General features: G+C 48.4%; 3 protein-coding genes across 5 annotated transcripts; all 3 read right to left on the bottom strand.

Moving 5' to 3' along the window:
• Positions 1 to 27,458: 27,458 nt before the first annotated feature.
• Positions 27,459 to 230,597, bottom strand: LOC126547695 (uncharacterized). 3 transcript variants are annotated; one of them, XM_072287156.1, is made up of 5 exons: positions 230,118 to 230,597; positions 76,590 to 76,713; positions 71,350 to 71,492; positions 33,544 to 33,685; positions 27,459 to 32,618 (listed from the first exon to the last, which is right to left on the bottom strand). In XM_072287156.1, exons 1-5 carry the CDS (start codon positions 230,338 to 230,340, stop codon positions 32,333 to 32,335), a joined length of 918 nt encoding a protein of 305 aa, XP_072143257.1. In that variant the 5' UTR covers positions 230,341 to 230,597; the 3' UTR covers positions 27,459 to 32,332. The 3 variants fall into 3 exon arrangements, with proteins under 3 accessions (XP_072143257.1, XP_072143258.1, XP_072143259.1); XM_072287157.1 differs by having other exon boundaries at positions 230,127 to 230,594; XM_072287158.1 differs by lacking the exon at positions 230,118 to 230,597 and adding an exon at positions 141,540 to 142,383.
• On the bottom strand, positions 192,255 to 195,225 carry LOC126547674 (uncharacterized). Its single transcript, XM_050195638.3, has one exon. The coding sequence runs from the start codon at positions 195,092 to 195,094 to the stop codon at positions 192,713 to 192,715; it is 2,382 nt and encodes a 793-aa protein (XP_050051595.2). The 5' UTR covers positions 195,095 to 195,225; the 3' UTR covers positions 192,255 to 192,712.
• Positions 202,589 to 205,241, bottom strand: LOC126547668 (uncharacterized). The gene has a single exon (XM_050195614.2). The coding sequence runs from the start codon at positions 205,175 to 205,177 to the stop codon at positions 202,589 to 202,591; it is 2,589 nt and encodes an 862-aa protein (XP_050051571.2). The 5' UTR covers positions 205,178 to 205,241.
• Positions 230,598 to 240,305: the final 9,708 nt, after the last annotated feature.

Genomic DNA, 240,305 nt, shown 5'->3' with positions numbered 1-240,305 from the left:
CCGTAGTGGAGGACTCCGGAAATTTCGACCACTTGGGGTTCTTTAACGTGCACCTAAATCTAAGTACACGGGCGTTTTCGCATTTCGCCCCCATCGAAATGCGGCCGCCGTGGCCGGGATTCGATCCCGCGACCTCGTGCTCAGCAGCCCAACACCATAGCCACTGAGCAACCGCGGCGGGTAGCTTTAGCGTAAGAACGTTCTTTGGGAATACCGACCTAGGCTCGGCGCCTTTCATGGCCGTTCGTTCCGCCTGTTCCCACAGTTCCAGGCAAAAAAGTGCGCTGCCACCTAAAAACGTGAAAGAAAGCTAGCCCTAAATGAATGATGGAACCAAAAAATCTGTGTCCTTCCACTCTGTGAAGAAGGATGACCAGCGAAGCTGTGTATGTGGGCCCCTTAATGGTGAACTGCACCTCCATCGCGGGTCGGCCCGGCTTTGCACTAACTTCGGGGTCGGCCCACGTATGGGGAGTTTTTCGCTTACAACTACACGAAAATTTCCTTGGACGGTAAAGGTATACAGCTTCGCTGTAAAATAAGTGGGACTTGATTTACTACCAACGGCAAATGAAACGCGAACAGCGGAGCCTGTGCCTGGAACATACCTCTAACTGTGGATACAGTACGCGTCGTCGGCAAGTTTGACGGAGCAAGTTTGACGGACTGACGGAGGCTCACACCCGGTCTCGCCGCACTATGCGGTGACGCTCGCGTTATACTGGGATTTTTCGCGTTTGTTTGACTTTTGTTTTGTGGCTTTCAAATAAAAGGGAACCAAAACAAATGTGTTTCAGTGTAGCATGACTATCGTCGCATATTGCGGTCAAACCGGATGTGCGCGCCTGTTAGTATAATGATGACGTACTGGCAGACGGCACGCAATATACTGTCACGTGGTAGTGACTGTGAAGAAAGCAGCCAAACTGAGGAAGACGAAACTAGCGTTTTATTGGGCGAACTTGTGCCCTCAAAAACCGGCTACACTCAAAGAACGGCGACAGCGGCGAACACAGTCCGCGATCGTCGAAAATCTGATCAGCGGGTCAAGCGCGTCGGCTTTTATACAGCAGTCGTCGAATGTTCCAGACTAATCTTTGGGACCCGCGTGCCTTCCACAAAGTTCTACACCATTCGCGTCACGCGATGAAATCTGATAACACAAGGTTAGGCGACAACAGACAGCCGGGTAGAAGCATCGATAACTTTCCAGAAACTTCGGATGCATGCAGGCGCGTCCCGCGCTGTGCGATAACATTTGTTAGGCGGCCAAACGTGTCGCCCGATAAAGACAAGTATACGTGTCAATACCTTCAGTTAAGATACGGGCACGCGCTCCTCTACTCGCGTTTCCTTTGACCCCGATAGTATATTCACACTGACGCCTCCTATCGCTTATGATGAGGAAAGATCTGCCCGAGTTCCGGAAACGTCGAAATGCTCGTGCCCGGCATATATATATGTTACTGGACTCACTTTGCATACACTCTGTATACGATAATGCTTGTTATTAGAAGCGCGAACAGAAGCGTGACCACTGTATTCGGAAACGCAGCTCATGCTGAAGCTCTTCGCCGGCTCCAGCCAAGTACTAAAGTCACTGCAACTTGCAGTGGCTTTACCAAGAAGTACGGTGCCTCGTTGCCACGCTTCTGGAGGTGGCGCTGACGTCGTGGCGCCGCCTCAATGTCACTCACGTTCGTGCGACGAGGAGATAAGTGGCATTTCCGTGACTGATGGAGTGCTGTGTCACGGCCACTGGATAAAAAGGAACGTGGCTGTGTCTGTGGGCTGCTGACCAACACCCAATATACTGTAATGAGAGATACGGGCGCCAGCAGAAGACGAAGAGGAAGAAGACGGTTGTTGTTGTTGGTGGTGCTCGCGCTCGACCCGCCTCAGCGTTGTCTCTGTCTGAGTATTCAATTAAAACGCCGACAGCACCTACCCTTAAACGTGTGCTATCAATACTTTCTTTCTGGCCTTTTATTTGTATTGTATTCTCCTTTTTTTTAAAAAAAGTTTCAATGGCTAGAGCATTTACGGACGCCCGCCTGATGCAACGGCCGTAGGTGCAGTTCGTCATCATCGTCGTTGAGCCGAGATAACGCACTGAGTCGAGGAACATTCTAGAATACGGGTGCGAGTCCGGCGAAGCCCGGCTGTTGCGGCGCGTAGCACCCGGCCGAGCGATGAAAGATGGGCGCCTCTCTTGTTTGGCGTGTCGTCTCGTTTTTCTCACACAGCAAACGGCTGATGGCCGGGACGCTGGAGTGATAAGTTAAAGCGTCGCGGCGCTATCATTCTGTTGCAAGGTGCGTGTATATAGGGCTGCGACAAAGAAAAAAAAAAGTAATACAAACGTCGCATCCGTCTATCTCGGCATTCGTCGCTGTGATACATCAAAGCATTCATGCAGAACTCGACGAAGCTAACCGCGGCTTCAGTGCGATCGAAGCATTCGCCTGGAAGTCGAGATGCTATCCGTGCTACCGCCTCCGACGGGAACCGTTCACCGATGCTACAAACGCTGAAAGATGGGCGAGCTGGTTGCTGGCATGCTGAAACATTGTTACAGCTGTAAGGAAGAAGAAAATACGAACACAAAATGCAGAGGACGGCAGCTGGACATCTCGGCACAGGCCAACGTGTGTAGTTAAGCCACTTAACTGTCACCGCATTCGAGAAAGAAGTGTCTGAGAGCTATTGATTGCAGGCAAACGTTGAATTCGTGGTTTCGTGTGCATCCGAGAGATAAAAGCACAAGAATGATAAGAAAAGACTCCCGAGAGACGCCACCGCAGGATGACTGTCGACGGTAAAGCAATTCGCATTGAAGCAATGTAGCAACACACCGTATAGCCACCGCCGGAAACGCGTCATGTACGAGGCTTGTGCTGCAGCCGGGCTCCGCTCTTGCGCTTGATCCGGACGCGCTGCGCAACCTGAAGGAGCTGTGGCAATCTCTGAACAGGCGTCGAGTTATGCGGGTGCTATTTTTTCCCAGAAGGTCCAAAATTGTACTTCTTTTAAGAAAACTATGTTTCATGCATCGAAGCACAGAACTAACTGGAACGCCAACGTACTTCGTCGGACACTTTGAAAATTGGTATATCGAGAATGGTGCAGTCCGGAGAATTCGGTCCAAGCCGATAAGCCTTGCGAACTCACCGGATATAATTAGTAGATTCAAATATGTGCCGTAAAATAATTAAATAAAACGTTTGTTAGGGTAATTATGTTCATTATTCAATTAGGCTATCGACTTCTCGTGAAAGTAATGGCCACCTCAGCGAGTAATTTAGATCAAGGGTTAGAATTGTGCTACACTCTTAAGCAAAAGGACACACAGCCACACAGCAATAACCGTCATCTGTCTTGACCGCATTTACTTTCTTTCACGCGGCGAGCCCAGTACATCCCTGTAGCGAACGGCATGAGCGTGATCAGAATGACATATCATTCCCGACAGGAAAGTAGCGGGCGCAGCGTTTTCAAGAAAGGAGACGCAAGCGAGGCAGATGACGATTATTGTTGTGCAGCAGAGATACACTCCAAAGGGTGTAACTTTGCCTAAGAGTGTATCTGCCACAGGCAACTTAAAAAAAAAAAAAATTGAACCTTCTAAAAAAGAACACCCTGGATATTTAGACAAGACTGCCTAAATACATGTCGCGGGTTCGAATCCACGCAGCACCGGATAAATTTTAATATATATATTTTTTACCATTGAAGAGCGGCACGTATGCCGTGGAAAATGCCCATTGATAGAAGTTGTCGTGAAAGAGATTCATAAAAATAACATAGCCTGAAAATTGATATTACTGATTAGCGTTAATATATCATTGTCAATTTACGAAATTCCGTTAAAATTTGTTCCCTTTTTACCTACTGCCGCCCGATTCATGATCGATCCACCGTAGTTAGTTGAGCCACACCCATAGGCCCCGAACCAAACCAAACCAAGATCATTGAAAAGCGGCACATTCCCAGGGACCGAAGTTGGCGGGAAAGAGGATAGATACGACCAATGTACCGCAAACGGGGTGAAGTATCCAAATATTGATAATCGCAATAAAATTAAGCAGACTTCAGCGGGGCCCCGGGCTCTGAATTCAGTAACTGTGACAGCAGTATAGACTCTCGCAGTGGACGCTGAAATCTTCTCGAGGACTGTGCTATCATTGCAACGTGAAACACACCGCCGTCTTCGAAGGCTACAGTGTATTGGCATCTGTGGCATCTGAGATACATGCCCAGATGTTACCACTCTCAGAGTCTAGATGACGCACGAGACTCCATAGAAATAGCAAATGGCGTAGCCACAGTTGATTGCTCTTTTCTTTTCTTTTTTTTTGGGGGGGGGGGAAGTCACACCGGCTTCTCTGGGGGCGGAGATGGTGAAGGGAGAAGAAGGAGGGGTTGGGCGGGCCTATATAGAAACAAACATTTTCGAGTGAGGGGGAGGCACGTGACCCGATGCGCCACCCCCTGGCTACGCCACTGGAAATAGCCCAGCATCGAATCTACGCGATTGCGCAGCGGTTAGCGCTGCCCGGCTGGCCCTGACTACGCATTGAGGTAGGCGCATGAGTTAGATCCCGAGAGGTGGTGGGCGATGTTTTAATTCAATTCTTTATGCAGGGTAGGTGGCGTGGGGGTGCAATTGAGGTTGACAGAGGGAACGATGGAAGCCAGCCTTTAAGGCCCGAACACCAGGAGAGAAGTAGACAGACACACGCTGAGACTAGCAACACGTTTAATGAAAACAAGCGCACAGAAGTTCGCAGGGCAGCCAGAGTGCGCACGCGTCGTACATACCACGTGACTTGTTGTTTTCATTAAACTTGCTGCTAGTCTTAGCGCGTGTCTGTCTACTTCTCGCCTGGTGTTTGCATCTTAAAGGCTGGGTTACGTCGTTTCTAAAAGTATGTACCAACAGGCCCAGCAACAGACTCTTCTTGACAGCGGGGTCTGACGACAACGACGCCGTGACGGAAAGGATAGACGGACGGGGCAGATGTGAGCCACATATTGAGGCTTGACCAAACACAATAAAAAACAAAGACAACCGAGGATGCTATTCCGGGCCCTGTAAAATTCTCAATGTTGTCGAATTCCTCCTCGCTCGCGTTTTTAGCCGACCAGAGGGGCGGCCGTATAGCAACCCTGTGAGCGAATCAACGATGAGACGATGTCGACTTCAACAATATAGCGGAATTTGACAGTGGCCAGAATTGATTAAAAAAATTAAATTATGGGATTTTACGTGCCAAAACCACTTTCTGGTTATGAGGCACGCCGTAGTGGAGGACTCCGGAAATTTCGACCACCTGGGGTTCTTTAACGTGCACCTAAATCTAAGTACAGGGGTGTTTTCGTATTTCGCCCCCATCGAAATGTGGCCGCCGTGGCCGGGATTCGATCCCGCGACCTCGTGCTCAGCAGCCCAACACCACAGCCACTGAGCAACCACGGCGGGTCCCTGAATTGATAGTGTTCAGTTTTGAACACCGCCGCAGTGAAGGAAAGCGGGAAGAATGTAGGCGCGCCAATTCTGTGATCCGAGCATGCCGATGCGTATTCCTTCCCATCTATTTGCCTCTGAGCACGGGTGTATATCTTTCAAATTGATCCCTGCTGATTGAAAAGAAAAGTTCTTCGGAGTGTCCCGAACACACGAGAGACGCTTGCTCCGCTACCATTTCCGTGTTTCCCAGCCCGCATTCGCAACACCGAATCGTACGTACTGTCGCTATGTATGCAACGAGTTTCTGGAAATGTATAAAAATCGAACAGGAGAGTCTGAAATGGAACTCGACAAGACGCGAAGTGTCCCCGCGCAGCTGCTGCCTCTTCCATCTTTTTTTTTTTGCTTTCTTTCTTTTTCCAATCCTCGCTACGATCGGCTGTTCGTATCTTTTATTATTATTTCCTTTTCGCGAAGCGAGCCTTTTCCTCACCTTGAGAACGAATCCCGGCTAAAAGCGATCCACCATCTCGAGCTAGCGGAACGCACGCACGAACTCACACACATTTTTAGCTGTCAGCATCCCGAGTGTAAGAGGCAATCATGCTCTTCCCAGTGCGCATTCGTATAGGGGCTGAAATCAATGAATAATGGGGTTTAAAGTGCCAAAACTACTTTCTGATTATGAGGCACGCCGTAGTGGAGGACTCCGGAAATTTCGACCACCTCGGGTTCTTTAACGTGCACCTAAATCTAGGTACACGGGTGTTTTCGCATTTCGCCCCCATCGAAATGCGGCCGCCGCGGCCGGGATTCGATCCCGCAACCTCGTGCTCAGCAGCCCAACACCATAGCCACTGCGCAACCACGGCGGGTGGGCTGGAATCAGGCAGCCTTCCGACGAAATATACTGTTGCGATGAATGCTTATTGTCTTTCTCCACTACTTCGGGGGCGCCACTACAGGTCTGTGTTTCATACTAAGTTAGCTATGGAGACACATGGCGTTGAAATCGTTTCGCCATATTGCGAACCCCAGGCAGTACACCGTTTTTAATGTTTTTTTTTTAATGCAAAACATTCTTCTCCCCTGTCTAAGCTTTCGCGCTAAACCTCTTCAATGAGTACATTCCGCACTTGACGGTGGGATTTGAACCAGGGTCCCACAGGCGCTGCAGCCTGATGCTCTACCATTTAGGCCGCGGAGGCATGCATCGTGCGAGAGAGCAATCTTACCAATCCTACTCTCGTGCAAGACAGCGTTTTGAGACGGTAAACGCGCACGTCAGGTGGTACAGCAGCAATTTGTTTACAAAACCGACAGCCCCTCGGTTTCCCCCATTCTTCGCTCGTGGCAGCTAGTGCTTTGCGACGCCACGTGACAATGCACCGCCTTTGAGATTTGCCCAGGTCGTAGCGAAACGGCTTGCAACGGTTTCTTTTTTTTTTCACCAGAGTACAATAGGACCGTCGCCATGGCATCGTTGCCGTGCTATTCTTGTCACGTGACCGTCGTCCTCAAACCATCGTCGTCACTGAGTCACTGCGTCATTGCAATTTCGTTTTTGTTGAGCCCACGCTCGCATCACACAAACAATTGCTTGCAGTACCAAGACAATGTTGTCAAACAACCTGTTAAACTTCGCAGAACCGCTAACTATGCTAATAGCCTGCTATACCCACGAAATGCTGATCCACACAGTGGGTAGGATCTGCATGTATATTTTGTTTTTGGCCCACGGCATCCTGGACTAGTGAACCGCCCACCTCGGACTACACCGTCAGCTCATTTTTACAAATAAAGTTTCCTCCTCCTCCTCCTCCTCCTCCTCCTCCTCCTCCTCCTCCTCCTCCTCCTCCTCCTCCTTTTCTGCTCCGTCAGCCATGTTGCGTGCTACAGACGAGCTGCTGTTTTTAAAGGAATTAAGTGCTTTACGTTCGCCAGTAAATCGTTCACAGTTGTTACTTCTACTAATGTTCGCTACTAATTATTCACAGCCGCTTACGAGGATGTTCTCTGCGAAATTTGCATGCTAGTTGGGCAGTAACGATCGATATGGGCAATATACAACTTTCGATATTATCAACATTTAAAAGAAGGCCTTTTCGTTCATAGAGTGGCGTGATTCAGCGACCAGCCACGTTTAATCAGACACGTTAGGTTAACATCGGGTGGCATTATCCCTCAGCCACAAAGAGCATCCGCTCGATGATCGGCAAAAAAAACAACACATATAAATAGTAACCCAAACACACGCAAACGCTGAAGACGGACGAGGGCCTGTATTTTCACACATAAAGAAAAGAAAAAGATGCTACCCCAAGAACTGTTCTTGGGTGCAATTACCAGCCGATTATGATGTTGGACACGTTATCAGCGAAGGCTGCCGTCCATTGGCGAACATCACTTACGCACGAAAAGATTTGTGAATTCCGCGCGAAGTCCTTAGAATAAAGGGAAATGAATTACGCCCACAGGACTGTATCAACAAGAAAGTTCTTCCACAAACAGTGCTCACAAGAACAAAACCGTCGAATAGCGGCAGTGAATACGTTATTAGCGAAGGCCGCCGACCAATCGGATAAAGTTCTCGCGAACCTTAGCGGATTCGAACGACATTTCCTTGCCGAGACGTGAAAAACAAACGTCAAGTATTGCAGAAAAAAAAAAATGCCGTCATCGCGTGCAGTACGCTTTTAGGCGAACAATTTGGACCACCTCCCTCCGACTGGGGCTCTCGACGTCGAAACTGAACGAGGTCGACAAGGGCTTCATAATTCACATTTACTATAGCGCGTTGCGAAACCTGGTAAGTTCGTAAGTACCGACTAAGAAAAATGATTCGGAAGAGCCCTTTCTGTCGGCGAACGGCGGTCAAGACGCAGACCTTGTCACCAAGGCTTGTACGCGACTTGTCGATGATGTCGGTTGTGGCATCATTCATCAGCGCCATGTTGTTTCCCGATGTTCATGCGGGCAGGTTGACGTGCTTCACTCAGCGGGCTGTGCGAAATTTTTTCGACGACTGGGGGGAGCCGATCGTTGCCGCTGCACAATGGCACTCCTTGTGGCATCATCTAGTACCTCTCAGCCGTAAACAAGGTAAAATGTGGCGAAACGTGCGGTCTCCTGCGTGGCGCTGTTATGCGCAAATGTCACGTACGGCAACACATTATCCCCGGTCTTGTGTTGGACGTCCACGCACATGGAGGCCACGTCGGTCATTGTTTTGTTCAGTCCCTGTCAGCCCACTCATCTGCGGGTGGTCGGTGGCCGTTTTGCGATGGGTCGTGCAAAGTTAACTTGAAGACGTCGTCAGTAATCTGCACGCCATCCCACGGTCTGTGATGACGTGTGAAGGGGCGCCTCGCTGTGCACGGAGAGTTGGGCGGCCTCGGAAGCTGGGCCTCGCTGCAATACTAGCAGGGCTAGGCAAATTCAACAGAACTCACTCAAAAGTCACTCCCAATATACATACTTAGGGCCCGCTCAGGCTCAGACTCACATAAAAAAAAAAAAAATCGGACTCAACCGGGCTCACTCGGGCTCAGACTCAGCAGAAGGTCGACTCATCAGGCTCACCCGGACTCGTACTCACCGAAATCAAAAGTATATAGCCAGACTTTACTCTGACTGAAATTCACCAAAAGCAGATTCAGCCAGATTCAGTGTTTGATACAAAACATTGTCGAAAGCGACATTGCGCCCTCTTTACTGACGCAGATGCCACGAGCGAAGTTTAGGTGCATGCACCACCTATCGTTTGTCCCGTGTATCTGGCTTAGCCGACGTACAGCGGCAGCGCCGCAGGCCAGACGCAAGCTCTACATATTCCCTGCAGCACTGTCAGCGTATACGATCGAAGCTCTATAATTATGCGGAGCTCGATCAATCCACGGGAGATAACCCATGCGCATTTCGATACCACGCCAGTTGTGTAGATCGAACGCTGCGAAGCGGCGGTGCACGTTGCATAGCATTAAGCAAATGGAAATCGCCGTGTTTTGGCGACGTACAGTCGGTGGGCGCTTGCGAGGCTATTGTGCCGCGCACCGCAGTGTGCGCAAGACGCCTTCTTGCACGCGAAGAACCAATGCGGTGTTGTTGCCTGCGGCTGGATTTTACTTCCCGAACAACAGCCCGCCTTCACACAGCGCTTGCAGGGTATATATATATATATATATATATATATATATATATATATATATATATATATATATATATATATATATATATATATATATATATATATGAAGGACTGTATTTACAATACATATACAAGATGAGTCAGAGTAGTTAAGATGGTAAGATGGCTGACCACCAGCAACACGCAGCAGCCAGCGTCTCGCGATCTTCTCCTTCCTCTCTCTTCTTTCATCCTTCCGTAACAATACATGTAGAATCGTCCGGCATAAAAAATTTCACCAGTGATTGCGACACTCCCTAATGTGAAATTTGAGGCCACCTCTAACGTGTCTTCATTACGCGATATATTGGCTGACGCGGACGATCTGTCTCGAGCGGCACGTTGCAAACGCATCAAAGCGTGGCGCGACTGCCTCGCCAATCGGGAGAAGGCAACGCGTGGGTCACGTGTGGGTGCGATTCACAGCAGCCGCCGCAGACAGACCTCCGCTCATGCCGTGCGTTGTTTCCGTATATGGCGTCGGTGGCTTCATCGGTGAACAGACGCCGCGCGCTACTCTGGCGCCATATCGTAGCTGTCGTCGCTGCGGAGCCCGTCTTGCGCAGCACTACGTTTACTTCCCACGCTTTCCCGCCTCGCGGTTTCCGTTGCTCCCTCCTCCTCCGCTTTCCTCCTCGCGCTCTCCTCGCTATCGCCGTCATTTATTCCCCGCTGCCTTCCGCGTTCGCTGCTTCATCCGTCGCTGTGCTTGTTCGCTCGGTTACGGGGGAAGCCGAAGCTCGCCGTAGGAACGGACGCCTTAAGAGCTGCGCTATAAAAAAAATAATCCAGCCAATTTTAATGCTGTACATACAATTAGCGAGAGTGGGCGGACTCGCCATGTTTGCTCAGTGGCTATGGTGTTGGGCTGCTGAGCACGAGGTCGCGGGATCGAATCCCGGCCACGGCGGCCGCATTTCGATGGGGGCGAAATGCGAAAACACCCGTGTACTTAGATTTAGGTGCACGTTAAAGAACCCCAGGTGGTCGAAATTTCCGGAGTCCTCCACTACGGCGTGCCTCATAATCAGAAAGTGGTTTTGGCACGCAAAACCCCATAACTTAACTTAACTGAGAGTGGGCGGTCAAGGGCATAGAACACTTACGAACGACGGAACTGGCCCGGCATTAAGAAAACAGAAACACATTAGGTAGAATCTTTCATAAGAGAAAATTTGAGCCAATCCTGATGTTGGACATATCATTAGAGGAAGCGGGAGGCCACTGGCAATAAGCACTTAGGAATGTAAAGTTTCTCTTATTACATTCGGCCCCTAATTCACAAAAAAAAATCGTTCGTAAGCGCTAATTGTCATTAGCCAGGTTTTTTCGCTAGTAATTGGCCAAACATCACAATTGTTTGGCCCCTGCATTTCCGAACATTTCTAACGTGCGTCCAACAAGAACAGTCCTAACAAGCTGCTGCGCGCCTCATCTACGTTAACTTCATCTACCCTTTGGAATGCGTCACTCCAGCGACTCCTAAATACCATTACTTGGCTCGGCTTGGCCATGTCTGGCGCTATAAAGACCGATGTATGTTATATGCTATATGCTTGTATACGTTATGCCATGTATATCATAAGTTATGCATTGTATTTCTTTTGAAAGTTATGCCATGCATTTTTGTTATGCTTGCCCTATTTTGCCATGTATTTAGCTAGTTGTCTAACCTTTCTGGGATAATTACTCTTTCTTTTTTATGAATCATTAACGTCCACGTGTTTGCCTTCGAGCTTTTCTTCGAAGTTTTTTGCTTATTTGTATTTTTTTTTTTGTATCTCAAGTCAGGCTTGTGTGTTATTTACCTCTGTATTAACTCCTAATGACAAGGTCCTTTCTCAGGACCTTGTCATTAAAGTTCTTTGTCTGTCTGTCTGTCCCCTATGCAATGTATAAGTGTACCTTGACGGTATAATAAATAAATAAATAAATAAATAAATAAATAAATAAATAAATAGCACTTATCATCACTATTGGGAGAAGCTATTCGATATAACCTTGAACAACATGTAGAACAACGGGACTGATTCTTTGCAGTGAACAGCCTGAGTTTATTTCACAGCGTGAAGCTGCAGTCAAGGCAGAACAGTGGGGTCACTTATTGGTTCGTAAAAAAAAAAAAAGAACTACAACATTATGGTCAGGACGCGGACAACCCTCTCGAAGTGACAAAACACCCAACCCTGCGCATAGCGAAATGTAACTCGGAAAACGGTGAATCTGGCACACGCACACCTAAAAGCAAACAAACGAACAAAGAAGCAAGCAAGCAAGCAAGCAAGCAAGCAAGCAAGCAAGCAAGCAAGCGCGAAATAGTTCAGCTTTAAAATCCCCGCGGCTGCAAACCACGGAGTGAAGTTATCACATTCCCCCCCCCCCTTTTTTTTCCCCCTATTTCGCCACTTCCTTTCTTTTCTTCCTGCTATCTGCTCCTACAAGAGAGCTCCAGAATGTTTCACTCAGATCGGGCAAGAGAATCGATAGTAAGAAAGCAGTATAGACCCCAAAGCTGAAAAAGAATGTGGCACCCAAGTCATAGTTCATCTGGATACTTTGACCACGCGAAAAGTTTTCCTCCGGAGTGAGCAAGTCTTCGCAACATGCGACGAGAACAATCCTTACATTATACACACAAACGCGCGCAGAAGAAAAGAAAAAAAATTACAAAACAAAGTAAGTAAAGAAAGGTAGATCGTAATACATCTTTTCCGCCGTCGCCTCTTGCAACAACGACGTCGCGACAGCCACTTTTCCGCCGACTTTCGTCGCTGTATACTGCAGCACACATAAACCTCAGTTGGCGTGCGTTGTTTACGGCATTCGAAAGCGATCGACCGGACCGAGAGCACTTGGCGATATAATGGAGTCTAACTGCTTTGTTACACAATCGGCAAACGATAAACGGGAGAAGAAATAGAGTGCGAGCGGGACAACGCTGTCGTACAGTACGTGCGAGAAAACGGGCAAAGGGTAGAGAGATTAAAAAAAGAGGTTTATATAACTCCGAAACAACAAAGCAAAATAAAAAATAAAACATAACTGAGGGAAGACGAGAGACGGAAGGTTAGAAGAAAGAAAGCGAATCTCACCAGTCAGATCCGGCCGGAGCCGACACATAAAATAGGAAAGCCGGTCGCTCAGGGTCTCGCTACGTATCGCAATCTGGAAATGGTGCGACATTGGAGGGGGTCAGAGAGGGGCTAGAAAGCAGGGAGGGAGGGGGGGGGAACAATGCCATACGAAAAGAAGAACGGGTGTCGGAGCTGTGGGTTGACTGTGGAAGGGGGCGTGTTGTACGAGGGGGGGGGGGGGGGGAGGGAGGAGGCTAGCTTTTCTAATCGCCACCAGGGCCCGTCTCGATGCTTTGGTCGCAGAGAGCCGCGTAGCGAGGAATGCGCCACGGGCACCGATAAAACGGCCGAACTTTTTTCTTTCTTCGCTTTCTCTCGCTCGGTTATATCTCACTCAACGCGGTGAGTGACGTAGTAGATGTTACGCTGTATAAGAGAGAGAGAGAGAGAGAGAGGAAGATGTAGAGAAAAAGGTTATGAGAAAGCAGAGAGCATAAAAAAGCGAGGAGGTCACAGATGACTGCTTGAGAGAGGGGAAAGGTCAGCATACGGCAAGGGGGGGGGGGGCGTACTCTTGAGCTACATACTTCCTTGTTTTCTCGCTCTGACTGATTCAACGTCGTTCCGCGTTGAGTCACCACACGGCACGCGATTACACGGTAGGGTAGTTGAAAGCGAAGGCGGCAAGAAGTTCGTTCTCGTGCCTGCCTCGCGGGTTTGTTTGTTATTTATTTTCGCGAGTGATAACCGAGGGCAGGAATGTTGTTTTCGGCGACTCTTGGGGACGGCTGCCACATGGTGCAGAGCTCGGGGCATCGTCGCCGCCGCCGCTTCGTCTGTCTGCGTCCAGCGAGGGGCGCGCAGTTCACAGTGGGTCATCGTCTGGTGCGACAGACTCTTGGCGTGCGTACATCACGAGCTGTCGCACAAAAGATTGCGGGGGCGACGGGAGTATATCAAGCGGCCTCTGAGGTATGCGACCTCGGGCACGTGTTGCTTTGTGGAGCTGGATGACGACACCATGGTCCGATATGATTTAACACCGCTCCTTACTGGAACTACAATGACTCACAGAATGCAGCGTGTGATGCCTGAAACTGCGAAGAGAACGTCGACCACGTAATGTGCCACTGCGCTCGATTTGATCTTGCAGAGGCAGTTTTTAAATGCGCGGGGCGACTGGACGATCTTTCACTACCCGTGATGACGCTACGGAAACACCGTTCCCGTCGCTCGTCGGCCTGCAAGGCGGTGAAGGCACTTTGAGTTTTCGGGGACGACTCGTCCGGGCGAACTTCTTTGACCCAGTGGAGCTGTCCGCGCGCATGCGCGCGTCGAACGCTTCTTTCATTTGTGTCTTACTCATCTTTCTACTCACGTCCACTAGCGTACAGCGTAGAAAACCAGGGGCTTGTCTGCTTAGCTTGCCCACCTTCTTTATATCGTTTTTTTTTTTCGCTATTTCACAGCGCAGGGCGGATTTAGTCGAAATATGGAGGTGAATTCGATGTCAGGATTTGGTTTTACCATCTCTATCATTCATCCATAAGGTACAAAAGGCATCTAGAGATAATTTTATAGCCTAATGTAAAGCATGGACAATCTATGGACACACTCTATGGATTGGGAAAGCATGCTCTTCACAACAGTAGTCACAGGTCGTATTCTTCGTAAGGGCCCACAATGCTGTGTGCACAGAGAGAGAGAGAGAGAGAGAGAGAGAAAGAGAGAGAGGTAAGCTTTATTTAGTCGGATAGTTTGTGTGGGGCCGGTTTACATTGTCCTACTACATGGCCAGCAAATCAAGCCTACTGGCGACATCATAGGCACGCTTGAGGATTTGGTGTTGGATGCCCCGGGTCCGAGCTGCGCAGCAGGGTCTCCCAGTCGTCCGGAAGCGGGATTTCCCCTAATTCTTGAGGATCCCCAGAGTATATGGTTGAGGGTAGCTCTCTCGTCGCACAATGTGCAGTCGGGAGAAAATTGTGATGGAAACATATTGATACAAGGCAGAAGCCATCTTTGAACAATGCGCGCGGGTTCGTGCGCCTTCCAAGAGGACAACATTGTAGTGGTGAAACAGCAAGGACGAAGAAATAAGGGCATGTTCATTCGCCGCACGCACTCGCATCGCACGTGGCCGTTGTCGGTGATATACAAGAAGAGAAAGAGGTGAGGCGCCGAAAGAGGTGAGAAAGGGAGACGAAGGCATTCCCGATCTGCTGTTTGGAACGCGGCAGTCGTCTATTTATTTACTCCCCGGGCACAAGCTAGCCCACAATAAATAGTTGTGCCTGAACCCCTTGAACTGGTCCGTTACAATATGGAAATCCTCACTCTCACGCTGTGCATATCTAATTGAACGACGGGCCGGTGTCGGAAGAGAGAATCCTGCGACATCTAAACAAACTTATCACATGAGAAGGTCACGCAATCATTAGTGCGCTCTTGTGACGCACCGTCATAAGTAGGCGCCTTCTTGCCTTTTTTTTCTTTTTTTTTAATTCACTTTCTGTCATGTACCCTTTTCTACAATCCCCGTGCAGGGTAACAAACTTGAAGCGAGCCTATGGTTAACATTCATGGTTTATCTCTTTCTATCTGTGCGTGCGTGCGCGCGTGTGTGTCCAAAGCTTCATAAGCTGTCTATCGTATGTGCATATATACGGTGCTTCCTAAGTTGTACCCGCCGTCGTTGCTTAGTGGCTATGGTGTTGAGCTGCTGAGCCCGAGGTCGGCGACATTGAATCCCGGCAACGGTGGCCGCATTTCGATGGGGGCGAAATGCGAAAACGCCCGTGCACTTAGATTTAGCTGCACGTTAAATAACTCCAGGTGGTCCACGTTTCCGGAGTCCCCTGCTACGGCGTGACTCATAATCATATTGTGGTTTTGACACGTAAAAACCCATAAATAAGTTAATTAATTCCGAGGTTATCTTTAGAAACGGACGACGTCTAACGAAGCTAGTCGCTCGCGCCGTGAAAGAAGACGTAATTGAAGAATGAGCTTTTCGTGCCGATGCAAATGTCTAAGGAGAGTACGATGCTTTAATAAGGTTGTTTTCAGTGGCCCCGTTTCCGCAGTTGCTTTGGCGTGGGCTTTACATTTAAGCTTTGTCAAGAGGGGAGGGGAGCTAGTTGTAAATGTACACGAAGGGGAACCTTTACGTTTCTATGCATCTGGAACTACCACATCTATGGAAAAGCTCGATGGACTACGTACGATATTGTAAAAAAATGCTTAGATATGCTGAATAAAAAAAAAAGAAGAATGATACTAATGGATGAGGCCACCATATCTCCCCACGATAGTGCCCCTTGTACACCAACACCGATGTCGGAAAATTAGTGCAGCTACAAGGGTTTCGCTGGCGCGGGAGCTTCCACAGCCACAGTGGAGCTTGGGCGAATTTAACAGCCTCCGCAGCTTGGTTCCACGTCTCCAACTCCGACCGTGACCAGGCGTGGCATTCATGAATGTCTGTTTATCCCAACGTCCCTGCTCGAGACACACGGGGCTGCCAGAAGACGATCGGGAAACTCATCTGCGACTGCCTTCATTAAGTTGTGGCTAGGAAAAAAAAGGGGTCTCGACTGCGCACGACAAAGTGGAAGATCGCGCCCCTTTCAGAGCAGAGAATCCTCGGCCACTCATTCAGACTGTGCATACTCAGAGCGGAAAAGGCCTTAGACGCGTTGCTCCGCTACTTGAGGACAGGCGCACTGTGCGATGGAGTTGTAGCGCCTCCTGCCACCGCGTTAACGGGCGCGCTTTTCCGAACCCCGTTTTGTCGTCATCTCTTTACTCCTTGTTTTACCTTTCATTCAATGTTATCCCTTTCGTCAGTGCGGAGTAGCTAGCCGATATTTACACTAGATAACCTCCCTGTCTTTCCACCTCTCTCTTTTTTATTACTCTTCACCGTGTGAATGAAGCAAACAGTGAAGCTAAGGAACGAATAAGGGAAATTAACCATTTTCTTATATAGTTTGGAAAAGAAGGCAACGCCATTTGCCCCTGTCGGGTTCGTCCAGGTGACGTTAGATGTGTTGTTGCATTCTTCTAGCGTCGCGAATGCGGTCTAGAGACAGCGTCCTGCGAGCACGTCTCCCAGACCTGCGGCGCATTGCCCGGAGCCTCTCATACTCAAAGTCGGCCGTTTGAATGAGTTCGAGGTGGTTTCATATGTTGAGTGCTGCTTTGTTTTGCTTGATTTAACACGCCGACAAACTCTTCGTACGTCAATTCAGATAGGTATGAATCCTCGAATGTATTGCGTTGTACACATCCGACTTAGTGCAACGAACTGCCCTTCGTTGTATGTACCATGTTGGACGACCCAAAAAGATGTAGGTTGGTACGTGCGGTCATTGCCACGACTTTCTATGTCTGCGATCCAGGTCGCCGTAGACATGAGGTGCGCGGAGATCATGGCGACGTCTAGTGCCCTGGATAGGTCATCATTAAAGAAGGTTGGCTCCCCGTCGTTAAGAATTGCCACGTTATTCCGATGTGCTGTATAAAAAAGACGTTGACCGCGGACTGAAGGCCTCCTATAGACCGCTCCGAGTGGGGTGATGCGCGTTGAGACCGCCGTTTAGTATGTGCGGTCCAGGTGTTCCGTTTATTATGACCTGCAGCCTATCCACATCAAATGTAGCTCGAGGTGGTATACATGTGTGCCGAAATCACCGTAAAGGTCAAATTGTCCCATTTCGCTGTCGTTGCAGCATGCTCATTGGATACATCGGCTGGTATGGCATGAGCAATGAAAGTTAAATCATTGCGAACAGCCAAGAGAACCGTGCTGGCATCCGTTGTTGTCGGCGAAAGTGTTCTGGCATATCCAGAAAGGCGATATGACGGTGCGCACACGTGACTCTGAGATGGCGATTACCGGAAAGCGTTGCTTGTGTACAAAGCGTTTGAAGTCGGAGAGACCACAGTGGAGGCTGCAGGTGTTCCACTGAAAAACGGTGGCCTTGTTTCGAATGTTCTTCAGGCAGGGTGCTTGGGCCGTTAGCGCCATTGTGCCAGAACAGGAGAAAGAAAGTCAAGCAGCGTCAGGATGGTCTGAGCCACCGGAGAATACCTCGGGGCGAGGAAGCTGCGAGCAGCGCCGACAAGCGCAAATAGCAATGAGTTTGTGTTTTTGCGGTCTTGTTGGGAGCCGCACTCGCGTGGTCCGGACCAGGACGTTGAGACCCGTGACCTATCCGACGCGCCAGCTGTGCTCTCCCAAGCAGCTCGCACAGGAGGAGTTGGTGCTGGTAGGCGAGTCGATAGAGATTCACTTGTGTCGTCAATATGTGGCGGATTGGCAGTTTTAAGCACTGGCTTTTTAGGTCTACCTCTGCCGGCTACAGGCGTCCTTGCTTGGCCACCGCCTCGAGTTTCGTGTTGCTGGCGTACCGCAGCCTTTGCCGATTGGTGCTAAACGTTGTTCTTCATTTTGTAATTGTGTAAGTGTTTCTAGTTGGGGGCAAAATGGCACAGCGAACAGACGTGGGGCACTGTGGCACTTCATTTCCACACGCAGACCAGTCGTGTCTGGGCCCGCAGGGCGGGCACCGTGCTTGTAACCTGCAGCCGCCAGCAACGCGCGCCCAGAACGCCGGCACGTGAAGCACTGTTTCGGAGCTTCAACGCCCTCCTACACTCGGCAACATGTGTAGCCCAACACGACGTACTCAGTAGCACTTTCTACGGCAAACACTACGGGGACGTTTTTTGACGCTCCCGATCGCCGTACAGACGTGACAGGAGCTCTTTGATTGAGAGCCGTAAAGATATCAGATTTATCGAGGTATGCAGGAACTACTTTGACGACGCTTACTGCGCAATCGCTCGGCCGTGGCTCGTAGGTCTGAGTATGCATTTAGGCAGTACTTGAGATTTGCAGGTGTTAAGAAGCGTCTGCATTCTGCACTGCCAGGAGGTTCAAACACTCATTTGGTCGTACTTGCAGTACGATACCTGGAGCTACTGCTTCAAAGGTTGTCTTCAGTGTGAGTGAATTGAAGCGTGTGGTAACTTGCTCAGCACGTTTTTGGCTTATATATGATGATATCACGGTAAAGTTTAGCTTACGTGTGTTTTCGAGTGGCAGAGAGTTTACTTCCATGAGCGACCTTTAAGATCCACATAGTTGCCTTGCTTGTAGAGTTATTTTAAAGAATATAAAGGAACAGCAAAACCAATTTTCTGTAAATTTAGACATTAATGTTGCCCCTAATTCAAATCAGATGTCAAGGCAATATTTCTAGACTAGCCAGAGCACCTTTGGGGGCTTTTCAAATTAACAAATTTTAGCAGTGCGCATACAGCTGGCTCCATTGACGGTGTGTCCCCATCGACATACCTCCTACGAATTCTGCGTATACACAAAGCCGTATCGTCATAGAGAAAGGATTCAACAAAAGCGGACATACCCATAGAGCCCAGCGGCCGATTTGACTGCAGCGCACCAAGCCGCCGACATTAATACGTAAATAACACTTCCGGTTTCGGTATTGGGCGCGCGCGTTTTTAACGCTAACTTGAACGCATTACGCCGGCTGCGCTGATAGTCGTTATTATTATTATGTTTTATGGGGGGCGGGGGGGGGGTTCTACTACTCAACCAGGCGCGGTCCTTGTGCTGAATCGTTTTATTCTTAAGTAAAAATGATTGCGTGCGAACGATCTTCGCAAGCCTCCACCGAATATGTGCGACGTGCAATTTCGTTAAGACGCAATACACCTTGTGAAATGTGGAAATGTTTATTTCGCTATACATGGATGCTCCTTCCGGGGCTTTTTGTGCAGTCATCCAACGCTGTGGCACCAGGTAAGCAGCAGTAGTTCCCGTACGAAGCTCCATCGGACGGCGTCACCTGAGAAAAGTAAATTACAAGCATGTGTTATTTTGGCATTAACACCTTTCTTTTTTCAAGTTTCAGTCTCGGTTTCAGTTTATTGTTCTTTCAAGATACATAGTTGGTTATAGGAATAATGCGTGTAGAGGCGTAACGTGCTAAAGTGGTGAATGGACGGCATTACGACCAAAAGCAACTCGCATTACATGCATGGCATAGAAATTACCCGGCTCATCCGAAACAACACAGTCCAATAAAATATGACGAAAACATCCGACTTCCAATTATTCGCCCCATTCACATGCCTTATTTTTTGCAGTTTAAGAGCACCAATACACGGGCGACTGCGCGTTTCCACAAGAACTCGGCCTCAACCGACGCGATCGTACGATACGTATAAACAGACGTTGCCACAACGCAGGCTCTCAACCAGACCATGCCAGACGCTCGCCGAATTCCTTGTGCTCGTACTGAAAACAGATGCGTGGGTGCAAAGCCTGTTTTCAGTGGTTCAAAGACAGAATTTCGAGTTACAAGTTCCCGGTGTTTGAGCGCCTTGGCGTTACCTTTTGCGCGTTGTGCCGGAGCGAGCAACATCACACCCGGTCCCCGTACGGCCCCAATGCGCTCAAACGAGACGAAGGGGAGAAGCGGGCGAGTGGCGCGCCACCTGTCGGGGCAGCGCCGTACATTGCGAGGAGGGGGTCTTCTGTGTTTGCCGTAAGATGGCTCTGCGTGTGCGCCAAGCGCAGAAGAAATGTAGCGGAAACGTACTTCGCTACTCGTTTAGCTGCGACTTCTGTAATTTACATGCTGATAATTACCGATATGCACCGCAGTATAACTTTCTACGGCGCTTTTCTAAGGCAACACCGCATTCACTAGAGGCGCTTTTGTCGCGCTTTGAACCATCGAACTCATGGCTGAGTGGTAGCGTCTCCGTTTCACACTCCGGAGACCCTGGTTCGATTCCCACCCAGCCCACCTTGCAAGTTTTTTTTTATTTATGAATTGCCTTCCGGGATTTTTCGCTCACGGCCAACGCCACCGACCCCGGCTTTTCTGCGACACGAGCTCTTTAACGCTGTCGCGTTAAAAATAACGAAATAATTGCAATAATGCTCGGGGTCGGAGAAAGCGTTTTTAACGTCTCCCAGTAAGATTCTGTACACGCGAAGTTGACTGCGTCACTCGGCCGAATAGTTTATCATCATGTTCACTAACGCTTCCTTGCGTTTGCGAACCGTACGTTAAACTAATGGTCTTTAAGGGACGCACACCAGAACGTCTCCAAATGTGCTTGCGTGTATGTACGTATCTTCTCCAGAAAAACATCGGGGCTCCATCTTCCGAGTGGACGCGCGCTGGCGCGCGTCTTGGAAGTTCGAACCTCCATTGCTCGCGCGGCAAGCGCATGGCGCGAGCTTTCGCGCGCCGGCAAGCGTACGTGTAGTTTGACCTTAAACCTAAATTTGCTTGAAATTCATCGCTGACTGTCAAACGAAATTTCTCACCTTGCCGCCTTACCAATAGTGCAGTGGTGCCGTGTCGAAGTGCAGAAGAAACGCAAGAATGCGCCGGGACCCCTACAAACCATTCCATATAAAAAAAAATTTAAAAAATAATTATATAGAGACGGGTCTCCGAACAGGCGAACGTCACATGTGCAGCCGACTTCGGTGGCGTGTCTGGCGCATGACGAATGCATCTGGCGCGTCTGGCGTGCCGTTAGCTTGTTGCTAGATGACTAAAAAAAAAGTGAGCCGCGAAGTACAAGTTCATTTATGCGCAAAACGTTTTGGTTTTAGCGGGACATAAATAAACACAAAAAAAAGCAATGTCTGTTAACTTCATTTCATATTCTCTCTCTCATTTTTTCGATGCGCGCGGCGTCTAACGGACGCCATTAATACTAGTGTGACGTATTTCCTGTTGCCATCTCTTGCAGGGTGACCCGACTTGCTGAATTTCTTCCTCTATAACCATATGCGGTATGTAATTCTTTAACCTCCCTGTATTATGCGCAAGGCACGAGTTTCACATGTGCTCGCATTCGACCGTGCTTTCGCTACGGTTGAACCGTAGCGCTAACCGTAGCCCCCGAACGCGGGAATGCCTAGACAAAAATCTTTCGCAGATGCATGCCAATGAGAACAACTGATACATTAAAGCGAAGCTGCGTATGCAAATTCTAGCGCTCTTCACAAGTACTAAGGTTCTGTTTTTTAGCAGTTCTTATGACGATTCAACACCCGACGCCGCCTGCAAGTTGTGACGGTCATACGGTCGCTTCGGGGCTCGCACGCACACGCGGCTGCTAAACAACGCCACCAACTTTCATTGCCGCAGCCGTAGAATCTCCAAGATGACCTCCAATGTGGAGGTCGTGATATGCGACGGGAGAAGCAACAATTACAGATTGCTTCAAGAAAAAAACATAAAGAAAATAAGAGAACCTCGCGATGAAATTATTGTATATTACAGTGAGGTATACGTAAGATAAGTTTTACGTTTTAAGCATTGTCATTGCTGCTTACAACACACACACACACACATATATATATATATATATATATATATATTGTAACGATGTTAGTAAAACAAGGATATTTATTAAAGGCGAACTTGTGCCTACAAGTAAAAGTCACTGCGGTCGTGCAGGAATCCGCGGCAGTCGCGTTCTCAAAACTGCGCTCGAACCGTCTTCCTCTTCTTCTCGCGTGACACCTCGTGCGCGTGCCGCATGCGAGCCGGGTCCAACTGGCTGCCCGTGCCACGAAGATCGCTTCCTGTTGTTGCTGAACAACACCACTGTACGGCGTGCACAGTGCCCAATGCAAAGGGCGCGCAACTTGAATGTCACCAAGTTTGTCGTGGCATTATCCCCCGCCTTGCCGCATCGGCCCGATGCGTGAGAGGAAGTAGGGGTTCCTGTGGGCTCTCACTTTTTTTTTTTTTTGTTGTTGTTGTTCATGACCTCTCCTGGTAGGGTTTCATGCGGACAACATGCACAACTTCCGTGGAGTTGCGCCGTCTTGGGCTCTCGTGTCCAGCGGATTTCACTTCGTAAGTGACGTCGCTTATACGACGAAGTATTTCGTAAGGGCCGAAGTATCGGCACAGAAGCTTTTCAGATAGTCCACGGCGTCGCACTGGAGTCCATACCCACACCTTGTCACCGGGCTGGTAATGAGCTTCACTACGGCGCTGGTTGTACCGGCTGGAGTCGATGCGTTGTTGGCGGCGTATTCGGTACCTTGCCATTTGTCGTGCCTCCTCGGCTCGTTGCAAGAAATCATCTAGGTCAGATGAGTTATGGTTTTCTTCATCTAACGGCAACATAGCATCCAAAGTTGTGGTTACTGCTCGGCCGAATACAAGTTCAAACGGGGTGACTCGTGTTGTTTCCTGAACGGCCGTATTATATGCGAAGGTGATGTATGGAAAAATTTCGTCCCACAGCCTATGTTCAACGTCGACATACATCGAAAGCATGTCGGTCAGTGTTCTGTTAAGGCGTTCAGTTAAACCGTTTGTCTGAGGGTGGTACGCCGTAGTTTTCCTATGATCAGTATGTGTCATTTGCAACAAGCATTTCATTAGGTCCGCAGTAAAGGCCGTTCCACGATCGGTAATAACAACTGCGGGAGCGCCATGCCTGAGCACGATATTGTGGACAAAGAATTTTGCAACTTCGACAGCCGTTGCATTGTACAGGGAATCAGTTTCTGCGTAACGGGTCAGATAGTCCGTGGCCACAACTATCCACTTTTTGCCTAAAGATGATGTTGGGAAGGGTCCAAGGAGGTCCATACCGACTTGTTGGAATGGGGCTTTTGGTGGCTCTATTGGCTGGAGGAGGCCGGCCGGTTTTACGGATGGAGTCTTGCGCCTTTGACACTCGCGACAAGTCTTGACGTAGTGCTGCACTGAGGCTAATAACTTGGGCCAGTAGTATTTCAGACGAATCCTAGCGACTGTACGGCTCACGCCCATGTGTCCAGACGTCGGCTCATCGTGACATGCATGCAAAACTTCTTCTCGCACAGATGTGGGTACGACAAGTAAAAACTTTGTCTCGCTGTTCTCGAAGTTTCTCTTGTAGAGGACACTTCCTCGCAGACAGAACGAGGATAGCCCCCTAGAGAAAATACGCGGCAGTTGAACGTCCAGACCCTCCAGGCGCTGTATAAGTGGAAGCAATTCCGGGTCATCTCGCTGTTGTTGAGCAATTTGTGACGCGTCAACAATGCCAAGGAACGGGAAATCCTCTTCTTCTGACACAGTTGTCTCGACGGGTGCGCGTGACAAGCAGTCGGCATCGCTGTGTTTCCTCCCGGATCGGTATACGACAGTAATGTCATACTCTTGAAGCCTAAGGCTCCATCTTGCTAGTCGTCCGGATGGATCCTTGAGATTCGCCAGCCAGCAAAGCGAATGGTGATCGCTGACTGCTCTGAATGGTCTACCATAGAGGTAGGGCCGAAATTTACATATTGCCCAAATGACTGCAAGGCACTCTTTCTCGGTCGCGGAGTAGTTTGCCTCTGCTTTCGAGAGCTTACGGCTGGCATAAGCAATTACTTTCTCCTGGCCGTTATTCCACTGCACTAGTATGGCACCGAGGCCGACGTTACTCGCATCAGTATGAACTTCAGTGTCGGCTGTCTCATCAAAATGGGCAAGGATTGGAGAAGCTTGCAGGCGTTTCCTTAACTCGTCAAAGGCGTCTTGTTGTTCGCTTTTCCACATGAAAGGTTGATCATCTCTTGTCAGTATTGTAAGGGGCTCAGCAATGTTTGAAAAGTTTTCCACAAATCTTCTGTAGTATGCGCATAAACCCAAGAAACGTTGCACTGACTTTTTGTCTGTGGGTGTCGGGAACCTCGCAACAGCTGCTGTCTTTTCGGGATCTGGTCGGACGCCTTCAGCACTGATGACGTGTCCGAGAAACCGAAGTTCATCGAAGCCGAATTGACAATATATATATATATATATATATATATATATATATATATATATATCTTATTACAAGCAGCGTATACTGTGCTTGTAATAAAAGCGGGGTTAAAATGTACTCCAAGCTAACCTTACTTTCCGCTTATGAAGTAATAAGTAAGTACTTTATTTGCAAGCACTTTGAAGCAACAGCTTGTCATGTTTCTGATTCAGTAAAGTTCCTCGGTGCGGTCACTATCTGATTGTTTATTTTCCGCCTAAACGCTCTCAGGTGTGCTTAGTTGCGAAACACTTGTTGCGGCGCACAAAACTGTAAACGTAGATCTTCTGTACTCTGTAATACCTTGTAGCAAAGACGTATCATCACTAGTCACTCGCTTGCTTTGTACACGGTTACGAAACGTTCATCTTCGAACCTAAGTGTGCTGTCGGTGTAGTCGACGTCACCCATATACGTCAGCGCATTGACCCCTCGTTCAGTCGACCTTCAATGTCCTTGAACGAAAACACATCGACGACACTAAAGGTACCAAAACTATCATCATCAATGGCTCATGCCCCAAGATGCAAGAAAAATGGATGATAAAGCGAATTAAGAAGATGATAAAGTGAATTAAGTGGATGACTAAGCAAAATTAAGATGGATGACTAAGCGAATTAAGTGGATGACTCAGGTGAGATAAAGGCAATAGAATTAAGACTGATGACCAGGCGATTTAAGAGGATTACTAAGCGAATTAAGAGAATGACCAAGCGAATTAAAAGGATGACAAAGTGAATTAGACTATTACAATTAAGAGAATGAGTAAGCGAATTAAAAGGGATGATTGTGCGAAGTAGGCAAAACAAATTAAAGGGACGACTACGCGATTTAAGAGGAAGCTTTAGCTCGGGCCCAACTCTGACGCGGCCTATTCAAATACATGTAAAACGGAAAAAACGCTTTTCTGAGATAACCCCTGGACCGATTTTAATGAAATTTGTTGTATTTGAGAGAGAAGGTTAAATTCTAATGACTGTTGGAGGCGGGATTTAGATTTAGGGCCTGAATCCTGTGAAAAGAATCTTCAAAAATTCAAAAGCTCGAGAAAGTAGAAGCACAAAGTTTACAAATTACTAGCTCTGCGTCGAATACAAATATCGTGGTTCTGTAAACGGCATCTGTTAGATCATTGAAAGCGGACAAATTCGATATGTCATTTTATATCTTATGTGAATATCTTACGCTGTTTCAAGGGTTCCGCAAAAGCTATATTTCCGTATTAACGAATTTTTTCAGATTCATGTGTAGCACTTCAATTTTGTCTGCTTTATATGTACTATAATATGTAATTCACAGAATTGTGATATCATTTTTCTTTGCTGAGTTACAGAGTTGTAAGCTTGATAGTTTCATATTCTGAAAATGTTTTAGTTTTCCAAATTTTTGATAAGATATTGACGACCTAAATAAAGAATTCGAAACCAACGGTCACTAGATGCAACAAATGTCGTCAAATTTGGTGCAGTGGTTGCCGAGAAAAACGGATTCTCCTTTTACACGTATTCAGATAGGAGCACCGCAGCTAATGCTTCCTCTTAAGATGATGAGCAAGCGAATTAAGAGGATGTATAAGCGTATTAAGAGTAGTAAGCGAATTAAGAGGAATGACTAAGAGAAGTGGACTATGCGAATTAAGGGGGATGTGTACGTCATGCATCGGTCTTTAACGTATCGATACTTAGGCTTTCGCTTTCAAGTCGTCTGTAGGGGTAACATCAGAGACCCTGTGAATTTGTCTTGATACGTTGGCGATAGAGTAGGTTTAAGTTTGCGTGTGAGTTGGGGTGGATGTTTATAGCTAACGTTCGAGAAACTTGCTATGTGCCAAGAAGCGGTGCTAATCCCTTTGTCACCGCATAATCAGCGGTATTCACTCCTGCAGGCGTTCCTGGATTGAAGTCCTTTCGCAGGAGGTAAGGACGTGAACCTTTCCATTGCCTCGCATTGTTATCAGGAGCGTCTTATCATCAGCTATGTCATTCGGGTGCTTGTTTTGTGCTTGTTCTTTACTGAAATGAATGCTGTTCTGCATGTTGTATGCATGATTCCAAGAAATATATGCACGTTTCGCTTTACTTTGCTGATTGCTTGAAGCCTGCTTCACCTTCGCCGCGGATCGGCCTTTCCTTGCATAATTAATAACAATTACCCTAAGAGTGAAGCAGCTGAATGCACGATATAGTAAGTAGTCTCCCACCCCCACCCCCCTGCCTTCCAAGAAGAAAAAAATTAAGGGGCACTTAGTTGCCTCTACGAGGACGAATGCGAAAGCATTGCGGCCACGTCAGCAGATACGCAGTGACGTGGCTCGAGTCACGTGACTCGAGCGGCACCCGTAAGCAGAAGCGCCGCGACGTGACCAACGGTGTTCGTCACAAGATGCGCACAACGCAAGGTTGTGGGTTCGAGTGCCCCAAATAACTCAACCTTAACTAACTGCCTTAACTCATCCATAATTAACACCAATGGTTGTGGATTTGACTGCCTATATTGGCTGTGCCTTAGTTGCCTTCGTCTTAATTAAAACCGAAGTTTGTGGGTTCGAATGTGTTAATTAAGTATGTTCTAATTAAATATGTCTTAATTAATTTCGCGTTAATTAACACGAAGGTCATGGGTTTGACTCCCACCAAAGGTCGAGGGTTCGTAGCCTCGGCCTAAATGCAAGACCGGCACTTAAACATTGTGCCGTGGCACAGTACTAAGGCCTTGACACCAGTACTACAATAAAACTACTTACCTATAACCACGGCATACAGGTCTTCACAGCGTGTGCGGATTGAATGGCCAAGTTACACTGGGCGGTATGATCCCTGGACGACGCAGCGAACACACCTTAGCACCGAACGAAAACAGGCTTACCAGAAAAGGAGACAACATTTTTATTTCTGTTCGATACAACCACAACATGACCGCCCAAATGGACAGTTTTCGTCATTCAGTCCTTGATGCACGATATGCGCCACTACGTCGCCTATAGCGCAATAAGACTATACATACGTTTATGTACAAGAAACATTGACGACATGCAAACGGTGCGTTACTGCACACGTTAGATGAGATAGACAACAGGAAAGAAAGCGAACACGCCTACGCATTGAACAAGCTTTCACTATATTAATGTATGAGTGACACGAAAACAGAACCGAAATTCAAACGCAATATTTATGAAAATGAGCAAGGTACCTGTCTCATGCCAAGTGCTATCTCAATACAGTATAACTTCAATACCATTTAAGAGGCTGCATTCGTCTCTCGCCCATGATCAAAAGCGGTAATCACCGCCACGTTTTGTCTCGGCAGAAGTGTCATTGGCATACATCTAATATTGTTGAATGCTTATCTAGACGCCAATGTACAGTGCGGTTAAATGTGAGAGGAACATCTAACCAGTAATTAAAGCAATACGACTGTGCCATTCCTTCGACTTAATCACGAAAACGTGACGGGTTTTATGCCCCAAATAGGCTTCCATGCACGGAGGTCGCGTCCGTGATAATCGTGTTCCCCACCCGGCTCTCGCGTCTTTAAGCGTTCGTCTTTTCTGCATGACTCGCGCGCAACGGTGAAAGTTGATGGTGTAGTTACGTAGCTGTGACGAGAGGTGGCGCGAGTGTTCCGATACCAGAGGCAATGCGACGGCGTGGATAATCCGGTCGCGAAAGGAACTTGCTTCAATCTGGGGCTTAGGCTACGTCGGTGCTCGCCGACTGACTAGTGTTCTAATCATGAGCAAGACATTGATATAACGCAGCAGGGAAGTAAGCCTAAGCACAGTAAATGCGTGCGTTATTAGAAGAACGTACCCTCTCAACGTTGCTTAATAAAGGTTGCTGAAGTGATACCCATCTCATAGAAAATACAAAATCCCCGCTTTGAATATCAGTAAAAAGAAAGAAAGAAAAGAAATGAAGTTGCCTATAGAGTGGCGTTCGTGCTTTGCGGTGAAGCTTGACAGATGGAACGGACAGCCGAAGGGGCAATGCCCAAAATTTACGAGCACGCGCGCTTCCGTTTGGGGGACAGCACCCCTGAACGACATAGTTGTCGGGAATGGGCGAACATTATCTCACGGCATCTTTGCGTGATAAATCAAACTTCCTCGATTCTTCAGCGCGTTCATTCGAAGAATTATTGCTCGTACGTATTTCGCCTAGGCGGTGTCCTCGTATAGAATGAGCGAGAAACAATGCTCTTTCTTGTATTTGCTTTACGCTTTGATCTGGGTTCTTTGCTACCGAAGGCGCTTTAGACCCCCACAGCCTTACAGCAGCTGCATTCGACAGCAGAATATTAATTAGGCGCTCCCTTTAGCAGTGATCGCGTGCCGTACAAACACTGAACGAGCTGTCCATCTTAGCCTTTCATACCAGTCGAGTTTTGACAAGAGATTTCTGGCGTTGCTTTTTGGAGTCGAAGTCGAGTGACGACAAAGTCGCTTATCTAGCCAGCTCTACCACGAGGTAGTGCAAAAGAAGCACGTGCAAGAACGTCAGCGTCCTACACTCTGTCGCATTGTTTCGACGCGTTGCCACGAGCGGTCGTGGGACAACAGGAGTGCCTTCGCTCGATTCTATTCTGCTTATACCATACCGAGCATTCGGGCTTACTTTTACGATTTATAGTAGTGATAACGACGCCGTGGCGTGTTCGGATTCAATGACAACGAGGAAAATCAATCCGTATAGAATAAGTGGAACGTAATGTCACATTATTCCTGGGCAGGCCGGCGTGCCCATTTGTAATGTTCGTCATTTTCATAAAGAAACAATATACATAATCAGTAGGCAATACGACGCCTCGAACTCATGTTGGCTTTTCCAGATCGTTCGTTTGGGTGTTGTCGTGCGCCCATTATGTGAATACTTCTGAAGTTCAACAGCGACACGCGCCAGAGTTTTGGACACGACGAAGTCCCATCTCTGTGGAAGTTTTGAGCGGCGCTACATTCTTAGATAGCGCTTGCGTTTGGATAACAGGAGGAAGGATTTCCTGCAGACACCGTACCCGACTCCGTACCACCATAAGCTACATCAGCACTCATTGATCGTAGGTGGTCTGCCGTTTAAGGACTGACTAAACCGAGTACTGATTTGGATGATGCGACGATGCACGACGTATTCGGTTACGTTATCTCACAGAACAGCTGAGAGATAACGTTGAATTTACAGACACCGCTAGCCGTAACGGACACTGATGGGAGGACGCTCGAGCTTTAACATTTTTGATTTGATTTGATTTTGAACTTCGACGCTCTTCCCATTGCGCTACTGAAGGCCTGCCATTTTCTGACCCCCAACGATGGGTCAAGAATGCAATGCTCCTCAACGGTAACACGAACACGTGCGTCAGTTGGCGAGTCACCTCGTCCTAGTCTCCCCTCCCTTTCTTCATCCTTCGTATCCAAGTGCCTGCTTTATCCTTGCAGAAAATACGGAAATACGAAATACCGGATGATGCGCAAATGACGCAAATGATAGTAAGCTGGAACTTATGGTACCAGCTCTCGCACATTCATGTGATTGGCATCTTCCCGAGCTCGACCAACACTGCGGTTAAAGAAACCGTACACATAAACACAGGTACGCGCGATGCTCGGGCAATGACAGAACTATAAACAGGGATGTATACAGAAAACGTTGTCTTTTTTTTCAACCTATTCTGTTGTGTCAAGCACGATGGAGCATGGAAGCATATTAGGGCGATTATGGTTTGTTCGTATACATGATGGTGCCACTTGCATGGTTATATCATAGTATGCTCTTAACTTTTTGTATTTTGAATTATACATTTGTAGCTAGGTCAAGTTGAACAGGACAGTTGAAATGTAATGATGCTTCGTAATTACACAATGTCTTACACGTAGTCGCGTAGCCGTTAGGCCACCTCTCCACGTTTAGAACAGGTCCAAAAATCTTTGCACATCTCTTGCCCTTTTCAATGAATCTTCTTGTTCTGATTCGACTAGCGATATGATAGCAGCAACAAAAACAAATAACAAAGAGACTGTTGCCCGAATGGACAAACTTCACAACAAAGCCTATCAACTGAGCTGAAAAAAAAAATTAACACCGACAAACAAAACTGGCTTTAGTGTTGTTGCGGATGACGCGTCTCGGTGTGGCGTTAAACTTCAATGCCGCAACACCGCAGCCATATGAGTACTCCGTACAGAAGATAAATTTTGGTGATGTGTACCTGGCGTTATAGACTGGAGCAAATGAGAGAACAAGGAGAGAGAAACAACAGTACAGACGTTGACCGGTGTTGTTCTGCGCTTTCCTGCGACTCTGTCCTTCATTTCGTCTGCGAGTTGTTCTGCGCTTTCCTGCGACTCTGTCCTTCATTTCGTCTGCGAGTTGTTCTGCGCTTTCCTGCGACTCTGTCCTTCATTTCGTCTGCGAGTTGTTCTGCGCTTTCCTGCGACTCTGTCCTTCATTTCGTCTGCGAGTTGTTCTGCGCTTTTCTGCGACTCTGTCCTTCATTTCGTCTGCGATTGTGGCTTCTGTCGTGCCTCTTTAAGACGCATCCCAAGCGCCAGAAGAAGAACAAAGAGAGTCTCATGACGCGATGAGGACGTTTTCGGTTTCCTCTCATACGCAGCAACAGACACTTAATTCAATCATACATTAGCATACCAAGCGTGTACATATACATCTTAAGAACAAACAGTAGCCTGGAGACACATCTTTGAAGGAGTAACTACTTCTCACGTATTTGAGTCCGTCTTCGAGAAGTGCTGCTTTGTTAAAACCAAACTTCAGCGCAAATGCACGCGAGTAATAAACAACACTTCGTGTGTGTTTTTTGTGTTTCATAAAAAAATTATGGGGTTTTACGTGCCAAAACCACTTTCTGATTATGAGGCACGCCGTAGTGGAGGACTCCAGAAATTTTGACCACCTGGGATTCTTTAACTTGCACCTAAATCTAAGCACACGGGTGTTTTCGCACTTCGCCCTCATCGAAATGCGGCCGCCATGGCCGGGATTCGATCCCGCGACCTCGTGCGCAGCAGCCCAACACCATAGCCACTGAGCAACCACGGCGGGTTGTGTGTTTCATGTTGTTTTGCTTAACTCCTCTGAATAATGCAACACTGACTGACCCAGAATCATAGTTTTCTCCAGTTACTCTCGTACACCCCAGAAGAGTACGTTGCCTCTGGGTAGAACGAATGTATCGTTTATGAAGCCTGTAAATATGGGCTAGTTTTTTTTTTTTGTGTGTGTGTCTTACGAGGGAACAAACGAAGAACAGGATGGTGGTAAGAAAAAGACAACGCATGGCGCGGACTAACAACTGGGCCGGTATAACATAACGATTCCTTTTACTCTATGCGCTTCTTTTCTTATAATCCACCGTTCACTACCAGCCTAGTCCGATGATAACGAGAGCGTAGCGCCGCTCGGACAACGGACGAAGCGCAAAAGGGAATAGCGGTGGGATAAAATGACTATGTTAATCCTGCTTCGGGTTTTTGACGGGATGCGTGCTCTCTTTCCTCGCCATCCTATTCCCGCGCAGTTACCGCGTAGAAATGCACCGCACAGAAAAGGTTATGGATAACTAAAAAAAAAACAAAAAAAAAACGGAGTTAAATGAGGAACAAGCACACGCAGTAAGCCCCCGCGAGGAAACAGTCGCTAGGTGGACACCTTTTTTTTTTGTTGTTAAGAGTGCAGATCAACCTTTCTCCAGCTTTCATTTAAACGCACTGCCTCTTCCTCGGTCAGTGGTTCAACGGTTCAGCGGCGCCCTGCAACTAACGGACCAGACGGCCGTGGCCGCAAGGGGCGCTGCGGTCAGAAGCAGCAGCGGCCACCGGCGACCTGCGGTAGTCACGCGGTCTGCCGAGGAGGCGCCGCTGTCGTCGCAGCTGCCACCGTGCGCGTAGTGTCCGCAGTGGTCCTCGATGAGCGGTCCCGAGATGCGCTGCATGTGGCGAGCGAAGAAGGCGCTCGCCCGGTCGCCACAGTCGCGCTCCACGTGGAAGTTCTTGCACTCCACGAACTCGCTGAAAGCGCTGCGTCCCGCCCGATGAAGGTCGGGGAGGCAGCCGGTCGTGTGAGGTTAGGAAAAAAGAGTAAACAAACGAAGTATGTACATCAAGTTTCAGGAAGGCAAGCAAGACTAGACAAAAGTTCGGAGCAACATGCGGACGAAGTGATCAGCAGTCGTCGAAAAAAGGCATATCTCGGGGAGCGTCACATGTTCGAGCACTGCTGATCACTCCGAAGTTCGGAGAGGTTCGCATTGCAGGCCGTCGGACAAGAAGACAATGGGAGGGTAGTGTTTAATTGCTTTCGTGGTGTTCATGTTTTCGGTCTTTTGGAGATCTGATGTTATGGCTGGAGGAAATATGCAGCGCGACATACAGGAGCAGAAACGAAGCGACAGACGCGTACTGACGCAATCATTGGATCGCTTTATTTGGGTCAGACGCCGCAGGTTTAAGCAAATCGACAAATGAGCAGTGCGGCTGAAAAACTATCCCTATGGTGCGCGCAGAAGTATAAAAAAATGTGAATTATGAAAGAAATGGACAACTCAACTGCATCTTTTGTTTTGTTTTACTTCAGAATACTGAACCAACTAGCTAGAAAAAAGTTTCATATCCCTTAAGCTGCCGCTTTACGACCGAGGCTGCTGCTCTTGCCTGTTTCGAAAAACATCCGTTGTCAGAGCAAGCTGCGTCTATTCTGGGTCCCCGACGGCGTTGTGAACCTAGTTTTCTTCGCGAAATCACATAAACTGACCACGAGCAACCGCAAAACGTCTCTTACGTAAGACCGTTTCCTCGATGTGGTCGCCGTTCGGGATCCCCGACACTGATGATAAGCGATCGGCGTGATAAGAATGTCACTTACGCTAGTGAAGTTTTATGACTGCGAGCCGAGAGCGTGCACGCGACTGTGCTATGTAGCGGTATATTGTAGCGGTATACTGACCAACAAGATCTCTTAAGCCCGTGGTCGACGTCCTGCGCCTGGCTCACGGTTTTGGCCAGCTCCAGCGTGCGGCGGTAGGCGGGGGCGCACTTCTCTTCGTCCAGCGTCACGTTACGGTTGCAGCGGGCGTGCCGAAGGAAGTCTGCACAAGGTAGAGAACAACCGTCCAGCGCGCTCACATCACCAGCGTTCGCACTCGCGAAGCTCAACACAAACAAACGACAATCATTAGCGGAGCAGTGGGAGGTACAGCTCGCCGGCTCGGACCTAGAGGGTGCAGAGGACACTCCTCCAGCGAGTCCAGCGGGCTGCCAAGGCCAGCGGAGCCCTGGACCAAGGGAGCCATCCATCGCTCTTTGACCCCTTTTCCCCCAACTCCTTTTCTTAATAAAGTTTTACTACTACTACTCTCTTACGCACGCACGGATGCACGATACCCAAGATATGTCACGGTAAATTAAGCACACCTTACGATGGCATAAATGCTACAAATACTGAGAACATTGGAAATGTTCCCAAGAGGGACAGAAAATGGCATATGTCACTACTTCTGAAAAAAATTCACATGAACCTATATATTGTACACTGCAGTGGATCATCTTTTATACATCAGGGGACGAAAGAAACACCTACCACAGATTTTAGGCGTCTGTCATATCTACTATCATCATTTTTATCCCTGTCATGTTCCACTGCGAAGGCAAATGTCTAAAAAAGTTGCTTCCGCACGGGATTCAAACTGTGGACCCGCGACGCGTGAGCAATCGGACGTTGTCGTGTGCAAGCGCTGTTGTCGTGCTGTCATCGCCGTCGACGAAGAGTCAGCTATCGCTGTGCGGGGTGGCACCCAGTTGTGGCTATATGCTTTCCCATCGGTGCCCGTCCACTATTTTTGATTGACGGGCACGAACAAGGGAGGCCTCAACGTAAAGTAACCGTTTCGACAAACGGACCTGTCTTGGGAAACAGCGGCTTTCCCTAGCAGGATCTGTATAACTTGCTCTGCCCCTCTGACGATAAGCTTAAGCGAGCAGGAAAGTGCAGAGCGGAAATGTTAAAAAAAAAAAAAGGAGAGGCATAAGTTGCGATAGCGAAATGCCGGTGGGAGGGGAAGGCGCTGCAAGTAATTCCTTAGTGGTGCTGGCGGGGGAGAACCTCTTGTCCTAGGACAAAGAGAGCCGTCCTAGGACAAGAGGCCCTGCCTTGGGAAGGAGCTTTGACGAAGACAAGTTCACGTTCATCCACTGGGGCGTCAAATGCTCTTCATCTTCCTGCGACCCCTTTGTCTCGCTTGACTTCTGGCAGTATTTCATCCTCCGAAATGAAAACATCTCGGAAGAGAAACCTGTCAAGTGTGTTGAGGACGTCGAGGAGAAGTGTTGCTTGCTGCAGGCAGACCTATATTTTCAAAGTCTGCCGGTATGGCTAGCCCTAGCCGTCTCAAAACCGACTCAAAAAGTTATCTTGGCAGCGGCCTTCGCCAACAGTTCAGCGGAACGATGAGTGCTGTACGCAGAGAAAAATAGAAGAGAGAGAGAGAGAGAGAGAGAGAGAGAGAGAGAGAGAGAGAAGGGAAGAAGGAAAGGCAGGGAGGTTAACCAGACTGAGTCCAGTTTGCTACCCTACACGGGGGGAGGGGAATGGGGAGTGAAAGAGAGAGAGAGAACTTAGGTGTAGGATGTCTAAAGTCGAGCACTCAAGTCTGTTGCCTTCAGGTAGTGAAAAAGCGCTCGAACTGCTTTCTGCGCTAATGAACTGTGAGGCCAGGCTCCCAAGATCTTCGCTTCCGTAAATGGCCTGTCATCCAGTCTATTCAAGGCACACTGGAGAAAATCATGAATAATTTATGACCACGGCACATCTTTCTTTTCACACACCGACCAGTTAAATTCCTGGGATATCACTGCCAGACATCAGAGCCTTCGAACTTCTTTCCGCTAATCGAAACCCAGACGAAAATCTAGGTAATCAATGTTTCCTCCCATTGAAGCCACAACGCTTACGTTTTTCCTGGGCGACGTTCCCTAGCTCCGAGCTTCGAACCATTCCGCCACATATCGTGACGTTATCGTGAACGAAAATAAATTGATGTGAACTAGGCGTACAGGCTAACCAATACTGCAAACAGAACATGTGCACCCGATCCACATATATTCGCTGTCCAGTCGCTTTCTCACCGAACTTCGGCCATTCTAGCCCCCACGCAGGCAACGATCCGCTCTGGCTGTCGTAATTGAGTGCAAATATCACGTTGTGGTGTCTGCGATGTGGCCTCTGTGGATTGCTTTAAGAACCTTCTGGTTCGCGACATCACTTATCGTTTCTTGCTGGGGTATGATTGCGGATTGTGCGGGACCATGTATACTTTCTCGTCTAAGAACGCACTATTTGCTACATGTATCGTGTGTGTTTTAGTGCGTGCGTGCGCGTGTCGCCTGTATGTCTGTAGCGTTACGCATTTCTGAATACCTTCACAATATGTCCGGCTAAAGAAAGCGGAACGTAAGCGGAACTACACAAACACACACGAGGCTTACACGACACCGCATGATGTCTTCTTTGAGGATATTACGTCCATAGGCTGAGCCAGGGATGCTTTAATCAAACTATTGAACATCAGCACTGGACTGTGTGTCTTCTTTGCTTACCTTTTCCTCCCATTTAGCCTTCTCAGCGTGCAGAGTAATGGCCAGGTTCAGCCTTGCCTGCCTGTCATATATCTTTTTGTCTCTCTCTTCATCTGACCTTTACTGCGAAAGCAGTTAAGTATTCTAAGTTGGGACTGCCTTGCCGGGCCCATCCGCCAGTATATCCTATTACGTTGACGACGACCGCTGTCGTCATTGATGACACACGACGATTTCTGTCGTTGTTAGGCCCCCCCTCGTCCCCTTCAGCTTGAAAAAAAATTGCGGGAGAACCCGTCTCGGGAGGAGTGTCGACGGTAATGCGTGAGCAATGTATGGTATAGCGACACAGCGTATTGCCGCTGTGTCGCTATACCATTTCCATTGCGTTTCCATTACGAAACAAGGACATCCCATACATGCATCAGGTCTGGACCCCAGGACACGCATTCCTGGAGGGCAACATACATACACACGCCTGGACCCTTGAGCACGCCCACCGGGCTTGCCTTAGACCCAGGTGGCCGCGTCCCAGTGGATTCACTTGACCCAATGACAGAGCGCTACACGGAGGTTTTAATCCCTACCGTCTAAACCACAGACGAGGTTTTGATGGAGTTATGGAGCAAGGTGTTGATGTCATACCGGGGAGAAATTAACTTTTATGTTTCCGTCAGTGTGCGGCTTTTTTACTTCCGCGTCAGCCTGTTCATTTTCAGCTATTCCACAATGGCTAGGAATCCACTGCAGCACAATGGTATGCTCGGATTGAGACGCCTCAGCTAGCAGAGACATGATATCATAAATCAGAGGACTATATCTGGTTCTGTGATTCATATAATTGCTGATGAGTTGCAATGGTGGTTTTGAGTCACAGAGCACTGTCCACTTCCTGAGGCTTTGTTGCAGTATGCAGCTAATTGCTTCTCGAACTCCGGTCAACTCAGCTGCTGTAGGCGACGTTATGTGTCCTATCTTGAACCGCTGTGCCATCCCCATTCCCGGTACCATGTAAGCCACCACTGAAGAGGTCTGTGTCACAGAACCATCTGCAAAAACATGTTCGGTATATCCATATATGTAAGCAATGTAGGGTAACGCGAAATGCTTGAGCTCAGCAAGCGGCATTTTCGACTTCTTCGTTATTCCGGGGATCCAGAGTCTCACCGTTGGCTTTGCCATCGTCCAGAGTGGAACTCCTGGTATGTCATGCGATTCGAAGTCCGAGGGCAATAAGTCTTGCTGCGACAACACGGCTTCTGAGTAGGCGGCGACAGGCCGTATGCTTGTGACGTTCGTCAGTGGATGAATCCTTTGTCTAGTCAGTAGTAGCCTTAGATGCACTCGCAATGGCTCACGTTGCAGATAAACTCGTGCTGGGCACGCGCGTGCCTCTGCTATAGCGCCCCAAGTAGACGCACATCGTGGTAGTCCTAGGCAAATTCTCAGTGCGCGATCCTTTCAAGTGTGCGCACAGCAGTTGTACTAACCCGAGAAAGTACAGGTGCACTGTGGCGGAGGTAGCCAACAAAAAGTGCCTGGTAGAGTTGCAGAAGAGATGATTTGGATGGCCCCCACGATTTTCCAGACAAATTTGGAATTATTTGACTAAAGCTGTCCAGCTTTTTTCTTAATGCAGAGATGTGCTTCGACCAAGTTAAGTCACGGTCGATGATGACTCCGAGAAACTTGTAGCGGGTTACCGAAGGTATAATCTTCCCATCAACCATAACGGGGTAGCAGGCCATTGAACTCCATGTAAATGCAATGGTTACACTTTTTGTCGGTGAGAGCTGCAGCCCTTGACTGTTTAGGTATGTGGACGTTATTGACAACGCACGCTGCAGCTTCGTTTTCACTTGCAAGCGCTCTAAGCTCATGGTCCATATACAGATGTCATCTGCGTATACAGAGACCGAGACTGCGCCTGCGAGTTCTTTGACGAGTCCAACGTCAAAGAATTCGAGGAGATGCGTAATAGTATCCATTATTCATGTGCCCGTTTTGCAACGTGTAGGTCATTTTTTCTTCATATTTTCTTTTTTCGGTGTATTGAGCCCTGCAAAACGCTTTCTGCAAGACACTAAGGCCATATAGTGAAGCTTCCTTCAACCTGTCTTTTTACGCAATTTGTGAAGTAAAGGAACCCCATTGAATTGAAATAATGGTGCCGTTTTATTCAGAAAAAAAGAGCTCTACAACCGAGCGAGAAAGGACATTCCGGCAAACTTGGTACAATTTTCTTCTGTTTTTGCGTTAGGGAAAGGGTTAACTCACTTTTTATAGCAAGCGTTACTTGCCGCATCCCAGGCATTTTGTGGGAGGTCGGTAGGTCCTTCATATATCGCCACACTCTGCACTTTTGTAAGAGAAAGAAATGCATGGCCGACAGTGTAAGCGATCCTTCGAGCCCAATAGGTGAATGCTCTAACCACTAGAAAGCCCCGGTCGCACGCATGTTCCTCTCGGGTCCAAGCCAACTAGCTCTTCGAGGCGTTTAGCACGCGCATCACGTGCCAGTTTCTCGAGTTGTGTCCTCGTGACCGCTCGCGCATTGAGACGTTTTGTTAGACTTCACCATATCGGGGATCGGCCTACATTCCCTAGTACTTTCCTCGCAGCAACTAACGCTATGCGTAGAAACGGCGACCGCGAGGCTGTACCACCTTCATGATCGGCCAATGTCGAACAGGCTTGAACGTTTCATCGCCTGAGTGCAAATGTTAATATCGTCGTTTTAACATATGCGCCATCAGATAGTCATAATAAGTACTTAAGATTTGATGACACGCAGTGGCTGATTTCGTCCCAATCCGGGTTTCTCTCTCTTACACCTCCCGTAGTACCTACAGTATGTAGAACCTAGCAGTTGACATATCGTAAACCTGCGTTGAACGGCCAGAGTGCAAATCGTAACCGTCGTAACGATCATCGTAACCATCGTCTAGCTGCTGACGTAGCACACGTTCGCGCAAGACACATGGGTTTTCGTCTGACACAAACACATTGGTGCACCTGGTAACACTCTGCGTAATTGCGAACGATGCTGGGTAGCCAGCTACCAGCAGAACGCTTCGCCTAACATCCATTCCCGCCGTGCGCGGGATCTGCTTCATTTTTTTCTTCTTCTTTCTCTATTCGTTTTATGCCCTTGAACTGTAAGGGTGGCTTAGTATAGCTATGACGTACATTGTGTAGCGGAGCATAAGGCCTCGGGTTCGGTTCCCAGCTGTGTCGCTTATGATTTGATGATGGCGAAATGCGATTTATGATTTACTTCGATATTTGCTTGAAAAAAAAACACGAGGAGGTCAAATTAAATATTTCGCCTATCCCTGTGGAATCTCTTATAGGACGATAAGCCGCACAACTCAACTCCGACTCCACTCTACTCTATTTTACTCAACTCCCACTCTATTCTACTCTATTCTACTCAACTCAACTCCCACTCACTCACTCACTCACTCACTCACTCACTCACTCACTCACTCACTCACTCACTCACTCACTCACTCACTCACTCACTCACTCACTCACTCACTCACTCACTCACTCACTCACTCACTCACTCACTCACTCACTCACTCACTCACTCACTCACTCACTCACTCACTCACTCACTCACTCACTCACTCACTCACTCACTCACTCACTCACTCACTCACTCATAGGGTCGGTTGGTCAGTTAGTCTTTCCTATATAGTACTGATGAGAGATGTTTCCGCGACGAACACTATTCCTGCCATTGTAGTTATCCCCGAGCTGGCTTACGTCGTCATCGTTAGCTTTTTCAAGATGGTAATGAGCGCTACCATCGCGCTCATTACCATAACCATAATGACAAGTTCTTGCGTGCGTCACACGCCCACTTTTTTTGCAATGCAAGGCTTCACTAATGGACGTTTCCCGTCATTAACCCACCTTCATATCTCGACGCAGTACACACAACAATCCCCGAAATGAGTGGGCGGGAGGGTATTAGAACTGGCGGGCACGGCAGACCTTGCCGAAATCACGGCAGCCTTTTCTCCAAGCGGTCGCGTTTGGATTGGTGAGCTTGCGTGTCGAGACCGAAAGTACGGCGGGGGCATAGTGCCCGGATCCGAGAGCAGGCGTGCTCCGGGATCATTTGCAGTGATTTGTAGTGCGTCGCTACTTCGACGTATTTTTTTACCACTACGTCGGACCATTTGGTCAATTAAGTATGCCGTTCTCCATCCGCTTCGACTGGAATATCAGACGAGGGCCCGACTGACAAGATACACGTAGAGCATAGAACTTCATCGTTTGAGCAAGTATTTGCCCCACGGAAGGAAATATACGTGGCTACCGTATACAAAAACAAAAAGAGCTCTAAGTCCTCCAAGGATTAATTTTTCAATACTGCATTAGTATCTCTTCTAACTACTAACCCTGGGCAATTTTGGAGCGTAGTCAACAAAAGAAACGATTCAGCTATCGCCCTTAAAGACTCAAGCGATCAACTAATCCGACTTGATGAATGCGCAAATGTTCTAACTCTGTATTTGTTTCTGCTTTTTCCAAAAGCTTGTGTTCTGCAACCCCTACCTATCCCGGTACTGACTTTTTATCGATGGACCCTATTGTCTTTGATATTGCTTGCGTAGAAAGAATATATGAGTTAAAAGTTTCTTTATCAAGTGGCATTGATAATATAAATTCCAAGTTTTTGATCAGGACTAAAGTTTGCAGTGCTATAGTACTTTCTAAAAATCTATTCCAGCAATCTCTTCAGACAGCCTGCCTTCCGGAATAGTGAAGGTTTCGGGAGGGCGATTCCCTTGCATGAGTCTGGGGATAGCCATTCGCCATATAATTATCGGCCCATTTCACTTACGTGCATTCGCTGTTAAATTATGGAACATCTCATTTACTCTCACCTTGCATCATTCCTACAGTCAAATGCCTTCTTTACAGATCATCAGCATGGATTTCGCAAGTCATTGTCCTGTTAAACTCAACTTTTATCATTTATACATGAGCGAAATTCCATACTTGACAGGGGTTCCATTGTTGACTGTATATTCCCAGATTTTGCGAAAGCGTTTGACAAGGCTTCTCATCAACGGCTTTTTTAAAAATCTAAGTAAACTTAACATTGATCCTAATGTTCTTCAATGGCTGCACTCTTTCCTCACCGATTGCTCACAATATGTCACAGCTAATAATACTTCCTCTGTCAATTCTACAGTTGAAACAGGTGTGCCACAAGGCTCTGTGCTGGGGCCCTTGCTTTTTTTTTATTAATGTTTTCCCTGTAGTATATGCTCATCAATTAGTCTTTTCGCAGGCGATTTTGTTATATAGAGCGAACTTAACAGTGACTCCGATATAGGGTTTCCTCAGTCCTATATCAGCCATGCGCTTGATTGGGCTAACACGTGGAACATGGAAATAAACATCAACAAATGTAAGTACATGCGTGTTTCTCGTCATAATACTACACTGCCCTCATATCATCTTAATACGAGTAACCTCGAATATGTGTCCTGTTACAAATATCTAGGCGTATTTATTTCTTCTAATCTTTCTTGGAAGATGCATGTAGGCCATATAACCAATAACGCTAATCGCATGCTGGGCTACTTACGCCGCAAGTTTTATATTTATTCTACTTCTGTGAAGTTATACTGCTTTATAAATCATTAGTTCGCACTACACTTGAATATGCTGAATCTCTCTGGGACCCCAGTGAAGAGACGCTAATCTATCAACTTGACTCTGTCCAGAACCGAGCGGCTCACTTCATTCTTCGTAATTATCACCGTAACTCCAGCGTTACTACTATGAAAGCAAGCTTATCATTACCACTGCTGTCAGAACGTAGGAAAATATTCCGCTTTTGCCTGTTCCATAAGATATAATATGACAACCTCATTCTTAGGAATAAATTGATAACCCTCCCTTTTTACGTTTCAGCTCACATCGACCATCGTCATAAGGTTGGCGTTCCTTTATGCCACACCAACAATTTTTTTCATTCATTCATCCCCAGTACATCAGCTAGTTGGAATCACGTTCCCAGATCTGTCGTCGAAGTATTTCATAATTCCGAGTTCAAAGCTGCTTTAACTAACCCGATTTTGTCATAAACACAAGAAATTGTACCATTTTCATCCTTTTTATTCTTGCTTAGCCTATTTTCTTTTTGATCCCACCAAACTTTGTTTTATAGGCATATATTACTGTTTAGAGCACAATTTCCTTTGTTTTCTTTCTTTGTTGATAAGGTCTCTTTATGCTTTGTATGCTCCACGTTTCTATCGCTTTTTTTTCCCTTTCTTTCCTCCTTGTACTGTTTGCTATTTATTGTTAATTTCCTTTATTGTATTGATGTAACCCTTTCTTTTTCTTTTTAGTTTTATACGAATTTACTACTGTTTTCTTTTTTCACTTTATTTAGTGTACGCACTCCCCTCTGCAATGCCCTCGGGCCCTGAGGGTAGTGAAATAAATAAATAAAAGAAAGCAGGTGCTGCATACGCGCTGTACAAAGGCCGACATTACAATTTATTTAGCCTTAGCATAGCCGAGGCGCCTTGTCGTGAAGTTTTGACGGAGGTCTGCGGTAGCTCCTCTGTTAAAGCTTGTTCAAGGTTTTCTTTGGCTTGCAAAGTCAAAGGTCGTCCTATAGTCAAGTCCCAGAGGTTTAAACTACCAGCCACATAAAGCGCGTTTCCGATGTATCTGCAGCAAAGCGTTGCTCGGCGGTGGTGCGTGCGGTTTACGTCGCTCTGTAAATGTACGGCGTTATCGTGGACGAAGTACGTAGGATACATAATCGGCATGTCGGTAATCAGTAGTCGGAAACATAATCGGATACATAACCAGAGGATACGTCGATCGGTAAGCCTACAATGAATGCAATATTTGACGGAAACGCATCGCGCTTATCGCACAGCGTTAAGCGGACGTGGAAACGTCAAGCGTTGCTATGGCGAAAGCGCGTTAAAAAATGTTTCCCGAAGTATAGTCGCCTAACGCTTAGCACCTTAGCACGCTTAGCACCTTAGCACATAGAAGTATGGGAGAGGCCTTTGCCCTGCAGTGGGCATAACCAGGCTGATGATGATGATGCTTAGCACCGAGGGCTCGTAAAGATCGCGTACTCTAACGAAATTGCAGAAGACCACGGCAAGTAAATGTGCAAGCGCCACGTTAAGCAGCGGAAACTGCTCATATAGTGGCAGGGACGACGACGGCACGATGACGACGAGTACGGCATGATGACTTCGACGAGATGACGACATCAACATCGAGGGCACGACGATAAGTACGGCGTGATCTCGGCGCAAACCCGACGAGTAGGACATTGGTTCGGCCCCGAAGAGGTTAACTACGGCTAAATTAAGAGTCCGGCGCAACGACGACGGTGGGAGATACGAGTTCGCCACGACGACGAGAACAACGACGACGCAACGGCGATGAGTACGGTACGATCACGATGGTGTCGGCACGACGACGAGTCCGGCATGACGATTTCAGGTACGACGAGAAGTGTGACACGAGGACCTCGGGCCGACGTCGACAACGATGAAGGCATGACGACGATGAGTGTACCTTAAGCTTATTTCGGCACGACGGCGACAAGCAAGGTATAATGACTTTGGCACGACGGCGACAAAGCACGACCTGACAATCCTCACCACGACGACACGTACGGCGCGATGATTATGGCATCGCGACTATGACACCAAAGACGACGACCGAGCGCTGCAAGATCTTGACGCGACGGCACGGCGTCGAGCGTGCCACCGTATAGGTCCACAGGGATGCCTGTGGCACCAGTCGGGTCGTCGCTCCTTCTGGCACACGCAGTTCGCGGCGACCAACGCCACATCTGATTTTGGCGTTAGCGGCTACGCTCTCCACACTGGGGTGCCAAAGAGGAATAGCGGACGAGTCACGTCGCATGCGGCCGAAAAAGGCCGCCACGTCGTAAGAGTGACCGCCGCGCACAGGGAAGTTATTCTTCCGCATTGTTATAGTTCGCTAAGTCCTCCCTCTCGGCTCCCTCCTCATCTCTTTGCTTTTCCCGGTCCCCATAGGCAGCTCGTTCAATAAATAAATAAAAAAAAAAAAAAACCGAACGTTCAAATATTGGTTCCCCTTATTTGCGGGCCGTGACGAATAAACCACAGTAAGAACGACGTCCGATTTCGACATTTGAATGTTTTCGACGCTCCCGAGCGGAACCGTTTTCCGCGTGTCAGACAGACAGAGAGAGAGAGAGGGAAAGAGAGACTTCAATTAGGCCTCTTACTTCAGCTCTCACCGCTGTCTCCTCTTCGCATTTTCCAGCCTTGTCGTTGTCCTTGACAGCCGTCTAGTAGCCTGAGGGGGTAGGGAGTAGGCGAAGCGGTAGCGGGTAGGGAAGGCGGAACGGGCGTTGTTGAAAGCGAGCACCGCCGAGGTGCAGGGGCGGGGGGGGGGGGGGGGGGGGGGCGAGCAAACGAAGGAACCGAGAGTCACCGTCATCGAATCGGCCGCATGCCCTGTACGGGCGCCCGCGCCATCGGAGTTTGCGAAGCTCATCAGCGCGGGCGAGGGACGATTAGCATAGCCGTCTAATTTCAGCTCGAGTCCCAGCGCGGTTCCGTCCTTAACGAAGCACTCTCGGTGGCCGCCGAAACCGAGGTAGACAGATGGACAGGAAGGGACGGAGCCCGTCTGGTTTGTGTGTATGTGTGTGCGTCGCGCACGTGCGAATGTGTGTGTTTTTCGTGGGAGTTAGAGTGTGTGTGCATATTTAATGTCGAGGGCGGGGGAGCGGTGAGGGGACAGGAGGAAGCAAGGTGCTGCACAGCGTAGCCTCAGCATGCGCGCGCGTTAAGCCACGCGTTTTCTCGAATCTTCCGAGACTGATATTGAGAGAAAGAAAGAGAGAGAGAGAAAAAGAGAGTTATGACCGTTCGGTGCTCCTCCGAGACTGCGTGCCTCATTTTCGCTCCACCACTTATTTCGCAGAACACTTTCAGACTTAAGGAATGTCTTCGCCAACTCTCGTCGTGAAGCGAAGTGCCGGAGCGAACGCGTCTGCGGCTGGCGTTTTAACGACCACCACGAGGTGTCCGGCGCGCGACATGGGTTGGCGAGAAGGATGAGAGGAACCACGACGTACACCCGACGCGTAGGAGAAGCGTGCGAGCGTATACGTGGAAGTGCGTGCGTGCGTGTGTGTGTGTGTGTGTGTGTGTGTGTGCGTGTGTGTGTGTGTGTGTGTGTGTGTTGTGAGCGTGCGCGTGAGTGTGCTCACGAACAAAGAGGTCGCGAAAGTTTCGAAGCGATGTGACGAACTCCGAGAAAGTGGATCCTCACTGAGCAACGGTCGATGCACACGAGGCGACTATAGTGAGCCGCCGGCTGAAGTGGGAAGCGTTTTTCAAGTAGGCCGTCGGCGCGGTCGCGTGGCTCTGACAGCTTATTTGCTAATTTCTGCGAACGCCGGCCGCCAAGCACCCACAAGTGAGCTGCGGTGCCGTATGGCGGAGAGATGTTCAAGAACCGCGCAAATGGGGAAGCGAATTACTTCGCTGCTTTTAGGCGGACTGGAATGCCATTCGTCTGGTCCATCGAATGGTCCATTCGTCTTACGAAAAAAAAGTAACAATAAAGAAACGTAACGGATTTCAGCCAGGAAACAGAGTGTTGTGCGCTGTTTTTGAACGCGCCAGGAAAACGAAGATATATCCGAAAGTGTGTTGATTCTTTGTAAACTTCCGGTAGACGTGGTTATCTGTTTGCCTTAATAGGATAACAAAGACAACAAATCGACAGAAAACGACAGAACTAGCACCCAATTTTCAGTTCGCGTAAGATGTGGTTGTCGTTCTGTGTTCATGGTTCGATTGCAGCCTTATCTTAAGTTAGTCCGTAGAACTGCATGTCATGCAGGTGCGAAGGGGAACCTCAAACGCAAATGACGTCTGAAGAGAAAACTCAAGTCTCGTTAGGGGAACATTCGCACTCTTTTTCAGCAGCTGATGAACAGTTGCTGATAGGAATTTCTATTATTGTAGCTTTGATCACGACGCTGTACTTGCTGAAGTGATTCTTTTTTAACATCTTCATATATACGTGCTTCGCGTATTCACTCATATTAGCGTGTTCTTGTAGTTCTTCTATCTGTGTTTGTGTGCGCAGTGCTTCCCACCACCGAGAAACGCCGTGCTACATCGAAATGAGCACACGAACAACTTGTGGACTGAACAAAAACAATTGTTTTTAAGCACGGAACGCTTTTAGCTCCCGTTGTCGGCGACCTTCAAGTGACCTTTAGCCAAAAGCCAGAGCCATTATCCGGGCAAGCTTGCGTGAAGAAAACGAGATAATCCGGGCAACCAGCCAAAACGTAAAATGATGCGGTCTCTGGTCGCCAACCTTTTGTACAGGACCGCATTACATAGGCTAGTCACTGCCCAAACAAGCAACAAAAATATTGCTTTCGAGTTCTTCATAATGCTTGTTCACAATATCACTCGAGCTGTTACTTCTAGTACGCTGAAGCTTTATTTATCATTTCCAATAGCGACGTTCAAGAGGCAGACACAGAGCACCATACACTTAGCTGACATCTCTTGGCTCTGAACGCCAGCGGCCCGTGAGTTCCGCGGCGCGGGTTTTGCGTTATCTCGACAGATGGCGACATGCTCCTTGAGGCGCTGCTACCCGCAGCGGTGGCTTAGCGGTTATTATGTTGCGCTACTAAAGACAATATCACGGGCCGCGCCGGCTGCATTTATATGGATGCGAATCCCAAAAACGCCCGTGTACCGTGCATTAGGGAGAGGTTAAAGATTAAAGAGAGGTTAAAGAGAGGTTAAAGAGCGTGCCTCGAAATCAAATCATAGTTTTGGCACGTAAAACCACACAATTCAATTCATTCTTCTTCTAGCTGGGCAGGGCGCTCTGTCTCCTTGGCGTCTTTCGCTGCTTGTCGTGCGAACTTCGGTTTTCTCCTACAGATGAGCAGCGTCCATATGGAGAAGTGCCCAGTATGGCGTGGGGCGGTGTGGTGTGGTGGGGTGTGCCGTTGACAACATGCACTACACCCATTTTAAGATTGTGGCTAGCATTATCTCCAGCCAATCACATTTGCCGGTTTCCATTTCCTGCTTAAATCAGCTCTCGATTACGGGAGAGCCAGCAATATTTGGTGAGGGTATGTGAAATTTGGAACTGTTGCTACTGTAGCCTTTTCTCTATTATATGACTGACTTTTTTGTTTACAGCTCATCTGTGAATTAAGGAAAGAGGAGCTGCTGGTGCCGTGATCTCTTTGCATGCAGTTTATAAATAAAAAATAAATGATGCAACTCAGTATGTTGCTTATGTTCAAGGAATAGTATCTCATTCATCTCCGCCGTATTGTTTATGCATTACTTTCCTCAGAACGAAAAGAACAACTATACACGCGTTTCATGAGAGGACCGCAAATGCTATGCGCTAGATGATGATTATCAGAGCACGTCATTGCCCAAAGATAGCGGAACAACTTAAACGAGCACATTGGTGGTTACACAGTCAGCCGGACGAATTCTACCACAGGGGCATCTTAAATTTAGTGCTACGATGGGACAAATGTCTGAACCGGTGTGGGGACTATGTGGAAAAATATTGTAAGGTACGTAGAATAGTACGTATATTTGTAATTACCTGTGTGTACCTTATTTTGGCTAATAAAGAGTAGTGGAAAAGACTTTATAATTCGCCATAGTGCAGTAGGCTGCCTTTAAGACGAACTCAAAGGGACCATGAAAATTTGTTCGTCTCATCGGAAGTTCGTCTTATCAGAAGAATAATTGGCAACATGACTAGGTGCACCCAAATATCTTACTTCAAGACCTCAAATGAAGTAGTCTTAAAACGGGGAAAAATGACATAAAACGCATTTATTTAGCTGAACTTAATAGCAAGCTGTTTTCAAGAGGTGCTTTTGTTTGGTTTCATCCAGTCCGTGATAGATGTTTGGCGCGTCTGGGCAAATCAGCGTGCAGTCACAAACGAAGTCGTCTTACCTAATGACCTCAAAAATCCTTCTGTGGTTTTGTGCTGCTGGAAAAAAGTCCACTAGGGAGTTAAAGAAGGCATCTGCCGCCTCACAGGTCATCGGTGCAGGCTCCGAGCTTGCGAAAGTACGAAGGAGTGCGCTGAGCGCGTGGCAAAGCAACGCAGCCCAGATGAAAGTCTAGGTGACGTTGAGCAAAGTGGGGAAGGAGAAACGAGGCGAATGATCGCGGAGGAGGAAGGTAAGCGGAGGCACGCTGGGTTGACCTCCTCTGGCATTTGCTACATGTTTCATTTGCGATACTGACGTACCGGGTTCATCTCGTGATAACATCATCATCGCGTGCCATAAGGTGCGCGTGCTACGGTGATCCGATGATGGTGGCTCAGTGTAGCGTGCGCAAAAGGCGGAAAAGTAGGGGGGGGGGGTGGCACGCCATCTTCGGTCGAGCGCATGGCACCGGTCAGGGGAGGGAGGGGGGGTTGCTGTACTTCGGCAGCGCGCGGTCGCGCGGGCTTCATCTTGAACGCGATCTGTTTTGGGGGTACAGTCCAGGCGGGCCGATGACTTGTAGCTTTGCGTGCGACGCATTCTCGCCGCTCAGCTCGCGTTGAAGCGATAGACAGCGCAAAGGTCACTTCGCCTGCTGCTGCTGCCACGATTCGTCACTCCAGCGTTTCGACAGCGAGCGTCCGCGGTCATCGAGTGCGATGTGTCCATGTCTGCCTGTGCGCGTTGACACCATACTGGTTAATTTAGTTAGTAAGCGAATGTTGACGAGGGGGCGTTCTACCCCGGCTGCTGCTGCCTATGGCGTGGCCGCGCGAGCCTTGTATTGAATAGGATCTGCGATGCGGAAAGTCTAGGTGCTCTGAAGGCCGATAGCTTCGTATGCGCTATAGCACCAATGCGCTTGCGCTTCACCCGTGTTTACGAAGTGAAACTTCCCTGTCCCTTTTTGCTTCCTCCTCTTATTTTAGCCTCTGTACACTGGACGATGTGCGCCGCACGCCTCCAGCATGGTGTCTTCATGCGCTCGCCATCGGGCGCGGCGCATCTTGCCAGCCTAACCTCCAGGATGGGTAGCGGTGACGGTCGCTCCGAATGTTCGGCTTAACCGAAGAGCACGTCTGAGGTGGTTCGTCTTAAGTGAGGCATTGAGTCTAAGGAAAGTCAAGAAAACATTCCCATATTGTTCGTTATATGCGTGAATTCGGTTTAACCGCGTTCGTCTTAACGAGAGTTCACTGTATATTGTTTTTTTTTTCTCATTGGCTCAAGACGCCAACATCACAGAATCCGACTGTGACTATGGAACAGTAGCCCAGTTTGAGGGCCTTTTGCTCGACCTTCTAATCAGTGCAGCAGCGCAGCGACAGCTACAGCGACCATGGTGCCACTCACGCTACCCACACGGGCCGCGGCCGACTCAGGTTCTGAGCACTGGCTACGGTAAAATCTTAAAGCGAAAAATTATTTGCCTTCGTCAGGACTATTGCCTTGGCATCTTTTGACAGGCCCAAATATGGTGTTCTTCAGAGTCAAGAGAGATAGAAGGCCGAGGAGATAAATTTATGGAAGCTAGCCGTGTATATAGGTAACTGGCGGTGTCACGAGTTACGTCACGACCCGTGTAACGTGACGCCTGGCTCTGAAGTTTGACATTCGTCCCATCGCTGCACTAAATTTAGGTGCCGCTGTCGTCGGTCAGCGACGCACGCGGCCTCCCCGAACGCTCATTGTCATGCAAGTCTTCATGGCCCTTTTCCGAACTCACACCACCACCACCTCACACCACTCAAGCGAGACAGCTTTCCCCATACGTGGGCTGCATTTCCTTGTAGATTTCGATGGGCGTTCGTCCCTTGCTCCGTATAAAACGAATCACAACTACATTGTTCGTACGCCCCGGACGTGTGAAGCACAACCGCCATCTTCAACAACTGACAGGAGCGCCGTGCCACGGAAATACCGGCAGATTAGGCTGGGTCGGTCCAAGAAAGGTCCGCCGCTGGGGACGGATGTGTTGACTTCGCATTTACAGCCGTAATTTGGCTAAAAACAAATGGGGGCAAAGATTTTCGCATTCACCCTCGCATAATGCAAGGTTCGCCGGTTACCTGCTGCAAATGCACACTTACGTGAAGCTCGTTGTATCTGTATAACGCGTGCGCGTTCTTTTCTTTCTTTTTGTGGACTGCTCTGCACTTCAACTTTCGCCATAGATGGTGCACGGCATTTACTGGCAAAAAGGTGTGAGTGCAGACCACCCGTTATCCTGCATCTTGAACTCTGTTGCATCCGACGCGATGTGTACCGGCGTAAAGATGAATGCTGAGCGTTGCGCGAAGAAAGGTGGCGCTGTGTTTATTCACTCTCCGTAACACATGCTCTGAGCGCACTACAGAGGCAGCAAAGTTGCCAGGTTCAAATGTTATTTATTTTAATGATCATATGGTGCAACGCGCACTCCTCCCTGATAACTAACTGTTGCATATGAATACACGGTGCTGCAGGGAATCATGAGTGCTTCTAGGATTCGGAGCATAGGTATAAAAAAACTAAATAAATTATGGGCATTTACGTGCCGAAACCACGATCTGAGTATGAGGCACGCTGTAGTGGGGGACTCCGAAAACCTGGACCACCTGTGGTTCTTTTACGTGCGCCTAAATATAAGTGCACGGGTGTTTTCGCATTTTGCCGTCATGGAAATGCGGCCGCCGTGGCCGGAATAGGTTTTGCATATATTGCTATACTGCGCCTGAGTGCTGGCCATACTACCTCTCATACGTTAAAACATATTAATAAAGGGAAAATCAGACATCCACTCGTTTGTAGCAATTTCCAGAAAGGTTACAACTGCTACAATTAATTACTGCTCTCCCCCTTGCGTGTTTCCGCAGAACTATTACGTCAAGCTCTAGCCTTCCTTATTACGCGTCAGCGTGCCTTGAAATTACAGAATCGGCCTGTGTCTTAAGGGGAATATAGTATATATAGGGGCACGTGCGCACACATGCGCGCACGTGCCCATCGAGGCTCTTTTGACGCCACCTGCCGGTGCTGGCCGGAATTATCAGAGTATCTGCTAGCCGCCTGCTTAGCTCAGATGGTAGAGCGGCTACCCCGGAAAGGCGCTGGTCCCGGGTTCGAGTCCCGGACCAGGACGAATTTTTCTTCAACTGCGAGGCTCTTCTTTCGAGGAACCCGTATGAGTTTCCTTTGCAGCAATTGCTACGAACGGGTGGATGTCTGATTTTCCCTTTATATAATTACTTCTCTCCATCTTGCGGGTTTCCGCAGAACTATTACGTCAAGTCACGTTGAAACATATTTTTTTTAATTTGGCCTCCGATATTCGGTGCAAAGTTATTGGCGAATAAGAACGAAGTGGCTTTAGAAACTTCTAAGGCGCTGTCATTCATTCCCATCCTCACGTTGTTATGGTGAGGTGTTTAGGTGCAAATTGCCGTCATTAACAGCCTTAGAACTATATTCCCCTGAAGATACAGGCCGATTCTGTGATTTCAAGGCACGCTGACGCGTAATCTGAAGGGAGCTGCAAGCTCAGTGAACAAGAATAACTGTTCGCGTAGCGGTCGAAATGCGGCACCTTAAATGAATTTGAACTCTCGTGCCAAACAGCACAGAATCACGACGTCGCCCCCACTTGCGGGTGTGACGTCGTAGTGTTAATTTTTTTTTTTCGACAGAAGTTGTCCCCGCGACAAACAGATGGCGACGGTTGCGACACGCCGCCATCTTGTAGACACGACGGCTTCTATAAAATCAACGAGGGTCGCAACGTGGGCGCGTTAGTATGAAATCTCGGAGTACACTATTGTAGCGGGTACAGACAAGGACGTAAGAAGGCACGCGAAAGAAATCCGGAGCGTCAGGAGCAGACCGTCGTCAGCTCCATGTCTGTCTATATCATGTGGCTTCTTGCGTCCTCGTCTGTACGTGCTAAATAAAACGGTACTGCAAGGTTTCTGCGGTCGGAGAGCAGCGTGTCACTATAAAAAAGATAAAAAAAAAGGGAATGCAAGCAACGACTGCATAACGCATGCGCGCACGTGGCCATCGAGGCTCTTTTGCCGCCACCTGCCGGTGCTGGCCGGAATTATCAGAGTGAGTACTCGCGTCGCTTTGGTTCGCGGCGCGCTACGCTTATAATAACCTATAATGACCGTGCGTTTCTCGGAGAGCGCCAGGCGACCGCAGACAGGCGCGAGCAGATTCCGTCGTGCGAGACGAAACGCGCGCCACACTCATCGGCTCACACACACGCTCACCCAGGGAGCTGAAACGATGACGGCTCGTTTTTAATTGCGTCTGCGCGAGCTTCGGCTGGCGCAATTACGGCGAGCGCAGCGCGGCGTCGGAACCGCAGTCACGACAATCGGGTATTTCGCGCACCCCCTCGCGAACGCGTTCGCGCGAGCGCGGCTGCCGCATGCTGCCGCAACCGACGTTGCCTCTAGTTACATGCAGAACCCACGAAGTTGTAACGTGTGTGCCAGCTAAGGCTGGCCAAGCTGTTCAGTGATAAAGAAGAAGATAGAAAAAAATTGTGTGCAAGATGCAATCATAAGACCTACTCAGAAGTCTGACGACGAAACACCGTAGAGTTCTTAAAATCGTATCTCGCACCATGCGTACGTTTTAAAACCTACCTTGAACAGCTTTGCTTACGTTAGCTGGGAGGGCCTATATAGTCAGTGTAATCTATTATAGACTTCATAGCGGCTCAGGGGCTACGACGTCCAGCTGCATCAAGCACGGGGCCGCAGGTTCAATAAACTGGTCCTGACGGTCGGATCACCGGATGCATCCGCAATGTGAAAACAATTGTTCACACATATTTGCGTGAACGTTGAAGGACATCAGATGGTTGAAACATATCCGAAGCTTTCCACTATAGTATGGCGTCCTCAGTAGCCTCAGTAGCCCATGTTATAGCCTTGTATACGGCGTCCTGGGAACGAATCCATAAAGGTTTTCGTTCGTAAGTATAATCCTTCCCATAGGCTGGCAGCCTTCGCTCGCAATGTGTCTAGCCTATGGATTAGATGGAATTTGCTCCCTATTAAATATTCTAGCGTAATAGTCTCTTGCGAATAAGCAAGGGCGCCGAATACGCAAGGTGTCTTGCTCGTGAATTCATGTTTTCAATTGGCAAGCCGCCTTAGCTAAATATTTATTCGGCATCCCGACTGGCTGACATGCTCTCTTATACGAACACACGTAAGCGAAAAAAAAAGACACCTCACTGAAATAACGTGCTCCGTTCTGTCAGGTTTTATCTCTATTTTACTTGCAAATCTATCTATGCCCGCATTCGGCTTCCTCGTGGTCGGTCGTTCACGGTTGCGCCCTGCCTGCGCCCATGTTTACAGAGCCGTTCGCAAATTATGACAGGTCGTAAGACCTAGTGGCCGGCAGCCAGTCGCGATAGTGAGCGTATGAATAGCGATAGTGGACAAACAAGGATAGAGAACACTTAAGTACAAAAAGCGACGCAAACTCGGCCTCTGGCGCCGAATTCCCGACGCGTTCCCCTCGTAAAGTGCTGCTTGCCATTGGCCGCGGCCGCCATCGGTAATAATATTCTCACCGGGCTGCGAGCAGAGCGACAACGACGAAGAAGACGTGCCGGGGTCACTATAGGCTAGACTATCGGCCATACCCGTAGCTTCGCGATATTTTGTAAATAACCTGTAAACACATTTATATTGATCTCTCAATACCTGTGACATTCTGGTGGAGCTGCGGTCGTTCAACGTGGCGATCCGCCCCCCCCCCCGCCCCCCTCCAGGGCTCACGCTCTTACGAGCAATCACTTCTAGCCTAAGAAAGAATTCGCGAATACGGGGCAACGAATACGGGGCAACGAATACGGGGCACCGTTTACCTTCGTTCCGTTCCGTTCTGCACGCAATTCCGGTGAAAGAGCCCAGAACGCGCGAGCCTACATTGCGTCGTGCGCAGACCACGACGGCGCGCCAGTGGAAAGCTCTCGGCGAGCAATCTGGCGGCGCGGGACGAACGAAGCGAGCGCGCGGTGCTCATCACCTTCGTAAGCCGACGCCCCTCTCCCGAACTCCCCAACCCCAGCCTCCCGCCATCCTTTCTCGATTTGGGGAAAAGCGGTCTCGTCATTGTCGAAATGGCTCGCGTGTGGTTCTCTCTCCGCGTGCCGGTCTTCCACGTGTAAGTGCGCGCGAGCTGTGCTCGCGTGCGGTGAACGATTGCTAATAGCTGCGAGCGCGCGCGTCGTCCCCCGTTCGCTTCGCCTCGAACGCCGCCAGTCCGCGGCAGATAGAGCAGGAAATTGCGCCAGAGTATTTGTCCGAGAGCATAGGGCCACACACACACAAAAAAATCATTCAACTATACCAGGGCTACAATGGGCTGTCGTTGCTCAAACGTATTTCTTTCCATGATTCACCTCTCACAAAGCGCGGCAGCTTCGTGGCTATGGTCCTGCACTGCTTAGAATGAGGTCCTGGGTTCGATCCGGGTCTCGGACGCCTCATTATGATGTTAGAAGTTGGGGAACCGGCTCGATAGGATGAGATTGATAGGACCGTATTCGTTACAGGCATAGTTAACTGCGCCAGGTAGATATAGAAGTTTTAAGGATTAAGCATAGGAGTTTTAAGGTTAGAAGATAAAAGGGACACTAAAGAGAAAAATGATTTCTACTGGATCAGTAAGTTGCCTTTCTACTATACCAAAAACACCAGTCTTACCAAGATAAGATGCTTGGTAAGCCAGAAAAAGCGCAAAAACGAAAGACGGGTGGCGACGCCCCTTGAAGTTTCCGCACCTGGTCGCTGTGACGTCATGAATTTTGAAGGCATCTTCTAGGGCCTACTTAATTATATAGCCGTACAGATTGACTACATTGTGTTCTAAAGGAACCAAATATTCAACATGGCAAGTTTCGGGAAGCTTTACTCAGCCTTGCTTACTCAGACTTTGCTGCACAGCTTGGACACAGAAAGACAAGCTCTGGGCCTTCCGGATGCCCGAAGACGCCGCCAGAAAGCAAGGACTGGCCGCCGTTTGAGGAAGGGGGGACTGGGGGTTAGTCTCCCGACCACCGCCACCCCTGAACCCCATCAAGAACATAATAAAGTTATATCTCTCTCTTTACTCAGCCAACGTGGCCCAAATGCGAAAACATACTTGGGAATCCCTGACGTAACGGCGTCGGGGTTCTGGCGCGAGATTCAAATACTGATACTTCGACCTTCCTTTTCTCGTCTAATAATGAAAGTATTATTTTGAAATGACTGCCTGCAGTGTTCTCAAACAATGCTTTATTAGCCTAACTGATTTGTTGTTTCGCTTTAGTGTCCCTTTAAGGAGATGTAGGCCAAATGCTGGATCGATAAACACTTGTACAACGAGGGGCAACTGGCGCCACCTACATGCACCATCTGCGTAAATAGAGCTAATAATATTTAAAGAATGTTTCGTGCTTGAGGTCCATCACGCGCGCACTATGGCGGCATACAAACACACAAAAAAAATATCTGGTCCCCCCATACTCATAAAAACATTACGTTCGCAAATGCTCTTTGCCGTTGGCTGGCTGCCTTCGCAAATGATATGTCCAGCATCAGAATTGGCTTGACTTCCCTCTTACGAATAACTACAGCATGAGAGAACTTTGCGAATACTGGCCCTGCCTTTTCTTCCCTAACTGCACCCTTTATTCCAGTGCTTGCTACGACACGCTGAGCACGCTTGCGCTACAGACAGCTACGTGATGAATATTTCCATAGCCGCTGCGAATCGTGTTCACACTCTAACTAAATAGTTTTTTGTATGTAAAATAACGCCTAGAACTTTTGAGGGATCGAACAAATAAAAAAACTGGTAGGTGGCCCTAATATTTGATTTAGGTGTCTCTTAGTGGCACTCGCACCTCGGCGTTGGTGTACATTAGGTTAAGTGAGCGAACGACTTTCCCCTGGCAGGATATGCGGGAGAAGAGCGAAGGAGGGCGAGGAGGAAGCGCACGCCACCTGTCGGGGACTAGCCCCCTAGCGAGCGGCGCCGCTCGCTAGGGGGCTAACGTTACATGCTCTGGCGTCCAGTGCTGACGTCAGAGCATGTAACGAGTGCGTGCGCGCAGCTGTTGTGAGCAAGCGAGCGAGCGAGCAGGTGAGCGCCGGGAAAGGAGAAGCGAGAGAGGAGGGAGTGACGTCACATCCACTCTGCTAGGCAGATGTTTCAGTCTATGCCAGGTAACTGTTTCCCATTAATTAGCCTGTTAAATATCACGCCACCTCTTTGTGTGTGAAGTCATCACTGACGTCACTACACCCGCTTTCTACTTTCGGGTTTCCAGGAATTTCGCCAAAGTGGTGCTCACAAGGTCGGTCTCTAAAGACTACGATTCTGTGCTTTGGTGTGCGGTAATCAGTGATTTCTAATTAATTCTTATTATTCCAGACACTTCGGTAATTCAACTTGTAACTAAACTTATGCTCTGATACTATCTATGATGAAACCCATGAATTTTGTACTGTACTATTTTGTTCTATTTTTTCTGATTTATTTTGAATTTCGTTCGTGGTCGTCTGAGGAGGTGAACCGGAGGTGCTGTGCAATAAACAAGAGTGTCACTCGATGCTCATACCATTAAAAATGTTAGGCGTAACCTTAGACGATAGGAAGAGAGCAAACGGGGCTAGCTGACATTGCAGTTGACGTTAAATAATAATAATAAAAAAGCTGGGTAGGTCATGTAACGAGTATAGCGGTATGTTAAAGTGGCAAAGTTGTTTATTGAGAGTCAATTTTCCAAAAGTGACAGACTCGAAGCCGACTGTGGTGCCTTAAATATTTAAAATTATTTTTATAAGCGTACTGAAGATTTAATTTCCTGCTCAAGACGACAAGGTGATGACATTGCCAATATGAAACAGCTGCAACAACTACCAGCAGTGATACAGAGCACTCACTCACTCACTCACTCACTCACTCACTCACTCACTCACTCACTCACTCACTCACTCACTCACTGGCTCACTCACTCACTCACTCACTCACTCGCTCACTCGCTCACTCACTCACTCACTCACTCACTCACTCACTCACTCACTCACTCACTGGCTCACTCACCCACTCACTCACTGGCTCACTCACTCACTGGCTCACTCACTCACTCACTCACTCACTCACTCACTCACTCACTGGCTCACTCACTCACTCACTCACTCACTGGCTCACTCACTCACTCACTCACTCACTCACTCACTCACTCACTCACTCCCCCTCCCCCCCTCTCTCTCTCTCGCACACGCACACACACACACACACACACACACACACACACACACACACACACACACACGCACACACACACACACACACACACACACACACACACACACACACACACACACACACATACGCGCACGCACACACTGTGTATCTAAACTTCGAAAATGCTTGAACGGCCTCTATGATGCAAGACAGTACTTAAAGTCTGACGCGCCTGAACCTTTAACGGCAACGATAGCAAGAATGTTCGGGGGGTATCTCATAGTACGGATGCGAACTTATGAACATCGAATCGTTGAGAAGTAGAAATGTACTTACGCGCAGTTTTATCGCGTAGAGCACCCTGACACAAAGAACTGACGCTCATGCAACAGGAAACCTTTTATCCTGGCACTGTGCGTAAGAGGGCGAGCTGGCTGGTTCAGGGAATACGGGAATTCCAGAAATTCTGCAAGTCGCTCACGCGGCCTAGCAGTTGTTTCTGTCCTTCTCTTTCAAGCGCCTCACGAATGCTTTTGTCGCTTCAAAGAGTTGTCAAAGCGCGTCCTCATATCGGGCACGACAGCAGTGAATAACGCGCCACCGCTTTAAGCTGGAAAAATATCAAGTGCAACAAGCAGGCAGAGTTCATCTTTGCGAGCACGCAGGCAAAGAGCGGCTGCGCCCTGTACGCCCACGTTCGTTCCTTCCATTTCAGCCGAGAAGAGACACACTCATTGAAGCGTCTTCGAAAGTACGTTCGCAAGAGCTCGCAAAAGAACTAGCGCCTTAGAGCTCAGCGTTACAAGCAAAAGGGACGAAAACGAAAGTTAGACTGAAACGAAAAATAAGTTCTTCTGGTTATATGACTTCGTCAGGTTGACTAGAACCCAGCGCTTGATGGCACACGGGAAGACGCTTCCGGGGAAAAAAATGAAAGGAAATTCGAAGCGCTGCTAAATATGCAGAGCACTTGAACTTTCGGCCTATACAGGACACCGTATGCGGGAATGTGGATAGGGAATTTAAAAGGTTCTTGTGTCGATGTGAGACGAAACTAAATGATAGAGTTGTTCAGGTTGACAGGAAAAAGAGCACGCAATGGCGGGACGCGAACACAGCTGCGTGAAAATTGGTTTCGAAGGCGAACAGCGCTGACATTGCGGGATTCGTCAACGAGGGGTGCGGAATGGGAAGAGATACATAGTTGTTTTGTTGTTAGGAGCTGCGTGTCTGTTCTTAAGAAAGAAAGAAAGAAAGAAAGGAAGAAAAAGGAAAGAAAGAAAGAAAGGAAGAAGGAAAGAAAGATAACATCATGAATTTATACCTCCTAGTACACTTTGTTTGAAGTGCGGGAGATAAGGAATGAGCAAGCAAGCAAGCAAGCAAGCAAGCAAGCAAGCAAGCAAGCAAGCCAGCCTGTGCTCTGCAGCTGCCTCAAAAATTGTTCATTCCATCTCAGTTCAGTTCAGTTTATTTGCCTTAAAGACCCCCGATTTCAGGGGATATTACATAAGGGGTGGTTAGAAAATTCGAATTTACACTCGTTCAAGTAACATGAGTGCGCGCGCGCGCACACAGACACACATGCATATATATATGTTCAAGTATATGCGCACATGTATACACACATATTAACGCCTACATATGTACACGTACATACATGCATGTAAATAAAAACAACATATATAAGGAAAAACCAAGTACAACGTAGTTAGAGGTGGTCAGTGACTTGTAAAAATACGGATGGGCAGATTATGTTGACAATGGCAGGGGGGAGACCGTTCCAGTCTACCGCCATGCGAAGGAAAAGCGAGGCTAAAATTGTTAACGTTCGTGAACGCGGTCGTGAAACCTACTGCGAGTGGTTGCTCCGGCATGATATGTGCGCTGCGGGCGTGATATAGGGTGCGTGATGAAGGGTGGGACTGTAAAAGAATTTGTGGTAAAGACAGATATCTCCTCACGAAACAAAATTGTTTCGTGACGTAATGCGTTCAGCATTGAATCAATACAGCGGGACTTTTCTGCCTTGTATTGCTGGGATGTGGGGCCAGTCAAGCTGCGTTTATATCGCAGCTTTTTTTCCGCATTCCACACCACACATTGCATCTTTGCCTCATGTATGAATATGTAAACATTGAAACACTGTGGGGAAATAAATTCCAACTCCAACTCCAATACAGCGTGTCCCGTAGGGGGGGGGGGGGGGCAGATGCCGTGGTTCACTATCATCATCACACGATAGGAGACGAAGACGACGATAACATTTAAGAATGGTGGGGCTCGCACCCTGTGTAAGCGCCACGAGCAAGCATGCTCGCGTTCTGCAGCTTATTCAAAATGTGTCCATTCCATCTACATGCGCAAAAAAAAAAAAAAGTGGCGGAACCTGTCTCATCACGACTGTCGACGGTAATGCATTTAGCAGTGCATCAGTATTACGACACACCGTATTGCCAGCGTCAAAACGAGTCATGTATGAGGCCTGCTTACTGCAGCAGGATTTTTTCGCGCTTCCCTAAGAACAGTCGGCGCCATCTAGCGCCGCCGCCGCGAAGCCTGCGCGTCGCCTCCGATATGCATGGCGCGCCCATGCGTGCGAACGCTGGGAAACGCGTCGCGCGCGGAAACAGGGCTCCTCTCTCGCGCTTTTTTTTTTGGACGTGCTGCGCCATCTAGCAGCACCGCCGAGAAGTCCGCGCGTGGCCTCCAAGACGAGAAGCGTGGCGCATGCGAACGCCGAGAATTGTTCCCTCGCTTGCCGCACACTCGATGACACACACTCAGTGACTCAAGTTGATGAGAGGTTCATTAACGAGCGGCACACACCCAGCGCATTGATGACGCAGCTCGCTAAAGCGTTGCCGTGAAATGCGTTCACTGAAAGCAGCACCAACCCAGCGCATGCGTGGTGCAGCTTGCTGATTCGCCGGGTTGCTGTCCTTGACGACCCCGTGTGACGTGGGTTCGACTAAGCTCAGCATCGGAGAAAGTTAACGGATCCTTTTCGTCATTTCAGAGCCGCATATTCCCAGTGGCACATACCTACCTAGTTACCCAAGTTGGCATCGAATAGGTTCAGTGGATACCAGTACAGACCGAGTGGATCGTACACCCAGTGCTCCAAGTCGGCGTCGAAGCCTTTGTTCGAACAGCGGCGCCTACCCAGTGCCGCGGCTTCAGTGACTCACGTAGGCGCGAAAGAGGTTCGTTGAAGGGTGGCACGTGCGTACGCATTGCCACATACTCAGTGATGTTGGTCCGGCGGTTGATTTCGAACCCTGTTATCTCGGCACAGCAGTCCGATGCGCTCGCTGCCCATTTGACCACGAATTGACCAGTGACCCAGGAAGGCGGGAAAACGATTGCATACATACATACATACATACATACATACATACATACATACATACATACATACATACATACATACATACATACATACATACATACATACATACATACATACATACATACATACATACATATTAGTCCTCTGAAAAGTGCGTGAAGTACCCTAAGAATGCTAGTCACATTAAAATGAAAATTCCCAACGTCCTCAGCAGCTGGGACCCGCTCGGCTGCTTTCGCGAGCACTGGTCACCACAGCGAATCCTCAGGTCCAAGAGGGACCTAACTGAGTTCAACGCACAGCCATCCATGGGCTTCTTCGTCTCGGCTGAGGAGAAAGCGATAAGCGTTGTTTTAATTTAATTATCTTCATTGAATCTTGATCCTTTACTAAAGAACATTGTGCTTGGATTAATACCTGTGCACCAACGGACTTACGAGTTTAACTACGCCACCACCGCGACAAGACGTGCCGACATTATAGTATACCATAGTGGGACGAAGGGCCCACTATAACAAGGCGCGCGTTGTGTTTATTCCATGACAAACCCGCTTACCACTCAAGATGAAAGGACAAGAAGGTGAGATCGAAATCAGGCAGAACGCACCCTTTGGGGACGATTATCTGAGTTAACGCGATCGACATTGAAGTAGTGGTGGGTACGCAATTTGGTGACGGGAAATTCTTGATTGGTAAATATTTCAAGGAATATGTTTATGTTATGCAATTATACAGTATAAGCTGTCTGTTGGGACACATACGCAGTGACCCAGTTTTGTACCACACTGCGTGCCTACATCGAGGCCACAAGAGTGTGCATGAGTGATTTTGTCAAGACGCAGTGAAGAAGTCGCGGTTGCGTTCAGTATTAAAAAGGCAACCTGCTGCTGTGCCTCCTGAATAGGGCTCTACGACCCCTGATTTGACGTTGCGACAATATCCTATGTGTAAGCGTACCGCTAATCAAACTATAAAATTGAATATGAATTGCCACGATAAGGCAACAGAACGGGCGAGAAAAGGAAAAACGCAGCAAAAGGACTAGGCGGTGCGATGAGATTAGGAAGTTTGCTGGAATAAAACCGGAGTCTGCCGACGCAAGTAAAGCGTAATTGCAGGTAGCGGAGAGGGGGCTTCGTCCTGCGATGGACACGATACAGGAAGGAGACGACGGCAAAATAAAATTGCTTCATATTTCCTGAGGCCCTGCTCTGGTCATTGCGGCATTTCCGTCGCCTAAGAGCAGATATTTATGTAGCACGAGCCGATGTCCTCTCGTCCCAACTATAAGTTGATTTTGTCGCAGCAAAAGCAACTGCTGTAGAAAGTCCGAAGCCGAGTTCTGCCGCGACATCAGAAGACTTGGTCGTCGTCGCCCCAGCAGGTCGGACTTGCAAGAGAATGTGCTCGTTCTTCATATTTTGCCACATTTACCTGTCGGCCGACTTCGAGCAAATGGGGGCACTTGATTTTTTCTATTTCTTCCACCGTTCTTAGCCGTCACTTAATTACCACATTTCTTTTCCGTAATCACGGGACATTAGTGGAGTAAAAAGGTGCCGTCGTCATGTGAGTGAGTGGGACGTCGGCGTGCGGCTAGGAGCGCAAAGGTGCTTTGGGTTCAGGGTGAACGCAAGGAGGCCGACATCTGAAAGCATGTTGATCGAGTATGCAAAAGTTTGCGAAGGAAGTGCCACCGATCCAGCGCGCGCCTTTCATAGAAAGGTGACATCGTTGGACCCCTGCCTTCCGTTGCTATTTGGGTTCGTTGATGAACCGCAAAAGCACCAGAAGCCTATAGCTCGCTCTAGAAGGAAGTGAACAAAGAGTCGTACGCAGTTAGCCGGACGATACTATTTTAGGTTTAGGGCGTCGCCATTTTGTGTTGTTATACGCAAACGGTTTCCAAATTTTGTGCGTAGTTACGTCAGGTCATTGAAATACCGAGTGTGTACGTACAACCATTTTCGCGAATGCAAATTAAGAGAGAAAAAAGGAAAGAGAGAGAGAGAGATCTCTACTGAAAAGCAGAGTGTGTAGCCGGTGTATATTGGCCTACGTGCTGCTCCGCCGAAAATTGGACAGAGCGGAAGAAATTCCCTTGAAGAAGGTGGGCACAAGAACAGAAAGAAAATATATATCTAATAAGGAGAAAGGTGCAGGTCCTGTGATCTTATAAGCACCAGGGTAAGTGTCCTAGGCTAAAAAGGCAGGTAATCTCGTAAACCTTGGCGGGTAATGCGAAAAAATAACATTTTTTTAATGCGATGAACTGGGTGTGTCCCAGTTTAAAAAGCAAGCCGATTGAGTCAATATGGGAATACAACAATTTCAGGGCTTCGTGCTGTTTTGATGGGCAGGACCAAGGGGTCCCAGCTTCCGCTTCTCACTCAAGGGGCGTTTGTCAAACTTTTTCAATATCATTGTCATTCGTCTCTGTAAGTTGGACACTCGAGTAAATGTGCTCTATACATACTCCATGGCACAGCAGAGGTCGCAATACGAACACGTAGTTTGGCCATTGCAAAAATTAATTCTGTTCGTTCACCCAGCGTTTAATCTAAAGGCTGTTTCGCAAGGCGCGATTTTCAGTCAGCGACACAGCGAATTCCGTCGCTCAGCGACCGCCGCGACGTCGTGGGCTCTCCGCGACTGAATTCCAACAAGTTGGTCGCGCCGTCGCTGAGTCGCAGCGATTTTTGATTAGTTTCCATGCTGTTTTTATTTAACGATGCAGGCAGCAACTTTGCGCATCGCTGCGACGGAAATGGCGCTACCGCAAACGCACGTGAAAGCTGACAGCGAAAATCGCTCTGCGACGTGCGCGGCAGAACGATTTTTTTTTTGCCCCAATAGCGCCATGTGAAACAGCCTTAAGCCGATAATACTGCGTTCCAGATACCGCGGTAAAGGTTGCGGTAGTCTCAATTGGAGTTCCGGGTGAATGTTGTACAAAAAAGAAAAGAAATGATGATTAAATGTGAATCCCAACTTCTGTTCCATTTTGTGATCACATAGCGCCCCGCCAAAGCGAAAGCCACACGTTTAGTGAAAAACACTTTGATAAGCCTTGTGTGATCGCGGCGTTTACGAACGACAACAACAAAAGCAACAACAACAGAAACTGCACAATACACCAGGAAAAGTTCCACCCACGCCGCTTTCTCAGTGGAAGTCAATATTGACCTTCGCAGATTTGCAAAGCGTCGCGTCACTCCTGCAGCCGCCGCCCGTTGTTATGCTTCTGGGAAATTCGCAATCTCTTAAAAAAGTGCGCCTGAAAACCGGCCGGGGGGAGGGGGGGCGGATGTGTTTACGAAACATGAGCCACCTGTCGACTGCAGAGCGGTTGCGAGGCTAGAATTTCAATAATCTAGGAGCTCTTGTATGAGGCCCTTACGTTTCTTTCTTTCTTTCTTTCTTTCTTTCTTTCTTTCTTTCTTTCTTTCTTTCTTTCTTAACACTTTTCTTAACTTCTTTTTGTTTGGGTGGGTGGAAAAGGGAGGCTATTATTCGCACTGTGACATTGCGGTGATCCCCTTGTTTGTACAAATTATAACGCAAAGCAGTCTTTTTTTTGCGTTTACTTCGCACTTTCTCACAGTGCTGCTAGCGTGTACAGATACCTCAGATGCGTGCCGAAGATAAAACATGCGTGCGTGCATGTCCCGCGGCGCTGGTGGAACGGTGACTTCCTGATACGTGGTCCCTCACAAAGGAGGTTGGTGGAAATAAAATAGAAAGGAATAAACTTACGGGCCGAGTCACGTGACGTAAAGGAAAGGAACAGATTGGCGGCTGCGTCGGCGGAACATTTTGCGTAATAAAGCCTTAATAAAGAAAGAAAGAAAGAAAGAAAGAAAGAAAGAAAGAAAGAAAGGCGCAAGCAGGGAGGGTTACCTGTGAGTTCTCAAATTAAACGAAGCGCAGAATGGCCCCGAGCTATACCGATGGCCCGTCAGCACTTTTTGTGCAGCTAAAGCTCATTATAACAACGCGCGACATTTGAGAGGACGATGAACGCAGCGAAAGCGTGCGAGGCACTTTGCGTGACGCGCGCAAACATGCGCCGTTGCATACAAAGCTGAGCTCAGTTAAGGGAGAACAAAAATAACAGCGTTTGTGCTTCGGATCTCGGTATTGCTAGACTTTTCAAGGCTGCTTTATAATCAGGCACGGATTTTTTTTTACTGAGACTTAAGTTTAAATCTAGAAAGAATGATGATGGCCTCCTTCTGCAACGCCGTTGTCGCCATTTTACCGCGACGTCGTCAGACTGCCTCTTAATTCTCAGCATCACCCTCACCGTTGCTGGTGGTTAAAACGCGACAACCATTACGTGTTCCCAGTTGGGCAATCAGCATAGCCTAGCATAGCCTCCGAGATCTGTTTTTATCCATCAGAGGCAACCGCCGCTGGAGGACACCCCTCGCACTGCGAAAAAGAAAGGGAAAGCTTTGCAGACCTTCACCCGTGAGGAACGAACTCAGGTAGTTGCGCCAAGGTGCAGTTGGGAACCAGACGCACCAATCAGAGTCGCAGGAATTGTTGAAGCCTGCTGTTCTCTTTTTAATCTTTAGGTCTTTTATTGAGTCCCTGTTTGGAGTCCGCTAACATATAGTTGAGAGCTTCCCTACTCTCAGCAGTGACATTCTTTTGCAGCGATAGCAATTACGTGGGCACACCGGGCAGCGGTCGGCTTCGCCGTCGCCGTGAGGTTCCGCGTAAAGCCCAAGGGCGATACGCGGAACCTCTACTGCATATGCGCGCCGTATGCAGTATGTGCGAGTGAAAGCGTGCGAGGTCAGCGGGCGGAAGTGCGCCCTCTCCGGTCACGCGCAACGCATGGAGGCGGGGCCAAAGAGGCGGGGGGGGGGGGGCTGCCTTGAAGCCCATGCCACAGCTCTAATAGACGGTCGGTGATCCGCTCTACGAATTACATGGCCTGTGCGAATTCATTCCTTCCTGTTAATGTCAACTAGAATGTATCGCCTACCACCGTTCGCTCTTTACAGCCCCTTGCCAATCCTTCAACAATTTCCTTCGTGTAGCAGGTGGACAGAGACTCGTGTCGTTCAAACGTATATGGTTACTTAATTGCGACGCGCCTGTGCAACATGGAAAAAGCTTAACCGTTTCTACACTGTTGGCGCGCAGCCTGTGGAATTATGAACGAGTCACAAAGCAAGCAAGACTTCATATGATTGTCTAGTTTCATCCCCTCGCTTTCCTTTCTTTAAGCTTTGTGCATAATCCTAGGCTGTACGCAGCGAGATGACGTACAAACCGAGAAGTATTTCAATGATAATTTAGCAGTGCGGAACGAACTGCGATACAGGACCGAGAGAGAACAAATAATTCCACTTTTTTTTTTTTAAATCGTGGTAGCGTCGCGTGGTGATCTCTACGCGACACGAGCCTTCACCCAACGGTCCCAACTACTGTGTTGCTCAACTGCGTCCTTATGGCTCACTCATACATAGCGTCGCGCAATCGTCTAGCTGGCCTCGGGACTGTATAAACAAAACTTAATATATTTATCCACGTCACGGGTAGACATGCAAACCCCAAATCTTCCGTCGTGATGGAAAGGCACTATTTTTACTTTCTCTTTAATCCTGCGTATAACGTTGCGTGGAATATAGTTTTACTTAACCGTTATGCGAGCGCTCTTCCAAGAAAGCATCGCACCGCATAATTTTGCCGTAATAGTATTGACTATAAGGCACCAGCATCACATTTGGTACTCGCGCTTCGTATTCAAAGCTCCCACTGGACATCGGAGCTCCAGACACACACACACACACACACACACACACACACACACACACACACACACACACACACACACACACACACACACACATATATATATATATATATATATATATATATATATATATATATATAGAGAGAGAGAGAGAGAGAGAGAGAGAGAGAAGAGAGAGAGGAGAACTTTGCGAGCCCAAGCGTTCATGGTATGACAGCTATTGCGAAGGTTCCTTATTTTGATTGATAGCCCACTCCACGAAAAAGAGTGGTTTCGGATTTTGACCGTGGGGCTTCAAACTTATCTGTGCTTTTAAGCCATGGTGATATTCGACTCGTTTCGTCCTAGTTCCTCGAATTGGAAAGGCCTTTGAAGGTCGGAAACAATCGCATCAAGCGCTCTGATAAACATCTCTGCCCCCCCCCCTCTTTTTCCGCCATTTCTTCCCCTTTCTTTTCTCGAACATAGGCGTGTGTGTAAGCGGAGTCAGCGGGAAAAAAAAAATCAGTTAAACTTACAGTAGCGCCTACGGCAAACGTGTTCAAGTGTCATCCCGTTGAGCTATGGATGCCTGTGGTGGAACCGTCATAATTTCTCGCAGTAATTGTGAAACTGAACTGCTGCTATTGAATGGCGAATGCATGCAAGCATAAAACAAGAGCTCTAAAGAAATTGTGCGATTTACTAAATTAGATTCCACGCACAACGTGGCTCGAACCTTGTTGTCCATTACAATTAAAGTATGTTATTTCCCCGACGCTTTCCTTGCTTTCACTGTCTGTCGGCTACGCATAAGACAGTCTCGTGTATACTGCTGAAAAATAAAATGGAGGAAAAAATATTTTTACTGCTTGCTGCAGTGTAAACCTGATCGGCGCTCATTCTTCGAAAAATACTCAGATTGACCGGTGGGCTTGACGCGAAGCGGCACTTCGAATGTCGTGATTTACTTTATTTTTCTTTTTGAAATATGTGCCCCAAGCAAGGAGTGCCACCGGTTCAAGTTTACGCGACTCGAGTTCGCCTATCAGAACGGAGCGATCCTAGATCGACCGCGCATTGAATTACGTCAATCAGAGGGGAGGCTCCTGCATTTTTCTTCGTTTCCTTTTTTCGTTAGTGTTCTAAAATTCGCAGGAGACTGCTGCCGAGCTTGTTCCAGGCGAAACCTGACGCAATCTAAGGCACGTCACTTTGCGGAACTTGGTGGAAGGGGAGGAGGAAATTCGGGGGACGAGAGCGTCTTTTTTGCGTTTCTTACACCCTTTGGGTGGGCGCTAACTACAGCGTTCTAAAGAACAACCCTCCGCTCCACACTGCAGCTTGAATCAACGGTGACGATTTCTAACGATGTTTCCCTTTGAAACACAGTGGCGACCAGCAGTCAACGGTTCGTCTGCTTGAGGTAGTCAGGTTTTACAACATCTATTACAGCTGGCCCTATATTTACGTTATTCTACCTTAAAGCCTCTATATCCATATCGCAAAGTTATCCATTCCCGTAACGAGCCCTTGTCCACCTCTTCACACTCAAATTGACTCGGATTTCTTAATTTTCGTCTTAGCAAAACTTCATGAACCTTTCTTTTTGTTTCCATCCTAACTATCCAATTTGTCGTCTCTGACTCTCTCCCTTTCTTTTTTGATGACCCGAGACTGTCCACCTCTACTTCCAATTACTCAACAAAGTCGATGACAGCACCCCCTCCCCCCCCCCCCCACCTCAGCCCGACTGAACCGGTCACTTCGTCTGTCACACTGCACAGTGACTGCCTGGCAACTATATTGTGACTATTTACTCAATGCATACAATCTAATGCACTGCAGTGAAGGTAAGTTCCAGAAGTTCCTAGTGGCAGCAGCCTCCGAGGAGCGTTATGGAGGAACAGTGTCTTATCCAGTTGAGAAGCGACGTTGTGCGCCACTCAGTGGAGTCGATGGCTGTTTATTTATTTATTTGCTTATTTATTTAATATACCTTCCAGGCCCAAATGGCGTTGAGTAAGGGGGGTTTAGGTAAAGCAAGGTTCCAACGCAAGTGAAAAAATACGCAGCACAACAAAATACGTTTGCGAAATAAGCACTAAAAGAGCGTTTGAGTGCAAGTGAAGAATAAGATACAACACATCACAAAATAAACAAATTACGAACTTAAACGACTAATCCATGATACGACGCTATTACAAAAAATTCAGCTCAACCTTGTGACGAAACGTATTCAGGTTATTCGCGCAGGCAGCAGTGATGTGATCACACCAGGAGAGGCCTGGTGCAAGGTAAACGCCAAGATATTTAAAAGATGACGTCCGGGACAGCTTGTCTCCTTATTTGTGGGAGGAAAAATGAGAAACGCCACGCTTACGTCCAAAAGAAGTGACTTTGCATTTGTTTGTATTTAGGGCCATGAGCCAGGTGTTACACCAGTTAGAGATAACGTTAAGATCGTCTTGAATGATCAGACGGTCGTCGGGGCTGTTTATTGGTCTGTATAACGTTCGGTCATCGGGCAAAGATTTCAATAGTTGATAATATATGTTATTTGGCAGGCCATTTATGTAGATAAAGAAAACAAGCGGGCCTATAGAACACTGCTCTGTGACATGTACGTGTCTTGCTCGGGTAAGACACGTATAGTGACCTTCTCATTGCCGGTCGTCTGCATCCTCTAAAAACGCGAGACGCGCAAACTTTATTTGATCACGCATGGCCACGCGGCGCTACCGAGACCTCGCCCTCCCGTGACGAAGCGTGAAAGGTTGCCTGCGGTCTCCGAAAGGATTCGGGATGTTGGTAGTGGATCGTCGGCACGAGATTGACAGGTCGAACGCACGGCTGTTGTTCGCACTATAGTACGGTATGGTTAAAATTTATTCAAGTCCTGCAGATCGTGAGTCTTCACGAAGTGGGCCGCTCCCACGTGGGAAACCGGAAGGTCGAGCCTCTCGACCGCATCGTGGGCCTGCTGGACAGCCCAGAGTAGGTCAGCCAGAAGAGGGCTGCGGAGAACCGCCTCGCATCTGTCCCAGCTGTTATCGATGATAGAGCGTGACCGGGCACACCGCCAGAGCATATGGTCTAACGTGGCTATTTCTCCACAATCGCGGCAAGTACCATCGGTCTAAGTATCCGGATATATTTTATGTAAGAGCGACGGATTGGGATACCTATTTGCTCGTAGTAGATAGAGCAGTATACCTTAAGTTCTTTCTGTTTCCTTTGCGAGGCTCCTGCACACTCATCTGAAGACACGTAGACCGCGATCCAGGAAATGCATAAAATGAAGCTCTTTCTTGCCTTTTGTGAAATTGTGTCGTAAGGGAAGGATAACATCGCGTTCAGTTAGACAGTCAAGACAATAAGAAAAGATTACGTGCCACTGGTGGGAACCGAAGTCACAGTCTCTACACGAGAGGTGCCGTAGAGCGCCGCACGCACAACGTGGAGTCTGTCGGCTCGATATTCGCTGGCGGGAAGTTATACTTTTTATTTCACTTCCTCTCGCTTCGATAAGATTATGAACCCTAGATAAGATTTCGGGACCCTAGACGCCACGCTGGCGCCTAGGAAGAAGGTCTAGCACTGAGGCACAAAACAATACACGGAACAGCAGCAACAACAGAACTGGCTTTCTTGCAAGCTTATACGTCAAAGGTGCTGCACGCTTTACAGGAAAAGAGCACAACAAACGGATGTAGAGATGGAAGGTTGCGCTGAAGCGATTACACGCACGCACGCACGCACGCACGCACGCATGCCTATTATCTATAATAAGCTAACGCATGCATTATTATCTCCTCAGCTAGTTCTGGCTTCAATGAAATATTTGGAGTCGCTGTTTGCGTAAGTCGTACTGATTTTGTAGCCACTAGCAAGCGTAGCCGGACCAGCCCATGTCGACGCAGCGGCCAGCATTTACATTACAGTGGCGTGTGTACACCACATGGATGTATAACTTTTTAAATAGTTTTTGGGACGACAGATAAGGCAATCAAAGATTCAAATTGCTTGACCGCACAATGCAGGCGTAAAGAAATGTTTAGCCATAACGAAACAGTGGTAAGAGGAAGAGCCCTTGAAGCTGTTGCAATTACAAGACCCACGTCTATAGCTGTTCGATGTAACAAGCACGTCGCTGTCACGCGTCTTCTCACGTTTCAGTAATTTGGATGTGTATATTAGGATATGTATTTTGGTTTATTTTACTTAACTTGTCTGACTTATTGTTTCTTTTCCCTTAAGTGCGCGTTGCCTGTTTATGTCTTAGCAACATTTAATTGTTTGCGCGTATTAGTGCCGATTGAAGCATCGGTGGGGAAGGATAGGGGGAAGTAGAGCGAGCCTGGCGCTACAACTGGCATCTTTACTGCTACAACAGTTATACGGACGGACGAGGCGCACTCACGCCGCCGCCGCGCAGTGCTGTCCCGCTATCGATGGCGTATGCGCAATTCGCGCGCGGAGGGTTATAGAGTGTGTCTAGTTACGCAGTCGCAAGAAGCAAACACTTCTAACCTGATCCCCCCGGCTAAACGGAATCTACGATTAGTTAAGGAGCGCTACTTGAGAAAACATGGTCATACAAACTATCTGATGATGAGGATATACGCATCAGCCAACCATTCATGCTTGCGCGACCGGTGTTTTCCCAGGCGCGCTGCTCAAGTGCGCAGCATCAGCATATCTGTAAAACAGTACGCTGGCAAGCAGGCTGCAGTAAAACGGTTTCAAAAAAATGGCCCACCGTCCTGCGTGTCTCCCGGCAGGCATACTTCGGCGATGGTCTCCTTGGCGCCGGCCACCACCTGGTTGAAGAGGCGCTGCAACGTCGCGTCGAAGCACTGCGCCGTGTGCTCGTCCACGCAGTCCACCACACGCTTCAGCTTCCTGCGTCGGCAACGGCAGGGCGAGCAATGCATTCGGGATTATGCCGAGTCATTGCGAAGATCGTGTTTCGAAAAAAAAAATGACACCGGATGCAGTCGGTGCTCGTCAGAACGTTTGGGTCGTTAAATTTAATACTGCGGCTTGTTCACCGTGGCGTCTCACACTGACCTCAATATAGCCTCGAGAACGCAATCAATCAATCAATCAATCAATCAATCAATCAATCAATCAATCAATCAATCAATCAATCAATCAATCAATCAATCAATCAATCAATCAATCAATCAATCAATCAATCAATCAATCAATCAATCAATCAATCAATCAATTTGCTGCACGGAATTACACGCAACCGCAGACGTTGCATAGTCAGCGCTTTGGGTCACTAAAAAATTAAATTATGGGGTCTTACGTGCCAAAAACACGATATCATTATGACGCACGCTGTAGTGGGAAACTATTATGACGCACGTCGTACTCGGACAACTTCGGTTTCTTTAACGTGCACCTAAATCTAAGTACACGGGCGTTTTCGCATACCGCCCCAATCGAAACGTGGCTGCCATGGCCTGGATTTGATACTGCGACTTCACGCTTAGCAGCCCAACACCACAGCCACTAAGCAACCACGGCAGGTGCTTTGGGCTACTCCAATCAAGGATAAGAAAGCGTTGGCGAACGTAAAGCGCGCGCGCGAGCGACTGAGCCTATATATAAGGCTGCTCGACAATGTCCACGTCCAGGTAACCGCAGTTAATTTGCACGCAAGGGTTCGACTGAGCGTAAGCAATGACAGGTGAAAACATGCAAAGCTTTGGGTGTCTCTACGAGCGTTTTTTTCTTCCTGCCTTTTATTTTTCATCCAGTCGTTATCGCGGCCTCGCAATCAACTGCGCTCTGGCCGAGCGGGAACAGTTCGATTTCGGAAGTGAAGTTTGCTCTGGAAACAGCGTCCTCGCTCAGCATCAGTGTATGTTTTAAACAGTGCCTGTTTTATAGGAGCGTGAATCGACCAACCGCCGGTGTGCTCGCGATTTTCGAACTCGCGAAGCCCCTGGGTCGCGGCAGTGTTCGGATGGTCTGCATTCCTCACGGAGGCAATCGAAACGCGTCTGTGGTGTGACCGCAGCTGGCATGCGCTTCCCGTCGACGCTGTTGAGAAAGGACAGTCGAATTTCGGGTGTGCACGAAAATCAGCCCTTTATTTAAGGCAGTGTTACGAATGTCGTCGCTCAGAAAAAGAAATAAAAAGAAATAATCTGATAGGCTCGTATCAGGGATGCAGCCGCAGTGTCGGGGTACGTGAATGTTTTGTGTGTGCTATAGAGATGTGTTGGGCGCTAGGTGTCGCGAGCCTGGCCCTGCGAGATTGATGAGCCGACTGTCCGGGGGGGGGGGGGGGGGGGGGAGGTGAGGGACAGATGGAGACGCCGCACGCTGACCTAGTGGCATTCCTGGATTTCCACGCGCCGAACGTGGGCACGTGCAGATGTTCCAGCGGCTTTCTGCAGCACACGGTTTTCTGCAGCACGAAGGAGAACACCGTCTTCCAGCAACGAAGCATACGCCGCCCCATCGTCGAACCACGCTCCGGAGGGAGAGGCAACCTCCCTCTCCTTCAGGGAACCGACAGGCCAGTGGAGCAAGAGGTCTTTTCTTCGCGCGCCGCTGACGCGCCTGCCCGAAAAGAGGAATCGTCCAAGAGTCGCCGGCGAGCAGCGGACGAGAGCTGCTGCCTCGAGACCGGCGATTGGGAACGAGGGGCCTGGGGCCTTCAGCAGTGAGCTTGTATATCAAAGTTTTAATAAATAATCGATTTCAAACTTCGCCGATGCCCGCGGCCCGGTCATTTCCCCAACACACGGGATACATAAATGGCGTTATCCAAATGCACGCATTAGAAAGCGCACATGCGTAGCTTATGTTGCCGGTAGCGGGGGATCTTACAGTCTAATTTTTCAATAGAGCCCGCTTCCTGCTCGAAGGGAGCCCGTTTGTTTTGGAGAGGGTGATTGGGCACTAGCTCAAAGAAATGCCCCCCCCTCCCCCCCTTGCGCTCGGGACTGCGCTGCGCCTCTCGAGCCTGCTGCACTGATATATGGTTGGGGCTCCTGCGCTTGTCCCAACCAATCTTCTGCCCTTGGACTCTGTATGGAGAGGAAAATGTTTCGCCGTGGTCAAACGGGTCGGATAACCCTCTGTCTCGCTGCCCGAGTCTCTCCACGCCATTTCTGGACCGTGCGTGTCGAATGCGGGAGGACCGTAGCCGAGCAGGCGAGAAATTTCTGCAGCAAACTGCAGCAGTACGAGTTTGATAAATCATAGCTACTGTGTCATAGCGAGATCTTTTAACCACGACCATTCACGCTCGAATAAACAGAGGTACTGCCGAGCTGCGGGTCTCTGAATGTCGCGCGCGAGGCTATTTCGCTCCGATTGCCTCATGCTTTGCGTGAAAACGGCGCCATCCGCGAACGCGACACATGCAAAATCGAGAAAGCTACTTCTACAGCGTTTTTATTTACACAAAGATGAGGTGAGCGGGTAATACGGTTGCAAAAAAAGAAAGAAAAGAAAGAAAACCCGAGGGCACCTAGACACTTCTATGGAGTTGTAAATCCGAAAGCATTAATGTACACTTGGACTCTGCTGAGCGGTACTTCGAGTTGTGAACTCCTCGCGGGCAAGCGAGCGCGTTGAGACGCATGGCGCGTTTTGACCTCGCCTTACCAAGGCGCAGTTAGAACGCGGGCGAGAGCTTGCACGGACGAGAAAGGCGCGGGTAACACAGGCTCTCGAGAGCGAGGGTGACGTGAAGTCGCCGCGATGTCCTCTCCTCTCACGCAACACCTGGCGCGCTATGGCGGCAGCAGGTGTTCTCGCCCGGCGAGCCGCGATCGCCAGTGGAGCCCTGTCAGAGGGAACCACCCAGGAATAAACCGCGCAACAGTTTCTGCAATAATAAAGTTCCTCCTCCTCCTCCTCCTCCTCCTCCTCCTCCTACTCCTCCTCCTCCTCCTTTCGCCGGCTCTGCTGCGTCGAGGCGCGCTCGTGACGTGGCGCCGCAGCCAACGGCAGTGGGAGCTTAGGTGCCGTTTCATTGCTACAAACTCGAGGCTCTTTCTCTCAATGGGTCATTTGAAAACACTTTCGCATGAATATACAATAAACGATAATAGTACGAAATATCCTCGTTAGATGCGGTTTTAGAAAGCGACCCACTACGACCGAATTGAAAGACGCTTCACGTGCAAAGAAAGCTTTTGTCCTACAGTGAACTAAAACTAGCGTGATGATGGCGCTGATGATGATGGCGCTTCTGCTGCTGCGGATGATGATAATGATGATGATGCCATGGAGTCCACGAAGGCTGGTTCACTCTTTTTCTTTTTTTTCAGGGTGTCACTGGCTGCTCATTCGCGATATGTGCAGTCCTCGACCCCATCGTGTCGGAAACGAAAACAAAAAGTGAGGTAAAAGGAAAAGAAGAAAGCGGGCGACCGCCCCGGAGGAAACGCGCAGAAGAAGAAAGCGAAGCCCCGAGCAGTGCTCGGGCATCGGCGATCGGATCGGCCATAGTATACCGGTGGCCCCGAAGGGCCGGAAAGCGATTTATGCAGCGTGGACGGCGGCGAACAACCGGTCACGCGATCGGAGCGCGCGCGGTCGCATTCGGTGGCGCACGCAAATGCAGATCACACGCGGCGGCGGCGGCGGCGGCCATTTGCGGCGGTCAGGATACGGGGACTTGCACCTGCCACACGGAACGGCCGTCGACCTCCCCTCCCCTCCTAGGAACGCGGCAGCGCGAGATCGTCGTGGTCGTCGTTTCCGAAACAGCTCACCCACCTTGAGCGCGCTTTTGCGTCGCGAGGCCTGCGGGGATCGATGCCTGCGGGCCACCACCGCCTATACCGTTATCGGTGTAGTACTATATGCGCACCCCGCGCTGATCGCCGCGTGGTTGCTTTCGCAGTTCGGCTAGGCGCGGTGACCTCGCTTTGCACTCCTCGCCGACTTCCGCTGTGCGCGGGGTAAAAGCGTTCGGACGAAGGCGCGTCTTTTTTGCATCACTTCTCACGGCATGCAACATCGGCTGGTCATGGAGCTTTCTACAAAACTTACTGGAGAGAAGTATGGCTCTGAGATCGGTCTGCTACCATGGGAACCGTGTTCACTACGTGGATTTGTCTAATGTGTTAGACGTTCTTGCAACTTTGTTTAGTGCGTATGTTTTTTCTTAAGTGTCAATTATGTTGTTTTTTTTCTAGGAGCGCGGCAACGGTAGGCTTCTGTGGGCGGGCGTAATCATTGCAAATTGTCTCACTTTTTTTTTACGCAGTGTCGTGCTGAAAGGGAGGAACATTTAAAATAACAAAGCACTTTGAAGCCAGAAAGACAAACTTTGAGCAAGTACATGCGTTACCTGTCATTTGGACGCTGGGCGAATCGTCATACTTTCGGCTCCGTATAGACGCTCGCGCCAGAGTTTCCTCTAGTGTCTTTTGTAGGAAGCTCTATCCGGCTGGCAACTGAAGACGTGTGGTGACGCATTGTGATGGGGCGTAACCGAAGTTGTGGCAACTTCTTTCAAGGATGGGAACTGTTTGTGCAAGCTAGTAGACGGTTCCCTCCGATCTCGATCTCAGCCAACGAGGAAAGTGCTTTTTTTTTCGTATACTGTTTTTGGTTCCTTTATTACCTACGGCGATCGACTGCTTCGCGTGTGGTAGCGAACTGCTTGGCAGCTGTAAGAATTCACTTTGTACAAAATTATTTTGTTTTTCGTGACAACAGTACTCTGCTTTGTCTTCACTTCTGCCATTTACACTCACTGGTTGTTCCCATCGTTGCTCCATGCACACCAATGCATTTAGACATCCTGACCAATGGCAGTTTTGAGCCCTGCATCATAATCGTGTTTGTTTCATCCTTAAACACTATGACGTATAATTTCTTTTTGCTCTAGATCGCCAGCCTAGAGGAAATACACGCTTCTTGACACATATACACCAACTTTTATAAAGATCGTTTCTAGTGTGTTATAAGGGCACTATTATGGATCATATGTTAGCCGCCGTAGGCGATGGTAGGCACCTGCAGACATGGTGCAGCTCCCTCTTGCTGGTTACCAGGGTGATGTCCTCGCCTTTGGCCACGCTCTCCAGGGACCCCAGGCAGCGCTGGTACTGGTCGTTTGTGCACCGCTCGACAGTGGACGCTGTGACACAGAGGCATAGAGACTGATTAGATATGTTAGGGAGATAAGGAAGTGTACATTCGGGATCAAAAGTATGCATAGCAGGAGTTCTGTGAAACAACCAGATTTCCTCGCAGCTATGGCATGTAACTTAAATCGGACATCAGTTCAGACTCGACATTGAGAGCACCCATCTGCAAAAAACTCGTTCGACGTCCACATCTTAATCGACTGAGCTGTGCTGGAGAGACTATAGGACTTGTGCGATTACAGCGCTGAATAACGGGGCGCGATTTGAGCGTTGCCGATTGTTTAGCTAAAGTATCCTGTTGGCCTTTCTCAAATAAACACGGGAAAATGTCGGAATGGTGCCACGGGAAGGGTATCATTTCGAGGAGGCTCTGCGTTGGCTTAGCATAATGGCAGAAGTGTATCTACTATGTTACATCTAACAAAAACAGGATGTTCCGCCGTCTGTGCAGCTCTCTTCAAGGCCACACATCCCTTGTGCAATGATAGGTGCAGTGCATGCGGGCACCGCTAAAGTTGGCTGTTAGTTGAAGAAAGGAATGAAGGGAAACAAGAGGTGAAAGGCAGAGAGATCAACCAGATTAAGCGTCCGGTTAGCTACTCTGCTAGTCTGCACAGGGGAATGGGGTAAGGGCAGAAATGATAAGAAGACAAGAGAAGATTGTAAAAAAGAGAAGAAGAAAGGAAAAGGAACGCATCAGTTCGCACATTCTATAGTTTTTCAATGAGTGCCGTTTCTTTCAAAGAGCACACTAGCGCTTTTAGAGCAGTTCGTGCCGACGTCGGTAGGGACCAGGGTCCAATAATTCTGCCTTCCGTAGGGGGGCGGTTGCCAATCCTGTCGAGCGCGGTGCTGAGGACTTTTCTTTGTGTATCGAAACGACGACAATCACACTGAAGGTACGCTATAGTCTCTTTGCACCCGCAGACTTCACAATCTGGACTTGTGGCCATTCCGATGAGGTAAAGGTACGCGTCGGTGAAAGCTACACCAAGCCATAGCCGGCAGATGAGAGTTACCTCCCATCGTGGTAAGGCATGTGTAATGCGGAGCTTTACATCAGGATGCAGGTAACAGAGGCGCTGCTGTTTAAAATGTGCCGAATTCCATCGCGCACAACGTAGGTTCGCAAGCGAGCGCACGGAGCTTTCCCGCTGCGCCTGCTTGCTCGTTTCCAAGGATGCCGCAATGACCTGGCAACCACTGGAACATGACGTCATGTGCTCTCTCGGGTGCTGTTGCTTGAATAGCTCGCACTGAGCTCACACGTGTCACACGCGACACAAGCGGGGCACCACGATACCCCACGCAGACACATTTAATTATCACAAGGAAAGCGTTGCCGCAGCGTTTACAGGCGAAACGATCCGCTCGAACAATGAGTCGGCACGTGGAGAGTTGAGCAGGCAAATATATATAGACCGTCCGCACGGGTGTAAAATTTGGGACCAGTCAACTTCCGATGGCACTTTCACATTCGGGTCGGTGTTGAAAGGTATAGAAATCACAACCACACGACAGTTTAATATCGCGTAGGGTGCAGTCTCCGACCGCAAAAAGCTTCGCAACTATACGAGAGTCACGAGCAAGTGCATTCTTTTCGTCGGATAAGCTATATACGCAGTTCCGGTGTGCGGTAGGTAGCTTGACGGCTCAAACTCTCTAGCGGGGCAAACACAAAGGGAGCGCGATCGAAACAACCGAACCGCGCCCACGGTCGTCGACGCGGCGCAGCTGACTATACGCTCTCGCGTCGTTGGCGTTGACGCGATTGCGGTAGACAGGGCCCGACCACGCGTGGAGCGTTTTGGCGCAGTCAGGTAAACAAAAGGGAGGATGCAGCGCTAATGGCGGAGGGCCGAGTACGCGAGTCGTTCATCATCGGGTCCCCGGATGGCGGCCGCGGGCCGGACCGTGAACAATGAGCGCTTCGGCGGCAAGCCTATATGCGTTGCGGGGTTAATTCCGGCCGGACAGTGGCGGCGTTTACGGCAGTCGCGAGGCCATCCATTTGTCAGGGGGAAAAGTTTTTCCAGAATCCATTCTTTAGTCGAAAGCGCATAAGAAAGTTGCCTTGCTTCGTCCCTCCCCCCCCTTTTTTTTTTCTAAACAAAGGAGTGAAGACGGTAGAAGCAAATATCGATCGACAGGAGTGAAACTCATCACAATTCATCCTCTACTTTATCCCGTGCGCCATTTTACTTCGGTGTTGAGTAGTAGGAAAGATGCGAGCTCCTATAGGCAGTGTTTACGGCTTTCTTTTTTTTTTTTGAAGTGTTACTCGCTCTCTCTCTTTATGAGAACGCCGTAGAGGTCAACTCCTTAGTAACTTGACCTAGTCGAGCTTCATTACCATACGCCTAATTCTTTAGACACGTGCGTTTTTGCTTTCCGACCACACCGGAATAGAAATGTTGGGATCGGAAATTGAACATTAGGTCTCGTGTTCATCAGTGCAGCGCCATTGTTAGAATCACTACTGTGGGAAGCAGGTAACAGTGTAAGAAGTTTGCTTGAGTTGGCAGTTTATGATATCCATTGGAATGGGATGGCATTGAATTCAATCGAATTGTATGGGTGGATGGATGGATGGATGGATGGATGGATGGATGGATGGATGGATGGATGGATGAAGGGACGGATGCTATTAATGGCCCCCTTTGAACGTAACGCGCTGGTCTCGGCCACCGAAATGGTCTTTGAACCTAGCAGTCACAGTGGTATAACTGTTGGTTTACTCTTTCACGGATCTTCAATAAACAGAAAAATCAAGCGTCCTTCTGACAGGGGGATTGAACCTGTCTCCCACCACAGTAGTCCGCAGCTCTAACTGTTAGGTTACAATCGCTTAAAAAATTATATATATATATATATATATATATATATATATATATATATATATATATATATATATATATATATATATATATATATATATATATATATATATATATATATATATATATATATATATATATATATATGGAATCGCTTGGCGTGTTATAGCAACAAACAAAGAAATTATTTTTAAGCAAGCATGACAACCGTTCTAAGCCTGTTACGACTTATTCAATTTTTTTTTAACTCGGTCACCATATCAAACACATTAATCTACTCGGGAGGTTCAGATTGTGTGCGCTATGCCTATTTCTCTTACCTACGCGACACTCTCGATAAAATTTATTTTCACGCACGGAACGTATACGTTGGCGTACGAATTCTCACTCTCATACGTGTCTTCCATATACTCTGGAGGTCTACGCAGGTATACGATAAGTCCATATCGTACGCCTCCCGCGCATCCAATAGGTGGGAACTCTGATTCCACATGGGTCTGTTTATGCACGCAGGCCACTGTTCATGAATGGCACGCCTGACACAGGCTTATGTCGTTGCCAACGCCAACTACAGCTCTTAGAAGACGACTGGCAGGGGCGTCACGTCACATAGCACGAGCGAGAGTACGTCCAGTCAAGTGTAATATGACCTCCAACACCAGCACCCACGGTCGAAGGTGCTTCAAGACTGTACGGCTGCACAGACACAGGGTAAGTTCCAGACTTGAACCCAGCTTCAATTAGGGGTATTTATCGAACCGCTGTTTCGCATGGCAGAGCCCCCGCGCAGCCCTGGAGCCCCTTCGACCAGGAACAAGGGTGTTGCAAGCCATAGTGCACGAGACTGGAAATGTCCGCAGCCTATCCAGAGATTTATCCAAATTGTTCTTGCGTGGCCTGTGGTGAGGTAGCTACGTTGCCTCATATGCTCTGGGAGTGCGGGTCGCTGGGCCCGACGTTCACCAAGGAAGAGTGGGACGCGCTCCTGCGAAGTCCTGTCTTTGAGGATCAAATCCTGGCCGTCCAGCGCGCCCGCGATCGGGCCGGCAGACTAGATCTGTCAGTCCCGTCGTGGGATTAGCCGGGTGCGCGTTTTATCGCGCTTTGCTGGACCAAATAAAAGTTTATTCACTCACTCACTCACTCATAAACCGTTCTTGTGCCCGTGCGTCAAAAGCAGGAGCGTGCCATGTTTCTCCTGTTCAAGCTTCGTGTTAGATAACGCTACGAAGACGCTGTGCGACATGGCACCGCCTTCGGCATCGGCCCGCATTCCCCAGTGTTTTGCTCGTAACAGACAACGCTCAGTACGCTGTGCGCCGTTACACCGGCCTTCGGGATCACTCCAGGTCGTAACGGAAGGGGGTTGCACCGTTTCTTCGCAAGCGTAAAACAAAGCTGTCGTCATGCCGTCACCACCGCGCTCTCGTCGTCGTCGTCTTGCTTCTGTCGGCACACAGACGCCCGCGTCGCTCTCGCAACAGTTTGTTTTACACGAATGCGTTGGTCCATCCGGTAACTATTTGAAAAAACTCCGAACGATGCTGGATAGAGAGTCATCTGGGAAATGCGTCACGTAATATCAATTCCCACAGTGCGCGGTATCTGCATATCTTTTTCAGTTTTTTCTTCTTTTTTTTTCTTTCTTTATTGTTGCCAGACTGCCGCACGTTACGCCTGCGCCACCGTCGTCTGCTGCGCGCCTCTTGGCAAATCGAAAAATATCGACCCCGAAATGGGATATCCAATACTTCCACATTTGCACTCGCGATGAAAAAATCTTGACTGTAGTAAAAAAAAAAAAAAAGAAGAAGAGAGAAAGAAGAGTACGCGATTTGAGGGAAATAAGAGGGAACACAAGAGCAATGACTATAAACCGTCATGTTTACTCGTAGTTAAAGATCGACGAACATAGACATTTCGGAAACCAAAAAGAAGTATGCAGATTGGTCTCAATATACGAGATCTGTTTCTTTGGCAACAACAAAGTTTGAGTTGTGTTGATTCGGGAGAGAGTCTCGTCTATATTTAGCGAAGCACGCGTATATGCGGCAAAATAAAAAAAAAAAAAAAAGGTCGGGCTATACTACTCAGTGCCTTGGTAAACGTCTTCTGTAGTAAACGTAAATCGTACAAATTGTACATTACAGCCTGTCGGGACAAATATATATATATATATTCCCACACGAAACTCAAATACCATTCCACGTCACAGAAAATTTAAAGAACTTGCTCACACGTATTTCTGGTGGCGGAGAGTATATTGGTATGAAGAAAACAGCGAAATTATAATACAGTAAAAATAATTAGTATGGCATTTACTTAATTAGTAATTCATTTCCTGAACTATTCACGACTGAACACTCCCACCAGAATATCAAGCAGGCTAGTATGGGCTGTGCATCATTGGGTTTGCAGCACTAAATTAGATTTTTCAGGCTTCAAATTCAGCGTATCAAAAAGGAAAGGTAGGGCTTTATGAGGATATATATATATATATATATATATATTGGAGTGACAAATACGGGCGGCAGCAGAAGACGAAGAGGAAGAAGGTTGTTGGTGCTCGCGCTCGCCCCGCTCGGCCGTTGTGTCTTTCTGTGCATTCATATAAAATGCCCAGCGCATCTAACCTTAAACGCGTACTGTCAATATACAGGGTGTTTCAGCGAACACTTTCAAAATTTTTTAAAGGTTGCCTGTGGCACATAGCTCAATTCTAGTTTACGAGCCGGTCTACTCGAAGCAGCGGACAGTACTCGCACAAGAGATTGTAACGCAAAATTGACTAATTGCAAGTATTAACTAATCAACTTTACAGCTAATTATTGTATGATCCATATCGCAATTTACAAATTCCGTTAGTGGACTTCTCAAGGCAGATCCCCTTGGAACGAATTCGCAGGACGACACCAGTTTCGAGATATAAATTCCCGAACTTTGCGGAGAAATGCATTGGCGTTCCAGTTACTTGTGTGCTTCAGCGCATGAAACGACGTTTTGTTAACAAATTAACTGGAACGCTGATGCATTTCTCCGAAAGCACTGCGAGTCTCGGCTCTCCCACACCTCCCCTCTTCCTTTCTCTTCGACCGCTAACGAGGCAACGGGGCCCTTTGTCCGCAGGAAGGTGCCGCGTACGAGTCCGCGTATAGGTGAGTCGCTTTCCTGATGAGAGTTTCTCGACAATGGCCGAGCATAACGGGCCGCGCGTTCGCAAACCGGCGTCCCGTGGACTCTCGCGCCTAGTCCAGCCAACCGCGAGAGGGTAATTAGTGGGTCCAGTTCGCCGCACGTTTTCGAAATCGTTCTTCATGGGCTCCAGGTGACCGCACGAAGCCTGCCGTACCTGTTGTTTCCCGGAATGAAATGCGGAGCCTGAAAGAACGCGCCGTCACCAACCACGACGCTTTGACTGCGTTGTAAGGCAGCAGTGTCAAATGATAAGTGCTAAACGCCTGTGGCCTTGAAAGGCGCGGACGACAGAGCCCACGGTGAGGCTTTGTGCACCGAGCTCCACAGCTGTGGTTCATGCGCTCTGTGGATTTCGTCGGAGGTGTACAGGGGCGCTTGTTGAGGTCTGTTCAAGAAAAGACCAACCCGCGGTGTCGCTGACCACGTCCGGGCAATCATTCACGCATGCACCTACAAACCTCAGTATTTCTGAGGCACGGGTAAAGTTCATAGATTTTCCGTTTTCTTTTCTAAAGTGAAAACATGAAAGCAGTCCTAATTACTGCAGTGCGCTGATGGCTAATCTTCTTGACTTACTGATACAGGAAAACGCTAAAAGCGATAAATTAAAGGCAAAGAAAGCTCGAAGATGAAAGCAAAGCTACGCGCACGTACAGACACACACGCGCGCGTTCAAGCCCGCACATATGCACATATTAGGAAGCAAAAAAAAAAGCATGGAAAGATTTCTTCTGTGGTCGCCGAACTGCTTAAATGAGAGCAAAGCTACACGCAGTGGAAGGACCGTGCGAATTTCTCAAGTATACAAAGAACCCGCGGATACCCAAAGTTTGCGAAGAGGAACTATTTCGAAGAAAAGAAAATATAGTCCGTAGAAGGATATACTGACAAAGCTCTGCACGTTGTGAGGCTAAAGAACTGCAGTGCACTGCATACAAGCCTGAATAAACCTGCCCAAGCCGCTTGGGGAGTCGCGGGTCGAACCTGCATTAGATTATTTTTACGTTTGCCACTAGGATGGCTTTTATACCGCGTGCTAGGTGCAGATCTGCGTTTCATTAAGACAGAAACTCGCAAGAGCCGCACAAACGTAAGTTGTTAAAACAAGGCGTTGGGATTTGGAGTCGTTGGAGCCAGGTAACAAGCAATCCCTTCTTGTCAGAAAAGAATAAAGAACGAATTAAAAGAGCCCGGTTTCAACCTAAAAGAAAGCTTTAGGGTTTAGAGTTGTTGGAGGAAGGTTACCATAGCAATTGCTTACCGTCAGAAAAAATCGAGTCTTCCCGTTTTTTGATTATGCACTCCTAAATGCGATAGCTGCTTCAGCGGTGGCGCGCACTTTCCTCCGCCCGTCACTCTCGCCCGACTTCCCTGTTTCCTCAACCACGACAAACAGGGCGTACGGACGCAAACATACGAACAAGCGCCGCATGCGCTTATACGAACACTCACTTCGCCGCACACAAGACTGTTCGCATGCAAATGAGCCGAAGCGGAATGTGTTCGCAAAGTAGTCGAAAGCCGTCCCGCGATAGCAACAGCAACGCTTTCCGCAAAAGTCGAGTCTCGTACTCGCAGGTGCCAGAGGAGAAAAAAACAAAAATCCTTACAAATGTTCGTTGTTGATGTTCAGCACCTTTCACGAGGGCGCTCACCAGCATACGTACGTATGACAAAAAGAAAGAGAGACAGAGAAAGAGAGAGAAAAGAAGATTTAGCACGCTGATCGTGGGTGCCCGCCAGTCTTCGCGAATTGAGCGCAAATTTTATGCGCCGATTCTATGCCTGTTCCCGCCTTTCGTTGTTTTCGCCTGCTCAAAAACCGAGAAAAACAGATCGTGACGGCGCGGTACACGCGAAAGCCCTAAGTTTGCTCGTTTTGCCGTTTTTCCTTTCTTTTTTTCTTTTTTGAGCGCGAAACCCTTCGGTACAGGAACTCGCTCGTATGCCATACGTGCCTCGTCTCACCACGGACTTTACGTAGCGGTAAAACAGAGAGACGTTTGGCGCATGTTCGCGGTGATCTTGTTTTTGTCTGTTTGTTTCTTTTTTTTTCTTTTTGCTTTATGACGAGCACGCACTCCAGGTGAAGAAAGGCGCGCAAATAGCGGCATTAAAGGTATTTTCAGACGCCTTCATTTCGGGCTGTAGAAAATAAAGAATAAAAGAAACGAAAGCGTCGGGGCAGGCGACGCATGCTGACTGGTTTGATGAAGGCTGAGTCAACATTTCTGCTTCGTTGCTGCCAAGCCGGCGCCGTACGCGACGGGGGATAAGTGATGACAATGCGATCGTGTGACGGTAAAGCGTGGAAAGGAAGAAAAAGAATTGCTTATAGAGAAAGAAGCAGTTAAGGAAAGTCGGTTACGGGCGGCATGCAGAACATAATGAGACAGCGAGAAGGCGCAAAAGGTCGAGACAGCGAATATCGATCGAGATGGTCGATTTCACGAGCGAATGTAATGAAAGAGTAATGTATCGGGAATGAATGTAAACAGGGCTTGCAGGGGAAAAAAGGATAAAGGCACGCGCAGCGTTGACGCTCAACCTTTTCCGTATGACAGAATCGTTCATGCTGGAGCGCTACAGGATCACCGAAGGAAGCCTGTGCGCTATTTACACAGCCTTCGAAGTATTTCAACGCCGTAGAACGCAGTTGAAAAGTTATTCCAGTGGAGAGAATTCCAATAGGGGCGGTGCTATTGAATGCGAACTCTTTTCATGGGTTTAAAATTTGAACAGTCTCTATCTTGTGCTGCGCCTTTCACACGTTTGCGAATGAGTGTCAGTCACTATGGTTCCACTGGGCCACGTCGAAAAAAATGTCGATATCCGACATGTTTTTCTGGACCTTTCCTTGAGTCAGAGGTCGCTTGACAAGATGCGCAACACAACGCACTGACGGATGTTCGGTAACATTTCCGCAACATCGATGCGGATCCGTGCCATAAGCAACTTTGCACGGATGGGCTTCCAGTATCCCCTTAGTTTATCCTAATGGTCACCCATACCCTCTTCTCTTCTCTTCTAGCGAAAAGCAGCGGGCTAGAGCACACTAGCTCAGGCCGACACCCGTCTGTCTGTCTGCCTGCCTGTCTGTCTGTCCGTCTGTCTGTCTGTCTGTCTGTCTGTCTGTCTGTCTGTCTGTCTGTCTGTCTGTCTGTCTGTCTGTCTGTCTGTCTGTCTGTCTGTCTGTCTGTCTGTCTGTCTGTCTGTCTGTCTGTCTGTCTGTCTGTCTGTCTGTCTGTCTGTCTGTGTCTGTCTGTCTTTCTGTCTTTCTGTCTGTCTGTCTGAGGAAGGGGGGGGGGGGGGGGCGTATGTTTCAGCACCTTGGATACCACGCATGTCCTCGGGACCCACCCTTTCACTTTCGTTCGCAGAAATCGCGAATGTATTCATAATGGTAACAGCGCGAACAAAAACGACGACGGAGTGAAAGGACACAGGGCGAGCGCTGACTCACAACTAGGTTTACTGAAACACACGCCAGGGGTAAAAGCGACACAGGCGATCACATGGTCAATCGAAGAACGCGCGACCAGGCCACGTGGATACACGTGGCCTGGTTCTCCTTGGACAAGAATGATTATGCGCATGCGTCTGCCCATTGCAGGCAGTGTAAGTGTAAGCCTCTGCTCAAAGAGGCAACAACCTTGTTTGAGCATACTGATGTATCCACCAGGTTGGTCGTGGAAGCAGCCCACATTGAGCGAAAGGGCACGTGGTGCATTAGCCAGCCTTCGATCGCGCTTTCTCAGCAGGAATTAATGTACCTAGACAGCTCGATACGGTAACAGATGCCCTGTAGCTACGTGGCTTGGTTGTGCGTTCCTCAATTGACCATGTGATCGCCTGGTCGCTTATATTCCTGATGTGTGTTTCAGTAAACATCGTTGCGAGTCAGCGCTCGTCCTGTGTCCTTTCACTCCGTCGTCGTTTTTGTTCGCGCTGTTACCATTATGAATGTACACCAACTCGCCCAACTTTCCACTTTAATATCGCGAACGTAGCAGGCATACACCCCGTCTTATTTTCTGCACCAAATAGCACAAAGTGCTGCAGTGATAACTCGTGATAAGCGCATTTGCAGTTCTACTGCCAGACTATAAAGCTCGGCAGCTAATACAGATGCAGCACCGTGGAAGAAATGGCTCACAAGTAACAGAAATATCTTAATAAAGCTTTAATTGGCGATTTTAGGGCAATATCGCATTTGAAAATTTGAAGCCCAACAGTTATATGTTGACCTACAACAATTTGATAAAGAAAGAGAGAGAAAGCCGCGATGAAGCCCGTGCCAGCGAAAGCTCTCGCTGCTGTTGGGCTGCACATGCAACGGAGGGGAAGGAGAGATCAACGACACTGGTGCGCTATCTCATATTTCTTTTGGTACTGCCATAGTGGGCCGCCCGCATGCAGTGCCAAAGTACTGCCGGCTTTAGCATCCAAGACGACTTTGTTTAGAGAAGCTTTTGTTGAGTTAATAATATGACTGTGGGTCCTCAATTCCCGAATCGCAACGTTCCCTCTATACTTGCTGATTAGGCAGTTGTTTAGGACATCCTTACTAATTATCTGCCATATTTTGCACGATACCGAGTTCCTAGCGGTCACAAAGACACTTAGCCTGATAGAATATTGGAAATGAACCTTCCTATAAAATTCCGTGCCCAACACACTTTATTTGTGACATGAAGTCAAGCCAGCGGAAAGAGGGGGGTCTCTCCCCCCCACCTAACTGGCATCCGGCACCTCGCCCCCCCCCCCCCCCCCCCTTCTGTTGCTAAGCCACTGGCTCAAGCACCGAGCTTTGTGTGAGGGCACATTCTAAAGAGCACCTAAGATGGCCGAAACGAACCCGCAGTCTTTGGCTAGATCGCCTCTCATCACTCCGTACATTTATTCTGGTACCCCTTAGTCAATAAATTAAGATTTTCCTATGTTAAAGTGAATGCGACAAAATCGCATGACATAATTTTTTCAGGTTCTCTAACGATTCCCCGAACACGTGAAAGTGATTGATGGCCGATCTCGCGAGGACAGCACCGGCCGCATCATGCCTTCGCTAACATTTCGCATACTGTTATTTGAACATTATCACGAAAAACAATGCGTTAAGACATTTCTTTTCGTGAATTAAAGGAATTCTTCATATAATATTGATGATAGCGTACGCCATTTGTTTATACCCGGTTGGTCAATCGAAGTACCTAATGAAGTTAAGCCTATTTTTTTTCGTAAGCGCTGTGTCATACTAGGATTTCCTATTACTTTTGTTGTACTACCTATTTGTGAATTCGTTCATTGTTTTCCTTATTATACTGAACAATATCTTAATGTAACGTTACAATATTTTGTATATATGTCCATGGCAAAAAAAGAAAAAAGGTAGGCGACCCTAATCTTTCACTTAGGTGTCTCTTAGTGGCACTCGCACCTCGGCGTTGATGTTCTCTAGGTTAAATTTAGGCCAACGCAACGCACGAACCAAACTCAGAGGTAACTGTCTTCCATTAATTAGCTGGCTAAATATCATGCCACCTCCTTGTGTGTGAGGTCATTAGTGACGTCATTACGTCCGCTTTCTACTTAGGGGTTTCCGGGAATTTCGGCAAAGTCATGCTCACGTGGGGGGTCTTTAAAGATTGCGATTCTGTGCTTTGGTGTGCGGTAATAAGGGATTTATAATTAATTCTATTTATTCTAGACACTTCAGTAACTCAAGTTGTTACTAAACTTACGTTTGATATCACATATATAATGAAATCCATGCATATTGTACTGCACGAATTTTTAAAATTTTTTCTTATTCATTTTGGATTTCGTCCCCGGTCGTCTAAGTGATTTCGAATTAATTCTAATTCTTCCACAGACTTCAGTAACTCTACTTGTAACTATACTTACGCTCTGATATCATATCTATAATGAAACCCATAAATTTTCTAACGTACTCTCTTTTGTTTCTTTTTTTTCATTATTTTGAATTTCGTCATCCGTCGTGTGGGGAGGTGAACCGTAAGTGCTGCGCAAGAAACAAGAGTGCCACTCGATGCTCGTGCCACTAAATACAGTGTGCTATCACTGTTAAGCTGGTACGAAAGCTGTTGTGAGAACAAGCCGCCAGGCATCCCTCACGCTGTTTGGGGCAGCATTCCCTGTCTACAGAACCCCTAACAGCTTATTCGAAAATAAATAAAGTTGACGTTGAAGAAATATAAGGGTCACTATTTTGTACTTTTTCACGTTAAGATAAACTCGAGCAGAATGTAGAAGGACTGCTATGTCGCAGTCTGAACTTCGTTCGATAATGAGCAGACGACGTTCTGATGCAAGGCGGGGCCGCACGTTTGGCGTAACGTAGGGGGAAGGGGGAAGTGGGGAAGGGTGGGAGGGTAATAGCCCTCAATTTGCTTCGCAGAACGCGAAAGTGCACGCGTCCTGAGGTTAGGGCTGGTTAGGGTGCGCGCTCAAAATCGCCAGCAAGCGATCAATCACCCGCAGCAAATCAATACGACCTTCCTTATAACCAAGCCTCCCGCTCCGACCGACGAAACGTACAACCACATAATCAACCATCTATATTCAGAGATGTGTAGGTGCCATAATAACTACTGCGTTTCGCGACCCAAAGACAGAGGGGCTGTAAGACGTGTTTCGTTTGCGACTTCAGCCTTTAAAAACTTAGATGTGTGGGAGACGCTGTAGCGGAGGATGCGGAATCAACTTGAACCATTTTTTTTTAACGTGCGCCTACAGCTAACTACACGAGCGAGCACAAGACTGAGGTAAACTGCGACGCACAGTTTGAGCAGTGGGGGAGGCGAAACCTACATTAGCTCAGGGATTCACGAATGCTGCCCCACTCAAGCCAAAGCCCCGCGGGCAAACGTTGAGGCCGCCGTCGTGAGAGGCCGCCCATTAGGTGTACGCTGTTATTTATAGAAGGGGTTTCTGTGAAGGGGTTTCTGTGGAGGCTATATTCGCTTGCTACATTCGTCGATATCGCGCTAGTAATCGTGCTCTCGTGTGACTCGGCAAAGCTCCGTTTTACTCGGACACAAACACGGCGACGACGCATTGACGAATGTTCGCGGAGATTGTGCACGAGCCACCAATTCTCGTGTAGGAAGAACAGGAAGAAACTACTGCGCGGAACCCATATATTGGACACGTGTGTTTGTAGGCGTTCATGTTAGCAATGTGTGTGATGATAGTGCGATGCGAAGCGCATCGCCAGTGATGTTTCAAACAGTTTCTGCGTTCTTATTTTACACCGTGGCTAAAGAGAACATGCGCTCTTTCGGCGGCAGCTGTGTGACGACTTGTTTTCTGAACGCTTGAGCATTTTTATAAGGTGAGCGCACGGCCTTTTAACGAATTGTTTTGTTGTTTCATGTCCCTGTCGCTGTATTCTTTGTGGAGTGTTTATTTTAGTTTTCTCAGATTTCGGAGCCAGCATCTCGCTACACGAATCTAATAATAAGGAAGAAGAAAATAGGTTGCAGAGGAAGGAGACGAAGAAGAAGAATATAGAGGAGAAGAAGAACAAGTAGAAGAAGTCAAAGCCGAATAAGTATAGAAGAAGAACAGCAACAACAACGAAGGAAAGAAGAACAAGAACAACACAAAGAAGATGAAGCGGAAGAAGAGGAAGTACAATACCAACACCGACAAGAAGTAGAAGGACAAGAAGGAGAAGAAGGAAAAGGCGAAGGAGAAGAAGCGCGGCAACAATAGCGAAAAAAAGAACAACAAACAGAAGAAGAAGAGGAAGACAAGAACAACATCGCCAACAAGTAGAAGGACAAGAAGGAGAAGAAGTAATACTATATAGAAGAAGAAGCCGAATAAGTACAGAAGAAGAGCAGCAGCAACAATGGCGAAAAGAACAACAAAAAGAAGAACAAGGAGAAGAGCGAGCGCGAGAACAACACCGGCAGGAAGTAGAAGAATAAGGAGAAGCAGTTAAGAAAAAAAAAAGAGCGAAGAACCATCAAGCAATGGCTCAATAAAGCAAGTAATCCTGGAGGCTGCACGTCGTTTAGCGGAGCCGTCGTTTAGACCTTTTGACAGACGGAGAGACGACGCAAAGGGAACACATCGCCCGGGAGGAGATGCACTGGTGTAGAAGCTTCGTCGTGGAGGCGACGTCGGGACCAAGTCCTCGATAGCGGAAACGTATCGCTCGCTGAATTTAATGAACTGTCCCCCGAGCAATGTTGGTAGGGCAGAAATAGGCGCGAGTTAATGCCCGCGCTCATTTATTAAGCGCGTTACTTGTCTCTGCTTTCTTTATGTACTTCTAGAAGTGCGCCAATAAAGCCCTCAGCGGAGGGCGATAATTTCGCCGTCAACTTCCTTCTGCGAGCACTAAATTAAAATGGGCCCTATCTGCACGTGCGAAAAGACGGGAATATTTGCCCGGCGTATGCATCCGCAGTGAAACGATCATTGAATCGCTCCAGCCAATGTCGCCCCCCCCCCCCAAAAAAAAAAAAGAAAGAAAGAAGGAAGAAAGACACAAAATGAAGGAAGGAAGGCAGAGAGAGAGAGAGGGAGGGAGGGAGGGAGAGAGATGCGACTAATTTTCTAACCACAATTTCGAGCAGCGTGGAACTGATGTGACCAAAATACACCTGACTTAATATGACTATAGCAACGTCATTTTTACTCCTGTCTAGCACCTCGCCTCATAGCCGACGCACCGCACTTCTCAAAACGGATCGAAAAGCATCAATCTATTACTTCCTTTATTTTCTTGGCCGAACGGATTTCCGCACGGCATGCTATTAAAGAGCAGCTGCTTAAACGGCTTGCGCGCCTTACCGTCCATAATTAACTGCTCGTGGCTGGTACTTCGTACCCCGATATCTCGAAACATTTTCTCTCTGGGACCAGCTTCACTGAAGGCAGTGCGAAAGGCGTTTGCCTGAGAATGTTTTGTGTGCCCACGATTACTCCTGCGTATAGTGCGTCAGAGGGCACATCCGCGCATTGGAGAACGTATATAGTATAGTAGCTCACTGTGCTATATCATGGTCACCTGCCATCAGTCTCTCTGTCTTTCCCTCTGTCTCCCACTTCGCCTGGCGACAGTGAGGTGTGGCAGGCTAGAGCCACGCTCTCCAAGCCGACCTCTCCGCCTTTCTCTTCAGTAAAATCTCTCTCTCTCTCTCTCTCTCTCCCCTTTAGCTGCACTTCCAGTTAAAGCTTTCATGGAACGGGGCGACCAGGGAAAAGAAAAGTTCGAAGGCCTTAGGCAATCGCCTTTACTTTATCGAGCTCTTTGCCAGTGTCTCTCCACTGTGTGGAAAGGTGGGGTGGCCGACCTCTCCACCTTTCTCTCTCTCTTTCTCATTGCCAGTGTCTAGTCCACAGCATGGTCCAGGTTCAGAATGTGACGTATCAGGTGCATTACGCTGGACGTCACCGGACAGAACCTCAAGGTTATATACGGCAGGTTACAACGTGCAATTTGTTTCCTCACCAATGCGGTGCTTCGGCCACGCTTTTGCCGTAGGCGTGCAAGCTCTGCTGCACAGTTTTCCTTCCTACCTTTTTTTTTTTAATTCGGGTGATTTACCTCAAAGCATATGTAGTAAAGGAACGAAAGAAAAAAAAATCGACATCAAATAAACGCATTCAGTACGGTTCGACGCAGGTTCTGCAGCAATGACATTGCGAATTTGTTGTCCGTGTAGACCAGCGGGTGTAGCCTAAAGAACAGGCTTGAGTTTGGTCTGCCTGAGCAACTTGTGCCTGATATACAGGGTGATCCCTTTTAAGCTTTAATATTTAAAAATAACATATCAATAGCTAAGATAACATCATTATAGTCGTCAAGCTAGTATATTCAGAGAGGCGGTCATTACTCGTTACAGTTTAATATACTTGCCGTTACAGTTTAATATACCTTGCCGTTACAGTTCATTGTTATTGCATGTACAAGAAACGGGCTTACATATTATATACAGCATCAGGAGGTCCCAGAGCGAGAAACTGCCAGGGGGACCTCCTATCATTAGTGGCTACATAAGAGTATTAGAGCAGCAAGTTGAGGACGAACAAACAAACAAAACAAAAAAAGGAAAAAAAAAAACGCGTCAAGAAATACAATTCGTAGGGAACAATTTATCATAAATAGAAAACAATTGGATATGTAATAAAAACAACTTTATACAGTAATATCACAATAAATAATGACAAGCAGGAATATCTAGTAATATGTAGCAAGATTTGGCTCTTCTACATATTACTAACAAAGAAAAAATACACAGTGTTTTACAGAAAAATGAAGCGTAACGATACCATAATAAATATAATGTAAACAAAATGTAATAATTATGAAAATGTATTTATGACCAATGAAAAGATGGTTCTGCCCTGGTTCTGATGGTACTCGCCCGAGAAATCGAAACACATATGCCAATAATTAACAAAAATCCACTAATTATATTTTGAATGATTTACTTTACATCAGATATTCACTTAGAATGAATTTCCAGGATGACGCCAATTTGGAGACATGCGCCGTCAAACTTGCCGTAAAAACGCAGTGTTGTCCCACCTACTTTTTTAACAAAGCGCACTTTTATCCATTGAATCAGAAAAGTAGCTGGAACGGCCATGTATCTCGTTCTACACTATGGGAAACATAATGACTCGAAATTGGCCTCATACTGGAAATTAATTTCAAGTGGATGCGCCTTGCAAGCCCACCGGCTACAATTCGTAAACTGCAACATGTGCCGTAATTAATTGAAGCGTCGATTATTAAATTTTTTGTGAATTCGTCGAATATGAATTTAGATTTCTCGTGCAAGTAATGTCCACCCCTTCGAATAATCCAGCTCAAGGACAAGAATTATGGTGTCTTCCAAAGGTGATTAAAAAAAAATAATTCCATGAAACTCAAAAATGATCACCCTGTATTTATCGCTTCACAGCACAGCCGTAAGGCTGTACTGTGAAGCGATAAGCACTGTCACAGCACTGTCACTCTTATAGTTGCGCAAGCCAGGTATTTAATCAATGTTATGTAACACTTGACAGCAAGAGGATATCTTTGCATAAAGTCGAACTCAGCCCTCCCCTCCTTTGCCACCCGCTCCAGCCCCTGACGCAATTGACTCATTCGCGCAAATGCTTGTGTAACTGGGAAATGCTGTCTTCAAGAAACCGCTTAATCGATTCGAAATTAGACGTGCTCAAGAGAAGAAAGGACAACAGAACAACAACAAAATTTGAACTTCAGCTTACTCTCAGCACGTCAAACTTACGTAAGGCGGAAGTGAAAAAAAGGAAACCAAAACAAAAGTCACAGCACACATAAAATTTTGCACTCGGCGAGGCTGAAATAGAAGGAAAAGAAGAAAATCGGACGTTAGAACTGCATCGATCTGCAGCACGTCTGAAGCGGACAAAATTGACGCGTTATACGTTGCGACAGTTTCCACACTTTCGCAAAGATTTGGAGAAACCTAGCGAGCAGTTTAACGGATCACTTAAAGGTCGCCTGCTGATTGCATTTTTAACATTCAGTTAGATACCGTGCGCAGAATTGCCTCATCTCTTTTTGTATGCAGAGTTAAAGTTTTTTGAGCTTGCGAGCTAATAATCCTGTTCATCTCTTTTCGTTTTCTCGTCTTCTTGCATACCCAAACCTCTTTTCTCTTTCTCTACCTGTTTACCTTTTCGATAGAACGCCTAAATAATGTACCAGTTTGTGATGTGTACGTCTTTTGCGGTCTCTGAACTGTCCGCTGAACTCATTAATCTTTACCCTCATTAGTCATCGCCTTTTGACAGTCAAGCGCGACGCAGGTATGCTCGACAAGGGCTGTCAGGTACTTCGTCAAACACTGGGACATAAAACGAAAACACTGATGTGCGATCAGAGTCAGAAGCTGTTCGTAGAGGAGGAATGGGAAATTTTAAGGCATTCCTGAGCTCTGACTCGTCAACGTCCGCATTTTGTTGGATCGCACCGAAGCGTCTGACGGAAGTGCTGCCACCGATGGCGAGGCAGTTTAGGCGGTCTGTGAGTGAAACATCTGTTTTAGTTGGTCTAGAAAGAGAGATAGAGACATTATGGAGAGGAAGCAAGGCTACGCGTTTTGCGAAAGCGAAAGCGAGTGAAAAAGAAAATAGAGAGAGCGCGGGAAAAGATATTCCAGAGCTCACCTTTCAACTCTCATTTACCTAGACACAAACGCCTCTCGAAAAGAGCTAGCACGGCTAATGTTAATAATTTGGCTGCCAGTGCCATGAAATTAAAATCTATATGTATATATACCGCGGACTAGTGCATTATAAAGAAATTTAAAGAATCAGTAGACTATCACTGATAGGAAAGGTTCAGGTTCCTTTGAAAACCGCGACATAGCTGCCTCAATGATAACGATGACAACGGCGCGGGGACGACTACGGAACGACGGCGGTGATAACCGCATCACGGTTCAGACGTCGTGTACGATCGATATCGAAACCTAAGTGGCGACAAACAGTGTCTGCTGCATTTCCAGTTGCTACTAAACTTCAGTAAAAAAGAAAAGAGAAGAAAAGAAAAGCGCGACGGTGATGACAGACGTGGTTACGATCATGATTCTCGCCACAGGCGATTCGAAAATCTGGACGAAGTTTACTTTTGTTTAGCGTCTATCGCCGGAAATTGTCGAGAGGAAACGTCGCTCTCCTATATACCTGCGCGTGCGGAACTATGAGTTAGACGCAGCGTCGGTATATTTACACCGGCAATTCGTCGGGCGGCACAGTTTGTTGCCGCGTTTCCTCTAACGGCAGCATCGAGGCGGAGAGAAGAGCAAACATGCTTCTGCTATCGTAGAGCGCGCGCAAGCCTTTGATTTCCCAACAGTGCGTGAATGCGCCGCCGGCGCTCTGATTTCGAGGCGCTCGTCTTCTCCGAGAAGCGTTGACGCGACGCACTATTGGATTAGGGAACCGGATCGGGGGAGGGGGGGGGGGGTGGCTACAAGGCAGCGACGGCCACTTTTTGTCTTTCTTTTACATGCTCTCTCTGGCGCTCTTACGGAACGGTTGAGACGTGTAGAGCAAGAACGAAAACAAAAATACGAAAGACGGGAACGCAAGGAGACGCATTGGCGGCGCGGAAAGGCTTGAAAGCAGAGAAGAGTACGCGGAACAACTGTTAATGAGGGGAAACCGCGAACGACACGACTGGGCCTGAAGAGCGTCGGCGCATTTCCGAGGCGAGCTTTTAAGAGGAGCGAGCTGACTTTATAGTGAAGCGAGACGCGCGCCACGACAGCTGCTTCAAGGCTTGGCGGGAGTATAAGCACATATTGTGTTGAGAATTAGCGCCGCACTTCATGTTGCTTTTCTTTTTAATTCCCGCTGGCGCTACCCACGGCTTTGATGTGCCTTCGGCTTGCAGTGTTTTGATTTCCGTGGGCGTAGTAAAGTAGGTGTGCGGTGAGGTTGCAGCTGAAAAGTGAAATCGATCACGGTATGCGTTCCGCGATGGAGGCTGCCGCTGAGCGTAGGCAGGTTTATTGCGCGGGCGTGACTGACATTCGTAGCGGAGCGTGGTGTTTGTAGGATTGGCGAACTCGTCAGTTCGTTTTAGAAAGGCATAAGTTTAGCGAAAATAAAAGAAAAGGCGGGCTGTAATTTGAGTCTCCGTGATTTAGCTGCGAAGAGAGTATGTAAAGATGGTTCAAGTCGATGATCTGTCGGGTAAGTACGTACAAGCCACTCACTCACTCACTCACTCACTCACTCACTCACTCACTCACTCACTCACTCACTCACTCACTCACTCACTCACTCACTCACTCACTCACTCACTCACTCACTCACTCACTCACTCACTCACTCACTCACTCACTCACTCACTCACTCACTCACTCACTCACTCACTCACTCACTCACTCACTCACTCACTCACTCACTCACTCACTCACTCACTCCGCAAGGACAGCAGGAAAATCTAATTTTCTTCTCTATAAATAAGTTATTACGGAAGAACACACAAGAAGAATTTTTTCTTTTCATGTCCTATACTGGGGATGGCCGCGGGTCACAGTAAACAATGAGTACGCAGTAATACCGGAGGGCCTCCAGTCGTCAAAGACGAGGCAGTGGGCCGTAGTTGGCCTTGGCAGCGTGCGATGCCGCGCCGCGAACATAAAAGAGGACCAAAATAAATAAATAAAAACGAACACAAAAGAAGAAAGATGCCTGGAGATGCGGCGCTGACTAACGTGACCATAACCTGGTCGCAACCGTGGTTAGGACGCTAATGGGCGGTATGGGCCAACGGCTGATAAGTAATGATTTAGAAATCCCGCCGATTGCCTCGCTGACATGGCTTTCGTCACCGAAAGGGGCAATTGCCAGGCATTGCCGGCGACAGAGCTCGCCTCGGGCGGGCCTCTACGACCTTTCTAAGCTAGGAGAAGTGGAGCGCTCAAGGTCAATTTATAAGCTGTACGCGATACAATGTCATCCGAACCGAAAGGTTGATCGTAAAAATGGTTATCTGCTTTATATGTCGCAGCAACTTTGCAGTAGTTGAGCGTTCTTTGGGCTGCGGGGCAGCGCTGAGAGAATTACGTAGTGGTCGGTATTCTGTTCTTCTGTTCCTGTGTGCTATGCGCAGAGGTACAAAGGACGGACATAGAAAGAAGCCAAGAGAGAGAGAGAGAGAGAGAGAAGGAAGGGCAGGAAGTTTAACCAAAGTCCGCCCGGCAGCCTACACTACTCCCCGGGTAGGGGGACAGAAACATAAGAACGAAGAAAAAGATCCGAGGATACCGAAGTTAGTTCACATGAGTTATGAATGCGAAAACATTAATGTCCAATTTAACACCGCTGCGCGGTTCTTTGCGTTACGAACTCCTCGCGGGCAAGCGTTGAGACGCTTGGCCAACGCCTCGTAGAAAGCACAAGGCCGATGCACTTCGATCCGTGATGTCATTTGCTTGGCGCCCTTTGATTTGGCCTTACCGAGGCGCATTTAGCTCGCAGGCGGTAGATGGCGCTAACAAGGAACGCGCGGGTAACACAGGCTTCCGGGAGCGAGAGCGAGCGTGACGTGGAGTCGCGGCGGTGCCCTCTCCCCTCACGCAACACTTGGCGTGCTAGTCACGTGACGTCGCAGCCAATGGAAATTTAGGTGCCTTTTCTCGCTTGTCCAGACGACAGATGCCGGCTTCTTCGCTCAATGACACATTTAACACTTACGCATCAAAAGAAGCCAGCGGTTATCACTGAAAAATGCAAGCCAGAGCACGTGTCATCAAATTTGTGCCTCAATGAAGTAGCGGTATGAGCAAAATACTTTTGCGTGTGAAGTTGATGTAATGGAATCGCAGGTCACGGCATTTAAACTGAGTCGGCAGTGACTAATGACACAGAATTATTCGTAGAAAAATAAGTATGCGGGGTCCCACGCGGACTCGTTACAACTCTGTCTCATTACAATACTATAGAATATGGGAACTGATGCATTTCTTGTTTTCTCATCTTTTCTGCCCTTACATGCCCATCCCCTTGTGCAGGGTAGCCAACCTGACACTTCATCTCGTTAACCTCTCTGCCTTTCACCTCTTGTTTTCCTTCCTTCCTTTATCCTGCCAGAAAGCTGGCGTGTGACCTTCCGCCGACCGCGACGGGACTTTGTTTTCTCATTTTCTAATTCCTTCCGTTTTCTTCTCGAATTGCAAAGAGGAATGGGCAGTTGCTATAATCATTCTGCGCTTTTTTGGGGGGAAGAAGGAAGACAAAAAGAAAAGAAAGAAAGAAGGAAAACGTCTTCATAACGCGCGACGTTAGAAACGATCTATTTTATTTCTCATATACATATTAACAAATTTTCATTACGTTGTCATACAATTCCTTTTTCTTATCGTTATATTGAACTAACTGTTTCTTGGTCAATCTCCCAGAGTGGGCTTGTGCCACTAACATCTGAGCTCTGCATCTACATCTACACGCGACGCTGCAGGTAAATTACGTTCGAAGATGCAAGATCGGGGTGTATGCGTGTGCCATCCAATTTTACAGCGAAGCTGTTATAGCCCCTCATTGGCCGGCATTGCATTTGCCGTGTCTTTGTCCGTGAGCAGAAAAAAAAAACAAAAGCCTCAGCAAAGTAAAGCGAAAAGTGCATACATTCTCTGGAATCACGCATACAGCGTACAGAACAGCATTCATTCAAGCTCAAAACAAGCATCGAACCACCACATAATAGATGATAAGGCGCTCATGATAACGCTCATGATTACAGCGTGATGCGAAGCACGTAGAGCTCCCCGCATACGTTTCCCGGCAAAGATTGCTGTTGCGCACCCTGCCGCAGCGACGGCAGCTTGCGACGTGGGGTGTGACGTCACTAGCCTTTCGTATATAAACGAACAAACCTAGCAACTGCTTTCATGGTTTTTGCATCACCGCTGTGGGTAGGCAACGCATAGTTAGGACACCCGAGGAGCAGCGTCAATACGACCAGCGGCGGCGAGCTGTCACTTTGACCATTACTCGCATTACTATCATTACTCCAAATTATCATTACTGCTATTACTCTAAAGCAATAAAGCATTACGTATTACCATCAGCAGTTGTAGAGGTATATTTTAAAACGGCTTTGCTGGACATCTACATTCGCAGGGCCGGGCTGGTGAGCCAATTATGTTTGAAACGAAGCACTGTTCACGATGTTATGCTACAATTTTACGTATATTGTTTTCAATAATAACGGAGTCATGATGGAGTAAAAAGAAACATGCTAAATGCGGAATTTGTTAGGAATATTAGCAAGAGCTTAGGACTTTAGCAAGAGCTAAAGAAGACGTTGATCGATATGGAAAATATTACTTAAAGCAAGTCACGGGGTTCCTCCTCACTGTGGCTTCCAAGCAGTGTTACACTGAAAACGTCGGCTTCCAAACAACGATGTGCCTGCTGTTCCCGCATTTCGTCAAATTTTGTTGAACTTATTAGGACTGCCTGTTCAAATATCCGAAGTACATTGTTTCTTGATGGTCGGGAAAGTGCACCATTTCCCTTTACTCGTGGCGTTCGTCAAGGGTGCCCTCTATCCCCAGTACTCTTTGTGCTCAGCCTTGAGCTATTTCTGCGCTCAGTACCGAGAGACCCTTACGTGTGCGGTCTCCCGCTGCTTGGTAGCGGTGTTGTGAAGTTGACAGCCTTCGCCGATAACACCACGTTGTATCTTAGGAATGAAGACAGCTTATCCCGTAGCCTTCGAATTTTCACTGAGCACGGAAATATTTCAGGTGCTACGGTAAATTTTTCAAAATGTCGTTATTTGTTCATTGGTTCACCACAGACCGGCTTAAGTCCCCTTTTCCGTATTCAAAAGAGCGACTCTATTCGTATTTTAGGCCTTGATTACACCTATGATGGCATATCAGACTCTGTGTGGTTCTCAATACTTGAAGATGTCAGACGAAACATTCAAGATGTTCAGGGGTATGATTTACCCCTATCAGAAAGAAGGTACTTAGCGCACTCTATATTTTGCGGCCGAGTGTGGTACGTTTGTCACGTTGTACAGCCACCATTACGGGTTGCTAGGTCCTTGCAGTCCCTTCGTGGTGCCTTCTTCTGGTCGGGCCGTACAGAACTTGTCTGTCGCGCGGCGTTTGGGCAACCACACTCTCGCGGTGGGTTCGCCTTCCCATCCGTGTCTGTCCGCTGCCGGCTGCTTGCGCTGCGATTTCTGCTCCGTCTGTTACAGCGTGATCAGTGTCCGCGCGTGAACTCGCCTGCTCTTTCCTTGGCACGAAAATGCGTTACATGTTACCGGGCGTGCACTTAAATCGCGGACCACAAGTGGTAAACGCACCTCCATTTTACTCTACTGCCGTGGCATATTATCGCCACATACAACAGGTATGTCCTGATGTAGACGTTCTCGAAATCCATGTTGTAGATACAATGTGAGCCTTACTACTTCCTTTAGTTCCCCCAGCGCCCCGCGCACGTTCCAATAATGTGTCGTGGGATGCAGCAATGACTCCTGGCCACCTACGCGACTTCATGTGGCGTATAAGGTGGCAAGTGCTTCCAACTCGTGACAGGCTAGAGCGGTGGGGCGTAGTCCGATCTTTGCGGTGTCCCAATTGGCCCCTTCAGGAATCCAATAAACATTTGTTGCTGCAATGCGTCGTTGCCAGGGTGTTTCGGAAGGCCGTGCATACTGGTTTCCGTGGCCTTGGAGTTAACCGCTTTATTACATCTGTTCGCTGCTCACGTGGCCGCTTTGCGCGACTTTCAATTGATGCAGGGTCCTTTTGTCTATGGCGTTACCGGCGCGAGGCAGTGGCCGCGGGGCACCGTCGCCGTGCTCTATTGCCACTTCGGGGGAGGCTCCACTCTGAGCTACTGTCGTTTCTGTCGGAGGAGTTGTGCTTCCTTGGGGAAGAAGAGTTCCTTCGACAGTGGTCATGCCGTTTCCTGTCGGTTGCTGATGGGCGCGTACGGCTTAATTTTCGACCGGAATGGTTCTTGTAGCCAGGCCATCAGAAGTGTTCATTGAATGGGCACAGAATTTAAGTGCCTGTAAGTTCTCTGTGTTCGTGCTCTTTTATACATGATCATATTTTGATATACACCAGGCACGTACGCGCGGGGGAGGGGGGGGGGCAACCCAAGGTGACCTTTCTATGCAAATGAGTGAGGGGAGGGTCCTTTACTAGCATAAATGTGAATAATGCCCACCATTTGCCATAAAGAGGCTTAAAGCCGCAAAATAGAATAGAAATAACATGTATCTCACAGGTACGCCTGTCAGATACACCTCTTCTTTACTTGGCAAACAAAGAACCACATCAAATGAACTCACGCATGAAACATGCGCAGGAAGAACCTTGCCAAGAGCAAGTTAACAAGCGAAAGAGCAAAATAAAGATTTATAGCAGCGTTTTTTGAATTAGCTCTGGAAGAATTACAGAGAAATGTATATTTGCAGAACAATCACAGTTTTTTTTTTGATCCCTCGTTTACTGCTCTACCAAGTAGCAAAACCGACTCGACTTGTTATTTGGGAAGTTGCGTAACGATGCAGGGTCACCAGTTTCGTACAACCGCATAGAGCGCAGGACGCTGCGGTTCTAGACGTACTGCGGCTACCGCGGAAGGTTAGACCCCCCCCCCCCCTTAGCACAGCAGGGAAGTGGCTACGCCAGGCGGCTCGATTGATAACTGTAGAAGCGTCATTCAAATCACACGGAAATATTCTCCACTTCCAGCGGCGTTTTCTCTACTTCCTTTTCAATAAAAGGATGTTGATCCATAAATATTTTCACTAACAATTTTCGCTTTTCCTCCCTGTTTGGCTGTTGCCTTGGCTTTCTCCCTTAGTAGATCGCTTAATTTCTCACCTCCTTGCGACGGTCACTGTTTATGGGTTGAACGGTTATTGCAAGGTCTGATGATGAACGCTGTTTCGCAATATTTTATTTTCCACCTTATCTAACCCACATCACGGATATATGGTTCCGACGATCTGCCAGCGTCGCGGCGAGCCGTCACTCGAGGAAATAATGAAGCGAAAGGAAAAGCTAAACGCAACTGGCGTTTTCTCCGGCCGCAACTCGTTCCACGAGCATACAGACCAGCCGACTTTGAACCGAATCCCTTTCCTGGCCCCTGGATCAGTCTAAACAAAGGTTGAACTAACGAAGCAAAAGAGATGCGCGGGATTATTGAATACATGGTGACATAAGAATTGTGTTGGGCGTTATAAATAAAATAAAATATGATAATTGAAACTATAACCTACGCCCTGCCTGCTGCAATAGATAGTGATATAAAGGTTGTGTTGGGCAATAAAAATTAATAAAAGTAAAATAATTAAAATAGGAAACTAAGCCCTGCCTGCTGCACCAAATAGATAGTGACAAATGAATCCATCTTGAGTTAATCGTGAGGGCGCGGAATTGATGAGAAAACTAGCCTCCACAACCCAGGAGATAACGATAACTACCGCCATCCAAAAGGAGTAAAAAAATTGACAACCATTCCACTCTGTGAAGTGGAATTGTAGCGAAAGCTGACGACAGTCAAAGCTCTCAAACGAAAAGCAAAGTGTTTGACCTCCGATGCGGGTCGGCCTGAAGATAGTGCAACGCCGGGCCGACGCGCAGCAAAGATGAAGCAGGCGTTAAGCACTCGCCATACGTGGACTGATCCCGAAGATAGTGCAACACTGGGCCGACCCCCGGCGGAGGTGAAGCAGGCGGTAAGAACTCCCCATACGTGGGCCGATCCCGAAAATTCCGAAGCACGCGTTATAGGTTCCCGAGTCGACAGGGGTATGTGCCATTGATCTTGGACCCTTTTTGCACTATCACCAGGATCGGCCCACATGATGAGTGTTTCTGTCAGCGGACGCCGCAAAATACTACGGAATTTAGTCATACACTTCTTTCGCTGTAAAAGGCAGCAAAATGTTGACCGCCGAGTAGCTTGATTTGTCGACGCTTTAGGAATGTGTGGGAGGAGTGGTGCTTTAGGCGGATAGGAGAGGGGGGGAGGAATGCCGCTTAATTTCGGGGAGGCCCGGGCTCCCTCGGCCTCCCCGAATTGTGAGAGCCGATAGCGACGCAGAACAACTGTGCGGCTATATTGGAGGCTTTGCGACCTAGCCGGCGCCGCTGTTGTGCTACTTGGGCCACAAACACTCGGCTGTTTCCCCATTATGCACAGAAAGAGTTCTTTTGCAAGAAGGCCAGCGCGTTGTCTGAGATAACCCGTTGTGGGAACCTTATGCGCAGGAGAAAATTATTGCAGCAGTAGATTTTAGAGCTTTCGGTACCCATTCCCCGACTCTACTAGACCACCGGTGATCTGCTCTCGCATGGCCCGCCCAACTAGAGTTGGTATATTTAATCGCTCTAGAATATCGGCTACTCCCGCTTGGATCTCTAATTCAAGGCATAGTCGTTTCATCGAACGTTGCGCTGTCCTTAGTTTTTGGGGTAGCTTCGTTTTTTCCGTCGTTTTCATTAACGTGTGCTCTCCAAACCACTTCTATTCTTCTAAGGCCTACCTATACCTATGCTGAACTTCTGTATGATTTCCTTGTCATTTAAGCATGCTCGAATCTCATATATTTGTGCTACCTTGTTCTAGATAAATCACGCAGAATACGTATGTACCACTACCATTGTAGGGCTCGAACTGCTGTATACGCTGCTCTACTCTTTGAAGAATACGGTACTCTCACGGACTGAACGTCAAGTTCACGTCCGCAAATTTCTAACGGAAATAAACGGGCGAGAAAAGAAAGTGACACCGCTAAAGCGCCAATTTGCTACTATAGAGTGAAAAAAAAAAAAGACATGTAGGGAAACACACGGGGAACAACAAATTGTCAGCAAAGAAATACAGGACGATCACAAGTCACAGTATTGACACCAAAGCAATAAAGGTAGAAAAGACACATAAATCAGTGTAAGCAATCAAAAAGGCACATCCATCCAGGAATCGGAGCTTCGACCGCCATTTTTTTTTCGTACTGAACAATATGCCAGCATGAACTTATGCGAACTGGGCCAACTTTTCGTCAAAGCTTACAGAGCGGTGACATTAAACCTTTAAATAGCTCAGGTACTATGACGTTCTGCTGAAGAGCAGGCGATCGTGGGTTCGGTTACCGGCTGCGGCGGCCATGACATAGACGGACCCTCAGAATGTTTTTCTTATGACATATTCACAGCCCAAAATGATGTCATTACATGATGATGATGACGATTACAAACGCTGGCATTACATTACGCGGTGGAAATAGGAGAGGAAGTGGGACGGCATTTGACATTTATGTGCAAGTTTAGGTTATCAACCTGAATCAATAAGAAGAACGTCGCTCACAACGATGCAAATGTGCAGTTTTGCATATTCCACTGTGCAGGGCTGGGACGTCAAGCTTCGATTGTAATAAATATAATATTGTTCTATAGACCGTGAGAACTGCCTTCTGGTGACCGTTGAAGCTGTTTTCGATGCTGTACGCCCCGTACGTATACAGTCGCGCTCAACATGAGCTGCGACACAGTGCCCGTAGTCTAAGGGGCTCCAAGACTGCACGCGTTGGTGCCGATATTCGAAAAAAAAGTTGGTTTTGTAATTACCATTTGTTGGAACGGTGTTGAGCTCTAAAATGTTTTGTATGTCGGCGCCAGGGTGCAGTCTCGGGGCACCTTCTGCCACGGGCACCGCGTCGCAGTCAATACTGAACGCTACTGTACGTGGTCCACAAGGCAAAGAGCAAGAAACGCATAAAAGAGACCTCGAAGGTGTCTGCGGTTTCACAAGCCCCTCTGCAATGACGAATAAACTGGCCATTCAGCGGCATCCCCCAGCAGTACAACTTTTGCCAGACGTCGAGCCAACGTAGAGAATAAAACGGGAAATAAAAGAAAAAAGGAACATAGTTGCTAAAAAATGAAATAAACAGAAAAGCAGTCGAGGATCTGGTGGCAGTTCGGGTTCCCTGACAACGCTGCGGCGCGGACGAGGTTGCCAAACTATTTCCACGTCGTAAACCTCGGAATCCTCACGATTAGAGCACACATGGCTCTATGTATCACCATTTTTTTTCTTTTTTTTTTGCTTCCACACCAGGGCGCTGCTTCCAAGAAAGTTTCCAGACAGCGTGAAGGCACGTGTTATTGTCGCAGTATTAAAACTTCTCAGCTCCTTTATATATATAAAAAATATGTTAGCTCTCTGAATGGAGGTAAGAAAATACAAGTACGGACCTTATACAGAGGGCTTCGCGAACGTGTAAAGCCGCAGACGGCTCGAGGTAATGCGGCGAAAGCAGTAGAAGTAAACGAGCTACGTGCTCCTACGTGGAATGGCTGCTGTGCGCTTTGTGCAATTATCTTGTGGTCCTTACTGTATACCCCACACGACGTTGCGCGTGATTCCCGTATTGTTACCTTTCGTTCCACACTTCTCAAGAAACTTTCGCCAACAGTAAAATTTCTTCGCCTTTTCGCTCATCAACCTCCAGTAGTCCCTACCCTTTCCCCACCCCTCCTTCCCTCTGCCACTTCCCTTGAGCAATGTAACCGGTCTTTAGAGCATGCCGGGCGCAGTTTGACCTGAGCCAAAACAGAAATTGACAATGAGAAATTCTCATTATCTCGGTCTTCTATTCTCCAGCCTGGTTATCCTCCTCAGTTGCGTCGGGGGTCAGCGCTAATGTAGGAAGTTATTCAAGCTGTTAGTTAAGAGTACACGTTAAGAGAGCCACTGCATGTCTCAGCTTATTTAGAAAGAGCGCGAGTGAATCTCTATAACAGCCTTCTTTTTTATTTTTGCCTTAGTATTGAGCTTTGCGGGTAAAGTAAAGCGTACGCACAAAGAACCAGACCTTTTTGTGGCCCCGACACAATGGTGATGCAGGATAGCCCTTGGTAACAGGCACACACATCCAAGCACTGATACCTTATTACGGTCGGGCTCAGGCAATATTTATTATTTTCTCTTAGTCAGCAATCTGTTCCAGGTTTCCTAAATACATTAGCGTGAAACGTGTCGTTCGAACGGGCTCTGTTCAATGGCGAAATCGAGTTAGGTACGACAGCAAGGACAGTGACGAAAAGATATCGTTCACGAAAAGCTCTGTGCCAGTGGTGTCCCGTTTACGTCTCTTTAAGCCACTGAACGAGAATGTTGGCCCCAAGAGCGCAGCGTACAGTCAGGTAAATGAAATACCGTGACCTAGGTTGAAGACAGAACCTGGCAAAATAGACGCTCTCTCTTTAATGGCGATGACGATGGAGCCAACGCGCTTTATCACCTTTCGGGGTGTGGACATCTGGGGCCCTATAACGTAAAACTATTCCAATATGTTTCTATTCCAATCTCCTGACGTCAAATTTGCGTAACCACCAACGCAAGCACCGGGCGGTCACCCGCAGGGTTGTTTGAACAGACCAATCAAACGCTCTCCTCGTTCATAGGAGGTCACATTTGTTTGCTTGAAAAACGAATAACATTGCCTACACTGAGCGGCTTGTCGTATCTAATTGGCTGACAAGAAGCGAAGAGAACGCTCAAGTGGAGAGGGATTCGATGGGGCCGAGCCACTGCACTGAAAGTCGATAACCGGATGAAGAGGGTGGTGCCGGCATCTACGATTGGTCGGCTTTCCCTTACTTAGCTTGCGGTGGCTGGTCGAAAATCGCGGCGGCATGCAACGGAAGCTCAAGAATGATGCTAAACCGGACCGTCAGCAAAGAAGAGTTGGCAGAATGAGGGGGTAAACGTGCCGAAAGTGCTTGAAAACGTTACACGGCCACGCAAGAAGTGTTATTATACGCAAATACACCCATGCTCTCCGGCAGGTGCGAATAGCCAGCGTCTAAGCGATCGGCGTCAGCCATCTTTTATTCCTTTCGGAACGGGGCAGCCTGCGGCTATCCCGAAGAAAATTCAGTTTTGTTCGACATATTAATGCATCTTTATCGCGTGCACGTCACTTTGACGCGGTGAGTTCTTGCAGTTTTGTGACGTCGCGTGACAGGCAGGTGAAGTGGGTGCAGCCCGAAAACCTTTTACCAATAGCCGAGGGCTAATGGCGAAAAAAGGTCGAATCAGAAATAACTCTTTTTCTTTTTTCTGTCAAATCATGCATAATCGGTGTGTACACATCATATCAGATGGGGAGGTATCGCGGTTCTCGTGACGTCGCGTGACAGACAGGTAAGGTGGGTGTGGTCGAAAAAAGTTTTTGACCAATCGTGGAGGGCTGATAGCAGAATTGGAATAGAAAAGTTTGGAATAGTTTTACGTTATAGCGCCCCTGCGCGCTTCTTTCTGCAGTGTGGAATCCCCGCATCGTCGCGTCAACTGCAAAAAGCGACCGTCTCGGTCTGCTTCAAAACATTCTTTCAGCGGAGTTGACGGCGAGAAATGCAGCTCCTGTGATGCAGTGCGGACGTTCACGCACGCGCATACAGTATGGCGCCATGCGCGCTACACGAAGAAGCTTCAGCGCGGGACGCCGACGGAGTGAACCGGAGTCAAAAACTGCAGGTGACGACTTCGTAGGTCACGTCCCCCAAGCGGCGCGTAACGCTGTAGGGACCGAAATACCGGCGCACCAAATTTTGCGAGGGTCTACGGTGACGGATGGGCGTCCAGACCCACACGCAGCATCCAGGATGGTAATGGACGGCACGTCGACCCTGCGTGGTTGTATCGAAGGGTGTCGGTACGCTGTTGGCTGACAGGAGCCTCCGCTAATAAGAGGTGTACATGCCTGAATTGAATGACTGAATGCCCGAAACGCGGAGCCCTCACTGGTGGCGCCATCTTACGACGCTGATTTCAACTTCGTAATCCGAAACTAAGTTTGATATGACCTCCCTTTCTACTACAGATGCAAAGCCGTCACACATCCACGCAGCACACGAAGGTTTACAATGCGTTCTTGTTGAACAAAGCGTCCCTAGATGTCGCTACGGGAGCTGGCGTCATCCGGTGTTCCGCTATGCCGTAAACTGGAAAAGCTCACGGAAAAGCTAAGTCTTTGTCGTGGTAGTCTTTTCAATGCCACTGGTCACGGACCCGTTCTCATACGTACGGTTTCTTGCGCGAGGGAAAACGTTGAGAATCGGTGCTTTAAAAGGACACCGCAACGAGAACAGACCTCGAAGAAGTCCTCGAAACTTCACAACTATACGCAGTATAATACGCGGCAATGAAGCTATGCGTCTTCTCTCTCTAGAAACACGCACGCGCGGCACAGGACACGCATCGCAGGAGAAGCGACCACAACCGCCGTATAGTGCGAGATAAAGAACACGCGGCTGTATAACAGCCGCGTTGAGCGCTTTTCTTCTTCCTTCGCACGCCATTAAAGAACAACGTTCTCTTCGCGTCGGTGGCAGCACGAAGCCTGACACAGCCCGCGGCACGCCCGGAGAGGCCTTCGGTGTAGCCGCAGAGCGTCGTAAAGCAGAAAGCCAGGAGTTTGGCGCAGGCACTAAAAGCAGCTGCCGCGCGGGAAAGAGAGACTGCAGGAGAATCACGCTCGCCGAGCCAGCCGGGCAGTTGTTACACGGGCGCTTCGGCCGCGTATACGTTCCTTTCGAAAATGAGCAGCGGCAAAAGAGGAAAATAGGGAGGAGCAAGAAAAGGAGGAGGAGCAGCTGCGCGTGGGGTTAGAGCCGCGAGGAGGCGGTCAGGGAAGAGGAGCAGGACTAGCTGATATCTCACGCGGTATAGCACTGCCCGGCGGGCCCAGCTGGACGGGCGAAACTTTCGCAGGAGAATGTTTTTACGAGCGACTTTTTGCGGTTAGACACCGCCGCCCCTCGTTGTTGCCGGTGACAGCTGGCCGTAGTACAATGCGCCGAAGCAACGGCCTGGAACGTCTTATAATATTTATGGACTATACGCACATGATATGGGCGATTCTGGTACGCACGCACGCTTACGCAGGCGGGCCGGCGCATAGAGACACGTACGTACAGACACGTGAGCGCGCGCACACATGCACACGCACAACCGCGAGCAATAAGCGAGAAAAACGACGGTGTCCGTCTCATTAGGTATATTGTGCAGAGCTTTGGGGCAACCACGAAGGGAAAAAACAACTAGGCTGGCAGCGCCTCCGTGTGGAGTATACTTGGTCTGATTAATTCGAAACCTCCTTCGATGAAATTCAATCATTTAGGTACCTCGATATTTCAGACAAACGCGCTATGTATTAACGTAGCAATGCATTACTGTGAGCTTACAGGCGCTGCCACATATCGGGATATCGCGCTTACGAAGATCTTCTTAATTATAGTGAGCACTTTTATTGGCTATATACGCGCGAATCGCAATTTGTTTAAAGTGATGCGAAACCTTTCAGACAACAACTTTCACATACAACGATGAAACCATGGAGTTCAGGAAGAGGCTTTCGAGAGACTCGGAAATAACGGGCCTGACACGACCAGTAACTTCCTCATAGATGTTTTCTCTGACTTCATCGTCTATTTCTTGGTAAAGTTGGAACTAAGAAAAAAAAATCGAGTGCTTCGCATTTTCTCATTCTCCTCGCTCGCGAAGTATGGGGCAGTACTTTATGTATAGTATTTATTTTTCAGAGCTAGCAGCACTGAATTTGGCTGGTATCTTTTACTTAGACGGGTACCAACGTGTGCTTCACAAGTTTCACAAGAGGCGGTTTCCTTCACTCCTAAAGGCTTCATTGCCGTCGGAGGAGCGCACGTGTGCTACAGGTGAACGGTATACACACGCTCCGCGATCGTCAAGGTCCACTTTACAGCGGTAGGCAGGCACAGGCATCTAGGTCTCGCAGTGTGCATAACTTCTTGGCACACTGTGTCACTTTGCAGTTGATAACTGGTCGAAGTGTCGCGGCTTCGTTATTATTTTCACCGCCTTCGCAATTTCAACGAAATGTTTTTTTTTCGTAAAAGTTTAAGCTGCGACGCGCTCGCGAAGACGTATTGCCCATCCGCGCGGGGGATCTAAGTGGACGCGGCGTCCTGCAGCTGCGAACGAGGTATAACGGGCTCGCTTGCAAATCCGAGGTGGCCTCATCCGGATGGGGGGCTCGCATTGCGAATACGCTCGCGTCCCAAGCTTTTGGTGCACGTTTAAGAACCACGAGTGCTCGAAATGAGCTATGGGCGACTCTTGCGCGTAAGATGTGTTTGGCATTGCGATGAATAGTTGTTATGTTGAGAGTTGAAGTTGAAGTTGAAGTTTATTCATATGCCAAACATAGGTACGTAAATGTAATATACAGACGAGGGTCCCAAAGTAATGATACTGAAAACAGGACTCTCGGTTAGTAACTAAAACAGAATTGTAAAATAGTTGGCAGCATAACAGTGGATAGCATAATAATATACTGGTTGCAAGAAAAGCAAATGAGAACGAAAGAAAAAAGAAGAAGACCTCGAAGAAGAGAAGCGCAATGTGCATTTAGCTCCCATGTTCGTGACAGCTGCCCGTTAGAATTCCGTAAATACGAGTAGCATGAAGTTTACGTAAGGAGAAAATAATAGGAGCAGACTTCAGTTGTTCTTCAGGCTCTGAATTTTTTTCCCCGCATTAATATCATACACTTACCGAAGATACTACCAACTTCTCACTAACTTCTTTGCAACGCACACGACGTTGCCCTTGTCCACTAGAGCACTGCTTGTCCTGGCCTCCGAGATAAGTGAGCAACCGCCGTAGCTCTCAGAGTCTGTAGTATAAAGCCCAAGACCCCGCCTAAATTACCAAGCGCCAAAGACGTGAGATAGCAGCAGGGTTAGCGATCTCGTGCAATTACCAAGTGCGCGTTGAGGTGGGGCATGTATTAGTTCCTCGTGGAGGTTGTGAGCAAGGTTCAGTTTTTTATTGTTGCTATAGCGAGGATGAATTTGAGGATGAGGAAATGGTCTGACGACAATTTTCAATCACTACTACCGTTGGCGTAATGGAAATTACGGACGGACACTGCAAATCCAGTTTCCAACTTTTAAATGCCGGTCGTAGTAAAATTAGTCTTACAGCACACCTTCATTATTATTGGTATTGCTCAATAGCGCAAAATGTAAAAAACAACACACCGCTAATAGATGTGAGACTTCTAACTTAACCCAAATGTTTTATGCAAAAAGACCATGTAAATAATGTAAGGGGGATTTCTTTTTTAATCCTCAGCAGGATCCATGAATATCGCCCGTGACATACAGCACAAATCAAGTTTTTGAGCTGGTTTCTGTAAAAAGAGGAGATTATTTGCACAAGAAATCAAAATGCATAATCGGCTAAGTATACCAAATAGTCGATATGTAAATTTTAAACCAATTAGATTGGGGCACATGCAATAGAAATTTACAAATAACAGCCGGTGAGCTTGCAGCTCCTATCCCCATGAAACGAATTGTGAGGATGACACCAGTTTCGAGATATTCATTGAGAAAGTGCACCACGAAATTTATTCATGTTCTAGGTAACTTTGACCTTCAAATCGATAAGGTCAAAGTTAAATTAAATTAAGTTAAATTAAATTAAAGAGACAAGCAAGTGAAGCAACAGTGAAATTTTACCACAAGTTTTACACCACTTATTACAAGAGTGGTGCTAGATTTAGAATTCGTCCCATGTGGTTGCGCCTTGTCAAATCACTGGCTTCAATGCTTAAATTGTAATAAATGTGCTTAAACAATTATCTAATGTTAATTACATTTTAATTAGTGAATTACGTCCCTCGATTTCTTGTGCAAGTGGCGTTTGCCTCTTCGAGCAATCCAGCTCAATGAGCCGATTTGCGTCATTCTCCAGAGGCGGTTTTCAAAAATTCTGTTGACGGTAACGCCCGAAGCTGACGCTAATTTCCTTCACGTGATCAACATATTAACCACGATGGTTACGTGAAGGAAATTTATACGAGAATAAAAATGGGTTGGACCATCCACGGTAGGCTTTACTAAGCCATGACCGGCAGCTTACCGCTATCCTCGAAAATAAAAACGTGCACACATAGCACTCTACCGGCGCTAGCATACGAGGCAGAAGGCCAACAAAGACGTCGCAGTTGTAGCGATAGCGCCGAAATGCGAAGCATCGATAGCGGTAGCAAGGTATTAGACAACAGTACGAGGTAACGTTCGCAATTTAATCGGCCGTGCAGATTGCAGTAAATATTTGCGTGCTAATTAAATTAGCAGGCGTGGTGTCGCGCGCATAAGTAAACACGAGCACACCTTGCTCAATGAACGCGAACACTCACTGTCACAGAGCCGGCCTGATGAAGAGGGCCGGCTTCGGGGAGCGAACGCGCCGGGCTTTCTCTCGCTTCGACATGTGTCCGCTATTTGAAATTACGTGAGTGATAAAACCGTGTATGCGCTCGGCAGCACGGACTGCCACGCGCAGCCACGGATGGGCTACAGAATGGGGCGCCCGCTCACTTGCACCCCCCCCCCCCCCTCAACCCTAACGCATGCTTGACAATGTTACCACGTGCGCGACTCCCTCTGACTTGACGGTGGCTTGAAGCACGCGGGTGGACGGCGTGCATCAAGCCATCATACTTCTCGGCTCGTCCTCTAATGCTTTCCCAGGCACCCAGTGCATACGGCGTGTGCGGCACGATAGGGGCTCTAGCGATAGCATTTCGTCGCACTTGGACTTTATAAGGAACCTCAACAAGACGCCAACGAGGATGACGAAGGTTCTCTTGGAGTCATGACATAATTGCTATTGCAATAAAAATGGATTTGGACAGGACATTTAATGTGCACGGAAGATAACCAGCGTTCTGTTAGAGCTATATAGAACGGGCACCAAGAGCAGGGAGGGTAAGGCAAAGAGGTGGAGTGATGAAACGAGGAAATTTGCAGGCATAAGATGGAGTCAGCTGGTCCAAGATAACGGATAAAAAAATATGATGATGATGATGATGATGATGATGATGACATTTGCAAAGCCAATCGCAAGCTACGATTGCGCAGAACATTTTCACCTGATAACACCCGAGTGAAGCTTCAAATGCACGAAACCCTGGTCGGACGTGCGTTGAAATATGCGTGCTAAATTTGCGATTCTGGCCAAGTGACATGAACAAGTCTTCTGGAATCTAGCCAGAAACCGAGTACTAGTTTCCCGCTTTCCGACTATTCCCCTAATTCGAGCATTTATTCAATTGAAAGAACCTTCTGTTTAGCCCTGACCTCCCATTGTGCCGAAAGTATCTCGAAGCGAGTGCTCCATGGTAACGAGCTCCTTGAAGACGACTTTACTTTTTCAGCCATCGCACGCATCTCCCTGCAGAGATCATCCTCTGAAGGTTGGAATCCTATCATACGGTGCCACCACTTACAACAACTCGTCCATTCCAGAAACTTCTGGAAAAACTGTAGCTACTTCGCCGGCTTCACTGCTGCTACCAAAAACTTCACAGCCACCAATGTACATGCCGGTTTTTTCCCACCCCCCTCTCTTATAGCCGTCAGGTGACTGAGAGTACTAATGCTAATATATAAATAAATATTGGGCACATCTCTTTAATTTTTGACGACTAGTACAGTAATGAATGCACTACGTTTGAAACGAAAAAAAATCCCTTCCTGTTACGGCCACTGATGGGACTGACAGTATTGAACAAGCAAGTAACTTAATTAATTAGTGAGTCTGCTAAGTTTCGAAAACAGACTTTCATAAATGCATCACCATACATCAATAATTGGTGTCTGAATTTTTTTTGCAACCCGATTTTGAAAGAACGAGACAGATAAACGGATGCCTTCCGAAGAGCAAAAAAAAAGAAAACGAAACAATAGCGAGAGTCGCGTTGAAGATTGTACATCCGTCTTTTCTTTTTTTTTTCCTCGCAGTTCCACAGCCACGCTTTCGAAGTGTCGGCATAAGGTTTCGCAATTAAAATTCTTTCCTCCAACGTTAAAACTGAGGAATGCCATTAAAAAGAAATTATAAAAGAATATGCGAGAAATGAAAGCTTCCTGCGATGCAAAAAATGCTTTGAATGTACACGTACTTAAAAGATAATGAGAGAAATGGAACGCGGTCTGCGCTTAGAATTAACGAACTGGCATTTTTTATGAGGCTAGGCTGAATGTGACATGTGGCGCTCAAGTCGTCCTCGTTAATTTATGTTTTACCTTTGTTTTAACTGCGCACAAAAGGGCACCGTCAAGCAGTGTGCGTTGAGCTCCTATCGTGGAGTAGCTGCGGTCCTTCGTGACATTGTATTTTGTTATCTCTAGATAGTGTGGTCCGCGAGCTATTGCTATTTGTTCCTTTGTGCGCCGTTGTCCTTCGTGATACTACGATATATCCCATTGTCCTTTGTGACCTTGTCCTTTGCGAGCAACTGCGCCTTGCGATATTGACCGTCAGTACATTGCCTTTTGTGGTGCTGCGATGTTGTCGTTTGTGTGGCGTTGTCCTTTTTTTCTATTAATACTACAATACGATCCTTCGCGAGCCACTTAACTTTGTGATCTCGTGTTTTGCGACAACGTCCTGTGTTAGATATTGGCATCTGTAATGTCTCGCTTTTGATGTTCTGATATTGTCCATCGCAAGATATTGACCATTTTGCAGCGTTGTGATGATGTTCATAGTGAGCCGTTGTCCTAAGTGATACTGCCCTTTGGGATCTCCACTAGTTGTTGAGTTCTCTTTCATTGTCTACGAGGCCCGTGCCGCTTCGACATGAGTGCGGAAAGGTCAGCACGGAACGAAAAAGATACGGTCGAATGAAATAAGTACAAGCCTGGGCGAGAAAATTAACTTTAACAGCACTGCGGAAACAGAATTAAGCGATTTCTTACTGCCGCAAATGACAACAAAAAAAAACAAAAAAACAAAGGAAACAAAGCATTTATCAACGTCAACATTGAAATCGCCGCACTGACCTTTTTCCAAGGGTGATATACAGGAATGCATAAAATTAGAAATTGTGTTACATGGCCCAGAGAGAGAGAGAGAGAGAGAAGAAAAGAAGAAAACAAGAAGGAAACTACGCAATGGCAACAATGTTACCAACATATCTCCTGACCGATTAGCAGTTTTTTTTTTGTGTGTGAATGTAAACTGAAACTGACTGATTCATGGGTTTTAGAAAGAGGAGGTGAAGGAAAAGTGAGGGAGTTAAATAGGCGATACATTTTCTACCCTGCACGGTAGGGAGGACGGTAAAGTTAAAGGCAAAGAGAGAGAGAGAGAGAGAGAGAGAGAGAGAGAGAGAGAGAGAGAGAGAGAGAGAGAAGGCTGGAGTTCAAATAAGTCGCAGGCTGTAGAGGCTAATCATGTCCACAACAGACACTCAAGTCTCTGGCCTTCAAGTACTGAACAAAGGCTCGTGAGCCCATCTGGGCTGGTGGGCAGTGTTGCTAATCTCCAAGAACCTTAGCTTAAGTGAAAAAGAAGGAAACAAAACAAAAAGGGTGAAAAAGGAGAAGAAAGATCGTCCAGTCTGACGAGAGTATGACGTCACACAACGCCACCGAGCAGCTGTTAGTTTTATAGTCGGAAGGTTTGTATCGACTTCGACCCCCTGAGGTTGCATGGTACACGATGCCCCGTACCCAACAGTACTCTCTCTCTCTCTCTCTATTTCATTCTTATTATCTTTTTGCATCCCGCCTCCATCAGTATGCGATGGACACGGCCTACAATCGAACCAACAATCTTGTGCTCAGCAGCATGATACCATAGCCATTTCGCCGCCGTGACTCGTCTTCCTTATATTTTTTTTATTGGCCGAGTCATCCTGTAGCGAATCGCAACGCCGTTCTTTCCACCAGCAAAAGCCCCCGGCGTGTTACTTTCTTCTACTTTGGTAGCCCTTTCTAGCTTTTGCAGAGTTGCCGTGTTTATTGCAGCCCGCTCAGCACGATAGAGGAGACATGGCTATAAGATCCAAAGGCCGCATTATATGTTGTTGTAAGCCAAACGAACGAGACGAACTTTTTTTCTACACATTTTTTTTTATTGTGCTTCCTATGATGTGTGGAAATCTGCAGAGCTATTCAACATTGCATGGGACATTCTAACATCCCATTGTTCAAACCCACGTGCACCAAGCTGACACCGGCGAGGTCAATTGTCACTACCAGCGTTTGGAAGATGACGCGTGCACACAAATTCACCACCACGTTGGTGGCCTTGTGCCACCTAGAAAGGAAGAAGAAGACAGCGCGTAGTTTCGTGGTCTTAATTTAACGACGACGACGACGACGACGACGACGACGACGACGACAACAACAACAACAACAACAACAACAACAACAACAACAGACCCAAGACAGTTCGAATTCAACGCTGCCGAGTTTCAACGTCTTTGCGATCTGTACCCGACAAGGTTTTGACGCCGACTTAGCGAAGGTGTCGACAGTTGCACCGGTCAGGCGTTGACTGCTGCTCCATCTCAATGTGGATCTACACACACACAGTAGCAACGCTTCTCGTCCCTCGAAAACTGTTCGCGAGTTTCCGCGTTTCTAAGACGTCCGCGCGACGCCCGTGTCGTTTAGAGCTCCGCAGTCACTTTCTTTACGGTCATCGCCACAGGGGGCTCCTTGCATCGTGGCCACAAACAACGTTGTTCGTTGCTTCGCTCGGCTATTCGGGCGCGAGCTGCGCTCACCGCCTTTATCAGCTCGCAACAGCGTGGGGACAGCGCAGCCGCGGTCCGCCTAAACGAAGCGCGTCTGTCCCCCACCCTTAAATTATGGGGTTTTACGTGCCAAAACCACTTTCTGATTATGAGGCACGCCGTAGTGGAGGACTCCGGAAATTTCGACCACCTGGGGTTCTTTAACGTGCACCTAAATCTAAGTACACGGGTGTTTTCGCATTTCGCCCCCATCGAAATGCGGCCGCCGTGGCCGGGATTCGATCCCGCGACCTCGTGCTCAGCAGCCTAACACCATAGCCACTGAGCAACCACGGCGGGTTCTGTCCCCCACCCTATAGTGCGTCTACCACCTGGATCTCGACTAGCGGCGCATGGCTTGGATACAAGCTGCGGCTTCGTTTTTTTTTTCTTTTTTACGGCCTGGTATCGTTCCTAGGAAGAGGTTTCAGCGAGGCTTTACTACGTCACGGCTTCGAGACACGACATACGAAGGCGCTCGACCCATGGCGTGCGCGTCAGTGTAAGCAGCGAGTAGCCTAGTCCCGTTGAACGGGCTAGTTTACGAAAGAAAAAAGGAAATTAGTACAAAGAGAGTGAGGAGGTGCTTTCTTTAAGGCATAGTAAAGGAGAATACCGACTTGCGCTGCACTCGTAGATTGCACGCCGTGCGAGGCAGGTGAATACTTTCTGGAATGGCGAATCACGAGAGAAGCGAAAAAACCTAGGTGGCGACGCGGGCGTGAAATTCTCGCGCTATACTTCCCGCGTCCTCATTGGTTTTGTGTCAGCGCTTGCCTGGTGATGCGTGTCAGCATAATGTTACTGACTCGTCTGACATTAGTAAACTTCAACGTGATCTTAACAATATGTGTCGCAGTGCTTAACGTTCTAAATGGTGCATTACATTAAATACCGAAAAATGTAAGGTCATGAATATGGCTCGTCGTTCTAACACCATCCCTGCGCGCAACTGTATTCTTAACGGTTATCCCTTGTCACCCGCACCGTGCTACAAGTACCTCGGAGTTCAAATCGAGAACATTCTATCATGGCGTGTCCACGTAGACTACATTTCTAACAACGCTAACCGCATGCTTGGTTATCTGCGTCGGAATTTTCAGTCTGCACAATCATCTCTTAAGCTCTCTGTTTATAGAACATTTGTTAGACCGAAACTGGAATATGCCTCTACTATTTCGGACCCCTGTCAGCTCACCCTTATTAACACACTTGAATGTATTCCGAATAGAGCTGCTCGTTTCATTCTTTCCAATTGTTCACGTCAGGCCAGCGTCACGTCGATGACGATCATTTTCAACCTTCCAGATCTTTCAGCAGGTCGTAGGTGTTCCCGTCTTTGCCTCTACCATAAAGTTTGCCATTATAACCGTGTTCTGAAAGAAGCTATCTTTTCTCCACCCACCAACACTTCATCCAGGTTGGATCACAAGTATTAAGGAGAAGTTCCTGTCTCTCGTACGAATATGTTTAGCGATTCTTTCATCCCTAGGACAAGCTCCAACTGGAACCACCTTCCTGCTACCATCGCTCTTATCCCAGACTCTGGCAAATTCAAATCTGCTGTCTTTTTCTTTTTTAACCAATTGCATATGTATTTTTCTTTCTCTCCAACTCCACTCTGTAACGCCATCTGGCCTTGAGAGTAATTGAAATAAATAAATAAATAAATAAATAAATAAATAAATAAATAAATAAATAAATAAATAAATAAATATTAAAGAAGCATTACGTTAGATCGGCGCACACTCAAATCAGCTCAGCAGGAACGCTAGCGTTGTTATATTGTGCGTGAGGCTTGTGGCTCCACCACCGAGGCGAATGAGCGGAGCGACTGTGCGCAAGGAAAAAGTTAGGAGGGAGATTCGCACAACGCGATTGAAGCCAAACCTGTCGGCCCAACACGTGATCGTCACGCCTAATTGCGCGGTTGGTTTCATTGTTCCCGCTCTGCAGACAGAGCCACGGCAGGGCAGCTGAACGAGCGCGCACCGGATACAGAACTACTAGCATAGCTACTGGGAACCAAACGTCTCGGCGAATCTCGATTCTTGCTTCGTCATCTCGACGCGATGAGTCACGTGTTGGGCCACCACTGCGGTGCAAAGGCACTGGTGTCACGGAGCGTTCGCTTTCCAAGGCCGGCTGCATGTCGTGATGCTCTCTCTCCAAACATTTTTTTTCTTCCTCCATGCTATGCGTCCTTTTCGCTTCGTCGTCTTCGTAGCCAAACGCACTCCGCGTTTCTAAGGGGCCCCGTAATACCCTCAGCGTGCGAAGCGTGGGGCGGTTGCACCGTCGATAGCGAGACTGCACGACGACGGCGGCGCCAACAGCGACGGCGCGAGCGCACCTCTTGAGTTCGTATGTTTGCTATCGCAATGAAACGAAACGAGCCTTGCGCTATGCTCTCCCCCGCTCAAATGAGCACCCTGAGGCCCCAAACCGAGCGTAGCACACGGTGGGCATTACAGGACTCAGAATAACTTCAGTTTGGCCTAGTTGGTGTTTACTGCATATTTGTTTACTGCCCATGTCGTTTTTGTGTTCTCTTCCGAGGTCCCCGTCTTCATTTGCGGTCAATATGATGTGTATTACAAGACTCGGCGATCTCACTGATATGCCACGGCCGCGCTCGAAGCTTCTTAAAGCGAATCGATGTTAGTGCCATGACCAAGTCCAAGTGCATCTTTCAACTCAACGGGATGATCCCCACGACGGAGCATTAACGTGGACTCGAAGGGGTTTCCCTAAGAGAATGCGATCCACCTATAGAACGGACATGGCGGGACATTTTGCTGTACGAAGCACCGAATTGCAGAAAGCACTGCAGTAAAGTGCAACACTTCGCGCTGCAGAAAACACGTCATGGACATCGCTATTCTTATTCTTGTTAAACGCACGGTACATTGTCTTGGTCGTCGTATACTCGCCGAACGCAGTGAATTCACATTTGAGCTCCCGTTCGGAACACCCAGGAAAATATTGCTCTGGTGTTGCTTTTCAAGATTTCCGCATTACCTTATTCTCCGTGTCATCTTGTACCACATGGATTGCTATGTCAGCGTTGTGTGTTTCGACGAATAGTGGCACAAAATTAAGTTATCGACTGCTTTCTCCTGAGTACACTTGTAGAGCGTAATGCGGCCGAATAAAACATCGCTGATGCAGAGAAAAAAAAATAATAAGCATCTCCGAGTCCTTTACGACATTTTACGAAACGAAGCATGATATCATTTTTTCCCCTCCTCAAATGATCTGCTAGTTGTCTTCGTAGCAGCCCACAGCGAATAGACAGTGCGCCGTGGGCGAAGACAGACAGTGGCGCGTCGGAACCTGTTACGCGCTGAAACAATGCAGGCCTGCGATTCGCCGGAGGCAGAAAGCCATCGAGAATCGTTGATAAAAAGCGAGTGAACATAGCCGCGAGCGGCGGGCAATTCGCCGTTGCGCGTACATGTCCTGGCCAGTCGCCAGGACGTTATTTGACATTACTTCATTTGTCTTTTTGCGTGTGTTTTGTTCGCGTGTTCATTTTGGCTGCACCGACCGTCCCACCCACCCGCCCCCCTGAAGCAAGCAAACAAAAATCATAACTCCTTGAGAGCTCTCGCTTTGAAAAGGCTTCCGTAACTCGCTGTTTTTATTTATCTCTTATTTATCCTTACTTTCTACACCCGGGCAACTGGGTTCGATGCGAGAAACCCTCCGAAGCCTGCTGCGTGGTTACGGATCGCTCGAATCTGTTTATTCTCTGGAGATGAAACGTAATTTGGCGCGGCGTTGCCGTCGAAGTAGAACTCGAACAGTCAAAGACACGAGTACACGTAATGTATATAGACCCGAACCAACGGTACACGCCGAAGTGGGCTCGCGATCTTGTCCCCCAAATCCCAGCAGCCAATAAAACTGTCAGCGCGCCCCTGCCATTTGGGGCACGGACAATGTCACGCGTCCGAGTGGAGTTTCTTGTCGTGGCACCGCGAGCGGTGACAGTCCTGTCCATTTGCGTGATATGACGTCGCATCCACTTAACCCACACTCGGTGTGAGACATTTCGCCTGTCGCGGAAGAAGAGAAAGAAAAAAAAAAAACAGAGTGGGAAGGGGGGAGGGAGGGAGGTAGTGACAGGGTCGTCGACGAGAACGACCACTGTTTTCTGTCAAAGTTCACCAGGCAGTCAGCAGCGGGGACGTGGTACTGACAGGAATGAAGCACTCCCTGGGGGAGCCAATGTTCCGCTACGTCGGTCTTTGATTCGTTCAGAGGAGAAAAAGAACGCAATGACTGAACGGCTAGAACACCGAGCTAACCCGAGCTTCCGGTGAAACGTCACACAAGGCCACAGTGCAGCGTAAAAATACAGCACATACACTTGTTACCATATAAGGTATCTCGCTAACATTAGCCAAGCGATTTACGAAAAAAAAATTATTTAGAAAATACGGTGCAAGACGCCTTATAAGACGGGGTTCGGTAAAAATACTGTGACGACCTAGAACCGTATAGGTCTTACAATCGTCTCTTGCAATGTGTCTTTATTACAATTCTTTCTTTTTCTTTCCTTATACAGCTTGGCTAGCGTTAGCTGCGACACGTGGTACAGGGTAACCTACTAGCTGTAACCGACCGTGGGTTTTGTCAAAAAGGAAACTGAAACTGGGCAGACTCATAACTTTTTGGTGGCGGGCACGGCGAGGGTTTCGAACGTGGCAGCAATGATGTCATGAAGTGTAGCTGTAGCATGCGAGGTGTTTATTGTTCTGCTGCCAGTATCCTAACGTCCATGTTCTACCTGAGTTGCCTGCCGCCGCAAGGATGTTCCGCATCCTCCTTCATGGTCCTGAGAAGCACCGACTAACACTCCCAGTGCAAGTTGCAGTATACAACTACACGAATGCGCAAGAAAGTGGACACAGCCGTTGCGGTATATAGCTCAACTGTTAGAGCACCGCACGCAAGTTTAGTGCGGAAGATGTCAGCTCGGCTACCACCGATGTCAAGTTGTCTCTTCGTCCCCTTTCAGTGCCCTTTTCGTTGTTATTTATACATTGTCATATAAAGGAACGTCTGACCTCCCCAATGGTCAGACGTTTCTTTAACGTATAATGTGGTCTTTGCTGTAGTGGTAGTAGGTTTCGATTTATTGTCACAATAGATTCATTTTTGTTTAAGCGGGTTAAATACGGCATCAATAAAAGCCTCGCTCAGCCCTTTCGTAACGTCCAGCATTTTATGGAAGTGTACACGCATCCCGCCTTGCTGTCCTCATCATCATCATTGCCCGCCGCGGTGGCGCAGCGGCTATGGTGTTGCCCTGCTCAGCACGAGGTCGCGGGATCAAAACCCGGCCACGGCGGCTGCATTTCGATGGGTGCTGAAATGCGAAAACGCCCTTGTCCCGTGCTGTGGGGAAACGTTGAAGATCCCCTGGTGGTCAACGTTAATACGGAGTCCCCCCCGCCAACGACGTGCCTCATAATCCAATCGTAGTTCTGGGACATCTGAAGAAATGGCCTTTTATGTTCGTAATGCATCTGTATGTACGCAATAAGAAGCAAGTTAAGCGGTTAAACCTCTGAGCCGTAATGTTTTTTGTCTCAGGAGGATATGAAATGACAAATACATACTGCAACTAACGCGCACAACATACGCTAGCACACACATTTGAAGTTCTTCAACGCATTTGGAGGAGGAAAAAAAAAAGCCCACGAGTTTTCCCAGCTCAGGAAGTGAATGTAAAGTTTCCGTCCTGCCAGAATAACATTTCATAGGGTATTTTAGTGATATATACCGTACTTTCTTCTTAACGCGATAGCGTTAAGTGCCCAATGTTGCAGGAAATCCGGCGTCGGCGTTCCGCTTTCACCATCGTTTCGCCAAGAAATCATTCCGAACCACGCATGCCTAATCACGCAGGCCCTCCATGTATCGCAAAGAAATTACTGAAATAAATGAATTCCTCAAATTCAGATACATCAGAAAAATCGTAAACTACGACTTACACACGACCTACAGAGATGATAGCGTGGGACTGTAATTTGGATATACGAGGAAACATAAGCCTGTTATGCGAACGCTCAACCACAAACCCATTTTGCAGCGTTTATAAAAATTAACAGAGCGGCCGTGGCCTCCGAGATTCGCGCGCGCCGGCACGCGCAAATCTCAAAGGCCATAAAGAGGCGCGCCCGGTTCCTTGCAACACCTCCAGGTGACGCTCGCCTCCTCCACATCGCGGCCGGCGAAGAGGCCGCGTATCGACCAGAAAACTTGTCTTCGTGCATAGCGTTCGCCGCTAGCTTTTCCCGGTAAACATTACACTTACATAAGCTGCTGTTGCCGCGAAGCGTGAGAAGCAATCTGGGACCTTTGAACGCTATCGCGTTCCACTTTTAAAGGCGAAGCTTAAGCGTCCTCCAAATTCGTTTCTCTCATGCGACGTTTCTTGTATTCAGTAATTTCAATGGTTATGTCACAAAACAATTATTTCTTAGTGGGGATCTTGTTCTTTGATTATGTGTTGAGCTTATGTCGTTTTTTAAACTCGCTTTCCTTGCATTTGTTATGTTTTGTGTCGTAAAACATATTTATAGTTTCTTCCTGCGAGCAGCAGTGACTGGCGCCATCTGCGGTTGCCATGACACCTTACTGATTCATGCGAATTATTATTATTATTATTATTATTATTATTATTCAATGTGTCTACACAGATTGACAGCAAGGGAAAGAGTATTGATAAAAAGAAATTAACAAGATGATAGATCCCAAGCAGACAAACAATGAAAAAGGATAAAGCCCGAAAAAGAAAAGAAAAATCAGCTGATGTCAAATAAACAAATACTAACAAAATAAAAAGAATAAAAAATGAAGTCAGAGATATCAATACTTGCTGCACAAGGCGCATTGGCGCGAGAAAAAGAAAATAGCCGGAGACGCCAAGCCAAGAAGGGAGGACGCGATGAGCTTGGTCGCATGGAGACGCCCAAACACTTCAGGATGTTCAGGAGACGGGCGTTCATCGAGGGTTATACGCGGTACGCAAAGAAGACGATAATCTCTCAGGAGAGACGCACACTGCGCAAGTGAAAGCAGGAAAATGCAATATCGAGTGCTCGAAATCTCTCGCAGGAACCGCTAGAACCACAGGAAGGGGACACTCGACGCCCGTTCTCATCGGCGTAAACGTTCAGACACGCCGATAGCACACCGCTGCTAGTTAGCTCGAGTATCGGATCTATAGCACGACGAGGCAAGCCCCGACCGCGAACGCGCGAAGGAAACGACCCAATTTGCGACACGCTGTCCGGGGCTACGTGCCGCTCGAGGAGGTGGCGACGAAGTTTCGACGACGAAGAGTCGTCGGGCTTGCACGGAGCTTTTTCGGAAAGTCAAACAGCGAACATAAGAATCGCTCAAGCGTCCGGATCAATAGACGGAATGAAACGCGAGCGCAATGAATGAAATTCTGGATAAATAAAATATAAGAAAGACTGCTAGAATGCAGTTTTATGGCTGAACTATTAACACAGGGCAGCAGGACTTCGGAGTTCGTATTAATAGGCGTCGTACAGCGTGCCGTTAGCGCAGGCGTAATTCCCCCTCGCCTTTCCTCTTCAACTTCCTTCCGGCCTTCCGGTCATCCACCGCGTCTCTCACTTCGTCTACTTTATAGCACCCTTCTCCTCTTTCGGCTGCCAAAAATAAAAAGAACAAAAAAAGACAATAATAATACAAAGATCGAGCACTGTTTCTTTCATTTGCCATTGCTGGCAAAACAGTCTTCAAGTTCGTCCCGGTCTTCACTTCAGTGCGTGGCTATTGCAGACAGAATTCACCGAAGGAGATGAAAAAAAAAAAAAACGAAGATAAGGAGAGTGAGAACAAAGGATAAAGAGGAAGAGGAAGAAAAGTGAAAGACACAGACACCGCGGCATGGAAGGCAAATGAAGTCGAACCCAGCTGCGTTTCTTGCGCAGGTACACGAAAGAAAACGAAAACTATTTTCCCTTCTTAACGACGAATTAAGATGGCACCGAAAAAAAAAAAAAAAAGAAGGAGAATCAGACGGAGGAGCGTAATGAGACGTGCCCCGGCGGTGGATTTGGCGCACATCTTCGCGAGTGAAACGGTGCACGAAGAGTTCCGACAGGAACACCAGAGAAACTTGAAAAGAAAAAGAAAGGCTGTAATAAAACAATAGAAGAATATTGAGAAGAAGAAGAAGAAGAAAAAAAGAATGCGCTAGAACCAACAGCTGAGTCGCTTCGCCAGAACCTGTATAGGGGGGCGGCCAGCTATACCTTTTCTCTTCTCTCCCTTTCCATCCCCTCCGCCTATTTATGCAAGTCGGCGGCCATTTCCGGTTTCTCACTGCCTCGTTAGGAAACCGACCAAGCACGAGTGCACCTCAGGGCAACGTTGGCCGGTAAAAAAAAAAAAAAAAAGAAGAGGGGGGGGGGGGGGGGGGGGGTCTCGCACAGTGTGGAAGGAACGGGCCAAAGCGTAACAAGAAAGGCAGTTTCTGTCTGGCCTGTCTGATGCTGCTGCCAGTGAGACTATAGACTCCCTGTTGTTTCGCCGTCCGTCTCGGCCCCACGTCTATTTCCTGTGCGATCGACGGTTCTGTTAAACGAGAAGGTTTCCGGCGCACACAGTGTAACAAGGTAGTTGAGAATGTTGCGTACAGCCGGGACATTATTACGGGTTGGTTGGAGCAGCTAGGGAGGCGGAAGAGAGGCGAAGCAAAAGGTAGAGATTTTTTTTGCATTATTATTATGTGGTTACGCAGCCTCCGGCAGTCAGGCGACTTCAAGAGTTCGCTCTCCAAGTGAGTTATAAAATTCCTGGTGCCCTAATTACACCATGTTCGTTCCAAATGTACGTGCTTGGCGTACATTTGGTACAACAGGTTGCAATTCATCAATTGCAACATGTTAAATTATAAATGTTCGCGAAATTTCGCTAAATAGCTAAGCATTTGCTATGACTTTTTCAGCTAAGTATGTGCTTAGCAGTACTTCGGTACTTAGCAGTAATATTATGCTAAGCATTTGCAAACTATTACCTGTAAATTAAAATGCCAACGAAATTCACTGCGTATTTGAAACATTCACGCATACAATTAATCGTGAATGAGGGGCAAATTTGCGATAAGCTTAATATTCTTACGACACATTCGAGTGGTCATTTCAGAGTACACCGGCAGTGATTCTTAGCTCGCGTTGCACTCTAAGATTTACTCCGGGCATCAGTGGGCATCAGTGGCAATATTTGAGACAGGTTATCGTTGCTATACCCGTTTATGCCAGTAATAAAACTTTAAAGCCGTCTTTAATGATGAGTGCTGCACCATACAGCCACAGGGCTCTCAAACCTGGCGTCGGATGGACTATCGATAGAATAAAAAGAAAACGAAACTAGGAGAAAAAGCTTGCCGCATGTGGGATCCAAAGCGACAACGTTTATTAAGAATATGAAGCACGTCTAAAATTAACCCTTATTCATAATTCACTCTACATTTGAATAAAAGAAAAAGAAAATGCGGTAAATTTCGTTCATGTTTTCCTTGGCTTCGCATGTTCGTTTTGCCTGTGATTCCGCGAAACGTGGTGAACGTTAAACAACAACAACAACAACAACAACAACAACAACAACAACAACAACAACAACAACAACAACAACAACAACAACAACAACAACAACAACAACAACAATAATAATAATAATAATAATAATAATAATAATACCAAAAACTAACTACAGCCTTCTCGGTGCAGTTACTACTCGCCTGCGCTCAAATTGCTACGCGCTCAGACAGATGTTCCCCGTCCATTTGTTTCACGCGACATGAAGCTAGATAAATTGGCGTCGTTGGCTTCACATGGACTTTCATCGTTAGTCATGGTCATTGTAACTTTGAGGTAAATTGCGGGTTAAGGAAGACGGGCCTCCTGCGACGCCTTTAAGATTGCCGTATTTTCGGCGGCAAATACAGCCTTGCCCGTGGATGTAACTCGCTAGTCTAACTAGCAGAAACTACCACGTATGCAACAACGCCTAGAACATTCCAACAGCGAGCACACCCAATTTCCAGCACGCTGAAAATCGCTGGGCGCAATCTTGCTTCGCCTGTACGATCACTGTAGCCGAGCATAGCAGGCTAGAGCGTGACAGCTCTGGCCGACCTCCTCTGCCTTTGTTGTAAACGAATTATCTCTCTCCCTCTCGTCGCTTTACTGCGGCTCCCTGTTCAGTCGCCGCGCGGCTTGACTACAACGCGGAGTCCATTTACGCGAACTTTACCTTCGCAGGCTGCTTCACGACAATAAAAAGTCTGCCTACGTATCAAGCTTCGCCTCAGTATGTATCGTATTGCCATGGAGCCGCACCAAGACACTAAATATAAATAATTTTTATTTCTCCTCTACATTCGAAGACCTTGTATATTCATAACGCAGCCAGTCAATCACGACAACACAATATACAGTTAGTTGCTCCAACCAAAATTTTGTTTTAATTTTAAAACCCGATGTTTCGAAGCCCGACCAGGGGCAGGGTCTAACGTCGCTCACAAGCCTCTCTCTCCAAGGTCGGAAGCCTCCTCCTCCTCCTTCGTCCAAAGGACCGCTGTCCTATCGAAAAGGCGCAGGGTATTGTGTATTGTGTACAAGTTTAACTGCCTACAATGCCTCGCGTCGTACATTGGCGAGGCTCAATACTTCCCGTAAGTAATTAGGACAGAACACAAGAAGGACCTTAGCCATCTAAACAGGGAACGGAGTGGGGTGGGAGAACACCGCAATCTTTTTAACCACCAGTCCATAGCCCTGACGGCGCCGTCATCTTGGTGAGAGAAAACAATCCCCAGCGGTGGCTCCTTTTGGAATCCTGGCAATGGCAAAATACGTTGGCTAACATATATCGTTCGTCAGCAACCCTTTCCGCTGTTTACTCTCAAGGACTGTGAAAAGTGTTCATGCGCCTGTCAAAGCGTTAAAGAAAACGCACGTAAGCCCTGGTACGGCTCACGCTATCTCACCACTGAGGAAGGAGTCGGTCAAGCTCCAAAACATGGGGTTTTAAAATTCGAGGAAATTTTGGTTGGAGATTTCTTTGCTTTTTAATTCCATGATTCAATCGTAGAAAGTAACACTGACTGATTAAGAGCCTTCGTGGCTCCAGGCAATAATTGTACACTGAGAAATCTGAACCGTCAACCACATGAACGAGTTGGAGGCCACGTTTTTCATAGATTAGGGAAGCTGCAGGTGTACAGAGCTTGTGAAGAAGACAAAACCGTGGTTGTGTCTGCCCGGCGATGGCCAAGGTGGATCTGACATTCGTGTTTACTGGTGCGACGATCGCAAATTTGAAGAGATTAAGCGAGCTACGCAGCCCTGTGGTAATTAAAGCGCGCTAATATTTGAACACAATAAGGTACCCTATAGATTGTGGGAGGCCATTTTCTAAAATGTACCAAAGTGCCCAGGGAGGCTTAAAGGAAAAAAAAAAAAGATAAAGTCGCAACAACAGTTTCTCCTTTCTCAACACGACAAGAAACAAGGACAGTGGAGAGAGTTCTGCTATGAACGTGCGCGGGACACCCGGAACACGGAAGACTGATTAGGAAATTAGGGTAACACCCTCGCCGCCACCGCCGCCGCCTTACCGGTCCCCCTAATTTTTGTTTTCCCATCTTGTGCATCGTGACCAAGCGCCATCACTTCGCGTCCTCTAAGCCAGATGACAACATCAGCGAGGAATACAATGATGGGGAGAAAACAAAATAACCAAGCGAACCAAAGTAAAACACAAAGGGATACCGATGGATACACGGTGAGCAGACGACACGGCGAGCAGACGACATGGCGGGCTGCGTATACGCCCAAAAAGTCCCAAGCAGTGCGGCGCAATTATTTTACTTTCTCATTTATCGTCTTTGTACACTAATGCATACCTTTTAACTTTAGCCGAACCAGGATGCTTATAACCTTGTGTAGAAAGTATGAAAAAAAGACACTTCTGGATCTATGCAACACGAAGGGGCAAACGAAAAAAAAAAGAAAAAAGCCAGAATACCATAACATACAAAAGTACCAAAATACAGACATTAAGGTCAATAAAAATAGTCGGTAGACCCACCAACTAACACCTATAATAAATCGTGCCACAAAAAAGAACATGTTATGTAAAAATAAATAAATAAATAAATATACTAAGAAAAGAAGCAGCACGACAGACCGGACCGCCAACAGTCAGCCAGCGGACAAATCGGAGACGTGACCTTGCCTCGGAACATGCGTCCTCGGCGCTCACTCGAGCCAAAAAACATCGACATTAGCATCAACAGCGTCAGCGGAAGGGAATGAAAAAAAAAAAAAAGGGGGGGGGGGGGGCGTGGTGTGGGGACCGGTTCAGCGAGTGTCGTGACCATGTTGCGAGCGCGCTTAGCCCAAGCAGTCGCGTCCCCATGGCATTTATAAAGAGAAGCGACGAAAGCAGCAAATTTTTCTTGTGGACGAAAAGCGACTGAAATACAGCTTTAAAGCTGGGCTCTTCATATAGACACCCCACGGAGAGAGAAAGAAAATGAAGAGAAATAAGAGAAGGAAGGGTATGGACGCCATGTTCCATCCGACGACGACGACCATGTTGCACCTGTTTTTCAACCTAATACACCCATAAAGGAGAGAGCGAGGGCAAACGGAAGAAGCAAAGGGACAGCAGACGATGCGGGCGCACGCAAGATGGCATTCACTGTTTCGCAAAGCCCAGTCGTGCTATTTCTTTATTAAAAGAAAGTGGAGCTCAGAGTTCCCGTGGCTTTCTGTGCGTACGACCCCCGCCGTGGTTTCTTAGTGGCTTCGGCGTCGTGCTCTTACGCGCGAGGTCACCGCATCAAATCCCGGCCATGGCGGCTGCATCTCGATAAAGGTAAATTCCAAAAAAAAAAAAAAAAGAAAGAAAAGGGGGAGACCCCGTGCACCGTGTATTGGGTGCACCTTAAAGAACACCAAAGGTGGTCAGAATTAATCCGGAAACTCCCACTGCGGAGTGCCTCCTAATGGCATGGTGGTTTTAGCACGTAAAACCCCATAATTTTCTGTGCGGGCGACGGGTCTAGTCTACGTTCCCCAATATACATGTTGGCTGCATTTCGCTATCAAAAGAAGGTCGGCAGATGGATTAACGTGCTATAGTCTCGTCGCAAGCACGAAACGCTTGCATAAGGTACTGTCCGTCCTGTCGGCCCGAAAAAGAGTAGCTGTTCGTAAAAGCAATGGCCTAGCCACACGGGATCAATTGGATAGCATTTCAGGCAGAATTCATCCACTTTCGAGGCGTCAGGTACTAAGGGAAATTGCGGGCCGACACAGAAGGTAGTGGCACCAGAAAAAAATGTGGGCCAATCCCGAAGGTTGTGCCGTCCACTACGGCCTCTCAAAGCGCTGGCTGTCAAGAGGAAAGAATGCGAGAAGCCGGCCCGTGACGCAAGCGCCCGACGTTTCGAAGGGCGACTCTTGGCACGAGAGAAATATGAGGCCGATCGCGGCATACTTAGCGCATCGGGGTGCCGTGCCGGAAGACGGAGGTTCGATCCCGCCGTCGGGCGGCGCATTTTGTTCATAGCATTCATTATAGGCGGACTTCACCGATTTGGAGCTATAGCTGACCCAAAAAGTCGAGGTGGCTTGAGCGCACGGGAGCGCGTCACAGGGTGCCCAAAACGACGAGGTTGTAAAAGATACGAGGCAGTGGAGGAACGTCGTCCTTGGTAAACGAGAACGTGCCGTTCGCGAAGCGGGCGCGCGATGACGTCGAGACGTCACAATCTAAACACGCCACCTCCTGTTAGCGGAGCTAATTTCTGGCCTGGTTTTGTTCTCTTCAATGGTCTTCGCTACGAAAGTTATCGCGACTATGGAAATAAACGTTTCTTGCAATTAGGAGTCTGCTAAACCGTAGTATAGCAGTGGTGCATGCGGAATACAACATCACTCGTGGACCAAGCTTTCGGTGGATGATAATGGACCTTGGATGTTAGAATTCAGCGGGGACTCTTAGAATTCTTAGCCCGTGTGTTGCTTTGAGACCTAAAAATCAATCAATCAATCAATCAATCAATCAATCAATCAATCAATCAATCAATCAATCAATCAATCAATCAATCAATCAATCAATCAATCAATCAATCAATCAATCAATCAATCAATCAATCAATCAATCAATCAATCAATCAATCAATCAATCAATTGAATCACTCAATGAATGAATGAATGAATGAATCATTGAATCACTCAATGAATGAATGAATGAATGAATGAATGAATGAATGAATCAATCAATCAATCAATCAATCAAATGTGTGAGTCTAAAGGACCCTACGCCTCAGGCACATCCGCTTCTGCCTCCCTTCTCCTATTACTATTCTCTCTTGTCTCCTATTCTTTCTTTCAGGAGCGAATTGTTTGTATTTGTACTAACGGACACCTAGTGTAAACGTACGAAGGAATTACGTAAGGAATACGAAGTGCGCGAAAGCTAGCTTACGACTACATTCGACGACACACACGATTGAAAATGTTTCACATGTACATGGCACTGTCAGTAAAAAAAAACATCCTCAGTCTTTAGACATTCACGACCGTGTGAGTCTTGGCGTCCTCTTGTTTATGCTTGTTTACATAGGGTTGCGCCACGCGAGCCAGACCTGCCTAACCAAATAGCCCAACAAATCTTTCCAAAGTACTTTTGTTATCTCGCACACGCTTTCTGTTCTTTCCTTTTTTTTTAGCAATACCTTACTAGTTCTTGACACTCACAATTTATCTTTTTCCCTTTGTTGCACTAACGTCTGTTATGGAAAGAAAATAGCATTTCTAAACTACTGGAGAGATATCCACGAACACACCAATAGGACGACATCCCATGGTCTTTCTTGTTCCGACAAACAAAAGGATTTGTACATTCCCTATACAGTGTCGAATTCATGGTTGCTCGTTTTGTTTTCTTTTTTCCCCTAAGGTAGTTGCTTTCTTTTAATATCGCGGTCAATATTTGCGAACGGTAAAGGTCTTTCTCCCGGACCGACCACTGAGCTCGAGATTTCCATTAGTGTTGGGATAAACTTTAGAGGCAGGGTTGTATAGGACAAGTGAAACACCACGTATATCCACATCACAAAACACCACTTCACAAAACAACTGATCCCCCTGCATGTTAGTTTCGGTAAAGTTAGGTACAATCGACGGCGACGAGTAAACGCCGACATTCACCAACAACTTAATCCTGCAAGGCCTTATATAAGGTCAGCCAGAATCGAGTCCAAAAGGAGAACAATGGCAGGAAAAAAAAGCAAGGATTACCCACCGACATCAAAGAAAAACTGGGAACAGCAGGGCCTGTTCGGTGACCGAGCTGCCGGCTTATATTGCATACGGGACTCTCGCCCACATCGCTGTTTACCTGGTGAACACTTGTCAGTGAATGAACCGGGATAGGCTGCGCCGGCTGGCCAATATAAGCTCGAATCGCCGGGAGGTCTCAGTGAGGGACCGGGGGAGGGGGGGGGGGGAAGTGCTCTAGAGCCATTGCGATGCGAGGTCTCCGCGTACAAAGGTACAAAGCAGGTTCTTATTGCGTCCGAGGAGACACAAATGTCTCCCCTGCGCTTCAACAGCGATGTTCGTGCATTTCAAAGAGTAGAAATGGAACGAAGAGGAAAAACAAGAGAGAAATAAAAGTCTCGCTATTTATTCTGTCGAGTCAGCTTCTTAACTCCAGCGCGATCAAAAGAAGCTCGCCTTGCCCGGGATCTTGACATTCGTCGTTTAATAAGAGCGAGGAATGTCGCAAGCGCGGAGTTACATTGTTTCAGAATCAGCGGGAACGCTATACCTATTCGCATATGTATTTTCCCTCCGTTTTTTTTATTTTGCGTGTTTAAGAAGACGTTGGTACCTATAAAAGGTACCGCGGCGAACCTTGTTCTCGGATATGTATCTTAAAGCCGTCAGCTCTGCGAGCGTGGATCTCCATTGTCTTGCTCGCCTAGTTTACGTGTTCTATACGCGGTGGGGATTACCTTTAGGCCTGGGCGAGATTTGCAACCCTTGGCCCGATTCCCGCTCCCTTTGACTGCTTAGCTCCCGGCATGCACGTTGGCGCGCTCTAAATGTGTGTCGGGCTTATATTGCTTTTGCCGCGGCGCTTTGAAGAAAAGACCGGCTCGGAGGGAGCCGATTTCAGGCGTCGTCGACTTGCCCGGGCTATAGGGAGATCACCTTGAAAAGCTGACGCGTGTGTGTGTTATTGTGCGCGGCTGATTCCCGTCCTTTCTGGAGAGACGGCGCAGTCGAGTGTGGGCCAAGTTTTCAGCGAGCAAGAGTTGCTTCCCCCCCCTTTTCTCGCAGTTTTTTTCTTTCTTTTCAGTGAATATAGAAGTAGAAGTGTCGTTCTTGATTGCTTCTGTTTCTTAATTCCTGAGTACGGGTAGCGCACCAAACAGCGCAGATTGTACGATATTTTGGGCGAGTTTTAATCCACTTTTGCAAACAAGAATTGGGTCGCGACTTCTTGTGCGAAAGACATGAAAGACATGGCGCACGCGCGTAGGCGGTGCTGGTAACCTCCGGCGTAAAATTTTGCTTTGGACTGACGCTTCTCGTATTACCCGTACATTTTTTTTTTTTGACAAGCGTGTCTTTTATTGGAAAGCGTAGAATATTTGCCTGGCCGCAATACGTTCGGACAAACATTTCATCCCGTTTGCGCCGCTAGCGTTACATTTCCCGTAAAATTAAATTTTCGGTATTTTGCACAATCCTTTTCGTCGTTAGCTTCATACTTATATAACGTGTGAATTAACATTTGCACAAACATGAAGGACAGCTTAAGGCCAATGCCGGGGGTTCTCACATAAGAGCGGGATCCACGGATATTTCCTTCAATTTTTTTTTTTTTTTTTGGCGACGCAGAGCAACGCAGATCTCACCCCAATGGCAATGTATAACCAAGAGGGTCGGCGAGCCGATGCTCATATAGTACCTGCGCGTGAGATGTGCCCTTGCTAAGATTTAAATGCGAGAGCATTATGTAGATGCAGATGTAGAAGCTTGACTTCAACAGATGCAAAGAGGTGCATGTCCTCGGTGGAGCGAGTGGTGGGCTGAGCGTGACCGAAAGGAAAAAAAAAAAAAGGAGCAGGGGTACGAGGTGACGTAGAGAGGCACGTGACGGGAGCAACGATGGTGGAGCCGCGCGAACGCGGAATTGCGTGGCACTGTCGAACTGCTCGGAATGGATGCGGCTCTAATAAAACGTGTGGCAGTGGACAATGAGTGAATGATAGGACGCCATATTGCTCTCGCATTACTGTCGCCAAAGTGCGGCGTGAGATCCGGAGTTTATTTTTCCTTTTTTTTTAATGCAGATATTCGGTTAACTGTTGCCTTTCATTTTCAAGTTACGTGCCGGGATAACTTCACTATTCTCTTCCTTTCGTTATCCCTACGATCGGCTGGTAGTGAAGAGGCGGTCGATAAGGGACGAATAGAATTGAGTGAGAGGAACGGCTACATTATACCGCCCATTGTTTTGAATAGCTGTGTGGCGATCTATGCATAATGAGTCATAGGAGAAGATGGTAGACTGATTTTGCGAGGAATGAGAACACGTCTTCCAAACACGCGTTGTGCGCGTCAAAAGTCCTTAAATCCAGCGGAAAGCGACTGTAACTACAAGCAGCGCACATAAAGTGCCCTTGGCGAAAATGAAGTGTTATCTGCGTTACCAACAAGCAATAGGGTAACACTTAAAGCTAAATTATAAATCAATTTCGAGGAATATCTTGCAGCATGTGAGATGACGACAGCCATATTCAAATTGAATTAGACTCAAGCGTTAAAGTATAGCTGAAGCTTCAGTCGATTTACGTGGATGCCGAAATACTCGAGCGTGTCGCCGACAATTTTTGGTACCATGACTCGCTGCTTGTACGAATTGATCACCGATTGATCGATTGGCGTCAAGACATGGAAATGTTGGCAGTTTTCGTTGCCGACGTTATCGCGATATTTGATTGTCGCATGAACTGAAAAAAAAAATGCCATGGTGATGTATTAAGATCAAGAAAACTCTTCTTGTGCTAGGGCATCGAGCTAATCTGCGCGCCTTAATTTTACAGCGGAAGCTGATTTAGGAAGTTTCGAAGTGCATTCGAGACTCTCATTTGCCGTGCATAGGAAGGCGACTCATACCAGCCTGTACTTAAACTTCAATTCATGTCACCCGGCTTGCCACAAGCAATCCATCGTCTCATCTCACGTGACGCGGGCCACACGCATCTGCTCAAGTGACGACGAAACACAGAACGAACTGAAGACGATTCGTCACGAATTGTCTAGGAACGAGTACCCCAAGAAGTTTATTAACAAAATGGAAGCTTGTGTCCTGGATCCCAAGCCGTCTCAAGCAAGTCGTTCACAAAACGCGCTGGCGTCCCATATGTGCCTGGCGTCAGCGAAGCTCTTAGCCGCGTATTCTCAAGATACGGTCTCAGAATAGCACACAGGCCATCCAACAAGCTGAGAAATGAGCTTGGTAACGTAAAGGATCGGCTTGAAGGCAAGAATTACCCCAGTGTCATCTACAAGGCACCATGCGCAGACTGCAGCTGCAGTTCCATGGGCGAAACCGGCAAATTCACGAGTAGATTAAGAGAGCGCCAAAGGGACGTCTCCAACAAGAAAAAAGCCTCGAACGCCCTTGCCGAACACGCCGATAATCGCAGTCACCGCATCGATTGGGAAAACGCTACTGTAATAGCTAAGGAAAATAATCCGATGGCGCGACTCTTGTTAGAATCCTTATTTATTCAAACTACGGACAACAGTATTAACAGGACTGATGGAAATATGCCTGCCAACTACACCCGTTCTCTACGTCACATTTTGGCATAAAAGCGACTCGCGGCTCTTGCCCGCTTTTAGTGGGATCAGGAAACCCGTACGGGTCCCGAAACGTCTCTGTGTTACTTTCACATTGACTTGGTCGGTGACCGCAATTTCTTCATCAACTTCTCATAATTTTTCAGCAGCTACCTTTCAGTAACTACCTCTTTTTCAGTATTTAGTGTACCCCTGGTAGATACGCCTATGTGGCCGTGTACTCGAAACTACAAGGTATATCCAATCAGGGAAAGTAGTCGGCTCGGTTTTCGCGGAGAGGGTCAGATTCGGTGCAGTCGAAACTCCTCGAAATTTGCGAGCGCATTGCGGTATCGCGGACATACGACATCACTGCTTGCGTTCCTCCGTCCCGCAAAGCTGCGTCCCTGTGGAGCCGTCTACACGAGTACGACACGGAAGCACTGTTACGGCTGGTCACTCTTCGTTGTCACTATATAGACGTCAAAAACGGCGGGGAAAAAGAAAGGAAGGAAAAAGAGTGGGGCTGCGGGAGACAAGCAATTTTTTGCGTTTTCCGGTAATGAATAAGTTTCGAGTTTATCAGTTTCTCATTACGGACTAAGTGAGCTTTGAAAGCGCTATGCGTTTTTTATGCGCCGACAAGGAAGCAGCACCACTAGTGCTTACAAAACTCGATGACGATGTGGTGAGTGGGATAGGAAATGAACAAAAGCAAAAATGAAACAGGAAAACCGCCACAGGCCAGTCTGTACGCCGCGAAGTTCGCTGCGAAAAATAACTCGAGGCTCTGGTGAAAAGTAAATGTATACGGAGACGTTCACGAGTAACTAGGAAGGCTCATGTTTTTATTTGGCACACGGAATACGGCTGGCGGGCGGATGGAAACAGCAATATCATTTTCGTACGCGCCACGTGGATGTTCTACTTTCCCGCAGTGCCAAGAATAGTACGCCTGTCTCTCATTGTATCTCATTGGTACTTGGTATCGTGGCGTCTGGCTTGTACCATCAACATAAATTGAAAGGAGAAAAAAGGAAATAACTGACCAGAACGCCTGCAGAATCACATTGCCTAGTTCATAGTCACAACCATTCTTTCATGGTGCCTTCATTTCATTTTCATTGTCATATCATTAGGTTTCTCTTTGATGTCCTTGCCTTACCTGTACATTCGAGTTAGCAAATTATATTGTGTTTGTCACGTCACTTACGCTGTTACTTTATTAGTTGTCAACGAGATTATGTTACAGTGCTTTCTTCCATGACATTTATGCACATGTAATTCTTCAGTCATGCTATTCATACTAAAACCTGTAATTCCTCTACGTTAACGATTTGTTGAAACTGCTGTAATGTGTGTTCTATTACGTTTACTTTGTAAAGGAGGTCCCATGGCAGTCTTTGATTTCGGGACCTCTTTCTGTATATTAACATCTTGTAATATTTCTAACCACCTCAATAAAGACCGATCCCGATTCTGATTCTGATTCTGAAAGCGTAAATGCGTGGAAGTGCGACTTGTAATCACTTTACATCGGGCTTCTAAGCACGGGGCACACCGAATTGTATAACAATTTGGAGTCTGATTTAAAGGATCTCTGAAACGGTCTGGACAACTTTTTGTAGACGCCTAGGCTACAGCTACAGTAAGACATTAGCGCCATAATTTAAGTGAAGCGTCTCCTATTAAGAGAACTACGGACGATTACTAGTTTTCCTTCTCCCCACCCAAGCTTTTTCTCCTCAACTTGTTTGACCGAGTGATCGAAGCCAAGTTTTCACCTTCACTGGTTCTACGTAATGATGTGACGTGGTGTCGTCTACTACCGGAGTACTGGAGCCAGCGCGCCGAGCCACTCCCACCTGTCCGCTAGTGGCCTGCCGTCGATCCCTCATCCAGAGCTATCCAAGAACGGGGCGTTGAGAGCGCTCTGTCGCAGCGCCTAGCGTGTCTGGTGTTGCGGTAACCTCAGGTGAGCTGGACGTTTTGACGGATGGGTGGAGGCCTAAACGTGAGCGGCCTGCAAGGTGCAGCGACTTGGTGGCGCAGAGCTCGACCAGCCAAACACAGAGCTAACGTTATCGTTACCGCGTGTAAAAACATTTTAAACATTTAAAATGACAACTTGTTCACGATTACGCTGCTGTCGAAAACCCACTACAGCAGGAAAGTAGAACCTTACTGCTATATTAGCTCTGTGTTTATCCGGTTGAGCTCTGCGCCACCAGGCGGCTGCACACTGCAGGCCGCTCGCGTTTGTGCCTCCGCGCATCCCGCAGAACGCCCAGTCAGCCCGCATTTACCGGAGCACCGGACGCGCTAAAACTATCTAGTGTGGTAGTAATCCTCCGGCGTGAATTGGCGGCCGCAACCAGGTAGATCCTGTCATCGATCTAATACCGACAGCCCAATGCGCTGCGCGTACTCCACTCGCCTGCTGCCTTGCAGAGGTACACGATGTCGCAGCTGCTTGATATGTCGCCAATCGCTATGTTTGGAGCCAACAACGCAGCGAGGGCGAATCATGGTGTTCGCGAAAAGAAGGCTCGAGACCAACGCTGAACGCGCAGCTCGCGTCAACACGGAGCACTTTGTTACACAAGCAGACGAGACCTGCTGCGTGCCGGAAGTGCTTGAGTGCAGTGGCAAGTTCTCGTTGTGTATTCTCTTTCCGTTACTTCCTTTCATAGAAACAAATTAACTAGCATTTCAATTATTACCAAGAAAATTTGCTCACCATCAAGTTGCAAAAATTATCGATGATGCAGCCTAGGTAGTCAATCGGACAATTCGCCCAATTGACGTAGCGCGCCCCAGCAATGTAGATTGTGACGGGACGGCTGAAAACTCAGGTCAGCGGCACCGTTGCGATCGGTAGCGATGCACATTCTTGAAACCTTATAATAAATGACGCGCTTTACACCGGTCGCCTAAGTGTTTCACTTAATGCTCAGAAGGACCTACCCTAACGAGTCAGTACGTTTGTATAACATCGTCAAAATTGTTTTCCATTGTTGTGGTATTGTACCGGATTGCTAGCATGCGTTCATATACTTGGTAAGTGGTTCTAGAGAGGCATAACATGAAACGAAAATATGGTATACCATTATCGCTTGTGTTTTTCCGACCGTACCACCCAGGCACCGTACTTTGGTATCGTTGTGTAGAGGAAAGACGCTGTTAGTTGACTGTACACGTGTCGGGCGCACAGATAGTCGCAGTTGTTGCACCACGCGCGACGCAATCAGAGCTAAATTTAGCCTCTCGCCCGGCGTTCAGAGATGTACATAGCTAGCTCTCTGCTTAGGAGATCCGAGCGGGAGTGGTCCCTTTTGAGAGAACTATCTCAGCCACATATATAGACATAATCTATCAAACTCAAGCTAATGCTCATAGGGAGTTCGCAAGGCCTGCAAGCGTGCAATCTCTTGCTGGAATTTCACGCTCGCTTGCTCGTTTTCGACGCCCACGCGTTCCGCGACGAGAGGTCCAGAAATGGCGCGAGGAGACTCGAGCGGCAAGACAGAGGGACGCCAATTCGAACCCACAACCTTTGACCACGGCCTGCGCACACTACAGAAAGGTTAGTGAAAACGACTGCAAGATGACACCGTAGGACCCCCACTAGCTGTATCACAAGTTAAGGATGTAAGCTTTCTAATGCGTGGATAAATGTGATGCGCGTTTAAAGCCATTCTCAGAGGGCGCCGCCGTCGCGCCGAGCCATTAAAAGCTTGCGCGGTAATCGCCAATGCGAGTATTCACAATATTTCACTAATAATTCTTTTATTCAAAGACTTTAAAAGGGAGAACGTTGTAATTGCAGAATCGGAGTTGACCAGTACAATCGAAGCACATGACCTTGCTGCTACAAGCTCTCTGCCTTGAATCAGTTCTGAGAATAAAGTGCACTCGAAATTTACACCGAAATAGCGACTGTTAATTTGATTTTTTTTTTGCTTCCAACGATGAAAAAAAAAGAGAGAGACACAAGACGACACGCTACTACTCAGTAGATCGCGCCTGTCCGAAGTCTCTTAAAGGTCCCAAAACAGAGGCACATAGCAAATTTTGGCGATACGCTGGAAGTTGTTACGTGCCTTCTAAGGAGTGCTTTAGAGCAAGAATTTTTTGCGAATCCTTCATTGCCGCGAAACCGTGATTTCAGGAAGCGAGCGTCACCGCCGGCATAGAAACTCCCACTAATTTCTCCGTCTATACGCTGCGCAAGCGAAATTCCTTTCCTGCGTTCTCCCACATTGGAGCCGGATGATCGCATGACGGATACGTCGCGGAGCCCGCCTCGCGTTTTTTTCTTCTCTCTCTCTCTCTTGCTGGCGTTATTGCAGAGTGACGCAAACCCGGCGATGGTTTCGCACGCGAGCTGTTGCGTTCGTCTCGTTTCGCGCAGCGGACGATTTTGCGCGCTCTGCACGATAACAGATGACTAGCGGTTATAACTCAGAGCCACAGTGCCGAGCACTGATGCATGTGTGAGAGAGGACGAAAGAGCGTGATCGCGGTGCTGGAACACGGTAGAAAATGACATAGTTTCGTTCTCTGCGCGCGCGACTGCGCGACGTGGGAACAAGCAGCCGAAACGGAAGTAGCACGCCTCGCTTGTTACGTTATGAAGTAAAGCAAAAGCACGCAGACATTCGGTTTGTGTGTGTTATTATTTCTATACACCTTAATTCGTCTACTGAAGCAATAGTTTGCTGAGCGAATAACTGATGTTTCCTTGAGTAATTCTCGAGGTCTCGTGACGCTATGAGTGACGTCACAGCGCTGCCATGCGCGTAGGCGCACTTGCGTTATTGACGTCGACTCTACGGTTAGGGGCGCGGCGTTTGGTTGAAATGTAAGCTATTTTCGCGGCGCGCAGGGATGCTATTCTTAGCACACACGATCGTTAGCGCGCATTGTACACCCTGCGCCTGTCAGCTCAAAATGGCCCGACCTGGCGAGGGGCCCTTTAAAGATAAGAAAGGCACAGTCAGTGACTAAAACTCTTAGCTAGACACTCAAATGTACAGTAATACGGCTAAGCATTAAACAGCTATAGATTTGAATCGTTCTCTTTAAGGATGCAACAGAACGCAAGACCATCGTACGGCGTAAAAGTAACCGAAGGAAGTCATTGCAGTGCTGATCCAGCTAATACGTTTCTCCACCGTGGAAAAAATCGCAGTACGAGAACTCTGTCCCTGCAACATGCCTCGAAAGTCGGTAAAATAATAGAGCTTTCTTTTAGTGACGAAAAAAAGCACGGTGTACATTATTTGATACGTTTACCTCTCATTGACTTTTCGTGGTATAGAAAAATAAACGTGGCTTTGAGGATCTTTTCAATTTCATCGTGTGTGTTCGTGAGAGCTGGTCGAGCGTGTCACACGCACAAAAGGCTGCATCATCCACTCACTTTGGAGGCGTGCGTGAACCTCCGACACGCTGTCGATAAACGCGACATATCTTTCGTCACGTTGTGCAAGAGCGAGCGCGTAGCGCACTCAAAGTCTACGGAACATAAGAGAAAAACTATCTAAAGGAACACAGAAAATGAAGACGAACAACGAGGGAGAATTATTACAAAGAAAAAAAAAATCAATATCGGAGTATGTGAAAGTCTGATGGTGGTCTCACGTATAAACGAAGCAGAAAAAAAAATAAGTGAGGACGAAATCACTCACCCTGCATCGTGGCGTGTGCAAAAAGGTTGGCCGCCCGCTGCTCCCAAAAGAGCTATAGGTACTCGACCACGGATGGTATGGCTACAAGGTATGGCTACAAGGTACGAGGCTACAAGGATGGTATGGCGCCGCGTACGACGGGCGTGAACGCAACAATTTTAACACGCACTTTTCACCCACCCGGAGGGGCGAAAATTGAAATGAAGAAGAAAGCGAGTAAAAAAAAAAAAAAAAGAAAACCAGGCAGGTAAAAAAAGAAGAAAAACAAAACAAGAGAACGAAAAATTACGGACGCACCAACGTACGACGAGAAAGATCTAGACCACGCCGAGATGTTCGTCGGTGTGCGCCGGTAGCGTCAAGTAATAAACGCCGAAAGAAAGAAGGACGAACACAAAAGAAAAATAGAAAAGAAAAGGAAACGTAACCACGTGATGGGTAGCCGACCAACCGACGCCGGAGAGAAACGTACAGCGCACGCGACCGCAACTTGAAAAACGGCCACGCTGCGTGCGACAACGCTCCGCGCGTTGACCCTACACGCGTCGGGTCAGTCACGTGCGCATCGTAGCTTATACAGTTCTCGAGTTACAATCGCCCCCGCGCTGACAGAGGAGCGGCGGGCGCGTGCTCTTTTGGCCCGCTCACTGTACATCCTCATTTTTTTTTTACGGAAGTCAGCGCAAACAGCGCACGTGCGGAATTTCCTTCCCGGACATTAATTCCTCCTTTCCATGTAGGTGCCCGTGCATTTCGGTCAGACATGGATTTCACTCGCTCGGATACGGCGGTAAGTTTACTGGTAAGGCTGCAACGGTACACGCTATTAAAGCCTCCCATTGCCGCACGCTAAGCTGAACAGTCAATGGCTTCCGAAGCGGATTTAGTCAGCATTTGATGAAATTGTGACGCTTGTAGAAAACCTTCACACGTGGCTCGAATTGTGCTTTGGGGTTCGATCTTGTACGCGTTCCAAGATAGAACAGAGGCGGTTCGCTCCACCGAGCCTAATACGATTCGTCAATATGAACCGTGCCGAACGCCATGACATCAATTGTGACGTGATATCTGCTGTCAATCATTCCGTGTCGTCTGCTATCGGACGAACGGAACAGAACATACCGCCTATTTCGTGACGTAAAGAACGAACCGCCTCCGTTCTATTTTGGAACGCGTACAAGATCGCACCCTTGGTGACCCTGTTCACCTTTTCTTAAAATTATTTTTGTTTTTAATTGCGATGACGACTTGCCATAATAAGGCGTAACCTTTGGTGTGTATTATATGAGTGCTGTACGACCTGTGTTCTGTATTTGATACAAACCGTGTTTTTGTGGTATATGTTGATCCTATGCGTTGACCTATTTCAGGCTACCCTACAGGCGCGTGCGAATGGCGAAAATAGTAGGCGCAAGCGTCCACACAAGTCCCAATTCTCGAGTCGTTCTTTTTTGTTGTTGTTTTCGGGCACTTGTTCGTGACCTGACGTTTACACGTAAGTTACGAAGCCCGTACCCGCCCCAGCTATAGGAAAAATGGGTGGACAGTCAGTCGTGCTCACTCACCATTACGTATATATATTCTCAGCTATGCAGTAGTCACTCGCACTTTCATAAATGTCAACTTGTACTCATCAGCACCTTCCAGCTGCTGTCAGTAATGTATACTCATGCTAAATGGTACGCACTATACTTTTTTTTTTTTACTAATGTCTCACTCCCACTCACAATGAGTTAGTCGCGTTCACACTCAAGTCCGTTTGCGGTCAACGACACTCACCAGCACTCACTCGTACGCTTATTCACGCCTGAGAAACGGGTGTGAGAGTGAAGGAGTACGTTCGAAGCTCACAGAATTGTTTCAGGAAAATCTCCTTAAATTTTCCTCCAACAGATTATAAAAATCCAAAAGAAAAATGTCCAACAGATATTATCGTCATTATTCTGAGGCCTGGCAGAGAAGTTCAGTTTACATTGCTCCAGACAAGTTGTGCTCACATCGATCGACCTCGATTCAGGCACAAGAAAAGATAAAGCAAGGAAATCCAAGCTAGTGCGGCTGCTGCCGTTATTGGCAGTAAGGTGCGTCCATTAGCCGCAAATAGAGTGAAAACGTGCAGCTTGAACAAAATTTAACGTGTTTATGCAGTTCATAGTTGTTGCTTAGTCGACATTTCCGCTTTCATTTCCTAGAACAGGAGGGTCATGCTATATGTTGGAAGCCGGATGAATTTCGCACACCTGAAGAAAAAAATAAATAAATAAATAAGAAACGTATAAAATACTCGGCGTCCACTTTCTAGCAAGATAGAGACACGCTTCTTGCAAAATGCGTTCGCGGAGGGAACGTATACGTGTATACACAGAGACGGTGCTGCCATGTCGGAGGCTCTTAGCGTCAACGTTCTCTCTCTCTCTCTCTGTCTGTCTGTCTCTCCATATATACATATCGTGTCTTTTACGGGGGTGTTTTCTGTCGAGTTGAAGTGAACAACACTTTGAAAAGAGCATGTTTTTCGGCCTCATAAATGTCGTGTCCAGGCACGCTGTCAGCAGCTTGCCACATAAAAAAAAATCCCAGCTCAGACTCCTTCTCTCTCTCTCTCTCTCGCATGCAGTGCAAAGCACTGCGCCTGTCTACGCATTTTTATCGACTCCTTACGCAATGACTTCAACCGAAGCCACGTGCAGTACGCCTATCGTTCAGTCGGTTTTATAACAGTCTATTCTAACAGCCTTGTCCGATGTGCTTCCGGGTTTCGAAAACTAGTTTCAAGTCGGTTATTGTCGTTTTGCGACACGCGTCGTAAAATGGAAGGAAACTAAAAGAAAAGAAAAATAAAATCACGAGGAGAAACTCCAGCAATAACGTAGCTGCATGGATATTAAATTACGCTGCGCTTCTGCCATGTCAAAACAGTTACTGTTATTGAGACACGAGGCTCGGCAACTCGGAAGAGGACGCAAAAATAAGAGCTGTCGCACCAGCTCGTCCTGATGTCATGAGAGAGCGAGAGCGAGAGCGAGAGAGAGAGAGAGAGAGAGAGAGAGAGAGAGAGAGAGAGAGAGAGCAGCGAGATGGCGGGAGGAATGGCAGGAAGCTTAACAAGTCCTTGTTCAATTCGCTACCCTGCACTCCCACGTGCAAAGTAGAGAACGTTTTCGCACCAAATTGCGAAAAAAAGAAAGGATTCTGGGGTTTTACGTGCCAAACCAACGTTACGATTATGATACACGCCGTAGCAAGGGACTCCTGTTTATGACCTCCCTAAGTTCTTTAAACGCTCACGTTTACCTGAGCACAGGAATCAGGAACGTCGAACGTTCAGTGCAAGGCTGTTTACACTGCGAAGGAACGGCCTTAATCTCCGCATTAAAGGTTCCACATACACTGTCATCCTGTGAACTGAGACACGTCATTGGCCCATGGACTACAGCTACTAGTGTTATCTTGCGCCGTGAAGGCTCTTTCGAGTTTTGTTTCTCGACGAGACATTTTAGTCGCGTTAAATGTGTTTTGTTGAGTGGTGTGCTTTGTGCACGTTGGGTATCTGCGTTATGAACTGTGCCCAACATTTTATTCTTCGTCTTGGCCATCCTCGGTAGCATGCTAGGCATGCCGCCAGGCAAAACTCCTCAGGATTAATTAAAGACCATCTCTATCTCTTGTCCCCCCATGGCACGCAGTGCTGAACCAATGCACTGTCAAGCGTTATGTACAAGAGTAGCTGCTGTTCTAGATCTTTTGCGGCACCAATAATCCCCCTGTGTGTACAAATATTGGTGCAGTGTCACCGACACATTCACAAGTGCCCCAGCGAGAGGTGTGATAAAAACAGAACCAGTGAAATGACGTCACTATAAACGTGCCCATGGCCATTAATATTGCTTTCCATTTGTCACACAACACAGAAGAAAATGAAAAAAGGGAAGTAAAATAAAACAGACGACAATGCATATTAGTGAACGCAACGTCGCGAAAACGAGCAACGTGTCAAATAGCCAAAATTATAGCTTCCGCTGTGCTTCAACAAAACGTGCATACGTAATGCGCATGATAGGTGCGCGCACGCACTACGGTTATGCGTTCCACGATCAAGCCTGGTGCACTAATTAAACGGCGCGCGAACGCTCAGTCCCGGTCTCAAACTGCTCATTGCCACAACTTTGAACACTCTCCCTCATCGGACGGCTCGGTGAAATTCCTGACCAGAAACCTCTGCACATTGCTGACAGTCTGGAGGCGGCTGTAGGCTCCCAGTATGTTCAGCGACGAGCAGGTGTCGTTGGCGTCCTCGTAGTCCAGATCGTAGGCGGCCACGCCGAACTCCACCTTGGTGTAGTTCGCCTTGACGAGGCAGAGCTTCTTGCACAGAGTCTGCTCGTTGTCGAACACCAGCATGCGGCGCGTCGCCTGGTCGTAGGCGCGCATGGCGTACTGCTGCACCTCGTGCAACAGGTTGTTCGAGAAGGGCGGCGTGTCGCACACCTCGGTGTAGCTGCCGTAGTAGGGCCCCTGGCTGCTCGTGACGCAGGGCGCGAAGACCTCGGCCCTGACGTTCGGCTTCAGCGTGGACCAGCGACCCTTCATCGAGACGGAGATGGAGATCCGTGGGCCGCCGGCCTGCGAAGCGACCGCCGCCAGGGCCCGCGCGGCGTCGTGCAAGTCGTGTTCCTCCGGAAACCCCGTCGGCTTCTCCAGTATGGCTGGTGGCGTGGCGATGCACCGGCTCTTCTCCGGATCGCCCCGCAGCTGGTGGCCCAGCGAGACGAAAAGGTCCGGCTTGAAGGTGCTCTTGAACTTGGCGCTGTAGTAGCCGTTCCACGCGTCAGTGGAAGACACTGCGCCCAGGACGACGTACGAGGTATTTCCCGAGGCCCTCGCTATCTTGGCGACGACATCGAGCGCCTTGAGGGCCACGAACACCTCGTCCATTTGGACCTGAGTCACGCCGTGCATGGGACAGTCGATGATGCCGAAGTGAAACACGCCGTGTCCCCAGAACGCTTGCAGGGAAGTGTTAGTCAGGTCCTGGATGAGTTTGCTGCGCTGCTCGAAGGCGAAACCCATGCCGAAGTGCGTCTTGGTGCGGTCGGCTTTTCGCGCTCTCGAGAGGACGGAGTATATGTCGTAGTCCCACTTTCCCAAAAGCGGGTTGCGACCATTCTTGTATAGCGAGTCGTAGAAGATGTAGTCGCACAGACCATCAGGAGGAAATATGGTCATGCTGTTTGTCCTGTTGCCGTAGGTGCACAGAAGCGACTGCGCTTTTATGGACGATTGTGAGAGTGGAGGTGGCGAATGTGGCGGAGGAGGCGGAGGTGGCATAGTTGCATATGCAGCCGCAGTTGTGGTGAAGGAGGTAGTAGTAGGCGTACTAGCAGCAACAGGAGCTGACCTGGTGAAGGAGGTAGCAGTAGGCGTACTAGCAGCAACGGGAGGTGGCATCGTAGCTACCGGTGCCGGCATAGTAGGTGGCGGCTTCATAGCTACGGGGAGCTCGGTCACCGCTGGCTGTGGCCCGGAACCGGAAGCGGGCGGGACGTCGTAGGTGCCGCTGGTGCCACTGGGGCCGCCGCCGCCACCGCCGCCGCCGCCGTCGGCGTCGCCTTGGAGTTCCAGGCCACCAGAGATGAGTATCGCGATGGCTATGCCCATGATGAACAGCAGGCCGCAGAAGGCGATGACGATGAGAGCGATGGTAGAAAAGCCGCCTTGGTTCTCAACGGGTGACTCACGGGTCAAGGTCGACACTTCGAGCGCCGACTGGCCCCAGCCAGATTGATCCCCCGCGACGTCCATCCGCTTACTGCGCTCGATGAGTCGCCTCTGCCGGGCGTCCCTAAATGTCGTTCTTCATGGATCGCGGGGACGCAGGCGACAGCGAGGCCACCTGAGCGCGAGAACTGCGTGCGCGAGGCTTGCTCGTTTGCTTCGTAAGCCACGGCGCTTACCCACTACGGGCGTAGAATTTCCTACAGAAATTTCTATGCGGGACTGTTTAATGCCGTAACATGTAAAAAATGACCGCCCAAGCATTTCGTACAGATGGTGAACTAAATTTTGGAGTTTCACGTGCCACAACCACGATCTGATTATGAGGCACACCGTAGTAGGGGGACTCCGGAAATTTGGACCACCTGGGGCTCTTTAACGTGCACCTAAATATAAGTACACGAGTGTTTTCGCATTTCGCCTCCATCGAAACGCAGCCGCCGTATAGATAGCTGACCAGCGAAACTAGAACGTGCGGCCCTGGTGTTTATCACTGGGTTAATCCCGACGGTGTATTAAAGCTTTTCTCAATTATTGGTTACGTCCTCGCGTTCCCTACTGAGGTTACACATTCAATGTCACGAGTTTGCTCGGCGGTGTGGTTAGCAGCATCCGCCCGCCACTGACGCTTGAGACTCCCGTATCTAAATACATGTAGAAGAGGAATCCATTTTTCTCGGCAACCAATGCACCAAATTTGTCGAGGTTTGTTGCATTTAAAAGAAAAACTTCAATTCTAGTGACTGTTGGTTTCGAATTTTTCATTTAGGTTGTCAATTCTTTATTAAATATTCACCATAATCGCAAATTTGCAGACATCTAAACTATCAAGTTTAAAACTGTGTAACTCAGCATTGAAAAATGATAGAACTCTGTGAATTGCACCTAATATTACATATACAGCGGACCAAATTTCTATGTTAGACTTGAATCTCAAGAAATTAGCTATATGGAAATACGGCTTTCGCTGAATCCTTGTACACAACGTAACCAATTCACGTAAGATACGAATTGACACGCCAAATTTGTCCGCTTTGACTGTTATAATGGGTGCCGTTTACTGAACAGCGACATGTGTGCTTGGTGCAGAGCTATTAGTTTGTGAACGTCGTGCTTCTATTCTTTTGGGATGAACTTTCGAGTTTTTCAAAATATTTAAACAATGTTCAGCCCCTAAATCGAAATTTCGCTTCCAACAGGCACTAGAGTTTAACTTTCTCTCTCAAGTGCAACAAATTTACAACAACAACAAGGTAACGCGCATTCCGATATCGCTTTCTCTTTCGTGAATGTGTGTATAACGATGGCCTCGCAACTGCAACTTTATTTCGGAAACAGCAACGGAGGGTCCCGACTGCCCATATGTAATGCTGCATCGAGTTAACTTGCCTCCGCCTATACGTTAACGAGACGAACATATTACATAGCGATTGAAGCAGCGCTGTTAAACGACTCACCGGCATTGCCGTTCCCAGTCGTAGCAGGACCCGGCTCCGATTTCGATGCAGACGCGTTCCACATGTCTCACGACTGAAACTTAGCTTTCGGGCTCACACCCCAAGTTAAATAATGCGAGATACCGAAGCGCAATAAACTGGTTTTAGCACAAAATAACCAACCGATGTACGAACCAAAGAATCCGTACCTTCCGTGCACGCAAACATACCGGTAAAAATTTTAAATCCAGGCCAGGGGTCACGTGGGAGGTCGATGATGCTCAACGCTATTGTGCGCTTAAGATGACAAAAAAACAACAAAGTTGGTAATAAAGAGTACAATGTAAATTTAGGAATGATAATTTTGTACTCTTTGTCATGGAATAAAAACGCCTCGTTTATTGTTCAAGAAAGCTTGTAGGTTAAAATTGCGCTCACTACGGCGCCTCTAGCGGGAGATAATGCGCTCACGGGGGAACCTTTTTAATTGTTGTGCTAGGCCTGTTTTTTTATTCACGCCCTGCGGTCGATTTTTTCGCCCTCTCTGGCCATTTATTGAACTTGAGAGTGTTCGGGACCTGGTGTAACGAAACATAAGAGTTTACTGCATGAGGCTCTATGCAATGAACATCCCGGGGATTGCATGATAAAAAGTGGGCCTATTTCGGAGAGCGTAATACGCGGTCGAACGGATCACATGGGTCGCGTGGTGGGTTATCTTTTTTTCCGGTCTTGCTGGTTGGCCTGGCCGAAACGTACTTGCTTATGCGCTGAAACGCACTACAGAAGAAGAACAGCTATGCGGCGCTGAATTGCCCGCTTCTCGAAAGCATACACCTTTATATAGACTGCAAATTGTGCGTTGGATCAGCATAATTTTCTTCTTTATTTCTCCTTCCTTTCTTTTAGATTTTCTTATTTCTTCATAGTTGTTTTCTTTATCCGTGTCTGGCAATTTCGCCTCATGGGTTTTAACCATTTTTGAGGCAATCAGAGTCTTCCTTGTTTCCTTTTGATGCTGCGTAAACGTCAAGATAGGATGTGTTTCGTTGGCCTAAATTTCGAATCAATAATATTTTTTTCTTAAATTCTGAAGGCAATAAAACTCTGCGACCTTGAACAATAACTTAGAATTGAGGCATTTTCTTTTTACGACATTTGGTTTCGTGTCGTAATTTTTGTAGTAACTCTATGCGCGGATAGCGGGTAAGTGCCGTAATTTAAGAAGAAAACACGCAAGCCTCGCGAGAGCATTCGGGCGCGCTGGCGTCGCGGTCACCTGCGTTCCAGCGATCCACGAAGAAAAGAACGCCATTCCGTTACACCGGAGAAGGAGTGACTACGCCAAGCAGAAGCCACCCATGTAGTACAGTAGGCGGATGGACAGCGAATGGGATACATCCGGCGTCGACCAGTCGACCCTCGAAGTGTCGACCCTGACCGGTTCTTCGGACACTGACTCAGGTGAAGAGGATTCCACCGTCACTCTCGTCGCCGTTGTGTGCTGCGTCCTGGCGTGCATCATCGTTATAGCCATCGTGCTATTCCTATCCGGAGACCTGGAGCTCTTCGACGATGCTGACTCAGGTGGAGATGGAGATGGTGACGACGATGACGTGGAAAATCCGACGAAATACCCGCCCGTTGCCCGTTCCCCGCCACGGCCAGTGGTTACTGATCACCCCACAACGAAAGCGCCACCATCGCCACCGGTGACCGCTCGCCCTAGAGTGACTCGGTCACCGCCTAGAACGCCAAGACCGAAAACAACGAGGCCGTCTCCTATTATACGCACTAAGCCTACTACTACACCCGTAACCACAACTACGTTGATAAAAGTGACTCCCAGACGTCCGCCAACTACGCCACCTAAACGCCTTCGACCACCTCCACCTCCGCCTACTCCGCCTCCTCCGACATCTAAACACCCACCACAACCTCCTCTTCCACCTCCTTCGCCACCTAAACGTCCTCTGCCTGTTCCGACATCTAAACACCCTCCACCACCCCCTCCTCCGCCACCTAAACGCCCTTCACGGCGTCCTCCTCCGCCTCCTGCGACAACTAAACGCCGTCCACCACCTCCTCCTCCGCCTCTTCCACCTCCTGCGACAACTAAACGCCGTCCACCACCTCCTCCGAAAAGTAAACGCCCTCCACCACATCCTCCTCCAACTAAACGCCCTCCAACACCTCCTGCGACAACTAAACGCCCTCCACCACATCCTCCCCCGTCTCCTGCGACAACGAAACGCCGTCGCCCACCTCCTCCGACAAGTAAACGCCCTCCACCACCTCCTCCTCCACGTCCTCCGCCTCCTCCGACAACAAAACGCCCTCCGCCATCTCCTGCTCCTCCTCCTCCGCCTCTTGCGACAACTAAACGCCGTCCAGCACCTCCTCCGACAACTAAACGCCCTCCGCCACTTCCTCCTCCACGTCCTGTGACAACTAAACGCCGTCCACCACCACCTCCTCCGACAACTAAACGCCCTCCGCCACTTCCTCCTCCACGTCCTGCGACAACTAAACGCCGTCCACCACCACCTCCTCCGACAACTGAACGCCCTCCGCCACTTCCTCCTCCACGTCCTGTGACAACTAAACGCCGTCCACCACCACCTCCTCCGACAACTAAACGCCCTCCGCCACCGCCTCCGACAACTAAACGCCGTCCACCACATCCTCCTCCGCCTCCTCCGTCTCCTCCGACAACTAGACGCCCTCCGCCACCTCCTCCGACAACTAAACGCCCTCCACCACCTCCTCCTCCGCCTCCACCGCCTCCTCCGACAACTAAACGCCCTCCACCACCTCCTCCTCCGCCTCCTCCGACAACTAAACGCCCTGCGCCACCTCCTCCTCCGCCTCCTCCGACAACTAAACGCCCTGCGCCACCTCCTCCTCCGCCTCCTCCGACAACTAAACGCCCTGCGCCACCTCCTCCTCCGCCTCCTCCGACGACTAAACGCCGTCCACCACCTCCTCCGGCAACTAAACGCCGTCCACCACCGCCTCCTCCGCCTCCAAGGACAACTAAACGCCGTCCACAACCTCCTCCTCCTTCTCCTCCGTCTCCTCCGACAACTAGACGCCCTCCGCCACCTCCTCCGACAACTAAACGCCCTCCACCACCTCCTCCTCCGCCTCCTCCGACAACTGAACGTCCTCCACCGCCTCCTCCTCCTCCTCCGCCAGTTCGGCCTACTCCGCCACCTCCTCTCACACAGTCATCCATAAAACCTATCTCGCTTCTGTGCACCTTCGGTAAGAAGACAGGCGGCGGCACTGTCTATCCACCGGATGGTTTGTGCGACTACATCTTCTACGACTCGATGTACAAGAATAATCGCAACCCGCTTTTCGGAAACTGGGACTACGACATATACTCCATCCTCTCGAGAGCGCAGAAAGCCGACCGCACCAAGTCGCAGTATGGTGCGGGTTTCGCCTTCGAACATCGCAACAAACTCGTCAGTGATCTGACCAAAAAGTCCCTGGAAGTTTTCTGGAGTCACAACTTGTTTCACTTCGGCATCATCGACTGTCCCATGCATGGCGTGACTCATGCCCAAATGGACGAGGTGTTCGTGGCCCTCAAGGCGCTCGAAGACGTCGCCAAGGTAGCGAGAACCTCGGGGAACGCCTCGTACGTCATCCTGGGCGCGTTGTCCGCCACAAGCGCGTGGAGCGACTACTTCAAAAACAAGTTCAAGAATACCTTCAAGCCGGACCTGTTCATCTCGCTGGGCCACCAGCTGCGGGGCGATCCGGAGAAGAGCCGGTGCATCGCCACGCCACCAGCCATACTGGAGAAGCCGACGGGGTTTCCGGACGAACACGACTTGCACGACGCCGCGCGAGCCCTGGCGGCCGTTGCTTCGCAGGCCGGCGGCCCACGGATCTCCATCTCCGTCTCGATGAAGGGTCGCTGGTCCACGCTGAAGCCGAACGTCAAGCCCGAGGTCTTCGCGCCCTGCGTCACGAGCAGCCAGGGGCCCTACTACGGCAGCTACACCGAGGTGTGCGACACGCCGCCCTTCTCTGACAACCTGTTGCACGAGGAGCAGCGGTACGCCATGCGCACCTACGACAAGGCGTCGCGGCGCATGTTCGTGTACGACAACGAGCAGACCCTGTGCAAGAAGCTCTGCCTCCTCAAGGCCAACTACACCAAGCTGGAGTTCGGCGTGGCCATCTACGACCTGGACTACGAGGACACCGACGACACCTGCTCGTCGCTCAACACTAAGGGAGCCTACAGCCGCACCAAGGCTGCGAGCACTGTGCAGAGGTATTTATACAGCCAGTTCACCGATCCGTCAAAGGAGGCCGAGTGTTCCCAGCTGTGGCGATCCTAAGGTTGAGACCGTGACTGCACTATTTAATGACTGACGCTCGCGTGCCGGTTATTGAATAGCTTAGTCATCTTGGCCGGGGTTATTTGACCGAGCCGGCGGCGAATCGAACTGCTTCCGATGCGATTGACATTCGCAAATTTAAACTCCAAGTGCCGGCTCCTGGAGGCGTTTGCTTCTTTTCGTATCGCGACGATGTCTCGGGAATTTGTATGCATTTTTGTGTAGCTTTTCCTTCTCTTTTTTTTATTTTCCCGTGTGTGCTGTGCGACAAATATAAAATGATCTTAACAGTAAAGGGCGTTTTTTCAGTGCGGTCCCTTAATTGGTTTTGTTTAACTCAAACCGCACTGAGTCTACTGCGAATGTTTAAGGGCACTGAACCGAGCCATGTAGACAGAATTATTGACAGCGCATAACATTTATAATAGCTGATAAGCTTGTACACAACGCTTGGCAATGTGTTGAGATCTGCTTGTCATGAGGGACAAGTGATTTAGAGGTAATTTGTTAAGTGACACGCTTACCGCGTATTGCGCAGTGAACTTTAACGAATTACATGGTTTTGCGTGGGTATAATTTAGTTGCGCTTCGTCGAATATCGTACTCCCTATGGAAGGGCGCAAAAGTGCGTTTCTCTGGGCAAGAATTATGGCGAACGGATAACCCGCATCGTCTCTGTCAGTTCCCAACATTTGCACAGCAAGCATCCGAAAACAACCGCGTCGGGATGAAAATATCCAAGTGCAAGAGAACGTGCTGGCGTTTGACGCACTGAATGAATGAATGTTTGGTTTTAGTTATTGTTTTATTCACTGCAAATATACCCAAACTACACAGAGAAGGCTCATCTTAAATACTAGTCGTGTTTCCATGCATCGATCAACACAGACGAACACGACAGTAATCTATCTCCATCTCTCGTTCATCTCGCGTCTCGTCCTCATGCATTTGTCGTCCAACCCTCGTCGCGATGTCGTCACCCTCTTTCCATCGTCGCCACTCTAGCTTTGTCAACCAACTCTCGTGTCACCATTGTCATGACAGTCACCGTCATAACATTGTTGTCATACTTTCATTGTCATGCTGTCGTTTTACCATCGTCATCTCTTCAGTAACGTCATTGTATAGTTGCCATATCGCAATACGTCGATCCATCGACTTCGTTCCTGCTTTTTCGTCCCATTCTAATTATGATGTAGCCATTCAATCGTTATTCCGGCATTGTCATGCCGTCGTCGTCATTGCGTCACCGTTAGACAATTGCTATCATGCATCCGTTAATCGTCATACCGTCGCCGTCAAGCCGACGTCGGCGTGCCATTGTCATCGTTACAGCTTCGTCATTCGGTTGTCATACCGCCGTCATCACGTCTTTCGTCATCATGCAGTCGCTCACCGTCCCATTGCCCTCATCATCCCATTGTCCATCAATTGCTTCATTAACGTGGTCCCGTCGTCGTTATACCGTATTTGTCTTTCCATCGTAGTCGTTCCTTCTCCGCCATTCCGTCGTTGTCTCTGCATCGTCTTTATGCAGTCTTCGTCATGTCGCCATGAACATGGCGACATGATGACGCTTAGCAACATGCGCCATAGCTAAGAGGGAAAGCACTGGGGTATATCGAATATAGCAGAAACAATAGAAGTATAAGAATGACCTCGCCTTCGAGTGAACACCGCCTATGGAAACGGCTAACGGTACTGCTTCGGTCAAGTGACAAGTCCACACTGAAACAACTGTGGCTCAGTTGAAACCGTGGAGCATATTCTGTTTGAGTTTCGAGCGTGTGCCGACGAGCGTGCATTCCATGAACATTGCATGCATTCACTTACTCAGAGACTTTTATCATTTGACTGTGTCTTGAGCCCTTTGTCCTGCCTCACGCAACAGAGGCGTGCGATGAACTTTTTTATTTGCGTACTTAGAAAACATTGGTCAACTCGACAAACTTTAGTGCTGCTCTGACACCTTCATGCACCTTTCACGCTGCGGATTCTGTCACCTCATAGTGGGATGGTGCATACACTGATGGACTCTACCTTTGCACGCCATTGCCCATGAGTCCGAAAAATCAGTGCACAATTTTTTTTACCTCTTTCTTTTTTTTCCGCGTTTTTCCTTCTGTCTTTCTCTCCCCAATTTCCTCCCCTACGCAGAGTATCGTGACCGCGATGTCAATACGGCGGCTAAAATTTCTGCCTTTCATTCTCTCGCTCAGAATGACCACTGCAGATAGATATTAAATGAACGTGAACGTGAATAAATCGAGTGCTAATTGCATTATCATCGAAGGCCATCATGAGATTTGTCCTGCCGTAAGTTTCTTGCCGCGTAAGCTGTTATAGGCTCATTCCGTTTTGGTTGGCGATGTTGTCCGCCGCCCTCGGTGTCTGGTTTCTGCCGCAGCTATCGCCTAGCGCGCGAGAAGTCACGCGATGTCACGGGCGCGACGCGTAGCATCGACACGTGCTCACTTTGCATTGCAGTCACATATTGTGGTGCGTATAAAGCTATGCTTACCCAATTGATTCGTCATTTAGTGTTTCTTGCATGCCCACGCTTAGCTTTGCCATTGGGAAGATGCATCCCTTGAAAGGGAGGAAACTGGCGTGTCTGTAGTGCATCAAGGACAATGGTGAAAGGAAGGCATATCGCCTCTTAGAAGAAACATAGCGAACAAAAAGAAGTGTCACTAGCGCGCGGAATTAAACGGTCCGTTCTTCATATGGCCGCCAGATTCATAGCCGATCCCCCGTAAGGAAGGAAGGTGAAAGGAAGGCATATCGCCTCTTAGAAGAAACATAGCGAACAAAAAGAAGTGTCACTAGCGCGCGGAATTAAACGGTCCGTTCTTCATATGGCCGCCAGATTCATAGCCGATCCCCCGTAAGGAAGGAAGGTGAAAGGAAGGCATATCGCCTCTTAGAAGAAACATAGCGAACAAAAAGAAGTGTCACTAGCGCGCGGAATTAAACGGTCCGTTCTTCATATGGCCGCCAGATTCATAGCCGATCCCCCGTATAGTGGGTTGAGCCATATCTGTAGGCACCAAAACCAAACCAAACCAGTCGTTCCTGAGGACTGAGAGAGAGAGAGAGAGAAAACATTTATTCGGACCATCGAGGTGGTTGCTCTTGAGGACGAGTGGGTGGTGTCCTCATTCCAGGACTCCACTGGCCATGGCTGCTCGACGTACTTGCTGGACGAGAGATTCTGTTCCCGCCAGGGTATCCCCGGTCAGCTGTACCGCTCAACACTTGCATTGTATCTTGACACGTATCGAGGGATGTGACATGTGCGCCGCCTAGTCTCGCTGCCTGTGTTACCTCTTCGCAAGGCGTTATGGCGCCTCCTCGAAAAGTACGAACCACTGTTGAAGAAGCCACTCGTAAAGGTACACGCGCAGCTGAAATCAGGCAACTTCGGGCTCAGCAGACCACCGTGCAGAGAGCAGCACAAGCCGCAGGTCACCGTCGACGTCGTTCTCGAAATAAATAGTGCAAAAGTACTTCGCCGCGAAGGCCCTCTAGTGCGTGCTGGTGCTGAAAATGCGGCCCGACAGCTTCGCCGCCGACACGATGAAGTGTATGCTGCCGAAAATGCGGCCCGGCAACTTCGCCGCGACGACCTTCGCGTGCAAGCAGCAGAAAATGTGGCCCGGAAGCTTCGCAGCTCACACCCTCAGGTGCTAGCAGGCGAATATGAGGCCCAGGAACTTCGCATTGCGTAGCATCACGTGCGAGCAGCCGAATGTGAGGCCCGGGAGCTTCGCCGCGCCGACTCTTACATGCGAGCAGACGAAAATGGGGATCGGGAGTTTCACCGTATGTGATAACCGTCAACATAGACGTAATGGACGGGCTAGTCAATGGTGCGGTGGGGAACCTTGCCCTCACTGAGGCAGACGATTAGGAACTCGAAAAAAAAAACTGTGGCTCAAGTTCAACTGTGGTGCCACTGGAAGAGTGGCTCGGCTAAAAGCGGCACCGTTGCGCAGTGAAGTCGGGACTGCGGTGCGCCCCGAGTGGGTACCAATTAAACAGGCTGACGTCACGTGTCTCCGCAGAAAGTTTCCCGTGGTGCAGACTCGTGCAATAACGATTCATGAGTCTTAGGGTGGCACATATACTAGCGTTCTTTACGAATACAACAAATGTGACCCCCAGAAACTTGTGCACGTGAAAAAGAGCTGAGCCATTTCGCTTGATGGCCTTTACATCACGAACGCAGAGGACGACTTCACGTTTTACCAGACCGCCGAAAACCCAGATCGAGCACTGCGTGACCAACTCCATAGACTCAAACAACATGGCCTCGACACAATCATGCTATGTCTCTTTTTACTTCTCGATCAGCCCCACCGATTTCCCACCTGCTCTGTCAACGTACGTTCTCTGACGGCACACAGGCTTGACGTCATGCACGATTACATCTTAATGCGAATGTCCCTACTAAGTTTCTCCGAGAACTGGGGTCGTCCACATGAGATCACCGGCCAGAGGTGTGTTGTGTAAGCAAATAAGAACTGCGCGCAGGGCCTCAGGTGTGGCTATATACGAACGGGAAAATGTGTGTGTGCCATTCAAGTCGTTGGAGCACCGGACGTAGACTTTGCCGACGCGTGCGCAGCGCGTAACACCGAGGGCATTGTGATTGTCCCAGTGTATGTGTCACCAGGTGCTCAACATGGGACGGTTGCAGACTTCTTGGCAGATACCTTCGTTCCTCACCACGATGTGCCCCTAATTTTACGGGTGATTTCAATGTAAACAGGAAGGATCCCCACAACGCCTGGTTCGTGCACTGTGTTCAAGAACACCTCGGCATGCAATTTGCGTCAAATACACAATGGAGTTCTTCGCACGCCAGTTCTTGTTTGGTCTTTGTATTCACAAACATCGCAGCACCCTCGTTCCCCGCTGAATGTCCTTCTCGACCTACTTTTCTGACCATAAAGCACACCTGAATGTGTTTGAATAAATGTGTGCAAATAAATGCACGGAGTGGTAATAGACTTACTACTTGCAGATTCGGTGTTCCATCAGTTTACGACGGACTTCTGTGGAGACGCTCCTTCAGCTTAAGCTGCGACTGTCATGCGTGTGCCGCGCAGGCCTGTGGCTTCTTCTTTTTGTAATCTTCAAATATAAACGGAGTTACAGGTGGTTCACAGCTGTTATCGTACCCCGCGCGTTTTTCTTTTTCATTTCGTCTTCCCTAGCATGCTGGAAGCTGCAGTGGGGAACTGTGGGAAATTGTGGGAGGGGAAAGGAGTGTAACAGCCTGAAGGCGCCACATAAAAGTTACGTCGGCCGCATGTCATGGCATTGGACATATTATGCGATTAATATTCTTAGCCTACATTGGGCAGGTTTATACTATCTATCTATCTATCTATCTATCTATCTATCTATCTATCTATCTATCTATCTATCTATCTATCTATCTATCTATCTATCTATCTATCTATCTATCTATCTATCTATCTATCTGTCTGTCTGTCTGTCTGTCTGTCTGTCTGTCTGTCTGTCTGTCTGTCTGTCTGTCTGTCTGTCTGTCTGTCTGTCTGTCTGTCTGTCTGTCTGTCTGTCTGTCTGTCTGTCTGTCTGTCTGTCTGTCTGTCTGTCTGTCTGTCTGTCTGTCTGTCTGTCTGTCTATCTATCTATCTGTCTGTCTGTCTGTCTGTCTGTCTGTCTGTCTGTCTGTCTGTCTGTCTGTCTGTCTGTCTGTCTGTCTGTCTGTCTGTCTGTCTGTCTGTCTATCTATCTATCTATCTATCTATCCATCCATCCATCCTATCGTGCCGGCCCCCGTGACCCAAGTTGTCTACTAGCTTAGGCCACTAGCCATGTGCTCTTGGCTCTGGTCGCGTTGCCGTCGTTCCATTGTCGTCATTCCAGCTCCGTCATTTGACTCTCCTCATGCCGTCGTCGACAGGCCTTTTACGCAGACCCAGTGGCCCAAGTTGTCTGATAGCTGGGGCCACTACTTATGTGCTAATGATCATAATGCATTCGTCGCTTTGCATGGTCGTCATTCCAACTTCGTCCTCTGACTGTCGTCATGCCGTTGTCGTCATTCGCTCTTCGCCATGCCATTTTCCTCGCATCGTTGGCATGCCATCGTCGTCATTGCGTCGTTGTGGTACCGTGGTCATTATCCCACTGTCCCCATGCCGTCATGTTACGCTGTCACATAGTGCAGATCAGGTACTGCGCATCTCAGTATCCGATATAACGCGAAACGAGACGACCAGAAGAGGCAGATCGTCTACACAGCTACAGACGCAAACTCGAACACACACACACTTTTATTGTCGCGGCGTAGTCGTCAAATTTTCGTCGTCCAGGTATAGTGAGAGACAGTGACAGATACAACGACAGTCAAGGTAGACCAGTGCGACGGAAGATGTACGCAAGCTCAGACGTGAGCTCTAGCGCCGACACACTTTCGTCGTCATGTCATCGCAGTCATTCCTTCGTTAATTTTTCGCCTTCGTTCCCCCCGTCGTTATTCTCTTGACGTCACGTTGTCATCTTCAAACAGCTGTCATAATGTGTATTGTTGTCACGCTGTCGTCGTCATGTCATCATAATAATTATACCATCATACAGCTGTTATCGTGCCGTCGTCATCACTCCAGCGTTATCACCCCACTATCGTCATGCTGGTGGTGTCGTTCCTTCGTCATCATGTTGTCCTCGTCAAATACGTCGTCAAGCCATTTTTGTTGCGCCATTATCGTCAATCCATCGTCGTCAAGGCGTCTCCGTCATACGGTCATCGCTGTGCGGTCGTGGCAGTTCACCGTCGTCATTTTGTGCAAGTAACAATGCAGCTGTCAGGGAGAGCCCCCCTCCACAATCAGTTTATCGCAACCAAGAGTGAGATCTTAGTGATATGGAATGGCCATGACGGCCTAGCGACGACTGTTTATATACCAGTGTCGTCATGCGGTTGTTGTCATTCCTTCGTAGTCGTTGTGCCGTCGTTAAACAGTCGTCGTTAGGCCGTCATGGCAGTTCCATATCACTAAGATCTCACTCTTGGTTGCGATAAACTGACTTTGGATGGGGACTCTCCCTGACAGCTGGATTGACTCATCGGAGCCGTCACTGAAGAAGAGCTGAAACTGATGTTTATGCCACAGCATAAAAGTGTGGCGAGAATGGCGACCTTCAAAAAACGGCGACAGCAACGCAAAGCGCGGTAACAAAAGCTGGTTACTTGCCATCTATGCACGTTGTGTTGAGGGTCGCGACATCGCACCATGCTTCTCGGACTCTCTCCATACCGTCGTTGCCGCGCCAGGATCGTCATACATCGCCGTTATCCAATTGTTCTCGTACCGTTGTCATGCCATCGTCTTCATTGTGTTGTTTTCATGCATTCGTTGTCATACCGTCGTCACGATGCCGCCGCCATTGTTCCATTGTCCTCATTCTTACTTCTTCATCCGTCTCTCGTGACGCAGTATTCGTCATACCATTGTTGTCGTGCTATAGTGACTGAATAACATCAGTCATCCGCTTTGATTTGTTTGTGTGCTTTATAATGGTGATTGCTTCGAACGTGCTCTCCTTTAACGTTGCTCTACCCACGTTCGTTTTGCATGCAGGCGCCGGTGTGGGTTCTGCGTCTGTAGAGAAAAGCGCTGCACAAAATCTGCTGCGGAGTGGTCACGCAGGTCGTTGCGAAACGCTCGGACAATCGTATAAGGTTTCCACATCCTTGTTTAGGATGCAGATAAAATGGATAGCATGTACAGCACAGTACAGCAGTAAAGTTACACAGGAATGAATTGATATAGCTCTTAGTCGACATCTCGAAGACTGCACTACATTAGTGCAAAATGAAACATTGCGGCTGTGTGGTAAATCACTACTTCTGGTGAGAAGATATGTCTGCTAAACAAAACAAGCACGCCCGATTTCCATAAGCCTTTGGGATACCTTATATATTATATATCAAGGTCAGGATGCATTGATGCGCAGCGCATGGGGGCGCGGGCATCGAGGCACCCTACTGGAGACCTGCGGCGCAGATCGCCGTGGACAGAGACGAAAACAAGAAGAGGGAACAAAAAGAGAGAGTGACGTTTCACTTCGTGAACGCGGGTCACACGCATGCGTGTGGGTGATATAGGGCATACCAAGCTATCGGCTCCCCGATCCGCCCAGACTGTCTGCACCGCAGGTCGTATTCAAAACAGGGTGAGCGCGGCCGTGCCTTGCGCAGCAGCCGCCGGAGTAGAGCGCCCTTTTGTACACATTCCCTTAGTAGCTAAATTAACATGCATGGTGTCAGCACGTACAGGCAGAAATGAACGCACCACACTCGATGACCGCGGACGCTCGCGGTCAAAACGCTGGCATGAGGAATCGCGGCAGCAGCAGCGAGCGAAGTGACCTTCGTGCTATCTATCGTTCAAACGCAAACTGAGCGGTGAGAACATAGCGCACGCATAGCTGCGAACCGCCGGTCCACCTAGACTGTGCCCCCTAAGCAGATCGCGTTCAAGGTGTAAAACCCGAGTGACCACGCGCGGCCGAAATACAACATCCCCCTTGCCGTCCCTCCCCTCCCCGGTGCCAAGCGCGCGACGGAAGACGGCGCGCTTCCCCCCCGCCCCCCACTTTCCGACCTTTTGCACGCAAGATTAAGCCGCCGTCTTCTTGTCACCCTCACACGCCTTCACTCGTACACACAGCGTATATAGCAGGAGGACGATTTTATCACGATACAAACCCGGTCGTTGAAAGTTGGCGCCAAACGTGTGTGTCGTCTGTGGTCCTCCTTTGTCCTGTTTCTGATGCGCTACGCCTTTTGCCTCTATCATGATATACCAACAAGACGAAGGGTTCTTCGTCCCTGTTTGTTTGCGCACAAAGAATGTTAAGATGAACTTCAGTACACTCTCAATTGACTCCGAATGTATGTATGTATGTATGTATGTATGTATGTATGTATGTATGTATGTATGTATGTATGTATGTATGTATGTATGTATGTATGTATGTGTGTGTGTGTATGTATGTATGTATGTATGTATGTATGTATGTATGTATGTATGTATGTATGTATGTATGTATGTATGTATGTATGTATGTATGTATGTATGTATGTATGTATGTATGTATGTATGTATGTGAACGAGAATAAAGGTAAGCGAGGGACCCGATTTTTATTGACCATATCATAAGAAGCCAACAAAATATGAAAAAAAAACTAATACTGGGAGTGTTACCCAGAGCCACCACTCGCGGCCTTTCCGGCGGATGTGACACATGCTTTCTGCTTCAGGCGTTATATCTGCGTGAAAATTGTTTACAGTTCTAGTAGACAGACATAAATACCACTGAAAGTGGGCAGGAAAACAACCTATAGACAAAATTGGCGACGTTCCGCCCGAGGCGAACCTCGAAATAATTGACAGCAGGCTCCTACACATGTGGGAAGCAAAGCGAGCCCTCCTAAAGAGATGGAAATGCCAAAGACATAATAAGGCGTTGCGCAAACGCATATCAGAGTTAGACAGAGGCATCGAAGAACACGCACTCCAGGTACGCAGGGCACAATGGGAAGACACGTGCAACGGCCTCGAGAGGCAGATGACCGGGGCCGGCGCTTGGCGCCTTTTTAGGCACCTATTAGATCCGGAAGAGACTAGGGCCTCTCAAGGCCGCAAGACTCGTAGACTAGTAAGAGATTACAAAGGCGATAACTTCCTCGACGCAATACGTGACCGTTACTTTAAGATGGCCGAAAGCATCCAGCACGCCGAGTACGACGGCGTCGCAAACGAGAAACTGGACGCGGAATTTAGCGAATCGGAAATTCGGATAGTCCTGTTCGAACTAAACACTCGATCGGCGCACGGCCCGGACCGGGTTACTAACAAGACTCTCCGCAACCTAGACGATGAGTCAATCTCCCGACTCGCGGCCTACGTCAATGAGTGAGGCGGTTCCCTTCCCGAAGCATGGAAACGGGCCCGCGTTATCATGATTCCTAAACATGGCAAGCAAGTTACGCTCGATAATCTACGACCGATTTCGCTTACGTCTTGCGTCGGCAAAGTGATGGAACACGCAGTTCCCAACCGCGTGACCGACTTTCTCGAAGATCATGACGCGTTCCCGCACGCCACGCTAGGATTCCGCCGCAACCTCTCCGCACAGGACGTATTGCTTCAGCTTAAACACCAGATCGTAGACGACACTACCAGCTCCACTAAGGCAATTCTAGGCTTAGATATTAAAAAGGCATTTGACAACGATAAGCACGAAGCGATCTTAAAAACAATTAGAACATTAGGACTAGGCCAAAGAATGCGTAATTACGTTAGAGATTTCCTCGCGGGCAGGCGCGCATGCGTCGTCGTCGGCGACGAGGAATCGCCGGAATTCGAGACCGGTCCGTGCGGCACGCCGCAAGGATCCGTCATATCACCATTACCCTTTAATTTAGTTCTACTTGGTCTACCCGAGAAATTAACAGAAATAGAAGGATTACATCACAGTCTCTACGCGGATACGGTCACGTCGAGCGAATGCTACAGGCGGGAGTAGATGCGGTTCAGAGTGCTCGGCTACCAAGTCCGAACTCTTCCTCTACAAACCCACAAGGAGAGGTCGTAAAACCCTGCGCGAAGAGGAACGGGAATATTCCAAAATACGTATTACATCGGGAGATGGTACTCCCGTACCGCACGTAGAGAAAATTACAATCCTATGGTTACACCTGCAGGCAAACGGCCATAACGGAGAGACGGTGCGAGTACTTCGTCGTTCGGTAGAAGACACGATCCGACTCTTGCGTCGCATCACGAATAGACGCAATGGTATGCGTGAAGAGTGCGCGATCGGTCTCGTGCAGGCGTACGCGATAAGCCGCATAACGTATGTTGCCCCCTACTTGAGGTGGATCGGGTCCGAAAAAAATAAAGTCGAATGCATGATCCGAAAGGCTTTCAAGAGGGCGGTCGGCGTTCCACTTAACGCGAGCACCGACAAGTTTCTAGAGCTCAGAGTTCACAACTCCCTTAACGAGTTAATCGAGGCGCACGACGTTGCGCAATACGAACGATTATCGAGGTCAAAGGCAGGTCGATGCATCCTCGAGTCGCTCAGCATCGCGTACCACACTCAGCATGGAGAAAAGACGGCGGTTCCAGCCTCTGTTCGCGACCGCCTGTTCATCCCGCCGCTTCCCAAGAACATGCACCCGACGCAGCATGCCGGGAGACGCAACAAACGAGCAAGCGACCTTCACAAGAAGTTTGGTAACAGCAACGAGGCGGTGTACGTAGACGCGGCGCGATATGGAGGAGGGAGAAGCGCACACGCGATAGCAGTTGTAGACCGCTCGGGTAAGTGCCTCGCGAGCGCCACGGTGACCACGGGACACACGGAGGCGGCCGAAGAAGCCTCGATAGCCCTAGCACTCGTCGCGGTGCCGAACGCTGCGATCGTGATAAGCGACTCGCAGGCGGAAATCCGCCGCTTCGCGCGCGGTCGTGTCTCGCGGGAAGAGGCCCGCATACTCCAAATTTCTGACGACGCCGACTCGTCATCGCCCTCGCAACCCCAAAGTTCTACGGCCTTTGGACCCCGGCACACACCGATGTTCCGCTCGCGGGGAACGAGGCGGCCCACGCCACGGCTCGAGGTCTCAGACGCTGAGCCATCCCCTGATGTGGCCGCCTCCGCCCCCGAGAGCGGGGCATCGGATCTGCCGGATCGGGACACAACAACAGAAACACAGCAACAAGAAACATACTGGGCGTGGGGCGATCGCCTAACCACGTTCAGAGACCGCACCCAACACTACAGACTCGAAATACGCACATTCCCGCCACCGCACGATAAATTGAACAGGAACGAGGCCGTAACTTTACACTTGCTCCAGACATACACCTACCCTAGCCCCGCTACCTTACACCACTGCTGTCCGCGTTTATATCCAACAGACGCGTGTAAAACATGCGGACAGAGAGCAACGCTGCGACACAAGATCTGGGAATGTGCCGGCAACATCGGTAATCAAACCAGCTCCGTTCGCGACGCGTTGATAATCGCGGCCGTTGCCAGAGTAGAAGAAGGCTCGAGCTCGGTTCTTCCCGACGAGTTCAGAGCTGGCAGACCAGCTCTGGGCCATCCGGAAAGCCGAAGATGCAGCTCGAGTCCAAGGACTTCGAGCCGTCACCTGAGGCCACCACAGCAAGAACTGCCGGACTATTCTTTAATAAAGTTTCTTTTTCTTCTTCATTCAGTGTGTCAAACGCTATTACGTTCTGTTGCAGTTGCATATTTTTGTCCCGACGCGCTTGTTTTTGGCTGTTAGCTGTGCAAATGTTAGGAAGTGATACAGACGATGCCGGCTACGTCCGCCACAATTCTTGCCCAGAGAAACGCACTCTTGCGCCCTCCCAGAGGTCCTAGAATATTGCCCGAAGGAGAGGATAGGAATAAACTTTATTTGTCCAACGGTTATTGATGTTGGTGCCCGGGGCTAGGCTGCCAGGGCTCCATCGCCTGAGGAAAATCTTTCGAGATCCTCAGCAACGGCCCTGGTCCGCTGGACGGCCCACTCCTGGTCTTCGGGTGCCTCGCTGAGGAAGCCGGCTTGCCATCTCTCAGCGAGGCGCCCCGCTTCAGAGGGTTCTGCTGTGGTATGGTATGGTATGGTATTCCTTATGCGATGGCGCACACCCACTGTGGGGGATTGGCCAAGATTTGGGTGAAATTAGGCTATCTTTATTAAAAGACTAAAATTGGTAAAGCTAACTGGAGGAAATGAACAAAAATAAAATGTTTCAGAATTCAAGACAATCTCTTTGTAGCACTTATAAAATCCTCCACGGTTGGGCAAATATCCCTGTGGCACTTTCCAAGAGAGGAGGCTCCTAGAGAAAGGATACTTATAATTGAAAAGCTCAAACCAAGCTGTGTAAATCTTGATTCTAAATTTTTTCTTAAAGAAGTGAAACGGCGGCAGAATTTGAAAAAAATGATCTATTGTTTCATCTTCTCCACAGACTGGGCACAGAGGGGAGGGCATCAGACCAACCCTGTGACGATAGAAGTTTAATTTTTGTATTCGACAACGTAATCAGGTAAAGATGACTTCAGTTTTTCTGGTGTGAAAGGAATTTTTGGGCCAAGGTAATAGGAGGTGTCGATATTCTGAAACATTAGCTACAGCTGGGTTCAAAAAGTCTTGAGTAATTGTATATCTCCCGAATCGAGTAGTCGTCAGGTAAGCTATTGTAGGAAGTAATGGTAATACAGGGCCACTGAGGGCCTCTCTCGCGAGACTGTCAGCCATTTCGTTCATGACTAATCCTTTATGTCCAGGCACCCAAAGCAATCTAATTAAATTTATGTGGGCAGGCACTAGAAAATGAAATGTACGTAAAAGGTTAGTGACACCATTCGCTCTGAGCGAGGAACATAAGGATAAAGAATCTGTTATTATTACAACCGCCGATATTGACGAATTTAGTTTGCGTAAGGCTAGGACTACAGCTAGAAATTTAGCCAAAAATACGGAATATAAGTCCGGAATCCTGATTGCAAATGACCAGTCTAGAGCGGGAGAGAAAATTCCAATTCCAGATTTTTCTTCACACTGTGAGGCGTCTGTCGCAATGACCGTACTTATAGATAAACTCAATAAATGGTCCTGTAATAAGCCGTTTAATATAATATAAGGGAGATGTTCTGCATTATTTGGGTAGATGTCATCATATATAATTTGTAGGTTCTCTCGCACATCACAAATAGGCGATACCTCCCAGAGACGTACATTTAAGGGATTTATCAATGTTTGTACAAAGACCACCTGTGGTGTATGAAGACGATGCCAGTGTACTGCGAAGAAAAGTGCAGGCTGTTCTGCTGTTGTATTCACCCTTCCTCTTTCTCCTTGTTCCACGTGGCGTTGGCATTCCCAAAGCACATGGGCCATATCGGCCCGTTCGTGCTCGCACCACGGGCAGCCGGGCGACGGGTGCAGCGCGGGCCACAGGTGGTGCAGGTGGTAGGGGTTGCTGAAAGTGCCCGTCTGCAACCGTCTCAGGTCGACCGCCTGGAACCTGTCTAGGCGCCCGTGGGGTTGTGGATATTTTCTTCCTTCTTTCCTATAGTCACCAAGCACCTCTCTGTACATTGCCGGAAACTCCTTGACATCGCAGTCGGCGTTCGCGTGATCCCCAGCTCCGTCCACCGCGATTTGTGTTGTATTGGTAACGACAGCGGCCGCGCCAGACGGAGTCGCCGCCGCCGTCGCCGTCACTCCTCCGTTGGGGTCACGCACAACAATGGCAGCGGCTGCACTCTGGGTGACCGCGTCGCGGCGGGTAAGCTGCCTCGGGACGAGGTGGGAGCGCTCGTTGTGGTTGGGTGGAGTGTCGGTGCGTCTTCGGCCGTTAGCATTGTTGGTGTCATTATTGTCGTGGCTGTTGTTGTTACTGCCAAGCTCCCCGACGTGCGCGGGGAACCACTTGAGGGACTTGTTTGTAATCGTGCCGAATCCGAAGTCCCCGGCCCGGGCGTTGAGCATGCGCGCCACATCCGCGGACACATAACCTTTGGTGTAGTTCCGAATCGCTGATTTGGAGTCGCTGATGATCAGGTTGTCCTCCGCACCTCCGTGGAGTACCGCGAGGGCTATGGCCATCTCTTCCGCTGCTTCGGCCGACAGCAGCCTCGCTGATGCCGTGACTCGGATCGTTCCCTTTGTATCTACGACTGCCATGGAGAAGGCGGGCGCCGCCGCCGTCGGCCGGCCGTGTCGATGTTGCCGTTGTTGCTGCTGCTGTTTTTGTCATAGTTGCAGTAGCGATGGTGGTGCAGGTAACTGCTGTTTGTCTCGCACATTCCCTTGTAGCCGCGGTGGTGGTCGACGTCCCTCATCGCCATCAGAGTCACCGACTGGCCGCGGGTACCTGGCTGCACCGACGAAGAGGACGCCTTCTTGTCTTCCATGCTTCTCGAGGATTGCTACCACCCTCCATATACGTCTTTGCACGTCATGCACCGGGTGCATATTCGTCGGCATGTTTTCCGTCTGTATGGCGTCCCTGACTTCCGGTAGCAGTGATTCCTTCAGTCCACGCACCTCGTGATATCGAATCCCGAGCAAGTCTAGGATTCGTCTTCCCGTTACGGTGCTCGACAGCCTCTCCAGCTGCGCGATTCTCTGCGCCTCTGCGATCTCCTCGGGCGTGTTGTGTACGCCCAACTCGAGGAGCCTGTGGGTTGGCGTGTGCTGGGGTACTGCCAGGGCGGTCTTGAACGCCCTGCGGATCGCCACGTTCAGCTTGTCGGTTTCGCTCCTGTTCCAGTCGGCGTACGCGGCGACGTACGCTATGTTGCTCAGCGCGTACGCCTGTATCAGCCTCGTAATGTTGTGTTGCTTCATTCCTTTCGTCTTGTTCGCGACCCGCCGTACGAGGTGTGTGGCGGTGGCCACTTTCTTCTGCAGTCGGGAAACCAGCTCGCGGTTGGCACCGTTCTCTTCCAGCCACAGGCCGAGAACTCGCAACTTGGACACCGTCGGTATTCGGGTCCCCTCCCTCGTCGTGACGCGGACGCCCAAACGACGGGCGTCTAGCACGGCCTGCGGAAGGGGTCCTTTCTTGCGTGGCCTGTGGAGCAGGATCTCCGACTTGTCGGGTGAGCAGACGAGTCCCGTGTCTTCGAGGTGCCGCTCCACCTCCCGGACGGCCCGCTGCAGTCGATCTTGCATTTCGTCGACGCTCGTGTTCACCGTGGTCCACAGTGTCACGTCATCTGCGTATATCGTATGATTGATACCCTCTATCGCGTCAAGACGCTCCGGCAGGCCGATCATGACGAGGTTGAAAAGCATGGGGAAGAGTACGGAGCCCTGCGGCGTTCCCGCACCACCCATTCGGACCGTTCGTGGAGGGGCCCTGTCGATCTTGACTGTCGCCTCGCGCCCATTCAGGAAGCTGCTGACATATCGGTGGAACCTCGCCCCGAGATCGAGTCGGCTGATCTTGTCCAGTATGGTCATGTGCTTCACAGTGTCGAAGGCGCTCTTGAAGTCTAGCCCGAGTAGGGTGCGCACGTGCGTGCTCGGATCGTTCACGACCTGTTCCTTGATCTGCAGGATGGCGTTCTGCGTTGAAAGTCCCTTCCGGAAACCGATGATGTGGGTGCCGAAGGCGTCCTGCTTCTCGAGCAGCGTCGTCACCATGTTAAGGCAGGCATGCTCCATCACTTTCCCGACGCAGGACGTGAGGGAGATCGGCCTCATGTTTCGGACCTCCAGCGGTTTGCCCGGCTTTGTTATCAGTATAACGTCCGCGGTCTTCCACTCTTGCGGAATTCGGCCCTCCTTCCAGCACGCGTTGATGTACTCGCAGAGCTTCTCGATGGCGTCGTCGTTCAGGTTCCTCAGAATTTTGTTGGTGATCCTGTCGGGACCGGGCGCCGAGTTGGTCTTCAGTAGCTGGAGGACCGTTCTAATTTCCTGCACGGAAAAATCCGCGTCCAGCTCCTCGTTCGGAGACCCGCGGTACTCTGGGTGACTCTGCCCTTCCGGGCGTGGGAGGTGCGTCTGCACGATCTCTTCCGCGAAGGCCTCAGGGTCGTCCTTGTACTTGTGTCGCAATTTGGCCATCTCTGCACGGGTTGCCGTTCTGGTGCTTGCCGGGTCGAGCAGGTGCCTGAGAATCTTCCAGGTGCGTCCAGCGCTCATGTTCCCGTTCATCTTGTCGCACAGCTCCTGCCATTCTTGGTCGCACAGGCGGGCGCAATGCGTCTCGATCTCCCGGTTGATTTCGGCGATCTTCTTGCGTATCTTCCTGTTGAGTTTTTGCCTACTCGCTCTCCGTTCCATGGATTTCTTGGCCGCAACAAGATGTGCCAGCCGGCTGTCCACTCTGGATGGTTGGGGAGCGCCGTCGTCCACGGCTGCGCGGGATCTGTCTGCCTCTTCTTTGGGTGGTTCTTGTCGCCAGTCCGTTCATTCGATCTCATCGGTGGCTTTCTCTACATCCGCTGATGTTTTCGATCGGGCCTTCCTTCTTGTCTTGCTCTCTATATTTTCGGAATCTGCCCCAGTCTACGATTCTCGCCTTTCGGCAGACGTCCTCTTCGATTTCATCCTCTCCCATGGTCGCGCACAGGATCCTGTGGTCACTCCCCAGTTCCTCGAATGAGTTCGACCAAGTGACCACGCCCGCGCATGACCAGACGAAGAGGTTGGGGGATGTGTCGCGGCACACTCCCTGATCCTGGTGTGCGAAGCAGGTTCGTTGAGTACAGTCAGGCCGAGCTCGTCCATCAGTCCGGCTAGCCTCTTCCCTTTCGGCGAGTCGGCTCCGTATCCCCATTGCGTGTGCGGCGCATTGAAGTCTCTGCATATCAGAGAGGCACCGGAGGCGGCCTTGGCCATCGCTTCGCGAAAGAGAGCGTCGAAAGTGTTAGTGCGGTATCTTTGCGAGGGGGAGCTATATACGTTGAGCACGAGAAGGCCGGTTTTCCTACTTCAAATACTCGGCACGACTTGGATCAGTACATGGTCTATGTCCGACTCTTCGTGGAGCACGAGTTCGTGTTCGATGAAGGCCGTCCCGTGCTTAACCAGGGTGCACACCCTGACGTCCCTCCCCATGGATTCGTAGGGGGGACCGCACATCACATAGCCCGGGAGCTGGGCCCGGTCGAAAGCTTCTTGCAAGGCAATCAGGACAGGAAGTTTGTTATTGGCAAGCGTTTTCATGTATTGCACCATCGTGGAGGGGCCCCGTGCTTTCTTGCTTTTGAAGCCCCTGCAATTCCACTGCCAGACTATGCGTCTGTTGTCGGACTTGCGGGACACAGCCATGATTGTCATGCAGAGGTGTTCGGGGAACACAACTGTCCGTGCGTCCCTCCTGCCCCGGTGCGGGTGGTGTTGGCGTTGTTGTCGCTGGCGAGGATGGCCGGTGCGTTTACTGCTTGTGACGATGGTACCCCGGCCCTTCCAGGCAGGTAGTGGTGATGTTGCTGTTGCTTCAGCTGCATCGCCCCGTGTTCCAGATCTTCGATTCACTTATTCATGACTGCGAGTTGGGTGTTAACCGCTGCGTACCGCGCGTTCCGTCCCGCGTCGGATTCGTTCAGCCTTGTCAGGAGTATGTCAAACATTCGCTCCGTCTTGTCCGTCAGTTTGTTCACCCTCTCTTCGATCGCGTCTATCTTTCTGGCTCCTGACCTGGGTCTCTTCAGCGCTCGTGTTTGGTCCAAAGCGTCTTCCGTAGGTGGCGTATCGCTTGTGCAGTTGCGCTAGGAGCCCGCCGTCGCCGCGCTTCTTCGCCGCAACACATGTCCATCTGGCCTACTTCGCCTCCTGTCGCGGTCGCATCGCCTCGCTCGGCGGCCTCGCGGGAGGTGAAGCAGGAGATCCTCTCATTAGGGGATTCTGTCATGCCCTTCAAGATTTTGTTGAGCGTCTGCCGTAGCTCGTCGATTTTCCTCGCTGATTGTTCGTTCTGCTTTCTGGCCCTGCCCAGCTCTTCTTGAAGTTCCTTTTTCTCTCGTTCCATTTTCTCCATCCTCGCCGCCAGGAGGGAGTCGGGGGCTTCCCTCGTGCTGCCAGAAAGGGGGGTGCTCTCTACAGAGTATCCATTTCTTTCCGTGACTATGTCGGACCAGGTGACCTTGCGCGGCCCTGTCTGTATATCGCCATCTGTGGCCCGCACGCCATCTGGCAAGGGGCGGTTTCGGTTTCGGTTGCGGCTTCCACTCCGACTCCGGCTACGACTTCTGTTCTTAGGTCTGTTAAGACTTCGGCTACGTTTTCTTATTGGCGAGAGGGACCCGGATCTCGAGCGACTTTGGCCTTTTCCCTGCGCCATACTGTACCCCGATGGTGATGGGGTCCGCTGACTCTTCGTCTTTCCTTCTTCCAATGTGTTCCCTTTCTTCTTTGCTTCTCTCCTTAACTATGTGTGGCTACTTAAATTTTGCCTTGCACATTCAGTCGACCGTGGGCTGCGCCTGGCCGCAGATCCGGCACTTGGGCGTGCACTCGTGTTCGATGCTCGGGTTCTTTGATACGCAGGCCCGGCATAGTTTGATCTCCGGTCTTGGGCATACGTCGGGTCGGTGGCCGAGACTGCCGCACTCTTTGCAAAAGTCAATCTGTTTCCGATACAATGATACTCTTATCATGATGCTATTGAAGTAAGCCCATGAGGGGACCCTGTTTCCCTCATGCAACAATATCACGGTGGTCGTACTGCCGAGCCGCTTCGCGTGTGTTAAAGAGGGGTTTCTCGAGTTCACCAGAGCATGCATGAGCTGCTCTTGCATATACTTCAGGGGAATGTTGCGGATAATCCCTTTTGCCATTTGCTCGGGCGCCGAAACGTACGCGTTGGTCTCGTGCCTCTTTCCGTTGATCGGCAAAACCTTGATCTTAGCGATTTTCGTCGCAGTTGTCTCGTCCGATGTGCTTATCACCAGGATGTTTTGCATGGGATTGGGACAGATCGTGATCATCTCGTCGTCGCCCACTACCGCTTTTTTGCGTATCGCCTCGTCGAGACTCGTTCCGCACGTGTTCCTTATATTCAGCCCGTTTTTCGGTCGAAAAATTATGTTGATATCCCTGGGTATTCTGGGCATCCTACTTGCTCGTACAACTTTGTTCACTATACTTCAGCCGCCTTGGGGCGTCGGGCTTCGCGAGCGGGTGTCGTCCTTTCACGCCATCTGGGTAGCGTTCGTGCGGTGCCTTCTTCTGTCTGTAACTTCGATCCAACCATCCGCAACGCCTTCAGCGTCTTCTCCCACCGAAACACGTTTGCGTCGTTGGGTCCGTTATCCGGGGTCTCCCCAGTTCCTGCCTCGTCTATCTCCATCTCGGTGGTATTTCGTTCAATCCACGAGTCCAACGAACGATGCGCCAGGCCCAACCATCGTAAGGCCTGGCCGCGCTCACACGGGACTCGCGATTTTCGTGCCGTAAAAACTCGCAAAGTTTACGCTCACCGAAAAAGTTGGTATCCCGGGGTTCACGATGACTTGATTTTTCAGATATGCCGCTTTCGGGTGTAGGACTCAAAAAAAAAAAAAAAAAAAACTGCGGAAACACTCACAAATTGATGGAGCCGAGAAGCTTCCGCTCCCACTGGCGACTTCTTCTCCCATATTCCCTGAAGACAACTGTATTATGGCCATGCAAAACCATTTAATTCGTTAAAGTTCACTGCGGAATAAGCGGTGAGCTTGTCACTTAACAAATTGCCTCTAAATCACTTGTCCCCCATGCCAAGCAGACCTCAGTACATTGCCAAGCATTGTATACAAGAGTATCAGCTATTATAAATATTGGGCGCTGTCAATAATTATGTCTACATGGATCGGTGCAGTGCCCTTAGACATTCGCAGGTGACTGAGGGCAGTGTGAGTTAAACAGAACCAATAAAGGGACCTCACTGAAAACACGCCCTTTGCCGTTAAGATCGCTTTACAATTGTCGCACAGAACACACGGCAAAAAAAACGAGAAAGAAAAGCTACACAAAAAATGCATACAAGTTCCCGCGACATCGTCGCGATACGAAAACAAGCAAAAGCCACCAGGAGCCGGCACTTGGAGTTTACATTTGCGAATGTCAATCGCATCGGAAACGGCTCGATTCGTAGCCGCTTTGGTCGAATTACTCCGGTCAAGATGAGTAGGCTATTCAATAATCGGCACGCCAGCGTCGGTCATTAAAGAGTGAAGTCACGGTCTCAAACTGCTCATTGATACAGCTGTGAACACTCGGCCTCCTTGGACGGATCGGTGAATTGGCTGGCTAAATACCTCTGCACAGCGCTCACAACCTGGGTGCGGCTGTAGGCTCCCTTAGTGTTGAGATCCGAGCAGGTGTCGTCGGTGTCCTCGTAGTCCAGGTCGTAGATCGCCACGCCGAACTCAAGCTTGGTGTAGTTGGCCTTGACGAGGCAGAGCTTCTTGCACAGAGTCTGCTCGTTGTCGTACACGAACATGCGCCGCGACGCGTGGTCGTAGGCGCGCATGGCGTACTGCTGCCCCTCGTGCAACAGGTTGTTCGAGAAGGGCGGCGTGTCGCACACCTCGGTGTAGCTGCCGTAGAAGGGCCCCTGGTTGCTCGTGACGCAGGGCGCGAAGACCTCGGCCCTGACGTTCGGCTTCAGCGTGGACCAGCGACCCTTCATCGAGACGGAGATGGAGATCCGTGGGCCGCCGGCCTGCGAAGCGACCGCCGCCAGGGCCCGCGCGGCGTCGTACAAGTCGTGTTCCTCCGGAAACCCCGTCGGCTTCTCCAGTATGGCTGGTGGCGTGGCGATGCACCGGCTCTTCTCCGGATCGCCCCGCAGCTGGTGGCCCAGCGAGATGAACAGGTCCGGCTTGAAGGTGCTCTTGAACTTGTTTGTGAAGTAGTCGTTCCACGTGCTAGTGGCGGACAGCGCGCCCAGGATGACGTACGAGGCGTTTCCAGAAGTTCTCGCTATCTTGGCGACGTCTTCGAGCTTCTTGAGTGCCACGAACACTTCGTCCATTTGGGCCTGAGTGACGCCGTGCATGGGACAGTCGATGATGCCGAAATGAAACAAGTTGTGTCCCCAGAAAGCTTGCAGGGAAGTGTTAGTCAGGTCCTGGATGAGTTTGCTGCGATGTTCGAAGGAGAAACCCACACCGTACTGCGACTTGGTGCGGTCGGCTTTCTGCGCTCTCGAGAGGACGGAGTATACGTCGTAGTCCCAGATTCCGACAAGCGGGTTGCGATTATTCTTGTACATCGAGTCGTAGAAGATATAGTCGCACAAACCATCCCGTGGATAGACGGTGCTGCCGCCGGTCTTTTTACCGAAAGTGCACAGAAGCGAAATAGGTTTCATGGATGACTGTGTGAGCGGAGGTGGCGGAGTAAGCTTAACTGGCGGAGGCGGCGGAGTCGGCAGAGTAGGCCGAGTCGGCGGAGGCGGTGGAGGAGGCGGAGGAGGAGGTGGCGGACGTCTGGGAGTCGCTTTTTTCACCGTAGCTGTGGTGACGGGTGTAGTAGTAGGCTTAGTACGTGTAATAGGAGACGGCCTCGCTGTTACCGGTCTTGGTGTTGTCGGCGGTGACCTGGTCATTGTAGGGCGAGCGGTCACCGGTGGCGATGGTGGCGCTTCCGTTGTGGGGTGAGCAGTAACCGCTGGCCGTGGCGCGGAATGGGCAGCGGGCGGGTATTTCGTCGGATATTCCACGTCATCGCCGTCACCACCTCCACCTGATCCAGCATCCTCGAAGAGCTCCAGGCCTCCGGATAGGAGTAGCGCGATGGCTATGGCGATGATGCACGCCAGGACGCAGCACACAACGGCGACGAGAGTGACGCTGGAAGCAGTTTCACCTTCGTCACCGCTCGAAGAACCGGTCAGGGTTGACACCTCGAGCGCCGACTGGTCGACGCCGGATTGATCCCACTCGCTGGCCATGCGCCTACTGTACTACGTGAGTCGCTTCTGCTTGGTGTGGTCTCTCCTTCTCCGGTGTACCGGAATGGCGTTCTTTTCTTCGTGGATCGCTGGAACGAAGGAGACCGCGACGCCGGCGCGCCCGAATGCTCTCGCGAGGCTTGCGCGTTTTCTTCTTAAATTATGGCGCTTGCCCGCTATACGCGCATAGAGTTACTACAAAAATTACGACACGAAACTAAATGTCGCAAAAAGTAAATGCCTCAATTCTCAGTTATTGTTGAAGTACGCAGAGCTTTATTGCCTTCAGAATTTAGGAAACAAATATATTAGTGATTCGAAATTTTGGCCAACGAAACACATCCTACCTTGACGTTTCATCATCATCATCATCAGCATGGTTATGCCCACTGCAGGGCAAAGGCATACTTCTCCATACTTCTACAACTACACCGGTCATGTACTAATCGTGGCCATGTTGTCACTGCAAACTTCGTAATCTCATCCGCCCACGTCCTGGAACGCTTCCCTTCCCTTGGAATCCAGTCCGTAACCCCTAATGACTATCGGTTATCTTCTTTGACGTTTACGCAGCATCAAATAGAAACGAGGAAGACTCTGATTGCCTCAAAAATGGTTAAAACCCATGAGGGGAAACTGCCAGACACTGAGAAAGAAAACAACAATGAAGAAATAAGAAAATCTAAAACAAAAGAAGGAGAAATAAAGAAGGAAATTATGGTGATCCAACGCACAATTTGGCATCCATCTAAAGCTATATGTTTTCGGGAAGCGGGCAATTGAACGCCGCAGAGCTGTTGGTCTGCTGCAGCGCGTTTCGGCGCCTAAGCAAGCGCGTTTCGCCCAGGCCAATCAGCAAGACCGAAAAAAAAAACACCCCACGCGACCTATGTGATCCGATCGACCGCGGATTAGGCTCTCCGAAATAGACCCACTTTTTATCATGCAATCCCCGGGATGTTCATTGCATAGAGCCTCATGCAGCAAACTCTTACGTTTCGTTGCACTATATCTAGTGCCGGCTGACCTTCCTCGGCAACAAGCCGATCCAGCATACGGGACGAGCCTCGGTAAAGAAGGCATAGAAGTTTTAGCTTTTATATATAATTTATAGGCCCACACGCGCATATCCGTCGCGCTGAGGATATTCAGGTACCGTTCGTTTTCCCACTGTGAAATTCTGTACGGAAAAGAATACTGTGTGTGTGCGTACGTGTCTGAGTGTGTATGTATGTGTGTGTGTACGTGTAACAAGAAAGAAAAAAAGATAGTTCATTGGGGGAAAAAAAAAGGTATGCGACCACAGGACCCGCTCAAATCGGCCTTCTCGTGCTCGTCTTACAGCGATACCATTAGTGCGACAGTGCTAGATTAAGTTACGAGAGGATCAAATTTAAACGCGAGCTTTGTTGTAGAGTGCATCCCATCGCTGCCACGCGAACACTTGTTAGATAGTTGGCTCAAGAGTCGCGCGATGTTACGATCGGCATGCAAGGGTACTGACCTGGAAACCTTTCACAGCCCGCTGCAGTTGTTTCGATCGTCCTGCGGGGCTAGCGACCTTCGAACTCTTCCAGGCCCGCTGCGACGAGTCGTTTTGGAGAACCAACAATGCGCCTCTTCGGAGAACCGACGACTCCAGCTAGGCTAACCGACCATGCACCTCCTTCGGAGAACTGGAGACCACCCCAAAGTTAATCAACCTTGCGCCTCCTTCGGAGATTCGGCGACGCCTGCAAGGCTAGCTACGTTCGGCGGACCGAGTATTGTTACCTGATTCGCTGTCGCCTTCACGGTTTAATTGGTTCAAGAGGACTCCTAGAAAAGGGGGTTTTGCGGTGCGTTTTCGCGGCCCCCGCAATTCGTCACAGTCTGCTGACAGTCGCGACGGCAACCTGAAAAGTCAGCGCTGGTCTCAAGAGGCGCCCGCTGGGGTCAAGCGTGACAATCCATGTGTACGAGGACCCGTTCACCTCAGTGTGTTCAGTGAGAACAAAGTGCGGAAGAGAGTGTGTGTACCCTCCCCCTCAAAGGCGGGTCGACGACGCCTCCAACGACGACTGTGGATGGTCCGAATGGACGAAGGTTAGACGGCAGTTTTCCCTCACCTAGGGATCTAGGGAGGACAGTGGGTGTTTAAGCAGCAGTTTTCGGCTGCTTGCTGTGCTCGTGTGCTGTGTGCTCGGGTGCTTCGTGCTTGGTGCTTCGCCTTTCGTGCTGCATTTGGGAGTCATGCTAGAATGTTGAAATGTATCTCCTGTCGTAATGTAAATATTGTAAACAAATCCCGTACTCCTAGTTCTCGATGAGAGCAAGTTCCTCCCTTCAACAACGCCTAAACCCTGCAGCGAGCAGTCGGACAGTCTCATTACATTTCTTCCGCAGTGCGTAGTACGATGTCTCAGAAAGAGCTACACCCATCAATGGTGCAACTTATCTTCATAAGGTTCCTTGCTTGCCGGGGTGTAGAATCGACCAAAACTCTACAGATGGACGGTAACAGTTTCGGGATCAAACACTGCCAAGGTCGCGAGTGTTTTTGCTGGCATAGAAAATTCATAGGAGCCAGTGAGCAGGTTGAAAACGAGAACCATGATCATCGCTCACGGACCAAAATTATGGAGCAGAACATTCAAGGCATTTCTAATCTTCTGGGGGCAATCGCCGTTTCACTGTTTCCTTTAAATTTTGTTCTATGATAGGGAACAAGGGGGGCGGGGCGGAATAAGTTATGTAAATGCTTAATATATAATAACAAACGACCTACGACTGCATCTATAATGTCTGCGCGATGGGTCCCCCGTCTTTTGACTGTAGGACGCTAGTTGGCACGTTTTCACGTGAGTGAGCGGCTCTCAGCGCCATTTGCACACACACTAAAAAGGAGAGACTCGAATTTTTAATCGCATCGTTATCTGCGATAAAGCTTTGGTGCACCGCTACAGGCCTGAGCAAAAATGAAAGCAACCAACTATGGAGTGGGGAAATAATGAGGGCCATCAACTGGATTCATGAGAAAGTAATGCGCTTAGTATGAGTCGTAACTTGTGAATAGCGTGCTGGATCCTATCATTATCAATCATGGTCATTTCATTTCCGGCAGAGCCTGGCAACACATTCTGGCCAGTTGTGAGTCCCTCTAAGGATCCCCAGGCAGTCAAAATTAATATGTAGTCCCCCACTACAGCGGGCCTCCCAATCAAATCGTGATTTTTGGCACGTAAAAGAACCCAGAATTCAATTCAACACAAACGCAGCCGCTATAGGTGTTCGTACCTTGCCCTGGAGCGACGTGAATTTTTTGTATTTATTCAAGAAACGTCACAGGTGGCAGTGCTGTAGGAGTATAGTGTGAGGGAGGGATTATACAATATATATCTTCTTAAGTGGAAGAATTATAAGGAATGGAAAGAGATAACGACTATATGATACGTATATTAACCTATATAAAACGACGGGACGTTACCTAATTGTTAGCGGAACGTGATATACACTATTGGAATGAATGCCGACATACACAATGTGAGGGTGCATCCTTTAACACAGTGAAATTTTGCAAAGGTAATGTAAGGGCACATATCTTGACATTGCGAACTACAAAAGTTAGCGAGAAGCGCGTACATAATTAAGAGAAAGTTAATCAAAGCAACTGGTCACGAAAAAATAGCAGTTACTTCATGACGAAACTTAACAGGGTCATGAATGTCGACAACTTTATCAGGGAGACTATTCCATAGTTCAATTGCTAGTGGTAAGACTGATGAATTTAAGGCGTTTGTGTGCCCAAAGTAACTTGACCGAGTGTTTGAAAGTAAGTTTGAAAGAGTGCTTGTTGTGCAAACGGCGAGACGTTCGTAACGTTTGGAAGAGATGGAGGGTGGTTTGGTGCTAACGGTCTGTTATTTTATGAAATAAGTAGATTATAGGAATCTTTCTGCGTGATTCTAAGGAGAATTGGGACAGAGAATATTAAATATTAGTTACCCTGGAACGACAGCTATAGTCTTTGGCGATGAAACCCGCGGCGCCATTTTGAACACGTTCAAGAGCGTTAATTAGATAGCTTTGATGAGGTGATGAAATTGATGACGGGTATTCAAGTTGAGGACGGACGAATGTCAGATATGGTAGTGATTTGGTCGAAGTAGGAGCGTCGTGAAGGTTTCGTTTAAGGTAGCCGAGGGTGCGTGATGCCTGCAGTGTGATTCTATCTATGTGAGTTGTCCATGAAAGTTTGAGTGAAGGATGCACGCCACTGTACTTCTAAGACGTTATGCGTGCTACGGTGGCAGTTATTTAGAGTCTACTTAGATGCTGAAGCCGATTTCTTGCAGGTGCAGGTCATTAGTTTACATTTATCGGTATTGAGAGACATTTGCCAGCGTGAGCACCAATTACGAGATCCAGGTCCTGTTGGAGACCAAGATGATCAGCTGAAGAAGAGATTTTACTGTAGATTGCGCAATCGTGTGTTAAAAGTCACATCTTAGAGGATAATACCCGCAGGCCGATCATTAATGTAAATAAAATATAACAAGGGACCCAAAACAATACCCTGGGGGACGCCGGGGGTGACATCAGTAAGCGTAGATGAGAAGGAATGGTAACGGTGTGTTGTTTACCGAAGGAAAGAAAATTTCTTACCCAGGACTAAGTTAAAGAATTTAAATTAAGGTGCGAAAGCTTAAATATTAGACGACAATGCGGAACGCGATCGAAAGCTTTAGAAAAGTCGACGAATATGCAGTCGATGTGTAGGTTATTATCCATGTGCATGGGTAAATCATTCGTAAATTCTAAGAGTTGTGTGCCCCACGAGCAACATATTCTAGAACCGTATAGGTTCAGGTAAAAAAAAAAAAAATACTAGCTTCCAGGTGCTGAACGATGTTGGAAGCAAGGACATGTTCAAGTAATTTGCATGGGACACTCGATATCGGACGATGATCGCTAATACCCCTGCCACACGGGCACAGAAAATGACATTAACTGGCTAATGCTTTAAATTTTAATGTCATCCTCCGGGTGCCACACGGAGATGCCTAATGGCATTAACGCTTATTTCCATTCGCGACCGAGTGCGTTCTCGTAACTCTCTTGGCCATCAAATGCGTACTCTCGTTCCCAATGTCTCCGCATTCTGACGAGACTAAACGGTTTGTTAACACTTGATATATTTTTCACTTCGTTTAAAAAAAAAGCTCTTTCTAGCGGCGTAGTGCGTTCTTAAAATTATTACAACTCTCTTGGCCGTCGAATGCGTACTCTCGTTTCCAACGTCTTCGCCGTGGCCGTGGTGACCACATTCTGACGATATAAGCTAACTTGTAGACAAAAACAACTAATATATTCTGCACTTTTCTTAAAAGGAGCTCTTTATTTTCCTAGAGATTAGCAGGCGATCTTGCCGCTACGCCTGGCTAGAGCACTAATCGTGAGCTCGTTGACCAGGAGAATCTGTTCGATTCTAACTGGTTCCCGCGCGGGAAATCAATGTCCTGACGAGAACTGTGAGGAATTCCTATCTTTTTGAGGGGCCGGAATAACACACTCCTTTCCGCGTTATACAGAGTACAGCACATAAGGTAATGTTCTATGTCACCACACACACCACACGTTGAACATAATGAAGAAAACGCCAGGCCAGTCTTGTACATCCACGCAGGGGTGAGAGGTTTCTCGCCTTCTTTTAAATTACCTGCAGGACACGGATTTGGCCTCCACATGGTGACCTTAGGAGTGACTATGTGTAGTTGTGAGGTCTGTGTCGGATTTATATGATTTATGTATTTTAAGTGTCCCTACGGTGGAGCAATTGCCGGCAGCAACTGCAAGGCTAATCCCACCAGTAGCCGACAACCACTCAACTCAACTCAACAAAGCTGTTCGATTGCACGGGGGCGGCTCCTTGCTTTGTTGGCCTCGTACTGAAGCCTTCGAATTTCTCGATGTTTGGCTCGAAGAAGCACATACACCAGAACAAACTGGAGCACACGGTGAAAATTTTCAGGATCGCTGCTTGAGAGCTTGCAAGCTGTGAGCGCTATTTTTCCAATTTCAATGCTTTGGCTACGCTACGGATTGACCGTCGAGCTAGCTTTGGCTTTAAACAGTGTACGGTTGGGAGCAACAATGATATTCCTGAAGTAAACTACATGCAATACGCCCATTAATGTTTCTCATGCCATTTCTTAAACATCTACTCCCTATATAACTGTTTTTATTGTATTACGGTTGGCAAGCAAACTCAACCGTTTCACTGCCGCTTTCGCCATCACAATGTTTAATGTCATTAAGTATGTGCGTGTAGCAGCGGTCGAAATATAATGGCAATAAGAAACGTATGGTCTTAAACGTTTATTGGCATTAACTTCGCCCGTGTGGCCCAGGTATAACATTAGATGTCTTGCCTGATTTGAATATTGGTATGATTTTCCTAATTTTCCCTTCGTGCGGTATTTCACTCGTTGATAATGATCGTCGAAAGATGTGGGCAAGTATGAGACTAGATACCGTGACTGTGTATTTAAGCATTTTGGCATTATTATAATGAATTCCAGCGCATTTTGATACTTTGAGGTTGTTAATCAATGCTGCGATTCCGGCAGTAGTTATGAGTATGGGATGCATGTATCTGTAAACGAATTCTTCCGTAGATGGGTTGCTGGAATGGTCTTCCTTTGTAAAAACACCCGTAAAGTAATTATTGAATAAAGCAGCGCGATCCTCCGGTTTAACGTTTGTGCCGCCATCATCCTCCAGTGAAATGATTTCAACTGCATTGCTGGTGGGAGAAATTGATCTCCAGAACTTTCTAGGGTTGTTTTTATTAAGCGATTTAATGTCACACGACAAAAATTTGTGTTTGGCGGTGCGAAGAGGGCGACAGTACTCTTTTTCCATAGACTGCTGTTTCATCCAAGACTGCGGCGTGCCCCTGCGCTTTGCCGTCTTAGAGAGCCGTTTCTTATTAGTCCTTCAAGCACTTTGCGGTATATATATGGCGGTATATCTACCCGTTTCAACATCACGCCAACAAACGCATATCTAATTGCTTTGTTTTCTCATTTGGCTTTCTCAAAGATGTGCGCTGTGGTTTATTGTAAACCCCTAATCCTTTATATTTGATTGACATTTACCATGTGATACCTTTGGTGATGCTGGTCTGCTTCACATTTCTCTCAATTTCTTTCTACAACCAAGGCGTCCAAAATTGGCGTCGCATACACCATTTAGAGAAAATGGGCGACGTTTATTTATTTCAGGAGTACCGCCGACCTCTCATATGGGGCCTTAGGCAGGAGTGGGTTATAACATAAAAACAGATTTGGAAACAAAGAGAACCAAATCTAGTAGGGCAACAGAGAATGTTGCCAAAGCAAGTCTAATGCAGGTACTAGGGAGAACGTGATTCATGCACAGGCAAAAAAGATTAAATTATGGGGTTTTACGTGCCAAAACCACTTTCTGATTATGAGTCACGCCGTAGTGGAGGCCTCCGGAAATTTAGACCACCTGGGGTTCTTTAACGTGCACCTAAATCTAAGTACACGGGTGTTTTCGCATTTCGCCCCCATCGAAATGCGGCCGCCGTGGCCGGGATTCGATCCCGCGACCTCGTGCTCAGCAGCCCAACACCATAGCCACTGAGCAACCACGGCGGGCACCATGCACAGGTACAAGAAACAAACGCCAGAAACTCGAATACTATAAATTATATAATTCAAGGGCAGAATGACGGCAACAGACATGTCTTGACAAACATCTCTGCAACGAGTGAACATACCCTAAACAGAGCAAGATAAATTTGTAAAACATTACGCCTTGCGAACACCGAAAGATACACACGTCACGAAGCAAATATTTTTAGCATACTGAGAAAGTACTAGAAAACGTAAATTGAAGCGTAGTGCGCGTGCGTTGAACGAGGCCAGATGGGGGAAGGGAGGGCATGTACGATGAGATAAGGTCAAGTGGATTGTTGCCGCAGCTTTGCCATGAATGACTCAACTGTAGTGCAATTTAGTGTATCAGCAGAGAGAGCATTCTATCCAGTAACGGTGCGCGGAAAAAAAGAATTTTTAAAAGCTCGTGCCTCGCAAGAATACTGCCTCAGTTTCTTTGGGCGCTCGGATCGCGTGGATCGCCGATTAACGGATTCTATGTACGTGTCCTTGTTTATGCGCAGCTTGTCATGATAAAGTAAAAACATGTATTTCAAACGATCATGTTGTCTTCTTGTCTACAATGTATCCAGGTTAGCGTTATTTAGAAGTGTGGTGGGGGATGTAAAGAACTGTAGCGATTGTGAACAAATCTAATTGCTTTCATTTGAATGATTTCAAGCTTTTTAATGCTTTCTTCGCTATGCGGATCCCAAAGCACGGAAGAGTACTCGAGGATTGGACCGATGTAAGTTTTGTACGCAATTAGTTTTAATTTTTGGGTGGATTTGCGCAGAGACCTTCTTAAAAATCCCAATTTCTGCATAGCTTTCTTTTCGATGTAGGCAACATGCTCCTTCCACCTAAAATCAGCGCTAAGTATGACGCCCAAGTACTTGTAAGTATCAACGAAAGATAGTTTTTGGCCATTAATAATATAATCACATTTTAAGAGAGACCGTTTACACGTCACGCTCATAGCCACCGTCTTCTTTTCGTTGACCTTCATTTGCCAGACTTCACACCAAGAAGATATTTTGATTAAAGCTGTGTTTAAGAGAGCCTGGTCTCATGGACTGGGTATTTCCTGATAAAGGATGCAGTCGTCTGCAAATAACTTAATAGTAACCGGAATATAAAGGGTGATGTCATCTATGAATATTGAAAAGAACAGTGGCCCAAGCACTGACCTTGAGGGATTCTCGACTTCACCGGTCGTGAATCGGAGCACACGTTGTCGATAGTGACAGTTTGATTTCGATACGAGAGGTAGGCCTCGATGCATGAAATTAAGGTATCATTTTTCAGTATAGGTACACGTTAATGCAATTAGAATTATTTCTTACGATTGGTTTGTGATTGGTGATGATATAATCACTCGTTCCATCACTCGTTGCGCAATAATATGAGAGACTGCGCCTCCTTATGATTACTTGATTCCTTAATGCGGCATGTCGCCTTCAAAAACTTCATGTACGTTACGCGGGACGCATTAGTTGAGGTCTCCGGAAAAATCAGCACATCTGGCGCATTGTACATCGTACATTGCACGCATGTCCAAAGATTAGACACATCCATCTGTAACAACGATTCCCATGGTTTATACCTGAACAATACGAGCGCCACTCTAGTGATTCTTTCTAAGAGGGACGAAGGGAAAACAGTAGGTGAACAGCGCATAGGCTAACCAGATTAAATGCCCGGTTGGTTATACTCTGCACACGGGTATGGGGTAAGGGCAGCAAAGATGAGAAAACAAGTGAAGATTGAAAAAAAAAAGAACGCATCAGTTCGCACGAGCTATAGTTTTTCAACCAGTCCCGCTTCTTTCAAAGAAGCACACTAGCGCTTTTAAACCACTTCGGGCCAATGTCGGCTCGGACCAGGGTCCAAGAATATTATCTTCCGTAAGGGGACGGTTGTCAATGTTAATTTTCTTTTGCAGGAAACTCTACGATGTCAAGCGATTCGCAGGGGACTTGTGCGGGGCGATGGGCAGAGTTTGCTAACCGTTGTGGTTTGGGACGGACGTGAGCAGGAGCAGCTCGTGTCTGTATATACTCTGGCCGAAGCGTTTCTGGGCGAAAATGCGGTTGACTTCGATCTGCATCTACGCATAGAGGCTGGCTTGGTGAAGGCGAGCTGCCTCGTTTTGTCGCGGAGCAACGGGCTTTGGTACTCCGAGCGACCAAACCCTTTGACCCGTTTCAACGAAATAAGCGTGCGGCCGCGGTTTGGCCACAGATGCCGTTCACACGGATCGAGCGGCTGATGCCCGAAGGGCAGTTCGATATCACCGCTAGCTTTGGATGAGGATGACGATGATCATCATCATCATCATCATCATCATCTATTATTCCCTTAAACGGGCCCGTGTGGGGTATTACATAAGGGGGGGGGGCAAAACAATAATACAAACGTCGAATGAATAGTCGTGTACAAAAGCATCGATTCCCACAGTGCCTGGGACCTTCCCATGTTTTTACGCTCTCCTGTAATCGCAAATCGTATGTTCTTAAAAAAAAATTATGTGGTCTTACGTGCCAAAACCACTTGCTGATTATGAGGCACGCCGTTGTGGAGGACTCCGGAAATTTCGACCACCTGAGGTTCTTCGACGGGCACCTAAATCTAAGCACCACGGGTGTTTTCGCATTTCACCCCCATCGAGATGCGGCCGCCGTGGCCGGGATTCAATCCCGCGACCTCGTGCTCAGCAGCCCAACACAATAGCCACTGAGCAACCACGGCGGGTACGTATGGTCTTAAATATTGCCTGTTGCTAAAGTAAGCCACGAGGATGAGCGTGTCAATCGTAGCGCTTAGCACAATCTCATGCCAGGTCGTTGCGTCGGGAGTGTTAGCGGACCGGCGCGACGTTGTGCGCTGGATGGCTCGCAATTAAGCAGTGGGCTTGCGTACACTTTTCCCTCTCGCTGTGCGCGGGTCGCCCTGTTCGCCTGCCTAGCGCTGCGCTGCTACATGATGGCGCATTGCCGGCAAGTCTTGCGAGGTTACATCTCTTTGCAGGGAACAATGTCCTTCTCCTCTTCCTCCGCTACCGCGGTCACGCTAACGACGACATTATGTGGCCAATGGCAAACCACACACACACACAAGAAAGGAGACAACACGAGCGCTCGTGTTGTCTCTTTTCGTGTGTCGGCGGCTTGGAGCAAAACTCGCAGATTTTTTCGAATAACCAACTAGCCCAGCACTTCACTGTCCTAATATATATATATATATATATATATATATATATATATATATATATACATAGCCGCCAAACAAGGACAGCAAGGACAAGGTCTGCAGTTCTTAAATGAATTAAAGAAATCATAAATAAATCCAAATGAAAGTGTGTGAAAAATAAACAACTGGCCGCCCGTGGGATAGGAATGAACCAACGTCTTCGCTTTGCGCGTGATATGCTCTTACAGATTGAGCTACCGCGGTGCCGTCTTCATTTTTTTTTTTCTTTATCACCTTCATTACTACAGCACGTAAACGCGTACAAAGCAGGTCACTTGGTGCAGAAAAATCATATTACATCATTTGGGGAGAGTGTACATATTTAAAAGGCCCTCAAAGAGGATATCAAGGATGCCAAACTGTCAAGCTCCTGAAACCACTCTGGCGGTTCAGTCATGTGCTTGAGGGCACCACGCGTGTACCTAAGAGTTTCACTTAGGTGTTCCCTCGCAGACCTTTAATCTACGCGGGCACTCCTGACATCCATTCCGTTTTCCACACGCTGCTCATACACAAAAGCATTATTAAGTCAGCCGGCACTCCCCCGGCGTCTCCGCATGGTAAGAACCGAATACCGAAATGACTTCGCGGAAGTTCTTTCTTCAGAGTTCGTTTGAGAACATCCCACAAGAAAACGGAGTCATAGCAATCCAAGAAGATGAGCTCAATGGTTTCAGGTTTCTTGCATATGATGCAGTTAACAGACCATGGAACAAAGAAGCCCTTGCTTTGTAGCCATGGCTTCACGAGGAGAGTGCCCGAATGCGATTGAAAAAATATCTTCGCTAAAGATCTAACTGGCATTTTTTTAACGGCTTTCAGCACATCGCGTTCAGATTCCTAAGTTATACATCGTGCGGTAAACAGGAAGCGGCAAGAAAATATCAACCAGATCACTATAAAGTTTCTTACGCGTCACAGAAGTCAAAAATTCGTTCAGAAAATGCGCTTTCAGTAAGAAAAAAGGACATAACTTCCCTCAGAAAGCCGATTGGTGTTCGAGTTTGTTCATTTGTTTATGAGACAACGCACGCAGGCAATGAAGAACCTAATCTCACTTGAATAACAGTACGCCGAAATATAACAATTTAGTCCCTTAGAAAAAGCACCTACTAACAACCTGTTTCAAAAGCAAATGTGTAAGCCATAGACCTCTATTCTCCACCGAATGAAACAAGTTACACCGGCTAGTTCTTTCCCAAGTGGATCCCCATATATATACCGCAAACACTCTGTTAAGTTTCTGCGCCGAAATACTTGCCACGCATAGCACTTGTAATACATAATGCACCTTTGTAGCTAAAAACAAATTGCAAAAAGTAGCTCTTGAAAACATCGACAAATTATGCCTGCCCCCCTTTTCTGTCTGGTCTTTAACTTTTTTTACTTCTTCTATCCAATACGCGGCACTGTCACGATAATGTTGTAATGACACCCCAAGATATTTTACAGGGGTAACGCTCCGATTCATATTGCAAAAATACTCGGGTTCCTTTGGTCAGCTGCCGTGCCATAAACCTAGGCACTTAGTCCAGCTGACAACACTTCCAGTTGCGGCGCAAAAAGAAACAACGTCTGTCATAGTTTTATTCACGCTTTCTGTATCACGGCAGAAAATGGCCACGTCATCTGCATAAGCCAAAACTCTATTCTCAATTCCTGCGTAGATAAACCCACGAATAGATTGGCTTTGAATTATTTTCAAACAAAACGGCTCTAAATACAAGGTAAACAAAAGAGGCGACAAACAGCATCCTTGTTTTACTAATGATTCCACTATATATATATTTTATATACACTTTATATATATATATATATATATATATATATATATAATATATTTAATAATGTACTATTAGTGTCTAACTTTGCAGTGCAATCTTTGTACATCATTATTACTTTATCTGTTACCACTGCACCGGTTTTACATGTTCTAAGAGCAAAAATATGACATCATGGATGACTCTGTCAAAAGCCTTTTCAAGGTCAATTTGTCCGACTCTGTCCTCCCTTTCATCGCAACATTCCAGTATGGCCCTTGCAGTATGTATATTCGAAAAGATTGATCTGCCTTTGATACCGCATGTCTGATGGGTGCCCACAAATTGTTTTATAAGTCTGCAATCGTCGCACCAGTACTTTTCTGCAAACTTTATAGTCCGTATTTGTCAAGCTTATTCGTATGTGGGCTTAACCGTCAAAAGTCGCGCACGATCTTTCACTTTTGGAATTAAAATAACGTGCGATGTCCGAAAAGAAGGAGGTGCTTCCTTGTTCTCGCACACCTCCCTTATCACGCGGTGTAATGCTACAGCAATTACGCCTTTAAAGCTCTCATGGAAAGCCCCTCCCAGACCATCAGGCCCCGGCGAATTGCTGGGACTAAGTTCGTCATTCGCATCCTCAACTTCTGAAAGGCTTATTGGTCTGTCGAGCGCTTCATAGACCTCATCTGATAATGTTGGCATTAATGGCAAGAAGGCAGTTCTAAGCCTTTCAATATCACATGTCATTCTCCCTATCAAACTTTCATAATAAGACTCAAATGCGTGCTCAATCATTCCAGCATCACTAGTGACTTCCCCTTGATAACTTATTTCTGTTATTTCTTTGGAAACCACGTGTTTCTTCTCGTCATTTATTGCTCGCTTGGTAGGCGTCTCCACCGTCCATAACCTCTCGGCCTGGCCCTAATACCGCACCCCTGTACTTTTCTTCACCCATGACTTCAAGCTCAGACTTAACTTCTTTGATTTCTTTCGAAAATAAGCCAGGTGAAGAGCTTTCTGTGCTGAGCATATATGTTAACCTAAGGTGCAATTCCTTCTCACGCTCTCCTAATGCTAGTCAACTTAGATTTATCTGCTGGAAAGCAAACACAATTAAAATCACCCATTAATATGACATGCCTTTCACAATTCAAGTACTGCTGGACATCAAAAAAAAGACTTCCAGGTGCCGTGCTACGTTCGGAGCATAAACAGATATAGCCCTCCAAGGCATCTCTGAAAAAGTAAAATCGCAGAGGACCATTCTACCATCCTCGGATGACGTGACGGCTTCAACTACAGCAATCCTGCTACGCAAAAGAATAAGGCAGCCTACCCAGACCTACCCGCCGCGTGACATACACTTACGGTATATCTGGGGCGGAAAACGTTAACCATTTGCTCTGTGTATTCATCAGTCGCAGTTTTTGTTTCGTGAATATCCAATAGGTCAATATTATTTTCAATAAGAATACGGTTAACTTCACATTGCCTTCTACGCCCGCTAAGTCCACGCACGTTCAACGTCGCGACACAAAGACCAGACGAAAAATTAGCTGCCATTTAACGAGAGCTGAATCTAAACAATTTACAGCGCATCGTCCGCCTCGCATCTGCTACGATGACTCGACGGTCTAGGGAGGCGGGCCATAGTTTTCTGGACTTCAAAGCACAACGACGACGGCCGACGCACATCCTGCCCACAAACCCCAGTCCCCAGACACCAACAACAATTTTGCCATCCCAGGAACGCCTCCGCGTCAGCGGAGGCGTCTATAGGTTGTTTTCCCGCCCACTTTCAGTGGTATTTATGTCTGTCTACTAGAACTGTAAACAATTTTCACGCAGATATAACGCCTGAAGCAGAAAGCATGTCATATCCGCCGCAAAGGCCCCGCGTGGTGGCTCTGGGTAACACTCCCAGTATTAGTTTTTCTTTTTCATTGTTTGTTGGCTTCTTATGATATGGTCAATAAAAATCGGGTCCCTCGCTTACCTTTATTCTCGTTCACATACATACATACATACATACATACATACATACATACATACATACATACATACATACATACATACGTACATATATACTTACATACATACATACATACACACACATACATACATACATACATACATACATACATACATACATACATACATACATACATACATACATACATACATACATACATACATACATACATACGTTGCAATAGAACTGCTTGTTGGCCTAATTGGTGCTTGCTAAAAGACGTTTTTTGCCGCAATTGAACACTCACAAAAGAAAGACACAAAGACAACACGGGCGGCACTTCGAACTGATTTATTTTGGGCTGTGACCCAAGCATATATATATACATACACGCATGCGCTGGCTGTTCACAAATCTACGTAACCCACCAGTCAAACAATCTAGTTTCCGATTTATAGAGCACGATAGATGTATCACTAATGCAATTTGTACCTTTCTTTTTTATATAGTAGGCTTCCATGAGCTCACGTGCTGTTTGAAATCTACTCCTGCCAAGAATCCTAATCTCAGAAAACCGTGGTTTGCACAAGCAGGCCTTGCAGTGCGCAGGCAGATGTTCCACGCCATCTTTCATTAGATGGCGTGGAATTAGATGGCGTAGTGTATGTACCATCCTACGATGAGGTGATAGAATCCGCAGCGTCAAAGGTGCATGAAGGTGTCAGAGCAGCACTAAAGCTTGTGGAGTTGACCAATGTTTTCTAAGTACGCAAATAAAAAAGTTCATCCCACGCCTCTGTTGCGTGAGGCAGGATAAAGGGCTCAAGACACAGTCAAATTATAAAGGTCTCTGAGTCTGTGAATGCATGCAATGTTCATGGAATGCACGCTCGTCGGCACACGCTCGAAACTCAAACAGAATATGCTCCACGGTTTCAACTGAGCCACAGTTGTTTCAGTGTGGATTTGTCACTTGACTGAAGCAGTACCGTTAGCCGTTTCCATAGGCGGTGTTCACTCGAAGGCGAGGTCATTCTTATACTTCTATTGTTTCTGCTATATTCGATATACCCCAGTACTTTCCCACTTAGCTATGGCGCTTGTTGCTAAGCGTTGTCATGTCGCCATGTTCATGGCGACATGACGACGACTGCATAAAGACGATGCAGTGACAACGACGGAATGGCGGAGAAGGAACGACGTCGATGGAAAGACAAATACGGTATAACGACGAAGGGACCACGTTAATGAAGCAATTCATGGACAATGGGATGATGAGGACAATGGGACAGTGAGCGACTGCATGACGACGGAAGACGTGACGACGGCGGTATGACAACCGAATGACGAAGCTGTAACGATGACAGTGGCACGCCGACGTCGGCTTGACGGCGACGGTATGACGATTAACGGATGCATGATAGCAATTGTCTGACGGCGACGCAATGACGATGACGGCATGACAAAACGACAGCGTGACAATGAAAGTATGACAACAATGGTATGACGGTGACTGTCATGACAATGGTGACACGAGAGTTGGTTGACAAAGCTAGAGTGACGACGATGGAAAGAGGGTGACGACATCACGACGAGGGTTGGACGACAAATGCATGACGACGAGACGAGAGATGAACGAGAGAGGGAGATAGATTACTCTCGTGTTCGTCTGTGTTGATCGATGCATGGAACCACGACTAGTATTTAAGATGAGCCTTTTCTGTGTAGCGCGTTCTCTTGCACTTGAATATTTTCCTCCCGACGCGGTTGTTTTTCGGATGCTTGCTGTGCAATTCTTGGGAACTGACAGAGACGATGCGGGTTATCCGTTCGCCATAATTCTTGCCCAGAGAAACGCACTTTTGCGCCCTTCCATAGGGAGTACGATATTCGACGAAGCGCAACTAAATTATACCCACGCAAAACCATGTAATTCGTTAAATTTCACTGCGCAATAAGCGGTGAGCGTGTCACTTAACTTTTACCTCTAAATCACTAAGCAGATCTCAACACATTGCCAAGCGTTGTGTACAAGCGTATCAGCTATTATAAATGTTATGCGCTTTAATTCTGTCTACATGGCTCGGTGCAGTGCCCTTACACATTCGCAGTTGACTCAGTGCGGTTTGAGTTAAACAGAACCAATTAAGGGACCGCACTGAAAAAACGCCCTTTACTGTTAAGATCCTTTTACATTTGTCGCACAGCACACACGGCAAAATAAAAAAAAAAGAGAAGGAAAAGCTACATAAACATGCATACAAGTTCCCGAGACATCGTCGCGATACGAAAACAAGAAAACGCCTCCAGAAGCCGGCACTTGGAGCTTAGATTTGCGACAGTCAATCGCATCGGAAGCAGTTCGATTCGCCGCCGGGTACTGCAAATAACCCTGGCCAAGATGAGTAAGCTATTCAATAACCGGCTCGCGAGCGTCGCTCATTAAATGGTACAGTCACGGTCTCAAACTTACTATTGCCACAGCTGGGAACACTCGGCCTCCTTAGACGGATCGGTGAACTGGCTGGCTAAATACCTTTGCACAGTGCTCGCCACCTTGGTGCGGCTGTAGGCTCCCTGAGTGTTGAGCGACGAGCAGGTGTCGTCGGCGTCCTCGTAGTCCAGGTCGTAGATGGCCACGCCGAACTCCAGCTTGGTGTAGTTGGCCTTGAGGAGGCAGAGCTTCTTGCACAGAGTCTGCTCGTTGTCGTACACGAACATGCGCCGCGTCGCCTTGTCGTAGGCGCGCATGGCGTACTGCTGCACCTCGTGCAACAGGTTGTTCGAGAAGGGCGGCGTGTCGCACACCTCGGTGTAGCTGCCGTAGTAGGGCCCCTGGCTGCTCGTGACGCAGGGCGCGAAGATCTCGGCCCTGACGTTCGGCTTCAGCGTGGACCAGCGACCCTTCATCGAGACGGAGATGGAGATCCGTGGGCCGCCGGCTTGCGAAGCAACGGCCGCCAGCGCTCGCGCGGCGTCGTGCAAGTCGTGTTCGTCCGGAAACCCCGTTGGCTTCTGCAGTATGGCTGGTGGCGTGGCGATGCACCGGCTCTTCTCCGGATCGCCCCGCAGCTGGTGGCCCAGCGAGATGAACAGGTCCGGCTTGAAGGTATTCTTGAACTTGTTTTTGAAGTAGTCGTTCCACGCGCTGGTGGCGGAAAGCGCGCCCAGGATGACGTACGAGGCGTTTCCCGAGGTTCTCGCTACCTTGGCGACATCTCCGAGCGCCTTGAGGGCTACGAACACCTCGTCCATTTGGGCATGAGTCACGCCGTGCATGGGACAGTCGATGATGCCGAAGTGAAACAAGTTGTGACTCCAGAAAACTTCCAGGGACTTTTTGGTCAGATCGCTGACGAGTTTGTTGCGATGTTCGAAGGCGAAACCCGCACCATACTGCGACTTGGTGCGGTCGGCTTTCTGCGCTCTCGAGAGGATGGAGTATATGTCGTAGTCCCAGTTTCCGAAAAGCGGGTTGCGATTATTCTTGTACATCGAGTCGTAGAAGATGTAGTCGCACAAACCATCCGGTGGATAGACAGTGCCGCCGCCTGTCTTGTTCCCGAAGGTGCACAGAAGCGAGATAGGTTTTATGGAGGACTGTGTGAGCGGAGGTGGCAGAGTAGGCCGAACTGGCGGAGGCGGCGGAGGTGGCTGAGCAGGACGAGTTGGCGGAGGAGGAGGAGGTGGTGGAGGGCGTTTAGTTGTTGGAGGTGGCGGAGGAGGCGGCGGAGGAGGTGGTGGAGGACGTTTAGTTGTCGGAGGAGGCGGAGGAGGAGGTGGTGGAGGGCGTTTAGTTGTCGGAGGAGGTGGCGGAGGGCGTCTAGTTGTCGGAGGAGACGGAGGAGGTGGAGGAGGCGGAGAAGGAGGTGGTGGACGGCGTTTAGTTGTAGGAGGAGGCGGAGGAGGAGGTGGTGGAGGGCGTTTAGTTGTCGGAGGAGGTGGCGGAGGGCGTCTAGTTGTCGGAGGAGACGGAGGAGGGGGAGGGGGAGGTGGTGGACGGCGTTTAGTTGTCGCAGGAGGTGGAGGAGGAGGTGGCGGAGGGTGTTTAGTCGTCGTCGGAGGTGCTGGACGGCGTTTAGTTATCGCAGGAGGCGGAGGAGGAGGAGGAGGTGGAGGAGGAGGTGGTGGAGGGCGTTTAGTTGGAGGAGGAGGCGGAGAAGGAGGTGGTGGAGGGCGTTTAGTTGTCGCAGAAGGCGGAGGAGGCGGAGGAGGAGGGCGTGGAGGGCGCTTAGGTGGAGGAGGAGGCGAAGGAGGAGGTGGTGGAGGTCGTTTCGTTGTTGGAGGAGGCGGAGGAGGTAGACGAGGAGGTGGTGGAGGGTGTTTCGATGTCGCAGGAGGCGGAGGAGGAGGTGGTGGAGGGCGTTTACGTGGCGTAGGTGGCGCACGTCTAGGAGTCACTTTTTTCACCGTAGTTGTGGTGACGGGTGTAGTAGTAGGCTTAGTGCGTATAATAGGAGACGGCCTCGTTGTTAGCGGTCTTGGCGTTCTAGGCGGTGACCTGGTCATTGTAGGGCGAGCGGTCACCGGTGGCGATGGTGGCGCTTTCGTTGTGGGGTGATCAGTAACCACTGGCCGTGGCGGGGAACGGACAACGGGCGGGTATTTCGTCGGATCTTCCACGCCATCGCCGTCACCACCTCCACCTGAGTCAGCATCTTCGAAGACCTCCACGCCTCCGAATAGGAGTAGCGCGATGGCTATGGCGATGATGCACGCCAGGACGCAGCACACAACGGCGACGAGAGTGACGCTGCAATCCTCTTCACCTGAGTCTGCGTCCGAAGAACCGGTCAGGGTCGACACTTCGAGGGTCGACTGGTCGACGCCGGATGAATCCCACTCGCTGTCCATCCGCCTGCTGTACTACATGAGTTGCTTCTGCTTGGTGTGGTCTCTCCTTCTCCGGTGTACCGGAATGGCGTTCTTTTCTACGTGGATCGCTGGAACGCAGGAGGCCGCGACGCCAGCGCTCGCGAATGCTCTCGCGAGGCTTGCGCGTTTTCTTCTTAAATTACGGCGCTTACCCGCTATACGCGCATAGAGTTACTACAAAAATTACGACACGATACTAAATGTTGTGAAAAGTAAATGCCTCAATTTTCAGTTATTGTTCATGTGTGCAAATTTTTATTGCCTTCAGAATTTAGAACAAAAATATTATTGATTCGAAATTTAGGCCAACGAAACACATCCTATCTTGACGTTTCCGCAGCATCAAAAGGAAACGAGGAAGACTCTGATTGCCTCAAAAATGGTTAAAACCCATGAGGCGAAACTGCCTGACACGGATAAAGAAAACAGCTATGAAGAAATAAGAAAATCTAAATGAATAGAAGGAGAAGTAAAGAAGGTAATTATGCTGATCCAACGCAGAATTTGAAGTCTATCTAAAGGTGTATGCTTTCGAGAAGCGGGCAATTCAACGCGGCACAGCTGTTCGTCTTCTGCAGTGCGTTTCACCGCATAAGCAAGTACGTTTCGGCCGGGGCAACCAGCAATACCGAAAAAAAAAAATAACCCACCACGTGACCCATGTGATCCGCTCGACCGCGGATTACGCTCTCCGAAATAGGCCCACTGTTTATCATGCAATCCCCGGGATGTTCATTGCATAGAGCGTCATACAGTAAACTCTTATGTTTCGTTACACCAAGCCCGCGGGACGTTTCTAAAAAAACAGGCCTAGCACAAAAATTAAAATAGATGCTGTCCTACACAGCCCCAACCTCGAAGAACAGTTGTGGGCTGTCCAACGGGCCCCTGACGCGGCGGAGAGGCTCGGCCTCTCTGTCCCGACGTGGGAGCGGCCTAGGACCCTATATATATATATATTCCAGATACTGTCCTTGGTGCCATCGTTTGGTGACCATAATATGTAGTCACCAAACAATGATAGCAGGACAGTATAGGGCAAATTATCTGCACTTCCTAATTGAAAAAAATAAATCATAAATAAATGGAAATGAAAGTGGACGAAAAAAGAACTGGCCGCAGGTGGCATACGAACCCATGTCTTCGCATTGCGGGTGCTTCGCATTACGGGGGTGGGCCATGGTTTTCTGGACTTCAAAGCACAACGACGACGGCAGACGCACATCCTGCCCACAAACCCCAGACAACAACAACAATTTTGCCATCCCAGGAACGCCTCCGCCTCAGCGGAGGCGTCTATAGGTTGTTTTCCCGCCCACTTCCAGTGGTATTTATGATCTGTCTACTAGAACTGGAAACAATTTTCACGCAGATATAACGCCTGAAGCACAAAGCATGTGCCACATCCGCCGCCAAGGCCGCGAGTGGTGGCTCTGGGTAACACTCCCAGTATGTTTCTTTTTTTCATTGTTTGTTGGCTTCTCATGATATGGTCAATAAAAATCGGGTCCCTCGCTTACCTTTACTCTCGTTCACACATACATACATACATACATACATACATACATACATACATACATACATACATACATACATACATACATACATACATACATACATACATACATACATACATACATACGGAGTCAACTGAGAGTGTACTAAAGTTGTTGGGCTTGTTGGTATATCATGACAGAGGCAAAAGGCGTAGCGCATCAGAAACAGTACAAAGGAGGACCACAGATGACACACACGTTTGGCGCTAACTTTCAGCGACCGGGTTCGCCTCGTGATAACATCGTCCTCCGGCGCCACACGCTGCGTGTGCTAGTGAAGGCGTGTCACTGTAAGGGTCAGCCGACGATGAAGGCTCAATCTCGCGTGCGAAAGGTGAAAAAGGGGGGGGGGGGGGGGGGCGGAGCGCGCCGTCTTCCGTCGCTCGCATGGCACCGGGGAGGGGAGGGACGGGAAGGGGGATGTTGCACTTCGACCGCGCGCGGTTGCTCGGGCTTTGCACCTTGAACGCGATCTGCTTAGGGGGCACAGTCTAGGTGGACCGACGGATGGCAGCTATGCGTGCGCTGTGTTCTCACCGCTCAGTTTACGTTGAAACGATAGATAGCACGATGGTCACTTCGCTTGCTGCTGCTGCCGCCATTCCTCACGCCAGCGTTTTGACCGCGAGCGTCCGCGGACATCGAGTGTGCTGCGTTCATGTTTGCCTGTGCGAGCTGACACCACCCTTGTTAATTTAGCTTGTAAGCGAATGTGCACAAAAGGGCGCTCTACTCCGGTGGCTGCTTCGTATGGCACGGCCGCGCGCGCCCTGTTTTGAATACGACCTGCGGTGCAGACAGTCGGGGCGCACCGGGGGCCGAGAGCTTGGTATGCCCTATATCACCCACAGGCTTGCGCGTCTCCCGCGTTCATGAAGTGAAACGTCACTGTCTGTTTTTGTTCCCGCTTCTTGTTTTCGTCTCTGTCCACGGCGATCTGTGCCGCAGGTCTCCAGTAGGGTGCCTTGATGCGCGCGGCCCCATGCGCTGCGCATCAAGGCACCCTAACGTTGATCTTTGATCTATAATGTACGCGAAAGGCTTAGGGAAATCTGTCCTGCTTGTTTTGTTTAGCAGACATGTCGTCTCACCAAAAGTAGTGATTTACCACAAAGCCGCAATGTTTCACTTTGCACTAAGGTAGTGCAGTCTTCGAGATGTCGACTAAGAGCTATATCAAATCATTCCTGTGTAACTTTACTGCTGTACTGTGCTGTACATCCTATCCATTTTATCTGCATTCTAAACAAGGATGTGGAAACCTTATACGATTGTCCGAGCGTTTGGCGACGATCTGCGCATCCACTCCGCAGCACATTTTGTCCAGGGCTTCTCTCTACAGACACAGCACCCACAACGGCACCTTCATGCTAAACAAACGTGAGTAGCGCAACGAATTAAAAGAGGACGTTCTAAGCAATTACCCCTACAAAGCACGTAAACATATCAAAGCGGATGACTTTTTTATTATTCCATCACTATAGTATGACAACAATGGTATGATGACTACTGTGTGACGAGAGACGGATGAAGAAGTAAGAATGACGAAAATGGAACGATGGCGACGGCATCGCGACGATGGTATGACAACGAATGCATGAAGACGACACAACGACGACGGTGGGCTGACAACGGTGTGAGAACAATTGGATGGTGGCGAGTGTATGAGGACAATGGCGTGACGAAGACTGCATCACGAAGCGTGTATGACGACGCTGGCGTGACAACGACGCCGTGACGAGAGTCCGAAAAGCCCGTGGCGATATCGTGGTCCCGAAATAAACGTGCATAGATCGCGAGTAACCAGCTTTTGTACAACGGTTTGTGTTGCTGTCGCCGTTTTTTGTAGATCACCATTCTCGCCAAACTAGATAGATAGATAGATAGATAGATAGATAGATAGATAGATAGATAGATAGATAGATAGATAGATAGATAGATAGATAGATAGATAGATAGATAGATAGATAGATAGATAGATAGATAGATAGATAGATAGATAGATAGATAGATAGATAGATAGATAGATAGATAGATAGATAGATAGATAGATAGATAGATAGATAGATTAAGCCTGCCTAATGTACGCTAAGAATATTAATCGCATTAATATGTCCAATGCCTGACATGCGGCCGGCGTAACTTTTGTGTGGCGCCTTCAGGCCGTTACACTCTTTCCCCCCTACCACAATGTCCTACCGTTGCCCGGTGCAGCTTTCAGCATGCTAGCGAAGACGAAAGGAAAAAGAAAAACGCGCGGTGGTGCGATAACCGCTCTCAATCACCTTTACCTCCGTTTATACTTGAAGATTAGAAAAAAAAAAAAAAAAAGAAGCCACAGGCTTGCGCGGCACACGCAGGACAGTCACAGCGCAAACTGAAGGAGTGTCTCCATACAAGACCGTCGTAAACTGATTGAACACCGCATCTGCAAGTATTAACTGTATTACACGTCGTGCTTTTATTTGCACACATTTATTCGAACACATTCAGGTGTGCTTTATGGTCAGAGAAGTAGGTCGAGAAGGACATTCAGCGGGGCAAGAGGGTGCTTCGATGTTTGTAAATACAAAGTCAGAACTAGAACTGGTGTGCGAAGAGCTGCATTCTGTATTTGACACAGTGTACGAACCAGGCGTTGTGTCGATCCTTCGTGTTTACATTGAAATCTCTCATAAAAATTAGGGGCACATCATCGTGAGGAAGAAAAGTATGTGCCAAGGAGTTCGCAATCATCCTATGTTGAGCGTCTGGCGACACATCCACTGAGGCAATCACAATGACCTCGGAGTTACGCACTGCACCCACGTCGGCAAAGTATACGTCCGGGGCTCTTACGAGTTTGAATGGCACACACACATTTTCCCGTTCGTATATTGCCACACCTGAGGCCCTGCACGCTGTTCTTATTTGCTGACACGACACACCTGCAGCCGGTGATCTCATTTGGACGACCCCATTTCTCGGAGAAACATAGTAGGGACACTCGCATTAAGATGTAATCGTGCATGACGTCAAGCCTGTGTGCAGTCAGAGAACGTACGTTGACATAGCAGGTGGCAAATCGGTGGGGCTCATCGAGCAGTAAAAAGAGACTGAGCATGATTGTGTCAAGGCGATGTTGTTTGAGTCTATGGAGTTGGTCACGCAGTGCTCGATTTGGGTTTTCGGCGGTTTGATAAAACGTGAAGTCGTCTTCAGCATTCGTGATGTAAAGGCTATCAAGCAAAGTGGCTCAGCCCTTTTTCACGTGCACAAGTTTCTGGGGGGTCACATTTGTTACATTCGTAAACAACGCTAGTAGATGTACCACCCTGAGACTTATCGATTGTTATTGCACTAGAGTTCACCACGGGAAACTTTGTGCGGAGACATGTTATGTCAGCCTGTTTAATTAGTACCCACTCGGGGCGGACCGCGCTCCCCACTTCACTACGCAACGGTGCTGCGTTTAGCCGTGCCACTCTTCCAGTGGCACGACAGTTGAACATGAGCCACAATCTTTTTGCGAGTTCCGAATCGCCTACCTGAGTGGGGGCAAGGTCGTCAACCGCACCATTGACCAGCCCGTCCATTACGTGTATGTGGACGGTTATCATATACTCCGAAACTCCCTGTCCTCATTTTCGTCGGCTCGCTCGTAAGAGTCTGCGCGGCGAAGCTTCCGGGCCTCAGTTTTGGCTGCTCGCATGTGATGCTCGGCACTGCGACGTTCCCGGTCCTCATTTTCGTCTGCTCGCACGTGTAAGAGTCTGCGCGGCGAAGCTCCCGAGCCTCAGTTTCGGCTGCTCGCACGTGATGCTCCGCACTGCGAAGTTCCCGGTCCTCATTTTCGCCTGCTAGCACGTGAGGGTGTGAGCCGCGACGCTTCCGGGCCACATTTTCGGCTGCATGCACACGAGGGTCTTCGCGGCGAAGGTGCCGGGCACTTGATCGTCTCGGCGGTGAAGCTATCGGCCGCATCTTCAGCAGCAAGTACTAGAGAGTCTTCGCGGCGAAGTCTCTTTGCACTGTTTCTTTCGAAAATGACATCGACGGCGGCCTGCGGCTTATGGTGCTCTCTGCACGGTGGTCTGTTCAGCCCGAAGTTGCCTAATTGCAGCCGCGCGCGTATACCTCTACGAGCGGCTTCCTCAGCAGCGGTTCGTACTTTTCGAGGAGGCGCCATAACGCGTTGCGAAGAGGTAACACAGGCAGCAAGTCTAGGCGGTGCACATGTCACATCCCTTGATACGTGTCACGACACGATGCTAGTGGAAACGGGAGGGTCCAAAGCACTCAATCCGCAGGAACTGTAACGCGATTGGTTTGGTTTGGTTTTGTGCCTACGGATATGGCTCAACTCGCTACGGGAGATCGGCCATGAATCGGGCGGCAGTATGAAGAACGGACCATTCAATTTCGCGCGCTAGTGACACTTCTTGTTCGCTATGCTTCTTCCAAGTGGCGATATCTTTTCCTTTCACCATTTTCCTTGATGCACTACAGACGCGCCATTTTCCTCCCTTTCTAGGGATGCATCTTCCCAATGGCAAAATTAAGCGTGTGCATGCAAGAAACACCAAATGACGAATGAATTGGGTAAGCATGGCTTTATACGCATCAAAACATGTAACTGCAATGCAAAATGAGCACGTATCGATGCTACGCGGCAGGCCAGTGAGATCGCGTGACTTCTCAGCTGCACTGATGACACAATGGCACGACGACGTAGGATTGACGAGGACGTCGACAACTGACAATAATGACAATGAACGGATGCACGATAGCATATTTCTGACGGTGACGCAATGACAGCGATGGCATGACAACGCCAGAATAATGATTGAATGGCGACACCATAATCAGGATGGGATAAAAAAGTAGGAACGAAGTCGATAGATCGACGGAGAGTGGTATGACGACTATAGAATGACGTTACTAAAGTGAAGACGATGACAAAACGACAACGTGACCACGAAAGCATGACAACAGTGGTATGACGGCGACTGTGTGACGACAGGGGTGAGATGAGAGCTGGGTGACCAAGTTAGAGTGAAGTCGATAATTGCACGACAAATGCATGACGACGACATGCGAGATGAACGTGAGAGGGAGATATGTCCCTCTCGTGTTCTTCTGTGTTGGTCGAAGCATGGAACCACGACTAGTATTATCAATGGGTCTTGTCCACGTAGTTTGTGTATATTTACAGTGAATAAAACAATAACTAAACATCAAATTTTATTTTTTCATTCTGTGTGTCAAACGCTAGCGCGTTCTGTTGCAGTTGCATATTTTTGTCCCGACGCGCTTTTTTTGGGCTGCTTGCTGTGCAAATGTTAGGAACTGATACAGACGATGCCGGTTACGTCCGCCACAATTCTTGCCCCGAGAAAGGCGCTTTTGCGCAGTCCCAGAGGTCGTAGAATATTCCCCGAAGACCAATTGAATTATGGCCACTGCGAAATAAGCGGTGAGCGTGTCACTTAACAAATTACTTCTAAATCACTTGCCCCTCATGCCAAGCAGACCGCAACACATTGCCAAGCGTTGTATACAAGAGTATCAGCTATTATAAATATTATAGGCGCTATAAATAATTATGTCTACATGGATCGGTGCAGTGCCCTTACACATTAGCAGGTGACTCAGGGCAGTCTGAGTTAAACAGAACCAATAAAGGGACCTCACTGAAAACACGCCCTTTACTGTTATGATCTCTTTACATTCGTTGCACAGAACACACGGGAAAATGAAAAAAAAAGAGAACGAAAACAAGCAAAAGCCACCAGGAGCCGGCACTTGTCAATCGCATCGGAAGCGGCTCGATTCGTAGCCGCGTCGGTCAAATAACCCCGGCCAAGATGAGTAAGCTGTTCAATGACCGGCACGCCAACGTCGGTCATTAAATACTGCAGTCACGGTCTCAAACTGCTCATCGCCACAGCTGGGAACACTCGGCCTCCTTGGACGGATCGGTGAACTCGCTGTCTAAATACCTCTGCACAGTGCTCACAACCTGGGTGCGGCTGTAGGCTCCCTTAGTGTTTTGCGACGAGCAGGTGTCGTCGGGGTCTTCGTAGTCCAGGTCGTAGATGGCCACGCCGAAGTCCACCTGGCTGTACTTGGCCTTGACGAGGCAGAGCTTCTTGCACAGGCTCTCCTCGTTGTCGTACACGAACATACGCCGCGACACCTGGTTGTAGGTGCGCATGGCGTAGTGCTGCACGTCGTACAACAGGTCATTCATGTAGCGCTTATTCTTGCACACCTCGACGTAGCTGCCGTAGTAGGGCTTGGCGCCGATCGTGGTGCAGGGCGCGAAGAGCTCGGCCTTGACGTTCGGCTTCATCTTGGTCCAACGACCCTTCATCGAGACGGAGATGGAGATATGTGGGCTGTCGGCCTGCGAAGCGACGGCCGCCAGGGCCCGCGCGGCGTCGTACAAGTCGTGTTCCTCCGGAAACCCCGTCGGCTTCTGCAGTATGGCTGGCGGCGTGGCGATGCACTGGCTTTTCTCCGCATCGGCGCGCATCTGGTGGCCCAGCGAGATGAACAGGTCCGGCTTGAAGGTGTTTTTGAACTTGGCTTTGAAGTAGTCGTTCCACGCGCTAGTGGCGGACAGCGCGCCCAGGATGATGTACGAGGCGTTTCCCGAGCTTCTCGGGATCGTGGTGACGCCTTTAAGCGCCTTGAGTGCCACGAACACCTCGTCCATTTGGGCCTGAGTCACGCCGTGCGTGGGACAGTCGATTATGCCGAAGTGAAACAAATTTTGCCCCCAGAAAACTTTCAGGTTGTTTGTCTTCAGCTCTTTGATGAGTTCCTTGCGATGTGAGAAGGCGAAGCCCATACCGTACTGCGTCTTGGTGCGGTCGGCTTTCTTCGCTCTCTTGAAGATAGTGAACATGTCTCTGTCCAACCGTCCGATAAGCCGGTTACGATTATTTTTGTACATGGAGTCGTAGAAGATATAGTCGCACAGACCATCCGGCGGAAAGATGGTGCGGCTGCCTGTCCTGTTACCGAAGGTGCACAGAAGCGAAATAGGTTTTATGAATGACTGTGTGAGCGGAGGTCGCGGAGTAGGCCGAGTAGAACGAGTTGGCGGGGGAGGAGGAGGTGGCGGAGGTGGTGGTGGAGGGCGTTTAGTTGTCGGAGGAGGCGGAGGAGGTGGCGGTGGTGGTGGAGGGCGTTTAGTTGTTGTAGGTGGCGTAGGAGGAGGAGGTGGTGGAGGACGTTTAGTTGTCGGAGGAGGTGGCGGAGGGCGTCTAGTTGTTGGAGGAGGCGGAGGAGGAGGTGGTGGGGGGCGTTTAGTTGTCGGAGGAAGTGGTGGAGGGCGATTAGTTGTCGGAGGAAGCGTAGAAGGTGGCGGTGGTGGTGGAGGGCGTTTAGTTGTTGTAGGTGGCGGAGGAGGAGGTGGTGAAGGACGTTTAGTTGTCGGAGGAGGTGGCGGAGGGCGTCTAGTTGTCGGAGGAGGTGGAGGAGGAGGCGGTGGGGGGCGTTTAGTTGTCGGAGGAAGTGGTGGAGGGCGATTAGTTGTCGGAGGAGGCGGAGGAGGTGGCGGTGGTGGTGGAGGGCGTTTAGTTGTTGTAGGTGGCGAAGGAGGAGGTGGTGGAGGACGTTTAGTTGTCGGAGGAGGTGGCGGAAGACGTCTAGTTGTCGGAGAAGGCGGAGGAGGAGGTGGTGGGGGGCGTTTTGTTGTCGGAGGAGGTGGTGGAGGGCGTTTAGTTGTCGCAAGAGGTGGTGGAGGGCGTTTATCTGGAGCAGGAGGTGGTGGAGGGCGCTTAGTTGTCGAAGGAGGTGGTCGACGGCGTTTAGTTGTCGCAGGAGGTGGTCGACGGCGTTTAGTTGTCGCAGGAGGCGGAGGTGGCGGAAGGCGTTTAGTTGTCGGACGAGGTGGTGGAGGGCGTTTAGTTGTCGCAGGAGGTGGTGGAGGGCGTTTAGTTGGAGGAGGAGGTGGTGGAGGGCGTTTACTTGTCGGAGGAGGTGGTGGACGGCGTTTAGTTGTCGCAGGAGGCGGAGAAGGAGGTGGTGGAGGGCGTTTAGGTGGCGGAGGTGGCGGACGTCGCGGAGTCGCTTTTTTCACCGTAGTAGTGGTGACAGGTGTAGTAGTAGGCTTAGTACGTATAATGGTAGACGGCCTCGTTGTTATCGATCTTGGCGTTTTAGGCCGTGGCCAAGTCACTCTAGGGCGAGCGGTCACTGTTGGCGATGGTGGCGCTTTCGTTGTGGGGTGAGCAGTAACCACTGGCCGTGGCGGCGAACGGACAGCGGGCGGGTATCTCGTCGTATATTCCATGTCATCTTCGTCACCCGAGTCATCGTCGAAGAGTTCCAGCTCTCCCAATAGGAATAGCACGATGGCTACGGCAATGAGGCACGCCAGGACGCAGCACACAACGGTGACGAGAGTGACGCTGGAATCCGTTTCACTTTCGTCACCGTTCGAAGAACCGGTCAGGGTCGACACTTCGAGGGTCGACTGGTCGACGCCGGATGTATCCCATACGTTGTCCATCATCCGGCTGCTGTACTACATGAGTGGCTTCTGCTTGGCGTGGTCTCTCCTTCTCCGGTGCACTGGAATGGCGTTCTTTTCTTCGTGGATCGCTGGAACGCAGGAGACCGCGACGCCAGCGCGCAAGAATGCTCTCGCGAGGCTTGCGCGTTTTCTTCTTAAATTATGGCGCTTGCCCGCTATACGCGCATAGAGTTACTACAAAAATTACGACACGAAACTAAATGTCGCAAAAAGTAAATGCCTCAATTCTCAGTTATTGTTCAAGTGCGCAGAGTTTTATTGCCTTAAGAATTTAAAAATAAATATATATTAGTCATTCAAATTTTAGGCCAACGAAACACATCCTATCTTGACGTTTCATCATCATCATTATCATCATCTTCATCAGCCTGGTTACGTCCACTGCAGGGCAAAGGCCTCTCCAATACTTCTCCAACTACCCTGGTCATGTACTAATCGTGTCCATGTTGTCGCTGCAAACTTCGTAATCTCATCCACCCACGTAACTTTCTGCAGTCCCCTGCTACGCTTCCCTTCCCTTGGAATCCATTCCGCAACGCTTAATGACAATCGGTTATCTTCCTTGACGTTTACGTAGCATCAAATAGGAACGAGGAAGACTCTGATTGTCTTAAAAATAGTTAAAACCCATGAGGGAAAACTGCCAGACACGGATAAAGAAAACAACAATGAAGAAATAACAAAATCTAAAAGAAAAGAAGGAAAAATAAAGAAGGAAATTATGGTGATCCAACGCACAATTTGGAATCCATCTTAAGCTATATGTTTTCGGGAAGCGGTCAATTGAATGCCGCAGAGCTGTTCGTCTGCTGCAGCGCGTTTCAGCGCATAAGCAAGTACGTTTCGCCCAGGCCAATCAGCAAGACCGGAAAAAAAAAAAAAAAACCCACCACGCGACCTATGTGATCCGATCGACCGCGGATTAGGCTCTCCGAAATAGGCCCACTTTTTAACATGCAATTCCCGGGATGTTCATTTAATAGAGCCTCATGCTGCAAACTCTGACGTTTCATTGCACTATATCTAGTACCGGCTGACCTTCCTCGGCAGCAATCAGATCCAGCATACGGGCCGAACCTCGGTAAAGAAGGCATAGAAACTTTAGCTTTTATAAATAATTTATAGGCCCACACGCGCATATCCGTCGCACTGACGATATTCAGGTACCGTTCGTTTTCCCACTGTGAAATTCCGTACGGAAAAGAATACCGCGTGTGTGCGTGTGTGTTTGAGTGTGTATGCATGTGTGTGTGTACGTGTAACAAGAAAGAAATAAAGATAGATAGTTCATTGAGGGAAAAAAAGGTATGCGTCCGCAGGACCCGCTCAAATCGGCCTACTCGTGCTCGCTTCACAGTGAAACCGTTAGTGCGAAAGTGGTCGATTAAGTTACGAGAGGATCAAATATAAACGCGAGCTTTGTTGTAGAGTGCGTTCCATCGCTGCCACGCGAAGACTTGTTAGATAGTTGCTCAAGAGTCGCGCGATGTTACGATCGGCCTGCAGGGGTACTGACCTGCAAACTTTTCACAGCCCGCTGCAGTTTTTTCGATCGTCCTGCGGTGCTAGCGACCTTCGAACTCTTCCCGGCCCGCTGTGACGAGTCGTTTTGGAGAACCAACAATGCGCCTCTTCGGGGAACCGACGACTCCAGCTAGGCTAACCGACCATGCACCTCCTTCGGAGAAGTGGATACCACCCCAAAGTTAATCAACTTTGCGCCTCCTTCGGAGATTCGGCGACGCCTGCAAGGCTAGCTACGTTCGGTGGACCGAGTATTGTTACCCGATTCGCTGTCGCCTTCAGAGTTTAATTGGATCAAGAGGACTCCTAGAAAAGGGGGTTTTGCGCTGCGTTTTAGAGGCCCCCGTAATTCGTCACAGTCTGCGGACAGTCGCGACGGCTACCTGAGAAGTCAGCGCTGGACTCAAGAGGCGCCCGCTGGGGTCAAGCGTGACAACCCATGTGTACGAGGACCCGTTCACCTCAGTGTGTTCAGTGAGAACAAAGTGCGGAAGAGAGTGTGTGAACCCTCCCCCTCAAAGGCGGGTCGACGATGCCTCCAACGACGACTGTGGACGGTCCGAATGGACGAAGGTTAGACGGCAGTTTTCCTCACCTAGGGATCTAGGGAAGAAGGTGGGTGTTTAAGCAGCAGTTTTCGGCTGCTTGTTGTGCTCGTGTGCTGTGTGCTCGGGTGCTTCGTGCTTGGTGCTTCGTCTTTCGTGCTCCATTTGGGAGTCATGCTAGACTGTTGAAATGTATCTCCTTTCGAAATGTAAATATTGTAAACAAATCCCGTACTCCTAGTTCTCGATGAGACCAAGTTCCTCCCTTCAACAACGCCTAAACTCTGCAGCGAGCAGTGGGACGGTCTCATTACATATCTTCGGCAGAGCGTCGTACGATGTCTCAGAAAGAGCTACACCCATCAATGGTGCAACTTATGTTCATAAGGTTCCTTGCCTGCCGGGGTGTCGAATCGACCAAAACTCTACAGATGGACGGTAACAGCTTGGGGATCAAACACTGCCAAGCTCGCGAGTGTTTTTGCTGGCATAGAAAATTCATAGGAGTCAGTGAGCAGGTTGAAAACGAGAACCATGATCATCGCTCACGGACCAAAATTATGGAGCAGAACATTCAAGGCATTTCTAATCTTCTGGGGGCAATCCTGTTTCACCGTTTTCTTTAAATTTTGTTCTATGATAGAGAAGAAGGGGGGTGAGGTGGAATAAGTTATGTAAATGCTTAATATATAGTAACAAACGACCTACGACTCCATCTATAATGTCTGCGCTATGGGTCCCCCGTCTTTTGACTGTAGGACACTAGTTGGCACGTTTTCAAGTGAGTGAGCGGCTCTCAGCGCCATTTGCGCACACACAAAATGGAGACTCGAATTTTTAATCGCATCGTTACCTGCGATAAAGCTTTGGTGCACCGCTACAGGACTGAGCAAAAATGAACGCAACCAACTATGAGAGAGAGAGAAGGGAAGACGGAAAGGCAGGGAGGTTAACCAGACTGAGTCCACTTTGCTACCCTACAGTACACAACCAACTATGGAGTGAGGAAATAATGAGGGCCATCAACTTGATTAATGAGAAAGTAATGCGCTTAGTATGAGACGTAACTTGTGAATAGCGTGCTGGATTCTATCATTATAAATCATTGTCATTTCATTTCCGGCAGAGCCTGGCAACAGATTCTGGCAGTTGTCAGTCCCTTTAAGGATCCCCTGGCAGTCAAAATTAATCTGTAGTCCCCCACTACGGCGTGCCTCACAATGAAATCGTGATTTTTGGCACGTAAAACAACACCGAATTCAATTCAACACAAACGCAGCCGCTATATGTGTCCATACCTTGCCCTGGAGCAAAAGTGATTTTTTATTTATTTATTCAAGAAACGTCACAGGTAGGAGTGGAGTAGGAGTATAGTGTGAGGGAGGGATTATACAATATATATCTTCATAAGTGGAAGACATACAATGAATGGAAATTGATAACGACTATACGATACGTACATTAACCTATATAAAATGACGTGACGTTACCTAATAGTTAGGGGAACGCGATATACACTATCGGAATGAATGCCGACATACACAATGTAAGGGTGCATCATTTAACACAGTCAAATTTTACAAAGGTAATAACGTAAGGGCAGAAATCTTGACATTGCCAACTACGGAAGCGTGTACATAATTAAGAGAAAGTTAATGAAAGCAACTGGTCACGAAAAAATAGCTGTTACTTCATGACGAAACTTAACAGGGTCATGAATGTCGACAACATTATGAGGGAGACTATTCCATAGTTCAATTGCTAGTGGTAAGACTGATGAATTGAAGGCGTTTGTGTGCACAAAGATACGTTTGAAAGAGTGCTTGCGTAAACGGCGAGACTTTCGTAACGTTTGGAAGAGATGGAGGGTGGTTTGGTGCTAACGGTCTGTTATTTTATGAAATAAGTAGATTATACGAATCTTTCTGCGTGATTCTAAGGAGAATAGGGACAGAGAATATTAAATATTAGTAACCCTAGAACGACAGCTACAGTCTTTGGTGCACTGATGAAACCCGCGGTGCGATTTTGAACACGTTCAAGAGCGTTGATTGATAGCTTTGATGAGGTGATGAAATTGATGACGGGTATTCAAGTTGAGGATGGACGAATGTTATATATGGTAGTGATTTGGTCGAAGTAGGAGAGTCGTGAAGGTTTCGTTTAAGGTAGCCGAAGGTGCGTGATGTCTGCAGTGTGATTCTATCCATGTGATTGTTCCATGAAAGTTTGAGTGAAGGATGCACGCCACTGTACTTCTAAGACTCTATGCGTGCTACAGTGGCAGGTATTTAGATTCTACTTAGATGCTGAAGCCGATTTCTTGCAGGTGCAGGTCATTAGCTTACATTTATCGGTATTAAGAGACATTTCCCAGCGTGAGCAACAATTATAGTTACGAGATCCAGGTCCTGTTGGAGACCAAGATGATAAGCTGAAGAAGAGGTTTTACGGTAGATTGCGCAATCGTCTGTGAAAAGTCGCATCTTAGAGGAGATACCCGCAGGCAGATCATTAATGTAAATTAAAAGTAACAAGGGACCCAAAACACTACCCTGGGGGACGCTGGAGGTGACATCAGTAAGAGTAGATGAGAAGGAATGGTAACGGTGTGTTGTTTACCGAAGGAAAGAAAAATTCTCACCCAGGACTAAGTTAGAGAATTTAAATTAAGGTGCGAAAGCTTAAATATTAGACGACAATGCGGAACGCGATCGAAAGCTTTAGAAAAGTCGACGAATATGCAGTCGATGTCTAGGTTATTATCCATGAGCATGAGTAAATCATTCGTAAATTCTAAGAGTTGTGTGTCCCACGAGCAACATTTTCTAAAACCGTATAGGTGCAGGTAAAAAAAAAAAAATACTAGCTTCCAGGTGCTGAACGATGTTGGAAGCAAGGACATGTTCAAGTAATTTGCATGGGACACTCGATGTCGGACGATGATCGCTAATACCCCTGCCACACGGGCACAGAAAATGACATTAACTGGCTAATGCTTTAAACATTAATGTCATTCGCCGGGTGCCACATGGAAATGCTCAATGGCATTAACGCTTATTGCCATTCGCGACCTAGTGCGCTCTCGTAGCTCTCTTGGCCATCAAATGCGTCCTCTAGTTCCCACTGTCTCCACATTCTGACGAGACTAAACGGTTTGTTAGTGAATAACAATTAATATATTCTTCACTTCCTTTAAAAGAAACGCTCTTCCTCGCGGCGTAGTGCATTGTTAAAATTATTACAACTCTCTTGGCCGTCGAATGCGTACTCTCGTTTCCAATGTCCTCGCCGTGGCCGTGGTGACCACATTCTGACGATATTAAGCTAACTTGTAGATAAAAACAACTAATCTATTCTGCACTTTTCTTAAAAGGAGCTCTTTATTTTCCTAGAGATTAGCAGGCGATCTTGCCGCTACGCCTGGCTAGAGCACTAATCGTGAGCTCGTTGGCCAGGAGAAGCTGTTCGATTTTAACTGGTTCCCGCGCGGGAAACCAATGTCCTGAAGAGAACTGTGAGGAATTCCTATCTTTTTGAGGGGCCTGAATAACACACTCCTTTCCGCGTTATACAGAGCACAGCACATAAAGTAATGTTCTATGTCACCACACACACCACACGTTGAACATAATGAAGACAACGCCAGGCCAGTCTTGTACATCCACGCAGGGGTGAGAGGTTTCTCGCCTTCTCTTAAGTTACCTGCAGGACACGGATTTGGCCTCCACATGGTGACCTTAGGAGTGACTATGTGTAGTTGTGAGATCTGTGTCGGATTTATATGTTTATGTATTTTAAGTGTCGCTACGGTGGAGCAATTGCCGGCAGCAACTGCAAGGCTAATCCCACCAGTAGCCTACAACCACTCAACTCAACTCAACTCAACTCAACAAAGCTGTTCGATTGCACGGCGGCAGCTCCTTGCCTTGTTGGCCTCATACTGAAGCCTTCGAATTCCTCGACGATGTTTGGCTCGAAGAAGCAGATACACCAGAACAAACTTGAGCACACGGTGAAATTTTTCAGGATGGCTGCTTGAGAGCTTGCAAGCTGTGAGCGCTAGTTTTCCAATTTCAATGCTTTGGCTACGCTACCGATTGGCCGTCGCGCTAGCTTTGGCTTTAAACAGTGTACGATTGGGTGCAAATATGACATTCCTGAAGTAAACTGCATACAATACGCCGATTAATGTTTCTCATGCCATTTCTTAAATGTCTGCTCCCTATATAACTGTTTTTATTGTATTACGATTGGCAAGCAAACTCAACCGTTTCACTGCAGCTATCGCCATCACAATGTTTAATGTCATTAAGTATGTGCGTGTTGCAGCGGCCGAAATATAATGGCATTAAGAAACTTATGGTCTTAAACTTTTATTGGCATTAACTTCGCCCGTGTGGCCCAGGTATAACATTAGATTTCTTGCCTGATTTGAATATTGGTATGAGTATCCCTTCGTGCGGTATTTCACTCGTTGATAATGATCGTCGAAAGATGTGGGCAAGTATGAGACTAGATACCGTGACTGTGTATGCATTTCGGTAATAATATAATGAATTCCTGCGCATGTTGCTACATTGAGGTTGTTAATCAATGCTGCGATTCCGGCAGTAGTTATGACTATGGGATCCATGTATCTTTAAACGACTTCTTCTGTAGATGGGATGCTGGAATGGTCTTCCTTTGTAAAAACACCCGTAAAGTAATTATTGAATAAAGCAGCGCCATCCTCCGGTTTAACGTTTGTCCCGCCATCATCCTCCAGTGAAAAGATTTCAACGGCATTGCTGGTGGCAGAAATTGATCTCCAGAACTTTCTAGGGTTAGTTTTTAATAAGCGATTAAGTTCACACGACATAAATTTGTGTTTGGCGGTGCGAAGAGGACGACAGTACTCTTTTTCCATAGCCTGCTGTTTCATCCGAGACTGCGGCGTGCCCCTGCGCTTTGCCATCTTAAAGAGCCGTTTCTTATTATTTTTTGTGGCACGCAGCGTTCTGTAGAACCATGGTTTAGATAAGTTCGTTTTAAACGAGATACGTGGCATGTGCGCCTGAACCGAATCAGTTAGTTTTTTGCTGGAAAAGAGACCAGTTTATCGTGATTGAGTGAGAGGAGAACGACTGAAGGAAGGATTTGCAAAAGATTTCGAGGCCCTGGTTAATAGCATCAAAGTTTGCTCTATAATAGTTGAGAATATGTTTTTGTACAACGTTACGCGAACAGGCAGGTATCTCTAGTACAGCAGGCAGAAGCCAGTGGCCACTAAACCCAGTGCTATACTGTAATGAGGTTACGTTATCGGGCGCAGATGTGAAAATAAGATCTAAAGTGCTCGCTTGATATGTGGCTTCGTAAACAAGTTTAGTAAGTGAGAAGTCAAGGGTCAATCGAATGGAATCGCGAGTGGTACTTGAGCGTGACGTTAGGTCGGTCTAATCCACGGCATGGTAATTGAAGTCGCCAAAAAAGTGTATTGTAGCTTTGGGAAATAAATGTCAAATAGAGGCAATGTTATTCTAAAGATCGGAAACAAAGGAAACAGAATTATCTGGCGGTCAGTAGCACACACCGAAGAGAGATTGAGAAGCAGATGATGCAATGCAGATCTATAGAATTTCCAATGGGCTGCTGACATCAACAAGGAAACTTTAAAAGTGTTTTGTTTTTACACCGATGAGCACGCCTCCACCTCTTCTACTATCTCGGTGTTTCCGATATATGGTTTATTCATCTGTGCCCACTTGTACTTCCGAGTTCGCAATATCCGTATGAAGCCAGGTTTCTGTTAGCAGTAGAATGTCGCAGTGACTATTATCTAAATGGGAACATAGTTCCATTCGCTCTGGAATGAGGCTTCGTACATTATTGACATAGATAACTTTGTTACTGCGGCTGCGCGTGAGGTTTAGGGTTTAACGGGTGGACGTTGTTTAGAGGGCTGCGCTAGCTGTCGGGGTAATTGCCTTACGGTATGGCTTGCGGCATCGTATGTATGCACCCCTGCGTGTAGCGTCTTTGATCTTGCAAACTCCAGTAGCTTTTTTCCAGTTATACGTGCTTGCACAGAGAAATCCTCGCGTATGGCGTACGGACTATGTTTGAGTTTGAAGCCCTTTCTTATCACGCGCTGTTTTTCTCTGAAAAAAGCAAACTTGACGACGATAAGGCTGCATTTTTGGTCGTGGTATCGACCTAGGCGGTGCGCTCGGTCTATTTGGGGCAATGATAACGAGATGTCAAGGTATTTCGAGCATAAATCGATTACATGGCCCTCAGACGTGGACTAAGATTCTGACGGGTTATCGGGAATTCCAAAGCATAACAAATTTTAACGACGTAGTCTGTCTTCGACATCGTCACAACGTTGTTCGATAGATTTCAGTTCGCCAAAAAAGTTGTGCGTACTATCTGCTGATTCGAACGATTTAGCCACAGGGTTCGTTCTTACGGCAACGGCGTCGGCTTCGATGGCTCGTACTCTGGCCGAGAGCTGCTTAAGTTCCACGTTAATGGAAGCTTGCCAGTGCTTAAGCGCTTATAAGTCTTTTGAAATGGCGTTTCGACCGGCTTCAATCCGTTGAACAGTCTCTAAAGCCTTCGAAAGTGTTGAACTCGTGTCGGGTCCAGGGTTACTTTCAACGTCGCCCGAGAAGACTAGGAGTAGGTTACATAAATAAGACGTAAGGCGATATTTCGGTAGATCAAAAACACAACTACAATAACCGGGGCACGATACCACTAAATAAAAGTTACTTGAGCTTTTGAGACATGAGCAACAATCGAAGTAACTAACCTCGAACAGGGTAAGTGCTCCATGTGGGGTATAAAATACAGTACTCCATTGTGGGGTATAAAATACAGTACGACCCCAACTACCGTAGGGTGGCCACGCTCGTCCGCAAAGATTTGGCAACAACCGTGACAGTGCTCCCCGGTGAGGAAATCCCACATCTCATCCCCACGATATGGCCTGTCAAGAAGGGGAGACCTAAACAAGTCGTATGCAACGTATATAGTCCCCCCCCCCCCGCTACAGAAAGGGTGACTTCTCGTCATTGTTCCGGCACCTACAGGGAATGCTGGAGCACCGCGATCGCCTAATTATAACCGGAGATTTCAATGCAAAGCACAACACGTGGGGCTACTCGAAAGCAGACACCAAGGGCGCCAAGCTCCTAGAAGCCATAGAGCGCCACGAATACACAGTAATTACTGTACCAGGCACGCCTACTCGAATAGGAAACAGCGCCAGCAGGGACACGACTCCTGATCTCACCATCACCAACGATACCGTGGGAACAAGCTGGAGGGTCCTAGACGACTCGCTGGGTAGTGATCACTACATTATCGAAATCACCAGCGCCTCGGCCAAACTACGCTGACCCCTAGGGAAGGCCAAAATTACAAATTGGCCTAAGTTTAGGGAGAGGCAACAGCTCGATTTAGATACAAGTCTGCCCTTCCCGGAACATCAAGGCCGCTTAACCACGATCAAGGAGTGGGCCCAACGCATCAAAAGAACTATATGACGCCAACAATAGAGTGTACCAAACCGATACCGACACGCCGGCTATCGACAACCATCTCATACACTTATGGGAAGCATGCAGAGGCCTCACAAGAAGGTGGCGCAAACAGAAGCTAAATCGCAAACTTCGACATAGGATTTCAAAGGTCACTAAACAGGCCAGCGATTATGCCCTGAAGGTTCACAGGGACAATTGGCGCACGTTCTGCGATTCGCTTAAAGGCACGCTAAGCACCAAAAAGGCGTGGAACATACTCCGCAGCATCATCGATCCTTCAAGTACCAAAACATAAACAAACACAACCCTACAAAAAATCGTTGGCGAATATCCGGGAACCCAGGATGAAATCATACAGGAACTCCAGAAAACGTACACGGGAATCCGGACCGGGCGTCCGAACCCATACCCTCAATATCCGGGAGCTCCGAACGAGATACTTGATGCACCCATCACGTATGCGGAGGTATACGCGGCAGCACAGAGCTTCAACCCTGCGAGCCTTTACAAAGCAGCTGAATGAAGAAATATGGACACCGGGCGGAACATTACCCGAGGAATGGACTACAGCTCACATAGTCCTTATACCCAAACCAGGAAAACCGCGCAGGCTCGATCAATTACGACCGATCTCGCTCACGTCTTGTCTAGGCAAGCTTCTTGAACGAATTGTACTCACTCGAATAGAACAACACATGGAAGAACATGGACTACACCCCAATTGCATGTACGGATTTCGGAAAGGCATGTCAGCACAGGATGTCTTCCTCCTCCTCAAGGAAGAGGTCCTCAACCCACAACCGGGCAGCAACAACAACATACTCCTAGCCCTCGACGTAGAAAAAGCATTTGATAATATAGCACACAAAACCATCCTAGATGGCCTCGCCTCCGTAGGATGCGGAGAGCGAGTATACCATTATGTCGTGGCTTTCCTCAGCCACCGCAAAGCCCGCATCGGCATAGCAGGTCTACAATCGGACATATATGATCCACCGCAGAAGGGTACTCCGCAAGGATCAATAATATCTCCTTTCCTTTTCAACATCGGACTTAGAAAACTTGCTTTACAACTGGAAAACATCCCAAAACTCGGATGTGCCTTCTATGCCGATGATACCACTCTATGGGCAACCAAGGGTTCATACGGCGACAGAGAAAACACATTACTCACAGCTATCGGATACATCGAGTCATACCTAACCACAGCAGGAATGAGGTGTATCCCACACAAGTCGGAGTACCTTCAAGTCCGGCCTAAGCAAACTAAGGAACATCGAGCCCCGCCAATACATCTCGAGATTGCCGGGCAACCTATAAAGCGCGTCCCGACCACACGCATACTAGGTATGCACGTCCAGGAAAACAACGGCATAAAGCTAGCCTCAGAGAAATTAAATCACGTTATAAAAAGCATCGCATCATTCATCGTCAGAGTAGCGCGCAGCAAAGATGGTTTCACAGAGTACGAAACCTTAAGACTGGTACAAGCCCTCGTCATCAGCCGTGTCACGTACGCACTACCGTATCAAGTGAAGCGCAAAAGCGAGACAGAGCGCATGGACGCTCTTATAAGAACGGCGTACAAAACGGCCTTACAGCTACCGTCAAGCACAAGCACAAAGAAATTACTAGCGCTAGGCGTATACAACACCTTTGATGAGCTAGCAAGTGCCACGCTCATAGCGCAGAGGGAGTGCCTCAACAAGACTCAACAGGGAAGACACCTTCTTCAACGGCTAGGGTACCCGCTGACACCTCAGTACTGCAAAGAAGAAACACAACTCTTGCCTAACCACATTAGAGAGAACATTGTAGTAGACCCTATCCCCAAGAACATGCACCCCACCCACAATCAAGAAAGAAGAGCAGCGCGTGCCCGCATGTTGCACAAACGCTGTTTCAGAGACCCGGATACGTACTACACGGACGCTAGCCCGTATCCTTCGTCGGCACGTTGCGGGCCCAAATACACACTCGCCGTCGTCAATCAGGGGTACCTGGTAGCCCCTGCCTCTATCCGCGCCACATGCAGCGCAGCAGCAGAAGTAGCAGCAATCGCTCTCGCACTTCGCGACGCCGAGAGCAAGGGAAGGTCCGCCCGCGTCCTTACGGACTCACAAGCGGCGTGTCGTTTATGTATGAATGGAACACTCCCTATACGAGCCATTCGAATCCTGGGTCGCACACTAGAATGGACCCACGGTATCGTCTGGTGTCCCGGGCACGAAGGCCTGCGGGGCAACGAAGAGGCGGACTGCGCAGCTCGAGGTCTCACTAGCCGAGCGGCAGACCACACCGTTCTTTAGCCCCCGACAGACCGACGAGCGACCCACGAGTTATTAACGACAGGTCAACAAATACTACAGGACCAACGGCTCGGAAGAACGCAATACGCTCCCCCACACAAAGCTCTCAATAAACTCCAGGCAAGGGACTGGCGCCGCCTGCAAACTAACACATACCCACACTTGTCTCGTCTACACGCAATCTCCCCAGACACTTATTCGTCCCGTACATGTCCCTGGTGTAGCAACCACATAGCGACACTCGCGCACATAACACACGAATGCACCGACCGTCCGGGCGACGCAATTTCGCCACGAGTCACAACACACACACTCACAACGTGGTCTTGGGAGGCGAGACTCTCCGAACTGGACCTGGGAAGCCAACTGGCGACCCTCGACCAGGCCCGGCGAGCCGCGATCGCCAGTGGAGCCCTGTCAGAGGGAACCACCCCGGAATAAACCGCGCAACGGTTTCTGCAATAATAAAGTTCCTCCTCCTCCTCCCCTCTGGGTCCTTCTTTTGAAACGCTTTATATAGACTCCGTTCCACGCTGATAGCCGTATCTGTTCCGTTAGGTGCTCCTGATTGCCAAGGTCGGTTCCAAGAATGGTTGGTTGGCCATGGCGTGTCGGTCCAAGCTTCTAATGTGTCCGGGCGATGCCAGCCTGGTGGCACTTTGTCGGCACGGAATGCCGAGAATGCCCTGATAAGCAAGGCAACCTGGGACAGTGGTCAGGATAAGCGCTCCATCCCAACGGTGGTATCGAGCCCACTGACGGCCGAGTGCCAACTTTGCGGGGCCACACTCCAGCGCGGCGCGTGGCGCCTCCGCAAGTTGCCTCCTGCTCTTTGATCGGCCATCGGCATTTCTCCATTCCCCTCATCTCTCTTGTCATACACAAGCCGACAGACGGGTTTTCGTTTGCGTGACCGCTCTAACACTGACGCATTCAAAATTCGACGACCCTGAGCAGTGGCGTAGCAACAGGGGGGGCCGGGGGGCTGTGGGCCCCGGGTGCACGGGGCCAGTAGGGGGGGGGGGGTGTCATACACGTCTGAAGACACCTGAAAATTGTCGATATCCTCGCCTTCCTCGACTACACCCGGGGGGGGGGGGGGTGACAGAAGAGCTGTCGGCCTCGGGTGCCAGACGACCTAGCTACGCCACTGACATTGAGCACTTCCAAGAGTTGTGAATGCGAAAGCATTAATGTCCAATTGAACGGCGCTGAGTGGTTGATCGGGTTTTACGGTGCGATTAATGAACCGTAGCGGTACGTGCTGCCCCAGCCAGCAAGCAGCAGCAGCCTGCGGTACCATCGCCGCATGCGCCCCACGCGGCGGTGCCCATCGGGTGACATGTCGCGGCGATGCCCTCTCCCCTCAGACGACATCTGGACCGCTATCGCCACAGCTGGTGTGCCCATCGCCCCCTCTGCCAGAGCTCCGTCGAGGAGCACTCGCACCGAGAGCGACGTGGCGTCGCCGCGACACCCTCTCTCCTCACGCAACATCTGGCGCGCCACGTGGCAGCAGGTGTTCCCTTTCGCCCTCTCTGCTCCGTCGAGAAGCAACTTGTGACGTGGCGTCGCAGCCTATGGAAACTGCGTAGAGGCGCGCTCGTGGCGTTGCATCGCAGACATTTACAATGCTAATTTAGGTGCCGTTTCGTTGCCACGGAGGACAGAAGCCGGCTTTTTTGCTCAGTGGGTCATTTCACGATTTCGCGTCAAAGCATGAACCCCTGTCGAAAGGACGACTCGGCTGTCAGGTGCGAAGGTACTTGAAACTGTTTCTTTTGGGAAAACCAGCGCGGCATACTACACGGTGATTTGTCACACGTTCGTCGTGCCATAGACGCTGCCTATTACTGCGAGCTTTTCGGTAAGCTTAGCGCCGCAAAAGGCTGCAAACAATAGGGAGGAGATTCTTCGCCGTGACAGAACCCATACTGCAGCTCTCCCGTGCATGCGCATAGTTAAGAGAAATCGCTCGGACACCACTGAACACTCTCCATACAGCGCTGATTTGTTGCCCTGTGACTTTGGTCTCTTTGTGACACTCATAGAAGCTCTGTGAGGCCAACGACGATGTATGGAAGGGAGTGGGGGGAGGAGTATGGGCGCAACTGGTTTCTGAGAGAACCCACTGGATTTTATGATGACGGAATCAGAAAGCTGCTGATCTGCTGGGGAAAACGTATTTCCAAATCATGTCATTACGTAGAAAATTATTGTAATTTTGGTTCTTCATTACAACAAATCAAAAATTATGAAAGGAATATCTCGTTAAATTTGATCCACCATCGTATATGTGGGTTTTCATTAACATGGAACATGGAACATGGGGCATGTTAAGGGTGATGTGCAACATTTTATTATGTGGGTGGGCTAACTAAAGGCTCGACAAAAATCGCTAAATCCCCGTTTTCTGGCTGCCTATTTAGAAGTGTTATATGAAAAGCTTCCAATGTTTCCCGGTTGCCACGGGAGAAACAGGTGGTACCATGCTGTAGTAAAACAGAATGGAAGGCAGGTAATCGATAATATGCACTAAAAGTTTGAAGTCTAGGATAATGACAGTCTTTGCAGAACATTGTCCATGCAAGAGTTCCAACGCCTTATGGTAGCACATTTTACGAACTGCTCAAAAAGCCCTGTCCAACGTAAAAAAAAAATAGAACCCAACGCGCCACAAAGTTCAGATTTTGAGAATATAGATGGTATTTTATGTGCATCTTGCGCAAGAGGTTTCAAGAACAGCAGTTAATTACACTCTCTGCAAAAAAAAATTATTTTAGAAATGCTTGAAAGCGTTAATGATACGGCTGTTATCCGCTATGTTTTTCAGTTCCCCAGAGAACTGTCCCCACCGAGTTTGCATTTGGTGAAAATGGGGTGCATGTTAAGCGTAATGCGTGACCAAACAATTTGACCTTTCTGACTCAATAATGAGCTTTGCAAATAATTACTGAACCCTAGTTTTCTCTCTTTTTCATGCGTTCCGCAAAGCACGCAGTAGGTCTCCCCGAAATACTTGGGGGCATAAACGAAGCACCTTGCTTATATTTCGTGAAAATAAGGCGCATGGTATAGGTGGCGTGTAGGCCAAGTACAACGAGTCTGGGTTCATCATGGCCTTTACAGTAAATTACGTATTCTGGCGTTTCAGGGCATTACAAATAGGTTCTCCGAATGGCGCAGAATTTAGCGCCCTGTCCCTCTGACAACCGTAACTGTCATCAAAATCCATTTACGCGTACATGGCGACAAGATTACTGTCACTGAGCACGCGAAGTCAAATGTGTGTGGATGAATTATAAGCGTCGGGGAAAAAATATGCCTTCAACATGAGCTTGAAAGTGTTAGTCAGTCGTCAAGTGGACGTTTCACAGCGTCCAAGGATAACCGTACGTCACACCAAGTTCCCATTCTGTGGAAATCGGGGGCGATTTTAGGCGTGGTGTTTTGCGGAAGCTTTAATGTTGTGAACAGTTGTGATCATTGCAACAATTACTGAGGGTATAGGTTATGGTTGATGTGTACGCAAAGATGGAAGTGGGCGGGTTCATTACATCCTCCTTTATAGCCATTTATGTATGCAAGTAATCCTGAGTGTTATTATTGTGCTTCTCGAAGGATGCAGAATTTGGCCTGCTGTTCTAGAAGTATAACTTTCACTGAGATGAAACTTGGTAAAAACAGGGAGGGAGACGGGGGGGGGGGGGGGGGATCTATGGTGCCGTGCATGAAAAGTACGAATTTCGTTGGTGAAGTACAGCGTTTGCAAGAAAGCTCCTTCTAAACGAGTTTTGGAAAACGTCATATGCGGGCAACGTTGCAAATGGTTCAATCATACGGGGGCAACGTTTCAAAGCCTGTAGTTTAATTACCCGCTGATGAAATTCTTCAGACAACTGCTCGAAAGAAACCGCTTCACTGGAATTTTGGCGTGGATTCTGCAAGGTCCTACAAGTGCACTTTGATGCGAGTACTGCACAAACTTCAAGATCAAAACGTACCAACATTCTCACTTCGCAATATTTGAAAGCTTCGCCTCAGGAGTTAGTGTTTAAATACATGGCAAGGAAGAAATCGTTATATTCAGCATACACAGCACCAAATTTGATTACATTAGTCAATTCAAAAGAAAAGTTAGACAGTACCGGCTGTCGGCAACACATCTTTTTTAACTAATGCAATTGATATTCTTCTACAGACGGTACGAAAAGTTGTGAAATCTAAAAATGTTGAGGATCACGTTTATAGCTCTGTAGTTCAGCATTAAATAATGATACCACAATTCTGTAAGGAGGACCTACCGAGAAATATAAAGCGGACTAAATTGATGTGTTATATGCCGCTCTGAAATACACCCATAATTTTTGAGTAGGTCTCTTGCAAAACCTTCTCAATCATTGTAACAACTCCCTAGAATCTGTGAACTTATAATATATCAAATTAGTCCATTTGAGATGCTCTAACAGATGAAGTTCGTATACAAATGTGAACTATGTTTCTTTTTAAGAGTTTAGGATTTGTATACATTGTGCTCAAATTTTGTTGTCAAGCTTTTCAATATTCGGCAGTCTTCGAAAAGAAACTCTGAAGCTCGAAACTGAAACTCTCTGGTTCCTACAGTCGGTACAATTTTGCTTTCTAAAATAAACGCGACAAACTTCATTCAAATAGGTTCAGGAGTTGCCTCACGAGAGCCTTCGTGCATTCCGCATGTATATTAAATAGGGAAATTGAAATTGAGCCGGGGGCGAAGACTTCTCTAATTAATTTCCTCGTTCGCTTTCTGGTCAATGTGCCGTAGTGCCCCATATGTTTATATTTTTTTACGCTTTTGCACTACCACTGACACATCCATCAATCTCAACATTTTCGCCTTGCCCTCCATGAAAGCCTCTCTTTTCCTCTTCTGATCTCCTTTCATCCTGGACATTTCATTACATTATTTTTCAATTTCTTTTTTCATTTTTATCGACTTTCTCTTTCATTTTCTCTTCCATCTTCAAATAAAATTCACCGGCGAACGGAAAGCCCGAGTGCGATGTTGTCCGTTCCAGAACAAAACTGCATTAACCCTCTACTGCATGGCGTCCCATATTTGGCACATACCGGTTACCATTTTTTTTTCCAGTGTGTGAGATGCCCAGTTGAGAATGTGATACCGTCACAGTAATTCTCATAGTTATGCGCACTTATTATGGGCAAGTGCTGCCATCTCTTGAGCGATACGCAAAACAGAGGTGAAGTAGATATTGGGAAGCGACGTGAAACTCGGAGGGGGTAAACACGAGCAATTGTTTTTTTGTTTTCTCTCAAAATTTCCACCGCAGAAACCTAGAAAAATTATTTTGGCATATTTTATGGTCTCACCAATTCAAGCCAGTTATTAATTTCCTCAATTTCATCTGAAGCTACAGCAGAGAACCTGAAAATCGGTGTGTGCCATATTTGGCACAGTATGAACTTGAAAGACAAACTATGGTAATGTGCTGCCATCTGTTCAATAGCCGGAAGGTGCAGGTCTCTCTAACACAAAATAGAATTTTGTCGATCGGCACGTTGAGGGCGAATCGTCTACCAAACTGTCGCCTGAAAAGCGAAAAGGAACTGAAACGTAAAGGACATGGTGCTTCAGAGGAACTGACGAGCGCGATAGATGACGTCGAGTTATCGTGTGTGCGGTGGTACGATAACCGCGACGTGACATTTCCGTCGAGCTTTGCTGGGAGAGATCCAGTCCAAAAGACTAAGCGCTGGTTTAGCTCCGCCAAGGAGTTTCGCGAAATTGATTGCCCCAGCGTAGTAAAGGTCCACAAGAGGCACATGGGCGGGGTCGACCTGCTGGACTCACTGCTTGGACTTTACCGCATACATATCGTATCCAGCTTTTCTGGACACGATGGTTTAGTTCGCGCGAATGCCACCACGTGGCGTAGTGACCTTAAACTTTTCAAACTTCCCGCGGTGACGCGTGATGACGTCAACAAAACAAAAATAAAATAAGTAAAAGCTATCCCTGCGCATTGAACTCCGCCACAATGCTTGTCCCGCCGGCGTTATCAGGGTTCTTGATAAAGCGTAGCCGCTCGTCGCCTGGAAATAACTTATCATCCTAAGAGGGTTTAGTCGCGACGAGCGATGATTGATTCTGGGCTTTTGATACGGTTCTTTTTCTTTATTTTTTCTTTTCCTTTTTATTTTCGTCGTTTTGGTGCTACGGAGTAAACAAGCTAGGTTAAACGTCAGAAGCGCTCCGTGGCAGCATTTCTTCAGTCGGCACACATTGTTAACGCCCGAACATCGCACAGAGTCTACGAGAAACGCCGTCGTGGACGGCTTTTGATTTTGCCCTATCGATTTCGTTAAGGTGCCCCCGATTATTTCGCTAGCGACTTCGCTATCGGCACATGGGCTACCGCCGCTGCTGCAAATCGAGATCTGCTCAAGTGTTAAGATATATACATGGATATGTTGGTTTTGCACCTGGACGCAAAAGTCACGACAAGAATTGAGCAAACTGTCGCTGTGTCGTCCATTAGCATGCTATGCAAATATTGCACTAAGGAGCGCCATTCTTAAGCATATAAATTGATAGTCTAAAAAACACCAACACGCAACGACCTTAATGAAGTATCAATTACACGCTAGTTGACATGCTGTCGATGTACATTTCCGTTGAGCACCGGGACTGGAGTGTCGTCCTGTCTATGGTGACATTATCGGTCTACAGCCTCGCTCAACAACACCGATCTTTACTCAGCACTTTTTTTTTTGTCGACAGGAGCATACTGTATTTCCTCTGAACATACTTTCGGATTTTGGTGTGGCCTTGCACGCCCGCTTATTCTGTTACGTTCACGGCGACGGTTGTCGTCAGGCTGCCGCCTCATTCTGAGCTTCGTCATCACTAGAGAGCACAGAAAGCTCTCTTCACAAACAAACCACCGGCATTCGAGCCCATGTATTCGCAGCATCCTGCATTTGGGAGATGGCCACGCTAACCATTACGCTACAAGCTCCCTCCACCACTATCTGTTTATCTGCCTTCCCACTTCTCGTTTTTGTCGCAGACGCAGGCAGAACGGATGCAGAAACGAAACAAAAGGTAAAGATTGCTTGAGGCGCCAGCTGACACATGACCTTAACTTTGGCAGGTTACTCTCATTGCAGCGCACGTAGGCTTGCGGCTGCGTGGAGATCGAGGGTCGCCTTAGCTTTATCGTAAATTTGTTTTCACCGACTCTTTTCGGCTAGAACTGAAACGCCGGACAAAAATGAGACATTTTTTTCTTGTTTTCTAGGTTTAAACAAAAAAACGCTCATTTACACAAATAGCGATTTTTTTAAGAAATGGCATAAGGATACTATATTTCGAGGTCGTGTCGCTGCCAATACCGGCCGGCACCACGTACGACGAAAGGGCATCACACTGCCGATGCACGCGGCAGGTTACTGAATGATGAAAACAGAAAATGTAAACACAAGGCACCCGCCACCATGACGCATTGTTTTTTTTCTACAACAGCGACGCACAACGGCGGACTGATATCGCGGAAGCGCAAGTGCAGGGCGCGCCGCGCGTATCCACGTGTATGCTGGAGCCGCGCTCTTTTTCCTCGAGCAATATGGCCGCCGGCGGCTTTACGCCCTCCCACAGTCGCGAAGTTCAAGTATACCTTGCATATAAACGACAGCATGGTTGCTAATAGATTGTTGGCTTGGATATGTTTGGCACGAGTATCAAGACGGCACCCTGTCTTCTGCCGCCCTGTTATGTTTGCGTTCGCGTCTGTAGAAAGTAATAGCTCAGCGAGCCACCGGCCACAGCGGGCCAGCGTAGACGCTACTGCGCATGTTGTACCGCGCATGCGCACTGGCATCTACGCTAGCCCACTGGGCACGCTGGTCTGCTGGCTCGCTGACCTATAACTCTCGTTTGTCTTGAAGGGACGCGCACTTATACATACTGCAAAGGTGCTTGCGTTGAGCGTATGTAAGGCAAGAAACGCTGTTCTAAACTGTCTGTTCTCTAACTTGTGCAGTAAACTGACGTTTATAGTATTCCCGCAAACGCAACTGTATCGCACGAGTCACCTTACGGTCGCAAGTTGTCGCGATAGCGCAGCTATAATTCACAGAGCCTATCACTAAGGAATACGCGGCGAGGTATGGCCGAGAAATAAGTAATTGCCAAGATTGGTATTTTGTAAACGTTAATTACCAAGAACGGCGGGTGCTTACACTACCGCAAAGGACGCATGCTGGGCGGCGACTCCAATCCTTTGCTCGCCACATCACGCATCTACACTGAAATAAAACTGGTTTCAGAAATTCCCGCTTATATTCTCTCGACCCTTAACTGCGATTTCGCGTGCCACCTGGACTCTATATTTTTCTTCGTTATACCTCGCTCCTTTCCCAATGTACTTCCGTACGTACTTCCACCGACGTTCCGTTCTTTTTTTAATGAATTCATTCACTCAGTCATTTAATCCTAAATTGCTGCAGAAGGTAGCGTCTCTTCATCTCTCACCTAGAATCTGTCATCGCAAAACAATGCTGCTATGTTGCATATGGCTGGGCGTTGCATATACAGTTTTCTGGGAATGTCCAGCAGCGTGCATGCAATTTTCGGTGAGTGACGAGACAGCATAGAGCACCTTCTCTGCCACTTCCACACTCAGCACTCTGCTCCGTGAGCAACGATTACCCTGTTCGAAGCCAGACCACTATAGGAGAAAGATATCTTGGGAACTTGGTCTAAGCATTATTCGATTCACAAGGCCACAAAACATCAACTGTGCTTCTTGAAAGTGCCTGCAATGTGTGTACTGCCGTGTTCACTCTCGCTACCTCTTCATTCTTTTTCCTTATCTCGCTGTTTATATTTTAATACGTAGCATTATGATTGTCAAAGTGGAAAAAAAGTACAAGCGTGTGAAGTTGTGCACGCTGGTCACGTGGGAGAGGTAGGAGATGGGACCGATTATATATATATATATATATATATATATATGTCCATGGTGCTATGCTCCAAACAGGACGTCGGATACAGGACGTGTGTTGGGTGAAGTACTGCGCAACACTGCAATTTAGTAAACGTGGCATAAATCATGGATCCGGGACCTCACAGAGGTGCGACGTAATGGTTCTCGCATTTCTCTCGCATTTATCGCTAAATTACCATTAAATTTTTTACCCCCCTATGTGTACGGTAGCCAATCAGGCACGTCCATGGTTAAACTCCTTGCCTTTCGCATTTCCATTATCTGCCCTTTTTTTTAGTACGTTGCACTGTTTTGTGTCGGTGGCATGCCTCATCTCTCACAGGACGAAGTACAGAATGAAAGAAACCTAGCCGCGCTAGTCGAGGGCAGGCTTTTTCATATTCCTGGTGCGTCAATTTTAAATATAACTTTCATATCTAAGCCTAAATGACAGCGATGCAGGCGAGGTGAGTCACGGTAGCTCGTGGGTTACGACGCTACTCACCCAGAACTTTCGTCTTTTGCGTGGTTGTGCACCGGTGTGAAAGCCAGGAGGGTAACACGCCTTCCCGATATGAAATATTCGGATTGACCCTTTGTTCGAAGGTTTGACATACGTCAAGGATCCACAATACGAAGCACCTTCAAGTCGGTATCAGCTTGTAAAGGGGAAACTCATATGAAACGTTAGAGTATCCAAAGGATATCTTTTATTGAAATTTCCTTCCTTGCCATCAGGCGAAAGCAGACTAAAAAGCATTTAAATTTTCTTTATTCTGGATACCTTCTGTGAGTGTTCGGGTTGCTGTCATTTACAACTTCCTAGATTAAAAATTCAGTTGTGAATAATAAATTATTTCTATAAATGAGTAAACGCACACGCAACAAAAATCCTAGTTAATTTCCAGTATTCACTCAATTAAGTTGTAGCACGTCTATACTTTCAAGTTGTAGTGATGTGAAGAGCAAGTCATGGATATATGGAGTGAGTCATGGATATATCTCATTATAAAGGCGAGCTTGCGCTGGAAATGTAAACACTCAAAGCACAACGATGGCCGCTCGCAAAATAGGGCTTCCTCTGAATCTGATCTACGATTCAAGGCATCGGTTCATCAGATTTTAATGGTCGTACATTGCAGCGCAATCGCGGGCGCTGAGATTTGATGAAGAATGTATACGCCAGTATTCGCTTCACGTGCGAAATCTGATTACATAACTCTCTTTCGCTATTGAACCCGTGACGACATTCTGGATACTTGAAATACATGAAGGCGCGTCCTGAGCTGAGCGATAACTTTGGAACAGTGGCTAAAATAATAATATACTGTTGCTTCAAATATTAGCTGAAATACAATGCCCAAGACTGCACAGCGGCGCAGACATACTAAAAGTTCCAGAGCTAAACACTTTCAGATTACTGGTAGTTATTAAACCAGTATTTCGCGTGTCAACTGGCCCCTGTAGTGCAGGGGCCAGTTCCATCATGGGCACTGTGTCGGAGCTCATATTTCACGTGACTTTACATATGTCAGCAATAACTGCCACAAAATTACGGTATTTACTTTTTTTAGGTCTTAACATTAGACAGCTAAAATATATGCCGCAAACACCCATCCTAATGCATTAGTTTAGTAGAGTAATTTGCTGGGACAGTTGGTGCATGGTGAACGGCAGGTCGATGAAATGGCACTTTCGAATTTTTACGCGTATGCTAGACTTATCGGTAGTAGCAGCATGGCTATTGTACAAGAGGGTGCAGGAGCAGCTTGCGAAGGAACAAGTAATACCGCTGGCTCAATTCAAAGCAGAAATTGTAGAATGCCTTACCTTGCATAACAAGTGCCTACCCAACAAGCGACCAGGAAGGCCTTCTAGTCAAGACATCGAATTCCAGGTTCTAGTAAAAAAAGCACAGGGACCAGCGGTCGCAATGCCACCCAAAGACGTCCGATCTGACCAAGTCAGCCACTGGCCAGAATTTGATGAGAAGAAGCAAAGATGTAAGCGGCCATCTTGCACAAACAAGTCGTCAGTAAGACAGAAGAAGTGCAACATTCATCTGTGCTGAAACGCAGCAAACAACTGTTTCATTTCATTCCACACATCGCACTAAAGATACCACCGTCCGTGAAGCTTTGTTTTCCGCCCATGGCAGCAAGACCGCTCGGCCATCTTCATGGTGTGCCATATTTGGCACAAAGCTGTATCTTTATTAATACAGTCGTTATACCTCTGGAACTTTTTGTATATTTGTTTGTTCATTCAATCAATAATAAAAGCTGTAAAAATAATTTTTAAAATGACTTTTTCATAATTCATGCAATAGAGGGTCAATTAATTTCCCTCAATACGTGCGTGCATTCGCTATCGTAGCCAGAAAGTGCAGTCCTCGTTGTTTTACTCTCCTGAATTGCCTTCATTCAAAATGTACGCATTGGGTTAAATTCAAACCCATCTTCTTTTAGTTTTGATTGGCCCGGCCTATCTTTGGTGGTGCGGGCGTGCCTCACATTTATTTAAATTTCGGCCTACGATAGAGGAGTCCAAAGAGTTACCTACTCCTCTATTGCTGCCTCGTTTAAAACGTGACAATATCCACTTACCACGCCATCGTTCGTTGCTTGGTTTTCGGCTTCTAAAATTGTGGTGTTGTCCTTCATGTGTGTGCTCCGTATGTGCAACAAGGCCAAAACAGGGTTTGTAGGCAATCATAATTGCGCGCTTGTTTACACATATGAAGAACCGCGCACATATGCGTAGTTACAAGTCCTGACCTTTGTTGTTGTTGTTTAGAGTGCGGTAACAGTCGCAGTTAACCGAATAATGACTCCGTATGTTCATACACATGCAGAACTCATTAATTGTATACTCTTCAAAAATATTTATAGGCTGCCCTTGATAACATAATTGTGCCTGCCATATGCTTTCGAGGACGTTATTATTTGTCTTTTGTCTTAAAGTTTCTTTCACACGATGTGCTACTCTTGTGACTGGTGAACTAGTAAGCGGTTCTGGTAGACGGCTTAGAGAACTGACAACCAACAAAAAATGTTGTTTCTTCACCGAACTATTGAACATTACCTTAGTTTTCTGCGTGCTAATCTTCATACTTACCGGTTGCTTGTACTTTGCCGGATACAGTCCTCAGTCGCTTACTATACAAGTCGTCTCCAACATTGCTAAAAAAAGGACAATGTCACCTGCGAACCACTGATCTCTGGTGTTAGGCGTCACATCTATTCAGCACCAACGTAGCACCTTTATTATTCTGCGCAGCCATGCGGTGAATAGCAGTCGAGAAACTGCGTCTCCTTAGCATTGATTGGCAGCTCAATGCAGTATGATGTCTTCAAAAAGCTACACGTAACGTATGCATGGCGCGCCACTGAAGGACTCCGCATAAATATGTAAATCTGGTGTTCCCCGATATGCGCGCAAAGCGCAGTAACATGACTTGATCTTGAATTGCCCCCTCACCCTCTCCGACGCCCTTGTTGGGATACAATCTACGCGAAGGGCGATCGAAGCCTGCCATCTAAAGTCATCGGAGTGGGTCACCCTTGTTTGGGAGTTTTAGTTTTGTTCGGAAATCGGCCTTTGTGAGATACCGGGCTTTTACAAGTGACGTAAACCTGAGAGGACGGGCTGTTGGCACAGAGTTTGACTAAGGAGGGCACACAGCTATGATTGCACTGACCTATCATATCGTACCTAGCTTCTGGCGTAAAGTGTAGGCACCGACGTAATCCTTAATGCGCAGCCTCTTATTTATTTATTCGTTTATTTATCTATTGCTTTATTTATTATGTATTTTTTTTTCGGCAGGAACACGTGTAACGCAAAATCGTCTATAATGCGCTGTGTTTGGCCAAAGCGTTAAAAAAAAGGCCTTTACTTGCATTCTTGCTGCCAACCACGTTTCCTATAACCGGGCATGTCGTAAACGTTAATACGTCTACAGACGAGCTAAGGTTCTTTTTTTTTTTCCGGAAGAGGTGCTCGTTTACGGGATCACGAACATTGCTCACGTGGTTTCCCGCCGGACGGTTTGTCGTTGACGTTCGACGGCGCCGCGAGGACCGGCGACAGAGCTGACAGGGGACCGGCTGGCAGGCAGGACGACAGCAGGCACAGGGACAGACACAGGTGTGTGCCACCGGCGACCAAGGTCGCCGAAACGTCCCAGCCGGCGTGACGACGCCGGCGCCAGCCCGACGACGACGGCAGCCCGTCCGAAGCCATATGCCCGGGGGTAATCGGTCGGCGGTGGGCTTCACCGAAGAGATGCCGAGCAACGCGGTGTAGCTGTCTTCGCAAAACGGGCGGTGGCAACTCCGAGCGACTCCTCCTACCTCGCGCTAACGCGAAGGCATACACACCACCGCTTGCCGGCGCGCCGTCCGAGTTCGGACTGGTGCTCGCAGTCCCGTTCACATCGTTGAGCTCGCCTTCTCCTCCTTATTCTTTCCCCTCTCCTCCGTCCTTCTCTTTCTGTACCTCCTCTCCACTCCCGCCGCTCTCTCTCCTGCTCGCCCTTTCAGGTTTGCGCCTGTCGATCTTACCTCCTCGCTATATTCCGAAGCACCAACTTCGCTCGGGATGTTTCAGAGCGCATCGAGCCATTCTCCTTTCTCTCGCCGGTTACAAAGTTACAAAGAGGCGCCGAAGAGCTTTCGCTTTTGCGTCGTTGAAATAAGTAGCGGGCAAGAACGACAATGACAAGCCACCGTAATGGCGCCAATACAGCATCCCAAAGGTTTTAATCGCTGTCCGTTTGTTGTTGTTATTGTTGTTGCCTCAAAACGTGTAGCTGTAGTCGCTGTGGAGTTATCTTCATCACCGCGCATCACCATGTGTCCTCATCAACGCTTTGCATCTCGCGTGGCTCGCGTCGCGAGCTACGGAAAAAAAAAGGGGGGGATCTCGTTCTCGGCTGGGCTGGACGCCTCTTCGCCTGCGCTTTCCCTTATTACTTATAATTACTAGAGCGAAAAAATAGAAGCCAGTCGCACAAATCTGCATCGATGGATCAATCATTACCGATCACAGGCAAATTGCGAGTCACTTCAATTATTATTTCCATAGTGTATTTTCTAATTCCGGCATTAGTTCATCCAAGGACAAAACGTTTCACCCATGCGAAGCAAATTTTATTTCATACCCTGGCTTAGTTTCGATGCTAGTTAACTTAAAAACTAAATCTTGTGGTCTTGACAACCTTCCGAACATATTTTTTGAAACGTTATGCTGAAACTATTGCGAGGTTCCTTCTTATTATATTTCGTGATTCGTTGCTTGCTAGAAAATTACCGGATGACTGGAGGGTAGCCAGAGTTGTACCCGTATTCAAGAAGGGCAACTGTTCATTATTAGAAAATTACCGTCCAACATCATTGACATCCTCATGTTGTAAACTAATTGAACATATTGTTGCCAATCAGATTAACGAATTTCTAGATAAGCATTCAATACTGTCTAATTTTCAACACCGATTTAGAAAAGGCTATTCAACAGTTACACAGCTTGTCGCCGTAATTCATTCACTCGCCTCCCGCCTTGATAAAGATGGTGAAATTGATGCTGTATTTCTCGATCTTAGCAAAGCTTTTGATACAGTTCCATGTGACAAATTAGCTTGAGCTCCCTGAAATATTGATCGCATGGATAACCAACTATCTAACAAATCGCTGCCAGTTCGTGGAAATTAATATGCAACAGTCTGGCTGTCTTCCGGTCACCTCGGTAGTTCCTCAAGGAGGTGTCCTAGGGCCATTGTTCTTTTTACTTTATATAAATGATATTACTACTTCAATCCATTCCAGTGTGCAAATTAGCTTGTTTGCGGACGACTGTGTGCTTTTTAGAGAAATCACTACAACAAATGATCAAACTGATTTAAATACTTATCTAGCTGGCATTATTAATTGGTGAAAAACATGGGGAATGCGGCTTAACGCTGAAAAGATGGTCTTTCTTCGCTTCACTCGTCAGAAAGCTCGACTAACCTTTAGTTACACGTTAGGTTCGTTGCCTTTGCAGGAAGAAACAAAATACAAAATATAAGTATTTGGGTGTCACAATTACTAACAATTTATCATGGAATTTACACATTGATAATATCTGTTCTTCAGCCTTGCGTAAATTTTATTTTTTGCGACATAAACTTAGAAATTCCCCGCCTAACGTAAACCTGCTTGCTTATTATTCATTCATTAGACCGAAACTCGAATATGTATGTGTTGTTTGGGACCCGTCTACTAAACAAAATATGAAATGTCTCGAAAGGGTACAGAAAAAGGCCGTGGGATTCATATATTCAAAATTCTCTCGATATGATTCCCCCTCACAAATAATGCGTGATATCGAATTCCTTGAGCTGCGAAGGCAACACTTAAGAATTCGATTTCATTCCATGCTTTTTAATGGAGACTTATCAATCAATCCTGCATCGTATCTGTCTAGTACAACGTCTAGGCTTGCTCAACACCATCATCCAAATTCACTAGCGCCTTGTTTTGCACGGACGGATGTATTCAAGTATTATTTTTCCCCCAAACTATAACGGACTGGAATAACTCACTGTTGCCTGCTTCAATTGATTGATAAATTCTACTACTGCTGTGTTTTACCACCCTACTTTCGCGAATAATGCATTGTATTATTGTTGTGTTTAACCGCCTTGCTTGGACCTGATCTAGGTCTGCAGTATGAAAAAAAAAAATCAAAATCAAAAAGAAATGCAGGGGCGACGGCACGCCAATCCGGCCGCCGTTATGGTGTCCTATTGGGTTGACATTATACAGGGTGTAACAGCTAACTTTAGCCAAAGTTAAAATGTGTGCGAACGCCACGTAGCTGGACTTAGCTAATGTTGTTTGCCGTCGCTTGGAGATACTGAAAATATGTTTCTTTTCACACCGCCTAATTCGGTAATTATTGTTAATTAATTATTCAACTTCTCGAATATTGTAATTAGGTGAAAAGTGTCAATGATAAAATTGTAGAGCGAGATGAAAAGACTCCCGATACACCTTTCTGTTCCTCGATACGTGCTAAATAAGTGTTTTTCCGAGCGTGAAAGAAGTCCGCGAATACACGCAAAGTGCCTCGAGCGGCCAGTCGCGCGGCAATTTTGCGTGCATCTGCGGACATCTTTCGCACTCGGAAAAACACTTTTATCTAGCCCGTATTGAGCAGCAGAAATCTGTATCGGGAGTTTTTCATGTCGTTCTAGAATTGTCTCATTGACAATTTTCACCTAATTATACTATATGAGAAGTTGATTATTTCATTGCAGACAGACAGACAAGAAACTTCATCTGGTCCTAAGGGACTACGTTGTCGTAGCCGCGGGCCGCACCCGCGCCGGAAGTCCATGATCGTCAGCCCTGTCGCAGGCCCTTTGGACAGCCCGAAGCTGGACTTGAAGGTGGTCGCTCTTGACGGCTTCGTCCCAGTTTTCTTGCCTGTTGAAAGGCGAGTGGCAGCACGCAGAACATTGCCACAGCATGCGGTTCAAGGTGGACAGTTCCTCGCCGCAGTCTGGGCAGATTAATTATATACTTAGGCAGAATGAAAAATATAATTGGAGTTCCTCCAAGCGACTGCAAACAACACTACCTTGGTTCTGTCCAGCTGTGTGGCATCCTCATATTTTAAAGCTCTGGCTAAAGTTAGCTAAAACAATAAGTTAGCTCAAAAAAAAAAGTTTTACAAGAGAATCTCTTTTTTAATCAATTTGCATGATACGTTTTCACGTACGTGCTTCCTGGAATCACAACTTCGTGTTAGAACGCGCAGGTTCATCAGATGCACGCTCGCTTGACACGTGCTCGAACACGCCAGGATGATTCTGAAGAAAAAGTTTGAAATGAAGCGGTGGTTAACAGGTAACAAATAAAGGGAACCTGTCCGCCCAGAGTAGTTTCTTATACACATGGGGAATGGTAGATTAATTCAGTGTATGCACCGTACTACAATGAGGTGACAGAATCTGCCGCGTAAAAAGTGCATGAGGGTGACAGAGTCGAACAGAGGTTTCTCGAGTTGACCCATGTTTCCTAAGTATGCAAATAAAAATCTCATCGCATGCCTCTGCTGCCTGAGGCAGGCTAGAGGGCCTAAGACACAGTCAAATGATAAACGTCTCTGTGTAAGTGAACGCATGCAATGCTCATGGAATGCGCGCTCGTCGGCCCACGCTCGAAACTGAAACAGAATATGCTCCACGGTTTCCACCGTTTCCATAGGCGGTGTTCACGAAAAGGCGAGGTCATTCCGATACTTCTGTTGCTTCTGCTGTATTCGATATACTCCAGTACCTTCCCACTTGGCTATGGCACTTGTTGCCGTAACCAAGCGTCGTCATGTCGCCATGAACATGGCGACATGGCAACGACTGCATAAAGACGATGCAGTGGCAACGATGGAATGACGGAGGAGGAACGACGTCGATGGAAAGACAAATACGGTATAACGACGACGGGGCCACGTCAATGAAACGACAATTGACGGACAATGGGATGATGAGGACAATGGAAGGGTGAGGGACTGCATGACGACGAACACGTGACGACGTTGGCATGACGACAACCGAGTGACGAAGCTGCAATGATGACAATGGCACGAAGACGTCGGCTTGACGGGGACGTCGACATTTGACAATAATGGCAATTAACGGATGCACGATAGCAAATTTCTGATGGTGACGCAATGACGGCGATGGCATGACAACGCCAGAATAATGATTGAATGGCGACACCATAATCAGGATGGGATAAAAAAGCAGGAACAAAGTCGATAGATCGACGAGGAGTGGTATGACGGCTATAGAATGACGTTACTAAAGTGAAGACGATGATAAAACGACAGCGCGAGGACGAAAGCATGACAGCAGTGGTATGACGGCGACTGTGTGACGACAGGGGTGAGATGAGAGCTGGGTGACCATGTTAGAGTGAAGTGAAAAATTGGACGACAAATGCATGACGACACGCGAGATGAACGTGAGAGGGAGATATGTCCCTCTCGTGTTCTTCGGTGTTGGTCGAAGCATGGAAGCACGACTAGTATGATCAATGGGTCTTGTCCACGTAGTTTGCGTATATTTACTGTGAATAAAACAATACCTAAACATAACATTTTATTTTTTCATTCAGTGTGTCAAACGCTAGCGCGTTCTGTTGCAGTTGCAAATTTTTGTCCCGACGCGCTTGTTTTCGGCTGCATGCTGTGCAAATGTTAGGAACTGATACAGACGATGCCGGTTACATCCGCCACAATTCTTGCCCCGAGAAAGGCGCTTTTGCGCTCTCCCAGAGGTCGTAGAATATTCCCCGAAGACCAACTGAATTATGTCCACGTAAAACCATATAATTCGTTAAAGTTGACTGCGAAACAAGCGGTGAGCGTGTCACTTAAGAAATTACCTCTAAATCACTTGCCCCTCATGCCAACCAGACCTCAATACATTGCCAAGCGTTGTATACAAGAGTATCAGCTGTTATAAATATTAGGCGCTGTAAATAATTATGTCTACATGGATCGGTGCAGTGCCCTTACACATTAGCAGGTGACTCAGGGCAGTGTGAGTTAAACAGAACCAATAAAGGGACCTCACTGAAAACACGCCCTTTACTGTTAAGATCTCTTTACATTCGTTGCACAGAACACACGGGAAAATGAAAAAAAAAGAGAACGAAAACAAGCAAAAGCCACCAGGAGCCGGCACTTGTCAATCGCATCGGAAGCGGCTCGATTCGTAGCCGCGTCGGTCAAATAACCCCGGCCAAGATGAGTAAGCTGTTCAATGACCGGCACGCCAACGTCGGTCATTAAATACTGCAGTCACGGTCTCAAACTGCTCATCGCCACAGCTGGGAACACTCGGCCTCCTTGGACGGATCGGTGAACTCGCTGTCTAAATACCTCTGCACTGTGCTCACCACCCTGGTGCGGCTGTAGTCTCCGTGAGGGTTGATCGACGAGCAGGTGTCGTCGTCGTCCTCGTAGTCCAGGTCGTAGAGGGCCACGCCGAACTTCAGCTTGCTGTAGTTGGCCTTGATGAGGCAGAGCTTCTTGCACAGGGTCTGCTCGTTGTCGTACACGAACATGCGCCGCGCCACCGGGTCGTAGGCGCGCATGGCGTAGTGCTGCGCCTCGTGCAACAGGTTGTCCGAGTAGGGCGGTCCTGTGACCACATCGCAGTAGGCGTCGTAGAAGGGCCCCTGGCTGCTCGTGACGCAGGGCGCGAAGACCTCGGGTTTGACGTTCGGCTTCAGCCTGGACCAGCGACCCTTCATCGAGACGGAGATGGAGATCCGTGGGCCGCGAGGCAGCGAAGCGATGGCCGCCAGGGCTCGCGCGGCGTCGTGCAAGTCGTGTTCGTCCGGAAACCCCGTCGGCTTCTCCAGTATGGCTGGTGGCGTGGCGATGCACCGGCTCTTCTCCGGATCGGCGCGCAGCTGGTGGCCCAGCGAGATGAACAGGTCCGGCTGGAAGGTGTTCTTGAACTTGGCTTTGAAGTAGTCGTTCCACTCGCTAGTGGCGGACAGCGCGGCCAGGATGACGGTCGTGGTGGCTACCGCACCACTTGTGACGCGTTTGATCGCCATGAGTCCCTCGAACACCTCGTCCATTTGTGCCTTAGTCACGCCGTGCGTGGGACAGTCGATTACGCCGTAGTGAAACACGTTGCACTGCAAGTAAAGTGTTAGGTCGTTTCCCGTAAAATAGCGTTTGAATTCGTTGCGATGATCGAAGCTGAGGCCCAAACCGTACTGCGACTTGTCGATGTCGGTACGTCTCGCTCTCTCAAGGAAGGTGTGTAAGTCCTCGCCCCAGGCGCCCTGAAGCAGGTTGCGACCATTCTTGAACATCGAGTCGAAGACGACATAGTCGCACAAACCATCCTCCGGATAAGTGGTGCCTTTGCTTGACCGGTTACCGATGGTGCACAGAAGCGAAATAGGTTTTATGAATGACTTTGGGAGCGGAGGTCGCGTAGTAGGCCGAGCTCGCCGAGTTGGCGGAGGAGGAGGAGGTGGCGGAGGTGGTGGTGCAGGGCGTTTAGTTGTCGGAGGAGGAGGTGGCGGTAGAGGACGTTTAGTTGTTGTAGGTGGCGGAGGAGGAGGTGGTGGAGGGCGTTTAGTTGTTGTAGGTGGCGGAGGAGGAGGTGGTGGAGGGCGTTTAGTTGTTGTAGGTGGCGGAGGAAGAGGTGGTGGAGGACTTTTAGTTGTCGGAGGCGGAGGAGGAGGTGGTGGAGGGCGTTTAGTTGTCGGAGGAGGTGGCGGAGGGCGTCTAGTTGTCGGAGGAGAAGGAGGAGGCGGAGGAGGAGGTGGTGGACGGCGTTTAGTTGCCGGAGGAGGTGGTGGAGGGCGTTTAGTTGTCGGAGGAGGTGGCGGAGGGCGTCTAGTTGTCGGAGGGCGTCTAGTTGTCGGAGGAGAAGGAGGAGGCGGAGGAGGAGGTGGTGGACGGCGTTTAGTTGCCGGAGGAGGTGGTGGATGGCGTTTAGTTGTCGGAGGAGGCGGAGGAGGCGGAGGAGGAGGTGGTGGACGGCGTTTAGTTGCCGGAGGAGGTGGTGGATGGCGTTTAGTTGTCGGAGGAGGCGGAGAAGGAGGTGGTGGAGGGCGTCTAGTTGTCGGAGGAGGCGGTGGAGGGCGTTTAGGTAGCGGAGTAGGCGGAGGAGGCGGTGGTGGACGGCGTTTAGTTGTCACAGGAGGCGGAGGAGGAGGTGGCGGAAGGCGTTTAGCTGTCGGATGAGGTGGTGGACGGCGTTTAGTTGTCACAGGAGGCGGAGGAGGTGGTGGACGGCGTTTAGTTGTCGCAGGAGGCGGAGGAGGCGGAGGAGTAGATGGTGGATGGCGTTTAGTTCTCGCAGGAGGCCGAGGAGGCGGAGGAGGAGGTGGTGGAGGGCGTTTAGGTGGCGGAGGTGGCGGACGTCGCGGACGTCGCGGGGTCTCTTTTTTCACCGTAGTCGTGGTGACGGGTGTAGTAGTAGGCTTAGTACGTGTAATAGGAGACGGCCTCGTTGTTACCGGTCTTGGCGCTGTAGGGGGTGACCTGGTCCGTGTAGCGCGAGCGGTCACCGGTGGCGATGGTGGCGCTTTCGTTGTGGGGTGATCAGTAACCACTGGCCGTGGCGGGGAACGGACAACGGGCGGGTATCTCATCTTATATGTCACGTCATCGTCGTCACCTGAGTCATCGTCGAAGAGTTCCAGCCCTCCAAATAGGAGTAGCACGATTGCTATGGCGATGATGCACGCCAGGACGCAGCACACAACGGCGACGAGAGTGGCGCTGGAATCCGTTTCATCTTCGTCACCGCTCGAAGAACCGGTCAGGGTCGACACTTCGAGGGTCGACTGGTCGACGCCGGATGTATCCCACGCGCTGTCCATCATCCGCCTGCTGTACTACGCGAGTCGTTTCTGCTTGGTGTGGTCTCTCCTTCTTCGGTGCACTGGAATGGCGTTATTTTCTTCGTGGATCGCTGGAACGCAGGAAACTGCGAAGACGCCAGGGCGCGTGATTGCTCTCGCGGAGCTTGCGCGTTTTCTTCATAAATTATGGCGCTTGCCCGCTGTACGGGCATAGAGTTACTACAAAAATTACGACACGAAACTAAATGTCGCAAAAATTAAATGCCTCAATTCTCAGTTATTGTTCAAGTGCGCAGAGTTTTATTGCCTTCAGAATTTAGAAAAATATATATATTACTGATTCGAATTTTAGGCCAACGAAACGCATCCTATCTTGACGTTTCATCATCATCATCATCATCATCAGCCTGGTTACGCCCACTGCAGGGCAAAGGCCTCTCCAATACTTCTCCAACTACCCAGGTCATGTACTAATCCTGGCCATGTTGTCGCTACAAACTTCGTAATCTCATCCGCCCACGTAACATTCTGCCGTCCCCTGCTACGCTTCCCTTCCCTTGAAATCTAGTCCGTAACACTTAATGATCATCGGTTATCATCCTTGACGTTTACGCAGCATCAAATAGGAACGATGAAGACTCTGATTGTCTCAGAAATGGTTAAAACTTAGGAGGGGTAACGGCCAGACACGGATAAAGAAAACAACAATGAAGAAATACTAAAATCTAAAAGAAAAGAAGGAGAAATAAAGAAGGAATATATGGTGATCCAACGCACAATTTGGAATCCATCTAAAGCTATATGTTTTCGGGAAGCGGGCACTTGAACGCCGCAGAGCTGTTCGTCTGCTGCAGCGCGTTTCAGCACCTAAGCAAGCAAGTTTCGCCCAGGCCAATCAGCAAGACCGAAAAAAAAAACACCCCACGCGACCTATGAGATCCGATCGACCGCGGATTAGGCCCTCCGAAATAGGCCCACTTTTTATCATGCAATCCCCGAAATGTTCATTGCATAGACCCTCATACAGCAAACTCTTACGTTTCGTTGCACTATATCTAGAACCGGCTGAACTTCCTCGGCAACAAGATAGATAGCTCATTGAGGAAAAAAAGAGGTATGCGACCACAGGACCCGCTCAAATCGGCCTACTCGTGCACGCTTTACAGAGAAACCGTTAGTGCGACAGTGCTCGATTAAGTTACGAGATGATCAAATTAAACGCGAGGTGTGTTGTAGAGTGCGTTCCATCGCTGCCACGCGAAGACTTGTTAGATAGTTGGCTCAATAGTCGCGTGATGGTACGATCGGCCTGCAGGGGTACTGACCTGCAAACCTTTCACAGCCCGCTGCAGTTGTTTCGATCGTCCTGCGGTGCTAGCGACCTTCGAACTCTTCCCGGCCCGCTGCGACGAGTCGTTTGGGAGAACCAACAATGCGCCTCTTCTGGGAACCGGCGACGCCAGCTAGGCTAATCGACCACGCACCTCCTTCGGAGAACTGGAGACCACCTCAAAGTTAATCAATCTTGCGCCCCCTTCGAAGATTCCGTGAGGCCTGCAAGGCTAGCTACGTACGGCGGACCGAGTATTGTTACCTGATTCGCTGTCGCCTTCACGGTTTACTTGGATCAAGAGAACTCCTAGAAAAGGGGGTTTTGCGGAGCGTTTTCGCGGCCCCTGGAATTCGTCACAGTCTGCTGACAGTCGCGACGGCTACCTGAGAATTAGGAAGGAAAAGCGCCAACTGAGACGACCACAAGAGGGAGAACGACACAACACAAGCGCCAACTTCATCTATTTTTATTGACCGAAAAATCAGCAAATA

The sequence above is a fragment of the Dermacentor andersoni genome, chromosome 3, assembly GCF_023375885.2.
Source record: "Dermacentor andersoni chromosome 3, qqDerAnde1_hic_scaffold, whole genome shotgun sequence".
NCBI classification, from domain to species: domain Eukaryota; kingdom Metazoa; phylum Arthropoda; class Arachnida; order Ixodida; family Ixodidae; genus Dermacentor; species Dermacentor andersoni.
This window is presented reverse-complemented; position numbering and strand designations above follow the sequence as displayed.

What these genes read in the sequence shown, in the direction of transcription:
- LOC126547674 (XM_050195638.3), bottom strand. Translation starts at nt 195,094, where the DNA reads ATGGACAGCGAGTGGGATTCATCCGGCGTCGACCAGTCGACCCTCGAA.
- LOC126547668 (XM_050195614.2), bottom strand. Translation starts at nt 205,177, where the DNA reads ATGATGGACAACGTATGGGATACATCCGGCGTCGACCAGTCGACCCTC.
- LOC126547695 (XM_072287156.1), bottom strand. Translation starts at nt 230,340, where the DNA reads ATGGCTTCGGACGGGCTGCCGTCGTCGTCGGGCTGGCGCCGGCGTCGT. An exon ending in CGGGAAACCACGTGAGCAAT is followed by an intron (nt 76,714 to 230,117) that starts GTTCGTGATCCC and finishes TCTGTGTCACAG; the next exon opens with CGTCCACTGTCGAGCGGTGC. An exon ending in GAGCTGCACCATGTCTGCAG is followed by an intron (nt 71,493 to 76,589) that starts GTGCCTACCATC and finishes TTGCCGACGCAG; the next exon opens with GAAGCTGAAGCGTGTGGTGG.